General features: G+C 43.1%; 28 protein-coding genes, 1 long non-coding RNA gene, 1 other non-coding gene and 1 pseudogene across 41 annotated transcripts; 14 read left to right on the forward strand and 17 right to left on the reverse strand.

Moving 5' to 3' along the window:
- LOC8062344 (U-box domain-containing protein 14) lies at positions 17,249 to 18,926 on the reverse strand. The gene has a single exon (XM_002459076.2). It carries the CDS (start codon positions 18,507 to 18,509, stop codon positions 17,502 to 17,504), a length of 1,008 nt encoding a protein of 335 aa, XP_002459121.1. The 5' UTR covers positions 18,510 to 18,926; the 3' UTR covers positions 17,249 to 17,501.
- Positions 24,046 to 26,697, reverse strand: LOC8062345. The gene has a single exon (XM_002459077.2). The coding sequence runs from the start codon at positions 26,147 to 26,149 to the stop codon at positions 24,566 to 24,568; it is 1,584 nt and encodes a 527-aa protein (XP_002459122.1). The 5' UTR covers positions 26,150 to 26,697; the 3' UTR covers positions 24,046 to 24,565.
- LOC8062346 lies at positions 37,179 to 39,758 on the reverse strand. 2 transcript variants are annotated; one of them, XM_002459078.2, is made up of 2 exons: positions 39,374 to 39,758; positions 37,179 to 38,142 (listed from the first exon to the last, which is right to left on the reverse strand). In XM_002459078.2, exon 2 carries the CDS (start codon positions 38,135 to 38,137, stop codon positions 37,352 to 37,354), a length of 786 nt encoding a protein of 261 aa, XP_002459123.1. In that variant the 5' UTR covers positions 38,138 to 38,142; positions 39,374 to 39,758; the 3' UTR covers positions 37,179 to 37,351. The 2 variants fall into 2 exon arrangements, with proteins under 2 accessions (XP_002459123.1, XP_021311068.1); XM_021455393.1 differs by having other exon boundaries at positions 37,179 to 38,153.
- Positions 44,993 to 46,063, reverse strand: LOC110433784. The gene is made up of 3 exons (XM_021456354.1): positions 46,055 to 46,063; positions 45,193 to 45,987; positions 44,993 to 45,088 (listed from the first exon to the last, which is right to left on the reverse strand). Exons 1-3 carry the CDS (start codon positions 46,061 to 46,063, stop codon positions 44,993 to 44,995), a joined length of 900 nt encoding a protein of 299 aa, XP_021312029.1.
- LOC8062349 lies at positions 47,907 to 50,217 on the reverse strand (annotated as a pseudogene).
- LOC110433319 lies at positions 61,764 to 63,918 on the reverse strand. Of its 2 annotated transcripts, none has more exons than XM_021455162.1 (8): positions 63,858 to 63,918; positions 63,422 to 63,502; positions 63,193 to 63,324; positions 62,989 to 63,113; positions 62,640 to 62,912; positions 62,393 to 62,529; positions 62,131 to 62,223; positions 61,764 to 62,020 (listed from the first exon to the last, which is right to left on the reverse strand). In XM_021455162.1, exons 2-8 carry the CDS (start codon positions 63,426 to 63,428, stop codon positions 61,885 to 61,887), a joined length of 903 nt encoding a protein of 300 aa, XP_021310837.1. In that variant the 5' UTR covers positions 63,429 to 63,502; positions 63,858 to 63,918; the 3' UTR covers positions 61,764 to 61,884. The 2 variants fall into 2 exon arrangements, with proteins under 2 accessions (XP_021310837.1, XP_021310836.1); XM_021455161.1 differs by having other exon boundaries at positions 63,193 to 63,327; positions 63,858 to 63,889.
- Positions 63,844 to 67,006, reverse strand: LOC8074087. The gene is made up of 7 exons (XM_021455160.1): positions 66,231 to 67,006; positions 65,853 to 65,968; positions 65,670 to 65,771; positions 65,461 to 65,588; positions 65,087 to 65,365; positions 64,675 to 64,856; positions 63,844 to 64,030 (listed from the first exon to the last, which is right to left on the reverse strand). The coding sequence occupies exons 1-7, from the start codon at positions 66,284 to 66,286 to the stop codon at positions 63,883 to 63,885; spliced, it is 1,011 nt and encodes a 336-aa protein (XP_021310835.1). The 5' UTR covers positions 66,287 to 67,006; the 3' UTR covers positions 63,844 to 63,882.
- On the forward strand, positions 73,230 to 77,225 carry LOC8074088. 2 transcript variants are annotated; one of them, XM_021457825.1, is made up of 6 exons: positions 73,230 to 73,393; positions 74,659 to 74,744; positions 75,124 to 75,747; positions 76,003 to 76,379; positions 76,483 to 76,669; positions 76,773 to 77,225. In XM_021457825.1, exons 2-6 carry the CDS (start codon positions 74,736 to 74,738, stop codon positions 76,812 to 76,814), a joined length of 1,239 nt encoding a protein of 412 aa, XP_021313500.1. In that variant the 5' UTR covers positions 73,230 to 73,393; positions 74,659 to 74,735; the 3' UTR covers positions 76,815 to 77,225. The 2 variants fall into 2 exon arrangements, with proteins under 2 accessions (XP_021313500.1, XP_021313501.1); XM_021457826.1 differs by having other exon boundaries at positions 75,130 to 75,747.
- LOC8077380 (ferredoxin--NADP reductase, leaf isozyme, chloroplastic) lies at positions 84,003 to 86,943 on the reverse strand. The gene is made up of 7 exons (XM_002459084.2): positions 86,376 to 86,943; positions 85,910 to 86,043; positions 85,439 to 85,517; positions 85,174 to 85,265; positions 84,931 to 85,008; positions 84,511 to 84,808; positions 84,003 to 84,369 (listed from the first exon to the last, which is right to left on the reverse strand). The coding sequence occupies exons 1-7, from the start codon at positions 86,731 to 86,733 to the stop codon at positions 84,302 to 84,304; spliced, it is 1,107 nt and encodes a 368-aa protein (XP_002459129.1). The 5' UTR covers positions 86,734 to 86,943; the 3' UTR covers positions 84,003 to 84,301.
- LOC110434060 (60S ribosomal export protein NMD3-like) lies at positions 93,910 to 96,087 on the reverse strand. The gene has a single exon (XM_021457719.1). The coding sequence runs from the start codon at positions 95,443 to 95,445 to the stop codon at positions 94,036 to 94,038; it is 1,410 nt and encodes a 469-aa protein (XP_021313394.1). The 5' UTR covers positions 95,446 to 96,087; the 3' UTR covers positions 93,910 to 94,035.
- LOC8074089 (protein RETICULATA-RELATED 4, chloroplastic) lies at positions 97,012 to 100,812 on the reverse strand. Its single transcript, XM_021457229.1, has 8 exons — positions 99,855 to 100,812; positions 99,610 to 99,678; positions 98,610 to 98,741; positions 98,464 to 98,517; positions 98,310 to 98,354; positions 97,929 to 98,059; positions 97,540 to 97,665; positions 97,012 to 97,456 (listed from the first exon to the last, which is right to left on the reverse strand). The coding sequence occupies exons 1-8, from the start codon at positions 100,491 to 100,493 to the stop codon at positions 97,396 to 97,398; spliced, it is 1,257 nt and encodes a 418-aa protein (XP_021312904.1). The 5' UTR covers positions 100,494 to 100,812; the 3' UTR covers positions 97,012 to 97,395.
- LOC8074090 (probably inactive leucine-rich repeat receptor-like protein kinase At3g28040) lies at positions 106,430 to 110,867 on the reverse strand. The gene is made up of 2 exons (XM_002459086.2): positions 108,650 to 110,867; positions 106,430 to 108,537 (listed from the first exon to the last, which is right to left on the reverse strand). The coding sequence occupies exons 1-2, from the start codon at positions 110,377 to 110,379 to the stop codon at positions 106,908 to 106,910; spliced, it is 3,360 nt and encodes a 1,119-aa protein (XP_002459131.2). The 5' UTR covers positions 110,380 to 110,867; the 3' UTR covers positions 106,430 to 106,907.
- On the reverse strand, positions 111,009 to 117,249 carry LOC8074091 (probable NAD kinase 1). Its single transcript, XM_002459087.2, has 11 exons — positions 116,980 to 117,249; positions 116,709 to 116,825; positions 115,754 to 115,934; positions 115,510 to 115,629; positions 114,944 to 115,236; positions 114,725 to 114,819; positions 114,350 to 114,456; positions 113,514 to 113,587; positions 112,378 to 112,456; positions 111,912 to 112,219; positions 111,009 to 111,757 (listed from the first exon to the last, which is right to left on the reverse strand). Exons 1-11 carry the CDS (start codon positions 117,004 to 117,006, stop codon positions 111,452 to 111,454), a joined length of 1,707 nt encoding a protein of 568 aa, XP_002459132.2. The 5' UTR covers positions 117,007 to 117,249; the 3' UTR covers positions 111,009 to 111,451.
- Positions 128,142 to 130,125, forward strand: LOC110433888. The gene is made up of 3 exons (XR_002451307.1): positions 128,142 to 128,516; positions 128,680 to 128,821; positions 129,659 to 130,125. It is a non-coding gene; the product is annotated as an uncharacterized LOC110433888 (long non-coding RNA).
- Positions 130,922 to 140,114, forward strand: LOC8074092 (RRP12-like protein). Its single transcript, XM_021456869.1, has 18 exons — positions 130,922 to 131,563; positions 131,665 to 132,187; positions 132,632 to 132,880; positions 133,256 to 133,344; positions 133,492 to 133,702; positions 133,778 to 133,959; positions 134,090 to 134,329; positions 135,027 to 135,325; positions 135,522 to 135,615; positions 135,710 to 135,766; positions 135,864 to 135,998; positions 136,885 to 136,950; positions 137,144 to 137,257; positions 138,147 to 138,308; positions 138,392 to 138,520; positions 138,611 to 138,712; positions 139,347 to 139,423; positions 139,486 to 140,114. Exons 1-18 carry the CDS (start codon positions 131,000 to 131,002, stop codon positions 139,853 to 139,855), a joined length of 3,663 nt encoding a protein of 1,220 aa, XP_021312544.1. The 5' UTR covers positions 130,922 to 130,999; the 3' UTR covers positions 139,856 to 140,114.
- On the reverse strand, positions 142,379 to 145,144 carry LOC8074093 (cell division protein FtsY homolog, chloroplastic). Its single transcript, XM_002459089.2, has 11 exons — positions 144,812 to 145,144; positions 144,619 to 144,723; positions 144,436 to 144,509; positions 144,298 to 144,356; positions 143,948 to 143,985; positions 143,629 to 143,749; positions 143,464 to 143,532; positions 143,291 to 143,373; positions 143,133 to 143,201; positions 142,943 to 143,005; positions 142,379 to 142,857 (listed from the first exon to the last, which is right to left on the reverse strand). The coding sequence occupies exons 1-11, from the start codon at positions 145,115 to 145,117 to the stop codon at positions 142,744 to 142,746; spliced, it is 1,101 nt and encodes a 366-aa protein (XP_002459134.1). The 5' UTR covers positions 145,118 to 145,144; the 3' UTR covers positions 142,379 to 142,743.
- LOC8074094 (phospholipase A1-Igamma1, chloroplastic) lies at positions 146,926 to 149,067 on the forward strand. The gene has a single exon (XM_002456914.2). The coding sequence runs from the start codon at positions 147,137 to 147,139 to the stop codon at positions 148,727 to 148,729; it is 1,593 nt and encodes a 530-aa protein (XP_002456959.2). The 5' UTR covers positions 146,926 to 147,136; the 3' UTR covers positions 148,730 to 149,067.
- LOC8077382 (G-type lectin S-receptor-like serine/threonine-protein kinase At5g35370) lies at positions 150,816 to 152,467 on the forward strand. The gene has a single exon (XM_002456915.2). It carries the CDS (start codon positions 150,904 to 150,906, stop codon positions 152,293 to 152,295), a length of 1,392 nt encoding a protein of 463 aa, XP_002456960.1. The 5' UTR covers positions 150,816 to 150,903; the 3' UTR covers positions 152,296 to 152,467.
- LOC8077383 (uncharacterized CRM domain-containing protein At3g25440, chloroplastic) lies at positions 156,257 to 160,093 on the forward strand. The gene is made up of 5 exons (XM_021458069.1): positions 156,257 to 156,505; positions 157,233 to 157,412; positions 157,878 to 158,199; positions 158,553 to 158,954; positions 159,452 to 160,093. The coding sequence occupies exons 2-5, from the start codon at positions 157,306 to 157,308 to the stop codon at positions 159,836 to 159,838; spliced, it is 1,218 nt and encodes a 405-aa protein (XP_021313744.1). The 5' UTR covers positions 156,257 to 156,505; positions 157,233 to 157,305; the 3' UTR covers positions 159,839 to 160,093.
- On the forward strand, positions 163,131 to 169,475 carry LOC8077384 (RNA-binding protein 24). Its single transcript, XM_002456917.2, has 6 exons — positions 163,131 to 163,841; positions 164,152 to 164,299; positions 165,603 to 165,759; positions 167,061 to 167,097; positions 167,557 to 167,896; positions 168,006 to 169,475. The coding sequence occupies exons 1-6, from the start codon at positions 163,629 to 163,631 to the stop codon at positions 168,125 to 168,127; spliced, it is 1,017 nt and encodes a 338-aa protein (XP_002456962.2). The 5' UTR covers positions 163,131 to 163,628; the 3' UTR covers positions 168,128 to 169,475.
- Positions 169,515 to 171,537, reverse strand: LOC8077385 (GDSL esterase/lipase At1g71250). The gene is made up of 5 exons (XM_002459090.2): positions 171,345 to 171,537; positions 171,101 to 171,240; positions 170,715 to 170,978; positions 170,352 to 170,613; positions 169,515 to 169,793 (listed from the first exon to the last, which is right to left on the reverse strand). The coding sequence occupies exons 1-5, from the start codon at positions 171,535 to 171,537 to the stop codon at positions 169,573 to 169,575; spliced, it is 1,080 nt and encodes a 359-aa protein (XP_002459135.1). The 3' UTR covers positions 169,515 to 169,572.
- Positions 178,469 to 183,764, forward strand: LOC8074095 (MACPF domain-containing protein At4g24290). Its single transcript, XM_002456918.2, has 7 exons — positions 178,469 to 178,999; positions 179,801 to 180,039; positions 180,334 to 180,535; positions 181,137 to 181,205; positions 181,325 to 181,511; positions 182,414 to 182,580; positions 182,776 to 183,764. Exons 1-7 carry the CDS (start codon positions 178,736 to 178,738, stop codon positions 183,463 to 183,465), a joined length of 1,818 nt encoding a protein of 605 aa, XP_002456963.1. The 5' UTR covers positions 178,469 to 178,735; the 3' UTR covers positions 183,466 to 183,764.
- On the reverse strand, positions 186,956 to 191,069 carry LOC8077386 (lipid droplet-associated hydrolase). 6 transcript variants are annotated; one of them, XM_021458105.1, is made up of 14 exons: positions 190,895 to 191,068; positions 190,717 to 190,757; positions 190,505 to 190,630; positions 189,992 to 190,065; positions 189,826 to 189,897; positions 189,632 to 189,732; positions 189,463 to 189,513; positions 189,112 to 189,162; positions 188,566 to 188,625; positions 188,401 to 188,483; positions 187,896 to 188,043; positions 187,736 to 187,786; positions 187,493 to 187,597; positions 186,956 to 187,386 (listed from the first exon to the last, which is right to left on the reverse strand). In XM_021458105.1, the coding sequence occupies exons 3-14, from the start codon at positions 190,573 to 190,575 to the stop codon at positions 187,240 to 187,242; spliced, it is 1,014 nt and encodes a 337-aa protein (XP_021313780.1). In that variant the 5' UTR covers positions 190,576 to 190,630; positions 190,717 to 190,757; positions 190,895 to 191,068; the 3' UTR covers positions 186,956 to 187,239. The 6 variants fall into 6 exon arrangements, with proteins under 6 accessions (XP_021313780.1, XP_021313776.1, XP_021313779.1 ...); XM_021458101.1 differs by having other exon boundaries at positions 190,505 to 190,638; XM_021458104.1 differs by having other exon boundaries at positions 189,704 to 189,732; positions 190,505 to 190,638; positions 190,895 to 191,067.
- On the forward strand, positions 191,531 to 198,374 carry LOC8074096 (DNA mismatch repair protein MLH1). Its single transcript, XM_002456919.2, has 16 exons — positions 191,531 to 191,899; positions 192,777 to 192,949; positions 193,047 to 193,119; positions 193,207 to 193,341; positions 193,454 to 193,664; positions 193,914 to 194,062; positions 194,165 to 194,263; positions 194,749 to 194,821; positions 195,011 to 195,143; positions 195,476 to 195,570; positions 195,649 to 195,757; positions 196,074 to 196,233; positions 196,383 to 196,544; positions 196,845 to 197,010; positions 197,310 to 197,458; positions 198,067 to 198,374. Exons 1-16 carry the CDS (start codon positions 191,666 to 191,668, stop codon positions 198,109 to 198,111), a joined length of 2,166 nt encoding a protein of 721 aa, XP_002456964.1. The 5' UTR covers positions 191,531 to 191,665; the 3' UTR covers positions 198,112 to 198,374.
- Positions 199,582 to 203,830, forward strand: LOC8077387. 4 transcript variants are annotated; one of them, XM_021457580.1, is made up of 10 exons: positions 199,631 to 199,784; positions 200,593 to 200,714; positions 201,031 to 201,302; positions 201,754 to 202,041; positions 202,138 to 202,266; positions 202,356 to 202,480; positions 202,555 to 202,824; positions 202,936 to 203,073; positions 203,227 to 203,313; positions 203,401 to 203,830. In XM_021457580.1, exons 3-9 carry the CDS (start codon positions 201,041 to 201,043, stop codon positions 203,233 to 203,235), a joined length of 1,221 nt encoding a protein of 406 aa, XP_021313255.1. In that variant the 5' UTR covers positions 199,631 to 199,784; positions 200,593 to 200,714; positions 201,031 to 201,040; the 3' UTR covers positions 203,236 to 203,313; positions 203,401 to 203,830. The 4 variants fall into 4 exon arrangements, with proteins under 4 accessions (XP_021313253.1, XP_021313255.1, XP_021313252.1 ...); XM_021457578.1 differs by having other exon boundaries at positions 199,582 to 199,697; positions 202,936 to 203,313; XM_021457577.1 differs by having other exon boundaries at positions 202,936 to 203,313.
- On the forward strand, positions 205,014 to 210,307 carry LOC8077388 (serine/arginine-rich splicing factor SR45). The gene is made up of 12 exons (XM_002456921.2): positions 205,014 to 205,304; positions 206,093 to 206,203; positions 206,720 to 206,805; positions 208,000 to 208,046; positions 208,124 to 208,204; positions 208,291 to 208,456; positions 208,600 to 208,840; positions 208,925 to 208,993; positions 209,392 to 209,511; positions 209,596 to 209,671; positions 209,795 to 209,832; positions 209,927 to 210,307. Exons 1-12 carry the CDS (start codon positions 205,126 to 205,128, stop codon positions 209,997 to 209,999), a joined length of 1,287 nt encoding a protein of 428 aa, XP_002456966.1. The 5' UTR covers positions 205,014 to 205,125; the 3' UTR covers positions 210,000 to 210,307.
- Positions 210,505 to 214,451, forward strand: LOC8077389 (pentatricopeptide repeat-containing protein At3g13880). Its single transcript, XM_002456922.2, has 2 exons — positions 210,505 to 213,429; positions 213,540 to 214,451. The coding sequence occupies exons 1-2, from the start codon at positions 211,823 to 211,825 to the stop codon at positions 214,288 to 214,290; spliced, it is 2,358 nt and encodes a 785-aa protein (XP_002456967.1). The 5' UTR covers positions 210,505 to 211,822; the 3' UTR covers positions 214,291 to 214,451.
- LOC8077390 (phosphatidylserine decarboxylase proenzyme 2) lies at positions 215,840 to 223,356 on the reverse strand. The gene is made up of 21 exons (XM_002459092.2): positions 223,044 to 223,356; positions 222,792 to 222,871; positions 222,416 to 222,440; positions 222,241 to 222,300; positions 221,903 to 221,971; positions 221,558 to 221,650; positions 221,411 to 221,461; positions 220,827 to 220,910; positions 220,645 to 220,736; positions 220,389 to 220,544; positions 220,185 to 220,269; positions 219,969 to 220,080; positions 219,456 to 219,556; positions 217,860 to 217,907; positions 217,544 to 217,690; positions 217,323 to 217,418; positions 217,159 to 217,233; positions 216,959 to 217,051; positions 216,545 to 216,631; positions 216,391 to 216,441; positions 215,840 to 216,290 (listed from the first exon to the last, which is right to left on the reverse strand). The coding sequence occupies exons 1-21, from the start codon at positions 223,242 to 223,244 to the stop codon at positions 216,147 to 216,149; spliced, it is 1,950 nt and encodes a 649-aa protein (XP_002459137.1). The 5' UTR covers positions 223,245 to 223,356; the 3' UTR covers positions 215,840 to 216,146.
- Positions 224,924 to 226,877, forward strand: LOC8074097 (NAD(P)H-quinone oxidoreductase subunit O, chloroplastic). Its single transcript, XM_002456923.2, has 6 exons — positions 224,924 to 225,239; positions 225,484 to 225,539; positions 225,687 to 225,752; positions 226,021 to 226,062; positions 226,243 to 226,302; positions 226,518 to 226,877. Exons 1-6 carry the CDS (start codon positions 225,020 to 225,022, stop codon positions 226,545 to 226,547), a joined length of 474 nt encoding a protein of 157 aa, XP_002456968.1. The 5' UTR covers positions 224,924 to 225,019; the 3' UTR covers positions 226,548 to 226,877.
- On the forward strand, positions 228,917 to 230,831 carry LOC8077391 (probable gamma-secretase subunit PEN-2). Its single transcript, XM_002456924.2, has 2 exons — positions 228,917 to 229,304; positions 230,408 to 230,831. The coding sequence occupies exons 1-2, from the start codon at positions 228,998 to 229,000 to the stop codon at positions 230,569 to 230,571; spliced, it is 471 nt and encodes a 156-aa protein (XP_002456969.1). The 5' UTR covers positions 228,917 to 228,997; the 3' UTR covers positions 230,572 to 230,831.
- Positions 231,327 to 231,399, reverse strand: TRNAF-GAA. The gene has a single exon. It is a non-coding gene; the product is annotated as a tRNA-Phe (tRNA).

A 238,822-nucleotide genomic window follows, 5' to 3' on the forward strand; every position in this document is an offset into this window, starting at 1 on the left:
GAGGAGGCTGAGGCACACGGACACGTCCAAGTCCAACCCTGGGGGCCTGGGCCCTTGGCCTTGGGGGCCTTTGAGGACGTGCAGCCCGATTCTCCGGCACCACACATGGGGTGCGCCGTCACGCCCCTCCTGTCAAACAGAAGTACTGAACTGGGTCTGCTTATTTTCCAGGCAAACCATCCGTTTGTGCGCAATTATCCCGCGACACTTGTTCTTGGCCGGGAATTTTGCAGGCAGGGGCACGGCACGTACTGCTGCTAATCCAGTCCATTGTACTCACAGCCTCGGAAGCAATCCGTATAACATGTGATTAGCATGGTGTCTGGACGCTGGAACTGGTAGTACCCCCAATATCAGCGAATCTGGTCCGGCATGAGTATGACAGCCAAACTGCATCCACTTCACCTGGTAGGATGGTAGAGTTGTACTGCAATGCATGTACCAGTAATTGCATGGTACTTTATAATTTATATTTCTAATGTTTAACTGAAACTTTGTTCAAAACAACTTACTTTTTGATGGAAGAAGTACCAAATATATAGATAAAAACATTAAAGTGTATGATGACAAGCAAGTATAGTATGAAAATATATCTCATGACAGACTTATTTGATATTATAAATATTAATATTTTTTTTATAATGTTATAAATATTAATATTTTTTTATTTTTAGTTAGTCAACCTCAGGATACTTTAATATGGTATGCTAGAACTGTATTCTTTTGTGGATGGAATAAGTATACCATAGACTAATTGTGAATGTGTGATAGTAGTCTAAGAGTGGGAGGCATGGATGTTTTGTCTGGGGAATTAATCCAATCTAGATAGGGTGATGCGTCATGACTCATGAGTATATCTTTATTTATATTTAGTAGAATAACTCTATTTCTTATATTAGTACCAATTATCACTTCAAATTATGAGGAACGAAATGATGATAAATCAACTCATTATATTCTACGGACTAAAAGAACTAAAGCGATTTCACAAACTAAATATCTCCTAATTTTATTAGCAGCCCCAGCCAGTGAACACTTGACACTGGACGCATATTATGTTCTAACGTGCATGCATTTCTGCGCTTAGCTGATAAGTTATGGTTAAAAATAATATTTACTAATTTATTATAAAAAAAAATACTACTGAATGATTAGCAAATTCAACAACTAACCGTCGGTCTCCATCTCGACGACGGAAAACTGCTTTTGGAAACCCGTCTTGGACCTGCAGCTGCAGGGGGTGAGATGCCTACGAGCTCACGCAGCGTTAGGGCCGTACGAGGTAGGACGCTTGTAGTTGTAGGTCTTATTTAGTTTTCAATAAAAAATTGCAATTTTTTTTTTGTCAAATTGAATGTTACGGTACATATATAAAATATTAAATAAAAATAAAAAATAATAACTAATTACACAATTTGTCTGTAATTTATGAGATAAATTTTTAAACCTAGTTAGTTTACAATTAGATAATATTTGTACAAACAAAAGTGCTACCGTTTTTATTTTGCTAAAATTTTTGAAACCAAACGAGCCTAGCCAGCCAAGTTCGGCGAACCGGCCGGCCGGCGAAAAGCTCCGCGCGTGACGGGGATCCTGTCGTGTCGGTCGGTGGCTTTGGCGATGGACGCGAGCAGCACGCCGGCACCGGCACGGAAAGTCGGAGGCCGACCGGGACGAAGCTGCCGCCGTTGCTCGCTATCAAGTCCTCGACCAATGGGAACCGGGGCCTGAGGGCTGCGCGCTGTCGTCCCGGCCGCCGTAAAGCCCACACGAGGACGAGGGCCGGGGATGATAGCACGCAGGAGTCTATCCAGGCCCCAAGCCGAGTGTGGGTCTACAAGTAATTGGGCTCTCGATCGCCTCAAAAGAAAAAAAAAGTAACTGAGCTCAGCTGGAATGCAGATTTTGAGCATGCGTCGGATTCGATCCGATGCTATGTAGTCTGTACTCTCTCCCCCTTGCCAAAAAGAAAAGTCTAGAATTTTGTGCAAATGAAACTTTCTTAAATTTGCCTACACCCAAAACAAATATTAACAACATTTGTATAAATATATAAATAAATTGTTATAATAATATATTTTAACTACTATTCTAATATAAAAGTTATTACTCATGCTTATATATATTTGGTCTAAATTTAAAACATTTGATTTCTTAGAGAATACTCCATCCATCACAAAATAAGTGTTTATCTCATTTATCGAGGAGTCATATTTTTAATTTTGACCAAATGCGTATAACAAAATATTAATATTCATGATGTTTGTAATAAGCATTACTCCCTCCATCTCAAATTATAAGACATTTCAAGAATTTTGGAGAGTCAAAGCATTTCAAGTTTAACCAAAATTTTATGATAAGATAATAACATTTATTATACCAACTAAGTATCATTAGATTCTTCGTTAATTATATTTTCATAGTATATATCTATTTAAAATCATAAATCTTTGTAATTTTCTCTATAATTTTGGTTGAACTTGACATATTTTGACTCTCCAAAATTCTTGGAATGTCTTATAATTTAGAATAGAGGGAGCAATATATAAATCGTAGAATGCACTTTCATATAAAACTTATTTAGAGATAAAATATCGTTAGTATTTTCTATATAATTAGTTAAATCTAAAAAAAAGTTGACTCGATCTTCGAGAAAACATATAATGTGTATTTTATTTTAGGACAGAGAGAGCAATAGTGACTCTTAGTCAGATAGACAAAAGTAATACGTGGGACCTGTTAAGCTTCCACTTAGTGGAAAACATAGCTTTGTTTATGTCACGTTATCTCTACTTATAGGTAACGTAACGTACGTAAAGTATATACATAGATGCCGATATATACGGTACGGTAGGCATCCAAAATCAAGCTTGATTTCGATGCTGCAATCGCATAGTGTACTTACTTGACACTGTACGTGTATACTAGTATATCTTTATGCGTCATCTTGTATGTGTCACGAATCGTTTGTCTAAAAAATCATAGTTGAAAATATTATTCGCTGATTTATTGTGAGAGAAAAACAATATTAATTAACAGAAAAAAATACGGTTTATAAGATAAACGAACAAGCTGCGTTATCTCGATCCATTCTCTAGTGCAGGGCAGAGCCTGCTTAATGCATTACACGTCTATGGCGTGTTCTAGAAAAAAAAAAAGTGCAGGGCAGAGCCGTGTGTCAAGCTAGCTAGCTAGTAGGATGATCCTAAACGATCCTTGACTTGAGATCAACCACACTCCAAGATACCATTTGTACACGCACGCATGCATGAGTGGGTGAAGCGCAAGACTTGCACTACACTAGACCCCAGCTGGTGGTCTTCGCTTGAATTACATTTGTTGCTGTTGGACAAAAGCATGATTATTCGGTCTTTACCTAAGGAGATATGGAAATCTGAAGTACCTTAAATTCTTCGTTACCTACACTCTATAATCATGTCCTTGATGACCCTGCAAATTTTTATGACGATTCAATCTTGCATAGGATATGTGTAGCTTAGTCGTATATGCTCGTGCATGTGTGCATATGTATTATTGAAGTTATTCATTGCCAATGTTTAGTCTCATGTACAGAAAACTCTTAACCACCTGAACTATAATTATTATGTTCAGTAACTTCTATTATATCCACAAGAAAACTTGCATGCATGTAATTAAGTTACTCGCCTCCTTAAATTTGCATCTAAATTACCCCACCTCTGTTAATATGAGAAAACATAAATAAATCTATATCTGGTTTACCAACTTATCATTAAAAGGTTTAAATATCCATGAATTATGCGCCTATGTATGTTTCTACACACTTCTATCACTATTAATATATAAAATACTAATTGAAATTGAACATACATGATTTGCCACCATGCAAATCAACGTACACATGCATGCACGTAATAATATACATATTTCTAGGTTTCCAATCATGAAAATGTTCCCTTAACAACTCCAGTTAAATAATATAATACCCATCAAACAAGAGTTTTAAATAGAAAACAAAAGAAGAGTTTTCACTAAAATATATATTTAAAAGAAGATTTTTTTTAATAAAAGGCACAACAAACATAAGAGTTCTTGACATAATATGTAGATAAAAAGTTCATAACAATTGATAAAACAAAAAGAATTGAAAGTTAAAATCTAGATTCATAACATCACAAAACATGGTTGCAACAAGAGCTAGCCATCATGATTTAAGCTAAGGTGTCAGGTAAACACATATTGAATACACACGCAGGTGTGATGCGGAGGGGAAAAAAAGCTACAAATATGGATGAAAGAAACATATAGAGTAATTGATAATTTGTCACCGACTTGGATAGATATAACAGAGTGTGTGCAAGATAAGTAATTTCTAATACATTGTTTCTCCTAATAAGATTGTAGAAAACTGGGTATAAGTGTGATCTGTCGTATGTAGCCGTATATCCTTGATTATGCGTCTGTTTGGTTTGCACTCAGGCAAACTTGACTGGACAAGTTCGTTCAGAAAAAACTTGACTGGACAAGCAGCTCTCCCAGGCGCTAGATTCTCGCCTGGGACTGAGATGCATGCCTGAAGTTGAGGTTGCATTGCCTGGAGGGCACCAATACCAAACAGACCAATATATGTGCATAATCCATGAGTGTTTTCCTTTAACCCCCCCCCCCCCCCCCCCAGCTTCATAAAGAAAAATGTGCCTAATATAATATTGTGCTGTTTCAGTAGAATAAATTAATATGTGAAAAAAATATTTATTCAAGACAGTATAGCTGCTAAAGTATTTGCGCAAATGATAAGAAACAATTTTTCCCCTATATATATATAATATTGCTTGGATGCGCTTCCACCACTCCACAAGGCAAGGTTTCACTTTAGGATCAATGCAAAGACCTACAATAAGGTAGAAGTCATGAGCTAATAACATGTAGATCGACTGATATAATTGCATGCATATATGTGAATTAATATGTGGCTTCGATCGGAGATTGCATGCGTGCCCTAGCTAGGTAACCTAATAAGTCTCATCAGCATTTAAGCTTGGAGTATTAACCTGCTTGTGAGCTTCGGCGCCGGTGGGTTACCGACGATGATCAGCTGGGAAGAAAGGAAGGGCGAAGAGGAGAAGCAGCATGAGCATCGGGATCCAGACGAAGAGCGCCGGCGGAGAAGGCGGCAGCGCTGGCAGAACGAGAGGGTACCAGAGGAGGACGACGACCAGCGCAAGCAGCAGCAGCACCGCCGCCGTGTCCATCTCAGGGCTGATCGATGAGTGGCTGTGTCGCCCCGGTCACTCTCAGCAGGGAACTACGAATATACACTATAGAGTCCAGTCCAGCATCATGTGGAAAAAGCCAAGATTTTCTTGCGAGGACTGGCACATATATGCTAGTAGTACAGCTAGTCGGTCACCCCACCAGCATGTTATATTTTTGAAGATGCATGTTACCTAATGACGAGTTGATTGGGTAGCATTTTAACTGGAATTAGCCGTACACAGTCCATCAGTCGTACATGAAAATTAGTACTACAAGTAGACACATCTGAAGATCTGATCGAGTCATGGATTATCTCCCAGGTAATGGCTAGCACGCATGCACAAATTTGCACGCTCTTTTGTTGGTAGCTATCTTTTGCAGGCACAATAAAGATTATATAATGCACAAATTAGCTTTGCATGCGCAGAATCTTTTGCAGGCACAGTGACGCAAGCATAAAATGGGAGCCAGCATACAGAACTCAGGGTGACCATGTTCAAAGTTCAAACTTTGAACCAAGTGCAAGCGCTGCTAAAATTAACTTCTAAATTGCATATCGTGTGTAGTATAGATCGATCACACAGCAGTTTACTTAGCCTTGGTGGTTAGTGAATAGTTTGTATTGCAGGGACCTTATATAATTAGTTATGTTTATGAAAAGTGGGAGAGATCGAAGGGCGCGGCCTATTCATCAGTAACTCACACATAAATGGTTCGTTCAGACAGGGATATGATGTGGATTAACCTATTACTAAGTAGAAGCTCACATTTTGGAGCCTCATGTTAAATCTCACAAATTAAAACGAGCTAGAAAAGAAGGATCAATCCTAGAAACTATCATAAAAATAAGAAACATCCGGCCATCTATTTGTAGACTTTAATAATCGCCTAATTTAAATTTCCCACATATACCACTGAAAACATTTTAGAGTAATTAATCACCTAAATTTGCATCTAGATTACCTACATTTGTCTGTCAAGTAACAACACATTAAATCTGCATGACTGCATCTAATAAATTTGCTATCCCTGCCATTATAAAGAAAAGAAAGGGTCAATGATGAGAATTGGAAATCATATAAACCTATTGACACCTAAAGCCTATCATGCATAATAAGATAAACCATTATAAAATATCATGTTAGAATATGATTTTAATTAAACAAAACATAAGCAATTAGCAAGTTGTGTGAGCTCTAAATTTATCTACAAACTTTTACCACCTTGGAAAATTATTCACCGACGCAGGAGCCCGAGCCTAATCGAATCAATAAGTATATATATAGGACCAAAGTACACCGCCCCATGTTTGCTACTTATCATTGACCACTTGGCTATTATATATAAACATCTTCTCTCTTTTCATTTAAAATTATAAATTGTTTGGTTTTCTAAATACATAGTTTTTACTATGTATTTAGATATATAATATATATAAATATATAATAAAAATTATTATATCTAGAATAGACAGAAATACGTACAGTGCTGTTTATTTCTAGACATCTATAATGCATCCAGTTGCCACACTCCGCGACCGCAAGTCCGCAATATTATTTGTACCCAGAGATGTATACTTCTCTACGTACTACTATTAGATGATACTTTGGCCAAAGTGTAGTGGCCGCATCATGCGCGTGCATGCGAGGAGGTTTACCAATAACTTATAGGCCTGCTTGGTTTGGATTTGTATCCAGATTCATGTCACCTGATGCATGCATGTCATTAGACAGCTAGTCTCGACTAGTGCCAGCTGATTACACACTAAAGATGGATATAACAAGGAGGTGAAAGCAAGTTGGTTAAAGGCATCGATCCGATCCATACAGCATATATAATTAAAGCAAACAGCGAAATGCTGGGAAATCTGTGTCCTCTGGTGCCATGCATGCCAAGCAGTAGTACTTGTTTATAGAATTATATAGTTTAACCCGGCCGTGTGCCCGGGTGCAATGTACCTGTGCTGGCTGCATGCCATAAGGTAAGGTTTAGGCGCCACACAGTAAACTACTTCTGTCGTATCTAGCTAGAGTACACGTATAAATTATCTCTGGCTACTAGGGTTTAGCCTCCCTTTGGTTGGGCAATCTAACGAGCAATCTAGAATGAAATGATTTTCCTTTTGGTCTGTTTTCCTTTCTTTGATAAGCAAAAACATAATGGGCCGTGGAGGAGAGCCGGCTGGCCCATGCATGCGTCTCGTCGCATCCACCTGGCCCAAGCCCTCGCAGAACGTACGGTTTGATTTTTAATTAGAAATAAACCAGCAAATATGTCCGTACGTTACAACGGGAGAAAAATATCAAATAGATATTACATATCTATTTATATTTATTTTTTAATAAAATTTAAAGTCTATAATTTATTTTATTGATAACCATGACATCTATGGTATTAGATAGTTAATATTTACAATAATATGTAGGTCGGAGATATATTTATTTAATGATAAAAATATAAATTAGTCAAACCTTTATCTTACTCTAATATTACCTCTTAATATACCTTAGTATTATATTAAAACATGATAAGTTTGTTGCTAGCTTTATTTTTTATTTAGATTAGGATTCTTATAAAATATGATATATCAGTTAAATGTATGTAGATTATGAACACATGGGCTTATGAAGTGTTCATATGTCAGTGGAAGCATCTTCAAGCATAAATTTAGGTAAATTAGTAAATCGGTAAGATATGCAGAAATAGTACTAAAACTTTTACCACAAATCAAGCATCACATTAAATAAGCTACCATAAAATTTTCATAATAATTAGAGCAGATAACTACAATTTCAATTTTACACTAAAAACATAGGCAAGGATCTCTAGCAAAAAAATGTACTACAATTTATGATATTTTTTGTTTACTGCATGGATCTACGTATGTGGAACTGAACAAAATTTATTTTGTAATTTTTAGATTTTTCTATGAATTACTACGCATTTAATAATTTTCACCCGGTCAATTTTATACTAAAAAGTATAGGCAAGCATCTCCAGCAAAAAAATATACTAAAATTTGTGATATTTTTCGTTTACTGCATGGATCTACATATGCGGAGCTGAACAAATTTTTTGTATAAATTTTAGAATTTTTATGAATTACTACGTAGTATTTATCAATTTTTAACAGATTTAAAGAATAAAATAAAAGTAAACTAATAATACAAATATTTTGTACGCTCCTATACTTTCTTTATTCTCAATATGTTTTGATGTGTATAGAAGATTTTATATTGGGAACCCTGAAAAAATTTTTATTTTTATTTTCTTCTTGACCAGTACGAAACGGAAGGAGTCCGAAAGGAGGCGGGGGAGGGCGGACAGATTTTCATAGGGCAGACTGAAATTTCTACGATTAAGTATTAGGATTGAACTGAACGAGTGTTAGCGTATTATATTAATAACCATATATATAAGGGTCTATTTTACGGAGCTCCTAGAGCAGCTTTCAGACCAAATTCGAGAGAAGTTTTGTGACACCCTTTTTTATTAAGAAATATTTATATGCTAAAGGTCTATTTGGCAGAGCTTCTCCTCCAAACTTGTGGAAGCTGATTATCTATGAACAAATAATTCTGAGTGAATTGACTCTCTAAGATAAACTCTATGCATACAAAGATTTTGTGCACGGAGAGAATTAGAAGAAGATACTTTTTTTTCAACATCAGGTGACATGAATCGCTTCACAGAATCAGAAAAGAACCACTTTTCGGAAAAAAAAAAGACATTAATTGTTTGACAGAGCTTCTACTGGATTCAACGCTCTGCCAAATGTGAGCCCTGATTGTGTGAATTGATTCTCGAAATGAACTGGGGGCCGACTAAGAGCTAAAAAATAGTTTTTTTTTCTAATTCACTTCAGACTCCACATACAACGTTACTATATATGCATAGAGACAGAGTTTATCCTAGAGATAGAGAAACATTTACAGTAAAAAACTCAGGTTCTGCCGAGAATCTGAAAATAGAAAAAAACTCCACCAAACAGGTTGTAGGATGTGCACGGCGAGACCCATTATAGTTGGAGTAGAGATTTGAAGAGCGAACGGTTCCATCCCTCCATCGGCTATGGACCGACCAACGACGGGCACAAAAAGCTATCCGTAGCTAGTTTTGCAGGGTTAGCTGGATCATGTAGCCAGGTTCATCGCACTGCATTGCATGCACTACCTTTTTTTTTGCCTTGTTTAGTTCCCAGAAAAATTTGCAAAATTTTTCACATTCTCCGTCACATCGAATCTTTAGACGCATGTATGGAGTATTAAATATATACGAAAATAAAAACTAATTGTACAGTTTGATCGGAATTGACAAGACGAATCTTTTGAGGCTAGTTAGTTCATAATTGAATAATATTTTTCAAATACAAACAAAAGTGTTACAGTGTCGATTTCTCAAAATTTTTCGCAAGACAGTACTCCGTATCGAGCAATATGCGCAAGTGGACACTCTAGTGTCTTTCTCTGGATTGTACTGTCACTAGCCAAGAAACAACAAAGCTGTCTCTACAATGCTTTGAGTACTCAACTTGGCATGCTGCATCCCTCTTTATTTCTTGGCCCTTATCCTTCCTTAAATAGTTTTGGGTCCACTTAGCTAGGTTCGATGAGTGTTCATAAATATAGGAGATAATGAATCTCAAGAAAAATTTGAATGTTTTTCTATCGTGATATATTAAATCTGTTAGATACAATATACATATGAACATGCTAGATATGAAGTTAATGGCTACCCAGGATTTTAAAACTAGCCATTTCTCCAATCCTATCTGTTTTTATTTCAAGCGGATATGTTTTTAAACGTATCCAAAAACTATGATAATGACAAATAAACTGGTTAATTTGTTAGCAGTTATGTCTATTTTGTCATTGTTTTATTATTATTGTCAGGGAAAGAGATACACAAGTAAACTAGCGAAAACTCGGCAAAACGACTTGATTTGTTTCACAATGTATGCATGTTCACACCCACAATTATGAACGGACTAAGGAAACTCAATGACAATAATGCAAAAGGTGTAATAAATCAACCGAAAACTAGGAGTGTACACCTCTCTAAAACTCGCAAATATATATTTAGTGCTAAAAAATGGATTCGTTGTTCTTCTCCAAAATTAAAGCCATTACGTTACTCTGAACTCAAACTTTCTTGGAAAAAATATATCACACGCACTTGCATTGTGAAATGGATATTCTCACGGCTATGAATGTACACTACCAAAATGGTGGAGTTCTCCTAGTGTTTTTAGTTAGTAATAAAACACTACCACTAGTCAAAACACTAGGGAATCCTCACTAGGAGGTATTTACTAGGGAAAGTTTATACTAAATTTTGAATGCTAAAACACTAGGAGAACCCCACACTACTAGGAGAAATTGAAAAATCTGGTTGCGGTACATTGCAAAAGTTAGGACTCACAGGAGTAAATTAAATAGTAACAAAATTTCCTATCAATCGTGAATAACTCTACAAAAAAAAACTAAAACTCTTATACTGACTAAAAAGTATATTTAGGTTATTGGTACGTTCACAAATATACATAAAACTTCAACTTACGTAGAATTTTTATTTGTTTATGTGCTGCGGTGATCTTTAATTTCCAAAAGACGTCATAGATATCGGTGGTGAAAAGTGAAAAACAAATTAGAAAAAAAGCCATTCATGCGTGGTCGTCACCATCACCAAACTTGCCCGGGCCATCCCGAGAGAGAGAGAGAGAGAGAGAGAGAGAGAGAGGGTGTTGCCCCTGACCATACTAGATCTAGCTAGCCACGAACAAGAACGGCGGTGGGCCACCATTGTCGTGTCAGAAGAAGGGGGCTACAGCCTCCATATGTCGAGATAGGGAGGGAAGGGTGCCGCCCCTGCCCCTGATCATGCTAGATCTGACTATGAACGACAGAGGGGGTGGCCGGCATCGTCGTTACATCTGAACAAGTGAAGGGGTGGTGGGCATCGTTGTTGCACCAAGAGATGTGGAGGGATTGCTGTTGTAGCATCGGGAGATGGAGGTGGAGGAGTCGGCTGCCACTGCCACACTGAGAGAGGAAGCTCGCAACTGCTATGTCATCCTGTTTGGGGAGGGTCAGGCCAAGGTGTGGAAGTAGGTCTGGGCGTTCGGTCTGACCGAACCGAACCGAATCGATCGGTTCCTCGGTCATTTTGAAAGTTCGGTCATCAGAAAACAAGGATCGATTGGTTAGTTGAAAAAAATAAGGACCGAGTAATTTCGGTCTCGGTTAGTTAATTCGGTTCGGTCTCGGTCACGACCAAACTAACCGGACTAGCAGATTTGTATCAAATTTCAGCAGCATGTTTGCACAAAATAATACAAATATCTTGATTCTCCTTATTCAAATACTAATTGTAGCAGCATCTCACAACTCACAAACTCACAATGACACAACAAAAGCAACACACAATCAAAACTTTAAAAAGATAAAAGAAATAGTTTAGGACTCCCAACAGAGAATTTCGGTTAGTTCGGTTAACCGACACCTATACCCGAACTAACCGTATAAAGTTCGGTTAGTTGGAAGCAAAGACCGAATTTATGACCGAAAAGTTTAGTCTCTCGGTCAATTCGGTCTCGATCTCGGTCAGTTCGGCTCGGTCTCAATTAATTACGCCCAGAGTGATGTGGAAGAGGGGGCGGTTGTGTGTGTGCTTGAGAGAGAGTGATAGGGGTGATAGCGTCGAGGCCAGAGAAAGTGTAGACGTATATGGTCATGTGGGTAGGGTTTTCATTAATACGAGGATATAGTTTTTACTGTCTATTGAAGTTAATGAACTAGTGGTAAAAATTATTTGCCTGTTTGAACTCGCGGTGATATATTGTTACCGTCGGTTTCAATGCAACCGGTGGTAGAAATACCACATGGAAAATTCAGTTACGTAGTAGTGTTACCACTTAATAAGGGTCCCTATAAAAGATGACGGATGGTTTATTATGCACAGAACATTACACACGCGACTTGTTCGATCTAGTCTTTATTGCTCACTGATGATGATCATAAGCCGCCCTTCAATTCTCCATCTCTCTTGATTTGAACTCTTCATACATTTAATTTAATAATATTCCAAGCTGTAGTAACGACAAGCACTAGGCCTTGTTTAGTTCCAAAATATTTTGCAAAATCGACACTGTAGCATTTTCGTTTGTATTTGACAAATATTATCCAATCATGGACTAACTAGGCTCAAAAGATTCGTCTCGTCAATTTCGACTAAACTGTGTAATTAATTTTTATTTTTGTCTATATTTAATACTTCATGCATGTATCTAAAGATTCGATGTGACGGGGAATCTGAAAAATTTTGCAAAATTTTTTGGGAACTAAACAAGGCCTAGGGAACTAAACAAGATAGCGAAGGAGAACTTTGCTGTTCATTCGCAGTGCTAGCCACTTCAAACTCACACCTATAAATCCTGCCGAGTTTCATTCTCGCAGTGCTAGCCACTTCATACTCTTCATACATTGTAATTTTTCACCGTCCGATCTTGCCCACTGAATAAATTAAATATGCACATTAAATTTCCTTTTACAACCTCTAGAACCCATGGAAGAGAAAAGAAACAAGATATCCTACTAAAATTACAGCTAGCTAGGACGTACACTAGCTATCTGCAGCTGCATCAATCTCCTCCGATCCGCGTCCCTCATTGTAGCCAATTAAAAGCTGCTGGCTTGCCCGGCGTAGATCGGTGGCGCAGATCGATGATGATGAGATGAATCCTCGATGCCTGCTGCCGGCCACCCGCAGCCGATCGAGTTAAACCAACCATGGATCATATGTGCCCACGCATGACCAGCCATATCACTGCACGGATCGGAGTGATCCGTAGATAGCAATAGCGTCATCGTCGTCGCGGGTGGGAAGGAAAGCGAGGGAAAGCAGCGAGAGCAGCAGCACGACAGGGACGACCAGCAGCAGCGACGGCGGTGGCGGCAGGGAAGAAGGGAGCAGCAGCGGGAGCAGCAGAAGCACCACGGCCGCCGTCGCGAGGAGCAGCATCGTCACCATGCTTCGTTCCATCGCTGGCAAGAGTGGCTAGTTGCTAGAAGAAGAAGAAGAAGAAGAAGAAGAAGAAGCAGCTGTCAATTGATGGGCATGTTGTGTACTGTGCATGCCCTGAGAGGCTGAGACTAAGAGATTAGATTAGAGGTGACCAGGAGGAGGAAGAGGCCGGTGCCATCCACCATCTTATATATATGTTCATGGCGTCAATTGATGGGCATATGCATCCGCGCGCAACCAGTTCACGCTTGGGTGCCAATGCAGCAGTTCAGTGAGGCCTTGTTTAGTTCCAAAAAAATTTTGCAAAATTTTTCAGATTCCTCGTCACATCGAATCTTTAGACACATGCATGAAGTATTAAATATAGACAAAAATAAAAACTAATTGCACAGTTTGGTCGAAATTGACGAGACGAATCTTTTGAGCCTAGTTAGTCTATGATTGGACAATATTTGTCAAATACAAACGAAAAAGCTACAGTGTCGATTTTGCAAAATATTTTGGAACTAAACAAGGCCTTGAGCTTGGTAATAATTTGGGTAGCTATAGGAACCGCGATTGCATGAAATACATACAATATACAGTTGCGAGAGGGATTTATTTATATTTACTGGATGGAAAATAAATGAGATAAAAGTTAGCATCAGCAGGTAGTGGTCGTGGGTAAGTGTCGATTTGTGTGGTAAGTGTGTCGATTTGTGCCCCTTCTTTTAATTTGTTTCCATAGATGCACATGCACGCAAGGCATTCCCATGCGTCCAAAGCATGGCCATCATCACACATCCTGCCTATGTCTGCTATAGCCTATAGGTGCTTGTGCTTCAGTGCTTCGAATGATGTTCACTGCACCTAGCTACTAGCTGTGAAAACCCTGCTAACTTCCTCGTGCAACTTAATTGGTACGATGTTTCTTGATAGGTATATAAAACGCTACAAAGAAGTTTCAAAGATACTATTCGATATGAACGAGGAAACTTAGACCACATACAGTAGGGCAACTAACACTATGTTTATGTGGTTGCTTAAGCCATGCACTCTGCAATAATAAGGCACAATCAGCTATAATGCGTCCATCTTAAGTATAAGAGATCTTGATCTGTTCTAAGGCAAATTCGCCCTAAGTTTGATAGAATTTATAAAACCATATAAGTGTGGATGTGATATAGGCACGAGCCGGCCGGGATTATTCAGTTTGACCTGCCTCTTTTGAGGGGTTATTACAAAGAGAGATTCACTTCACCTGATCAGATACTCTCTTTTTTTAGGAACATGTGATCAGGTACTCCTTAATTTGCCCAATGGGTCACTAGCTAAACAAGCTGCAAGTTACTTTTCCTGAAAGACAACAGCCTGCAGTTCATTTATTTTTATAAATATAGTTAGTAGTATTGCTTTCGAGAGGGTTCAACTTACTGTACGAAGCCGCGATGGTCCTGTGTGCTATGTCATTATTTAACGTCTGTATATATGTATATATATGTGCTCGCCGACCTTAATTTGGCTAGGAATGCGTGCATGCATGTATCAGGGGCGCCTGTCTTTGATGCTCTCTCTCGGCCCATTCAGAAGAAAAAGGTGTTGTTCTCTATCGTTCTAGATCCATGCATCTCTCGTCGTCACTCCAGCCTCCAGCAGCAGCCCGGCCGGATGCAATGAACCATGGTCCATGGTTAGATATACAGCCTCCAGCAGCTAGCTAGCTTGCTACTACTGCAAGTGGTAACCCATTATATATATTATATTAATTAAGGGACTCTCAATAATTGTAGCAACAAGCATGCATTTGGGTTCTCGAGCAAGAGAAAATAAAGCTGCTAGTAGTAGGTCTCGCTGCTTTGATGTGCCATCAACTACACCAAGTTGTGCCATGCATGCGGCTCAAATTTATAACTACAGAAAAGTTGCTGGGGGTAAATTGTCCAGTATGATCGATGCGGTAGTCGGGTTGGAGATGACAGATGATGAAATGGTTGTCTGCACACAAGCATGGCTACAAGCAACAAAGCAATAGGAACATAAATAAATAAGTCAAAAATTGAGCTATCTAGCTTCTGATTTGCATGAAGATACGGATCGGAAATAGAGTAGCTTGTGAGAGAAGAGAGAACAAGGAGAAGTGAATCTGTCAAGACCTGGGCCGTGTTTAGTTCCTGAGTTAAAATTTTTTTTTGATACTGTAGCACTTTCGTTTGTTTGTGGAAATTATTATCCAATTATTGACTAACTAGGCTTAAAAGATTCGTCTCGTAAATTCCGACCAAACTGTGAAGTTAGTTTTTATTTTCGTCTATATTTAATACTTCACGCATGCGTTTAAAAATTCGATGTGACGAAGATTTTTGAAAATTTTTGGGTTTTTGGATGGAAGTAAACAAGGCCCTGGTGAGTCCGGTTTGACTCAAGCTTGCAATCTAATGCTCAAATGCGGTCGGACCAACGCCAAGCTTGTTGGTAAGGCTGTTCTACACTTAGAGTGCTTCAATTTCATTAGTGGTCCGAGTTTCAATTAAGTAGAACAACGTATTTTAGAGGGGTTTCGTTAGCTTGGGTTTTGCGGTTTATTATTAAGCCCATAGCAACGTACTGTGGTAAATGATTACTCTAGATGGTTAAACGGTTCAAGTTAATTTGAGCTAAAACTTTGTTGGTGGTTAGGGTCTCAGTGGATATTAATTGATTAGCAAAAGGGATAGAATATGTGGCTTTTCTATTTTACTGTCGTCATACATTTTGTTAAATGAATGTGGTTGTTCTATAGTCCAATTTTGTGAAAATGTTGTTCCTCCTGTAGTCCTCTAGGGAAAGCTATCTCCAAAACCCAATCATCATTTAGAGAGTCATTTGCATAAAAATCGTTTTCTATATTTTTTTTCACTCTCCAACTGTTTTGCTAAATTTCATGCGCACTCTAGAGAGTCATTCTTGTCTTCTATATTTGGCTGGCGAAAAATCCGAAATAGACAATGGCTATATTTAAATGACCATTTAGAGAAGTTATTGGAGGGTAAATTTTCATCAAAATCTTTATTCCTAGTATTTAGGAAGAATATAGAGAGTCTCTTGGAGATGCTCTTATAAGTTATAACCATTATTGATTATTGCAGCGAAAGTTTGTAGTGTAATGGTTGGTTTTAACATCCCAGAGTGATTGAGGAGGTTTTTCACATAAACCACTGTGTTAATTGTGAATGTGATTACTATTGTTCCGTTACTAATTCAGTGATAGACGTGACCTCTTTATCTCGAGGCCCAACCCAACTCAATCGTATGTTCACGTGAGTCTGGTTAACACCAGCGTTTTGCCCATTATGAGGTGAGATACAAATGGGCCGTATTTGGCAAAGATGCCTGTGATCCCGGGTTTTCCCGGCCCAGTCCAGCATAAGCGTCTGCCGACGCCGATGATGCCACCGCAGTGACAATTCCACAGCCACAGCCCACAGGGGTGACAAACTGCTCAGGTACACTGCATGTTCCCTCAAAAAAAAAAAAAAAGGTACTGCATGGGAGTGGGAGCTGACGAGATCGCTGAGAAAAATCTCGAGGGTTTGACCGTTGACGGGATCAATCCTAGGATCCTTCCTCGTATTGTGATCTCATTTTCAAAGATCACCCTAAATCTATTTTAAAAAAAAATTCTCTATCAAATTTTACGACATATACATGGGACAAAAATAAAAACGAATTACTCTGTAATTTACTAGACGAATCTTTTAAGCCTATTTAATTTATATTTGGATAATAATTATCAAACACAAACAAAAGTGCTACAGTATCAAAATTCAAAAACTTTTTGGAACTAAACAAGGCCAAAATCAAAGCACCAACAATTCTTGGTGCCATTCAACCTAAACAAAGCTAAAAATAGAGTAATTTTCAATTTGAATACGACCATACATTCTGTTTTCTTTTTTTTTCAAAAAGAGCTTGTGATTTGCATAAAGGGACCGAAAGAGAGAGAGGCAGAGAACGGAGATGATAATGGGCATGGTGAGGATCCAAAATTTTATGACTCGGTTTGAAGGTTTGAATGCAGGCGGAGTAGTTTGAGCAAATCTTGCACAAACTTGACGACACACAGTGCAGGCAGTATTCACATGAATCAACAAATGCATTAGACTATGTATATCTTTTTAGCCAATCTACACTAGAACTACAAACGATGCTATTGTTTTTTGTACAAAGAAGACTGGAAGAGGAAGTGCACGGTCATCAAAGCAAACTCAAACCAGATCAGCCTTTGACTAGCCGTGCGTGGACGCCGACGCCGGCGACGAGATGTACGGATCGGACTGGACGAGGCCGTCGAGGAAATCGGAGAGCCGGTGCTCGCGCCTCCTGGCGGCGGGACCGGCGCCCTCGAGCGCGCGCAGCAGCGCCTCGGCCTTGGCCTTCCCACGGGGGGTAGCGGCGCTATCCTCGGCGAACTCCCTTACGGTCTCCTCAGCACCCCCGACGGCAACCACCTCGGCCGCAGCCGCCTCGCCGCCAGCGACGACGAGGTTGAGCAGCGCGGCGGCGGCGTTCTCCCTTTGCCTGGGCGTGGCGGCGCCGCCCGGCTCGACGAAGTCGAGGAGGATGCGCACCCCGGACACCCAGCGGAACGCCTCGAGGCTCTCGGCGCACCCGGCCACCTGCGCGACGACGGCGGTGGCGTCCTCCACGATGCCGTTCCGCGCGTCCGTCATCACCAGCGCGAAGAGCGCCTGCACGACGCCCAGCGACACCAGCGTGGCGCGGCTGGGCGGGTAGAGCGCCACGCCGAAGAGCGCCTTGAGCGCGTCCTTGGTGGCGCGCGTGCTGGGCGGGGCGCGGAGCAGGGCCACCAGCGCCGACAGCAGCGGCCGGCGCGCGCACACCGCCGCGCGGTTCGCCTCCCCGCCGGCGCCGGCGCCGCCGCAGAGGAGGCTGTGGACCACGGCCGCCGCGTGGTGCGCGGCGTCGCCGGACCGCAGCGCGGACGTCAGCGCGTCCAGCACCCCCGGAGCCGACGCCACCTGGTCCCGCGCCGAGATGGAGATGTTGAGGAGCGCGGCCGCCGCGTCCACGGCCGCGGGCGACGCGTGCTGCAGCTGCGCGGCGAGGAGGGGCACCGCGCCGGCGTCCGCCAGCGGCGCACGGATCTCGGGGTCCGTCTTGGAGACGAGGCGGATCTCGGACACCGCCGCCGCCGCCGCTGCTCCGTCGAGCGTGGCGACGGCGCCGCGCAGGCGGCCCACCAGGACCCGTGCCGTGTGCGGCTTCACTTCCATCGCTGTCGGGAGGAGGATCGGGGGTTCGGAGGCGGTCGAGTTGCGTGCAGACAAGCGCGGCGGGGTTCTGTTTTGGAGGTGTCTGCCGGGAGCTTGGAGTTGAAGGCGGTTTTTGTTGGTTAGGTGGCGGGGCGGATCGAGGCAGGTGGAGCGGTGGAGGAGAGCGCACGCGGCACGCGGGAGGAAGGCGGCGATGGTCAGGATCGGATGCAGTGAACGGGACGTAATTCCCGCGCCCGCGCGTGTTGTTGAAGCTTTTTCGTTTTTCCCCCGCCCTGCTCCTTGAGCTTATTTTGCCAACAAACTCAGGTTATGTTATCGTCTTCAATGGTGGTAGGCTGGGTTACTCGTGGCGTTGAACGTTTCTACGGCATCTCAACTTTCGGGGCGCACGCCGTCATGTGTTCAAACCTCTTTTCCCGTTTCCCTTCCTTTTTGGCAAATGCTAAAAGATTTTTTTCTTGAATACGCAAGAGATATGCTCATTATTATATTAAGAAGAAATAGTTTACAGTGCACCAACGCGCAACAAGCGCGCTAGGTGATCAATAGCTGGACCGACCTAGCAAAGAGTTGAGTGGATCGAATGCTAAAGGATTTGATTCTTGGGAATTTTGTTTTTTTATGGGACGCATTTTGTTCCAAATAGTCGTGTAAAAGTACATCAAATGGGGGTATGTGTGGATATTTTCAGGGGACGGATAATCATCTGTTTGCTTCTGACGGCAGGTGGTTGGGAAATTTAAGAGCAGGGGATGTGGAGGCATCCAAATGTCAGGCCTTATTTAGTTGGCAAAATTTTGGTTTTTTTTTTTTGCTACGGTATCACTTTCGTTTTTATTTGACAAACATTGTCCAATTACGGAGTAACTAGACTCACAAGATTTATCTCACAAATTTCAGATAAACTGTGTAATTAGTTTTTATTTTTATCTTTATTTAATGCTCCATGCATGTAACCAAAGATTCGATTTGACAAAGAATCTTGAAAATGTTTACGAACTAAACAAGTCCTCACTTCACACGGCTGCTATCCTCCCTCCGCGCTGATCGCCGAGATTTCTCTCCTCATCAGTAGTCAGTACAGTAGTAGTTGGACCGCCCTAATCGTGACAAGGAAGCCGTCACTTGAGTACGCACTGTTGTACTTCGCGTCCTTCTCTGCGTGCTGCAACTGAAAGAGACAAAAGGAACATTAATGGGTAGTACTAGTACTACACAGTAAAGTGACTGTCGAGGTTAGCGTTGACAGTTGACTAAGGCGGGATAACAAGCCGAGCTGACTCGGCTCGGCTGATTCATTAGGATAACGAATTAGCTCGACTCGACTCGCTCATTATTTTAATAAGCTAGAATACCGGCTTAGCTCGTCTCGTTACGAGTTTAAGTTAGCTCGTTAAGCTCACGAATCAGATATAAAAGTACACAAAATATAATATTTACATTTATCTAAAGCTTAAAAATAGTAGTAATATAAAAATAATATAACCAATAGTTGAACAAAATATTCATATGAACTAATATATTAATTATTTGTAAAGTGTAAGACATTAAGTAATACAAAACTAATATAAATTATGATGATTTTTTGTCTAAAGTTATAGCTTATTTGGCTCACGAGCGGCTCGAGAGCTACCTCGAGTCAGCTCGTTATAGCTATCGAGCTAAAATCTTAGCTTGACTCGACTCGTTATGATAATGAGCCGAACCGAACTGAGTCGAGCAGACATAAGCCAAACGAGCTAAGTTTCGAGTTTTTCGATCAGTCTTGCTGCAGTGTGCTTCGATTTTTTATTTTTACCCGCTTGACCTTGGCGGCTCACCCTGATGTGGCCAGCTAGTTAAATTAACCGGCTGCTTCCAGGCTTTCACCTTAGGAGTAGCCTGGTTCTATTAAACCAAATCAATGCATGTATTTTGCGTTCTAAAGGTACTCCCAATGCAGAAACCATCATAGTTTCTATAGACATTAATTATAGTGTTACATAAGCATTTTGTTGATGTGGCAACGTAATTATTGAAGAGAGAGAGCAAAAATCATAGAAACTGGGTCTAACTTAGAAACCATGTCTACGCGAAATCCAAGACATAAAATGATATTATTAGTTGAGAATGGAGAGAGAATGAATATGATTAAAAAAACAAATTATTGTATAGAAACTATTCATTGGAAGCATAGTTTCTATACATAGTGTCTATAGAAATTAATAGATATAGAAACTACATGTAGTTTCTATAGCATTGTGAGTGCTCTAATAGTACTAATAAAATTCTAAAAAAGCAAAGATATAACATGGTATTCTGTGACGCTCACGTTTAGTTCAGTGGCCGAGTACGGGCAGGTTAATTAATTCTACAGTTGCCAAGATTACGCTGCCAGTCATCATTGCTGCTGATAGAATAATCCATCCATCCTCTCCCTGTCTCCCACTAATCGAATCGCGTTTTGTGCGCCAAGCCGTGGCGTGTTTACGTCGGCACCCGGGTCACTAAAGTCATGCGGATACTTTAATTTGACTACGGTAACAAAAGTTTCCATGGACGATTCCATACCTCGTGCTCGTTCACATGCATGGCCTTCTGGTAGCATTTGATATATACTAGTGCGTATTAGCACCCGCTTTTGTTTTTGCTTTTTTTTCGTCCATGGGCCATGGCTAGTTGGCGCGCTCCATACCTCGTCCGCTGTGATACCGATGTGTATATGGCGATCATGTCTGCCCGTCGAAAAAATGCCATTTAAATAAACAAACTTTGGTCATATCTTAAAACAAAAAAAAAGTCTATTTCATCGCTGCACTTATATTGTATCTGGCGATTGGCCCAGCTGAAGCATGAGCCCATCGCCTTGAACTGGAGGCCCTTTTAACGTTTCCGCCTGTATTGTCGCCTGCGGCCTGCTGCATTGGCGTTCCATCCGCGTTGCGCTCACCGCTCAGTGCCTTCGCCCTTCGGTAGCTTTTCGCGTCTCCAGCGGCACACTTGGGGTGTTTGCAATGCTTAAAAAACTCTGCTTCGCAGGAGCTTTTATAGCCCTGCTCTTTTTCTTAAACAAAGTACGTAGAGCTGAAATAATTTGGTTTAAAAATATAGAGCCAAGCATTTCCAAACATACTCTATGTATCGATGAATTTTTTACTCTTATGACCGTGTCTCAAATCCAGACAAGAAGATTAGGCCACGTCGTCCGTTAGTTATATGGACTGATCTACATGGTATGCCACATGCATGTATATACTGTAACTCCGGGATTCGGGCGCCCTTCTTCCATTGATGCACTTGAGACCATTCTTCCATTGATGCGCTCGAGACCACCTATGACGTCATCCACGACGGGGCCACAGTACGGCGAGATAAGACAGGAGTCAAATCTCCACGCCCACATCTACACCGTGCAGAGCACGACATGATAATCACTATGCTACCTACTCCCAGCGAGATCTGGGGGCGTTCAAACGTCAATACAGGGTCCTCTTACCATGTGCTCGTCTGAATCTAGGGCACGCTCTCCAACCAAGAGGAGCCTCGGGTCTCTACGTCGGTCAACGAATGGGGGGGTCGGCACGCCTGCTATAGGTACGAACGTCCTGTCCATAGGACAGACATGACTCGACATAACAGCTATAGGGACGGACACGCCTCGTACGACGACTACGACCAGCTACAACGCCAGGGGAATGAGAAGCCACTCCGCCACCGTACTACGCCATGCCTCGGCTCGGCTTCATGTTCTACAGTAGCAACACAACATGTACACATGTATCTCTTGCCTCCTTTTATAACTATAAAAGGATAGGGAGGGTCTCATTCCAGGCACGAGCAAGCAACACGCACGAGTTCACATACACTTGAGCACACACAACAAATTCGACAACATCACCACGTGAGATCTGGGAGCACATCTCTCTCCCTCTGCTTGTAACCCCTATTACGAGGACTTAATTAGGTGCAAGATAATACAAGGATTTCTTCTCCACTAGACGTAGGGCATTCTCGGTCCAAACCAGTATATCATCATCCGGATTGAGAGCATGCAGACATAAATTCACTAGCTGGTGGTAGGACCACGTGTCCAAACACCAGAAAAAAGATTTGTCTTGCAAACTATATATAAACTGTATAATTAGATATTTTTTATCTATATTTAATACTCTTTGTATGTGTCTAAAGATTCGATACGATGAGATGAAATTTTTTCTGTAGGAAACGGTTAGATTAGCGGATGTGGGAACCCTTCCTTAACCTAGCCGTGCAGTGCAACTATTCTGGGTCTGCATCAGTTGGGCCATGCGCTTCGTACTGGGCCCCAAGCTCGGAACCTCCACTTTCGGTGAGATGAATTGGAAAGGCCAGCAGGCATGCTACCTAGCAAACCCAGCTGGGCCGGCGGCTACAACTACAACTGCCGGCAGTTGTTATTGCGGTGTCCCGCTCGCGCAACAGGTGCCGCGCCCGCCCCGCAGCCCAAGCCCACTGACTTTGTACTTGCACTTTCGTACTCCGGCTGCTGTACGCATGACGCACACGCACTGTTCATCGCGCGTGATTGATTGAGCACTCATTCAAGTACTCCGTACCAGTGAACATTCCACTGCAATGCAATCTGCACCGCTGAAATCCAGGAAACAACGGTAGATGATGTTGCCAAGTCTCCGCAGTACGGCTAACGGGTACGGCGCGCGTCGGCATGCATGCACCACGTTGCCTAGCATGGTGGATTATGGACTACTACTACACAGTTGCCGCTTTAATATCAAGGCCCTGTTTACTTCCTGGAAAATTTTACAAAATATTTAAGATTCTTTCTCGTCACATTGAATTTTGCGGGGCATGCATAAAGTATTAAATATAAATAAAAAAATAACTAATTGTACAGTTCATATGTAATTTACGAGATAAATTTTTTGAGCCCAATTAATCTATGTTTAGACAATAATTGTTAAATACAAACGAAAATGCTACAATAATATTTTGCAAAAAAAATTGAGGAACTAAAAAAACCTTAGAAGAAGAAAAAAACCAGCTAGTTCTTTTAGTTCAGACATAGGTTAATTTATTCCTTTCCCGTATCTACTTTGTCATCTGTCTCATAAAATACAACATTTACATTTGTCCTACCATAAGTGAAAGCATTTAATATTTAATCAAATTTATAAAAAACATATCCATATTTACGATATCAAATCAATATCACTAGATACACCACGATGTATATTTTATTATTTACTTATTTGGTGTATACGTTGGCACCAGGTGGAGAAGACTAGAACTAATATGCTCTCTCCATCACAAGAAAGAAAAGAAATCACTTACCGAGGAGTCATCAAATAATCATAAGGTTGACTAAGTTTATATAAAAAATAGTATCAATACTTATATCTTTAAATAGTTTTTTTTCCCAAAATTATCCATATTTGATCAAACTTAATTTTGTCTGGTTTCTCATGAAACAAGGCTTCCAATCTTTTTGAGGCAGAGGTGTATGTATTCAGATTCAGTTGGGTCAGCAAAGCAAATATAAATATATAACACCATCTAAAAAAAATCAAAGCAACTCTATATAACTTCTGAGGTCAGTGTAGCATAGGGAATCACACCCACATGTACAGGTTCATGAAAAGAATTCCTAAACATAATACTCCCAAAAAAGTGAGTATGCATACATGCATGCAGGATGCAGATATAATCAAGATATGTTATTTATAATGTTGCAGATACAGTATGTGTCAACGGTGCATCGTCACACCATATGTGTGCGGACATTCGATCGGGTATGCTACCGTCACGTTAGCGGTCGTCGGCAATATTCCACGTATTTCCGACCCCGTCACGCACACGGCACACGACAAAAAGGACACAATAACACGAACGCCTCTTCTGTCCCATCCATCCAAAATGCACTACTACACGGTACCGTGACGATGCATTCATATGGTGACCAGAGCACAACACTTGTCAAGCTCCCGAGATGCCCTGCCACAGCCGGCCGGCCGCGGTGCGCTGCCGTCCGTAGTACGTACCTGTCACTAGCCGGCCATACCTGTCGCGGCCGGCCATCACCGTCTCTCCCGCCGGCGCCGCCGCTGCTGCAACGCGTGCGCGTGCATCCTCGCCAGCGTCCGGCGGAACCTAGCGAGGTCAAGGGTGACGTTCTGGCCGCCGAGGTAGACGCGCGCCACGAGGTCCCATCCCTGTTCCCGCATCGCCTTCTCCGGGTCGGCCAGCACCGCGTCGTCCGCCGCGTAGAGGCGCGCCAGCGAGCTCTCGCCGGCGCGCACCTCGTACTGCTCGTACTCCAGCCCCATCCGGGCGGCGGGGACACCGAAGTCCTCCTGCGCGATCGGGGACACCCCCAGCGGCGCGATCTGGGTCAGCGACGCGTGCCCCGGCCGCAGGAACAGGAACTTGGTCAGGTCCGCGCCGTGCACGCCCACCAGCGCGTCGCAGGCGCGCAGCGACGCGTACCACGTCGAGAGCGGCCGACCGTCCGCCGTCTCCAGGATTTCCACGTCGAACCCCACCGACGACGCCAGCCGCGCCACCGCCGCCTGGTTCTCGATCACCCGCGTCCCCTTGCGCGACACGATCCCCAGCCTTGGCCGCCGCCGCTGCTCTACTGTCGTCGTCGTCGTCGTCTCCCGTGGCGGCCTCTCGTACGCGTCGGCGAGCATCTGGTGGAAGTCAACGATGGTCTTGTTGTCCCGGAGCCTGGCGGAGTCTACGACGAGGATGCCGTGGTAGCGGGTCCCCACGATGGCGCCCGGGAAGCAGTGCGTGCGCGTGTCGTGGAGGAGGTCAACCACGTGGTGGTCGGAGAGGCCGGAGATGACCTCGCTGAACATGCCGGCCCACCAGGGGTTGTACGAGAGCACCCCGAGCACGACGCGCCGGCGGAGGTGCTGCACCGTCACCCACGACGGCAGGAACCCGTCGTTGAACGCGTGGAACAGGTTGCCGGTGTATCCCCCCGCGGACATGACGAGCAACGGCGCGTCGTGCTGGACGTCGCACCGGTGATCCTCCTCGGCTCCCCGCGGCGCCGCCACACGGAGCCGCACCTCGGGGACCTTGTCCATGATGAAGCTCTCCCACTTCCGCGGGTAGGGCCGCACCGTCTCCTCCTCCGACGTGCCGTTCAAAGCCTGATCATGCCGGTGCTGTTGCGGCGGGAACAGCAGGAGCGACAGCGACGCGGCGTCCGTGCGCACGTCGCCGGACATGAAGCACACGTCCGTGTGTACGCTCGAGCGGTCGCAGCAGATGGTGTTGTCGCGCATGGACGAGCACGGGGAGTGCACCTCGTTGTCAAGGACCACCTCATCATCACGGCCGTGTCCGCCGTCGCCTCCTCCTGCATTGCCGCCGCCAGAAACGCGCTGCTGCTGCTGCGGCGCCGGCACCGACGACGAAGAGGAAGAGGTCGTCGTGGGCGCGAGGAGCCCGACGTCGATGCTGTACCCGTACGGGCTGAGCACGAGGACACGCGGTGCGTAGAGGAGCACGCAGAGGACGACGGCGAGCACGAAGAAGAACTGCACGAACCCCCACCTTCCCGCCTTCTTGCCGCCGCCCGCCGCGACGACGTCGTTGTCCATGCCGGCGATGCCCTTCGAGACGGGCAGTTTCGCGGAGGCCGCCATGCCACGCTCCGCCGGCCGGTTGGTTTGGAATGGAACGGACGCGATCGAATGGGATGAGGTAGCTAGGTCGTTGTGGCCGGCATTTGTCTCACTCTTGCGTCGGGCCGGGGTTATAAGGACTTGGCGAGAGAGAAGATGATGGAGTCGTCGCGCAGGCACAGGGTAGGGACAGGGCGGCGCGGTCGCTGCCGAACGAAGAAGAGTCTGCGGATTGAGGAGGCCAAGGATTTCTATGCTATGGCCGCTAGCGTCAGTTTCAGGCAGCTTCTCTGCTGGCAGACGTGCGCCGTTTTGGCACCTGCAGCCGTGCCTCTTTCAGTCTAGTCTCCTGCGTGTAGAAAGCTACTAGCTTTATTTAATTTGACACGTCAATTAGGTTGTAGCGCGTGGATCAATTCAAGTCTTCCAGGTTCAGAAAAATGGTGTGTAGAATTATTCATTGCTGCTAGCTGTGGTATGGTATAAGCTATAGCACGCAGAGAGAATAGTTTGTAATACAGCAGATGCATGCATACTTGTTTATGGATGCATAGCTAGCTGGTAGAGTATGCGTCATTATCTTCCAGCACATGCATATATATATTTGTGTAAACTTGGTCAATAATTGATTTCTTCAATTAGCGCTTTTCCACATGTCACTGATTAGTACTAATAAAAATAATTTCATGCGGTCGCAATATATTCCCTTCCGGTCATGGGCATTTAGGGTCTCCATGCATATAACTAATAGTTACTCCAACCATTCCAAAATAAGTGACGGTTTTGACTTCTAGATTTCTTGTTTGACCATAAGTCTTATTCATTTTTTAAAAAAATATTATTTATTATTTATGACTTAATCATTAGAGATACTTTAATACTAAATTAATTATTTCATTATCTACACCAAAAAAATTGAATAAGTTGAATAATCAAACAAGAAGTTTAAAAGTTAAAAATATTACTTATTTTGGGACGGATGGAGTAGCGGCTAAGAATTACCTAAGATCAACTAATATATATTTTACCTACCACCAAACTACACAATTAACTACTAGCTGGTTTTTCCATGGTAAATCATATGGATCCAAACAGAACAAAGATAAAGTCTCTAATATTATATGTTGCTTTAATTTAAAAGATGTTATATTATAATATTTTATAAGATTTAGTTACCTGCTCCATGGAAGAATTTTTTTAAAAAAAATAGAAACAATCACATCCACGGTTTTATGTTTTCACATTTTAAAATATAATTTTTTTACTGATGGCCAGAATTTCTAAAGTTGGATCGAACCTGGTTGAGGAAAGTAGGTGTAGTCAGACTGTCACATGCTAATACGTAATAAATATTTTCTAAACTAGGTATATATGGTGACAAATAAGAAACAGTTGTCGGCTTTGTAGTACAGCTTGATTCAACAGTCCATGCCTTTTACTGAGAATGGGCAACCGTACCAAGAAATGAAATAGAGAGGTGAACTCATACTAGTATAGTATAGTACTGTCCGAGAGCACCAAACAAGACAAGAAGCAATTGGTCAGAGATGCACAAGAATAGTAGCACGAAGTATATAGAGCTACAAGTGCACAGTGTGGTTGGTGCTTGGTCCCTCTCGATCTATCAACAAGCTCATCTCTTCATACCTGCTCCTTTTCGTTCATTCCTCTTATTCATTCTTGAATGCGTTGTGTGGCTCCACTTATTGTAAGCTTCTGTATGGTCAGGATTCATAGTACATACATAATAGAAGCATTCTTGCTTAGCTTAGCTTGTACAATAACTAGGGCACATGTAGTGGTGAGTCGATCCATCATCTGAAAAAGCTGTTGTGCATGTGTAGGAGTCGTTTTTCTCAAACCGACTTATTGTTCTCCAATAGTTCTAGACCCACATTGACTTAGGTCCTGTTTAGTTCAGGGTTATAAACTTTAGTCTCTATCACATTGAATTTTTGAACACATACATGAAGTATTAAATATAGATTATTTACGAAACTAAAAACACAGCTAAGAGAATAATTTGCGAGATGATTTTTAAGTCTAATTAGTTCATGATTGGATATTAATTGCTATAGTTATAAATGTGTTACAATACGTATTAAACTTTAGTGCCTCCAACCAAACACCCCCTTTTCATCTTGAACAACGGCATGCAGGTAACTTTTTATTTACAAAGTAGCAAACCAATTTTTTGTAGTCGATTGCGGCCGAGTTGACTCCTCTCTCTCTCTCATCTATGAATTAGCCTTCTCCAGTAGTTAAGCCGACTCAAACTATTGTTACGTAATCGTTTTCCTTCATTCCCTCATTGGAGAAGCCCTATAGGTATCTTGATCGTGCGGTCTTAATTAGTTACGTTGCATGTATGCAAATCCACCGAATTGCATGGATATGGACCGAGGAGTCAAATGCATCTGAAAATAAACAATAAACTAGCTTGCAATGCAACAAAGTTCAAAGTTGGATCTTGAGTGTGGCCTTAGTTTGATATAACATGAATATTGGGTGTGAATGTAGAAGGCTAGTCTTAGCGGAGGTTTTATATCCCAGTTTCTAATATGTACATTCATATTTGAAGAGTTTTATCCCCATAAAACTCTCTCAACTCCCCTAAAACTTGTATCATCTTTCTCTTCAGCAATACAATGTCATGTCAGCATATATTTAATATCCATGTGAATCTCTCCTGAAACCTCCGTTGACATTAGCCTAAGCCGTGTAGAGCAGGTTGTGTTTTTTTTACTTGGTTGCTTTGAAGCGTTTTTGTACCTTTTTTTTATCACAGCGTTTTTGTACCTTTTATTGATACAAAATGACAAAAGAAAAATCTCTCAGTTCCTACTGATTGTTGCGTATTGGACAGAGACACAGTTCGGCCGAGTTACACAGACAGTAGAGTTTGGCATGCAAAACGATCGGCGCGTAGGAGTCATGCATTCCAGCAGCGCTAGCTACTCACACAATAATCGTTCCGATCGATAGACTTGGTTGCATTGGAAGTTCCAAATCCGAACTCCGAAGCAATAAAATACTCTGAGAGGTAGTAGGCGGCGATCGAACGAACTGTAACTAAAATAACTAACGACAGTACCTACTGCAGCAGACAATTGTCAAATCGGTAGCTCCCTCGCGTTCGCGTACGTCTCGGTCAATGCAAGCTAGTCACCGCGCGCTCGGTCGGTCTATATATCTAGCCGTCCATCGCGCGCGTGAGCGTGAAATCGATCGATCGATATGATCGACCGCACGCGCGGCGTCCGGATCCTCTGCTGGCTAGCTCAAAACCGCGATACCGGCGCGCGCGTCGATAGATTGACCAAAGCAATGCATTGCATGCAACGCACGTACGTCACGGCAGGCTCGGTCTGGCGGCCGGACCCAACAGACCCAACCAGTACTGCACCGCTCGCTGCTCCCAGCAGGAGCAGCCTCCCACTCATCAATTTCGACCAAAAAATTTTGTAAAATAGGTACCGTAGCACTTTCGTTTGTTCGTAACAAATATTGTCCAATTATGTACTAACTAGGCTTAAAAGATTCATCTCATCAATTCCGACCAAACTATGTAATTAGTTTTTATTTTCGTCTATATTTAATACTCCATACATGCGTCTAAAGATTCGATGTGACGGAAAATCTGAAAAATTTTGCAAACTTTTTTAGAAACTAAACAAGGCCCCAGTCCCAGGCAAATTGATCTCCTCCATCGCCTGGGCTGGGCTGGGCATGCTCCTCGTTGCTTCGCCGGCGAGACACGTACGGTGCGTTCGCCGCCCTCGTGGTAGCTGGTCGGTCGATCTGCTGGCGCCCCGGCGCGCGGCCGCGCCTGATTGCATGCATTGTTTTTTTTCTTTGAGGAATATAGATTGCATGCATTATTGTTGTCTCACGACTCTTCGATCGATTATTCGATTCGCATTGTATCGCTCGCATCGCATGCAGCCGGTGGTTGCAGGGGGCGTTGCGTGCGTAGCGTAGTCCGTGAACGAACAAAATTGACTACGTACTATATATATATATATATATATATATATATATATATATATATATATATATATATATATATATATATATATATATATATATATGCCACATCCTTTTCTTGATAATCATAGTCGTATCTCTGTTCTAAACTATAAGTTAATTTATTTTTTTACATAGTCAAAACGTCTTAAGTTTATCAAATTATATAGTGAATTGTAGATATTATTATGACATCAAATAGTTATATATGCTACAAAAAGTATAATAAACGAGGAATCTAATAATATTTATTTAGTTTTATAAATATTATTATTTTATTATATTAATTTGATTAAGCTTGAGAGATTTGATCGATTCTCAAAGAAGGCCTTGTTTAGTTCACCCAAAAAATAAAAACTTTTCAAGATTTTCCGTCACATCAAATCTTGCGGCACAGAGCATTAAATATATATATAAAAAAACTAATTACACAGTTTGTCTATAAATCATGAGACAAATATTTTAAGCCTAGTTATTTCATGATTGGATAATGTTTGTCAAATAAAAACAAAAGTGCTACCGTATTCAAATCCAAAAAACTTTATAGATCTAAACAAGGCCGAAGTTGGAATGAGAGGGAGTACTACATACAGTACTCTATATATAAAGAACAAACTTTGATTTGACAGGTGTGGTGTACACGTACTTTAATTAATTCGTGACTCTTAATTAGCTTCCTTGTGTGCGCCACATCGTGCAGCCTCTCTTGTCGTGCTACGTACAGCACCGATGCATGGAGCACGCATGCGTGGTCGTTGTGGTCCTGTGCATGTACGCAAGCTAGCCTTTCGCGTCTGACATATAAAGCTAGCTAGCTGTTTCACATGCAATGCAAGTTCAACAAGAGTGTGGTGATATATGTACGTACAGTATTTGCTAGCCTCTGGTCAACACGACGCATATGCATAACATAGCTAACTTGATGACCTCATCGATCAGTTGGCAACGCGCGGCCCGGAGCTTCATCTCGATCCGGCTAATGTGACTACAGATAGGTGCCTTAATGGGCCCGCAAAAATGGCATGGAGAGATATAGTCATACAGATAGGTTATAGCTGGTGTGGAAGATGACAAAACAAACCAGAAATGAAGATGAGAAGAGAAACAAGGAAAGAACGACGACGACGGTAATATGGTACGGTGTGTGTCTCTCTCAACTGCAATCGAGATCAGGCTACAGCTGAAAGAGACTGCTCTGTATATATACACAGGGAAAAGTTGCTGTCGCCCAGCAGTGCTTTGGGGTCGTCGTAGACGCACATGACAGGGCTAGCTAGCTACTTCATGGCTCGTCTTTATTCGATCGAGTTGGCTGGGCAACGATTTGTTGTAGCCAGTGAGTGACCAAAACGAAGAAGCAAGCTAGGAATCAAGTAGCACAGTAGCTAGCTAGCTAGCTAGCGGTGGTTAAGAGCCATGTACTTGTACGCAACAACCTGCCAATGCAACCTGGCCGGGGCACAAATTCACAATTGTTGATGCCCCTGCCAAACTAATGCTGCTCGCCTTAGCTCGTTAAGTTCTGGGAGAAGAGAACGTATACGTACGTATCAATGCAAGCCTGCAGAAGATCTAGATGACCCACCGTGTAATTGTTCATTAGGTATATAAGCCACGCACTGCCAGAATCTATGTACATATACGTATACTACCTGCGCATGCGTGGTGTGAATTAGTTAGCAGGGTGCTGCCAAACTAATTGTTTCCACATCATCATAATTAATCTGCCAAACCTTTCTGGCAAACCTGGGCATCGATCAGGTCACGTCGGAAAATGAAATTAAAATCCTTAATTGAGGACTTGAATGAAATTAAAATCCTTAATTGAGGACTTGTTTGGATGTCTATGTATTTATCTTAATTTACGTGTGTTGAAGTGGATTGGAGTAAAAATTAAACTAAGTTCTACTCTAATCCATGAAGATTGAGGTTGATACACATGTCCATCACTACTAAAATGGTGGAGTTCTCCTAGTGTTTTTAGTTAGTAATAAAACACTACCACTAGTCAAAACACTAGGGAATCCTCACTATTGGCTGGAGCTGCCTAGCTAGCTCGAGGGCCTGGAAGGCTAGATATACCGGCTTCAGTCCTTCAGAGTTAGCCGCTAATTAAGCTAAGCATCCCCGCTTTTGTGACGACGAGGCTGGAAATAGCAAGTAAACATGTTCATATATCAACTGTGTGATCTCCAAGCAAATTTTAATATGGTTCGGCCTATAAACATCTATCAGACACGGCTGCACGTTCAGAGCATCCTGCACGGTGACGAGTGATAAAGCTAGCCATGCATGGAGGATTACTGTTTGGTGGCTGTATATCATCACCACTTGGGAGCTCGCGATCACAACAGTAATTAAAGGGGAAAAAAAAGGACTGAACACAGTTATCATCCAAGACTCCTAGCTAGCTACCTAAACCGATTTTGCAAACGCAACAACGACGCGTGCCGCCGTTGCAGCGTAATCACATCTTGCTCAAAAAAAAAATCTCTATCAGATCACCGACAGGATGATGGAAGAAGCAACTTCTTTGACTTGGATTGTTTCCGAGAATCCGAGTACATATATAACAAATGAAAATAAGAGCATGGGCCTCTCAAATGCGACCCGGTCCAAAGCTCAAGAGAGGTTCACCTTAGCTTATTAAGGGCCTGTTTAGATTGGAGATGAAAATTTGTTGAGTGTCACATCAGATATGTCGGAAGGATGTTGGGAGGAGTTTTTAGAAACTAATAAAAAAACAAATTACATGGCTCGTCAGAAAATTGCAAGACAAATCTATTAAGCATAATTAATCTATCATTAGCACATGTGGGTTGCTGTAGCACTTAAGACTAATCATGGAGTAACTAGGCTTAAATGATTCGTCTCGTGATTTTCAACCAAACTGTGTAATTAGTTTATTTTTTTATGTACATTTAATGTTCCATGCATGTGTCCAAAGATACGATAGGATGTATGAAAAAATTTTGGGTAGGAAACTAAAACAGGGCCTAAGTTTTGGGAGACGAGAACGTACATACTCCTACGTGTCAATGCACGCATGTATAGGGCACTGTCCAGACAGCCCTGAAGACGTAAGGCCACCTTCTAGGTCACATAGTTGCGTCGATATTAGCAGGGACACATTCAGAAAAATATTTTTGAGCTCACTACTACAAATAATTTTAACCGAGACGGAAATAAATAATTAACCGAGGCGGTTTTAGCAACCGCCTCGGATCAAATGTCACAGTAAATATAGTATTTTCCGAGGCATTTTGCTGTCCGCCTCGGTTAATCAAATAAACAGGGGCAAGCCCGCCGAGCCCATCCATGGCCCGCCGAACCCATCCATGCGTCGTCGTCGCAGCTGCTTGTCGGACCACCAGGATCTGCCCGCTCACTTCTCGATGTGGTCGCCCACCGCCAGATCCAGCCTTTGGCCGCCGTGATCCAGCCGCACGCGTCGGATCGGGATGCACGCCGCCGAGAGAGGAGAGGTGGAAAGTCGCGCCCTATCGCATGGAGAGCAGAGATGGGAGCTACGCCGCCGTGCCGCCTGTGGTCCAACGCCCGGCCGCGCCGCCTCCACTACCATCTCTGCATCGCGTCCTCAAAGCCACTCTGCCACCACTAGAGCCACCCCTGCGCGCGCCAACAACGCCGCAACGCCAGCGGGCTCGCGCCAACGGAGCCACCCTGCACGTGCCACCGACGCCGCGCCATGGGAGGAGAGGGTGAGGTGGGGAAGAGGGAGAGGGGCGCCATGGAAGGAGCTTTGGATGAAAGTGCCATGGAGGAGAGAAGGGGAAGGGAGGGGGCGAGTCGGGCGCGAGAGGGAGGGGCCTCCGTGCGTCACGAGGGGAAAGAGGAGGGGGCGAGTTTGGGCGTTGGACTGGGGAAGGAGTGCGGCTGAGGAAGGAGTGGGTTAACCCTAAGTGGCTAAGTGTGGTATATATATGTTGAGCACGCTATCAGGCCGAGATGGCTAATTTGGGCTCTAAAATGGGCCAATATTATCTGAGGCGGGCTTTATAATATGTCCACCTCGGTTAATATATTAACCAAGGCGTTTGTGTTAGAACAACCCCCTCAGTATTAACCGTGGTGGACATTTTTACAGTGCCCACCTCAGTTAATTGATTTTGCGAGGCTGTTATCATAACCACCTTGGTTAATATAAAATGACTGCCTCGGTTAATGGTAGGCATTAACCGAGGCGGTTGAAAATCTTGCCTGTCTCCGAGGGCTATTTCAAAACGCCTCGCAAAATATTTTTTATAGTAGTGGCTTCTTCTACCCTAAGATAGCTTCAGCAGCTTCTTAAAGTGCATCAATGACAAAAAAATGTAAGAGTAACTTATAAAATATGACTTATGTCAAAACTTCTAAACACAAAAGTTATGAAAACACAACTTATATACAAAATGCTATGAAACACAACATATGTTAATAAGTTATTCTAAAATTTATGTACTTGAGTTATTCTTGCCAACACTGTCCAATAAAAAGTTAAGATGAAAATTTGCGTTAAAAAGTTCTGCTCCACAAAATTTTATATTATAAAAGTTATGATATATAAGTTATGGTAATATTTTGTGCATAAAAGTTATGTGTATAGCTTGGTAACTTTCCCAAAAAAAAGAAAGTTAAGTGTATAACTTGTTTGTATAACTTAAGATTGTCTCCAACAGGAGAGGCATCCCACTACCCATATGCAAAATGCATGGTTTAGAGGGGGAAAAAGCTCTCCAACAAAGCAGGCAAATGGAGGAGGCATTTTGCGTCGGAGTAAGGAGAAAACCCAAATTTGCGTCTTCTCTTTCTTCGACGCAAATCACTGCTGCTCGGCCAGGGTGGGGAACGGCCAGCTCCTGCAATGCGATGAGCCTCCTCGCTCTGGTGCTCGGCCTGCACCACGAGCTACTGCTGCTGCAGAGACGGCTCTGGATCTGGCGCCCCGTCGTCGTCGGAGTGGACGGAGTATCCAGAGATGCTGCAGAGCGGCCGGAGTGGCGCGGCGTGGTGGGGCAGATTCAGGGCCGCCACGGGAGGAGTGGAGGTGTCGCCGCCGGGATCTTTGTGACAAAGAGGCAGGTGCATAGAGGGTATTTCAGAGTGCTTCAGGCTGCTGGATTCGAGGGGGGAAGGAGGGCGCACAGATGTACTCGGGCCATAGCAGCGACTTGTGCTTCTGCACCGCGGCCATGGCTGCCACGGCCGTCGGGCCCGTGGCTGAGCCAGGACTTCCGCCTGCTTTGCTCATCACGTACGGTTGGCTGCAGAGCGCTGAAATCAAGAATGGGCCAGACGGAGACGATGACGACTGCCTTGACCCTCCGCTCCTCGGGCCTCGGCAGATGGAGACAACAATCGGCACGGCGAGCGGCAGGCCATGGGCGGGCATGCGGCGGCGGTGATGCTCGCTGCTTGCCCCTGGCAGCGACAAGCTTCTTGTTTGCGTTGTCTGTTGGAAAAGGGAAATTTTGGGTCCCTAAGCCTTGCACTGTGCAGGACGCAAATCATCCAATGCCTCTCGCATTTAGGTCCGCACGGTTGGAGACAGTCTAAATATATATAATTTGATGAATGCTTAAATGTATAAGTTATATTCCATGACTTAGTTGTACAAAATTTTTTTTGGGAATAATATCATAATATAATAGCATAAATACGAAATTATGTATGAAAATAACTATGTTATATAATTTAAAATATATAACAAAAATAGAGAAATAAATGGTAGAAAGGAAAATAAACATTCGTACAGGTGTAGCCAATATCATGGGACAAATCTGACCAATGTACTGAATATATCTATATGCTACTTTAGGAGAGAAAATATTTAAGAACGAAATGAAACCTGTAAAGAAAAAAAAAGGGTATAAAATAATTAAAAGAAAGAAACGGTACTAGTGAATGTGTCGTTCGCTAGAAAGAAATCTAGTGAACGGCCGCTGAACTGGATTTGGGGGTCCAAGAGGCAGTCGCTAACTCGCTAAGCTGTGTTGCACTTGCAACCGTGACATTGATACTTTGGTTCACATCTAATCCACAGTGAATATTTGAGGCGTGCCTCATGGAACATATGGATAAAAAATAGAGGAATTAATCGATGAGTTCATCAAAACCAAAAACGATTATATAGAATATCTGTATGGATATTGCAATTGAAGCGCATAGATAAGTAATTTCGGTCAATAATCGTAGGTCCTAAACTTCCGCGCCTCCTACTATTCTACCATGTTGAAAAGATAGGTGATGACGTCGCCTGGAGGGGGGTTGAATAGATCTTCTTGAATATATATATATATATATATATATATATATATATATATATATATATATATATATATATATATATATATATATATATATATATATATATGACTTAGGTCCTGTTTAGTTCTCCACCCAAAAAATTTATATCCATCCCATCGAAACTTTGAACACATGCATGGAACATTAAATATAGATAAAAAAATAAACTAATTACACAGTTTGGTTTAAAATCGCGAGACGAATCTTTTAAGCCTAGTTAGTCTATGATTAGCCTTAAGTGCTACAGTAACCCACATGTGCTAATGATAGATTAATTATGCTTAATAGATTTGTCTTGCAGTTTCCAGACGAGCTATGTAATTTATTTTTTTATTAGTTTCTAAAAACCCCTTCCGACACATCCGATGTGACACTAAAAAATTTTTCATCTCCAATATAAACAGGGCCTATAAATGTGGAAGTCGTTAGTATAGGAATTTCTAATTTCTCATTTTGAAGCCCGGCTTGCTGCCCAAGGGAGCAATGCGGATACGCTAATTGTTTAACCTTGAGAGGACGAGAAACAAGCATAGACTTTTGTCATAACCTCACTGGAACAAGAATACATGCATATCAATTTATTTATTATAGGGCCCTTTTGGATCCCTTCATTTTGGAGGAATTAAAATCTACTTAAAATTAGACTATTTAGCTTGGAATTTGAAATTCCACAACTTTCCAAAGTTCACATATAAGCTTATCTCAAATTCATAGGATGAGAGATGAAAAATGGATTCTATAGATTCTTTCTTCTTTCTTCTCCAACTTAAGTTGTAGACTTTCTTCTTTCTTCTTCCACAACTTTAGTTTATTACAATGAATTCAATTCCAAAGATCCAAATGGGCCTTAAGGTGTTATACAAAAACATCACTGATTTGTTTCAGAACTACTCATGTCGAAGTCTTTCTCTTCTTTGACTTGGCCTTGTCCGCTCTCATAAGACTCTTCCTCCTTTCATCACTCGCTCTCTTCCTCCCCTTCCTCCATCCACACTCACCAAATAAAGACCACAGGATGTTCTTAAACTTCTGAGCAGACATGCACGTCTTGAACTGAAATCCCTCGGCTACCCAACGAGGGTCTTCCCCCGGATCAGACTTGTCTACCCAGTCACTGTTGTCTCGTACCAGTATACCCACAACCTTGCCAGCCATTGAAAAAACAGGACCGGCTACCAGTCTGCTGACCCCGTTCGCAGAGGTGTCTCCATACTGACACACGACCATGAAATACTCACAGGAGCCACGGATGGTAGGAGCATGATCCCCAAATGTTGTGCAGATCAGTCTTGACTGGAACAGGAAGGTCGGTACAGGAAAGTGGGTAGAGCGTGAGAAGGGCGCACGGATCATCATGTAGCCAAGGTCTGTAGCCTTTGTATCGAGCTCTATAACCTTGCATCTGGGATTGTACTCGGTACGCAGGATACAAAACTGACCCCTTGTGAGCACAACTTGAGCCGTTGCTTGGAGACCATCTGAGAAATGAACTCTCAACCTCACGTCTGAGTAAGTATCCAGGATTTCAGCTTGCGCCAGTATAAACGTGCCATCATTAGGAACACTCCTCACTACAGACCCAGTGCAGAAGTAGTCTAACCTATGCACTTGTTCCACCACCACAACAGATGGAGCCACCTCAACAGACACTGAACGTAGCAGCTCCCCAGCCTCCATCAGTCCTGTTGGTGCACTTGGCAAAGACAAGACACAGAAAAACATCAGGTAAAGAAAAAGAAGCATGCATGACGAGCAGTGTCCAACCCACGATTTGATCCAGGTTATGCCTAGCAAAAAATTATAATACACAATTCAGCATAAACCAAAACACAATTCGGTAACACAACTATAGATCCTCCAGACAGTTCGGTATAGCACCTTAGATTCAACAATCAACAAGTTTCAAACTTGCATAAATTATAACATATAAATTATACTGTAAGTTCCATTTCCGATCTTCTTGAAACTTTACTGTAATGTAATTTCTATTTCCAGTAGTATTTTGAAATTCGATGGAAAAAACTTCAGAAAGGAATGAATGAACGCATTTCAATTGGGCACTAGTATTTTGCATTGTTCAGAAAACTAGGGTTCAATTGGCATAGTAGAACTTCATTAGCCAGTCACTAGGTAAGGCCAGAATCCAATATTTCCCCAAGGAATGGAAACAGCAAATTCTAGTATCATTCAAGAATAGACGTTTCAGTGCTTCACACAAATGTGCAGTAACATTTCAGTAAAGAATCATGGAATGCTGCTGTGGCAGATTAACAGTAAAACCGCAAACTATTTGCATTCAAAATATCTAGCCTTAAGCCAGAACTAGCCACTCAGCAGGGGACAGTTCCCAGTTGGCACAGGTTCCGGCAGATCCACAGAGGTACAGACTCCCTACCTGGCACATAATTCCGTAACAATAACTATAAATCCTCCAGACAGTTTGGTATAATACCTTAGGTTTAACAATCAACAGGTCTCAAACTTGCAATAAATTCTACTAAAATACAGTTTCCATTTCCAAACTCCTTGAATCTTTTCTGTAATGTTATTTCCATTTCTCGTAGTATTTGTGAAATTCTGCGACAAAACTTCAGGAATTGTTCAGAAAACTAGGGGTTCAATTGGCAGTAGTAGTATTTTCTATGTGCAAATCAATTGGACACTACTCCAATTGGCAGTAGTAGTATTTTCATTGTTCAGAAAACTAGGGGTTCAATTGGCACAGCAGAACTTCGTTAGCCAGTCACCAGGTAAGGCCAGAATCCAATTTGTCCAAGGAATGGAAACAGCAAATTCTAGTATCATCCAAAATAGACGTTTCAGTGCTTCATACAATTGTGCAGTAATATTTCAGTGAAGAATCATACAATGCTGCTGCGTCAGATAAACAATAATACATTCAAAATCTCTAACCTTAAGCCGGAAGTAGGCACTCAGCAGGGGGCAGTTCCCAGTTGGCAAGGGTCCGGCAGATCCACGGAGGCACGGACTGATCCAGCAGACAGCTCCGCCTCCAGGATCCGGAGTCCGAACCGCAGAGTCGGCGCTTAGCTGGAGGCCGTTGGGTTCCGGAGACGGGGCGGTATCAAGCTCTGGCGGCCGACGTCGTCGCGCAGGCCAGGATCGACCGCCGGCCAGTCGGGTTGCCTTGCCGAGGCGACGAGCAAAGCAGCTGCGGAGCTGTCACGGGAGGCGGCCGGCGGGGAGGGGTTCGCCGCCAGCAGAGCGGCCGCCACGGGAAGCGACCAACGGGGAGGGGGTTGCGAGCGGCGAGTCGGGGCCTCCGGGGTGGGGCCGTGGGGCCGTGGGGGGCAACAGGCGGATAGGGCAGGCAGGCGCGCCGCGTGGCCCGAGTAGAGCAGCCGCCACGGCCCACGGCCCACGGGAGGGGAGGGGGTCGCGAGCGGCGAGTCGGGGTGGGGTACAACGGGCGGATAGAGCAGTCTCAGGCTTTTCACTCATTTGTTGGGCTTGTAGGCCTTGTCACCGATAGGCCAGGCAATTCATCCCATCCATTTGAGGAATGGTTGCATCTCTAACTCTTTTTTTTTTAACTCACCACTCTTTAAATCATCATTTGTAGTCTTATTTACTTAAATAAAGAGCGCTCTCTACATATTTTTATTCTTCAACAATTTCTCTAATCTTGTGCTCACTCTACTTCAATAGTTATCTGACCATCCTCAACTATTAAGAAAGTCTAATTTGTGTGTTAAAAAAAAGAAAGTCTGATTTGCCTCTCTTAATCAGAAAACCAGATTTTTGGACTCGTATAACATTTTAAATAGTTTGTTTTTTCCCTCACTAAGTGATTTGGCTAACATGATGCCATGTGGCTGATGTAGTCCAATTTACCTCCCACATGCCGGCACGTCGGATGGCTAACATGGGGCCACGTCGATAAAAACCGCTCAGCGCGTCAAAAGTCAATAAATTTTAAAAATATGTTTTTTTTCCATTGAGGGTCAAATCAGACTTTCACAATAGTCGAAGAAGGTTAGACGTGCGTTTTCCTATATATAATGATGGTTGTTGCTTGTTGGGCTGGCTAGGCTATAATTTGTTAGAAATTGGTGTTTGAGAAAAGGATTTTTACTCCTAACAAGCACAAATGCTGCGAAAGACCTAAATAACTTCATTTGCTTCCTGAAAGTTAGGTGAACAGCTTGTTTCTCTGTTTAGGTTCTAAAATTCTTCACTGGATAGAAACTCATCATCAAACCAACATATATGTCAACATAAAGTTTTTCATGAAATAAGGCCTGCTTTCTGAGCCAGGTTTGGAGAGTTCTCTCTCTCGGAGTTCTTGAGAATAACGGATTATTGCAGCCTTTGGAGTTTTTATAGTACTACTTTCTTGAAGCCACTGGTTGATCTAATCTATAGCTGTTTCCCTTTTTTTTTTGAAAGATCCAGACGTTGACGGCTTTGATTGATAATAAGAAGGGGTCATGAAAACATCTGTTTACAAGCGCGAGGAGCGCTCCCCATCGCAGCCTAAGCTGCGTGGCGCTTTTCTTCATAGCTGATTACTCACTACTTACATTTTCAACCAAAGTATTTTTCAAAGCTTTGCATCCCGCCAAGGACCATTGATGAGTCATGTCCTTTATGTCCGCCAGCAGAGAGTGTGGCGTCTTTCGTTCTTCTCTAAAGATCACTGCATTTCGTCAATTCCAGATGTTCCATACAGTCAAGATCCTGCTCGCAGTGTTTGGCTAAAACAGTCTTCAAGCTAAGCGCATCTTTCCCAGGATGTTGGCTGCAAGCTCGGACAGTCACTCCAGGTAGCCACCAGTTGCTAGACCAGACGGGAGTAGGGGCATTCGAAAAATAGGTGATGCGCTCTCTCAAGGTTCTGTTCACACAAAGCACAAAAAAAATGTTCTTCCAGTGGCGCAATTTAGACACACCAAAATCCATAGTCTATTTTGCAACAGGAGCCATAAGAAGAATTTGCACTTTGGCGGTGCCCACACATTCCAAATCAAGGCTGGGAAGGATGATTGGACTTGGTCGACAAACTGAATTGTGTAAGCTGATTTGCTCGAGTATTGGCAAGAGCTTTCTAGTGTCCAAACAATGGTATCCTCGCTTGACTCATCGAGATCAGGTCGGATGGAGTCAATGGTTGTCCAGAGTTTGAAGTATTCTTTGAGAAGATCATGGTTCAGATTATAAGCAACATTCCGAATTCACCTTTCATTTAGCAGGACCTCTCTGACAGTTCTATTCTTCCGCCTGCTGTGTGCATACAACCGTGGGTAGAGATTGGTCGGTGCCTTGCCTTCGATCCAGTTGGAATGCCAGAAGGAGGCCTTCTTTCCATTTCTGATGGTAACTATAGTTGTTGCATTGAAGAGCGCCATGTCTTCAGAGTTTACCGACAATTCGGTCTCGCTCTATGGTCGCTCTAGGTTACTCCACTAGAACCAGAGCCATCGCAAGCGCAGAGCCCTGCTGAACTTGTCTAAATCAATTATGCCTAGTCCACCTAATTCCACCGGTTTAGCCACCTCGTCCACGCCACTTTACATTTCCCACCAGAGATCTCGTTGTTTCCCGCCCAGAGGAAGCGTCGTCTCGTTTGATCAATATCTTCAATCAGTTGCTTTGGGGGCTTGATTGAAGTCAACAGATATATAGGCATGGCACTGAGTACAGAGCATACCAATTCTTGCCTGCCTGCCAAGTTTAGCAGCCGCCCTTGCCAAGCAGTCAGCCTAGATCTTGATTTGTCAATGATTCTTTGTACATGCACCATTTTTAGCTTTCCTAAGGACACTGGCAATCCCAGATAAGTAATTGGAAAGCTTGTCCTTTTTCCTCTGAATCCCTCGAGGACATTGTCTAGCTAGATTAATTTCAGAACATGATAGGGGCCGCCTATGCATTATAACTGTGTCCCTTGAGGCCTTGATAATGGATGAATAGTCATTTGTCCCCCTTGACAGTGGATGAATAGTCATTTGACTCTAGTGTGGTACAGACATGGGAGAAACAATTCCACTGTCCAACTGGTTCGTAGAATTTGCCTTCATACGCTCTTAGGTGATTGTAAGGTGCTCTTGAAATTGAACAATCTGAGGCACACAGCAGAGATGCTGGAGAGTGGAGTGCATAGCTAACTGGTCGCTCTTAATTCCTTCCTTCATGAAACAACTGGAGTCCTGTAGCTTGGATCTTACCTACATCAAACTGCAGCAAGTTCAGATACCCACTTAAAAGGTGACAGGAGATAGTGAAAAACAAACTTCTGAGATGATATTGAAAAAAACAGAAAGAATATTGGCTTCGTTTACAATGTGATTGTTAGTAGAAGCAATCCATACCATGTTGGTACAAACATAAAACCAAATGGAGGTCAGTGTAAACAAACAGGTGATCATTGCCTTGGAAGTTGGAATTCCTAAAAAACTGGTGTGCTTCCTGGCTTGGGGGTTTCATAAATATTATCATCTGTTACTTGGTACATGTTCTATTTTTTTTAAGGGTGGCAAAAGCTTTACTGCAAAATATTAGAAGAAAAAAAGGAAAACTAAGAGTATACACATGGTTACAGTTTTGATGCTGCAGTCCAGATTTCTCTCCATAATAGGTAAGGGTATATTTCCGTCACACATGCATGCATGTACACAAACAAGCATTACGTACCGAACGAGATTTACTGTACTGGTGTAAGGATGATAATTCTTCTAAGAAACACACCACTTACTATTATATTTGGAACTTATTCTTCCCATATATAATATGTGCTACAGGAAGAGACGGAAAAGAAAATTCAGAGATTAGGAACTTATTCTTCCCATGAAGCTCATGTCAGAGTTAGACTGGATATTTTCACCAAGAAATCTCCAGTCTGATATCTCCTTCAATTCAAATGTTTGTTTAACTAAACAGCTTGCAAAGGTTGATGCGTATTTCTGTTTTAAATAAATTACATCTTTTGCACCAACCATCAGATCGATAACTATGACTCCCAAATTTTTAATGAACTGGAAGAAATAAAGAAATTAAACTTGACGTTCTATTGAAAACCCTAGTAGTTTTACATATTGAGTGTAACTCAAGACTCAAATACATATCTGACCTTGCCAAGGCAGCAGGTTCCCAGGTTGATGGAATAGCCTCCTTAAACTGCAATTTCTGCCTTTAAGAGTTTCAATACAGTATAGCCTGATAAACCAACAAATCCAAAGCAAGTAACTTGGTATATTATGGGCACCTTTCTTCCAGCAGCCAGTAAATTCAAACGAATTATTAACAAGCTGGAGAGACTATTCCCAGATGAAGATCTCCTCGAATCGCTCAGACATTCAGACATGCAAAAGCTTCAGAATTTAAGGCGGCCAACTGCCTGCCTTTTCCCCCTAAGAAATGTAAATTAACTTCTCTATATCCATGTGCACATAAGGTATTAAGTGTGTACCCTGCATGAAAGCTAATTAAACAAAATAAGATGCCAACATGATACATGTATATATCGATGCTCTCTATGTCTATATCCTCATTGTTGGCCTATACGTTTTGCCTATCATTCCACATCTAGTGCTGTCCGCCACTTGTGCCAACAAATCGATCACTTGCCAGCTCTCACGCATACCACCCGGCCTCTCAGCCAGTGACATGGTCATTATTACTACTTGATTGGTGAATACACGCTCATCAGGTCCATTCCCTAGTCTAGTATACAATTGTGAAGAGTGCAGCAAGAAAGTAGTACCACCTATAGCTTGGGTTCTGTGGACAGGACGCTACAACCATATGAGGACTGAGGACAGGACCTTACGTTAACTACTTCTATTCATTAACGGTGCTAAATAGTGCGAGCAGTTTGATATAAACTTAATTAATACCTTGTGGCCTTTGGGATGCATGATGCTGGATAACAATCTATAAATCTTCAGAAAGACTGCAACTTGTTCGTTGCTAATGCATGCATGCCCCTATTGGAGGTGTTTAATAAACCAATTATTAATCCTCCATTCCTCCAGATATCCCTATTAATGGGAAGACCGTACATTGGCACCTCGATCTCTCTTGTCCTTCTGCTACCACCTTTGTTTCTCCATCAGGCACCAGAGAGGCATGGGACACCAAGCAATAACAACTGCTATTGCCTTTTTTGTCTCCAGATGCAGCAAAAGTAATACTATGAATGATATACACGAGTTCAAAACAAAGCAGAATATTTGTAGAAGATAGCCGGTGATGGGAGAACATTAAATCAGTTGCAAAGTGGCAACGCGAAAATGCACATACAGACAAGGAAACGAAGTGAGATTAAGTACTAGATATTTTCAATTTTGTACTAAGAAGCATAATCGAAGGAAGCCTCCAACAAAAGGAGCTGAATTACGTGGCAAATTAGCAGAACGCCCTGATGGGTTACAGAACCAACCAAAACAAGACGACATTCCATAGGATCAGAACAGGCCGGACGCTCTCCTTCAACAAAAATTAAAGGGGGACAAAAAGCTCCATCTATCCATGTCAGTTCCTTGCAGGATCGGGTCTGATGGCAACCGTTGATCAGTCGAACAAGGAAAGGTTCTTGAACTCATCCCTGTCAAGAGCTGAGGACATTTCATCCTCCGGGTACACCACACCGTTGTTCTCGAGGAAGGACTTGAGTAAGTTGTTGGAGAACCCTTTCAGAATCATAACACCGGGAAGCCTCGACGTCACGGCTGCGGAGTGGGAACCCCCCAAGTTCCAGAACACTGTGGCACCATAGCACCATAACCGGCTTCCTTGAAGCGACGGCAGAACACCCGGTAGTCTTGGGTCCATGGGCTCACCCATGCTTCATCCAACTCCTTGTCGGTAAACACAAAGACGCTCCTGATCATGTTATCCTGGTCCAGTTTCAATTTCTTGGCCTTGTCAAGAATGTACTCGTACATGTAGTTGAACAGCGCTCGGAAGTCGATACTCAAGTCATCGTCAGATTGCATCTTGTGTAGGAAGCTCAGCTTCCCCAGGAGGGTCTTGCCTCTTATCTTAGTGATTTGGGGTTCCTCATCATCATCATCGTTGTTCAACGTGATAACCCGGCCCTCCCACGGGTACTCCCCAAGCTGTGAGATGAGCAAGCCCAGAGCGGCGCTCACCTCCATGGGCGTGCCGTCCATGCTCTTGGACATGTCACAGAACACCATGCAGTTGCTAAGCAGATTCTTGTCACGGAGGCTGTCCACCAAACGGCACCACTGCCGCTCCGTCTTTGGGAGGGCTGCTGTGCCTGTGAGCTTGACCACCTTACCCCGCGCCTCGAACCTTGTGAACCGCCTTGTTGCCATGGTGTCGGCGTGGGCTTTGTAACGCTGCATCGCCACATTGGCGTAGGGCAGGTCGGTCCATCGGCGGGAGCTCGTCATGTACACCTGCGGGAGCCGGAGGATCCGACGGAGCGGCGTCAGAACCTTGTGATGGAGACGGTTGAGCACGCGGAAGGTGTAGTGCTCCTCCGGCAACTCGGCGTAGCTGGGATCAGAGTCGCGCGGGAAGAGGCAGCGAGCGATGGCCTGGCAGAGCAGTGTTGTGTGGATGAATGAGCGAGGGGTCGGACACCCAACGCGGATATGGTACAACCCGCGGCATGTACCCACCCTGATCGGACGGCCAGGACTGAGAAGTAGCGTGGAGATTGGGAAAAGGAAGCATGCTGAAGTGGAAAGAATGGGTACCTGTTTAAGTTAACAAGTACAGCTTGGATCTGACGTGGAAGAGAGAGATGAATTGGATGTATGGAGTTTGGTTGGCCCGGCAGGGAGGTAGTTGGCGTAGTGAATGCGGGGCTCCTTCCGGTGTACGGAAGAGGAATGCTAGGCAGTAGGCACCGTCCCATTCCCGGCCGAATGTCCAAGCTCCGCGTGCTCGCCGCCGTCCTTTGCTCCCGCGTCCGTCTCGCCCACGGCGACGTCGTCGTGTTCGTGCTCGTGCCTGCTGGCGTCATGTCCCTGTGCTCTACTACGCGCTCATGTCCGATCCCCACGGCCATCGCGTGCACCAACGGCAAGCTATCAGTGTCGCTCTGAATATGGTAGCCAAAAATATTATTTTCTTTTAGAAAAATCAGCCAACAATACTTTATGTTATAACTTATGAGTCAAATAAGTAAGACGATTTGTCCGAGCGGCAAGTTATCATCGAAATCACATGCTCATATGGTCCTAGAGCCATTGTGTTTTTTAACATGGTTCAAAGAAGGAGCTTTCTTTTAGGCCTTAGGAGAAAATTTTTGGTTTTGGCTACTGTAACACTTTCGTTTGTATTTGGTAATTATTATCCAATCATGGATTAATTAGGCTTAAAAAATTTATCTCGCAAGTTACAGATAAATTGTGCAATTAGTTATTTCTTTTATCTATATTTAAGGCCCTATTTGGTTTGCCCCGTTAAAGTTTACTACCCGTCACAACGAATGTTTGGACAAATACATTGAATAATGAATATAGATTATTTACAAAACTAAAAACACAGCTGGAGAGTAATTTGAGAGACGAATCTTTTAAGCCTAATTAATCCATAATTGGATACTAATTGTCAAATAAGACGAAACTGCTACAGTACTTATTAAACTTTAACACCCCAAACTAAACACCCCATAATACTTCAAGTATACGCCTAAAGATTCGATGTGATGAGGAGCCTTTAAATTTTTTGAAAACTAAACAAGGCCTTACTTCCATGCATGTTCCTAATTATGATAGTTTATTCGTGTTTAGGTCAAAATTTATGTGTAACAATCGATTTGCATAATAATTATGATAATCCATGCACTGGCTCCGTAGAATTTCGACCCTCCAATTTCTGTACACCGAGTAATAGTTGATAGCTCATCTCCATGCCGCTTACACCGAGTAATAGTTGATAGCTCATCTCCATGCCGCTTGGTAGCATTAAGGCGCATGACAGCAGAACACGAGGAGAATATGGCAAGATTTAGGTGGTGTTTGGTTAGGGTTGTTAAAGTTTAACAGGTATTGTAGTATTTTCGTTTTATTTGACAATTAATGTCCAATCATGGACTAATTAGACTCAAAAGATTCGCCTCGCAAATTATTCTCTAGACATGTTTTTAGTTTCACAAATAGTCTATATTTAGTACTTCATGCATGTGTCCAAACATTCGATGTAACAGATGGTAAACTTTACCGCCATAATCGGCCCTTAATTGTTACATACTGCAGTATGCAATTCGTTCAAATAATTCAACAGTTTTACATGCACTTACTGCTAGAGTGCCAGGAAAATCTCTAGCATGATTTCATAAATCAACCGCAGGGCAGCTACATCAGAGCTTGATGGAAAGGGAAAAAAGGACCATACTGTAACAACAACAGCCCTATTCTTGTTTCCTTGCAGAACAGCAGCAAAAGACACAGAAAATCTATATTTGAGCATTAGATAACAGCCAGAAGAACACATGCGTGATGGATCCCTACAGGAGACAACAGAGTTTATCACCGGTTGTTCCATCTAGGAAGAGGACGATGACAACTGTGATGTTATCAGAGTTTCTCCTTTGGGAAGCTTCTTCCATAAAGCTTGTTTGCTACTTCCTGGAGGTCCTGAATAGGCTTGACCATGGCAACAGCTTCCAGGAAAAATACATTACATCAGGTAGAGTGATAGACAGATCAATTGCATCGAAGGAAATATTTAATAACATCTGTAGGTACCTCATTAGTGACAACATCCCAGAGTCCATCACTAGCAACGGTGAGGAATTCAAGGGAGCTGTCAACCACCTCATGATTGTAACAACAAAAGTCATTTTCAGATGGCTAAACTGGGGGACTTGCTTATGATAGAATCTCTATTTTTTTTTGCTACAAAGGCAGCATACTTCCTCACACTTGGAGAACTATCTAGGTAATCCATAAGAAAACAGAAGTACGCGACGAACCCTGATTTCAGGGTCAGTGACAACGTACTGCTTCAAGAGTTTATCACCAAATGCCCAAGAGACAGGAAGAACACCACCCACTCGCCATGTCCCTACAAAATTCGAATAATCAAACAGTAGAAATAAAAGTAATGGCACATATTAAGATAGATGGTTCCTTTTTCAAAGAAGGATTCAGAGGAATCACTACCAGCCCATTTAACAAAGCCCCCTGCATCCTCAATTCTGTCTCTCATCTATCTGATCAGGTTGGTGATCCCTTGAAATAGCAATCGCTGCAGATCAATATGGGGAAAAATTATAAAATTATAGGGTATATGTGCAATGCCATTAGCTTGGAATCCTGGTATTCAGTTTACCGATTCATCATGGGGAAGTACTCGTCCTCCTTGATAAATAATTTGAAAGCTTCTGATACATTTGCAACAAGCTTCAGATGCAACAACATACAATAAGTTGAAAGCTTCTGATACAAGTTAAAGTATGAGAACAGACACTAAGATATGGCACGTTACCGATGATAAACTTACCCTGTCCTCCTAGCAATAACGGCTCTAGGATCTCCAACATTTGCAACAAGCAAACGATCACCTACAATAATAGCTGTTGAGGCGGTTGTGACAACATCTCGAGTTTGACCGAAATTCTGAATCTGTGAGGTTGTAAGTTTCAGCTGCAACAAAATAAATAGAAGGATATAAAGATCGCCATATCTCAGTGTACAAGTCGAAAGTCCACTATAGTTAATATGAACATACCAATAGCAGCCTTGGTATCAGTGATTAACTTTGGGTGTTTGACTAAATTGCTGAAAAGATGCTGCTTCACAATTTCACATACTCAGCTGCTCTGACTCCTCCATGACCTACAGAAACAGAAAACCATGCTGACCTTACAACTCTAAATATTAACATCATCATACAGTGCTGGCATTAGGAAAAACCAAAGGAATTGATATCACTTGAGATTTCTAGGAAAATACATACTACCATCATATACATTGAACGTCCGAACATTCCAATTTTCTCTCTGTAAACGTCGTCTGTCCTTCCCTCATAGAAGTCGTCCATCGATGCTCTTTTCCCAGAACTCACAACTCCATAACTGAACCGCCCATTTTCACTATTACTGCAAGAGGAAATGTTATGTCAAGCAAGCACGAATTCGGACTTATGTGACTTTGCACTCTATTACATACGAGGGAGAAGTTCAGTGCAAGGAATTTCCTATGACATTAGTAATAAACTGATTGAGCTAATAGGAAGTTAAGGTGCTTTACAATCCGAATTTTTTTTTTTAAAAAAAAACAACATCTAACTTCCATCAAGTTCATCAGATTAACATAAACATAAGCTTCACAAGATTGGCCATGAGAAGAGGCAGAAGAGAGGTCCTAAGCAATCTGATCCCAGGACAGGCACTAACCTGCTATCGTTCCACCCTCATCATATCAAAATGATCGAACCACAAGTCAGTAAGAATCGTGCAGATCCAATTGAAAGCCTGGGCCAGTGTCGCTCAAGTCCATGGCCTAATAATCCCGGTGTCCTAAATCCACAGCCACAGCAAGCCAAACAAGCAGAGGAGGGAGGGCGGTATAATAATATCCCCGATGCCATGGATCTCTGCCCTAAGGCGCCATAGCCTCCTAAAAAGGTAGCCTCTAGTTCCCCATGGTGAAGTCAACCAGATGGATGGGGACGAAGGTGAAACCAGAAGGAGCGGGAGGGGATGATGAGGGAAAAAAAACTGAGGTGGGCGGTGTCCGCCGACGTGTCCCGACGAGCCCCATGCGCGCCACCTCCATGACGCCCTCCCGGCCCTCGCTATGCGGTCCTGGCATCAGCAGGAGACCGCCCGCCACAGGAGTAGTAGGAGGAGCACCACTAGCAAGAGCGAGAGGCGCGTAGATGGAGGAGCTGCTGGTGGTGGTTGTCTACTGCGCGCTCATAGCCATCGGTGCCGTCGTGTCCCCTGCCAACCCGGCGCTCACCGCCGCCGAGGTCTCGCGCAGTCCGGCGTGCTCGTGCTTAGCAGGACGTCAGAGGACAATAAATGAACCTCCACCTGCCACAATAAATTGGCTGCACAGTTGGACTCCACATGTGCTTCCACCGTGTGCAATTAGGCTTTAATTGCCAACGACTGGTACACGTCAGATACTGGAGCACGAATCAATAGGCAAGATCTAACGAACCAAGATAGGGTGGGTACCTGCCGCGGGTACTACTAAAACATTTACCGTCGGACACCATTTGGCGGCGAGGCCAATCTTGTCATACTCGCCGAGGCCCATATGGTGGACGTCGGACCTGAGCAGGTCCGCGAAGAACAGGGCGGTTTGGTCCAACAGCGAGTGGTACTCGCGGTCGCTGTTGTATCTGAGAAGAGCCTCCCCGGCGAGCCTTGCCCTCTTCCTCATCTTGTGGCCCTGCTCCTCCTCTTGTGCGTTCCCGTTCGTGCCCGCCACCTGCCCGATCATCGGCGTCTCCGCCGAGAGGTGGTAATGAACACGCTTCCGTCCTAGGAATTGGCCGAGCGAACGGGGCACAGGTAGCGGTACGGGCACTCGGGATCCGCTGCCACGGCGCCTGCCCTTGTTGGCGAGCTTGCGGCGGGCGTCGGCGCCGTGGATGACGCGGAAGAGCAGCTCGGGGACGTCCTTAAGGCAACCGGAGTCGGCGAACGCGGGGAGGTTGTAGGCGAGCGTCTTGGGGTGGTGCTCGTGCATCCAGAGCATGGCGGTGTAGAAGCCCTCCTTTCCAGAACTAGTGCCAGCTGTGAGGCGGAGACTGCCGACGAGTTTGAGCGCGGTGAGCGGGTCGTGGGCCCAGGCGGCGGCGAGGAGGTCGCGCACGCGCTGGGGCGGCGTGCCGCCGGGGACGACCTCGAAGTAGAACTCGACGCATGGGTTCGCGTAGCGGCCGGGACCGGGAGGGCTGGCGCCGGCGGAGGCGGACATGCGAGAGAGAGGAATTGGATTTCTGAGCACTGCGTTCTGTTCTGGCGCGAAAATTGCGTCGGCTCCCGCCATCCGCCCGCCAAAAGAATCGCGTCGCGCGCTGCAGTGCAGCTCTGGTTAGGTTACTTGCGGCTCCACTTGTCCGAATAGTGTCGGCCTTTGAACGGCCTGATGGGCCTTCCTGGTGCTGGTGCTGGAACTGGAACAGCCCAATCTCGATCTCCCATCTGCCTGCCTAGTGCCTACGTTGCTCCACTCCACTTGTCCGAACGTCCCCTTGCCCATCCCTGATCCCTATCCCAGAAGAGTGGTAGACCACGCCGCCGCTAGCCGTCCTCAAGGGACCAGAGGGAGAGCTCTGCTGGCTTGGTGGAGGGCAACACGCCGCCGGAGGAGAGGGGCACGCCACGCCGGCTACTGCTGCCGGGGCGAGGCTCCTCATCGTCGGCTCCGAGGTGCCCCCTCCCTTAATTCCTAGAATTGCGGCCGCACTTCGGACGGAGTTCAGACAATTGAGACAATCTGAAACCTAAATAAAAAAAATCTTATTGCAGCAGATCCACGGCCGTGAATTCGTGAAAGGTCCTGGGTTTTTTCTTGGATTTACCTTTGTCTTGAAGCAATCTGTCTCCGGGCGTGTGACCATTCTCCAGGTCCCGGTGAGCTTTTAACCTTCTCTTGTCTGTCTCTTGGCTTCGACTGGCCGCATTCTAATATCATGAGGTGATCAGGTGCTTGGTGAACCTCTGCAGCTTGGGTTTTGTCCTTAACGAACTTCTGTTCTTGTGCTAGCTGCCACCACAATCATGCTGCTTTGCATTGACTTGGCAGCCAGGGATTGAGGAAGCCCTCGGGCAGCTGGTCGTTCAGTTGAATCAGGACAGATGATACATGCAGTAGCATCATTTGCTGTTTGCTAGTTTATTTATATGAGGGGCGGGCTATTTGAATGCAATGTCGTTTTAAATCCTTTTTTAGCAAATGGCTGTTTGGTAGTTTCTAGGTTACGAAATGCTTCTAGACAGTTCTCTATTTTCACAATTATGGGTTTTTTTTTTGAATATTGAACTGTGAAGAATGGTTTGATTGAAATTTTCTTTTACATACAGTTCGGTATTTACTATGGATGTCCTGAAGGAGGTTAAGGAAGTGTATGAGAAACACCATAAGAGCATAGTGTTGATACTAAATGACGATGGAGTTGGGACTACATTGGGCACTGGCTTTCTTATTCACCAAAAACTGAGCAGATTGCTTGTGATGACATGCCAGCATGTAATCGCGCAAGGTCAAAAGATATGTGTTAGGCTTGCGGGATCATCTTCTGAATATGTAGCCAAGATTCTACATGAGCATGAAGAAACTGATCTCGCGATTCTAGAGATTGATATGGATGTAGAGCAACCATTATTGGAGTTTCGTGAGGATTCCTCGGATGTTGGAGTAGGACAGAGGGTCTTTCTGGCGGCATATTACCATCCTGACATGATGGCCAGCTTGACTAACGTTGTCTGTTTGAATCCTACTGTCATGCCTGGAAAGATTTGGTAAGTTCCCTTGGCTAATTTGACCAACTTTTTCATTGGTTTAACTGATTATGATACTACCATTTGTTTGTCTTTTTTCTTTTCCTCCAAAGTTCGTCGCTGAGTGAATTTGAAGGGAATCCTCAGTTCACAGAAATTGCTCATTCTTGCCGATCACAAGGGGGTTGTTCTGGAGGTCCTCTAATCTATGACTCAAATGTTATTGGAGTCCATTATCAATGTCAGACTCAAATTTGTTAGGTTGATCTCTAAACCAGCCCAACGGTTGGAGCCAGTTCCCCTTTGACCAAGCCCTGATCGGGGGCGCTCAACCACCCATTGGAGTGGTGGGCCCCTGGCGCGCTGCACTATAAGTATAGAAGTGGGGGCCGCAAGCACGGTGCGGAAGTTCGCCACAGCATGCTGCTTGCCCCACTCGACTCTAACCCTAGTGCCATCCGATCGGCCAGTGCAGCAGCGTCGGGAAGCGCCACCACTGCCTCAACACCGACGCCATGGACGCCTCGACGGTCTAATCCTAATCCCCTAAACCTCTCTGTTTCTCTCCATGTGTAGTAGATCTAGTGCATACAAGTGCAGTTCTACTGCCTATGTTTATTTGCTATATTTGTTGTACTCGAATCCCGATCTATTCTACTGCTAGATGATCCTAAACTTCTATCAATGGTATCAGAGCCGATCTAGCATATAGATTGAATTTAGGATTCACCCGCGAGACAAGCACGAGAAAAGCAAAAGAACAGCAAGTAGAAGGAGAGGATTTTTCGAAATCCCAACCCTACCCAGAAAATCGAGTTTTTCCTAACCCTAGCGTCCAGATCCAAAACCTCAACCCTAGCACAAGACCCAGATCGGGGAAGGGGATTTCGATACCCTAACCCTAAAAGCAACAAGGAAAGGGGGCGTTCCTACCTGAGCTCGTCCATCCGACCACGCCGCCGGCCGCCACCATGGCCGACGGGGCGGACAGCAGGGACAGCCCAAGCGCAGGGCACCGACGCGAACCCCATCGACGGCGCCGCGCTCACCCACTAAGGGGAGCGCGCGCTCCGGCGATAGGAGCCGCGGCGGCGCCATTCTTCTCCGGCCGCCGAAGGTAACCGCTGCCGCTGCGGTGGCGTTTTACTGCGGGGCGCGGCGCGGGCTGGAGAGGAAGACGCGAGACGCGAGCGAGAACAAGCAAGAGAAGGCCATCGCCGGCGGTGGCCCTGCTGCTGGCCGCGGTGCCGGCGGCGGCGGCTCCCTGTCGTCCGGTGCGCAGAGAGAGAAAGCATAGAGAAGAGAGAGAGGGCGCAGGCAAGAATGAGGGCTAGGGTTTCAGTGGCAGCTAACTGGGGGATTTTGTTCACCCGAGATCAAAGGAGGGCCGTCGGATGCAGATCAACGGCCGCGATTGCGTCAGGCCAAATATGGCCCAGGCGGGGGCGCAGATTCCCGGCCCAGGCCCAGGTTGCGGCCTGGGCGCGGGGAGGAGCAAGCGGGCGGCCAAGCTGGGCCAAGCCCAGACAGAGAGCGAGCGCGCGGGCCGCTTTGCTTGATGGGCCGAGAGGGAAAGAAAGAAAAAATCGCCACAGGCTGGGCTAGGCGCTGCGCGCTGCTGAGCCGCTAGCCGGGCTGAGCCGAAAGTGGACGTGGGGCACTTCGTTCGCCCCGGCCCAAACCAGCACAGTAACCTTTTTCATTTTATTTTCAGAAGCTTTTGAATAATTGTTTTTTGCTCAGTTTTAAATTCTATTTAATTTGCACCAAAGTGTATATTAATTAGAAAGCACAGTCAGCCAGATATGCTTCTGAAAATATCAAGTAAATTAATATTTTTCGCTGCGCAAGTTATAGTTTTAATTCTCATATTAAATTGAACCAACGGGATATTTAATTTGAGAAGCCGAGTTTTCAAGCACAGAATTCTTTGTAATATTGTTAATTTTTGACCAACGTCAATAATAACAATATTGCAAATTCCAAGTTACAGCAAGTTACGATTCTAGCAAGTTAATTTACGTTTTCCGCTGCGCAAGACATTTTAGTTCTCTTATTAAATTGAACCAACGGGATATTTAATTCGAGAAGCAAGGTTCGAAGCCCAGAAATTTTTGTAATATCGTTATTTTTTGACCAACGTTAAAAATAGCAATATTGTAAATACCAAGTTCCAATTTGAAGCATTTAATTCTATTTTGCCCAACGGTGATTAGATTTTATGCAGCGAGTTAATTTTTGTATATCTTGATTTTGACCAACGTTAAATTAAGATATTCAATTATTCTACCAAGTTTTAAATGTTGGTGTTCTCACCATCTTCTCGTCATTATTTCAGAGCAAGTGATGCACTTCATTAGTGCAATCCCACAGCAAGAGAATACCTCGAGAAAGTGCAGAATCAGGTCAATGCCTAGACAAAGGGTTTTACATGATGTCTTTTATGTTCCCTTCAAGCAAAGATGATTGTAAGCTATAGTTAAATAATAAATATGTGGGTCTTGCCTTCCGACAAGACAAACCTTATTTATTATTCATGTCTGAGACTATGAATGCTGAATGTAATAAAGCTGAGAATGCAATGACCGTAAATGCTAGCAAGAAAAGAAAGAGAATTGATTCCTCATCGAAATTATGGCACTGTCGTTTAGGCCATATTTCGAGGGGGAGAATAGAACGCTTAGTCAAAGAATCAATCCTCCCACCACTAGAACTCTCAGAGTTAGAGCAATGCGTCGATTGCATTAAAGGCAAGTTAGTAAAGAACATAAAGAAAGGCGCTAAGCGAAGCACAGGAGTACTAGAATTGATCCACACAGACATCTGTGGACCTTTTCCAGTGACATCTGTGGATGGTTTTGATTCCTTCATCACATTCACAGATGACTACTCTCGTTTTGGATATATCTATCCAATCAAAGAACGCTCAGAAGCTTTAGACAAATTTAAGATATTCAAAGCTGAGGTTGAAAACCAACTAGACAGAAAAATCAAAGTAGTAAGATTTGACCGTGGGGGGGAGTACTACGGTCGACATACCCCTTATGGACAAGTTCCTGGACCTTTTGCGAGGTTCTTACAGGAAAATGGCATAGTAGCCCAGTATTCAATGCCAGGGGACCCACAGCAGAATGGAGTAGCAGAAAGGCGTAACCGTACTCTAATGGATATGGTGCGCAGCATGATGAGCTATTCCACTCTGCCACTGAGTTTGTGGATGGAGGCTTTAAAAACCGCCATTCATATTCTCAACAGAGTTCCAAGCAAGTCAGTACTTAAAACCCCGTATGAGTTGTGGACCGGTAGGAAACCCTCAGTCAACCATCTGCGTGTCTGGGGGAGCCCTGCTGAAGCAAAAGTATTTAACCCAAACATAGGAAAGCTAGACCCCAAAACAGTAAGTTGTCATTTCATTGGCTATCCAGAAAAGTCGAAAGGTTATCGTTTCTACTGCCCTGGTCGACATACCAAGTTTGTGGAAACGAGACACGCTAGTTTTCTAGAAGATCAGATGATCAGGGGGAGCAAGGCAGCGCGAGAAATTACCCTTGAAGAGAAGCGGGTGTTCGTGCCCATTCCCATGGTGCAAGAACCCTACTTTACGCTGCCTGTTGTTGTTGGATCTACACCAGTAGTGACAACACCTGCTGCTTTTTCGCCTATGGCTAATTTGGAACCTGTCCCTCAGGAGCCGAATGAACCCATAGTCGAAGAACAACAGCCCCAACAAGAGCAACCTCAAGAAGAAATGCCAGTAGCAGAAACTTCTGGTAGACCTCAAAGAGCGAGAAAGTCTCCATGAGGAGCACCGAAGCATCTAAGTGGCAAGAAGCCATGGAAGATGAATTAAAGTCTATGAGTACCAATAAAGTTTGGGACCTAGAGGAAATTCCTGAAGGAGCCAAAACAGTAGGCTGCAAATGGGTCTACAAGGTGAAATGTGACTCCAAGGGGAACATAGAAAGGTACAAAGCAAGACTGGTAGCCAAGGGTTTTACTCAGCGAGAAGGGATAGATTATAATGAAACATTCTCTCCCATCTCGAGCAAGGACTCTTTTAGAATCATAATGGCCCTAGTGGCACATTTTGATCTAGAATTGCATCAAATGGATGTGAAGACAGTTTTCCTCAATGGGGATCTAGAAGAAAGAGTATACATGGTACAACCGAAAGGTTTTGTTGTGACAGGCAAAGAAAGAATGGGCTGTCGTCTGAAGAAATCCATTTATGGATTAAAGCAAGCATCCAGGCAGTGGTATTTGAAGTTTGATAAGACTATCAGAAAGTTTGGGTTTAAAGAGAACGTTGAGGACAATTACGTATATGCAAAGTTTAAGAATGGGAATACATTTTCCTAGTACTGTATGTAGATGACATTCTACTAGCCAGTAGTGATGTCACTCTGCTGCAGCCTGCAGGAAACCAAGAGATTTTTGTCTTCAAATTTCGATATGAAAGATTTAGGTGAAGCTTCTTTTGTCTTGGGCATAAAGATTCACTGAGATAGAAGTCGAGGGGTATTGGGATTATGCCAAGAGGCATATGTAGAGAAAATATTGAAGAAATTCAATATGCATAAGTGTAGACCTTCACCTGCTCCTATTGTAAAAGGTGACAAGTATGGGGAACATCAATGTCCCAAGAGCAAGTTCGAGCGCGATCGCATGCAAGCCGTTCCATACGCTTCAGCTGTCGGAAGCTTACAGTATGCTCAAGTGTGCACACGCCCAGACCTGGCTTTTGTGACCGGGCTACTTGGCAGATATCAAAGTAATCCAGGTATGGAACACTGGAATCTAGTAAAGAAAGTCCTAAGGTACTTGCAAGGCACGAAAGGGCTCATGTTGACTTATACAAGATCTAATGACCTACAAATAGTAGGGTATTCAGATTCTGATTACGCGGGAGATGATAGAAAGTCTACCTCAGGGTATATATTCACTCTCGCGCAAGGAGCCATATCATGGAAAAGCTCAAAACAAACAATAGTCACTGCATCGTCCACAATGTATGCTGAGTTTATTGTTTGTTATGAGGCATAAGGACAGGTGAATTGGCTTAAGAAATTTATACTCAGTTTAGAGGTGGTCGACAGCATCGATAAACCACTAAAGTTGTATTGTAACAACGAGCCAGCAGTGTTGTATGCTCACAACAATGAGTCAAGCAATGCCACCAGGCACATTGACATAAAATATTATGTTGTGAAGGCTAAAATCCGGGATCACATCATAAGTCTTGAACATATAAGCACAGAAAAGATGCTAACGGATCCGCTTACGAAAGGCTTACCGCCCAATGTGTTCAGAGAACATATAGCCGGCATGGGTTTAAGGGAAAGCCTGTGATTCCTGGATAGTAAGGGGCCCAAGGCAAGAATTCATCTCTAAACAGAAAAGTGTTTGTGGCTGTCCAATCTAACGGTAATTACTGTCATGATGAAACATGTCCAATATATTTATTTGTGATGAGGTGGGTTGGTGAAGCATAAGAGCATAGATAAGATCAAGGGGGAGAATGTTAGGTTGATCTCTAAACCAGCCAAACGGTTGGAGCCAGTTCCCCTTTGACCAAGCCCTGATCGGGGGCGCTCAACCACCCATTGGAGTGGTGGGCCCCTGGCGCGCTGCACTATAAGTATAGAAGTGGGGGCCGCAAGCACGGTGCGGAAGTTCGCCACAGCATGCTGCTTGCCCCACTCGACTCTAACCCTAGTGCCATCCGATCGGCCAGTGCAGCAGCGTCGGGAAGCGCCACCACTGCCTCAACACCGACGCCATGGACGCCTCGACGGTCTAATCCTAATCCCCTAAACCTCTCTGTTTCTCTCCATGTGTAGTAGATCTAGTGCATACAAGTGCAGTTCTACTGCCTATGTTTATTTGCTATATTTGTTGTACTCGAATCCCGATCTATTCTACTGCTAGATGATCCTAAACTTCTATCAAAATTGAGTATGCCTGTTCTAGTGAAACTGTGAACACTGTAATGAAAGCATGGCTTGGACTCCCTGTTGATGTAAGTTATTGTCATATTAATAAGGCTACGGTTAGCTATTGTTTTGTTCACTAGTTCACTTAACATGTACTGTCTTTTATTTTCAGAGTCCTCATACCATCAAGAATATGCTTCAAATGATGTATATCCCTTAAACTTTGGTGGTCGGCTCGTGGTATGCTATGATCATTTTAAAGTATCGTAGGCATGTATGTGGACCCTTTTCATGTAATAATGATTAAAGGTTTCACGGTTGCAACTGGCCGCACATATCATGTTTATCCAATTCTTCCATGGAGATGAACATTAAATACTGTTTGTGTTCTATGTTTTAGCTAGTCATTTGTGTTAACCTTGTTCTTATTCAGCTGAATATTTTCATGTATTTGAGGCTTAATTTGCAATGTACGCGGGGAGGGAGGAGGAGCAGAGGCTGTGATCGGAGTTTTTGGAATAAAATGTAGTTGGTTCCCCTCTCCCTCTCTGCCCCCATTCCTTGAGTTGATCACGTCGTTGGCATCCGGTGACATGGTGATGCGGAGGCAGCGTCTGTGACTGTAACATTTTGTTCCCATGTCCTGTGGCTGACACGTCACATGCTGCGTTCTCCGGTTGGCACAGGAGACGCTCGAAATCAGCTGCTTGCGTGTAGTCTAACACCGAGATCATAAGATCCAGATGGCATAGGAGGTTGTGTGACTCCATTGCCTTTGGTCAATTGAACAAACATCGTGACTGGAAAAGACTTGGTGTCCGAGAGCATACCTCGATAGAGCTTCAACATGAACTAGGGGTTCTGTTTTAGCAACTAATAGCACATGATAAATACAATTGTATTTTTGCCTCATTTATGTTTTGCGTTACTTATTTGTTCTAGTTTAAGGGGGTTGTTGCTAGTTTTGTGTGCAAGAAACGTGTGTGACTTAGGATTGCATGCTAGAGTTTATATAGGGCTTAATTCTGCAACTAAGGACAATATCTTAGGCGTTGGACCCAGGATGGAATTTACTTCACCCCGTTCAGCTTACAAAATTCAATTCAAAGGTTACATCGTCCTATTCTATACTGATCTCATTTGAAAAGCACAAGCGGAGAATAATTGCAAGATCTTTGCCTGGATTTTGGTGCAAGATAAAATTCACCTAAAACTTCCATTAAGAGTTTGAGACTGACCTTATAGAAATAAAAAAAATTGCCACACGGGGCTCCATGTATGCACCAAAGAAATTGCGAGTCTATGTTTATAAGAGCATCTCCAATCGTTTGGAAAAATAACTTGCTATCCTTGTTTTTTTGAAAAAATAAGAAAAATCCATCTCCAACAATTTGAAATAAGACTTGCTAAATTTTTCCAAGTTGGAAAAAAGAGGAACTGCGTGCGGATCTTTCCGCAGTCGTCGTAGCTTGCTATCCCGCGCCGCAAGTGAAAAAATTTATTCTGTCCTCGGCGAATGATATAGTGATCATGGCCGGCAGCTGCTGATGAGGACATCGGCACCATCGATATATCCGCCTAGCGGGTTCACATCAGCTGTTGTCCTGGGTAGATGCTGGGACAGATGATGGGACAGGCAATAATCGTTATTGTCATAGAAATTTTGCATAGATGCTAAGACAGATGATACGAATAAATGAAGCATAGAAATTTAAAATAATAATCCAAGGGTTCACCGATTACACTTGAATATATATTTGTTCAATGAAATATAAATGTATAGCTAATTAAAATATGACCGAGCATAGAAAATCATATATTGTACGAGTATAAATCTGAATGATGGTTCCATATGTGTTCGATGGGTTCTTCTTTCAATTGCACAGGTGTGTCCTTGTCTCCGATCTTTCTTAGAAAAGGACCAGTATATGTGGGCCTATTTTTCTATGTTTACCAAGCCCAATTTACTAAACTATTGGGGATACAAGAAAAATTCACTTGCCAAAAGGTTTAGCAAGTTGCCAAATGACATTTTTTTCCAAGACAATTTTCCAAACAATTGGAGAAGCTCATAAGAGAGGTAATTAACAAGGGGGAAAAAAGCAGGATAGGAAAGCAAGAGTTCGATAAAACCCTCAAGTCACCATCAAGGTTTGGATGCACATGAGATCACCCATCTATTCTATCTATTCAATATCTATATCTATATATATTGATAATTAAATATCGATAATTAAAGAGTCAAAAATTCTCCACTATTCTTTTTTGCAGCTAGCCCTAACCACTCCATGCAAATCTGTTACAACCTTATTGTCGTCCGCTGATCCAACTTATCGTCATTCACTAATCAACAACAGCTTATCCAACTTATCGTCATTCACTAATCAACAACAGTTTCTGATTCAATGGAAGTCTGTTACAGCCTTATTGTCGTCCGCTGATCCAACTTATCTTCTGTTACAACTTTATCGTGTTTCGCTGATCAAACTTATCATCGTCCACTAATCGAAGTTCAACTCCAATACGCATTGAAATAGATAATAATCATAAAAAAAAGAATTCAAGCCACAAATCATCCAGCTAACCATGTTGTAACACACAGACACATTTGCTTGACACCTGAAATTAGGGGATGTTTGGTTTTCCCTAAATTTCATTGTCACATCAAATGTTTAGGCACTAAATTAAAGAATATTAAACATAAACTAATTACAAAACTAATTACAGTGACTAATTTATAACATGAATATATTAAGCCTAATTAAGCCATGATTTGATAATGTGATGCTATAATAAACATATGCTAATGATGGATTAATTAGTCTTAATAGACTCATCTCGTAAATTAGTCACAGCTTTTGTAATTAGTTTTATGATTATCCGAAAACACACAATATATGACACATCCTATACTTTAGCCCCTGGATCCAACAATAATAACATAATGAAGCAAGCCCAGGTACTAGTGTGTGTTGAACACGTGAACAAACTCTAATATATTATATAAAAATGATCTTTGATTCAGAAACCAGCTCAAACAGGTTCATTAACACGAATATATACAGAACAAAGAAGGAAATAGAAATGCTCTACGCATATCGGTACTCCCTTCCATTAATAACTCTAATTCTGGGGCGGCTGCGTTTGCCTCGCTTTTGAACACACGATTGACCCACCATGTCAACATACTCAGCAGGGCACCAAAATGCCTTGGGCACAGGCCAACTGCAATCCAACAATTTGCGCACGATGTAATGTTTGATGCAGAAGTATAAGCATGCCCGTATTGAAATTTCACATTATGAATATGATGACGTATTTCAAATTCAGAATACCTGTTTGGACGCACACTCTTATCTCCATCAATAGTCCAGTTAAACAGGACAGCAAATTGATAATAACTAGCATGGCCTACTTCAGGAACAGACCTGTCAAACATATCAAACAATGGATTTATCAAAAATCATGATTCATGCAACCTGCTTAAACATGATTTTAAAACTATTCACACAAGCCTTGCGGCCAAGTGCACACACTAAGCCTGAACATGTTATAAAATAACAAGCACTTAAATACCAAAAGGAAATCCAAACATACCGCTTTGTCTTAAAATGTGCCAAGACATCAAGAATCACATCCCATGAAAGGTATGGAGGTCTAGTTCTTTGCATGTCATAGAAGTTCATGCCAATAAATTTCCCATCAAGATCAACGACAGGCCCTCCAATCCCAGCCTAACCAGGTGACATGGACAGGTTGTCATTGTAATGCCAAACAGATATGTAAGTTAACTTCAACCACGTAAAAGCAGTAAAAAAAGGAAAATATTAATCAACAGCAGTACCTTGGTGATTTTACATGTGGAGTACTGTAGCAACTTGCAATCCAGTCTCCCAAACCTGTTCAAATGTATCCCTCTTGCAGCCATTAGTGTGCCTGATTCTATGCAGCGCCCTACAGATACTAATTGACGAGGACGACTATGCCTCTGATGTTCAATATCCATCGGATGTGGAGAACAGAAATCCTTGACACTGACTAGAGCAACATTGTAATGTATATTATAATGCAGTAATGTCCCTTCTCTGATATGTTTGGTTGGAAGCAACACTTTAATCTGTAAAATGGTGTAGTAAGACTTAAGCAGTACCATACAAGAATAAGGATCAATAAGAGTACTTAGCAGCACCAACCCTCAAGTCTTCAAGAATCTTCTCGTCATCAACAAAATCTGACAGTAAGCTAGCTGACGTCAGAATAGTTGTACATCCATTCCATTCAACAAAAAAACCAGTGCATGCAAAAATCCTTCTTTTCCCTGCATATCACATTGGCTATTTGTCAGTGAAACAAATATAAATATGAAACAGTTAAATAGCACATTATTGTAAAATCACCATAGCATGAAGCAAGTGCAACAACGTTTCGAGATATGTTTGAACAAACTGTTTCGCTAAGTTCACTCCAAACACCTCCACCATATTTATCGCCAAAAGTATCTTCAAAAGTATTAACTAAAACCATGCCATCTGCTTGAAGATACATAGTATAATTAGCTGACAAAGGTACAGCGAAGCGGTAAAAAGAACATATGAAAAGTCAGAAATTTCACAGTTATTGACTCACCAGACATTTCTATTGGTGGCTTTGGATAACCTGAGATGTCTAGATCCTCAAATGGATCATCACTAAGAACATCACTATTTCCTGGTGCAGTAAAGTCAAGTTATTGGAACTGACATATGCTAATACTGACTAGTGACTATAAACACCACAAAACTCAGCACATAATATCAAATTGTAAATTTTAGAATCTGACGACAGCCTGAATGACAAATCAGAAGTGGTTCTGAATCAAAATACCCATAAACAAAGTGTAACAGTGTTACTTGATTAACACTAACATAAAGTATCAGAGTATAACTGTAAAAGGTGGTACGTATTATGAAGTACAAATGTAAAACTATTTGAGCCCTGATAAAAGTCACCGAGTTAATGAAACATGATACAGTATAACTGTGACTGCTCAGATAAAGCTGTAAAAAAGAAAGAACCAGCAGACCAGAAATCAATGACTTCGTTGTCTTTCATCCACCACTGCAAGTTCTTTTCTTCTTTGAGCTTCTTGTGAGATCAGTCTTAATATCCAAGCTTGTGAGATCATCAGTTCTTTTCTCCTTTGAGCATCTTGTTAGATCAGCACCACTGTTCTCAGGTACCAGTGTCTCACCAGTACTGAAACATTTTTTTTAAAGAAAGGAAAAATGAGGGTCAAAATCAGTAAACCAACACTGCAAAACCATCACACCTATCAATTCAAGTGCCCTAATAAAGGTTTTATGTCAAAGATGATGGATCTTACCCTAACACAAGCTTTAGTATGAGACCCAAATCAAATTAAAGCTAACTAACAAAAAAAAGTGAAACACCAACTTTGGATTTTCAGTAGGGCCAACCGACCAGGGGCTTAAAAATGGTGGCCCAATAAACTCATCTCTTTGCTCTACTATGGCACTGGGTAATGGTTTCACGTCATCTATTTTAGTTTTGTTGCACCAAACTGTATTTAGGAACCTGACAAGTTGCTACATTTATAATTATATGTATGTATGTCACCAAGTGAGGAGTGTTCCCTCTCAAAACCTGATGCCAAAAAAACTACGAAAGGAGCATCAAGTAACTATCTGAATTATGCCCCCCCCCCCCCACCACCACCACCACCAAACAAACCACCACCACAAAACACATGCATGCACAAGTTGTTTGGAACACAAAACAGATCACCTTTTATGTTCATGACGAGGAGGGGGGTTAAATTGGGATATGAAAGAGAGTGAACCAGGTCAAATAAACAAAAGTTAGAGTTATAAAAGGCATACCTGCATGCCTTCAAGTTCCGTAACCGTTCAAGAAATTCACCCCTCCTAAAGAATACTCGGAAATGCTCCAACCGTTCAAAGATTATACTTGTTGGCAGGAACACAGTTCTTTCTTTAACAAAAAAAAGGTTCATGCCAACAAGATTCCCTTCTACATTGAAAAGTGGTCCGCCTTCCCAACCCTGGCACACAAAAAAGGTTAAAGGTAATACTGGAGCAAAAAATGGAGTTGTATGGAACAAGAGTTATGTAGGGGAAAAAAGGAAGCATGTTTCTATTACCCTTCAAATACACTTTATAGCATAAAGGAACATAAACACATTAAAATAACTGTATCATAATTCGAGTGAGCTCAGAAATTGCATATAGGAGAAACACATTAAACTTGAATCATATCATAATGCAAGTGTACCTCACAGATTTTACAAGTGGATAGCATAAGCTCTTCACTATCTTCAGATTCTCTTGAATCGCGGGTCAGTATCCCACCAGTAGTCATTAATTTGCCAGAGAGGTCACGCCCTAAAGCTACTACCTTTGTAGATGGACGAAATTCCATCTCCACCACATGGGTGAGACGTATAGCTTGAACATCAAGGCAGGCTGTGACATTGACAATAGCAATGCCATAATCTAAATCATATTTTCCTAAAAATCCTGTGACAACATTGCCTCCATAGCGCACTTCAACCTATATTGACAAATAAAAACAAGAAAACAGTACACAATGATCAAGATTGTATTAACTAAATCAATTTTTACTAAAGGATGAATCGCAGCGCAAACCTTCAAGTTAGCAGGGTGTTTTGTTTTATCATTTAATGCTCTAACCAAACTTGCTGAAGTCAGAATCCTTGTGACACACCCCTGGCATCCTATAGCTATTCCCGAGCATGCAAATAACACAGAACTTCCTACATAACATCATGATTTGAATCATGTATACAGCAATGTAGATATATATTCAGAAAACAAAGAGCAGCATAAATAATCACCACACAGCACAGCAACTGAGACAACACTTCCAGGCAAATTCAATGCAACTTCTTCACTGAGCTCACTCCAGATACCTTGTTCTGAGTCCTGATGAATATCACCTAGTTAAAGAAACATGAAACAACACAACTGTGAATGCACATAAAAATGTAAAAACATGTACAGAAAAATAAGGAACAGACCTGAAATCAATGGCTCTGTTGTGTCTCTATCGTCATTGCAAGTTATTTTATTCTTCTTCGACCTTCTTGTGGCATGACCACCATCCGCTCTAATCAACATCGTCCAATACTGTTTTCTAAAGCAAACTAGCAGTTAATACCAGTAAAATAATAATGCTATAAACCATCATAGACCCTCTAATAAAGTCTATCAATGCACGTTTTTGTTTTACAAGGCTAACCCAAAATCAATTTTGATGAAGCCACACCAAAAAAAAAAGCAAAACATTATTTGATGATTTTGGTAATGGCATCTAAATTAAGTGGCAGAAAGGGCCCAGTTTTTAGCTCAGCCACAGCATGAGAACTAGTTTGAAATACCTGCTAACTGTTTTTTACCTGATATATTGATGTTTGTACAACCTAACATATTCCTTAGGCTTCATCAATATCATTCAAGAACAGCTTGCTACATTATCATGGTGAGCATTCACTCAAAACTTGACATAACTGCAAGAAAGGAATGGACTCGACTATATCATTCTTGCAAATGTTTTTGTACAAAATTGCCAATTCTATACATATCCCTTTCCTCCACTGGATCATGTGTAACCTAATTGTCAATTCTATATTTATCCCTTTCCTGTTTCCTCCACTGGATCATGTGCAGAGAATTATCTGGTTTTCATTAGTCTAGATCAGAATATAAGACAACCATAGAAGAAGCCAACATCAGTAACAATAAGAGCAACAACTTTTGCCTTTCAAACTTGCCCTTGTCCGTCCACATTTTTTTAGCAACTAAGTAGGAAATATTAAGTTTTCTATGTATTAACTTATAGTGTAGGGTATAAAGCACGTCATTACAGTGATAGAGTGAACTCAAACCGCAGTTCAAAGAGCCCGTTTGGCAATAAACGCTAGTAGCAAATGCATAACTTGTTCATCCACAAAGACCCAAGGGGATGCAAACAAGTAGGGAAATTTTTCAAACAAAAAATCAACGTGTTCAGGGCGGACTCAGTATAGGACAACATGGGTGTACACATGTGCAGTACATCGGATATTTCGGTATAATACATGCATATACTTGTAGTTGGGCCATAGATCCAGGTATAAGTAGTAGCTTGCGTTAGGGTTTGAGTGATCGGTTTCGAACAGCAGGAATGAAGAGAAGGGGTCGGCATACCTTGGGGGCACCAGTCGCTGGCAAAGGTACCAGCGAAGGGAGGCGCCGTGCGCCGCCAGGAAAGAAAGGCCACGGTAGGGGGGGAGGGGGGGGGACGAAGGGTGTAGGACGGCCTCCTCTTCCTTTTGTTTTGAGGATCCCTTTGTTTTGCCCACGGCCACGGGTCAGTACCGATCCCCTTCCAAGCAACTCGCACGGTGCATGTTGTAGGTCACTAGCCCGATAAAAATCACCATACACTCAAACAGTAATTTGTTTAAGGCAACCTCAAACATTAGGCTTTGTTTGGATGTAGTTGGATTCGCATCTGTATTGGGGTGGATTGGAATGGAACTTCAACTAAATTCCACCCCAATCTACTCCAATACATGTAGATTGAGGTGAATCCGACAATATCCAAACAAGGCCTTAGATGGATCTTAACCCACAAGCGACACAGACTATCGAAGTTCAATACTCTATGCGCGGAAAAGGCACTGACACCAACAGTGAACTGATGCCAGACCCTTCAAAACCCTAATTAAGAGCCTCGGGTCTAACCTAAGCGGTAAGCAACAGCATGACGAACCAGTGACGAATCGAAAAACCTCACGAACCGGAACGCAAAACCCTACTCCGAATTGCCCGTGCGGAGCAAGATTCCGTGGAGCACGAAACGGAGCGTAGTGGATCAGTGGCGCTTACCCGGGCGGGAGGATAGGGTTTGGCTGAGGTAGGGGAGGCGCAGAAGGCGGCTGGGCACGACAGCTGCCGTGGCGCCTAGCTGCTGTGGGGTTGGATGGCCGCCGCCCCCGGTGGCAGAGGCGCTCCGCTCTCTCTGGGCGCGGAGGGCTGCGGGTGCGGCAGTGCGGGTGTCCGGGTATAGGAGCCGAAAACGAAAGTGGGATCTGAGGGGTCCCGTCGGCTCAAGACAGACCCCGTACCCGCTCGCTCGGTTCCGTGGCCTTGTTTACCTAGGCCTCGGCCTTGTTTAGTTCCAAAATATTTTTGCAAAATAAACACAGTAGCTCTTTCGTTTATATTTGATAAATATTGTCCAATCATAGACTAACTAGGCTCAAAAGATTTGTCTCGTCAATTCCGACCAAACTGTGCAATTAGTTTTTATTTTTGTCTATATTTAGTACTTCATGCATGTGTCTAAAGATTCGACGTGACGGGGAATCTGAAAAATTTTACAAATTTTTTTGGGAACCAAAAGTTTTGCAAAATTTTTCAGATTCCCCGTCACATTGAATCTTTAGACGTATGCATGGAGTATTAAATATAGATAAAAATAAAAACTAATTACACAGTTTGGTCGGAATTGATGAGACGAATCTTTTGAGTCTAGTTAGTCTATAATTGGACAATATTTGTCAAATATAAACGAAAGTGCTACTATTGCTATTTTGCAAAAAAAAAAATTGGAAGTAAACAAGGCCCTAGGCGGTCAAAAACCAAAAAAATTTCAAAATTCTCTGTCACATCGAATCTTTTGGTACATGCATGAAACATTAAATATAAACGAAAATAAAATCTAATTGCACAGTTTAACTGTAAATCGTGAGACGAATCTTTTGATCCTATTTAGTTTATGATTGGACAATATTTACCACAAACAAACAAAAAAGCTACAGTAGCGAAATCCAAAATCTTTTCGCATCTGAACAAGGCCTTAGATGTGAAAACTTTTTGGATTTCAGAGCACTTTCGTTTGTTTGTGACAAATAGTATTCAATCATAGACTAACTAGGGTCAAAAGATTCATCTCGTGATTTATAAGGCCTTGTTTAGTTCCCAGAAAATTTTGCAAAATTTTTCAGATTCCCCGTCACATCAAATCTTTAAACACATGCATGAAGTATTAAATATAGACGAAAATAAAAACTAATTGCACAGTTTGGTCGAAATTGACGAGACGAACTTTTGAGTCTAGTTAGTACATGTTTGGATAATATTTGTTAAATACAAACGAAATGGGTACTATTCCTATTTTGCAAAAAAATTTTGGAACTAAACAAGGCCTAAGCAAACTGTGTAATTAGTTTTTATTTTCGTCTATATTTAATACTTTATACATATGCCACAAGATTCGATGTGACGGGAAATCTTAAAAACTTTTTGGATTTTGGTAGGAACTAAACAAGGCCCTAGAAAATTTTAAGATTCATCGAATCTTGCGGTAATGTCTCTATATTAAATATAGACGAAAATAAAAAGTAATTACATAATTTATTTATAATTTGTGAGACAAATATTTTGAGTCGTTGTCGTGTGAGGCCTCAAGTAGGGTGCGCACCGTTTTCTCCGATTGATATACATTGTAAGGAGAACATATAATACCACGATAATAAATATGTATGAGCTTGTGCTATACTTTTTTTAAGGCAGTAGTGATGTTCTAATCGATATTACATACAGTGGCGCAGCGTGAACCAAAACCAGGGGGGCGAATCACGAAAGCTCTAGCAAAGGAGCCAATATGTGATGAGAAATTTCTCGCCATAGTGGTTCGGTGGTGTCAGCTAGTAGCATCTTAGTACAGTAGTGATAATGGTTGAGTTCTCACCTTAAAATAAAACTATCTAGCAAAGTTTACTCAATTTAGAAATTTTTCAAAATACGATCTTTTAGATCTAAAAAGTTTTTGGATTTTGACACGGTAGCAATTTCGTTTTTATTTGACAATTATTGTTCAGTCATGGGTTAACTAAGCTCAAAAGATTCATCTCGCAAATTACAGACAAACTATATAATTAATTTTTGTTTTCGTCAATATTTAATACTCTATACATGTCCCGTAAGATTTAATATGATGAGAAATATTGATTTTTTTATTTTGTACGAACTAAACAAGGCCTATATATGAGAGTAGTACATATCAATATTCTCCAGCTATGATGCACTATACTACGTACAACTACTTTGAGCTAGGTGCCTAGCACTCCTCTGTGTGCATTGCAGTGATCAAGGGGGGGCTGACACCCCGTATCGCCTCCACGATGCTCCGCCACTGATTACATAGCACTGAATATAACATAGATGAACAGTAAATTGATATATTATTGATTAAACAGATTAGAGTAAGTTTCGTACATGCAATGCCCTCATTATATATGTTATTTTCCCTATTTTGCTGTAAGCTACCATCTTGCTAGGGAATTTAATTATTTGATATATATATATATATATATATATATATATATATATATATATATATATATATATATATATATATATATATATATATATATATATATATATATATATATATATATATATATATATATATATATATATATATATATATATATATGATTGACAACGAGCATGAGCATCGGCCATGACCATAGGGTTTTGTGGCAGTCCTGAATTTGAACTGAACTTATCCTATGTAAGACACAGGAATGGATGAGGTCATAGCATGTTTGGGATTAGGCCCTGTTTAGTTTGAGGTTGAAAATTTTTTGTATGTCACATCGAGTATGTCGAAAGGATGTTGGGAAGGGTTTTTAGAAACTAATAAAAAAACAAATTACATAGCTCGTTAGAAAGCTGTAAAATAAATCTATTAAGTACAATTAATCTATCATTAGCACATTTAGGTTACTGTAGCACTTAAGGCTAATCATGGAGTAACTAGGCTTAAAAAATTCGTCTCGCGATTTTCAACCCAACTGTGTAATTAGTTTATTTTTTTATCTACATTTAATATTTCATGTATGTGTCCAAAGATTCGATGGGATGGATGAAAAATTTTTAGGTGAGTAACTAAACAGGGCCTTATAAAAGATGTTGGTTTAATTTCACAGGTGTCGTTCCTTCTCACTACGATATTTATAAGTCATCCATATGTCACCATACATATTTAATTGAACTCTAAATTTTGGACCACTCTGAATTTGCAAAGTAGATCGAAGCTCTAAATTGTCAGCATGAGATTTCTGAGGTATTCCATTATGATGAAAAGTTTACTCTGATAAACACTGTAATAAACAATTCTAAGATTTCGGAGCTATGGTTTGGTTCACAAATATCTAAATTTTCACTATCACGCATCTTCATAGTACCATCATGAGAGCATCTGGACAGAATTAATCTTTTTTTATGCAACGGGACAAAACTGGCCTATATCGCTATTGAACAGAACATGTTTCTTAGTTACTAAGGAGAGACAATGAAGACATTAAAATAATTCTACATCAAAATATAAGGATCTTAACAGTGCATTGTGACCCTTTAGTTAATCTAAAAGGTTGAAAATCTACTTATCCCAGACTATCATCACATCTATAAACTATTTTGCCACGTTCTAAACTGGTAGTTTGAATTCCCTGCAAATTTCAATAAATTAAAACAGAAAAATCAGGGTCTGAACTAGTAGTCAAAGACTGAAACTATTTTGCCACATTCTGAACTGGTAGTCAAAGACCAAATGTTGTCGAGTTTCGATAGGCTAAATGCTTTTGGTGTTTGTCCATAGTAAAAAGATGCAAGCTAGCTCAAGTTTTCATCTTTGTGAATGAAACAGCATAGGGAGCTTCATCAGAGGTGACACTAACTTGGCAACTTGCACGAACTCTGAACTCTAAATGGTTGTTATGCCTATGCATCACATCATCGCGTGTAAAAGGAGGAGAATTGCAATCTGAATTGATAGAATAGAATGATAATATATTAAATTAAATTGATCCTATACCTTGCTGGTCTGGTCCCTTTTTTCGTTCCAGTTCCAATAACCAAGCAATCAAGGGCATGCAATTGCTTAGGACTGGTGGATCATCCCTCGATGAAGTATAGCCCCTCGTAGCAGTGGATGCTGCTGTGAGGAAGACAGTTATACCGCCCCAGCTTGCGTTGGCTGCCTGCGCCTACGCTCCTGATGTTTGCCTCTGCCTAAAACACAAGCACAAGACACACATTGGCATATTGTTAAGGGCCAATTGCGCAACTGCCCCTATTCTAGGATTCAATTGCTCGTTTGCCCTCGTTTTAAAAACTTTGCACGTTTGCCCTCATTTTTTGAATCGAAAGTTGCCGTTTGCCCCTCTTTTTATAAACCGTGAGCTGGGATTAGATAATAGCCAAAAACTACTGGAAAAAAAAGAAAAAGGGAAAAAGGACTAAACTACCCCTTATCCATCCCATATCCTCCCATCCCACCCTGGTTCTTCTCTATGCCGCCACTGGAGCTCGTGGCAGCACTAAACTAGCGGCGGGCGTGGCACTCTAGGGACGGGCGCGCGGGGAGGCGGCGCTCCAGCAGCGGGGCGCGCGTGGAGGCGACGCTCCAACGGCAGGGAGGCGGGGCTGCAGCGGCGGAGCGACCGAGATCCAACGACGAGGTAGTAAGGCGTCCGGGATCTAGGAGGTCCGCGGCCGGCCTCCAGCGGTTGACGGGGCGGCCTTCAGCGGTGGGGGCGCGTGGCCTTCCAGCGGGAGGCTGGGAGGGTGCGCTGTCGGGTGGCTAGGCGGCTAGGCGCACGACCGGCGGCCTCCAACAGCGGCTTGGCGGTGGACGCGGCCAAGAGCGACTCGGTCTTCAGCGGCAACATGGCGACACAGGTTGTCAAGGGCATTTTGGTCTTTTTAGTCTGGACTTAACACCGTTAACTCCACTTCATAGGACAGGGGCAACTGGAGTCTTCGATTTTAAAAAACAGGGGCAAACGAGTAATTGAATCCCAGAATAAGGGTAGCTATGCAAATGCCCCTATTGTTAAATAGGAGGTGAGTAAGCAATAGCAAAAGTTGTGGAAGCTTAAACTTGGTTATCCATTATATACCAACATGGATATAAAATAGATTGAATAAGAACCTAAATAAGTTGAAGAGATAAAAAAATTTAAATAAAAGGAACATTTCAAGGCATCAACTATCTCATATCTTCCAAATATTAATATATGCCAAGCTACTTAATAAAAAGAAGAATAACCCACCACATTTCCACAAGAATGCACGAGGTATTTCCGTGGTTAGACTATCTCCAAAGAGTATGTAAACCGTGATCTCAATGTAAAATCGGTGATTCACAATGTTTTGCCCATTAAAAACAATGTTCCAATGGAAGACCACAAAAGACAAGTCTACCAGACTTTATATAGTTAATCCAAAAAATAAAAAACTTTCAAATCATTCGTTGAGCATTGAATATTATAAAAAATCAAAACTAATTATACAGTGTCTATAAATCATAAGATAAATCTTTTAAATAAAAATAAAAATACTACCCTACCCAATAAAAAAAATTCTGCGACCACTTCCCGTTCCCCGCCGGAGCCGCTTCACCCCCAGATCTGCCACGCACCGGAGCCGCTTCACCACCAGATCTGCCACGCCGCCGGAGCTTTCCTTTCGCCGTCCCTACTTCCTCGCCGTCCGGGATTTTCAGGTATGCCTTCTACTACCCCGTTGCCATATCCTCTTCTTCGGCGAGTCCCCTCTCTCTCCACTGGCTCTCGCTGCCTTCTTCTCCGGCATGCCCCCATCTCCTAGGCACCATAGTTGCATAGTTCGCGCAGCTAGATCAGCATCCCTGCTCGATCGATCCTGCCATCCTCGTCGGCAATAGATCAGCATCCGCGGCTAGTGGTGTCAAACCACGGCGCCATGCGTCCTTGTGACGGCTCCCTGGCTCGCATCTGGAGAGCACTGAGAGCTGGGAGGAGGCTGCGGGGTTGCGGGAGATGTCCACTGTTCATGTTCAGCAATGAGTCCTCGGAGAGCAGGGGCACAACTCTAGACCTCTAGTCAGATTTGGGACCACATCATCTATCTGTAGCCATTCCACTGAAGCAGATGTTTTGTGCTATACTACATCAGGCTCATCCTCTTCCATATATCCTCGTCTGCTTATGTCTAGCACTGCAATCGCTTTTCACCAGCTGGCAAGCTTAGCTGTCTGAGATCCTAAGGGGTTCAGCTGCTGGCCAAATCGAGCACCGAGGTTCAGCTGCCGGCCAAATCGAACACAGGTCAGACATCCACGACAGCGACAGCGAGGTAGGTGAATAGAGAAGGCAGACGGTACAGGAATGAGTTGCGGCTTTCTCAGGGGCTCGGTGGACAAGCTGCCGGAGCTCCTCCGAGGGCACGAGTCCTAATCGTGGAGGGAATCAGTGGCAAAGGAGCAACAAAGTTGTGTAAGAAAGGGGTAGCGGTGCACAAGATAGGGGAAGGGGACGGAATTGACAGGGTTAAATTAGATCCGGCTATTGATATTCAATCTGATGGAACTAATCAACTAATAAATATTTAGAAACCACACCGAGTGTAGTGGTTTGTTGCAAAACAGTTGTTTGTGCAGCATGTGCTGCTGCGTGCTCCCTTCCTCTTCGTCACCTTTTTTTTTTATGTCTGGCTTTTACTTACTGTTTTGTTCAGCTAGTAATGTGTTTTGCACAGCATGTTTGTGCATCTATTAGGTCTATTTAGGTCGAGCGTCAATTGTGATGCCAACCCGTGCTATTGGGTGTTAATTTTATTATGAATTTTTTAAATATATTTTTTTTTGAATTGTCACTTTGTTTCTTGTTGAAACCTTTTCACTTGAAACTTCCCAGTTTGAAACTTTTTCTTTATTTGTACTTGATTTTTTTCCCAATGTGATTTGCCAACTTTCTCTTTGTTTCAATATGCCTTTCTGTTTGATTCAAGCGATGGGAGGGAGGATAGAGGCCCAGAATGAGAAGATGGGCAACGCTTACCTAGCTTGAAGACCACACGTGATCTTCATGGATTCAGTAAGTTGCATTCTATTCTTACCATTCTTTTCTCATGCTCTTTCATACAGTTTCACGTACTATACAGGGTATCTTTGAAAAGAGATGCTTCTTTTCTATTGTTGAAATTACAGATTATTCATTTTATCAAAGTTACAGGTTTAAGATTTATCTCAAAATTTCAAGATTAATGTATAGTATCACCAAACTATGGGTTTAATCTGCCATAGTATCATAGAACTAGAGATTTTGTATGTAATGTATCATGAAACTAAGGGATTGACTCGTTGAAGATCGATAAATTTTTGGGTTTTTTTTGGATTCATACCATTATAAGCATACCATTACAATTCTTTGTTTCCCACAAGAATGCCACAGTATGAAGATGACTTGGGCCTAGCTGCAGGCATATACGAATACATATCCTTCATTGCAGCCCCTGTCACTGATGTGCGGGCCCCACATGTCATCTTCTTCCTCTTATTGCCATCTTCCATTGCTTAGCAGCATCCGCCACCGTCTATGGCGAGCAGCAGCAGCGCGCGGGCAGCAGCTGCACATGATCGAGCAGCAGCAGCACATCAGTCTAGGCCGTGAACTTTCGCGCGGGCCGCGTGGCTCCACGCACCGCCCAGGTTGCGAGCTCCCTAGCCATGAGCTCCGCGTGCTGCCCAGACCGCAAGCTCTGCGCGGGCTGCGTGGTCCACGCACCACCCAGGCCGCGAGCTCTGCGTGCCACTTGGGCCGCAAGCTCCCTGGATGCGTGCTCCGCGTGCCACCTGGTCCGCGTGTGCCCCACCGCAGGCCGCTCGCCCGCGTGCTGCTATCGCTCGCCATCGACGGTGGCGGATGCTGCTCAGTAATGGAAGATGGCAAGAGGAGGAAGAAGATGACATGTGGGGCCAGCGCGTCAGTGATAGAGGAGAGGGGCTGCCTTGAACGTATTTTGTGGGAAGCGAAGAGTAATGGTATGCTTCAAAATAGGCGAATAGTAATGGTGTTTCTCCAAAGTTCAAAAATTATGGTATGAATCCAAAAACCCATAACTTTTTAATGCATTGATCTTCATGCATCTTATTATATATCACATACTTACAATTTGTTGAATATTTGGTTTTTAAAACTTTGGTGTTAAATCTGTAGTTTTTTTATACAGCTTCTTATTACAGTCTTGTGATAATTTAGTTAAACAATTAATTGTGTAAAATTTACTTATTGATCTTTGAAAAAAATATATTGTTTTTTCTTAATATATACTTTTGTTTCTCTAAATTGTTAGGCCAACATCTATTATGCAATCAATAAAAGTGTGGTGGAAGTTATAGTTTATGCTAGAGGAGAACTCATCACCCAATGCGGCACTATTGTCGCTTGCAAGGATAGATCTGCTTATGTAGTGACAGATGCACGATTGGTCAGTGAGCATCTGGGAAGGAGGAGAATAGAGGTGAAATTTCCAGATGGACAAATATCAATTCCCACACCCAACCAATTTAATCTTCATAATGGTATTCTTGGTATTTACTGTAGTCCCAATAGTCAGTTTGATCGCACTAAAGTAGATGTGATTGAAGTTTGTGAGGAAGGTCTCAATTCATTGGATACCGTTTATGTGTATGATGGTGTTAAAGGCATGATGACTCCAGGGACTGTGACGTAAGTTTTCCTCCTGGAACTTAGTTTGTGTTTTTGATAATGCATGATCATTTTTCAGATTTTAGATTTAATTTGTACTGAAATACTTTTAATTTACTGTTAGGCAAATTGATGCACATTCGTTTAGCATCACCAACATAGCAAGTGACATGACAGAATATGGAGCACCCGTTCTTAACAGGAATGGAATTCTTGTTGGTATGTGCTATTCATTTGAGTATCATTTGTCTGCCAAAAGTATCCTCGCAATAGCAAATGCAATCGAGAGGAGTCAAAATAGACCCTTCACGGTAATGATTTTACATTCTTATATCAGTCTTATCTTAAGTAATTATTTGAGTAAAATAATACTGCTAACTTTTGTATTGTTTTTTTTGTTGTATTGTTGCACAGAGCGTTCAAGCTGCTTTAGATCATATATATAACACTATCTGAACTGAAAGCCATTCAAAAGGCGTTCATTTGACATGTATTATATGATCATCATCGATGGGAGAGTTTCATCCTATAACACTGGCCCATTGGCTTGTGTAGGCCGCGTGGCATGGCACTGGCATTGTGCTTCTTTTGTGAAGTCTAATACTCTGATGCCTTGATGGCGGTGTGGTAGTACATGTGTGACTGCGAACCTGGGAGCACTAGCCTTTATCTCTGTTCTTAATTTGTTGTCGAACCTGGGAGCTTTAGCCTTTATATCTGTTCTTAATTTGTTGTCCTGTAACCTTGGGAGCTTTAGCCTTTATTTATGTTGGAATAGCCAAATTGAACCCTTATCTTTCGTCTCAGGTTAGTCCTTCAACTCTTGAAATAGCTAAATTATTCCCTCAACTTCCGATTTTAGTTCAATTCCATCCTTACGCTGATGTGGCTAAATTATTCCCTCAATTTCTGATTTTGGTTCTATTTCGTCCTTATGCTGATGTGGCGCTCTATGTTTGGCAGCTCCAGTCAGCAAAGCTTAGTGGTGACTACAGTTTTGGATAGCCTGACAGCCATGCAATGCACTAAAACATGAAATTGCATTGGTTCTAGCCATGGAAGGGACATTTAAAAAGTTATTTAAATTTTCATTGGATCAACAGCATACTCCATCTCCTTTTTTTAAAAAAGGCATACTTCCTCCATCCTAAAATAAATGTTGCTATAATATTCGTACCAGACTTTCTTAAGTTTGACTAAATTTATAGAAAAATATTAGTAACAATTGTATCTCTAACTAAATTTATTATGAAAATTGACTTAACGATCTGAAATGCGTGTCTAGCATAATGTTGTTCAAACCACAATGCAATAAACTTAGTGTGGAAGTAGGGAGTAAATTTACCTACACTAGCAATGCCAGTTACCAACACTTGCCTATTTACCAAAGCCGACACCAGCGCATTTGTTCACTAGGGCTGCAACCAAGATGAACTGCTTTGGCCAATTTGAAAGTCAAGGGACTAAATTTGAGCCTGAGACAAGATGAGAGACTATTTTTTTTTGCGAGCTAAAATGAGAGACTATTGCCTATTCCACCTTTATTTATATCTGTTCTTAATTTGTCCTGTAATCGAGATGTTCGGATACGTGCCCGTTGAACAAAAATAAACGTTCAAACTTCAAAGTCAAATTTGAACGGTCTACTCCTAGCAGTTGCACTGGCCGGGCAGAGCTTGAAGTTTGAACAATATAAATGTTCAAACTTCAAAGTCTATTTCTATAACTTGTACAAACAACTTGAACAATATAACATTTTGCAAAACTCATCACCATATAACTTATACCATATAACTCATAACTTATTCTAAATCTTTGAAACACAAAAGTTATAATTTTTTTCTCGTTTACTTTTTATAGTAGTCTATCAATTTTTCCTTTTTATGCATGATGCCAACCCTAATTTCATTCGAGCAATCATTCACTCAGATTTGATGTAGCGAACGATCAGACTACCTCCCCTTTCATCGTGCTTTCCACGGTTGATGTCATAAAAAAAGAAAACATTTATTTTAAAATGCTAGATGTAAGTTTTGCTACATATTTTGTAGTTAGGCCAGTCTCAATGCATAGTTTCATGACATAGTTACCAAGACTATAAACTAGGTAACCGTGCCATATGAGTTTCATGGGGATGAAACTCCTCTCTTATCTGATGAAACTCCTTCATTTAATGACCCTGCCAAGTCAGCAATTTTGCTTATGTGGCACCCTATTTAATGTGCATGACACTCTCATAAAACATGCATTGAGACTGGCCTTATTAACTTTCTGCACGTTACTTTTTTTAGAAAAAGAGGTTTCTTCTGCTTTTGCATTCCAAAAGCGAAACAAAACAACATCCAAGTAGCGTTTTCGGCGTGCCCGCCTTACAAAACATTTAGTTCAACGACTACATCATTGAATTGCTTAAAGCATTTCTACCAGCTAACACATTTTACATTTTGATTATGAACTCCAGCCTCTTCGGTAAACTGCTGGCTTGGAACCGCAGCGCTGGAATTTAAAAGCAAAGCATCCAATTGTGTCAACCCTGATAACGAGTTCTCCTGGCTGCACCACGTCAGTTGAGGCAGAGATAAGGCTTTTACCTCCAGCTGAACAATCACTTCTTTGATCCGCGCCACCAGTTCTGGTTGCATCAAGGGCATCCATCTTCTGAGCATTCTGGCAATTTTGAACAACATATCTTTCACCTCCATCCACTTGTGACCCTAAAAACACATCTCATTTCTAAACTTCCACGTAGACCATAAAACCGCAGATAAGACTATGTTAAGGATCTTATGTCTTTTGTTAGCTAGCCAAAACCAGGCCACAGATTCAAAATCCAAACCAATTCTCACTCCTAGCACATCAGAGATATAATCCCATATCAAATTAGCAATGCAGCATTCAAAAAACAAATGAATAATGGACTCACAAGTAGGATCATCCACCTTCCTCCTTTTAGCTAGATTATCTTGAGTTAAAAGTTTATTTTTGGACAAAAGCCATAAGAAGAATTGAACTCTTGGTGGAATGACTAACTTCCAAACTGAACTAACAAAAACAGGAGTAATCCTTCTAAAATTAACCACGACATACAAAGATTGAACATAATAATTTCCTGATGAGCTGTAAGCCCAGACTATTTGATCATCTTCTTCAAAAAGATTAATATCACTCATAAGACCCACTAATTCCCACCAAAGATTCATCAAATGTTCAGACAAAGATCTTCTATTGGTGAGCATCAAATTCTCACCATCCCAGACCTCTTTCACAGTTTTGCCTTGTTGTTCATTAATAACATACAAGGGCCAATATAAAATATCAAGACTTGTATTCCCCACCCACTGGTCTTCTCAGAATCTAACTTTTGCACCATCACCTAATTTCCAATGTATACCTATCTTAGTAGCCTGCATAGCCTAAAGTACACCTTTCTAGAAAAGAGATGTACCAACAGCAGAGCAGCAAAGCACATTTGGATTTTCCGTTCTATATTTGAATTCTATAATTTTAGTCCAAATTGTATCTTTCTTGAGTTGGTATCTAAAGATCCAGGCACTTAACAAAGCAATATTTATACTTCTTAAATTTGGAATCCCCAAGCCTCCAAACTCTTTCTTCTGTGCCACCAAAGGCCAATTAGTTAGGTGATATCTATGATTTTCTTTAGAACTATCCCATAGAAAAATGTCCCATATGGAAATTAATCATGTCTATATCCCATCTAGGGAACTTAATAACAGAAAGAAGGTAAATGGGGATACTTGCCAGGCAAGCCCTCAACAAAGTGAGTCTGCCAGCATATGACAAAAGCCTTTCCCTCCAACCTGCTATCCTCTTAATCACTTTATAATAACCGGTTGTAAGTCAACTCTCCTTAGCTTTGACTAATGAAGAGGTACACCCAAATATTTGATTGGGAACTCACTTTTCTTGTCCACAAAAGCTTTTTGCAAAAGAATTAGAGCTATCCTCATCCATCCCAATAGTGAGTAAATCACTTTTATCGTAATTAACCTTCATGCCAGACATTTGCTCAAAGCAAACTAAAAGGGATTTCATAGAAGTGGTTTTCTCTAAATTATTTTCTAAAAACAACAACGTGTCATTGGCATACTGTAAACTAATAATCCCACCATCCACCACCTGAGGAAGTAAGCCTAAGATTAAACCACGCTGAGCTGCCTTCATTCGCATCTTTGTAAAAACATCTGCTACTAGGTTAAACAACAAGGGAGAAAGAGGATCCCCCTACTTAAGACCTTTTCCTCGTTTGAAGAAGGTACTATTTTCATCATTTATCCTAACACAGATAGAACCTCCTTACACTATCTTCATGATTCAGCTAATCCATATGGATGTGAAGCCTCTAGACTAGAGCATCTCCATAAGAAGTTCTAACTTACTCTATCATAAGCTTTTTCATAGCCCAATTTGAGGATAACCCCAGATTCTTTATTATTGTTAACCTCATGAATAATTTCATGGGCAGCCACCACGCTTTCCAGAATGTATCGTCCTTTAATAAAGGCTGTTTGATTAGAAGAAATAAGTCTATTCGCCACACTTATTAGTCTGTTATATTGAGCAACTTACCACAAATTTTGAAGCTACAATTCAACATCCTAATAGGCCTAAATTTCTTCAAAGACTTGGCCTCAGGTTCTTTTGGAATAAGCGTAATCATTGCAAAATTAATCCTCTCAAGGTGTAGCTCTCCTTTCTCAAAGGACCTAATTAGCATCATATAATCGCTTTAAACAATATTCCAAAAAGTTTGATAAAAAAGGAAAGAAAAACCATCTGGTCCAAGTGCACCTTCAGCATAAGAGCCAAAAACTGCATCTTTTACCTCTTCTTCAGAGAAGGGAGCTTCTAGGATCCTATTCTCCTCTGTAGTCACTAACTCATCTTCCTCCTAGAAATCAGCCCCTAACTTGACCTTACTACTAGGTTCTCTACCAAAAAGAGATTTATAAAAGTGCACAACATGCTCAAGCATGCCCTTATTATCATCAATCCACCCCTCAGGGCCTTCCAAATCCTCAATCTTTTTTTCCTATTTCTTTGATTAGCTACTGCCATAAAATAGGCAGTGTTCTTATCACCTTCCTTAACATGCCTATCCCTAGACCTCTGTCGAGCCTTAATTTCTTCCATTTTCCAAATGACTTCTAAATCTCTATTAATAATATCCAACCTACTCTTCTCCTCCAGAGATAAAGATCTTCTCTCAGATTGTCCATCTAACTTCTGGAACTCCTCAAGGAGACCCTTTTTAAGTTTTTTGAGATTTGCATTGACGTTAATAGCCCACCCTTTAATCTTTTTTCTGACTAATCTGGCTTTAAACTGCCAGATATCTAAGGGATCCACAAAAGCGCAAGGAGTGGCCTAGATTTTGGCAACCAAGTCTTAACCAGATCTTATATCTTTTTTCTACACGTAACTTATGTCTAATTTTCTATACATAACTTTTACATCTTGCTTTCTACACACAACTAGTAGATATCTACTTGTAACTATTAACTTTTATGTCTAGCTTTTTGCACATAAGTGGGTTGTTATATTTATACATAATACATAACTTGTAATTATTAACTTGTATATTAAAATTAGTTTAATTAAATTATATGCTTAAGTTTTGTTTGCAAATTTTATGTCTAACCTTTTTAAGTTTTCGCATATGTGTTAGAAGTTATATATTATAAGTCAGTACACATAAATTTTATTAGAAAAAAATCTTTAAAATATATGCAAGTGGGTTCTAGTTTTGTTTGTCTCATCGAGTAGAACACGCTAGTGTATACACGGATTTGAAAACATATACTCCATTCGGAAGTTATAGCATTTTAAAAATAAAATATTCTGCTTTTTAAACGATGACATCATCTGTTGGAAAAGGGAGCAAGGGAGGGACATGTCCGTCCCGCTCAAAGCACCAGCCATTCTAAAAAAGGCATAGGTGGGATTGATTTTTTTGCTGAAAAGAAAAAAGTTTGCCATGTCTGAATTTTGTTCACTCAATTTAAATGTAACGAACGTTTGCTAATTAGCTTTGGTCCTACTTAGGAGCGGACGGGAAAAAAAGAGTTTAAGAAGAAAACGAAAAAAAGGAAACGTAAAACAACAGGACTCTATTCAGATTAAGATCAGCACCTATATAGATTACCAACCAAAATTTTCAAACTCTCCTAGTAATGTGGGCTTTCTCTTAGTGTTTTAGCATTCAAAATTTAGTACAAACTTTCTCTAGTAAATGTCTCCTAGTGAGGATTCTCTAGTGCTATGACTAACAATAATGTTTTATTACTAATTAAAAATATTAGAAGAACCCCACCAATTTGGTAGTATTAGAAGTCCTAGTCCAAGAAAGCTTGCATGTTATCTATAAATAGGAGCATTGTAGATAGCCAAAGAGAGAGTTACTACATTTACAAAGTGTTTTTTTGGCGAGCATAAATTTACAAAGTTAGTTAAGGTAGGATCGGATAAAAAAATAGGTGAAAAGAAATTATATCTTTTTAATGTTAGGTATAGATAGATCGTCAATTGACCAAATCAAACCTGGGCACACTTAAACATTCGTACTCTATGTGATGCACAATTTGAATGAGAAACTTTTGTGATGAGAAGGGAAGAGATTGCAGTACATTTGGGAGGGTCCGAGCGTCCATGTATAATATTTTTTGACACTTTAGGACACCGCTAAGTTGTATTGTACCGAACTTTTCTCTAACTTAATACAAAAATGTGCAAACCTTTTGCGTAATTGAGAAAAAAGAAAGAAACAAAGAAGTTAGGTTAATGGTTTAGGTAAATATAATTGCTTTAGATTGAATTAGAGTGTCGGCTTAAATTGAACCTCATATTGTTTATGGAAAAAAGGGATTGATTTTAATTATCTTAGTTTAATTAGATTGAATTAGAGTGGTGGCTTATTAAATTCAACCTTCATATTATTTATGGAAAAAATATATTGATTTTATTTTTTTTAAAAAAAACTTAACTCGATTTATGTTATGTGTGCAAAGTAGTATTGAAATTAAGTTCTTAAACTATGATTTTGAAATAGGAAAAAGAGAAGGTGTTTTGCAAAAGCATTTGTCTAAACTCTATTGCAACACATTGCAAAAAAACAAAAGGCATTTTTATATTACATAAAACCGGGATCGTTACATCTTGGCTGCACTCGGATGTCTTCTTGCATCTGGTGTGATGGATGCTTTAGAAGCACATGAACTATGTGGTGCGCCAATCGCCATCTATCACGTCACATCTAGGTTGCACTCGGATGTCTAATGTCTTCTTGCATCTGGTTGTGAATGTGATGGATGCTTTAGAAGCACATGGACGATGTGGCGCGCCATTCATCAGTCGTTTTGCTGCGACCTGCAATGATGCATGCAGCCCACCTATGGAAATGCCGCTGCCTAGATGAGAGAGTTACAGTGTCGCAACGGTGTACTTAATTAGTTTCCTGTGACTGTGAGCCCTCTCTCTCTGTCGGCTTGTAATACCCCAAAGCTAAACTCCTTTGGCTGAGCATTTTTTTTACGTTGCTCCTAATCAACCATATATAGTAGATAGGATGCATCTTTTAGGAGATAGTTTTGATAAAAAAAAAATCAAAACCGTTCTTTAGGGGGGTGTTCCAGAAAGAAACCATGGATTATATATGTGTCTTCCAATCGTAAGGTATATGTACATCGATAGACCGAGTCTGACTCGGCAATTTCATTGATCTTAGCAATGCAGAGCTAACTCGTCATCAGCTTGTTTGAGCTGATGCTGATCAATGAAGGATGCATCATGCGTGCATCTCCATCAGCAGTGGCTATATAGCCCAGCGGCAGAGCATCGTTGAGCAGATCGAGCGGAGCTTGCACAACAGAACCAAAACAACAACAAAAAAACGTATTGGTCGTCGTCATGGATCAATGCATGGATCAGTAGACTTCGACGTTCCATTGCTCGCCCTTCTTGAGCTGCTTCTTGTACTCCATCCAGTCGATCCCTGATGGATGATGATGATGATGCGTGGTTAACCAAACCAATTAATGCAGCAAAGCAAAGCAACGAGAAGAGATGACATATATATGTGTAATAAGTAGAGAGTAGTACAATGCAATGCAAGAAACAGATATATATTACGCACCGTCCTTTGCTGCTAGATCGACCATGATGTCGTCGATGCCCTTCTCCATGCCCTTGAGCCCGCACATGTAGACGTAGGTGTTGTCCTTCTTGAGCAGCTCCCACAGCTCCTCCTTGTACTCCGCCATCCGCGTCTGGATGTACATCTTCTCCCCCGCCGCGTTCGTCTGCTCCCGGCTCACCGCGAAGTCCAGCCGGAAATTTTCAGGCGCCATCTCCTTCATCTTCTCCAGCTCCTCCTTGTACAGCAGGGTGTCGCTCGTCGGGACTCCCAGGAACAGCCACGCAAGGCCGGTGTACTATATATAATTTCAGTCAGTTCATTCCATTCCTCACACTGATTTGTATGTAAATTGCATTATTGTCTGTCTCTGTTGTTTAATTGAGACTGGCTGCAGGGAGCACAGATACACACTCTCACCTTGTAGTCCTCGTGCTCCTCGAAGAACATCTTCCACAAGAAGGAGCGGAACGGAGCGATACCAGTACCCGTTGCGAGCTGCATTATATGCATCACGTTTCACATGTTCAGTTGTTTCATTCAGTTTACCAGTGCGACAAGCATGCATATATGCATGATGGACTGGTTGCACTGCAAATTAAACAGATAGCTAGCTAGAAATTTAATTGTTCATTGGATGGATCAGATGAGCTGAATAATCACCATGATGATTGTTGCATTGGGGTCTTTGGGCATGAGCATCTCCTTGCCCACTGGCCCTGTGATCTTCACCTCAGAGCCGGGCTTCAGGTCACCTGCATGCACAGGATATATATCAGTCAGCGTACTAGCGAGATCCTCTGAACACACATCTCCGATGCCTTGAAAATGACTCTAATCCTTAATTTGACAGGTTTTATGCTTAGTCTGCATCGAACAATTAAATCAAATTCGAACTAAAACAAGACAGAGAGGAAAGAAAACTGACACAGGAAGTTTGAGCAGACTCCTTTGACGATCTCCCCTTGATCGTTGGTGTAGACTAGCCTCTTCACGCACAGCGACACCTACACATGTATAACAAAGTCTTTTTTAAAATTGTTGTTTTAGTTAATTTGGATAGAAGACGTCGTGTATAGATTTTTTAGAAAGAACATCAAGAGATTTGCCGGTGTATATATATATTAGACGAGGGAAAAACAAAAAAGGTTCGAAAATTATAGGACTAGTCCCCCAGGCCCCAGCAGCTTTGCTTTCGAAAACCTGCCACTACACCTACCACAGACAACTATCAGAAAAAAGAACAACTGCATGCAGAACCAGGGAGACCACTGAAACTGAAAGAGACCAACAAAGAAACACACCACTGGAAAAAGTTGCCATATAATTTATTTTAATAGATATTAATTAATTATTGGCGATGCATATGCATATGAAAGCAACTCGATGGCTAGCTCACCGTTTTGGAGTCGCCGAAATCTCCGAGGGCGCTACTGGCGATGGAGTAGAGCCTCAGCTTGTGCGGCTTGCCGTTCTTGTCCTCGCCGTCAGCGATGATGCCGATGGACTGCCCCTCTCTGTAGGGGACCTCGCCTGCATGCACACCGTACCCCAATATATATCTCGCTTTCTGTTATGTTTATATATATGTATGTATATAACAACATATTATATGCATGTAGTATATATAGTAGTACTACCTATCAAGAAAAAGTACAGTAGTACTAGTACATACATCAATTTTTAATCTCTATAATCTTGCTTGCATGCTTAGCACGGTGAGGCCAGCTGCATGAGCATGACCATATCTTATCTTATCTTAACTAGTAGCTAGCTTAATTAGCTAGAGAAAGAGAGAGAGAGAGGCAGAGAGCAGAGGTACCTAATTAATTAAGACTCACTCCGTACGTACACTACATATATACCTTCGGTGCTGAAGACCATGTGCCACGTCTCCCCTGGCGCGTCGTCGCCGGTAATCCTAGTGTTGGACAGGCACCTCCCGACGTAGGGCTCCTTGGGCCTGTACTTGTTGGTGACGACGCCCTCGTCCTGCTTCTTGGACACCTTCTCCTTCTTCACCGCCTCCGCCTCCGCGGTCTCGGTGCTGGACACCTGCACCCGCATCCGCACCGCGCGGGTGCGCCGCTGCGGGTACAAGGATAGGAACTGGAGGTGGCTGCATGGCGACGACGGGGACGCCGCCGCCTTGGCCTTGGCAGCAGCAGCAGCTGGGGACGACGAGGAGGACAGAGAGACGGCCGCCGCGGTCACGGCAGCCATGGCTGCTGGCTGCTGCTGGCGTCCTGCTGCTGCGTGGGGTCGAATGAAGAAGAAGCTAGCCGGGGACCAAAGGGCCGTAGCTACCTAGCTAAAGCAGAGGAGAGACTCAGGAGAGGATTGGATTTGTAACGGTAACAGTATTGGGATTGGAAGAGGATAAAGGAGAGGAGAGGCCAGGAGATGAGTGGAAGAGAGACGAGGTGGGGAGCAAGTGGCTGCTGCATGCCCAGTACCTCACTCACTCACTCTCACAGCTTACCAGTACGTGCTCCAGGCCAGTAACCCGGTGCCACGTCGGGTCGGGATCGGCTAGCAAAAAGACAGGCAGCGACGACGATATTATGCATACGAAAACAAATCCCCCAACGGAATTGATAGGAACACACAGGGGCGTCGTCTGGACCGCTTCAATTTGCGTTCCATTTGCAACCACTAGACCGAGGCTTATCTCGGTATGGGGGGGGGGGGGGGGGGGGGGGGGAATCCTATTTTCATTTTTTAAAAGAAATTTAAACTAAACTTAGCTATTTTTTATTTTTAAATCTAACATATTTCATGACAAATTCCAAGGCATGGCAAATGCGCACTGCCGTGCTAAGCCGAGACTAGCACAACAAGCCTATCATCGCTCCAAAGCTTTATACCGACATGTCTTGCGAGCTAAGATGGAAGACGTGTGGACATGTGGTGTACGGTGAAGTTGGAAAGGAGTCATCATTCAAAAGCTTTATACTTGAACACGTCTTGTGAGGATGCACATGTCCATCCTAAGTAACTACTGACTAACTGCGACCGTGGTAAGCCACTTTAGCCTTAGCAGCCTCATGGAGTAAGGAGATCAGAGAAAAAGCTACAACGATCATGTGAGCCATGGCTAGTGTTGGGTCGAATGGAGGGGAACGAAGGGTCGTAGGTCGTAGCTAGCTACAATAGAGGAGACGAGAGGATTGGGTTTGTCTGTTGTAGTATTGCAAGAGGAGAGGAGTGGAGCAAGCGACGAGGAGACGAGATGAGTGGAAGAGAGACGAAATGAGTGGAAGATAGACGAGGTGAGAAGTGGTGGTTGGGTCAGCCTGACTCGCTAGAAGACAGACAACTTTCGTAATATGTATGTATAATAATATTTCTATTTATATAAGAATATTAAAACAGAATTGGTTTCATTTTTTTAATATGTGTGTGACTCTGATATGACCATTTTTAGAAAATATTAAAAAGGTAACAAATGTTTTTGCATTAGATTCCCGTGAATGAAAAAAATAGGGCATGCAAAGTAGGGTGTGGGACCAACTACAAACGACAACATACTCTATAGCAAAACGATTTATGAATGGTTGCTCTTGATCTGAGCTGATGGAAGAAGGATGACGCGTTGACTAAATCGAGCGGTCAGAAACTCGTGGCGGAGGAGTTTGAGTATTTTTTAGGTGCATATATAAATAGAATCGATAGAAGATAGAAATACAGAGAAGAAGAGATGCAATTGCGAATTGTGTCCTGCCAGTGATTCTTCGGTCCAGCTACCAGGCGTTACATTAACATCGTGAGAAATAGAACAGTGGGGTTTATTTTTATAAGATATATAGATTACATTTTTATAAGATATATAGATTACATCCTCAAGATTAATTTAAGTTTAATGCAGCGCTTTGGCTGCGCTCTGTGCGTGTGCTGTGATTCACTCCCGCGCGGTATGCAGCTTGGCCCCTTTAATTTGCTTCTTGTTGGGATGTCGACGTCCAGGTGGGACTTATAAAGTAAAGGACCTTATATAAAAAGTAAAAGCAGCTGCATCATTGTCCACACATGCTCAACATGAGTAACACCTGTGTCACGGGCTCACGGCAGCCACAGCAGGGTATATCAACCGAAGCCCATGAGGCACGTCCACAAAACCCAACGTGCTAGCCTGCATGGTCGAGTCTAATTATTTTGCCTGTGATCAACAAAGTTCAGTCTTTGGTCCAGTCGAGCATGCATATGGACCTATAGTCTGTTTTGGGGGGGTCTGGATGCAGAAGTTCTAGGCTGCCACGTATTTGTTTTTCTATTGGACTCATACTTTAACCATCTATATTCTCTATCTTTATCTCTATCTCTACACTAAAAAAAACTTTAAAATAATTATCTACCTGGTGATACCGAAAACACGTATACCACTAGTCAGTCACAAAGACTATAAAAAAAATTATACCAAATACCGACTAAAGACATACTATATATCCAGCCACATTCCTCGGCACCACAAATCTAAAGTTGTACCAAATACATATACTATGGGGTGTTTGGAACTGCTCTGCTCCAGGTTTTTCAGCTCCGCTCTACGTTTTTTAGCCAAACGGTTTCAGCTCCACGCACTCGGTTCGAGAAAAAAGAGTGGAGTTGTGAGAGCACCTATGGACTGCTCCGCTCCACATTTTTCAGCTCCGCTCCACGTTTTTTAGCCAAACGGTTTCAGCTCCACGCACTCAGTTCGAGGAAAAATGGTGGAGTTGTGAGAACACCTAAAGAGGTACTCCACAAACTCCAGTTTTTTGTGGAGCTGCTCCATGGTGAAGTTTATAGAGCAGAGTTTGTGGAGCAGTCCCAAACACTCCCTAAAGAGGTACTCCACGAACTCCAGTTTTTTGTGGAGCTGCTCCACGACGGAGTTTATGGAGCAGAGTTCGTGGAGCAGTCCTAAACACCCCCTAGCTATATGTACACTATCCGATCACGTCGAGTCTAAAGTCAAAAATCACACTCAGTTCTACGGGAGGCTTGGAGCCAATTCTGTACATTTTGTGACTTTGCATTGTCAACACTCAACGGACTCATTGGGATAGTCGGCATCCCCACTTTATTTATCATTCCAAAGAAACATACGCACTGAGCTCATCAGTTTAATTATTTAAAAGCCACGTACGAGATCATCACAACATCTGGCACCCCTCCTCCCAATCTCGTAATTGCTACCAAAAATTGTTTTTTAAAAACGAAAATGCTTACGCCCGGACGAACGGTCCATGATGTCCAAGTGACAAAGAGGAGAAGGGCACAGGGCGCCTCCGATTCAGAAGGTCCCAGCCGCAACGTCATATGGATGCCCTGCCGACGCTGGGAGAGATGACGCAACAGAAGGTAGGGAGGAGAGATGCAACACTCGACTTGCTTTTGAAACATCCAAATATAATAGTTGTAACATAAGTCTGAAGGTAGTTGAGACACTTGAAACATGCTTCAGAAACACTGAAAAACACCAAAAAACACTTGAAAACTATTGCAACCATACACAAACGTCTAAATAAAATACATGCAATGTATGTGTAAAACATATGCAACATATAAATAAACACACTTGCAATATGCCTCCGAAAATACATATGAAACATCCTCTGAAACATTTGAAACACTTGAAACATATGCTTGCAACATGACTCTAAACAACTGCAACATGCGCAACATCCTCTGATCTAGTTCTATAACATCCATGTCAAACAAATACAACATATATCTAAAATGTCTGAAATACTTGAAACATACATATGCAACATAGGGGAGGGAAAGGTTGACTAGTCGATTCTGGTTGTGGGGTGGGGGAGCTCAGTCGCTAGGTGAGAGAGGGCGGCGACGGGGTAGGGATGGTGTCGTATCGGGGTCGAGTAGAACCGCCCACTCCCCTACAACAGCACTGCGCCACCTCCATGGATCTCGCTCATGGTCCATGGATCACGCCGAGGTGGAGAGGAGGGCCACCGGATCATGGGTGTTAGGCGCTCCCGGTGGGTGAGGACGCACGGGTGGGGAAGGGGCGACGCAGGGGTAGAGGAAGAGGCCGCCGGGATGGGTGAGTGCACCACTGCCAGCTAGGGAAGCAGCCATGGGCGTGCGATGGGGTAGGCGCGAGGCGTGAGAGTGGAAGGAAGTGATCGGATTGAATCATCTATCCATTTTGGATGTCTTAATTAGGGCAATACCAATTTTTAACACATTATACTATTTTCTAAAATAAATACAACACACGGTCATACTTAAATTACCATATCATTGTTATGTTTTGGTGCAAAGCATTACTAAAGTTCATGTAGAGCTAGAGCACAAAACATTACAGCAGCCTGGCACGAGACTTGTAGTCTGAACCTGTCTCAACTCTAACGCCTTGTCCACACCATGTATAGAGGTTGGAGTAGTAGAAATATAATAGATAATTTGGGCATTCACGACTAAACAACTGTTGGCAGACTATTATTACGGTGGTAGAAATTTTATCTCTTTAATATTCAAAGTAAAGGTACAGATAGGATGTTTGACGCCAGCGACCGGACATGTTGCATGACGTACACCACAACTTTACCTCACTACCACACGCGTCGCTCGCCTATATATAAATAAAGAAACAAAATCAACTCGTAGCCACCTCACCCCACTCTACACGCACCGCCTGCCCAACGAGCTCCTCTCTCTCTACTCCTCACCCCATTGGCGCCTTAGCGGCGCCCTCCCCCACTATGGTGTCCTCACTCATTGGGAGCCCCCAATGTCATAGATCCAATGACCCTCTCTGTAACGTCCCGCCTCCACAAGATCGGGTCCGAGTCTTTTTCGGACACTTTGTCCTCACTCATGTGCACCACGAAGTACTTCCTGGTCAGTCACCCATCCCTAGATTTCTCTAGGTCAAGCACGCTTAACTTTAGAGTTCTTTAGAGTTGGGCTTCCGGAAATAAAGTTGTAACTTGTTGGTATGAGTATTCTATTAGTCGTGTTAAGCCCTGGGCCGGGATGTTACACTCTCCCCCACCGCGACGAGATCTATGGAGCAAGAGCGAGAACCATGTAGGTGGTGTGTGGTGTTGCAAGGGAGTGGGTGGCTCGCTCCTACCTGGCATGGTGCCCTCTCCACCTCGAGCGGTGCCCTCTCTCACCCCGGTGGCCATGGCACTCCTCTCGTCCCCATCCCCACCATCATCACTCAGCCAAGCCTGGTACTGGTGGCGCTGGTGCTCGTGCGCAACCGCTCACTGCCATCTCTGACCCCGACGACCGGAATGGATCGGCCCGACCTTCCCCTCCTCTATGTTGCATATGTATGTTTCAAGGGTTTCATGCATTTTAGATGTATTTTGTAATGTTTCATATGGATATTGCAAAATTGGATCGAAGGATGTTACACATGTTGCATAGGCATGTTGGAAGCATTTGTTCAAAATGTTTTATTTGTTTCTCTTGTTATAAGCGTTGATCTAGATGTTGCATATTTTTTTTTGACCGAATCAGTAGATGAATCGCCTACCTATATTTTTTTGCTTTTCAATTGAATGAAAGAATATGTGTACAAAAAGAGCAAGAATAATAGGCGTCAAGGCCCAAAGAAAAAGGAAAAGAAGTTATATTAAGAGATACTGTCTCTCCATAAACGCAGACATAATTGCCAAGGACTTTTGGCCTTTGTACAAAAATCAGATGAAGTTCAACTTTGAATCTTTTATTCCAGTAATCAGATTGACTTGCCCATTGTCAAAGATGATGCCATTTTTGACCAACCATATTGCCCAACGGGTAGTGATGATGATTTCCCTGAAGATGTTGCTTCCAAATGCTTCTCTGGCTGTTATGACCATGTCTAATGGTTGTATGTTCAGGTTCCAGTGAAGGACATGGATTGCCAGCATGAAGTAATGTCAATCCATCTCAATTCATTCACACATATATTGAAGGGTATGTTCCTGAATTTTTATTTGTTTCAGTCCTCTATTGCAACAAATGGTTCCATGTTGCAAGTTGCAAGTGTTCTATCTAGATGTTGTATATGTTTCACACATATGTTGCAAGTGCATGGTCTAGATGTTTCATCCAATTTCAGACAAATGTTGCATTCAAGTGTTTCATGTTGCACGTGTTTCTTGTTGTTTAAAGAGTTAGGGGATGTTGGGGAATGAGGTGCAGCGAGCCAGCGACGTGGCGTGCGGTGCGTTGGGGCTGGTAGTCAGGGACACGACAGACAGGGGTGCGCCGGGGGGATCCACTTCTACAATAAACTTAACGAAGGTGGGCAAAAACGATTTTTCAAGGCAGGCAAGCCAACACGGTTGGCTAACCATCTCGATCAATCTTTTAACTGATACGGATGCTCTAAAAACCGCCAAACTGTCCTAACTAGACCGCCTCCTTTAATATTTTAACCGAGGCGGTTTGCGTAAGGCAACTGCCTCCGTTATGAATTTAACCAAAGCGGTTTTTGTTATGTGCCCGCCCCCAATGCATATTTGCATCCGAGCCACCCAGCATGGCACGGCCCAGACCCGTGCCAGGCATGCCCAAGTAGGGCATGACACGATATGGCACGCGTGCCTCCGGGCCATGCCTCCCTAGTACACTGTGCCAAGGTGACGGCCCCGACATGACACATGGGCAGTTTTTCATGTCGTGTCGGCCCATAGAGCACTAAGCGATAGAGAGATGGTGGGAGAAAGAAGAGAGTATGAGAGGTTAGAGGAGGAAGACAAGATGTAAAGATCCGGCGGAGGGGTTGCCAAAGATGGGGAAGGCAACGTCAACAACGAGGGCAATGGCAGGCTACGACCGTGTCCACAACAGGAGGACGACAACACGAGCTCTCCATGATTCGTCGCCGCTAGTGGTGATGGAGAAGCCGCCTGAGTCAAGCGACAGAGGTGGAAGGTGGACGTCGTCGTCGCAATGGTGAGATAAGGATTAGGGTTTGAGCAGTACAGTGGCCAGGAGGAGAGGCACGGCGCGACGCGATACCGAATGGGGATTAGTGTTTGATGGGAGAGGGGAGCCGTGGTGGGGGCTTATATAGGCCTCCTTTGGTAGTGAGCCTCTAACGGGCTGACCGTTATATAATGAGCTGTGCCGTGTCGCCCGATGGGCCAAGGACGGCCTGTGTACCGGGCCGTGCCTGGCACGGGCCCGATGGAGGTTAGGCTAGGCTTGGACCGAGCCAAAATACCAGGCTCCGTGCCATGCCTTTGGGCCTCGAGCTGCATGCTCAACTTTAGGTCAAGGTAGATCAGCTGAGAACTGATCCACTAAATTTGCATGCTTTGAACAAAAAAAAAGAGTCGAAACATGCACCTCAAATAATGTGTACAATTAGAGAGTAATATAAGCTCATATCGTTCTATACTCAATTGAATTATTAAAATCTCCAAATTTAATTATCTGAGAAGGAGATGCTAAATGAATAAGCGAATTCCCGTCAATTTGGATAGATGAGATAAGACGTACTGTACAGTCAGAGCACGCATACTGCCATATTATTTCTATGCAATGCATGCAACACTCGCATGTCACAGCCAATCAAATGGAGAGGTCCTCGAGCAGCTCATCGAGCTCCTTCTCATCGGAAGGATTCAGCTCAATGCATCCAATACCCATGGCAAGTTCTTCAATCTCAGCGCAGATTCCTTCGCTGCCGCTGCCGTCCTGCTCCTGCATCATCTTACCGGCGCTCCTCTTGTACTTCTTCTTGACAAGCACTGCGTCAGGTAACTCGTGGCGCTGCCCATAGCTCTCCAGGTCCTGATTGTTGACGTTGCAGAGGTCGTACCCTAGCACATAGTCCCCAGGGTTCAGCCGCCAGCCGATATGCGTCTTCACGGTGAAGACGGTGTCGTTCTTGCCCAAGTCCGACGCGCGGGCGACCTGCACCCATGACATCAGGTACGGCGAGCCGTGCACGAGCACCGAGACGTGGACTTCACGATGGTCCAGCTCCACGTCGAGCACGACGTACTCCACCAGGCGGCTGCTGCTGAGCAGGGGCTCGAACATGTAACGGTCGTACTCCGCGATGCCCATCACGGCGAGGCGCATCGTGTTGGTGTCCAGCAGCGCTATCGACTTGCTGACCTTGACGCAGAGGACGAGCGGCCCCAGGCCGCCGAGGGCGCGGCACGCCTCCCTGGGAAGGAAGATGAGGTCGTCGCGACAAATCGCGCAGAGCTCCACGGAGTATGCGTCCTTGAAACTGTTTGGCGAGGCGCGGTGCCTCGCGGTGCCGACGACGCGGGCGGGCGCGACGGACGAGACGAATTCGACGAGGCGCGCGGCGTGAGAGCGCGACGCGAAGTAGAAGTCGAGGCCCCCCGAGCTGCCGTCCACGCGGACAGCCGAGTCCGCGGCGCCGTGCCTGACGATCTGCTGGTCGAGGTGGATGAGCGTGCGGCGGTGCGACGCGCGCTGCCGCACCTGCACGACGGCGGACCACTGCTGGTCGGGGCCAGCGGCCAGTGCCCGGGCCCTGCCGCAGGCGTCGCAGAGGCGGTCGTGGACGGCGAACTCCGCGACGTGGTCCTCCTCCACAGTCACGCCGTGGGTGGTCTCGCGGCGGACTCGGACGCGGACGCGGAGCACGAGGCGCTTGGAGTTGGAGTGCGGCGGCTCGGTGGGGACGGCGACCAACTCCGCGGCGGCGATCGCGACCCCGTGGCGGGCGGTGTGGCGGTCGACGCGGCGGAGGAGGATCTGCATGAGCTCGTCCGAGTCCGGTGCGGCGCTGATCCACGACCGGGGGGGTCTGAGGTACGAGGAGCACGCCGGGCAGCGCACCACGTCGTTGTGGCGCGGCACGCTCTCCGCGATGGCCATGCGCGCGCGGAGGCAGCGCGCGCACGTGTTGGCCGGATTCGGCGCCACGACGCCGCAGGTGGAGCAGATGGACGTGCACGATGCGGCGCCCGCGGCCTGCTGCTCGGGTGTGAGGAACATCCTGCCGGGCCCGGCGAACGGCGATGGTGGCGACGGCTGCGTTGCGGCGATCGGTGGTAAGGAACAGAAGTCGGGCTGCAACCGCAAAGGGCTATTAATTAGGGTTTAGCTTAGTGGGCTCTATCGGTTGCACGGCCCGTGCAAAATAACAGGCTCTGGGCTTTTTGTAAGGTATAGAGCCAGTTGGGCTTCCAGCCTCCGCCCTGTGGGCCGCGGCCCACCCTGCGCTCGGCCCAGAAAAGGCCCATACGTGAGTCAAGAAGCTCGGAACTCCATTGGTTGTGGAGAATCCTGTCATCATGGTTCAGAAGACATTCGATGGGCCAGCACAGTCTGCAATGCAGTAGTACTTGGAGAACATGACGAACTTCCTTGTTGCAGTTAGAGCAGCCCCAAGCCCCCAACGCTGCATGCTGTCTAGTGGTGTCATTTGTCCATGTAGGCTCAGATGCTTGGTGGCTGCAAAAGGTAAAAAGACGGTGGCCTTGCATGCTGTTATAGGAGCCTGCAGAGGTATCGTTTCCCTCACCTGACAAATTGATGAAGGCACCATGAAAATCGCGTTGGGAGAGGAATGGCAGTCACATGCTTAGGCCTTGTTTAGTTCCCAAAATTTTTCAAGATTCCCCGTCACATCAAATCTTGCGGCACATGCATGAAGCATTAAATATAGACGAAAATAAAAACTAATTACGCAGTTTACCTGTAAATCGCGAGACGAATCTTTTTGATCCCAGTTAGTCTATGATTGGATAATATTTGCCACAAACAAACGAAAGTGCTACAGTAGCGAAATCCAAAATTTTTCCCAAACTAAACAAGGCCTTACCTTGGGGATTGGAAAAGTAAACAGGAAATGCCAGAGACAGTGGTTAGTGTAGGACCAAGGGAGGCATATGCAAGTGTACCTTGCGTTGAGGCAGTGTTGGTCTTAGTACGCCCAATCCTACATGAATGCACGCTTTTTCATGAGGCATATGATTCTATATGCCTGCGATAGGGTTGCTCTTAGTGCCATGAACCTGTTGATGTATGAAACCTGTGATATAGAGAAGCTAAATAGCTGAGTTGCATTGAAAGTCTTTTATTGTGTTAGGCCTATAGGGGGGGGGGGGGGTAGCTGAATTGATTTGTAAATTTGGAAGAAAATAGGGCTGTTAGCCCGCTTCTCATTGAAACTGTAACTATTCTAGTTTTTTTATACCCGGGTATCATACGGATACGGTACATCCATATATACGCTAAATCATTCGGGCCTTTAGTTCAAATATGCTCCAACTCACATCAACATATGTGGATTGAGACAAATACATAGACATCAAAACAAGCCCTCAATGAAGAAAATCCCCATCATGTAGCTCATAGTAGATGCAGAATTCTATGACTTCACTATTTTGTTTAGTTCAAAAACTTATTGCGTGCTTACCTCATGTTGGACTACTCGCATCTGAGGTGGATCCTCGGACCAACAAACCGTTTGTCTGGTAATAAGGCGACACTGAATATACTGCGACAGAATCTCTGGAACAGTTGTCAAGAACTCTAACCGACAAAACAGCCAAGGCATTGAGGAAATACAACAAGGCTAGCTACAATGCATACATACAGATGAAATAGGACAAGCGAAACTTCCTAGAGTTTAGGTAGTCAGCATGGAATCCCCAATGTAACATATATTTGAATTTTGAACAATGACAGCCCTTGTTGCAAGTTGCAAGCTAGAAAAGAAAAGTTGAGGGGTAAAACGACGTTGTCGTTGCATACGAGAATTCGACGGATATATCCCTACTTGTGGTTTTCCGAACAAAATTGGGATTTGTCCTATATATAGGGGGGGCCTCCAATCCAATGAAGAGTTGAGCGGCATTCTAGAGGCAGGCAAGCCATCATCGATGGTATTGTGAACATGCCCCACTGACAGAAGAACATGCAGACAAGCTGCTACAACTTTTAGGCCTCTTCGTGATCGTGACCCTTTTGGACGCCTATCCATCTGGCATAGTCAATCCAGCTGTTCACAAAGTTCACCAGTAAGCAAATACATCAACAGCAGGATGCAAGATTTCAGTTTCTGGTGAGGTGAATGTTACTCACAGCAAAGATCCAAGGAATGTGTTGCCCGAACGAACCATGAAGCACATTGCACTCAGTAATAGTTTCTGGTTATGCAGCAACGGCTCCAGGATCCTCTGTTCGAGCACACCAGCCAGAAGCTGATACCTGATGAAGTATATAAATTTTGTCATAAGAATGAAACTGTGAATGACAAACCAAATTGTTGACAACAACATCGTCTGTATCTATTTGCTACATGTTTCACAGCTGCGATCTGTTTCAAGGCGGGGAAAAAAAAAATCAAGATTGCCAATTCAACTGGCACGCTTGTTCTCTCTGGCTAACTCATAGCAAAACAAGATAATCAGTCATAAATTCAAAAGCTTAAGTATGTATTGTATGCTAAAATATGTAGGAACTCTGTTTACCTGAGGTTACTAGAAATTGACATGTATATACCATAGGCAATGCTAGTTTGGAGAACTGGAATTTCCACGGCTTCATCCTTGTTAACAGCCGCCTTTGCTTTGAGCGCTGCACTGGTGACACTAGTGCCAACCTGGGAAGATGACAAATTCGTAGGCATTGCAAGCTTAGAGAACTTATTCAGGGAGATAAAACCAACTAATGCATAAATATTTTTTTGCATGCATAACAATGATTCCCGTTTTGAAGAAGTGTTTCTTCGTAACAGGATCATGTTCGACTGTATATCGCTCAGAACAGAGAATGACAACTTTCTAGCAAAAGATCAAAATAGACTGCTAATGAAGATCATCACAGAATAGCTATGAGATAAACAAACTTACCAAAGAAGCAGTAGTTCCCACTACCAAAAGCTTTGCAGCGTTCCTCTGGAAAGAAGCAGCCACTGTTAGTTGATCAACATGGCTTGCAAATAAATCCAGGTAACTATGAATATCATAAAATAGTTAACAATTGAATGCAATGAATCTACAGTACCACAAAAGCTCCAATCCTCTGCACAAGTGTGAATGATCTTCCAGCCAGAGCAATCTGCAAAAAAGTTGCATAACATGTTTTCGAATACAATGGGAAAGAAATATGAGGTCCATTCAACTCTAGGAAAAGGGAAACGGTTGCTTTACTTGGAAAGCATTATCAGGGCAGCTAGAGAAAAAACTGGCAATAGCTGAGGCATTTCTTGCAATTGGAGGCTGTAAACCAATAGTTGGAGCAGGAAGATAGACAAGCATGACATCCGCAACTATCGCCATGACCTAGGTAGTATCAGAAGGAACAACTGAATTAGATTCATATCTGAATAGTTTAAATGTTCAGTGTAGAAAGGTACAAATCATGTGATGTCAGATAGTGAGGCATTTTATAATTATTAGTGAAGCGAAACCAAAGAAAATATGTTCTGTTTGATAAAGAGTAGATCTTAAGGTCTTCCGTTAGCCTGAGATTGCAAAGATTGGCATGTTTCATCAGTAACAGTGAAAGAATGAGAAATGAGCAGGATGGTTCCATGGAAAAGCCAGATATTTGGGATATTGTGATTGTCTTGTTTCCAGACTTGATTATTTAACAAAATAGTGAGTCTCATCCTCATTAGATGAAATTGACCCTATTTCCAAATTTTGCCACTACTGTTATAGTCCCCAGTTACAGCCATCATCCTTTTGACAAAGAACACTACTGAAATGTGGATACTGATAAAAAGCCCAGTGGTAAAGCTAGTTTAACCAACCACATAAACACTACTATTCAGATTTTTTTATAAAAAAATGTACCTCCCTTGGTTAATTTTCTTTTACAGTACTTGTAATTTTGTGTTGCTAGTATAGATATTTTCTAACATATTAATGGCCAAAGTTTAAAACATACAGGCAGGCAGGGATTCTAGGATGTAAAGTGAAAAAATGGATGAGTAGTATGTATCAACTTCTAATATTTCGCCAGTTTTCACATTTCAGTTCCAAACCTTATACAGTTGCTACAAAGATGAAAGTGCAGATTTGTCCTGACTAATATAACAATCTAATGCGCTATGTGTTGAGAAGTAGTACCAAAACCAAGGCATAGGCATAATGAAGCTTGAAGCAAGTTGGATGATATGAGATAAACACAGTTAGGCAGGCGTACCACATCAGATATGACAACTTCAATCTCTTTGAAGAAATTGTCCCCCCTCTTCTGCAACTCAGCGGCAGTCTGAACAAAAGTAGTCAAATTAGCACTAGACAGGTCGACGCAATTTGATCACTACTCAAGGGCGACCTGTCAGGAGCAGTGAAACAAGTGCAGCGCACGTTCTCGAAAAATAAAAAGAAAAAGAAAAAAAAAAGAAAAAGGAGAGAGTGGCGAGGTGTACGTGAGAGGTGACCGACCTTGGCGACGAGACCGATGCCGCACTCTATGCCGAGCTTGGTGAGGAAGAGTTCGTCGGCGAGGAGTCTCTCCCTGAAGCCCTTGAAGGTGAGGAGCCATTTGATGAAACCGTTGGCCTCGAGTTCGTTGAAGCGGGCCACGATGTCGCCCCCGATCCGGCCGCTCTCGATGGCGGCGGCGAGATCAGACGGCAGGCTGTCGAGCTTCCGGCCCAGCTGCGCCAGCACGAACAGCGCCTCCCCGCGAGGGTCGCCGAGCGAGCCGTCGCCGGCATCCTCCCCGCCGTGGTCGTTGTGGCCGCCGTCGTCGCCACCACCCTCGTCGCCGCCGGCTCCGCTGCCGCTGCCGCCGTCTCCGCCGTGGTTCTCTTCGGCGTCATCGCTGCCAAAGCCACCGCCGGCGATGGAGGGCGAGGCGGAGGCGGAGGGTGGTGGTGGGAGCCCGCGGTGGAGGGGCGTTCCCGGGGGGTTGTTGGTGCGCGGAATGCGGGCGCGCAGCGGCAGCGGGAGCGCGGCACGCGAGAAGTGGAGCAGCGGGAGGCGGCCAGGTGCCCGGCTAGTGAGGTGCAGGTGGAGCGGCGTCGGCTGTGCTGACGCGGCGGAGAGCGAAGACGCCGAAGAGGACGGCGGGAGGGCCATGGTCACTGCTAGGCGAGCGGGGAGAGAGAGGGTGGGGGGGAGCGGCGTACGGCACGGTGGCCGGTGGGGGTTTATGTACGAGGAGTGGGCGGGCTGCTTTGGGGGCGGAGGCAACGAGGCGGCGAGGGGAAACGTTGGTGCCGCCGTCAACCCGGCCAGCCAACGAGGTTTACGTTACGAGGGAGGCCAAGGCTGGTGCGGCGGCTTCGGCTTCGGCTAGCCAGCCAACCCGCCAATTCGTTGGACGCCCGCGCCCGCGCCTGGGTTTCTTTCGTCACGGAGACGGAGGAGAAACCCCGGGGCCCGGCCGGGCCGAATTTTAAAGATGCTGCGGGCGGGCGGGCGGGCGGGGGTGGCCGGTGGGACACGCTCTTATCCCTGGCCTCGTCTCGGGCAGGCACACGCCGTGGCCCGTGGCCACACCCCGCCGGCGGTCGGCGGCCCGCGGATTGGGTAAGGCTTGGTTGGTTTGGTGGGCTGCTGCGGCCTGGCATCGCTTGCGACGCCGTCCGTCGCCTGCTCTGCTCCACAGTCCACAACTTTTTTGTTTCAGTGGAAGATTGACTTTACTCATGATTGATGGTAATATAAAGGGCACAATAAAGCTATTTCAGTGGGCACAACTGCCCAAGGAGCCATACATGTCGGCCTACGTCCAGAGATAAGGGACAATCTATCTAGCTAAATTGTGAGCCTCTCGTGCACAAAAAAAATAGCCCATTGAGACTTTCTTCTATTTGAGATTGAGATTTCCTTCGGAATCGTGATGTTAATGGCACAAGCGATTACCTTTCATTGATCCCTTTCAGTTTCACCACAACCGAAGCATTTGATGCAATGTAAATTCTTTTGTAAGTTCAAATGTACTGCTGGTGACAACAAAGCTTCGCAGCACGATATAGCTTCTTTCTACCGTGGCTGGGGCGCCTCAACTTCCACTGATGACGATAGCAGAGATAAGGCTTGCTAAATTGTGAGCCTCTCATACACAAAAGTGAAAACTTTCTTCTATTTGAGATTTCCTTCGGAATTTGTGGTGTTAGTGCCACAAGCTACCATTCATTGATCCCTTGCACCACAACTGAAGCATCGGTTAATTCTTTCTGTTCGTTTCGCTGAAATTTAGCTGCTGATGATGTTGATTTGTTGTGAGAAAAAAGCAGTATGCTGAAGTCATGTTGAAAAATAGGACATATAAGTTTAAATCTACTGCCAGCGATAAAGCTTCACAATACGCCATAGCTTCCAACATGTCTGGGTCTCAACTTCCACATATGATGGTATCAAGAGCCCTAGCAACATAGTTGTGTTCTTCGACCTCTCGAGTAGTTGGGGGTAAGGATGGAAAATATAATACAATGAATTATTCAGCATCTGTATCTGCTAAAACTTTGTAATTTGGATATTCGTATTTGTCTTTCCTTATAATGTGCATCTAATGGATGTATCCAAATTTATATTTTTACTGCTTTTCTCTATCTGATTCTAGATCCGTATTCGACAAAAATATAGAATTTCTGACATTATTTGTATCTGCGAAGAACAATGTATAATGACTTTATTTAAAAAAATTCTTTTGATGACTAGTGATTAAATTTTAATGTTACTAGATGCATTAAAATTATGTAATAGCATTTTATAAATAAATTTTAATATATTGATGATATGTAAATATTAAATTAATTTTAGTGTTTTCTATTTTAGTTTAGTCCTAATATATTGTTGTTGTAAATTATTTTAATAATTAATTTATTTATTATTGGTATAAATTATTCATTATAATTTACATAAATTATAATTTCATGATAAAAATTATACAAAAATGATTGATTAGTTGATACTAGCTATCTATTCTAAGCTGTTTATTGGTAACAGTATTATTTCTTCTAAGCTATCCTTGTGTATGTTATATACCCACATATTTTAATATTATAATAATCATGTAATTACAAGAACATTTGATAAAACAAAATGGCTACTTGTTCCACTATTCTAGTTTGAATTTCTTCACTTGATCTATCGTTTTATTAAATACTATCCATTGTAATTTAGCTCACTACGATACTGAATATTATTAGAGGTGTACTTTGATTTTATTTCACTTAGTTTATTGATGAACTTAGTAGTGAAATTCTATTTGTGTATGCTGAATTTGATAATATCCACTTTGAGTTGAATAAATATCCGAAAAGAAATTTGAATCTGAGATACGATTTTACATTCATATTTGAATATCATTATTCATATAATTTGAATTAAATTCAGATAGAAATGATATGTGAATCTGATTCTATACGGATTCGATCCATTTATATCGCTAGTTCTGATTCTGGCTATCTCGCGGGCCCGTGGATTCTGATTCTGGGTATATCTCCCTGCAGCCTCGGGTTGGTTGGTGGGCGGCCATTGCGGACTCCGTCGCCTGCTCCACACTCTGCCGACGTCAAAGGTTGTTTTTTTTTGTTGTTGTTTTTCTTTTTGAAGGGAGACGACAAAGGTTGGTGAGGGTGGTGGCCTGGTGGGTGCCTGTTTGGTGGGCTGTGTGGGCCGTGCGTCTCCTGGGCCGAGCCGTAGACCTCACTCAGCTGGGCTTCTAGAGTAGACTAGCGCATACTTGGGCCAAGCAGATTGGCGGTGGTTTTCTTTAGAAAAAAAGTCTGTTTTGTCTTCATCAACTATCTCAACAGTCAGCCTTTTACTCTTGAACTAGAAAACCGAACATTGCTCATCACCTATCTTTTCAAACCAGACATAGGACCTCCCTTGATATATTCTCTAGGTGGGTTTTCTCTTTTTCTTTTATATTTTTTGGGTTATATCTTTGAAAAATCATAATAATTTACGGAGTGCATGTAGGTGTACTACCCAATGTGATATTTGAACCACCCTCGCTCCAAAAACAAACTCAGTGAGGCTGTCTTCAACAGCAGACTTATTTGGGAACCCAAACCTAAAATGGGTCTCCAACACAATACCTATAGCCTCCAACAGAGTACCAATAAAGATCCATTTTGGGTATCAGGAGAGGCATAACCCAAATTTAGGTATCTTCTGCAGAGAGTGTTGTATTTTAGGTTTTGTTGTTAGAGAAGACTAAAAATATGTATGGAACTTTTTACCTGTAGCACTACACAAAGAACAAATGAGTCTTGTATTTTGGGTGACGATTGTTGGAGATAGTCTGAGATGACAATGAAACAAAAGATAATTTGTCCATTTTACTAGCATTGATACTCCAATCCATAATGCCATGGTAGTACGTGCGAAGAACACAAGTAACAACAACACTGTGGACCATAGGTATTCTCAAGTTCAAAATTCAAATCAAATAGATATTCAAAACTGCTTATCGCACTACTAGGACGAGTACTATATATTTACAGTGGCACGGAGCAAAGGCGAGGAAGGGTGACAAAAAAATAATACTAGAGCGTCGGCACGGCAGCATATGGACGTGTGCAACAAGAAGAAAACAGACAAAGCTTTCCCGTTCGCCACAGCTACCAGCACTCTGGTTGGTATGGCGTTACCCTGCTGTCTGCATTCCCAGTCGCAAATTCTATCATTCTGTGACCCCGTGTTCCGAGACGAACATATAGCTAGGAGTATAAAATTACAGGCAGTCAGTTCATGGCACGGCACTGTACAGTTATTAGTGACAATGTGACACTTCTGGTACCGAGAGAAGACAAGAACTAATGCCGGCCTGATATGTGCCTACCTGACCAGAGCCTCTGCCGTTTCTGCTGTCGGTCTCTGCCTTGTTGCGACGCGAACCAACATTTTTTTTTCTCTTGTAGTACGTACTCAAGACTCAGGCACTCAGCTGTGTTAATACTTGTTTTAACAGCTCACCGTCGTCACCCCCCAAAGCTCCAGCATCTTGCTTCCAGTTTCAAACTATCTGAAGGGAATGAATAACATTATATATGTGGTCCAGATTGTAGGGACAGATTTCAGCACTTGTTCTCAAAACTAAAGCTCTAAATGGTTGGGATAAAAGTAATGGAGGAATGACATGTTTTCCTGCATTTGTTTAACCTTCGGGCACACTAGCAACCTTGCATGACATGATATTAAAAGCCTGAAATCATCAGCATCTCCATTACAGGCCCTTTGTTCAAAACAATAATTAAAAACTTGCTGTTATTAGGACAAAATTTTACCAGACCTTAATTAAATACAAATTATAACCATCAATAACCATGACGCCCTACATTCCAAATTATAAGGCGTCTTGTCTTTTCTAGATACATAACTTTAGTTATATACTTAAATATACACTATGTTTTGAACAACAATGTATATAAGAAAAAGTCAATAACTATTACATTATTTACATTATCTAAGTGTATATTAAAAGTTATATATTTAGAAAAAGTGAAATTGTTTTATAATTTGGAATGGAGATACTAGTAAAAAAATTGGTGCCAAATACCGTACACGAAGCAGTGTAGGTGCAATCATGCTGGTCAGGGTCTGTGGCCTGTGGATAGTGTTGCACGTGCCCTGGAATAACCTGTAGATCGCAATGCAAAATGGCGTGCTGCTGACTGCTGAGCATGGCAACTATCCGCAGCTAATTGCACGCACTAATAGGCACGGGGTCAATCATATGATACCACGGGTCCACAGTGCAACGAAACAGTGGCATGTCAAAAAAAAAGGTAGATTAAGCTGACAGGTCAAGAAAGGTGAAAGAGGGATCGGACCAAATAGTATAGAGACAGTGGTCCGATTCTGAATATGCATGGCGCCCACTAGGGAGCATGCGCAGCAGGGTCCAACGCTGCATGCGCGCCTAAACTTGCTGGCTTGCCTCCCTTGAGGAGTTAACCTGCATGAGATGAGTGAAATCCGAACGTATTTGGTAGCGTTTCAGACTCTTAGAAATGTTTACGATTTAGATTCTCTTCAGAAACGTTTCTATGACGAATCAAAATTATTTCGTGAAACCATTTGGCTAGTTTGTTGGATCCCTGAAACTAGAATCAGAAGAAATCGGATTTAAATTCTACTAAGGATGTGAAACGTGTCTCGCTGCCAAACAAACACTTCCGGACTCCGTAAAAAATGCAAGGATCAGGTAAAGGTAGGTAGGTAACTTAACTCTCTGGATACAAACTGAAGATGGGAACAGCGAACACCAAGACAAGCAGGTAGAATCCGCAAGCACAGCTGTGGCAAAACATGCCCCTCCAGTTTGGACGTTCTGATGATTCTTTTGCTCGCAGAACGCATCTTATCTTAGAAGTATGGAAGCTAAAACTGTACATTCAGTTCAATGACACAAGATAAAAAGAGCTGCTGTATGTATCCAGCAGCATGTATTCCGTATCAGACGACCCCTGGTGTGTTGCATTGTCCACATCTATTTTCCTCCACTGCACTACTACAGTCTACAGCATTGATAATATAGTTCCTCCATTGGTTGCTTATAGGTAAAAGAGGGTTGATTTCCAGCCAAATGGACTTATTATAGTACTTATTAACTTACAGAGCCTGAATACATATATGATACCCTGATGGAACGGAACAGATGTCGACAATCTGATCTGATGAGAATATATATGGTCCAGCCGCCGTCCAAGCAATATAATGGCGCCAAACCTGCATAACAATGCATCCAAGATCCTGCATAGTATATGATACCCTGATGCTTTGCCGTGGTGTAGGCTGGTGGACCCCGGGCCCGGACACTTTCGCTGTGCACTCACATGCCTCATGGAGCTAAGCTTAATTATTGTTACTCCATGAGAGCATGGTAACAAGACGACGACTCAGCAAGACAACAAGGAAGGAACACAGTAGCAACGCTGGCTGCTACTGCTTTGCCTGCTACTCGATCCTGCAACGTAACTACAACTCACCCACTGGCCGGCCGGCGGCGAGACGTACGTGTGTCAACCTGTAAGAACGGCCATGACATGAGTGAGTGGAAACGGGACAGCACATGATATATACTCCGACTACACCCGTACTACTGTTTTACAGTTCACTTGCAGTGGCACACTGGCACAGTACAACAGTACAGTGGAGAGCTAGAAGGCGGCGGTTTGAGTTGACATCCATCCAAAAGCCTAGGTGAGGAGAAGCAGAGCTGGAGAAAATTGCCAAATTGGCACGTAGTAGTACACAGTACAGTTGTAGAGCTGAATGAAGATGCATGGAAAAGGAGATGGAGCTAGAACCTGCCCTGCCCTACTGTGTGTGTTGCTATGCTACACTAGCATGAAGGCACATAGTACTTGCAGGATGCCGCCGACCGAACCAGCACACAGCAGCATCAGCAGGCCATCCAGGGTGAGAATAGATGCCGTTGCTTGCATGGCAACGGACACGGCCGGCCGGCCGGACGTTGGTTGGTTGGTTGGTCGTGGCACTCGTGACTGACAGTGAGGATGGATGCATGGATCAGAAGGCTTCCATTCTGCCGCCGCCAGCGCCAGCGCCACCCACGGGCGCCTTGATGACCTGCAGGATCTGGACCACCTCCGCCATGGAGGGTCGGTTGGACGGGATCTGCGACGTGCACACCATGGCCAGCTTCAGCACCGGCAGCACCTCCTCCTCCGGGACGTGCCCGCCGCCCATGCCCATGCCCGGGTCCACGCACTCCAGCGCGTTGCCGTGCTCCAGCAGGACGCGCACCTGGTCCATGAGCACCACCACGTCGTCGTCGCCGTACTCCACGGCGCGACGCCCCGTCACCAGCTCCAGGATCAGCACGCCCAGCCCGTAGATGTCGCACTTCTCGTTCACGCGCAGGCTCTGGCACGCCAGCTCCGGCGCCACGTACCCCATCCCGCCGCCGCCGCCCGCCGCATGGAACCGGCCGCACCCGCCGTCCGCCAGCTTCCCCGGCACCGGCAGCAGCCGCGCCAGCCCGAAGTCGCCCACCGCCGGGTTGCACTCCGCGTCCAGCAGGAAGATGTTGCTAGGCTTCACGTTGTAGTGGACCAGCGGCGGCCGGAACGCCTGGTGCAGGTGGGCCAGCGCCCGGGCCGTCCCGGACACCACGCGGAACCGCTCCTCCCACGTCATCGGCGGCAACAACTCCTCGCCGCCGTTGAGGTGGAGCCGCGCCTCCAGGCTGCCGTGCGCCGCGTAGTCAGTGATCAGCAGCTGAAGCTGAGGCGTCCAGTAGTAGCCCTTGAGCGGCAGCAGGTTCGGGTGCCGCGCCTTCCCGAGCACGCGCACCTCACGCTCGAACTCCTCGCGCGACCGCACCATGTTCGCCGCCACAAGCTTCTTCACCGCCACCACCCGCCCGTCGCCCACGGGCGCGCGGTACACCGTGCCGAACGCGCCGCGCCCGATCTCCGTCGCCTTGCTCAGCAGCGCGTCGGCGCCGGCCACCAGGTCCTCTGACCGGAGGCTGCTCCCGGGACCGAACGTCACCATCTTGCCGGCCGCGAGCTTGTCCTTGCCCTTTCCCTTCCCCCCGGGCGGTGACGACGACGACTTGGTCGTCGTGCTGGCGGTGACGATGCTCTCGTCCACCTCCTTCTTCTGGCCGTGGCCGTGGCCACCGCCCGCCGCCTCGGCCCTCCGCCGGGCCGACACGTTGAGCAGCGTGATCACGATGACCCCCAGGACGATCGCGACCGCCGCGCAGATGGCCACCATGGCGGACACGCTCAGGAACCGCCGCTTCCTCGGCGCTCCCACCCCGCCGCCGCCGCCGTTCGTCTCCAGGTTGTTGTTGTCGCCGCCGCCGGCCCCGCCGTGCGTGTACTCGTTGGGGTCCAGCACCAGCGGCTTGGGCACGTTCATCCTGCACGGCTCCGCCACCAGCGGGCTGCAGATGCCCAGGTTGCCCTCCAGCGCGCTCGCGTCCAGGCTCTGGAACACGCCCGACGCCGGCAGCCGCCCCACCAGGCGGTTGTGCGAGATGTTCACGGCCAGCAGGTTCTCCAGCCCGCCCAGCTGCGCCGGGATCTCGCCGCTCAGGTTGTTGTACTCCAGCCGCAGGATCTCCAGCTTCTTCAGCTCCGAGATGCCCGCCGGGATCGGCCCCGTCAAGCCGTTGTGCCCCAAGCTCCTGCAGTTTGCATGCATAAACCAAACCGTTGGTCGTCAGAACTCAGACGACGGACGTGACGTGAGAGAGTGTCGTGATCGTGACACATTCACACATGCAACGCAACACTTACAGGAGGTACAGGGAAGAACAGTTTCCGATGCTGTCGGGGATGGGGCCGGAGAGGGAGTTGCCGTCGAGCTGGAGCACGGCGAGGCTACCGGACTCGCAGAGGTCAGCGGGCATGGCGCCGTACAGCCCGGTGCTACGCAGGTCGAGTACCGTCAGGTTGCGGAGTAGGCCGAGCTCCGGCGGCAGCGGCGTTCGGAGGTCGTTGCGGGACAGGTTGAGGTACCGGAGCTTGAAGAAGAGCGACATCTCGGTGGGGATGCCGCCGGTGAGCATGTTGCCGGAGAGGTCGAGCCACTGCAGCGTCTCCGCCAGCCTAGTGGAGCCGGACGGCAGGACGCCCGAGAGCGCGTTCGACGACACGTCGAGCGTCTCGAGCCCGACGTCGAACAGAGCGTCCGGGATGCTGCCGCTGAGGCTGTTGCCCCTCAGGTGCAGCTCGGCGAGCTTGGTGCACCCGGACATGGAGGCCGGGACGGCGCCGGAGAGCTGGTTCCTAGACAGGCTCAGGTACTTGAGCGCCTTGAGGTCGCCGAGCGAGTCCGGCAGGCTTCCGGTGAACGCGTTGTCGGATAAGTCGAGGTGCTGCACCGCGGCCAGCTTGCCGAGCCATGCGGGGACGTCGCCGGAGAGACGGTTGCCGGACGCGGAGAGGTAGACGAGCGAGCCGAGCTGGCCGATGGAGTCAGGGAGGTGGCCGTCGAACGCGTTGGAGCTGAGGTCAATGGTGCTGAGGTGCGGGCACAGGCCGATGTCGGCCGGGACGGCGCCGGAGAAGCGGTTGCCGCTGAGGCTGAGGGTCTTGAGGTTGTGGAGCCTGGCAATGCCGTCGGTGACTGGGCCGGAGAACTGGTTCCGTGACAGGTCGAGCGTGCGCAGGCGCTCGAGCGGCCAGAGCGCGCCCGCGAAGTCAGGCGAGCCGGAGAGCTGGTTGCCGGACACGTTGAGGTGGAGCAGGAGCGGGCTCTTGGCCGCCAGCCCCTCCGGCACGGGGCCGGAGAACTGGTTGCCGGACAGGACCAGGAAGCGGAGCGTGCGCGGGAAGGCGGGCGGGAGCGGGCCGGAGAAGGCGTTGCCGGTGAGGTCGAGGTAGCGGAGGGAGGCGAGGCGCGCGACGTCGTCGGGGAGCGGGCCGGAGAAGGCGTTGTAGGAGAGGTCGAGCGAGCGGAGGGAGCCGAGGAGGGAGAGGCCCGGCGGGAGCGGGCCGGAGAGGTTGTTGCGGGCGAGGGAGAGGTCCTGGAGCGCCGGCAGGCGGTCGAGGCCCCGCGGCATGCTGCCGGACAGCGCGAGCCCGTCGAGCGCGAGGCGGAGCACGCGGGAGGTGGCCGGGTCGCACTCCACGCGCGCCCAGCCGCAGGGGGTGGCGTCCGACTCCGTCCACGTGGCCAGCGCGCCGGTCGGGTCGGACAGCGCCGACTTGAACACCACTAGCCCCAGCACCTCCTCGTTCACCGCCATCGGCATGTCGGCCTTCGTCGCTGGTGGCGCGCCGCCAATGAGCAGCAGCAGGAGGAGGAGGAGGAGAGCAGGGGAGGTGGCAGTAGCAGTGGCCATTTCTGCTGCAGGTGCCTGGCTGCCGCGTGCAAAATGTTTCCGGGACGGGATAGATATGGTGGCGGTGGCGATGACGGTGGCTGGCAGTAGATGAGATCTAGTGGCGCGGAAGAGAAGAGGGTAGTGTAGTAGTGGTACCGGCGCCGAGCTGTGTTTTGGGGGTGTGCATGGTGGAGGCATCCATCCATGGGAGCCGCAGGGAGGGGAGGAACAGAAAATGCAGGCCGCGCGCGTCGCTGGATTGGATGGGATTGCCCGTGACTCGCGAGCGCGGGCGGGTAGGTTTGGACACAAGGAAAGCAACAAAGGACTTCACGTTCTCCGGTCCTCGGGTTGGCCATGGCCAGGGCCACTGTGACGCTGGGCGGTGGGGTCGCCGGAGGAATCCAGCTCGCCGGAACACGACACCGCACGGCGATTGAGGCGACGACGCGCAAGCTCGCTGCTGGAGTACATACACTCTGCAGCTGTGGAAAGAATCATGCGCCGGCCGTTTTTAATTTCTACTCACGGAGCTTTAATTCACGCAAAAGCAGCCGCAGAATCACGTCGAAAGCTACTCAGCTTTTGTTAATCCTGATCACGGATTCAAAACGCGTGACCGATCGCCCTCGCTCGCAGGTCCAACCGTGCAAGTGGGCAGCAGGCAGGCCACTTGCACCACCCATCTGGCCGTCACAGGAGTAAGCATGCCCACTCCATGACTCCATTCAACATTCATCAGTTCAGTTATCAGCATAGAAGCTGAAAAAGGGATGGAGGCTTCCCATCAATCGTCACAAGTGCGCAGATCGCATGACTGCAAGCTGTAACAGAAGCTGCCATCTCATCGCGTATGGCTCGCGGATTATTTCATTCAGATCTGGGGAGCATCACATGTATACATGCATACATTGGTGGTGCATTATTCAACATGTTCAGTCTTTGCCATCCATATCTATCTATCTATCTATCTCTCCCCATACTTTATCCAGAATCAGTGTACATATCTTCTCCCACGTGTGCTATAATCAAGCACTGAAGCACAGAAACCTGTACACACACATGCATGGCCATGGCTATATATTTGGACTCTGCACTATACCTCATATCTAAACGCACGCAACTTTGTATATATATAACACACATGAACGGTAAAGGTGAGCACCCTCGAGTAGATACAATTATTCCTCTTGATGTTAGCTGCACTTTGAGGATTCCCAGCTTGAATTCTGGCACTGGACTGATATATAACTGAAAAAAATCTGTTGCATCAATCACGCGGGCCGTCAAATGACTGGGATTTCCTCAAGTTCCAGTGGAGGCCCTCATGGATGCTGCGGAAGAAATCGGTGGTCGAGTCCACCAGGCAGGCTGTGGGCACAGGCCAAGGAGAAATGCTGCAGATCAGGGCGTCACCGGGCGATAGCTGCTGTCGATCTTTGCCGTCAAAGGATGCCCAGGCAGCCCCCCTGCTGTTGTATGGCACTTGAACGCGCAGAGTCACGTATTCAGGCAGAATCAAAGGTCTGAATGACAAGGAGTGCGGACAGATTGGGGTGAAAAGGATCCCTGGGACCTGTAAGCCCAGGCTAGACATTAGGAAACCATGGCAAAATGGCAGGATAGACAAGTAATGCTGAGCTCCCACTGGAAGAAGATTTGTGTAACAACCCAAACATGAAGACTGAAAATTGGTCAATTAATGCCATATAAAACAATTGGGGGCATACCTGAGGATGAACCATGGATCCTCCGGCTGCTAATGAATATGCTGTACTTCCAGATGTGGTTGATATGATTAGTCCATCTCCTTGTACACAAGTAACAAAAGAACTGTCACAGTAGACTTCCAGGTTGGTAAGGTAAGACGATATTCCTCGGTCAATTGTAACTTCATTTAACACTAAGAATGGCTCCTCAGTCATGATTTCATCCTTTGCCGCATCACGTATTACATGACACTGTATACGATTTCTCAGCGTGATGCTAAATGGCCCATTCAGCACATTGTCCAACAACTCACGGTATTGCTCGCTTGCTGAAAAGACATGTTAAGGACAACATAATAGATAACGAACAGGAGTATCAATAGGATACAAGAAAGCTTCACATGCTTCTGAGATCCAGTAAAATCCAGCTGTTCTAGGCTACTTGTATTATTGAATAGAGCATGTCAGCACTGATGGTGAAGGATACGGAAAGGCGTCATGAAGCCCAGTGATCCAAGGGCGAATGCAACAACTGGAGGAACTGGTCCTTTGAACAACGACGCAGCCTGTTTAGAGGGATCCAGCCAATTTCTAGTTTCAGTTGGAGAGCAGTTGGGTAAAATAAAACTAAGTGAAAATAGAAATCCAAATAAGAAAATGAGAGTATTATCAGAATAAGCAAATGTCTAGCAGTTGGCAGGCACGCAACATGCAAAATACTAACATAAAACATGTAACAGGTAAACTACTGAGGTGGTTCACACAGTGAATTGTATTAGTAATCTTTGCTTTGTCATTGAAAAGTCAGCGCCTGAATAAGAACAGCCATCTTCCATAGAAAGCAAGAGACTGCAAGGCTACCATAAATTTGGCTCGGAGCCCCGGACAGCACAGTAACTGTCATGAAAATTCCTGGAGGGATCTACAGGCCTTCCATTTCAGATGTTATGTTTTTTGAGGAATATTTCAGATGTTATGTTACCACCTAAACTATATATGCATTGATCAAAAATGACAATTTCTGTGAAATAGTTGATTCATCCAAATGTTCTGATCAGATCAAAGTTTAGCTAGTTGAGGCAAAGCCAGTCAACTGACTGCTAGGTCCATGTGATCCTTCTAAGGCTCCGCATATTCAAAAACTCATCACATGAATAACAATTTGTTTCTGAATATTAAAAGTATGTAGGATGAAGCTCCACACTGACATGACCACGGAACAAATAGGAACCTCAGAAACTATGCTTCCTGCTTGCATCACCTACAAGCTCAAGTTTCTGAAACCTAATAAGCGCATGAATTGTAATTGGACACACTACTCCCATAGCCAACTGAAAGCATGGACCAAAAGGAATTAGCCAAGCAAACTAATATGATGCCAGGGTCCAAGTACTGCTGAATGATGGAAGCACAAAAGAGGTAATTATTTATATATCAATCAAAAAAAAAATTACAGATAACGTAGTATAAATCTAGTTATTTTCTTGCTAATCTAGAACAACAGCCATATAACTGAAGGTATCACTATATCAAAATGGATTAAAAGAAAAGAAGCTTCAGGGTCCAGATAACATTTTGCAAGCATGCATCACAATTGAAATATAAAAGAAAATAGATGCGTACCCACAGAACAGTTCCATCACCACCCAAAGTTACAATTAGATCAACCTTCGTGTGCAGCATCTTTATCTCCTCATCTATAAGAATTTTCTAATTAGTTAGGCAGAACACAGGAAGTGCTATGTCAATAGAATAATCGTAGGAACAATCTAGATATATCTATAAGATGACAATAAGAAAGTAGAAGATGAAGAATGTTGATGAATAAAATACTACAGTGGAAAAGTATGTTTTTATGCTAAATGTACTAAGTAATCTTAATATAGTGCTACTCTGTAAGACAGCTGCTACTGCACATGCAACATACACGACTCAAACATGTCCTGCATCATTCATAGTGATACAAACACAGCTTAATACTGTGCTCAGTAGCCAACCCAGGTTCATCTCCTCCATATTTCATAATATATTGGAGGGGAAGATCTCTCCCTTCCAATCTGGTTTTTTTTTTCACTGTGCACAGTTTAGGCCAAAGAATGTTTTTGACTAAAATATTAGCATTGTGATCTGACCAGTAAGGTTGGATTTGAGAACGTCAGCATCCATAAACATTCCACGATAGTAATATGCATTGCAAATTACATGGGCAAATAGGATAACAGAATATCAACATATAAATAGCAAGATGAGGCAGAAACTTCATATCACCTGAGCACCACTAGAGTCTTGCAAAAGCATGTATAAACTATCCTTAAACACTCTCCAAATTACCATACCTTATTAATCAATTTATTCAATTCCCATCACAAAAGGAAAAGTATCTTCTTGAGTAATCTATGTTCTGAACTGCTAATCTAAAGCACATGGAAGATGTGCATCACATAAGTTAAACCTCTTACCATTATCCCATGTTTGGACGAAGTTGTAGTAGGAATCCTCTGTTAGAAGTTCCTTTCTAACACGTGGCTCAACAAAGATGTTTATGTTTTTACTCTCCCTAAGCCATCTGCGGAAAAATAATTCAAAACCTTTCAGTGGTGTAAGCACAATATGCAGGCTACCTGTGCAGTAGCATATAACCCATGTAAGTTGTGATTCATCAGGTACAAAAACATATCAAGGGTGCTGATTTCTAAAAATATTGAATTATGTCATTTAAGACAATTTGATTTTCATATGGTACAGTTGACAGCATTTGAAACAGAATTATGGAAAAATTACTAAGTATATTAATGGATAAGTAGTGGTGGTGCAAAGCAGGGAAGAGAACACACCTGACCATTTCAGCACAAAGAACACGCACAGAGTTGGAATTCGGTTTGGTTATGAAAAGCACTGTTTGTGGTGGCGATTCCCATTTCAGTAAGATCTGAAAGCGAAGTATTTGTCATCATTGGAAGAGAGAGGAGCAAAAGTGTGATAATTGTTTGGTAAAAAAAACTCTAGAACTATCTGCCATTCAAAAATGAATTGAACAGGACAAATGGACCAACCTGCTTATTGCTCCTTTCTGCGGTTGTTATATCACCTTTTTCAAAGGACACAAAATCATGCTTATGCTGACCATTTTTATCCCCATTACATCCCCATGAAAGTTTAAATGATGCCTTTCTCCCCACCACCTTGTGATTAGATCTTGGGATAGGTCCAGGAACTTCGTCCTGGAGAACCTCATGTGCACATATACCATGCTTACCGCAACATCCTAATTGATCGGGTGCAGGTGTCTCCAGGGTTAGTTGGCTGGCCAGTTTGTCCAAGTCGTTACTGATACAACTGTTGTAGCCTGCACAAGATAGAATTCCAGTTGCTGAAGAGAAACAAATAGTATATATGCAGAGCACAATAATATAGTATTCCACAGTGTAATATGTGTGTCTAATTTTGGGGTCCATCCAATAATGCTATGATAACCCCCACACCCTCAAGTCACAAACAAAGCCACACCATCAAATGGAAAACATAGATAGCAACTTGAAGCAATAGTTAATGGATTGCTCAAGTTATGAGATTGTTTCACTAAAAGTAAAATGATCAATAGCAAATGCACAAATCTCACCTTTGATTTTACTCTGCTGCTTGTGCGCTGTCTCTAATTCATACTTACGTTTCCACTCTGCTGCCTCTGCTTGAGCAGCAGCCTTCCCTTCAGCCACTCGTCGTAAGGCTTTTGCAACAGCTTCAAATTAACATAAATTTATAACTATTATTATTTTAGTAGTAAATGGAAGGTTCTACATATGTTTGTATTTTTGTAGTACATTTTAGGCTTCAATCAAAGTAGAAACTATGTCTATCCTTACTTCTCATGGCTTCTGAAAACTCAACAAGGTGTGCATCAGTTGACCTGACAGGAGTTTGAGCAAGAAATTCATATGCTGCCTTCTCTGATTCTAGTGAACCAGTAGAACTAGCTGTGGAGATGGATCCATTTTCACTTTGATGTGAGGCCACGATATCTACATTTACTCTCTCATCAGAAACCTAAAATACAAGCAGGTGTGTCAGTGTGAATATAAAACAATGGGACATCTGACGACTGTTAAAAAAAACAGTCTCTCCTTTCATTGTAAATATATCAAATGCCTCCAGAAATAAATGTATCCAGTTGTTTAAGATTGCAATGACATATTTAGCTTAGTTTCGATTCACAGATAAAACATTGAGAAGTTTTCTGATAAATTCAGATTTAGACTCACCAACTTTTGAACTCCATAACCAATACCCAATAAAATGCTGATTGGTTTATTTAACTCAGAGCTTAAATAGGCTCAAACTGCAAAATGATGCAATGTTAAACTTGGAATATGTTGGGTTTTCTACAGGTAAGGTAACAAAGTGATTTTGCCTCATATTTTCATGTGCATGACTCGGATTGGCAATCGGTGTGACTTTCTAGCTGAAATCAAATCACAAATTCAAGTTTCACATATTATATATGCAAATGCCTGTACTAAATACGTTTTTAAACAAATACACTAAACACACCGGAACCAAGCTTTTCCCCACAAAATGGGGAAAAGAGGTCAAGCCCATTGGCATTTCTGGTCCAGGAACTTCCCGAGCTTGTAAGATAAGCTAGTTACTTAAAACACTTGTACGACAAAAACAGAAGACGTAAAACTCAAGGACACTCCAGCTAGTTACTTGGCCGCCCTTACTTATTACGCAATCGCAGGACGAAGAACAAAGCTACGAACGAGACGAACTCAAAGCGGGCACATGTTCCTTAAGCCATCTATACAAGTCTGCACGTACCGAGTCGACCAATGATCTGATGCTCGGAGGAGCTGGGATCGGAATCGGCGCAGGGCCGATGCTCCGGAACTTGGAATCCGACGGCGCAAGCTGAACTTCCTCGGAGGACGACGGCTCCTGGCACACAGAAACCACGCATTCATCAGAACCAGCTAAACCAAACACTCCGTCGAAGCAATTTAGGCGGAATTCGGCCGCCCAGCCGCCCGAACCGCCACCAGGAGTCGCCCCAGCGCAGCTAGAGCGGACGGATCGGGAGCAGCCGGCGTACCTTGTCGGCGAGCTCGTCGAGCGACATGGCGCCGCGATCCGGTCCGCTTCGCGTCCTCGCCGTCGCAGAGAACACCCCCCCGTACTACTAGTTCTGCTCTTGGCTCCCGGTCCTGGGGGCTTGGGTGGGCAGTGTACTTGGCCTCCGATTCGCGAGGTGGGGAGAGAAGGAGAAGAAGAGGTGGGTGGTGGACGGGTGGCCGGTGGGTGTGGTGCGAGGCGACGACGCCGAGGCCGGTGAGGACTGGAGCACCACCTCTCCCCGCCCGGCGCGGCTATTTATCGGCTTCTGGTTTGACGCCGACGGGCGCTTGTCGGTGGGGCCCAGCTGCAGTGGGACGGTCGGCTTCCGGCTGACGCGTGCTGGGAAGGGAGCGGCATGGCGTGTGGAGCCTTCGTGGTTGCTGCCGGGGTCCACCACGCTTCTCATTTCTTTTTTTTTCTGATTTGGGAATTATTAAATTAATCGAATTAATACCCCCAACTTTTGGGGAGACATGGGTGTATCCGTTGAAAGAAACTTTACACGGGTGCATGTGCAGCTCATTTATATTCTGCGAAGTAGATCTGCAGCCTAATCTCAAAGCAATTTTTTTTTGAATTCCTATTTATAAATATGAATATATCATGTATTCCCTTTGTACGGTAATGTAAGTACATTCAAGAAATTATAAGACAAACTAAGAGAGAATATATGAGACACATGTACCCTCATTTTATTTCCTAATCAGATGCTATCAACAACATGATTAATGGTGATTGGTTGATAAATAGAAAGTATTTAATGTAAATTGGTTTTGTCCTCTAAAATGTATTATATTTGAGAACAAATTGTAAATGATAAAATGTATTATATTACAGGACGAAAATAGTATGAAATATGAATAAAACTGCTTGACCTAAAGTGGGAACAAGATCAAGATGAACTTTCCCCAAAAATACATGTATGTGTTGGAAGAAACTCGAGATATCTTGGTGCTTAGAGCAGTTCTATAGTGTGGTGAAAAAATGAATTGACAGAGCATGGAAACTGTGGTGTCGAAATCTAAAATCGGATTCCAGATATGGTTTGATTACAATGGAACAAAATATAAATATTACAAGGGCTATGCACACTAGCTGATGGTGGAAGGGTTAGGGCCTATTTGGATCCTTGCTCTAAACTTTAGAACAAAAGTCTCCAAACATATAGTCTAAAGTTAGTTCTAAAGTTTAAACCACCTTACATTATAGTCTTAGACATAAACAGGAGAGCTAATAAAGTGCTCTGAAGTTTAGAGAAGGGAATTCAAACATAGCCAAAGTGTTATGATAGCCAACAGGTCGAGGTATCTTAGTGGTTGGTGTAGCTCTAGTGTGTCAGGAAAAAACGAACCGTAGCTAACTATAATGGAACCATGCATATTGGACCATGAGGACCATGGTGTCATAATCTAAAGTTGGATTCTAAATATGGTTTGATTGCCATATGTAACAAAATATCAGAAGGGCTATGCACACTAGTTCATTGTGGCAGCATCAAGCGGTATAATAGCTAGTGAGTGTAAACTAAAGTGATTTTGATTTTTAAAATTCAATGTAAGGTCTAAAAAATCAATGCTTGTACGGTAACCACCAAACTTGTGCCGCAGTAAATCACTCTCTTTTCCCTTGGTTCCATTGTGATATTGGAGGTGCCCTAGAACATAAGGTGGATCTTAGTTCTGTTATTTTTTAAAAAAAAAAGAGTTGAATGGTATAGAGTTTGGTTCTCTTCTTGTAAAAATGTCTCTTCGTAGCAATTTTAGACGAGGAGAACATCAACTAGAAAACAAATTGTAGGGGGGAATCTTATCTTATACCAAACGACGTCTTCTTTACCTCGTACTTCAATCTATGGGATTAATACCATCTGTGCAATTAGATCTTGTTTGGAATGATAGGTACGCCACCCTAAATCCACAGAATTGCCACATTTCAAACATGACAAAGCAATCTCTTAGACTTGAGTTGTGAAGCTTTCTTTTTTGGCTAAGATTTGTTATAAGCTTATAAGCTAAGTTAACTTGAACAAGTTCACGGATGCCAGAGACAAACAACCAGGACTTTTATCTCTTGATGAGATGAGATGAGATGAGATGATTACTTGCAAGACTTGTTGGATTGACAATTCTAGTCTTTTGCTACCTACATTGCGGCTAAACGCAATATTCCTACCCCTAGTGACGCGTACTACTTCCCCCACCACAGGTAAAAAAAGAAAAACGTTGTTTGGTTTTACCAGGCACCATCGATTAAAAACCCCTGCGTCCTTTTGGGTCGGCGAATGAAATGAAATAGTCAACGCAAAAGGCAAAAGCACGTTCAAAGGTAGGGTCTTGGTCATCGGCTACCTGTAGCTCGGCTGTGGTTGGTGAATCCGTGAATGAACGGTGACGGTGGTGAGAACAAAATCTCTTTGCCGATTGCAATACTACTAGTGGGGGAGGGAGGGAGGTTGACCGGGAGCGGGAGTGGTTGGCAGGCCCAACAGCATCCCACACCCAGCATTTGGCGACTACTACTCCTACGCCTTGTTTAGTTACCAAAAATTTTCAAGATTTCTCGTCACATCGAATCTTTAGTCGTATGTATGGAGTATTAAATATAAACAAAAATAAAAACTAATTGTACAGTTTACCTGTAATTTATGAGATGAATCTTTTGAGTCTAACTACTCTACACGGCTTTGGCTTTCCAGCCATTCATTAATTTTGAGCATCCTCGTTCAATACTGTAGGCCTTGTTTAGTTCCTAAAAATTTTGCAAAAAATTTTCAGATTTCACGTCACATCAAATCTTTAGACGTATGTATAGAGTATTAAATATAGATGAAAATAAAAACTAATTGCACAGTTTGGTCGAAATTAACGAGACGAATCTTTTAAACCTAATTAGTCTATAATTGGATAATATTTGTCAAATACAAACGATTTCTATTTTACAAAAATTTTTGAAAGTAAACAAGGTCAGTTAAAAGCGTGTGTGTGTCCACTCTGCATTTTTGGAAGCACAGGCCTGCTGCTCTGTGATCTCCTCTGCTTGCTGAGTCTCTAACTTTTTCTTTGCCGTGCCAGCCAATATTATATATGTCTGCCTTTGGAATGCATCGTCGTATTCCGAGGAAACTTTGGAAGCATCATCACAGACCACACCGCCAGAAACGGCGCGGGTCGTGCAGGCACGGCACGGCTCTGCCGCTCTATCTAGTCTCTGCTGCTCCTCTTGACGTTTTCTCCACCACCTCACCAGCGGCCGTCCGACGAGCGCGGAAACGCGTCAGAGCGCACGTCAGCTACCGCGCTACGTCCGGTCCGCCGATGGATTCGAGAGCGTCAAAGTCAGCGGCAGCGGGCACCGGGCAGCATGCTGGCTTGGCGCTGCTGGCCGACGCCGTCCACCGGTCCACGCGATCCGGTGACGCGAGGCGAGGGGACACAAGACACCAACGGGAAGGCCAACTGCGAACGCCCTCCTACACTAACGTCTTGTTTAGTTCACTCCGAAATCTAAAAAGTTTTCAAGATTCTGTCACATTGAATCTTGCAACACATACATGAAGTATTAAATATAGACGAAAACAAAAACTAATCACAGTTTGACTGTAAATCGCGAGACGAATCTTTTGACCCTAGTTAGTCTATGATTGGACAACATTTACCACAAACAAACGAAAATGTTACGGTAGCGAAACCTAAAATTTTTTCACATCTAAACACGGGGGGCTGCCACTTACAAATCGATTTTGACTTAGTGCTGACTCGTTGCTAAAATCTGCAGCTCGTTTTACAGAGAATGCGGTTATACAGGAGTATACTTTAAGAAAACCTATTTAATTGGAGTATACCTTAATTAAAACTGATTCTAATGACCACAACGGCATTCGTGGCTAGCACATGGCCGGATATGCATGACGGGGAGCTCCATCGTACTAGTGGAGTACTGGGCCAGTGTGGTTTATGGTCTATGGGGGGAGGTAACAGATCGATCAACGGGCCGGCGTTGTTGCAATCAGACGTGAAAACGTTTGTGCTCGCACATCATCTCCTCCTCCGAATAAAAGTCCAAACCAACCGACGTGACACGTGAGTGAGTGAGTGAGCTATCTAAAACGTCATCCGTACCGATAGGATAGTGACACGGACCGTTGGTGACAACTGTCGACAAATCGCGCCTTGCACAGCAGTGTCTGCGCGGCTGATCGAGCCAGGATTTATACTCCCACCGATCCAAATGCTCCATAAAAAGATCGAGTAAGAAAAAATAGTTCATATAGCGCTGATAAATTTACTCAATTATTAAGGTATTCATAAGGAAGCGAAAACACACATGACATTTTTTTAACAAAATTATGATTCAGTTGGCGGTTGCTAATGGAAATACAAGCAAAAAAATTGAGAATTTTTAAACACATCAACATGTTTGGTGCTTCTCTGTTCCGACACGTAATAGAAAGCTCAACAATCAATACATCTCTTTTTTTTTCTAAACATTTCATCTCTACACAGGTCAGGAAGAATTTAAGTTTGAGAATCAACATGGCTCATTATGAGCTTGTTAAATCATATGATCAATTGAGAAAGTTTAACCATCTTGCATTGTCCTCGTCTGCTCAGTCACGCCAAACATCGGGTCCTCCAAGGCTCCAACTATCATGAGATGAGACAGGTCTAGGGCTAGGTGTTGTGTGTATGAGTTGGGGGAAGGGGTAACAATGTCTTGCATGCAAAAGTGAGAAATTGGGCATTTCACCTCACGTAGGACCCTTGGTCAGTGTCAGCGTTACATACCATCGACGAGTAACCATACGTATCACACATAGTGAATTGGAGGAGTAGCAAGTGAAGTGTCTATATGCCTAGTGAAAGAGGAAAAAGTATGCATTGCTTGTGCATTAAGCGCTCAGTTCGATATCGATTAGAGGGATGCGATGCAAGTGCGGGAGTGGAAGTTGTGTGAGTAGTGTGTTCCAATGCCCTCGCACGGAGTGCTTCCACCTTGACTTATTACATAGTTGAGTGCAAGGTTACATGCAGATGGTTTGATGGTAGTCAAAAATACTATTCCTCTATTGTACACAATCATATCCAACTATCTATCGTAGCTATGATTCTTGCACGTCATCCTCTATACTTTGGCAGACTTTTGGGTCGCAGACACATCCGAAGAGATAACAAGGATGGTGCTCGTCATACTGGTTAGGTAGCACATTGTCGCGCCATGCTAGGTTGTAGCATAGTGCCAATACATTAAAGAGTACGACAAACACTGCAGCTGATCATGCACAACTATAGTGCTGAGCATGACTCGCGCAATAGCCTATCTAGGTATAGCTTTAGAAAATACTTATACTTATCCTCCCGTGTAATGGTTGCCCAGCGAAGGATAACATGTCCCACTCAAATGTTCATGTACACCAAGTCAGTGTGATACCCCAAATTAGGTATGTTGTAGCCTAATTGGTTTGGCCTACCCTATCCTTGGGAGTCGGTTGTGATCTTAGTGAGAATATCCTTGGCTACTTTTAGATTTCGTCTACGCTGCTCCTGTTATGACTGTGGAGAATGTTATTAAAGAATATGTGATATCTCTAGATATGATAGGCTAAGATCACGTAATTTTGTTTTTCCTTTATCGTTAAGGAAATGTTTCTTACCCTCTAAGCAATGTATTCCTATATAGTTCGTTCACTAAACTCAACAATACAATCAACTATTCCACCGATTCTATTTCTCCTATCCCCTAAGAAAAACTATTTCTTTTACGATCTCCAAAAAAATCAGCATGCTTCTAGTTCACTTTGCAAGCACAAGACTACTATGATATTTGCTTGCTCTCTCTCTCTCATAGCTATTCATCATTCATCAGCTTGTACGTCTTTGTGACACGTCAACAAATATATGCAAGTTCACAATGCATCATTTTCTTAGGAAACTTGGGAAATGAATGCATGCATCACACAAACTAGAACGAATATTATAACTGTCTTGTTCCATTATGTTTATGGATACAGCTTTAAGCTTTGGTCCATGCCATTTTTAGCTCAAAGGTAATGTGCTACTAGACTCACAAGCCACTAGATTCTAAAACATGTGTAAAATTCATACGAGTACTACACTGATACAAGGCATGTATAGCTAAAAGAAAATGTTGACGCATGAGGCAGAGCACACGGCTACAACCGTAAACTGTCTGTGATTACACCAGCCGGTGGGGGTAGGTAGCCGGTATACGCGCACTCGCACCCGCTCCTAAAGCGATTGTCATGCAGAGGGAAGCCGACGATGAAATGTGAATGTGGTGCTGACTGTGCTTGTCCAGCCACGAGAACAGATCAATCGGCTACAACAAGTGCCACGACGCATCAGGTTGCGTGTTCCGTCGCTACAAGTGAAGAGATCAGTGACTGATGCTGAGGCTCTGAAACACATCTGATACAGTGCCGCAGCGCCACACCGACAGTGACATGCAGTATCTGCCGGTGGTGGTTGGCTCGTAAGCTCTTGGAAAAATACTACTGTAACTCATCTGAATTAGTCAGGGGAACCGATTATTGGAGGCCAACGAGTAACATCGGCTCTCTGAAGTGTGAACCGAGGATGGTTTAGTACTGCACTGTCAGGTGTAGTTAAACACTTGACGTTTTTTGGTTAGAATTTGCTGCTGCGTAGCTGATGATTCCTCTAATAACTAGTAGTGGCAGTGCTTGGTCGTGGTAGTAGTAAGTATGTGGACTTGACTGGATATCTCTTAGTTGGTTGGTCACCGCAGCTCTGATGAATTCATACAGTTCGAATCTGAGCTAGTACTGAACATTCGTTAGGCCTTGTTTAGTTTTCGGAACTGTAGCACTTTCGTTTGTTTGTGATAAATATTGTCTAATCATAGACTAACTAGGGTCAAAAGATTTGTCTCGTGATTTACAGTCAAACTGTGTGATTAGTTTTTATTTTAGTCTATATTTAATGCTTCATGCATGTGCCGCAAGATTCGATGTGACAGAGAATGTTGAAAACTTTTTGGATTTCGGGGTGAACTAAACAAGGCCTTAGTCTGCATCTGCACTCGTTTTGTTTGACCGGTGGTCAACGAAAGAAGGACGAGTTAGTTTTGGGTTGGTTCACCTACCACCGATGCTTAAAAGGGATGCAATGCAAGATCGGAAATGCAACAGGATTAGATTCACATGATTTGGTCCAAATTAAATGTTAAAGATAACTGTCAAGGACAAGCTGCAGAAAGAAAACCGTTTGAATGAACACTGCAAAAGAAAAACACTTTTTCTAGCAGAAACCAGAAAAAACAGATTAAACCAAAATATTTAGCCCTGTTAAAAAAATCTGTCCAAGTCCTACAGCATGTATATAGTGAAGATGACTGAAGAAACATGTAATGCAAGTGAACTATAGAAAAAATAGGTGGAGCCCTTGACCCTGTGCTCCAACTGAAAGTGAAGCCCCACATCCAATTGCCAAATCTTGTGCTTGGGGACTTGGAGTAGACAGGTAGAGGCATCGATCGGCGGCGTTGCAGGGGACCTCGGAGCCGTCCCGTCCTCAGTCTTCTCTCTTGCCAAGGTCTTGTTTAGTTCATCCAAAAACCAAAAAGTTTTCAAGATTCTCTGTCACATCGAATCTTGCGGCACATGCATGAAACATTAAATATAAACGAAAATAATAACTAATTACACAGTTTGACTGTAAATCACGAGATGAATTTTTTGACCCTAGTTAGTCTATGATTGGATAATATTTGCTACAAACAAACGAAATTACTATAGTAGGCGAAAACTTTTCATTTCGGGAACTAAACAAAGCCCAAGTTGAATTGGAGCAGCACAGAGGAAGCGCAAGTCCCGGCTGTCACGTTTGGGGCTGATCACTCTTGGCCCAATTATTAATCCTACACAAAATAATAAGACATGGCGAGGTCAATTATGCCACGCACGGTTAATATAACTGATGGAATGGAGTTGATTCTCAAAAAAAAAAAAAACAGACTAATGGAGTTGATTGGAAATCTGGGATCATCAACTCGACATTTTCACAAATGGACTTACATGTACCTTCCCAAAGATCGTGTCACAACTGTACGATATATGCCCGTTGACCCTAGTTTGGCAGTTGTTAAGGTGTGTCATTTTGATTCTGAAATTCTCAAAACGCTCCCCGCGCTGCGTAGCAACGAAAAGGAGGCTCCAGCGAGCGCGAGGTGGTTTGTGCCTCCAGGTCCAGGCCGTGGGCCTGTGCAATGTGAGTGCACGTGTCAATCCGGCTTGCTCCTGCATGTGCCGGGCCAGCTGCTTGTATTCAGCGGAGGAGGTATTAAAATACTGGCCCAGAGATGATGGCCCTGAACACAGATTTCCTTTTTTCCCCCAGCTCTCTTGTCTATTGCAACTACACAACAAGCGCCAAATTAGACCGTTGCCAAATTCACAACTCCGAGGCGCCATTGTTAGAGAGGGTAGTTCATCTGAGCGTGGGTAATGTTAAAACCTACTCCCTCCCCCTCTATCTTATTCTTAGCAAGGCAGGGGCGAAGCCAGCCATCATTGCTACCAGGGTATTACATGCTACATAGTGGGGTCAATAGTAGTAGCGAGTAGTGATTAACTATAGTTTTTTATAGGATTTGTAAAAATTTATCACGGTCGCTTGACCCCGGAAGGCTAGCTCCGCCCAAGGGTTAGTTCAGGATGGAGGAGGGAGTACGCCTTTCATCCCAGGAACTAGTCATTTCGTTCTAATGCACGTTGAGCTGATTTGCCACTACATATATATCATACCTGTTGTGAATATGCTAAATTGCTAATGCTCTTTATTACGTCCTGACTGAAATATAGTGGCATTTTGAAGCCAAACCATCCTAAATCCGACTAAAAGTTTATTGAAACTAAAAAATTATTTTACGTTATGAAATGAGATTCATTAGAGATATTATAAATGCATTTTTATAATTTATATATTCAATACCATAAATATGCTTGTTCTTTTAAAAAAACTTGGTCAAACTTTCAATGGTTTATTTGACTTAGTATAAAGCTGGAAAATTATTATATATATTTCAGGACAACTGAAAAGCATGGTCAAATATCATCGTGAAAAAAAAACGATTGTTCATGTTTAGTTGCTCATACATACAATGATCTAAATTTTGAAAACTTTGTACACGAGATTGTTTTAGATGGAAAGAGTTTGGAGTCAGCCACAAGAGGCGGGTGGTGAGGAGCGCTAAAATAGAGAAAACAGGAGACGAAGACAATTTATATCTCTACAACTAAAAAGACCCGAAGGTCATCGTCTCCGACGGTTTTCGCCCCCCCTTACCGTGGTTTCGCCCCTCTCCTGGTTTCGCTCCGGCTCGGTCGCCCCCCCCCCCCCCCCACACACACACACTCATCCATGTCGGCGGTTATACCACCCCGTTGTTTCCGCCTTTGACCCACGCACAACTTGGACTCCTCGTTGCCGGAGCTGAGCACTCCCATCAGCACGCCCATCAGCGCCGCACTTCTCGTAGCCGCCGCCGAGCACGCCCGCCGCCGAGCCCTCTCCGCCGGACACGTTCTCCGAGCACACCCGCCGCCGCGCCCACCGCCAGCCCGCCAAGCACGCCCTTATCGTTGGCGACGCCCAGGTCCGCAGCTCCCCGCGCGAGGCTCCGGGGCGCCATCGCTGTCACGCCGCCGCCGCCGAGCACGCCCGCCGCCGAGCCCTCTCCGCCGGACACGTTCTCCGAGCACGCTCGCCGCCGCGCCCGCCGCCAGCCCGCCAAGCACGCCCTTATCGTTGGCGACGCCCAGGTCCGCAGCTCCCCGCGCGAGGCTCCGGGGCGCCATCGTTGTCCACGCTGTCGCCCTCTTCGTTGAGCGCACGCCGCGCAGCTAGCCCCGGCCCCTGCGCACTTGCCGGGCGCCATTGCTGTCCACGCCGTCGCCCTCTTCGTTGAGCGCACGCCGCGCAGCTAGCCCCGTCACCATCCACATCGACACCGTCGCCCTCCCGTCGACGTGCACAGGCTCTCTCTCCCTTCGACTCCGACGACCGCGTATCTACCCTTCGAGGCGCATAGGCTCTCTCCTCAATGATCTTCTTGGCCGGCAGTGCTCTCTCTCCTTTGGTGAGCATTCCAGTTGCGCCCTAGGTGTTCGATTGTATGCCTAAACCAGCTCTGGAGCTTGTTTTGATCCGTTTCTCGACCCAATCCTTTGACAGGTATTCCCATGTGATTACTGTATGTACTTGAAATTTTATTGTATTTGCCTTTGTAGTTTGTGTGTATTGATCAGCGACGCACAGGCGGATTGATCATATTGAGGTCTTGAAGTGTAATGGTGGTTTACCGAGGGAGCAATGCAAAGGCCTCTGAAATCTCAAACTCTAAATGGTGCCTCATCACCAGTGAAGGGGGAAAATGGTCCATTGTTCATATGAGATGGCTCCAGCCCTGTTGAAATGATATATGGGTCCTGCATGTTTGCCTCATGTACCGCTTGTGAAATTGTCCATGTATTTCTTTTTGTCCTATGCTTCAGTTGCCATTGATCCCGTTCTGGCATCTTGTTGGCACGCCCTGTGTTATAGAGTTAATTTGCTCAATATAAGTATACAATTTATAGATTGAAAAAAACAATCTATAATATGTTGGCGTTGGGATGATAACCGTGATATTATAATACAAAATGGTTTATTATTTCATTACATAATATGACTTGCATCTACTAGAATGTTTTTTGTGAGCCAAAAGTAACATGAACGAGAGAAAAAAATTGAAGTCCTAATGTATAATATTTTGTAGGCTGTGGAACTAATTTGTTTCCTCTGAACTGCACTCTACGGCAAGGACGAGGCCATGGCTGGTGATGCGTCTCTCTCCCTTGTGCACGCCCTGGCAGGTGAATGCCTGAGTCAGAGTGACTGACTGATTGGACTTGCCTTGCAGAACTCAAGTCTGACTTGATGGAGGCGCTGCAAAGGGAGGTGAGGTCGCTCGACGACGACAGCTGGTTGTTCGTCGTGCCATGGTCCTGCATCAACCTCGTCTCCTGGCCTGGCGAGAAGAGAACACAAGAACAACAAGGGATTCTTTCTCAAATTAGTTGAAGAACTTGGTTTTCTGGTCAGTTTTTTTAATCTATATACATATGGCCTGAGTTTAGTGTTCCTGTTCCTGATGAATGAGCTGTGTATATTCCTGACATGATTGCTACCGGTTTTATTTATATTTCTACCCCACTGGGAGCATGTGTTTATCAGGTGCTTACCTGCCCAAGTAACACGAGAGACTATCAGAGCTGGGGCAAGCATCCAAGAAAACAAGGAACTTTTAGGGTGTAGATGCTTGCGCTTGTAAGAAGCCTCGTCCATGACTCCATGATGGTAGTGAAGGTTGGGATTCCATCTAGGCTGCAGCATCAAGGATGATTTGGTCCAGTTTCAAATCAATCTGGTTGCTTCCTGCTAATTCAATCTCAGGCACATGTGTGGATTTTCAAGTGATTGAGATGTCAATGTCATGGTATTGTTCATGATCCAGTTAAATTGGCTCTCAATTCAATTTTTTGTGCTGATACATGTATTCCTAAGCAGACCGATTTGTTGAATATATTCATGGGCTTTCCTTCCACCTGTGCATGTTCTAACACTATTGGCTTATATATATTTCTTCTATTTTCTGTTAGGTTGTTGAGCTCCAGCAAAAACGACACCTTGAGCAAATGAAATGAAGCTCCAACAAAAGTGACACCTTGAGCAAATGGAATAACCAGCATGTAAGGTTAGGGGCCAAAATCACTTGCAAATGGAACAATATAGTTGGATCAGGTATGACATGTAGCTGCTTAGCCTTTTTTCTTGATAACCAAAATCTTATGGTCTCTGCATTTATGAAACACAGAAAAACTAAAAAATTATTAAAGTGTTGTTAAATGCTAACCTTGCAGATGCAGTGTTTTCATGGGGATACTGCCTCTGATTGAGAGATTGGAATAGTGACATCATATTTTTTTTGAGCGCAAAGATACTATGAAATTATCTAGGTTTTTGGTTGCTCTAAAATTGGCTGCACAATATACAAGGCCAGATTTTCATGCAGAGTTTCACAAAATACTAATAAGTAGATATGAATGTCCTCTAATTTTATTTTGTTTGAAAGCACCACTCCTGTGCTCTCCTATCAGTACTATGATATCCTCGCAGCCTACGATACATCTCGTCTCTGTTAAGTTGATTTCTCATCAGTACCAATTGCAAAAATGCAGAAAATAATTATGCTAAAATTATTAAATCAGCTTAAAACCAACTGCACTATTAAATAGTTTCTCATCAGAACAAGATGTCTGTGCTTCCTAAGTCTGACTATAATCATTAAACCAGCCTAAAATTAGATGTTGAATGAACAACTTCCACCTTCACTTTAGGATATCAATGTCAAGGTAAGTCGTGGTTGAGGTTCAGTTTTCTCCAACCTTGGTAAATATTTTTTTGTTCTCCTCTGATCTGAATATAAACTGAACATAGCATTTATTGTACAACTGGCCTTAGGATTTGCCTTTTTATTACAGATTATATTATAATAATAATATTGCTCCCTTTCCTCTAATGCCCATTTTTTTATAGAATCTAATTACTACTTTGATATCTGGCGTCCTAAATTGATAGGGAGCTGCTTGTTTGTTCCTAAGATGATGTTCGTTGGGGACAAACCGCGAAGGTCCACAAGGGGAAGCAAGTGACGATACTTTTGAGGCATGCATACTCGTGCCTCACATGTCTGTGGCTACTTTATTGGACTGAATTTCAAGTATCTGCTTTAGTTGTTGTTTTAGCTCTTGCCGAAATGAATGGGTGTTATGCACAGGATCCTTGCAAAAAGAGGGTAATAGTATACTTCAAGTTAATTAGTCTCTAGGTTGCTTCCATCCGTTATAGTATTGTGCAGACTGATGACTGGTATGCGTTTGAGGTTTTTTGTTTAAATTTTAGTAGGCAATAGGGTACTGTGATCAAAACATTAGTGTGGGATGTCCTATCCTTCAAGGACCTTATAGGAAATATTAGTGATGGTGTCAACAGACCTCCAGAGATCTCTAATGTGCTCACAAGAGAATAAAAATCTATTGTATGACTCTTTGTATCATCACATTCAAAAGACATTCTCCTCACATGAGGAGTCATGCCATTGAATTCTTGATATCAATTTCAATGAACAATTAGTTAATTTTCATTTGCCTTTAGTATGTTTAAGTCAAATTTAGTAGTCCTGTTTTCCTTTTATATCTCCAAATAGGTATGGTGATCAAATTATAGCCATATAGGTATGGTGATTTTTTGACACACGAGAACATCCAAGCCTTTGGCCGCTACAGCTGGAAATGTTCATGTGCTGCAGTGGAGCGACTTCTTGGAAACATGGGCCAGAATATGATGTTCATAACTGTACTCTGGCATTGTGTGACCATGTCTAGTTTATTGGTTTTACACCTGAGATTTAGAGGCGATGCCTAGATTCTGTGTTTAAGGATGAATAATGAGTGTTCATGATTATGTTTCATCAAATATATTCCAGTATAATACACATTCACCCTTGCAATGTCTTTTTGAGATACCAGTGTAATACACATTCATATATGTATATCGTGGTATTAAATTCCCGTTGCAACGCACGGGCATTTACCTAGTATTGTATAATAAGTAGTACATCTATGTAAGTTATACGTACACACATACATACATATATATACATATAGTAATTCAAACATATCCCTGCTTGTGTCGTATAAAAGCTAAAAAGTTAAAAAAAAAACAGAGAGACGTTTGAACCGAAATGAGGAGATGTTTAATCCTAGGACAGGACCGGCTAAAAAAAAAGAAAAAGAAAAGAGTGGTCAAATTTTTAATCCTAGGGCACCCCACAGCTCAAAAAGAAAAAAAAAAGAAGAAAAGAAAAGGGAAAGCCCAAACCCCTTGCGGCGGCCTCTCAGCTCTCACACCGCCGCGGCCATGAAGCGGAAGCAGAGAGCCTCGGCGGCCGCCGCCAACGCGGACCACGACTCCGACGCCGACGAGCCCTCTCAAACCCCGCTCCCCCTCGAGTCCTTTTCCGGCGACGCCTGTGCCGCCCTGACGGCTCGCTACGGCCGCTCAACCGCCCCGCAGCACCGCCACCTCCTCGCCTCAGCCGCCGCCATCCGCTCCATCCTCCTCGACGACGGCCTGCCCCTTACCCCAGTGTCTTACCTCCCCGCGGCCGTCTCCGCACTTCGTGCCGCCGGGTCTGCAGACCCCGCTGCCGCCGCCGCCCTCGCCTCTCTGCTTGTCATCCTGCTGCCCCACATCCCGTCCTCCCCTTCGTCCCTCCCGCCAGACGCCGCCTCCGAATCTGCCTCCGCACTCGCCGCCTTCCTCTCGTCCCCCGACGCCTCCCGGCTCCCGACAGGCACCGTGCGCTCGGTTGTCAAGTCCCTCGGCCACTTGACCCTCCATCTCGATGCTGCAGCTGACTGGGATGCTGTGGCGGCGCCTCTGGAAGCTCTCCTTGCGGCTTCTGTGGACCAGCGGGCCAAGGTGAGACAGTTAGTAGCCTAGTAGTACTAGGAATTACCGAATTAGCAATAGACATTTTGCATTGCAACCTTGCTCATGTGGATGTCAATTGCTGCTTCTAGGTTCGAAAATGTGCGCAGGAGAGTGTTGAAAAGCTGTTTGCTTACTTGGGACAGTGTGATTGCACGATGAAAGCTGGCAATGCTGCAACTGGCATGTTTGAGAAGCACATTTCTTCAGCCCAAAGTCTTATCAATTTGAATTCAGATATTTCTGAGGGTAAAGAGACAGAAGCGGCTCATATGCTAGGCACAATGGTGAATTTAGTTCCATATCTATCAAAGAAGGCAAGGAAGAAGGTGTTCTTGGATGCTTATCAGTTATTGGGCCCTTGTTTTACCCCACTTACGAGGCACGTTCTAAGGCTTTTGGCAACCTTGTTGGATCATCTGAAGGCTGAAAGTGTTGAATCCGAGGTGGAGAGTCTTGTATCCTTGGTGGTTGCTTACCTGCCTTATGATGAGAAGAAGCCTGATGATACCATTGTCTCAGCATTTCACTTAATTAAAAGTTGCTTGGATAAACTTGTTGGCCGCTCAAAATTGTGGATGGAAGCTCTTCCAACTGCATTCGAGGCAGTTTCAGGTGTGTATGTTTACATGTCTTATGCACCAGCCTTGTCTAATTATATATATTGACGCTTTTATTATGAGTTTACGGTATACACATATCCATCCAGAAAAAAAGGTTTTTCCTATTGACACGACTGGCTGACCATCTTTGGAAATACACCATGCTTCCTCCAATGTATTCAATGTTTCAATAGGAAGGAATTATTCTTTTAGTATCTCCTGACTGTTCAAAGCTGCCATCTAGTTTTTTTCAGGTTGTTTTTTAGAGCATAACTTGTATGCTGTCGCCATTTTAATTTGCACTTGTCTACTTAGGTTTCTTGCGAATATTGCATCCTTCAAAATCTGTAGTTTGTGGATCACGCTTATGCACCCTTCTAGTGGCAACTGTTTCTTTTCTCTTTTTTACTATTCTTTATATATGAATGTAACCTATGTTTAACTCTCAATTTGGCAGGATACTTAATTCTGGGCAAAAAATGTTCGGATGATATAGCAAAAGTGGTGCAAGATTGTATTGATTCTCACATTGACCAAAATGTTTTTGTCGCTAATGGACCACAGCTAACCAACAGTGGCTTTGAGGGTTTGAGTGATCAAAGTGCCCTGAAATCAATCTGTTTAACAATCAACAGCCGACTTCACACGTGTGCTTATCCTCCGGATAGTATCTTAACAGTAGTATTGGGTTTATTTCTGAAACTTGGTATGTCTTCAGTTTTTTCAGCAGTGGATCTCTTATCTTCAATTGGACTATTGCAGAGATATTCTGAACTCAGAATAATTAACCTCACCATCTTGATTTTTGAATGTGATTTTACCTCCACATAAAACTGCATGTGCCTTTTCTACATAGCATATGCAAAATGTGCTTGTTGATTACAAACAAGCACTTGAAACACTACAAAAGGGTAGATGATGCACCATAAAATGATAAATAAAAATGTGTTAGCTGCAAAGTTAGGAGCACCCGCGTAATCATTTTAGACAGACAGATGAACACACCTTTCAAATCTCTTTGTATGATCTTATCATTCAGTCAAATGATTCATTAACTATTCTGTTTGAATTATTTTTCCAGGAGAAAGCTCTTTTGTCTTTATGAAAGATGTCCTACTTACTCTGTCAAAGTTTGCTATGAAAGTGGACAAAGAATCACAACTGAGGAATGTAAGTTCATTTATTGGTATAATGGTATTTGCCTTGTCTTGATTACTGTGATGCCCTGCAATATAAAGCATTTCTCAACTTCTTTCGTGACAGAAATATATATAAGTGCTTAAACTGTAGTTTTTGTTGAACTTATATCACCTGCAGGTTGAAGAATGCATTGGAGCAGCAGTGATTGCTATGGGACCAGATAAAGTACTTTCATTACTTCCAATAGCTTTTGATGAAAACCGGTTGACATGCTCAAATACTTGGCTCCTACCTATTCTGGACAAGTATACATACGGAGCTCCGCTGCAATTTTTTCTAGAGCATATTGTACCACTAGCAAAATCTGTACAAAATGCATCTAACAGGGGTAAGTAACTAGATACAAATAACTCATCAAAAAGCACACAAAACCCAATTTCATATATTTTTTCTTTAATTTCAGTCAAGAAAGAACGGAAACGTAAAGACTTGCAATCTTGGACTGATCAACTGTGGAACTTGCTTCCTTCCTTCTGCCGCTATCCGATTGATGTGCATCATAGCTTTGATTCCCTGTCCAAGTTGCTGATGGAGATTTCAAAGAGTGATGACTGTCTATACAAATCTGCTGTTAAAGCCCTGCAGGTTTGAATGCTCAAATATCATACAATGCTGTTCTTTTGTTGTTTGTTATATAGACCCCTTTGATATTTCTGCCTTCAGAATTATAAAGATGGTTCAGGCTATATCTTATATATTTTTTTTTGTTTCTCAGCAACTTGTAGATGGGACTAGAAGATTAAGTACTGGTGGTCAAGATGTTGAAATCTATATGGAACTTTCAGCCTTGTTCTCCTCAAAACCTGATAGCTTCAAATGTGCACGTTTAGATAGGTGCTCCAAAAAAGATGCCCGCAAGAACTTGAAAGTTCTAGCATCACATTCTACCAGTCTTCTCTGCACTTTCACGGATTATTTCCTCGACTCCTCACCTGAAAAGCGTGCTCATTTGAAGGTGCATCTCCTACTCATTTCTTTCAATTTTTTAACTGGTTACCTGTGACTATTTGAATTTTTAAGTATTAAATCTGTAGTGTACATGCTGTGAAACATCTTATCTGGCTGCACCCTATTTTAGCCTCATTATTTTTTCTACAAGAGTTTGATTTGTTACAGCGTACCTATTTTTGTCAGATTTGTACTTCCGAACTGTGAGCTAAATTTGTTTGGTTGACATAGGTAAACTACTGAGGTGTAATAGAACTTCTTTTTATTCAAGTGCAAGTTTTACTAAGTAGAGATTTTGATGCAAACCATGATCAAGATCAAACTTCACATTTTCCATTCTGAAAGTGAAATGATCCCTGCTATAATTAAAAAAAAAACAGCTCTATCTGTTATGGGTTAGACTCCAGAAGAAGGAATATTTTTTTTTCTGAACAGTTAACACCCTAAATGGATGAATGCTAAGTACCAACACAGTAAAGTTGGGTTTTCCAAAATTTGCAGTAGTTTCCACCTACAAACTAGCATTTTTGGTGTATATATGCTTAGTGGAACGTAACTTGCAATAATTTTCATTTGGCAGGCATTTATTGGCTAATGTTGTGTGGGCTTAAATACTTTCTCTGTTAATAATTAATATATTGTGCTTATAGGCAATATTTTTTAGTACACATTTTGTACTTGATCCGGCCCATTTCTCTTTCCAGGTTGCTTTGAGATGCCTGGCTCAACTTTCTGGTAGCATGAACATATGTGAGCTTTTTGTTTCACTAGTCAAAAGGTTTGATTTAGAAGATACTCCATTGGAGCCAGAATGCAAAACAGATGAAGAAGATAGGATAGATGAACTTGTCAAAAAGAAAGATATGAAGGATGAAGAAAGTACTGAATTCAAAACTGATGAATTAGATAGGAAGGATGGAGAAAGTACTGAATGCAAAACTGATGGGATAGATAGGAAGGACGAAGAAAGTACTGATGCAACAGTGGAGCTAAATAATAAGAGGTTTGTTGCTTCTTTTCACTCACCTACAAGATTAATTTTTCATGCTCAGTCGGTTTCTGTTCAAAGAGAGCTCACAAACTGCTTGATGATGTAGTTTTGCTTGTGCATGTTTCTTCTGATGATGCTCAATCTCATCTTGTTACTTTGTGCTAGCCTAGGATTTGTACATTATATGATTATAGTATTGCTTGTGCAGGTCTCTTCTATTAGAACTCATTTCCACATTTGTTGAAGTTGCTGATGAGGATCTGCTTGATAAACTTTTTGGATTTATCAAGTCTTGTTTGCTGGTACTCTCTATTTTCTTTCTGCTCCTACCCCGAAGACCCCAACTCTTAGTGAACATTCATTTTTTTTAATAAACTTTATCTATTCCTTCTGCAGGACAGCAGCATGTCTTGTCACAGCAAAGCTCTCTTCGTGTTAAGCATAATTGTGAAGGTTAGTGGTAGCTTCCTGTCAGTCATGACACCTTGATGTTTTTCTTCCTCTTCTTGCTTGAGATGACCTTAATGTCTCATCTTTTTCTTACTTTCAGGAACATGGTGAATATTCTTTGGCTCATTTGGATGAAATGATGCTATTGCTTCATGGAATGAAGTCAGCTTTGGATAGCACAGTTTTAGAAAGCCAACTATTATGCTACCAGCATTTATTGGTTCACATGATTAAGGTAGGCTGACAGTTGTATTTTTTATTTTTTCTCAAATCATAATGTGATTAGTATCTAGAGCTTTACTTTAGAGGGCCTGTGTTTCACTGGTGCTTTGTTTGAAACCATTATGGGGTTTCTCTGGACCATCATGCAACACCAGAGTCTACTTTTCCTTGCTTATTCGTATATGCCTGCAGACTATGCTTATATTGTTACATCTCAGTGATGTCTACACAAAAATATACAACAACAACAACAAAGCCTTTTAGTGGGGTAGGCTAAAGTTGAAACCAAACATGAGCCCCTAGTTACGGTTCAGTACTCAAGTTTCTTTTGTTCCAAATTTATCTAGTACTTGACAAGTAAACAACTAAACGTTTCAATTTCAACTACAGGTAGGAACTGGAGAAAAAGCACAAGTTTGTTTTCTAAGCTGCACTCTTTTGTAAAAAATCTGTTGGTTGTCAGAATCTTAACCAAATGCTAACACTAGAAAATTTCATTCTTATTATATGCAACAATGTAAATTTCAAAAAGATTTTAAGCGAACTTAACATGCATCGGAAGTAGACAACTATACATTAATAATTGGACATGAACAAATGACTTCTACTTTTGCAAAGTGTGTGTGCATGCATGTTGTGCCTATAATAAATATGCAACTCAATAACGACTTCATTCTTCATCTTTATGTGTTTATCTGATCAGATTTACTTCACTAAGACATCACGATGCCTTTTTGAAATTGGATGTGCCTGCTACTGAGTCACGAGCGATGGACATAATGTTTATTGAAATATGACTTTATTTCTTATCTTGCGCTTGTGTTCATGAATTGCCTTAGCTAGTTTTGTTTTGAATAGTTTGAGTGTTTTTCTCTGACATACATTTTTACTATTTCAAGGTTAATGAAGAGAGCACCAGCAAGAAGGCATTCTTGATTCTGAATGAGCTAATAGTTGCACTAAAGGTTTTCCTTTCTTATCTTCACATGCTAAACAATTATCAAATGTGTATTAGATAATTTCCTGCTAAAAGTACATCATTCCTGTATGGAAATCTGAACAGTAATGGTGTATGGAAAAGGTTGTAACATGAGAAACTCTCTCTGATGCCAATGTGCTCTATTTATTCAAAATTCCTTTCTTTTTTTTCTGGTGCAGTCTAAGAAGGAAAGTAGAAAATTAGCATATGATGTGCTCCTGGCAACTAGTACAAATTTGAGGAGCTCAGAGTCAAATAGTGCAGATTCAGATCTTCAACGACTGTTTACAATGGTTAGCTACATAAAATACTCTATTCTTAACATATTTCCCTTTGTTTTATTTGGTTTTGAAATTTATTAATAGTGCCCTGTCGGACAGTTACCTTTTATTTCCTGCTGCTAGTTATTTCCGCCGAACATTTTTCCGAATAAACTTATGGCATTTCCTATGCATTTATATATGGAGGACATGTCCATCGGTATCTTTAGGCTTCATCTGGATGCATCCCCTCAAATCCAAGCATATTACTCCTCCATTCCGCAACGTAGGTTGTTTTAGTTTTTTTCTAAGTCAAACTTCTACAATTTTGACCAAGTTTATAGAAAAGTGCACCAACATCTACAACATCAAATGATTTCATCAAATCCACTCTAAAATATTTCTTGATAATGCACTTATTTGGTATTGTAGATGTTAATATATTTTTTGATAACTTCGGTAAAAGTTTGAGAATACTCCATTTTTAGTCTACTTTGAAGATATACAATCACCAACACTAAGATTTAAACCACTAATAATATCACAAAAAACTCCGATTGTTCTCTTAGGAGCACAGGGAGGCATCTTCTAAAGGATAATTTTTGCTACACAATTCTCATGGAAGGTATAGAACTATGGGGGCTTTTGAATAAGTGGTATCCATGGTGCTTACACCTCGTAAATTATGTGATGAGCAATGAAACCGCATGAAGACGCAATGGAGCTTTAACAATAGCTAATCAAATGCCTAGCCTTTTCTTTTTTTCAATTCACAACTATTTGCAAACTTGTAATGTCTATACATCACATGGATTATTTTGTGAACGTCATAAATAATCAGTGTAATTCTATATGTTAAGCACGTAAGTTGCATTTACAAGTTTTATTATTGAAGCTTATTGACTATCTTCTTTTTATTCAGGTAATGGGATATCTTTCAAGTCCATCTCCTCACATAGTGAGTGGAGCAATTGCTGCACTATCATTGCTTATATACAGTGACGCTAATTTTTGCATGGAAGTACCGAATCTGATAGAGTCAGTATTAGTTTTGCTGCAACATAAAGCCATTGAAGTAATTAAAGTCAGTTCTGTGATTCCCTATGTTCATCTTTTCAGTTCTTTTCCTAATTCCTATTATTGAGGGTCTGGTATGCTCAATTTTAGGCAGCCTTGGGCTTTGTCAAGGTATTGGTGACTTCTTTGCAACCACAAAAACTATTGAACTTGCAAGCAGATATTGTAAGTGGGATATTACCATGGTCATTGGTTACAAAGCACCATTTCAAGGGGAAGGTTGGTAGAAATATTCCAAGGTTTAATTCCCATATTTTATTTTTTTCTATATAGGGGTACAAATGACATGCTGTGATCTTATATTTGCAGGTTGTACTAATATTAGAAATATTGATTAGGAAATGCGGGTTTGATGCTATCAACTTAATTACTCCAGACAAGTTCAAGGGCTTTGTTAGAAGTGTGGAAGAGGTAAGGTTCACATTACTAACTTGCCATTTAGCTGTGGAAACAATATATTAATTGTTTGATCAATGGGGCATGTTTTTAGTGAGTTCCTTTTATGAACTTTATATTGGTAATGACTAAGAGCAAAATTGATTGCATGTGTACCTTTGACATGTGTTTTGGTAGCCCTGTATATGTATTTGTAATCGGCATGTCTGGTTAAGGCATATGATATGAAGCAGATCATTAAATACTCCCTCCAGGTTGGTAAAAGAAGTCGTTTTGGACAGCGATACGGTCTCCAAAGCATAACTTTGAGTTCTTATTTTTATAAAAATATTTATTGAAAAGTGATATATGTATATCTTTATGAAAGTATTTTTCAAGACAAATCTATTCATATGGTTTTCACATTTCCAAACTTAACAACTTAAAAGTTATTCATGACTTTGTATTCTCAATGTTTGACCCAAACCTTGTCCAAAACGACTTCTGCTACCAACCTAGAGGGAGTATGTATACTCAATTGGTATCCTGTACTGTTTTTTTTAGTATGTACTATATTCATCCAGTTAACACAAATACAGATTCATCGTTTGTACCTTGTGTTCTACTCCGTATGTATCATCTCAAAATAGTGTGTACTTGCAATTTTCAGGGTCGCAAAGGAAATCGTAACCAGACTGATGGTGCACATCTCAAGGCAAAAGAACACGAGCAACGTGATGGCAAAAGGTTAGCCGGGAGTCATTTTTTCTGGTGCTTAACAAATTGCTTAATGGTTTATTGTTGTACAGGAGGAAACAGGTCGACTCTAATGCTGAAACTGGACAAGAAGGAACACCTAGTCGACCACCACCTAATAGTTGGTCAGCTGGGAAGAAGCAGGGCAAGGATTTTCATTTGAAGAAAAGGACAGGGAGAGGCAACCCTCATGCTGCAAAAAGGCATCAAAGCAGAGATTCAGGTGGCAAAGGCGACAGGACTAATTTCAAGCCGAAGTCAAAATGGCAACCAGGAAATAGGCAAGGAAACAGAGGCGATAAATCGCCTGGCAGCAACCATAAAAGAACTAGGGTCGGTGCCTCCAGCAAGATGCAAAATAGTGAGGCTCGAGCACCTGGGCACTCTCCTAGTTTCAAGAGGCGTAAGAGATCGACAGCATGAGATGTTTCACTTACACCACCCAGTCACCGACCGGGATTCATGGCTCGTGGGGATGGCTCTGAATATTGCAATCGACCCCAGCTTTTACCTATTAGTGCTTTCATCTTGAAGATGTTTGCAAAACTTGTGTACTCGTCTCTGTTGTGAATCCACCGTTTTGTAGAGTAAAATTTTGACTTGTAGGTGGATTGAGTACCGTGCAATCAATGGATTTTGGTTATAAAGAAATCAATAGTGGATCTATCACTTTGGTTGATCACGTCCTTGCCTGCTTGTATCTACCCTTGTGACGGTTTCAGCTGTTCCGTTCCTGACATGTATGGTGTTGGCAAAATTGTCTAGTATTCCCGGGAATAATACCTGGGCATAAGTAGCGGATCCAATCCGCCCCTGCTTCCGAATTGAAAAGAGCAGCAGCCAAAGATCTTGCACTTTTCTGAGGACGATATCGAAGTCACCTTTGACGAGCAAGCTGAGCTGCAAGGGCTCATACCCTCAGAAAGCATTGATTGGCGACGTGCTTGATGCTCGAAAGCACTTGGTACCGCAGCTCAAATCAGTCCAGCCCAACGACATCTTCCGTGACTACCATGCAACCTGCCCCCCTCCATCATTCTTGAGTTCTCGACTCTTACCCGAGCGCCCAAACATTACCCACGCCATCCCAAAGGAACGTCGGAATAATAATATACAGGATAAAGAGATACAAATAATAGTCACCACACAGTGGTAATCAACAATTAGTAATTTGACTCCCAAGCATGCATCTTCAGGTTTAGTTTAGGTGCAACATGGTCTCTTTCTCTCTCTGGAGAAATTGGCTATTATAGAACTCCAAACAACTGGTTTCTCTATAATAAGACTTGTAACGTTGGTTTTTCTTAAATATGACTCCAAACGTTGTTTATAAGCTCTAATGATATTTTGGGTCTTTTTAATCAATTTTGGTAATTCAAAATACATGTATTTTCAGTTAATGACTGTATTGCCCTTCAGCCTCTGTACACAGATCAAAGTTTTAGTTTCTCTCTGAAAAAAGATCGACATTTCCACCGTGAGTCTTCCATCGCCCGGGCCTGTTCGACTCCGCCGCCGCCCCACCATGGTGACGCCTCTCCCCGGTGATCCACCATCACCCAGCGAACCCCCGACGGCGGCGGGCGATCTGCTCCCTCCGGCGGCCGTCCAAGCTCCATCTTGCAGCCTCGTTGCGCTGGCAGGAGACCAGACGGCAGGCGACTTAGGACTTACCTCACCAAACGTGTGACTTCTCTCATGTTCTTCACCTCGGATATTTGGACACATAAAGATCTTCGAGGTCATTTTCCTGGTTAACCACCGTTTCTTCACTTTCTTCCATAGCATCGTCCTCACCTAAATTTAGCAAAATATTATTAACTCTGATGCTAGCATAAGCAAACTCGAATGCTGAACTGATCGGGTACCTCACAGCTAGCCTTGCAGCATCTTAATTCCGATGACACCAAGTGCTAGACTTGCTGAACCTCCTTACAGTCTCTTGCATAATCTTTCAGCCATGTTTCCTTCTCATCCTTGTCCTCGACCATTAGGTCTTCAGACCATCTCTTGATTTGAAGTGTGGGACGTCCAGGATGGATGCTGGCTGTGTTCCTGATGGCAGCCTCTGCAGCCTCTACCCTACTTCTAGTAGCACCATAGCAATAAATGTCGACACTGAGGTTCTCCAGGCTTGCAAGGTGCTCAAAGGAGAACTCAAAACCCATATCAGACTCTGATTCTTCTGCGTTAAACTCGAGATTAAATCTTTTGAGCATTGGCATCGCTTCCCTTTCACAAACCATCCTCAGCCCACCAATCCCTTTGGTCCGGAAAACAAACTCCTTCAGGCAACAGAATAGTTGGCTGCCAATGGTGAGCCTGTCACCTGGGGCTTCACTTGAAATCAGACTGATGTAAAGCAGTGAGGGCATGCCTCCGAGTATGCAGAGCTCTTCCTGTTTAATTTTAGTGACACCAATGCCAAGGTTGGGCAAGACTAACAAGAGATGACACCCTTTGTGGAAGTCTACTAAGAGAAGGACAGCATATGAGCTTCTGAAGACATCGAGCATCACTGCATATCGAATCCATCAGTTTATCTGCTGCTGGGTAATCTCCAGAGTCGATCTCCAGTACAACCCAGATATCCCAAAAGCGTCGTTTATGACTCCAGATGTGGATTGTGACCATTGAGATAATTTGTATGTACTTGCATACCCTTTGTTTCACTTACTGGAATGATGCCACTAAGATCCTAGCAGACCCCATTTTCATGCCGGCATATCCTTGCCACCAAAAACTTGTCCCGAATTCTAGCAGGCATATCACTAGCTACTGAATGCTATTTAACGTAGCCTCTATCTTCTTGCCGTGCGCAGACTGAATTGGGGATGCATGGAAGAAACCGGAAGATCAGAAATGAAACAGATTTGGTTATGGTTGTGCAGAGTTCCCTTATCACTCCCATGCTTAGCACACCTGTAACTGGTGAGGTCGCAGATAATCCAAGAGTTCAGTTACATTTAGAGTAAGAAATTACGATCGAGTATATTTTCCCATTCCTTTCTCTGAATCCTCCCGGTGCAATTCGAAAGTTTACAGTTTCCAGCCTCTTACACAGGGACCCACAGGTCCACAAACTCCACCAACAAAAACTTCAGCTCCTAGCTCGTTACGGACTGGAAGACAAATTCTGTCTCAGCTTAGCTCCGACTCCAATTCATTTTACCCTGGCCTTGTGCTTCCTACACTACTGTAGTTTCAGTGGACACAACAAGAATAACTTACATGAAGAGCCAAAGCAACCACAGTCGACAGAGTCAAAAGCTTTACAGTAGAAGCATGATTTTTCTCCACAAAACCCGAATTTATGGGAAAATGGCTTCAACAAATGCCTCAGCGTCAAAAGGTTGCAGGTCTTCCATCCCTTCACCAACCCCAATAAACTTCACCGGGATTCCAAGCTCATCCACAACACTAACCTGCAACAGACCAAGCAAGAAAATCCAGGTTAGACACTACCAATGGCCATATTTCAGTTTGTTTATGTAACAAAGTTGTGCCTACCACACAGCCACCACGTGCAGTGCCATCGAGCTTCGTCAGGATGAATCCTGTGACTCCTACAACCTGGACAAGAGCCAAGAGAGTACAGCATCAATAATCCTCCTTTTTCCTTTTTTAGCGAGGAGACCAATAATCATCTTTAACAAATGATGATGAAATTCAGTACTGAATTATAAGGTTCAGTGATTACATCATTGAACTCTCTTGCTTGCTGTAACATGTTCAAGCCAGTCGTTCCATCAAGAACCAGTAAAATCTCCTGTAGACAATTGAACAATATGTAGGTATTACCAAATAAAAATGAGCAAACAAATCAAATTAAATCTGTACACATTGAATACAGCATACATTTGGAGCACCAGGAAGCGCTTTAACTAGGACTTTTTTGCAAGAAACTAGCTCTTCCATCAAACCATAATTTGTATGAAGTCCTGCAAAAGATGTTACAATGTAGTTAATTTCAGCCCCCAACAAGTAAATACCTAAACAGATGATAATCAAAGTCTGTCCAACAACCATACTTCCTGATGTATCACATAGAACCACATCAAACCCTTCACGCTTCCCGCGCTTTACTGCCTGCGAAAGAACTACCAAACAAGTCAAATTAGATGAAACATAAGAGCATAGCTCCTTATAAGAGAGCAAAGTGCTTTCATAATGCTCGTCAGACCATGCAGTCATACCTGCTGGAGGCTGTGCCTTCTTATCATTGTCAATGACAATCTCTGAACCAGTTCTCTCAGCCCAAACTTCTAGCTGGTCACGAGCTGCTGCTCTGAAGGTGTCACCTGCTGCCATCAATACCTATATTACAGTTCAAAGCAGGAGGTGCAAAAACTGATTAATTCTGTGGGAAAACACGGTTGATCCAAAACAATAAATAGAGGGTAAGCAGCAAATTACTACTACGCTCCAGCAACAATGTTCTGAAGCAATACACAGCTGTACCTTTTCCCACACAACTAGCCTACAAAACAGGAGATGTTGAGAAAATAGACTCACCTTCACTCCTTCGTTCTTAAACCTGTAAGCAAGCTTCCCTGCAAAATGCAACAAATGAAACGCATGATCAATCTATGTACTCATTGATACCATCATGTTTTAAAATTCAAGAAAAACATCCTTTCAAAATTAATCAAATATAGAAAGAATAGAGTGCCATACCAAGCAGTGGCTCCAGTACAAAGCAAATGTGGATATACTGATCTACTCAAACTACGACCACATAGTTCTAAGATTACTAGGAACAGAGAGTGTCTCTTCCAGTTGAAAATATGTGTCTGATTAATTTGGACAGAGAAAAGTTTATCTAACTGAATGCAGCGCAATCAACAGCGCAGCAAACAGTGTACCTAGTGAGGTTGTCTTTCCACCGCCATTCACTCCCACGATCATGATGACAGCCGGCTTCCTGGCATAACGACAGAGCGAAATGAGACCTCGCAAACCTCAATCAACAAAAGATTCTCATAGGCAGGAGGGAGCAAAACCTGAAGCCGAGATTGAGCTCCGAGTTGCCGCCCTTGCTCGTCAGCAGTTCCAGGATGCACCTTTTCAGCGCCGCCTGCACCACCATCGGTCATCAACACTGTAAAATTTAAGTCGCTAAACGGCTAAACCAACGAAAATGTTCAGTGAAACTGGAAACAGAAGCCGAGACCGATCGAATTGACCTTTATCTCGGCGCCGGACTTGAGCTTGCCGTCGCGGATCTCCTCGCGGAGCGTGTCGACGATCCGGAACGAGATTTTGGGCCCGAAGTCCGAGACCAGCAGCGCCTGGGTGTGCATCAGCAAGGAACACCATCAGAGCCAGACCAACGGAGCAGAGAGCAGAGAGAGTCGGAAGGGAGAGGTGAGGTGGCACCTCCTCAAGGTCGTCGAGGACGCGGTCGGTGTCGGCGAGGTTCCAGTAGGTTAGGAGTTCGTCGACGACGGAGAGGTTCTCGCGGGTCTTGGAGAAGCCGGAGAAGAGCTTCTCGACGTCGCTCTTGGCCTTCTCCTTGATGAGGCGACCAAGGCGGGTGAAGAAGCCCGCCTGGCCGGCCGCGGCCGAGCAGCGCAGGATTCCAGCGCGGCGGCCAGAGTGGGAGTGGGAGCGGGCGCGGGCGGAGGAGGCGGCGCACCCGCCGGCGGGGGAGAGGAAGGGGAGGACGTGGGAGGGTGCCGCCATTCCGGGCGCTGCGGATACGAGCGCTGATGGGTGGATAGCGCGGCGTTGTCTCTTCTTCTCGGCGGCGAGGAACAGGATCCAGTGGGCTTGGGGGCCCAAACGAACAGGGCTCGAATGTGGACTTGAGGGCCCAAAACTAACGGGACTTGAATGTTTTTGGACGTAGAGACCACGAAGAGGCCCACAAACCGCGCACGGACCAACACGTAGTATCGTTTTGTTTTTCTTTCGCTCCCTTCATTGTCTATGAAAAAATAACCATGTATTATAATTAAGATATTAATCCTCTCAAACACTATCATAAATCATATAGAATATTAATTCATGAATGATAAGGAAAATATATACAATGCATGTCTCGTGGAATCCTGAAAAACATAAGACATAATGGTTTTTCTAGATACATACATTAATTTTAGTATGTGTAGTGTATACCTAAATAGTACATAGTAAAAACTATGTATTAAAAAAATAAAATGTATTGTTATTTCGAATGGAGGGAGTAGTCTAAATTTAACATATCCAAGTTCCAACTACCATGTCACATGTTATGCAACCACTAGAATAATAGTGTTCTTTGTAAAATTGAGTCGACCTGATGAATAGTTGCACCTCCCAATCCAAGTGTGTCACTCCCTGAGGTATCTAGAGTTTGGACCACAGTGGTAAGCGGCCAGGGAATGGTCCTGCTTCCTAACACCCCCCTCTATCCCAGGGACAGGGAGCAAGGGTCTCCCATATTTCCCACCATTGGACGATGCAACCTTTAGGCCCTCTTTTTTTTTTGCAGCAACATATACATGAAATTCACAAAGTTCAAATTTATAGGAAAACGTAGGGACATGATTTTTTTTGCATTCCAGACATACCCTTACCTTTTTATTCCTCCCTCCTTCACAAAACAAATACACATATCATATCTCAAGAAGTCAACTAATTTAAAATTTAACTAGATTTTAAAAAAACAGTATCAACAATTATACATCCAAATAATAATGCTCATTTGAAATTATGGATATGAACATTTTTTTCATTTGTTGTTGATTAAGCTTGAGATTGGTTGAGTCCTCAAAATATGATATGGGCATTTTTATTTTTGGCAAGAGAAATTATTGCACAATAATGTGTTGCTTGACATCACTTAATCACTAGATCAAAAAGATTAAATGGGCTAACAGGTTCAAGGTCCTTCCCTGGTGGCGATAAAGGTATCGATGCCCTAAACCAAGAGAGGGTAGAGTGAGTGAAAAAAGTAATATCTTTTATTTCTTATTATGGTAGTTCATACGAGTTTGTATATGTTTTTTACTGTAAATTTAATTTCTATACTCCTTGGTTCTTTATTGGTTCAACTAGTATATATACTCCCTTTATTCTAAACTATAGGTGTTTTGATTTATTTAAATGTATAGCCAAAGTTATGTATCTACTAAAAAGCTAATTAAAATGCCTCATAATTTGAAAATGGAGGGAGCAGCTAATTTTTTAGCGCCTATGAACTCTTTTTGAAGCACACTATGGTTGCTGTTAGGTCTATATATGTTGCATACTTTAATTTGAGGGTTTTATTGACCCATTTCCATTTTTCTTTAGGATGAAATTAAAATTGAAATAAAACGAGATCTTCAGCTGATATTTTTTTCCTAACCGTACACTGCAAAGGTGGCACGTGTGCATAAGTGTGAACTACGACGACAACGGCACAAATCGGAGAAGTGGCAATAGCTAGCAGGGGGCCCTGCCAATTGTGACAATTGTTATCATATATTATTACCACCGCGTGTATATATAGCAACGTCATGCATCTCCTACCTCCAGCACGTACCCGCAGCAAAGAGCTTAAACCTCGATCGCCATTAGCTGCTAGCGAGAGCTAATTAACCAAGAAGCGCTTCCTTCGCATCTCGCAAGCCCTCACCGTACGTACTACCCAACTGTTCTTCCGGCCCACGCTAGCCAATTTAATTAATTTGCTGCACGTACGACGCACCCGGCCGGATCGCATCGCATCGATAACCAATGATGGCCGGCATCTCTTCAACCTGCACGAACCTCCTCCCCGTCGACCTCCGTCTGCCGGCGACGGCGCTGCTCTTCCCGTCGACGACGAGCAGCGGCCCCTCCTCCACTCTGATGAGTCCGATGAGGTGTGAGCGTCGTCCGCACCAGCGCCGGCGTGGTGCTCGTCTTGTGGCATCGGCGGTGACGACCGAGCCTCCGTCGTCGGTGGTCGGGGACATGGAGCGGGGCTCGCTGGCGGAGAAGTCCGGGCGGTCGGACGGGCAGCTGGCGCCGCGGTGGAGGGAGATCCACGGGCGCGGCGACTGGGAGGGGCTGCTGGACCCCATCGACACGGTGCTGCGCGGGGAGCTGATCCGGTACGGCGAGTTCGCGCAGGCCTGCTACGACGCCTTCGACTACGACCGCTTCTCCCGCTACTGCGGCAGCTCCCGGTACCCGCCGCCGACCTTCTTCCGCGACGTCGGCCTGGACGGCGTGGGCTACGAGGTGACGCGCTTCCTCTACGCCACCTCCAACGCGCGGCTGCCCAACTTCGTCGGCGCCCGCCGCAAGCACCGGTCCGGCGACGACCCTGACGCGCGCCTGTGGAGCGAGACCGCCTCCTTCATCGGCTTCGTGGCCGTGTCCACCGACGAGGAGACGGCGCGCATCGGCCGCCGGGACATCGCCGTCGCGTGGCGCGGCACCGTCACGCGCCTCGAGTGGGTGGCCGACCTCACGGCGGCGCCGCGCCCGGCGGCAGACTTCGGGATCCCCTGCCCGGACCACGGCGCCAAGGTCGAGTCCGGCTTCGCCGAGCTCTACACGGGCAAGGACCCGTCCTGCCGGTGGTGCCGCTACTCGGCGCGGGAGCAGGTGCTGGCGGAGGTGCGCAAGCTGGTGGACCTCTACCACGGCCGCGGCGAGGAGGTGAGCGTCACCGTGACGGGGCACAGCCTCGGCAGCGCGCTCGCCACGCTCAGCGCCTTCGACGTGGCGGAGACGGGCGCCAACGTGTCGCCGGACGGCGGGAGGACGGCGCCGGTGTGCGTCTTCTCCTTCTCCGGGCCACGGGTAGGGAACACGCGGTTCAAGACGCGGCTGGAGCGGGAGCTGGGCGTGAAGGTGCTGCGCGTGGTGAACGTGCACGACATGGTGCCGACGGTGCCCGGCGTGCTGTACGTCCTGGACGAGAGGTCGTTCCCGGAGGCGGTGCTGCGGCTGATGGACAACCTCGGGATGGGCGCTGTGTACGTGCACGTCGGCGTGGAGCTGGCGCTGGACCACAAGGTGTCGCCGTACCTCAAGGCGGAGACGCTGGACCTGGCGTGCTTCCACAACCTGGAGGCGCACCTGCACCTGCTGGACGGCTACCAGGGCCGCGCCCGGGAGTTCAGGCTCTGCGGCAGGGACCCGGCGCTGGTGAACAAGGCCGCCGACTTCCTCCGCGACGAGCACATGGTGCCGCCCGTGTGGCGGCAGGACGCCAACAAGGGCATGGTGAGGGCGGAGGACGGCCGCTGGGTGCTGCCGCCACGGCACAGGGAGGTGCATGACCACCCGGAGGACACCGACCACCACCTCCAGCGGCTCGGCCTCGCCGCCAACTGATCGGCGACGGCCATGCATGAGGATGTGCTGCACTAGCTGCTGCGTCCTGCGTGCGTGCGGCGTGTGCAACGGCCGCGAGCTGCCTGGCTAATAATTGGCAAAGCTTGTGCATGCCAAGGGTGTGTCGTGTACTCATTTGGACGACGAGAGATCGACTACTACACTCTACACATCATTACTATATTGTTAGAAGACAGTTTTCCCTTGCCCGCTCAAGGGCATTATTATATTCCAAAGTCCAAACTAGTTCTCGTTCGTTATAGGATACGTAATTATAATAAATAATGTGATATTTTAAGTGTACAACTTTGCAGATTTTTAACGAAATCTATTTCTTAGGGTCATGGTACACATTACAGATGGTCGAACGGGTAGCCCAATATTATTGGGCACTATAACTTTTTTGTATCATGTCCAACCCTCGACCCAAACACAGCCCTAAGGGACTAAGTCGTGTCAATGGGCACAACGACCCGAGTCAGTGGTGCATTGTCACTGTCGCCGCAGGTTACAATCACCCCATGCATCATGTCGTTGCGCCATTGTCATCATAGTCACACCTCGCACAAGGTCATCGTCGCCATTGAGAAAGGCAGGAAGTGGCCTTAGAGGAGAAGATGGCATAGGGAGCGGGTCAGAGAGTGTCCTGGGACTACCAACCAACGACCTAGGGAGCAAGAGGTTTTGCGGTCAGGAGTTGGAGGCGAGCAAGAGAATTTGGTGGCTAGGAAGGAGGAGAATGTGAGAGAATGAGGAGGAAGTTAGTTTTATATCTAAGTTTTGTATCCTACGTTTAACAGACAAAAATGCTACAAGTCAAATGGGCCACCATCATTCCAGCCCATTGTGTCGTGCCCCTACTAACATCGTGGCCCAAAGTCGAGGCCTAGACACATCCCTATACCAATGGTTGTACTGGCACTGTGGGCCATAGTCACGGCTTAGTCGTGCCCATTCTAGCTCAAACACTATGAACATTGTGTGATTCCGGGCTAAGGTTGTGCTCTTTTGGGCCGTGTCCGGTTCATTGGGTGGCATATGTTGTTTAACTAATTGCTTCTTGTAGATCTTAATTAGTATGAGTCTCATGGCATGTTTGTTTTTGCATCCTCAGAAGCCAGAAGGGCTTGCCAGCCCGAGCAGTGTTTCCAAAAGAGTCGTTTTTTGTGCATTCTCTGTCACAAAAAGAACTTGTTAATGGCATTTTCGATGGTGGGGTGTAGGTTGCAGCGCACCATGAGTTACTATTCGGACTGGAGATTCATCCGATGAGAGATTTGCTGCTCATCACCCAACCATAGGCAAATCTAGCCTAAAACATTCATCAGAGTTAGCTTAATTATATGACACAAATTTTCTTGAGTTTTAACAGTATTTTATTAAAGGATTTATAAATTTTGTCGGAGTCGACGACCCGATATACACATCTAGATTCGCTCCTGCACCCGGCCACTTTGGCCTCGGTTAGTTCACGTCAAAACTCAAAAAACTTTTTAAGATTCTCGTCACATCGAATCTTACGGTATGAAGCATTAAATATAGTTAAAAAACAAAAACTAATTATACAGTTTGCTTATAAATCGCGAGATAATTTTTTTGAGCTTAGTTAGTTCATATAATTAAACAGTATTTGTCACAAATAAACAAAAAGTGCTACAGGACCCGAAAAACAAGGCCTTTGTACGCATACACAGCGGTGAAGACACACAGATGGCGATCTCAGCTACTCTATCAGCTGCAGTCTGCAGTTCTGCACGACCGCCGGCTGCCGGCAGCTGGATCTGGATCGCCTCCTTTCGTTGACGCATGAGCTAGTCCGCCGTCACGTGCACCGCTGCGCCAAAGCCCATGGTTCCTTCCCGCGTCCTCCCCGACCCGATCCACGACGACGGTGCCAAGGCCACGTCGGCGCCACGCGCTCGATCTGCGAAACCAGCGGCTTCCCTCTTCTCGGTGTGCGCGCAGATCGCAGTCGCACGCGGTGCGCCGCGCCGACACCGCGAATCCCGCTGCCCGCCCGCCACCACCGCCGCGCGGGTGCTCCTGCACGCTCTGCTGCCTCTGCTATAAAACGCGTCCCATCGCCACGATTATCCTCACGTCAAACTCCTTGGTCCTTGCCAACCTCTCCCGCCCGGTCTGCGACGCGGCGCGCGACGACGACGCACCTCGCCATGGCCCTCGCCCTGTCCCTCTCCCTGTCCCTCTCCCTCCTCCTCGTCGGCGGCGTTGTCGTCCGCGCGCAGCCGTTCGACTACCCGACGGCGAAGCCCTCGACGAGGTGGGCCAACACGGACGCGTCCCTCCCGCACCACGTCACGTACGCGGACGGCTCCGTGGCGCGCGCCGCGCTGCTGCGGCTCAACCCGGCGGGGTACGGGCCCTCCTACGCCTTCGGCTTCTTCTGCACCAACCACCAGGCGCCGCCCTGCGCCGAGTTCCTCCTCGCCGTCGCCGTCGTCTACTGCAACAGCGGCGGGCTCATGACCTCCGTCGTGGCGGGCATCCCGCAGGTGGTCTGGTCCGCCAACCGCGGCCAGCCTGTCGGGGAGGGCGCGTCCGCGGAGCTCACGGCCGCGGGCGACCTCGTGCTCCGCTCCGCCACCGGCGCCGTCGTGTGGTCGTCCGGCACCGCTGGGCGGTCCGTGGCCGCGATGGCCGTCACCCGCGACGGCAACCTGGTGCTCCTCGACGCGCGGAACGCCACGGTGTGGCAGTCGTTCGACCACCCCACCGACGCGCTGCTCGTCGGGCAGTCGCTGCGCGCCGGCGCGCGCCTCGTCGCCAACTCCTCCGCCGCCAACTGGTCCGCGAGCCGGCTCTACCTGACCGTCGCCGACGACAGCCTCAGCGCCTACGTCGACGCCAAGCCGCCGCAGCGGTACTACCACCTGGGATTCAGCAAGGCCGCCGGCGCCTACGCGACGTACGCCAACGGGAGCCTCGCGGTGTTCGATCCGGCGGCGGCGCCTGCTGCTTCCACGCCGCCGCTGGCCACCATCCAGCTCCCCGAGGTCGGCGCCGGGACGGTGCAGTACATGCGGCTGGAGCACGACGGGCACCTCCGGCTGTACGAGTGGAACCCGGCCGGGTGGGCGCCGGTGTTCGACGTCCTGCGCCTCTTCCCGGACGACTGCGCGTTCCCGACGGTGTGCGGCGCGTACGGCGTGTGCACGGACATGCAGTGCAGCTGCCCTGACGCGGCCAACTTCCGGGCGGTGGACTTCCGGAGGCCCAACCGCGGCTGCGTCCCGACGGCGCCGGTAGCCTGCGGCGGGCCGCCGGCAAGGCTGGTGTCGCTGCCGGGGCTGGCCTACTTCAACGACCCGGCCACCAGCCTGAAGGCGCTGGAGAGGGTGAGCGACGCCGCGTGCAGGAAGGCGTGCCTGGACGAGTGCCGGTGCGCGGCGGCGCAGTTCGTGTACGGCGCCGACGCCGGCGACGGCTTCTGCTACCTGCAGTCGGAGGTGCTGTCGATGGAGACGTCGCGGCCGGAGGTGGTGCACTACAACTCCACCATGCATCTCAAGGTGCGGGCCACGCGTCGTCCGTCAGCCGGATTTTAGTGTGAGTGGAGGTGGAGTGGACTACTGTTGTCTTGGATTACGTACGTTTCCAGTCCAAGACAGTGATCAAAGATATGTCAGAATAAAGTTCGTTTTTTTCCCAAGAAGCTGCATTGTTCGTTTGAACATATAAGGCCTTGTTTAGTTCACCCAAAAAGCAAAAAGTTTTCAAGATTTCCCATCACATCGAATCTTGCGGCACATGCATGAAGCATTAAATATAGACAAAAGCAAAAACTAATTACACAGTTTAACTGGAAATCGCGAGACGAATCTTTTGATCCTAGTTAGTCCATAATTGGATAATATTTGTCACAAACAAACGAAAGTGCTACAGTACCGAAATCCGAAATCTTTTCGGAACTAAACAAGGTCTGTCGACGAAAGCTGGTCGGCAGTCTACCTTGGGGTATACCCACGGTAGTAGTTTATCGGTAGACGGTGCGCAAACTACGAACTCGATGGTGACGCAAGACACGGACAAGCTTTTTATCCAGGTTCGGCCGCCGAGTTGGCGTAATACCTACGTCCTGCGTCTGGTTATATTGATTTGTGTTGAGAGAATATGATATGATGTGGTCTGATCTGTCCTCTAGGGGACCCCTGCCCCTCCTTATATATCCTGAAGGGACAGAGTTACAAGCAAAGTATCCTATTTGGTACAAAATCTTGTAGCCTTGCGGTGCACGCCGACCAGTCGTGCGCCGCACGTCTTCATCTTGTGGGCCGAGCCACCTCTGATGGTGCGGCCCATATAGGCCCATGAGGGTATAGGGGTTTATACCCCCACAGCTAGTCCCCGAGCACCATGTATTATGATGTAACACGCCGTCTTGAGCTTCTTCGATCAGTGAGGCTTGACGTCTTCAATAAGCAGGAAAGTCGCCCAAACAGTTGCAACGGTATTTTGACCAACTCCAAAGACAGTTGATCAACATTGACATCGAAGAAGCAGGTTGTTCGAAGAATGCATGGTGCTCTAAAAAAGATTTTTTCCTGGTGAAGTGTGCCCACTTTACTTTTCTAAAAAGTATAGACCTCAAAAAAGCAAGCATATTCACCGCAAGGTGAAGTGTGCCCACTTAGTCCCCGAGCCTGGTAGTAGGTGACGTAGGCACGTGGTGCCAGGGTCAAAAGAAAAGTCCTCAAAGAAATTCTGAAACCGAGATGCATCGCCAGATGCATCGTACCGATGTAGTCCCCGAGCTTGCTGGAAGGCGAAGTATGAGCCTTGTAGCAAGGTCTAAAAAATTAAATTTACCAGTCCCCGAGCATATCATGCTCGTATGCAATTGAATAGACTAATCGACCAGTCCCCGAGCATATAACGCTCGATGGTCGGTACAGTCCCCGAATTCTCAAATTGGTGGGCTGGTCGACCAGTCCCCGAGTGTATAGCGCTCGGTGGTCGGTGCAGTCCCAAAACTCTCAAATTGGTGGGCTGGTCGACCAGTCCCCGAGCGTATGGTGCTCGGTGGTCGGTGCAGTCCCCAAGTTCATAAATTGGTGAGCTGGTCGACCAGTCCCCGAGCGTATAGTGCTCGGTGGTCGGCACAGTCCCCGAGCACGGCGTAGGGACCGGTGGACAAGTCCCCGAGCGTGGTTGGGAACGTAAACGTGCTCGGTGGTCGGCACAGTCTTCGAGCACAGCATAGAGAGTAGTCGACAAATCCCCGAGCGTGGTTGGGAACGTAAACGTGCTCGGTGGTCGGAGCAGTCCCCGGGCACAGCGTAGGGAATAGTCGACGAGTCCCCGAGCGTAGCTTGTCGACTGGGCCAAACCCCTGAAAAATAAATATAAAGAATAGGTAGTACATGATGTATAAATAAACTTTAGATAAAAATCAGTACTGAGATAAGTTTTAGATTTTTTGTTATAAAATTAGCACGAGTAGTTAATTCATCCTAGAGCTTGTACCAGCTCTGGTCTAGCCAACAATCAGCATGAGGTGCGGAACCTAGACACGCGTGGGATTGCCAGCCTCGCCAGAGAGCTACTGCCGACCACCCGGAACGCAGAGGGCGGATCTCGTGCACGTCTAGGGAGGAGTCGGAGACAGTACCGGCTCTGGAAAGCTCGTGTAGGAGAAAAAACTAGTGTGGCTAAACAAAAAGTTGTTTTTGAAGGATAATAAAAAATATTATGCCAAAAATAAATAAGATATTAGAAGTGTACTTATCTTTGGATGAAAGTCTGGTCGGTGACGACAAAATTGTCTGGCCCTCGAGCTTTTGGACTTGTTATCGTGACGGTGGTCGCGGTTGTCGTAGCGCCGTTCTTCGCGGCGATTATTATTGCGACTGGTGGTCAGAGCAAGTAGGCTAAACAATTTGGTCGATGTCCCGAGCAGGTCGGTGTTGTCGATCTGCCTCTCTTTGTAGCAGGGAAGCGGGTGACGCGTTGTCGGCGTGGTTGGAGACGTTGCTGGAGTAGTCGGAGTCGTAGCCAGCGTGGTTGAAGCCGCCGCCGACGTCGATGAAGAAGTGGTTGGCGCAGATCGGATCTACACCTCCTCCGTGGTCATGGCGGTGAAGTTGTTGAAGCTGACGGTGAACGTGAAGTCGCCCGCCATGGCCGCGAAGTCAAGGATGATGGCCATCTTGTTCGTCGGGAGAGCTGTACGCACACCCCCTACCTGGCGCGCTACTGTCGACGAAAGCTGGTCGGCAGTCTACCTTGGGGTATACCCACGGTAGTAGTTTATCGGTAGACGGTGCGCAAACTACGAACTCGATGGTGACGCAAGACACGGACAAGCTTTTTATCCAGGTTCGGCCGCCGAGTTGGCGTAATACCTACGTCCTGCGTCTGGTTATATTGATTTGTGTTGAGAGAATATGATCTGATGTGGTCTGATCTGTCCTCTAGGGGACCTCTGCCCCTCCTTATATATCCTGAAGGGACAGAGTTACAAGCAAAGTATCCTATTTGGTACAAAATCTTGTAGCCTTGCGGTGCACGCCGACCAGTCGTGCGCCGCACGTCTTCATCTTGTGGGCCGAGGCACCTCTGATGGTGCGGCCCATATAGGCCCATGAGGGTATAGGGGTTTATACCCCCACAAGGTCTAAGCCGAATCTATTAGTCATTCAATAATATTTTTCTTCAACAATAAATTAGACAATAGTAGCCATGATTTATCAGCTAAACAAACAAAATCGTGCGAGTTGAAACTGACAACATGCAGAAATGTGCATCAAAATTCAAATGCCATCAGCAACTGTGACTGACATTTTGAATTTCGTGTGGGCCTATTTGGAATATAGGAATGCAAAACAGAAAAATAAAAAAACACGAATAAAATATGGAGATAGATGAAAAACAGAGGATTGAAAAGGTAAATGTTTGGAACACATGAATTTGTATTAGCATAAAAATGATAAAAGGATAATATGTTCAATGCACATTTTATTAGTGTTTAATGAAATGATAATATGTTCACTGAACAATTTATCTATGGTCATCATTTTTTGAGGTTATTGACCATCTTGCACGTGAGGCTATGTTCCTACAGTGAGAAGCAAATAAAAATGTGGAAATAATCTCATCCACTCGTTCCTACGCACTTCTTTTTTTTTTCTTTCATGGTCATTATTAGTTGTTCGTTTATCTCTTTGTCGTGTGAGTTTTCTCGAGCAAGCGCGAAAGAAACGAAAATGAGGGATCCAGTGGATTCCTTTTTTTTCAACCAAAACGAGCATCTAGCGGCAGGATTCTAGAGGAAAGAAATTGGCATTTCCTTTTGTTCCAAACCCATCCTTTCCTGTGTTTCCTCTTCCTGTACTTTTTGGTTTGATATTCCTTCCTACAATCCAAACAGTGTCACAGTGTGGGTCTGATAGCCCACTTGCTTACTTGCTTCGTGTTCCAGGCCCACATAGCCCACCTGTGAAACAAGCCCACATCCCTCGCTTGGGCCTTTCTATTTCCAAAGAAAATCGGATCCCAACGGAGGCAGGCACCACTGGGCGACGGGCGCGGCAGCACTGCAGCAGGGCGGCGAGGGCGGAGGCGGCCAGGTCGCTGGGGTGAGGCAGCGCGGGAGCGGCAACTGACGAGGGCTCTCCAATTCGGATCCAGCGCCGTGTGGATTCGTGCTCTCCCTCCCGCCGCGCCGGAGGAGAGGGAGTGCTGGGACGCCGTGGAGGAGAAGGAAAGGTGGGGCGACGCCGACAGCGGAGGCTCACCGTCACTGAACTCTGCCTCGGTGAGACCGCGCCGCCTCCGTTTCCCTTTCTGCTCTCATGTGCGTCTGCTCCCGCTCGCGTGCCGATGGGATTCTCCATCCCCAGTTTTGGTGTGTGTGTGTGTGTTTTTCATCTGTAAATCCCGTCCGCCTCTTTTCATTCAAATGCACGTATGTAGCTTGTGCTATTTGGGGATTTTTATGTACTAGCCTTAACTGAGATTAACGCTACCTTGATAATTTCGGGATGGGATGAACGCTACCTTGATATGCCTATAGCATTAGTAATGTTCCAAAATTCCTCCAGAACGCAGCTGAACGGAAACCTGATTGTCTGACTCTGATTTGCACTGCCAAGCTGCTGAAAAAGTGCTAAGTTTAGGCAACTTTGCGTTGCAAGAGTCGTTACATCCGAATTGGAGGTTGGGTGTGATGTGTGAAGGGGTTAGCTGCAACGTGACTTGCTAGACAAAAATCATTAAATCCGGTTCAGTCATTGCCTGTGCAGAATCTCGCATTTCGTGGCAATGTAGTTCATGACATCATGCATAGGCGATTGTGTCTTGCAGTGATGTCCGATAGCAATGGACCACAATTGTTTTCTGCTTCCTTTCCTCCCAAATGCTGTAGCTAAGATACAAATACTTGATGCATACCTGATTTTTGTTCAATCAAAACCGAACACAACATATGACCCTTGGATTATGACATCGAGGATAAAAGGAATTAATGTTGTCATTTTTCTTTCAGGAGGTTGATTTTACGAAGTACATGCCACTGTAGAACAAAATTTCATAATGCTTTGGCAAACGAGTTGTAGGCTATGGCAAGCCGTATCCTGTCGCGTCAAAATCTGAGAAAGTTGGCTTCGTTCACTCTCCAGAATATATCCCAGAGGCAACTAATTTCTCCGTACCCTCCAGCTCTTAGGTAATGAAACAGTTTCAATTCTTACCGCTTTTGAGTCCTCAGTTGTATGCATATACGCCAAAGGAGAAAGAGAAACACCACATAAGCAGAATTTATGCCTCATTGCATGATCCCAACGTCCTGGGACTTTTCAGGACGCAACATGTTTTTTTTTACCCTTTTCAATTAGACATAGAGGTTGCAACTGATTTTTGCAATATGAAACCACAAAGCTATTACTCCAGTTATTCTGTAAGTAGCAAGTAGTCTCTTCTGCTGAGTTCTGGAACATATATCATGAGAGTTCGCTGATTAAATGTTACCCACTTAGTCACTCAAATTATTGTCTGAAGTCTACTAATACAAGATGTGAAGCATGTTTTAACATGTCAAGTGTTAGCAAGGGTGTCATAATGGTTTTGAGTCCTTTTTCATTCATGACAGTTTGATTTAGTTATCCTTGTATTTTCCTTCTGTTTATTACAGATCTACTATTGCTTCTCCCAGCAAATTCCTGAGCCCCCTTTACCTGTCTGGGCATTCATTGGCTGTGAGATGGGCAACCTATGGATCAGTGAATCTTGTTTTGTCTGATGATGGAAAACCCAAGTTTCAAATTGAGGAAGTGGAGCCCTCCACAAAGAGAAGGTATTTGACAAAGAAGCGCTTGAAGGTTCAGAGGAAGAAGGAAAAGAAGAAGAGGAAGGAGGCAAATAAAAATGATCCACGGCGCATCAGGCCCAAGGGAAAGAAGATAAAACAAAAATTTCCCACACCAGAAGCTAGGCTCAAATATAAGATCGAGAAGGTAGTGTACATTTACCATATTGTATGGATTGGTCTACTTTGCTTGGCTCATGTGTTGCTGATCCATTTCTTCATGCATATTGCTTGATGTCTCTGTCAGTGACATTATTAAAATGAGATTCCTAATTCCTAATTATTATGCAGCATGTGAATCACCATTCTTGTTTTATCCTTACATTCAGTTTATACAGAACATGTCCTTCAAAATTATTTTCTCTGCTCTTATTCTATGATATAATGTAGTGTAGTTCATTTGAACCCTAATTGAAAACTATATTGTAAATGAAGGCTGTCTGATTTGTCCATTTTATTTCTTTGGTTTCTTAGAATAAATTGAAATGAGTTATCTTTCAGGCCAAACTAAAGGAAGTTAGGTTGGTCGAAAAACTAAAGAAGTATGAGGTTGCCAAAGCTCAAGGCCCTATGGCTAAACCAGATGATCTCAGTGGCGAGGAAAGGTTTTACTTGAAGAAGGTTTCACAGAAAAAATCAAATTATGTCCCTGTTGGAAGGCGAGGAGTGTTTGGAGGCGTAATTCTGAACATGCATTTGCATTGGAAAAAACATGAAACTGTGAAGGTCATATGTAAGCCCTGCAAACCAGGGCAGATCCAGGAATATGCAAATGAGATAGCACGACTGAGTGGCGGTATCCCTGTCAACATCATTGGAGATGACACCATAGTCTTCTACCGAGGAAAGAACTATGTTCAGCCAGAAGTTATGTCGCCTATTGATACGCTGTCAAAGAAAAAGGTAATTTGGATGTTTTTAGTTTATTTTTGTTGCTACTGAAACAATGAATCTTTGTTTATGGATGCTGCAAACGATTTTGTTTCCAAAGATATATTGGGTCCAAACCTCTTTTGCCTTTATACCTCTTTATTAGTACTCTCGTTCGATGCTGGCAAACTGTTTAGTTATTCTTGTTGGCTTCCCCTCTAGTGTAACCCAACTCGCTTCAGACTTAAAGGTTTTGCTGTTGCTGTAGATAGATTGATGCATGCTTATGCATGCTATCAAAATACAATGGTTCTCTGCTTACAGAACAGTAAACTAGTAAAACTTGTTAAACCTTTTCATTGATTTAAAATAATGTCTGCATCATACCTCCTGTGTTCCCAGCTCATGTAACCTAATGCACAGCTCAGGTTCTTTGCAATCCTCTTGTCTTGGTAATTAGCCATCATGCTAATTCTAGATCTTCATAGATCTTTTAAATGCCCTTACATCTGCCCTTCTTTGATCACCAGGCACTTGAAAAATCAAAATATGAACAGTCGCTGGAGACAGTTCGGCGTTTCATTGCAATATCTGAAAAGGAGCTTGAGCTTTATTATCGGCATGTTGCACTTTATGGAAATCCACAATCCCAGAAAGCTGATCTTGTTTGTGGTGATGATAGAGAAACTTCTTTGCTTAAAATGGGAGGATTGGATCAAGGGAAGGACCAAGAGCCTCATCTGGCTACCAATCATTTTTCTGATCACCACGTCAGTGATGTTTCTGAATCCGATGAAGAAGATAGTTCCGGTAGTGAATATGATGTTAATGACGATGAGACTGAAAGCATAACCAGCATTTCTGAAGACTCTATTGTTTCTGATCATGGCGATTTAGCCAACTGGGGCGAAGCGTGATTACCTTGTCTCACATAATTACCTTGTTTGGCTAGAAATTTACCTTACACCAAGCCACCTCATCATAACATGGGTGTTCCTCATCACTCAGTTTGAATGATATAAATGTTAGATTTTGCTGTACGAATTGTCATATTATGCTGATTAGTGGTTACAGCTTTCTGTCCCTTCTGTTGTCAGGTATAATTAAGCTTATTTTTGTGGTCGTTTACCTTGAAAGGCTTGATGTATGCCAGTACAACAAATTCAGCCTTATCTGTCATCTGTCACCAAATGCGTGGTGTATCTTGCATATCCTTCTAAAAGTGCTCTCTCCTTGCTGTCAAAAGCTGAGTTAGTTTGGGAACTGGGACCCATATGACAGCTGTGGAAAAGTATACATTACCAGCTACTGCGAAGAGATACTATATTGTACTGCTCAGGAAAGTATCCTCTGAGTTGTCCGCACTACTTGGCCACCAACACCTGATTAAGCAGTGAGGTGATTTCTGATTATATGAATAACAACCTTTGAAATCCAAGTCTTTCTCATGAGGTGATTGGAGTGGTCACAGGGAGTAACTCGCACGACACTCCCACCTCTTTTTATCACAGCATCCTTGGAGAATTGCACGCACAGGCCGTGCGTCACTTTCTGGAGGCTCTCCTTTTCTTCCCACAACGATCAATGATGTTGCTGGGTAGCATATATATTATTTCTCAACAGTTGTGACAGTTCATGGGTGAATGAATAGTAGCTGGACAAAAGAGGAACCCGCTGTATCTGTCGCCCTCATGAATTTAACTGAATGGTTGCAAAGTTCTGTCACTGAATTTTTGCATAATTCTGCCTCTGCCGTTGTTTGTGGGTTTCAAAACTTTATCTCTGAGAAGGGTTCTTCCAGAGACCAACTAGAGAAAAGCATGTGAATCAATTGACTTTGGGGAGAAGCATGCATATAAGAATATTTGCGTGGGTTCCCTTGTGACGCAAGTCTTCATTCAAAATTGCAAATGGAGAACCATAACTATTCCACCATAAAGCCACTTGTGAGTCGGTGAGATCAAAGATGCATGAAGCCTTCAAAATTTTTTCTGTTCCTATGGACCATGGCTAATGGAAACATTTGCAGGTACGAGCTACAAAACACAAGCCACCAACTTGCATTCATATACAGATATTCCTCCTCTTCTATATATAGATGCAAAGTCAGGAGACTAATACTGTACGTTCTACAAGGAATCATATACTGAAATCAAACTCAACCAAAACTCACAGAAGTCAACACATGTATGCATAAAGGTTGGTCAGAAACATGTACCAACGCCAACACGGTTTTGACCACATATATATATCTCCATACACACAAGTCACGAAGCAGAAGTGGTATACTATTCCAATTTTCAATAACACAGTTTGGATATATATTGTGCCTTCCAATCTGTGATGCTTTCTAATAACCATTATTATGTACGACATTCTTAGCTGTATGACGTGCGTTGTGGTGACCAGAGCTGTACCTGTACATAGCTGACGCTAGCATACAGGCTCTACATATATATCCACCAGCACCCTAGACAGTGAGGCTAGCATAGAATGTGTTCTTCCACTACTTCACGAGGTAGGTCAACTGCTGAGTAGAACAGTACTTAAACATATCATCATGCTAAGCATTAGATAAGTTATTGTTAATGTGTCTAGCTGTCATCTCAAGGAAGATTCATGTACTGGTCTCCCACTCAACAATATCATGGAGACCTTTCTGTGACAAGATTCACATATTCGATCTCCTCTTTTTCTCTGGTGTGGGGTTATTTGGTTGCTGAATTTTCTGTCGGTACGCCTTTTCCTTAGTGTCATTTTCATAACTGGCTATGGTCACCCTCTGTTCTCATTACACAAGAACAATTCAGTATGGATGGTCACTTGCTTTTGTTAAAAGTTTGGACCACACAAATATCATTGTGTGCATTTCTAACAATACGTACATAGCTAGTAGAGACAACAATAGTACAGTTTGATGGGATAGGATGAAATAGCAGTATCAGCTATAATTGTTGATAAATGATGCAGTCTTAGGGCATATATAATTTAGCAAAACAATGTTACTAAAGGAACCTTAATATATATGTTGGGGCCTGGTTAGTTGCTCACTATTGATGAGCCAAAATCAAAGATAATGATCAGCAGTACTGCTTCTTATTAACAGGGCAATAAATTATAGAGTAAAATATACTGGCGGCCCTTTAACTTGTCAGCCTATGCCACTTTGGTCCATGAACTTGCAAACCCGAAAAAGTGACCCCTGAACTTGTCCGCCTGATCCACTTTGGTCCATGAACTTGCAAACGCGAAAAAGTGCCCCCTGAACTTATCGACCTGTGCCACCTTGGTCCATGGACATGCAAATACGAAAATAACACCAGCTGCATGGCACTGTTCTGCCACGTGGCCGCCTTTGCCCTCTGGTAGGCCATGCATGACACCGTTTATGGTGTTGAAGAGGCTACACAAAACATTTCATGAATTTAGCATTTCACTAATAATTAGTTATGAAATAAACAAATATTTGTTGACGCGTTGAAAGAGCCTTTACACGCATGTACCAAAGTGGCACAGGTCGACAAGTTCATGGGGGCACTTTTTCGCGCTTGTGAGTTCATGGACCAAAGTGGCACAGGCGGACAAGTTCATGGGTCACTTTTTCGGGTTTGCGAGTTCATGGACCAAAGTGGCACAGGCTGACAAGTTAAAGAGCCGCCAGTGTATTTTACTCTAAATTATATATTGCAATCTGGATAGTTAATAACACTGATGAGATAGAACTCGATCTGTCGCTTTCGTTCTATCGTATTACAGGTTTGCTCATCAATAATAATCACAATATCCTAGCTAGCTACAACAACTGGGGCGTTAGCGGCAATGCATCTTGCCAGTTCCTACTCCATACCCACACAGTGGAAAGGCAGCAGAGATAGGCAAATTCATTATCATTACCAAAGTTTGTTTCATGGATCTGTAAAATCTGTGTAGACCCGTACTAGTGTTCCACATCCTTTTTTTTTTTGGCTAGCTTTCTCAATTGAATGTGTATGTATAAATGTATGATAATATGTATGAAACATACTATTTATACATATATATCTGATCATGTAAATATCAGGGTACGGTTGCAGTACTTTTGTGGAGCCTACATTTTTCAAGGAAGAAGGACGGCCAAGCAGCAAATGTGGCGTAGAGATACTCAGAGTGAGAGGGGGTACTGGTGGACTAGCTATATAACGGTGCCAGGTCCTACCTTCTCTCCTCTTCCTTTCTTTCCCCTTTGCCTGCAGCCAACTTTAGCTTTTCTCTTTCTCTCTCTCTCTGATATCTTTCTCTCTCTCTCCCTTCTCCCCTCTTCTTTCTCTCTTCCTAGTTCCTACCCCCTTCTTCTCTGCAAATTAGAGAGATCAGGCCAGGCCAGGCAGCTGTAGCTAGGCTAGCTAGTAGCTAGGGTTGGTGCTTGCAGGGGGAGAGAGAGAGAGAGGTAGCCTTTCCGGCCTCCCTTGCATATCAAGCCTTGAGATCAGACCTCGCCTTTCTGGCTCCCAAACACAAGGTTAGTAGTAGTCCTCTCGGCTCGGTTGGTGGATAGTGGATACCGCAAGAAGAGGTAGACACAGGGAGCTAGGGGTGCAAGAAGAGAGAGGATCATCAGCCAGCTCTAGCCAGAAGAGGAACAAGGAAGAGATCAGGGGCCTGGCAGTACGTAGCTGTTGGATATATACATAGCGAGTAAGGAGGGCCGGCCGAGAATTCTGTACAGATATGTCTCAGGCGATGTCCGGCGGTGGTGGTGGTGGCGGCGGCGGCGGTGCGGGGCAGTTCGGCGACACGACCTTCACCAAGGTGTTCGTGGGGGGACTTGCGTGGGAGACGCATAAGGAGGGTATGCGGGCCTACTTCCAGCAGTTCGGCGACATCCTTGAGGCCGTCGTCATCACCGACAAGAACACAGGCAGATCCAAGGGATACGGATTTGTGAGTCGTTCCAAACCCTTCCTCTTTTTATCCTCTTCATTCAGAACCATCATATATAATTTCCTGCTTTGTTAACGTATACTAGCTAGTTTAGTATTTCTTCTTTTATCCTAACCTTTTTAATTTTCTTCGTTAATTTTGTATATATACATATATCCTCATCAATTCAGTTGAATAACCAAAGAGTTAGTTAACTAATGTCCAATAATTAACAAGTTGCACACATGAACCATTGAAGAGCTTATATTAATATATACGGTATTGAAATAGTTGTTGTCTTGTTGATGGTTATAAGCTTGGATAATTGTAGGTAACTTTCCGTGAGCCAGAGGCGGCGCTGAGAGCTTGCATCGATCCGTACCCGGTGATTGATGGAAGGAGGGCCAACTGCAATCTTGCCTATCTCGGCGTCAACAAGTCCAAGACAGCACTGCTGCCGTCGTATCTGCAACCATATGGTAATTATATTGTTAACTGGATTTGTCTTCACTCTTTAACAAAGAAACTAATAAATCGTTTCATCAACAAACTATTTAATGGTCATCGAAAGAATTTCGAAAAGTAATATAAAGCCTGATTGAGCTTCTGAATTCATGCCAGATATATATACTGTTGACTCTTTGCTCATTAATAAGGATATATACACACATCATGTAGTTCAAAGGTTTTTGCCTTTGCATCATTTTATGCTGATGTATATATGCCTTGCGCATAAACTACGTTGCTACTTGGTACTGCTAATCAAGCTTTGTTATAGCTTCTTGCATTAGTTCTGCCTTAAACTAATCGAGACAATATTTCAGGCACTGCACTTTTAGAATCAAATCAATATTGTCTGAAGCAGGGAATGCATGATGCCTTTTTGTTTAGAATCAACTGAATAACTAACTAGTTAAAGTTTAATTTTGTCACTATACATATTGGGTATATATATGCATGATGTGGTGCTAGCTATTTTGCAAGATCAGTTATATTAATGTTGCATTGCATATATAGATCTTCCATTAAAGGCAAGATGCTACGCAGTATATATGCATCGTGCAAATAAAAAGGGTCAAAACAAAGATCATAGTATCCGGGTATAGTACCCCCGACAGTATTTCCCTAATAAGATGAAAAAAGCTGCATCACCTCCAGCTTTCTGCAAAGCGCTAAAAGCAGGCGTGGTTAGTTATTCTTGGGGGCTGTTCCTTCCAGGCTAGCTTGCCTTGCTTCTTCCAATCCTGCAGGTGCAGCTGCATGCAGCTGTATTCGTCAGTGTGCTTTGATGTCCTTGTCCTCTACAAAATTATCTCCCTTCCGTACACCCTTCTCTAACTAACTAACTAACCATAGAACGTACTGCATCTGCTACGAGTACAAATCTTTCTTATTAGCTGCTGCTGCCCAGCCTGCGATGCCTCTTTAATAGTAGTGGTCTACTGCATTCTTGGTCATGACATTGCAAATTGAATTCTAGTAGCAGACGCGTCATAACAAATAAAATCACTTGCAGTAGTTTATCTAGATCTTCCATTGAGTGCATGCATAAAATCATGACTGCATTGTTCATACATGAATCTTACTTCTAGAATAATTAATATATATGACCGTGGGCTTAATTATTACTGTGTCGTTTGCGACTTTACAAATTAAATTCTCCAATAATTAATGTATAATCCAATAATTTTGACTGACACTAACGACATATTTCACTTATTATCTGTTAATAACTGTACTGTGTGTTCCTTGCATATGGCCGGATGGATATGCATACTGCAGCTCATGTTTACGGAGGAGGGGGAGGCAGCAACAACATGCGGGCAACAATGAAGTCTTTTCAGACAGCTGGTGCTGGTGGTGCCAGCTTGATGAGCTTCGTCCCGGCGGCCGATCATGGCATCCAGCAAGGGATTCCTACTTACAGTGTGTACGCCGGGTGAGTCGTACTATTACTTCTATCCTCTACACTCTTGCATGCATTATATTGGCCAATGGGCGTAAAATGCATGGCCAGTGGCCAGCATCACAGCTACTAGCTTCTGATGATGCATGCCGGGCGGCCGGCCAGTCTATGACTATGGATCGATCCATCTGTGTGTCTCCTGATCTGCACTGCTGCGCTAGCTGTAAAGACATGGGTTTCGGTTAAAGGCAGCGCCGGCCTCTGCTTGCATGCCGGCCTCTGCCTGCTCGGTCGTTAATGGTAGGAGGGGCCAGCCACTGCACCGTCCATCACCCAAGGCATGTGCCTCTCATCTTCCTGCATGTGCTCATGGGCCACAGCTAGCTTGTGCAGCGCTCCCTACTACAGATATCAGATCATGCAGTCCCTGTTCTGGCCTACTGTACATATATACGTACGCTCCTTTTGTGTTTATGCTTGCATTTCTCAGTGTGCAACTAGCAGCTACTCCTCCGTCGTTCCAAATTGTAAGTATATAGTTTCTGGCCGCTTTCTGATTTGTTGCTATAGTACGCACCCATATAGAACGATTTGCAATTTGGATCGGAACGAAGAGAGAGTAGTATACGTGTGTATACACTATATATATTGTAGGGTATATATATGTAGGGTTGAAGGGTTCGGAGTACTATTCGTAGATTAGCTCGCACCAGTCCAACGTATACTGTATGGAGATTGCAGCAGATCGAGACCTAGCTAGGCGTGAGCACCTCATCATCATCATGTGTGGCTGAGAGCATGCGGGATTTTATACAGCAAGTACACGGTACACAGGTCTTGTATATTTTTGCATACTACATACCTCGAGTACAGTGACTGACATGTGGGGCAAATCACTTTTGGAAAAAGCTGCTGCTGGGTGATGCATGGCTGGCTCCTCCTAGTAGCTTTCTTCTTGCATACTAGCTGCATGCGGCAAGGCTCGCATGCTAGCTGCTTGCATGCACGCTTCCTCTCCGGCGGTCCTGCTTTGATCTGCGTGCACGGTCAAGGGCCAAGCTGGCTGGCCTTGCTTCTTGACCCATGCAAGCATGCGTGGATCCCATGCACCGTCCAAATTCCCCCATGTCCTTTTTGATATGCATGAGCATGACTGGCGTGATACAATGATCAACGACCGATTGTATTTGACATCGCACATTATGATTTATGAAACGATCCATGTTTAATCTGGTTACAGTCTTTCTTTTTTTTGTTAATTAATTATATATGGTACTGTTCTTTTCTTGTTAATTATATATATGGTGCTAATTCCAGTGACTTTGTGATTTCAGGTACTCTCCCTATATCTCGGACTACGGCTACCCGCTGGTACATATTCATTTTAATTTTGTCGAAGATTTCGTTTACACTTTTCTTTTGTCGTCAAAGATTCCCTTGCCTAGGTTCTTTGGAATATTATTATTATTATTATTATTATTATTATTATTATTATTATTATTATTATTATTATTATTATTTTGACGTATATGTCGTACGCATTAGAGCAAGGTCAATAATATAGCAAAGTGTTTGGCTATAAGCCAAGTGATTAGAGCCAAGTTATACAATAAAACACATTCTCTTTCCTATTCCTTCTCACAACACTTGCTATTTGGACCCATTACTACCTATGCATCCATGCCCAGCTTGGTGCTTACATAAGAGTCAAGCTATCATCTCTCTCATCTCTTTTCTCCTCCACATCAGCATTAGCTTAACTATAAGCCATTATTGTACCTGCTCTTACTGATCATCTTCTACGCATGCATGCATGCAATTTTTTTGCAGAGCTACTATCAGCCCTACGCTGGTCTGCAGCAGGGAGCCCAGCTACAGCAGTACGCCATCTTGGGCGGCGGAGGAGCAACAGCGACGGCGCCGGCGGGGCTAACAATGGCGCCGGAGGCGGCCAACCCCTCCGCACTGTACCCTTACTTCCAGTACGCTCCGGCGGCGGCCATGGCCGCTGGTGGGTACGGCATGGTGCAGTACCCCCAGTTGTACCAGTACGCTGCTGCGGCTGCGGTGGGTGGCACGACGGCGGCGACCACCCTGGCCGCCGTTGCCGGCGGCCTCCAGCAGTACGGCGGCGCGGTGGCGTTTACTCCTAATTCCATTGCCCAAGCAGGTATAGCTTAATTTTTCAAGACAGATCGATTTCCTCCCTTCTGTTTTCACTCTTGCATTTCTCTGCTAAGTAAAATTAAGTAACTAACAGAGCGTGATTTTAATTTCAGGCATGACAATGTCTCTGACGTCTCCAACTCTGGCAGCACCGACAGCGCAGCAGTACTACAGCAGGCTGGTTCCTTCTCCCCTGGCTGCTGCAGCAACCGATCAGAAGCCCAGCTTGGCCTAGACACCATGGCTGCTAGACAATGCAACTACCAGTCTCTCAACCATCAACAACCATGCATGCACGCACCTATCTTCTTTAATTCCTTCGGTACGAGTCAGTATATCCAAACAGTCAACGCATATCATGCATCTCTTCTAGCTCTCTTAACACAGCAAGTCTTAATTGGATGGCTTAATTCATTTGAAACCGCAGGCATGCAGTGTACGTGTGTGATAGCTAGGTACTCACCATGCATGCATGCACACACATGCATCTGCTCGCCTGCGCGTACGTACACTTGATGAGAGACTTGACTAACTTGTTGACGGCGATGCTCACTCTGGGTTGGGTGCTGCATTCGCCTGACTTCTAACCAATGCAAAAGGACCATGGCAGGTCCGTCCAATTTTCCATGCATCAGCATCCTTTATTACTTGTGCTATAAAACCCTCTGATGAATCCATAATGTCTATACTAGCTCATCAGTGATCAGTTTAGTAGTAGAAAGGATATCATATTACTTTAATTTGTAGTCACCATGCATGCATATAAAGGTCACCAGTCAGCACCTGTTTTTGTTAATTAGTCGCCATGTAAGTTTCATATATTATAATATTATTACTTTGTAGCTATAGGCAGACCGAGCTTTGCTAACTGTTCCTTGCATTCTTATGGAAGAGTTCAAGGACGAACTGAACTGATGAGTCGCTGCTGGTTTTTCATGTGCAGCGTTACTCAACTAATCCTGTCATCATCTCTTAAGATGACATTTTTTGTTCACCACGAGCCTTGTGTGGTTCCACAGAAGTTTGTGGAGACGCACACAAAGAAGGTTTTACTGAATTATTACCAGTCAAAATTAATTTGTGCTACTCATCATATATATACATCATCGTCTTCATGAACCAATGCAACTAATAACTAGCTATCTAGGAGCTAGCTGTTGCTCATCTTAATCTCTGTTTTTTGACCTTCTTCCCTTCCTCTCTCCCATATCACGTCATGCATTGACGATCATCATCACATTGATCTGTCCTCTTCACCGTACCAAGCAAGCCAGACATGGATATTAGGCTAAGCCAAGCTTCTGATCCTTCATCATCATCAGATGAACGATTATCACGTACTGGAACCCCCCTGTTATGATGACAGACATATATATATATATATATATATATATATACTATCATTATTACTGTTCGTCAACGATATATGTATTAGACACTATGACGTGTATTTAGCTTCCTTCTGAGAGGCTAATGTACATTGTACCATGCATATCTCTATCATATCTCTTGAGAACTTGAGCATATTCACATGAACTCGTCAGCTATATATGTATTAATATTAATTGGGGAACTCGATCTAATGTGTATGTAGCATATATTCATGCATGTTTCATGTTTGTCTGACGAGAAGTATATATATATGTACGTATACCAAATATATACTATCCATGCATAGTCTTATAGCTCAGCCAGCTGCCGGAGATTGAGAGGGTAGACGTGCTCCGGCGTGCCGGCGAAAGCCATCTGCGCCAGTACCAGGTTGGCCGCCTGCGTTGGGTGGTAGGCGTCCCAGAACACGTACCGCTCCCGCTCGCCGCACGGCGCCACGAACGGCACGCAGAGGCCGCAGGTGACGATCTGCGCCACCCCGCAGCACCCGCTGTCCACCACCGTAAAACCTGCCGCGAATTGATCGATGTGTGTCAAAGCATTTCACGCCATTATAATTTCTTACACTTGACCATGCATGTGTCCACTCCGTCCATTCCAAGGCTAATTTATTTGGCAAAGCTCCGCTTCACTGATGAAACATTTTATTTAGCCTCACACACATCTTTACCGGTGGGTTTTAATTCAATTCGGTGAATAGTTTAACAAAACAACTCTTCCTCTATAAAACTCCTTAAAAACATACTCTCATAGATCCATAGATCACTCACCACGGTGAGTGTGAAGCTGAGAGAAGTAGCTATTTTTTAGCTTCATCCTAACGCAATCCTTTGTGTAGAACATATTTTCGATAGTTTCACGTGTGAAGTTGTTTGAAAAATATACGTCAAAACAACTTCAAATAACTGGTGAAGTTGCTGAAGAAACCGTGTCAAGGAGAACCTAAAACGTAGGTAGTCTTTGTTGTCCTAAGCAAGTTATCAAAAACTTAACTTTGATCTACCTAGTTTATAGAGAAAAAGATGTAGGTTGTAGCATATATATCTCGATCAGCACCGGTTACAGACCGTATTTGCTGTGGTTGTTGATCATGTCCTGGACGGCGGCGTAGGTGTTGCCGTAGACGAAGGTGGCGACAGGGTGGTGGTCGGCGTTGAGCTGGTCGACGAGCGATCTGAGCCCCTGGTTGAAGAGCCCCACCATCTGATTCACCTGCTCCACGCACTGACCTTGTGGGCCCATCCCAGCCGAGGCCCGCAGGCCCGGGGTGCAGCCCAGCGGGCCCACACCGGCCAGTAGAAACTTCCTCAGCCCAAGGCTGTGCAGAGCCTGCAATAGTTACAAGTCACAGGAATTGGTTGGAGCAGCTGAGCTCGATCGATAGATGGCCTGTCACTCATCACTCACTCTGACCGACCGGCTGACCGTACCAGTATCTGGCGGGCGTAGTACTGGTCCAGCAGGAGGTCGGCGTACTCGCCGGGGCGGTACCGGTCGCCGGAGTCGTAGCCGATGCCGAGCGGCGTGAGGAGGTAGTTGTTGAGGTAGTCGTTGCCGCCGATCACTACAACGGCGATCGACCGCGCCAGGTGCCGCTCGTACCCGTCATGGTCGCCGCCGAACAGGGGCCTGATGGCGCCGTCTAGCGTCGCCTCCAGGTTGAGCACCTGCTGGCTCAGGCTGAACCTCTCGCCCTGCAAGTGCAAGCACAAAGCGCGAGTTGCTCAGCCTAGTCCCTATTGCCAGTGCCCACTGTCACAAAAACTAAAAGCTTAATTACACACACACACACACACACACACACACACACACACACCAGGTGCTGCCCTGTCTCGTCCAGGATGCCTCCCGCCGCCGACGCGTAGTTGACGCCGCCGAGCACCTGCATCGCCGCCGTCCCGTTCAGGGCGCGGGTGCTCGTGTACGGCGGCACGTACTGGAGGCCCAGAAGATCGCCTGGAATTAATGGAAGGAATTAAAGAAACAACGGAACACGGATGGGTTGCAGGCCGGCGGCAGAGTTGAAGCGAATGTGATGGAGACGACAGGTCGACACTGACACAAGGCGTCGGCGACGGTCTTGCCGTTGCAGAACCTGCCGGTGGCGGCGCCCAGCGGCGGGAAGTCGACGCCGTAAGGGTAGTAGTCGGCCCTGGCGAGCGCGCCGTTGTTGCCGTCGTCCACCAGCGAGTCGCCCAACACGAACAGCGCCGGCACCCGAGACGCCGCCGCCGCACCTCGACTATGGCCCATCGAGCTCTGCAGGCTTCCCGGCCAGCCGGCCTTGCGTCTGGCCACTACCTACGTCTCGGTGTGCTCTGCAGGGTGCGCCTGCGCTGCTACTGTATGCTATGTAGTGTACACGAGCTGCTCAGTGAGTCGTCGTGCTCGTACGTGTCACTCCCGACGCCCCACGCACTCCGCTGGCCTTGCCGTCGCCTCGTTTCCGGCGGCCGTTTGTATTCCTGGGCCGGATGCCGTGCAGGCTGCGGCGGGCCGGCGGCGTCTCGGGCGTCTGCCACGCGACTCTTTTGTCTCATCCTGCACGCGCTGCGGGCGGTTCAACTCTCGCGGATGCGACGTCCGCAGCAGAACTCGCGGTTCAACTTCGGTCTTGTGGATGTTTGTCAAATAAATCCTAAACCCACTGCTGTAACACTTTCGTTTGTTTGTGGTAAATATTATCCAATCATGAACTAACTAGAATCAAAAGATTTGTCTCGTGATTTAGGCCTTGTTTAGTTTGCAAAAATTTTCAAGATTCTCCGTCACATCGAATCTTTGGTCACATGCATGGAGCATTAAATAAAGATAAAAATAAAAACTAATTACACAGTTTATCTGAAATTTGTGAGATGAATCTTTTGAACCTAGTTACTTCATGGTTGGACAATGTTTATCAAATAAAAACGAAAGTGCTACAGTAGCCAAAAAACCAAAATTTTGCCAACTAAACAAGGCCTTACCGTAAAAAAAACTGTGCAATTAGTTTTTATTTCATATATATTTAATGCTTCATGCATATGCCAAAAGATTCGATGTGACAAAGAATCTTGAAAACTTTTTGGTTTTTTGTGTGAACTAAACAAGGCGTTCTTTTTGCGGTTCCAAGCGAATCAGGCAAAAGCAACTTATTTTTCTTCTAGAGAGAGCTCGTTTGCTTCCAGCAGAGTCTGCAAGTCATTCAGCTGTATTTTCTCTCACAATAAAACAAATCAGCCAAAAATACTTTCTGTTATAACTCAGCCAAAAACGAGACGGGATAAATCCTCTTCCGTCCACAACCGTATACCGTATTTTTCCATTCATTTTTGTTTTTTCCGGGATAAACAGAAATGGGATCGAAAATAGCCTTTATGCGTCCGTATTTACGATGTTTTTGATCAAGATATCTCGTTTCTTATAAATACTAGTATATTGCCCGTGCTAACGCTACGGTGACATTTAGAAAAAAATTACAAAACTAAAATAAATCATAAAACTAAAAAACAAACCTACCCCACTAACAAAAAAAAGTCTATATGAAAATTTGCAAGACCCGATATCATAGTTGTCCAAGAAACAGTGCTCCGCCTCCTGGGGGTGACCATGCATTGCAAGACTCGAGATCATAGTTGTCCAAGAAATAGTGCTCCACCTTGGCATCATCCTAAACAAGCATCGTGCATCTTTTATAGCACCGCACTTGAGATACATATGGATTAGAGCATTATCCAGCAACACTGTTCTCCACTGCCACCGTTCCAAGTCCACACGTGCATGCACCCACCGTCCAAGCTCCAGGTGACCCAGCTCTGCACAGGCCGTCAACAAGGCAACCATGGTCATTGCGTCATCCTTGACACACGCCTTTCTCATCCTCCAGAACAGGTCCACCGCCTCTGCTGCCCTCCCAACATTCGCGCACCCACCAATCATGGTCGTCCATGCCACCGCGTCCCTCCTGGGCATCTCGCCAAAAAAACCGCATCGCGGCGTCCACCTCGCCGCACTAAACGTATGCGGCGAGCATGCAGTTCCACGCGGTCACCGCCCTGGTTAACATTTCGTCGAACACCTTACGGGCGTCCTCGAGCTGGCGGGCCGCTACATACACGCCGACGAGGCTGGTCATCACGTGCCCACTCTCGCCGGTCGGGGCAAGCATCCCGCTTTCGCGAGCGCGCGGGCGTGGAGGGCGCGGCCGTGGGGGAGCGCTTCGGCGCCCGCGGGGGCGATAGCAGCGAGGAGGGTGGAGAAAGAAAATGCGTTAGGCCGCAGCCCGTGGCAGCCCACGAGGTGTGAGAAGAACCCGAGCAGATCGTCGGGCGTGGCGCCTGACGCGGCGGCGGCGCGGAGGAGGAGGTTGGCGAGGGTGGGGGACGCCGGGGAGTGGGGTACGGAGAGGAGGAAGAGCGACTCTGCGCGGGGGAGATCGGCGACGGCGGCGAGGGAGAGAAGCTTCACGAGCTCAAGTATTCACGGGGGTTTTCTTTTATTTGTGCGATCGGAAGAATCGATCCCGCGACGCGGCTGATGGAGATTTGATTTGATGCGAGGCTCAGGGGCGGACCCACAGGGTATGCCGGGTGGGCCACGGCATACCCTGGGTCCAGCAGTCATACACATATAATAGAAATTTTTAATGTGAAAAAAAGAAAGACGAAGCAAGCGGCTGGCGGCGCATCTGTTCGGCTTCTGTAGCGGAGTCCAGAAATTGCGCCAGATTGAGATTAACTGCACACGGAGACCAAGAAAAGTTGAGACGTGAGTTATGTGTCATTGTCTACTCGTGTTCCCATCGTCTACTCGTGTTCTCAATTTCTCATCTGCTGATCTGCGGGCGCGGCCGCCGGCCAGTCACGCGCTGACGCCACGGAGGGTTCGGCAGTTTGTTCGTTCAGTCGACGACGGCAGTCACGCGCCGGCCAGTTCGTTCGTTCGGCGACGACGGCGCGTCGGACAGATCGCTTTGTCACGTTGCCACGCCGACGCCGGGCATTGTTTCGATCGGCACTTTGGCGGTTCGGCCTGCGGCGTGCAGGTATTGATCTTGTAAAAAAAATTATTTACTCGGATCAGCATCGTATAGTAATAGACTCATAGTTTTATTTTTTTACATATGAGTGATTTCTTAATTTTTATTATTTTAGTTTGTGATCGTTAGTTTGTTGTTGAACAGGCCTAGCAATTTAGCATCAATCCATCAAAGAAGTCATTAAGCCAAGAAGGCAGTATGTGAGTTTTTTAAATAGTAACATGATTCCATCTATCACATGTGAGTTTTGCTAGTGCCTAGCAAGTTGTCGTACTCATGTTGCACAATTTTTTTTCAGAATTTTTGAATTATGAAGAGAAGTGGAGACATTCCATCTCTTTTTCAGAAACAAGCAGCACAGAGGGCAGCAGCTGCGGCTTCAAATATTGTAAGTCTCAAGCTATATTTTGAACTATTTCTATTTTATTATAACAATTTATATCGAGATTTATCATCATTTCTAGCTTAATTTTTGAATTTAAGGCTTATCATGTTATTTAATTTTATGTGGCTTTACCAAATTGTAAATGGTTTACCGAATTATATATAAAAAAAAATTTAGGCATACCCTATAGTAAAATCCTAGGTCCGCCACTGGCGAGGCTGAGGGTGTGTAAGGTCGTGATCATACTTCTAATATGAGCCGTTAAATCTGTAGGACATGTGCTGTGAGTCGTTGATTTTGCAGGTGAGATTTGTCTGGAGAAGATTTCAATTATAGTAGAGATGTGATAGGTAGCCCAATACCGCCAAAAGCCCATATATGGCCCAAATTATAAAACCCTATTCTATTCCTATCCCTGTCACACCCACACAGCACTGGACACTCTTCCTAGCGCCGCACATTTCCAATTAATCATGAATATGTGTGCCGCAAATTGTAGGGAGAAAGGCAAAGTGCTCCATATGCAAATGCAATGAATAAAGATGGTGTGCTGTGAAAAACTGATGTGTCGTGGTGTTGTGTGCCTATTTGTGTTGAATACATGTTGTGACTTGTGAGCATATGAGATGTGTCATATCTTTTGTGTCATGCGATGTATGGATAATTCATATTTATGTGATCTATAGATATTTGGTATTGTACTAACATTAATGTGTGGTCATTAGTCATTGGTTAGTGCACAATTGATATTTGGTATTGTACTTTAGTCTCTCTATTTGAGCTATCATATGCGGCTTACATGTTCCGGCTTAAGTTTTCGTTTATCGTTTGTTTCCATCTATTTTTCAATCGCATTTACCTGTTTTCGTATTATCAATTATTCCGCCACCGTGTTCGCTCTCAACTCTCCGGCTCGTTTCCGTCTAAAAATATGAAAATGAAAATAATAGAACGATTTTCCGTTCGTTTCTGTTTATTTTCAACTTTAAATAGATGTCCGAGTAATAAAGTCAACGTGAACAACTTGCAGCTTGTCCCACAAAGTCGACGAGATAAACTCAGCTAGGCCTCACATTGAGATGGCTCGTCCCACCTCTCTCAACAAAAATATAGTATCGAACTGTATTATCATTATTACTAGATCCTATTTGTTTGAATTTTTCAGCATTACTTTTTAGTCATAAGATAATATTTTTTCATAACCAATCAGCATTAACAAACGCTTTATTTTTTCAGCCAGCATGTAATCTTCTTTCTCATTCGGTACTCCCCTGCCTTCATCCTATCGTCTCAATCTTAGTGGTTATACATGACCTTCAATTATTACCCTATTAATCACTTTATTCATATATAAATGCCCTCGATCCATAAGTTGAAGGGCCAATTAACCCAATACTAGGTAGCTAATATAATACGTCAAAAAGGGAGCATGCTGCAGCCATTTCATTTCCGATTCGGTCTTGTTCTCACCGTGTGTCGCCACAACGCTCGTTTCATCTTTACACCAATTCTTAAAATCTCAACAAAACTAGCCACTTTAGTTTTTTTTTTATTGTCGTCGACGTTGTGATCTTTGGGTTGTTGTATTGTTGTTGTCCAATCTAGACTTATTTTTAATATAATTGGCTGCTCTCTTGCTTGATTATTTTTTTTTAAAAAAAATTGTGCTGACTTTTTTGGCTGATATTGTAGATGATTTTTGAAAAAGACATTTAGCATTTATTTGGCACCATATCGATATTTTTTTAAAGCTAACAGGGGTGAATCTAGCCTATATTATTGGGGTCGTGTGACTCCAATAATCTGGACAAAATTAGTGAAGAATTACTGTTCATCACAATTAAACAATGATGCCAACCCTGCTGTATAAATGTGATGACTCCGGAAAACTTCATGGCTGAATTCTCCACTGAAAGCTAACACCAAGAGCAGATGTACCACTGGAGCTGGGTGGGCCCGAGCCCCGCTACCATTACTGAAAGCATAAAGCCCCATCTTACAAATTAGTGCCCATAAATTTAAAGGTTTAAATAACAAGCTAAGCTAGAGGTAGAATATAATGGAAAAAGCTTCGTTTAATTAAGGGGCCATTTGAGAGAGCTTCAACTTTAGCTTCGTTGAAAAGAGTTATTCTTAACTAGCTAAATGCTCAAAATACCAACTGATTTAAGTGGGGACTGAAAGAGAATTACTTCTCTATTTACACTAGCAGCTGTGAGCTAAGAACCTGCTTCACTGTTATATTCATCACCTTCTCACCATGGTCTCTCTTAGGAATTAATTAAATCACTCCATGAGAGAATAGGAGCCGGAGACCCAAACGGGGACTCTATTTGCCTAGATCTGTCACCGGCTAATACCAAATAATATTTTTTTGAAACAAAATACCAAATAATATTTCTTTCAGCGTATTTTGTTGATACTAACCAAACTGAACTTATTATCATGTTTAAAATCCTGGATCCGCTGCCAGTATTACGTGGCGCCGCATGTGCCTTTGAAATGGGTCAAAAACAGGAGCCGGGGCCGAGGGACAGCAAAAGGCAAATGGATCACGTCGCGTGTGCTGTGCGGCTCCTGAATCGTTTTTTGTTTGTTTTTTTTAAAAAAGAAATCTTTTGTTGACTTTTCTTTTCTGGGTCGATTGCTTTTGCTGGGCTTGGTCCACCAGCACGCACCAGGTACCCAATTGACAAGTGCCCGCTGCGGAAGAGTCTCTCACGCACGTGGGGTCCACCGGGTCACGCCTGTGCTGTGCTGTGCCTGCCACTCCTTCACCTGCCTGCGACGTTGATGCTGATCCACCGCGGAAATTTGTCTGTCTCTGCCTGCGACGTTGACACGCCGGGGACATTCCCACCGCTGACGTTGCCAGGATCTACCGCGGGTTGTCTACATGCATAATCTAGGTCTTTTTTTTTTATGAGAAGTCATGACTGAAATTATTATTGACTGATTTATTGTAAAAGAAAAATACTGCTGGCTGATAAGAAAAAACAACTGAAAAGAGAAATAAACATGCTGGCATACATTCAAAAAAAAATTATCACATGTAAATTCCAAAAAAAAACCGCCTTTATTCACATATAAAGATCAGACTTGCAACGTCATCAACTGCATTTACCGTTTTCTCTCTAGAACATCACGTTTTTCTCCCACAACGAATTCGAGCAATAGGAGTTTAAAAATGTTGCATGCATTCAAATCTATGTACACAGCCAATATCCAACCAATTTTAAATTGCAAACACAAAGAGGAGTTACAGTGGGTCCAGTACCACACAAGCAATATGTTCGCTTGACTGATAAACTTTTTTTATGAGAAAAAGTTGACTAGTAAAAAAAAACTACTCCTTCCGTCTCAAATTATAAGTCATTCTAAGAATTTTGGAGAGTCAAAGTTTTTCAAGTTTGACCAAGTTTATATATCAAAATAATAACATTTTTGTTACCAACCAAGTATCATTAGATTCTTTGTTAGTTATATTTTCATATTATACCTATTTTATGACATAAATCTTTATATTTCTCTCTATATTTTTAGTCAAACTTGAAAATGCTTTAACTCTTCAAGATTCTTGTAATGACTTATAATTTGGAACGGAGGGAGTAACAGATTTGGTAGATTACTGTTGGCTGATTTCTAGGCTGGCTGATCACCGAATCTATTACTGCCGGTGCCTAGTGGGCCTTGCTCGCCAACTACCTCAGTTTGACCAAACCTAACTGGGTCCACCATAAAAACCAAACGACCTGCCTTTTTTGAATCAACAAGAGAAAAGAAAAGGAAAAAAAAAAACGAAAGGAGACCCGGAGACAGACAGCAGCCAATTTCACCTCTCCTGCCACTTCGCCTTTCTCCAACCTGTGCTTCCCGGCGCCGCCCTCGCTCCCGTCGCCCGCCGCTCCTCCCCCACCCTCCTCCTCTCTCCCCGCGTCAGATCAGCCTCCCCGCGCCGGGGGATCGAGGTCCCGCGAGCCCTCCCCACTCCGCACGCGGGTCCCCTGGACCCGGGAGCAGGGAGCCGGGATGAGCGGCTGAGCACGACGATGGCGCGCAGAGCCACGCCGCAGGAGGCCGCGGAGGCCGCCATACGCTCCGTCGGCCTCGGTTTCGATGTCGTCAGTGACGTCCGTCTCAAGTACTGCAAGCAGCGTGGCGCGCCCGATCCCTGGCTCATCGAGCTCGACCATGGGGAGGCTCAGGATATCGTGCTGCCCGGCGGCGTCACCGTCGCTGGCGTCACCAAGTCGGTTAAGTGCGACAAAGGGGAGCGGATGAGGTTCCGCTCCGATGTCCTCTCGTTCCAGCAGGTGTGCTTCTGTTCTGTTTTCTGTTTCTGTTTTGTTTGTATATCCTCCATTTCACTTCTTATGGATCCCCGTGTTCATACTGATTGTACCTACATAACAGACAATAACAGCCGAATTGGGTATTATAGAGACACACGACGTGCTCTGTAAATAGTTTACCGCACCAAACCAAATAAGCAAATAAAAAGTCATGCTAAACTATTGCTACTTTCAGTAGGTGTGTAGTTTTGTTTGTATACCCATTTCACTTCTTATTCTGATTCTTATACGCAGTAACATATAGTAGTGTTAATTTCATACTACTTCTATCTATATGAATATGATAAAATATAGCAACTGAACTGGGTATTATAGTGATGCATGGCGTGCTGTGTAAATATGTACCGATCAAACACACTAAGCAAAGAAAATGCCATGGTGAACTGTTGCTACTTTCAACTAAGTAGTAATGCTGTTGTGCATATATGGCATGATATCTGAAGCTGCCGCAACCATTTATAGTCCTGCAATTCAATAGAAAATAGGAACTGAATTGGTCAGAAACATTTCAAAATTTCTAGTGCTGGGAACATAGAGTTCATTCTCAGTTGAATACAACAACAATCTGGAGACATATGAGTCCTTTTAGGTGGATGCTGTTATATGCTCATATCATGCTCTTTTCCTCTTCACATGTTGCTTCTTTAAATACTAGATAGAGTACATCTGCATCCATGAAAACTATTACTGCTCATGTCATGTGTTTACAACGTGGACAAAAGCCAGTTAGCCACCATACTCAAATTCTTAAGTATTTTGCAGATGTCTGAGCAATTCAACCAGGAGCTATCTTTGTCTGGGAAAATCCCATCTGGCTTCTTCAATACTATGTTTGAGTTTTCTGGCAGCTGGCAGAAAGATGCTGCTAATACCAAAACACTTGCTTTCGATGGTTGGTATGTCACACTATACAGTGTTGCACTCTCAAAAGGGCAAATTGTACTCCGGGATCATGTTAAACAGGCTGTTCCATCAACCTGGGAACCTGCCACCTTGGCTAGGTTAGATCCATATCTGAATCTACAGTTTTGGCACGAAGGATGAAACTCTGTGTTTCTCCTTCAGTTCATATTAGTCTTTACCTTCAGTTTTTTAACTCTCCATTTTTCATAGCTCCCCTGATTTTGTCATTGGCCTCCTTGCAAATGTGTGTCACCCCACACCTCATTACTTGTCATCTACTGCCATTTCCTATCCTTACTAATCGATTACATGTAAATGATGTCAGCTTACCATTTTCACTGAATCATTCTCTAAGTTCATCAATATAAGACTTAAGTTGCTTTACTCTTCAGGTTCATTAGAAAATTTGGCACTCATATAGTTGTTGGTCTAAAGATGGGCGGGAAAGATGTAATTTATTTGAAGCAACAGCATTCATCGACCTTGCAAGCTGCTGATGTTCAAAAACGATTGAAGGAGATGTCAGACAGGAGATTTTTTGATGCAAATGGGCAATCTGACATGGGTTTCAAGGACACATATGGGAACAATAAGGTGCTTTCTGAGCCTTTGTTTCTTCTTCTTTTCTCAGGATTTCTTCCATTTAACATCAATGATTGTTTTGTTGAACACCACACAACATGTAACGTTTACTTCTGTGAGCCTTAGAAACTGCAGCTTTTGAGGTGGGATTTGTGTTTATCACCTTGATCACTAGGCCAACAAACATTAAAATAATAGATTGCCTCCAATTTATTTCATTGAATTCGTGGGAAGTTAGGATGGCCAGCTGGCCTATCTTGTCTTTTCCAATAGGTAGTTTTCCCTTCTATGTGATATGATACATACACACTAGTTCTATGGGCATGTGATCATAGCCTCAAATTGTGGCTGGAATGGCTGTTCTGGTTGAGAAATATTTAAACGACACAGAGAAATATACATTGACAAAATATTTAATTTCTTGATATACCATGCCCATAGATCTAAACTGCTTACTTGCTCCGAATTCTGAATTTCAATCTTAGGTTTTACTTCTTTTTTGGGTACTGTCGTATATTTTATCGTGAAAGGATGCTGGCTGGACATAATATATGTTCTCAGCTTGCATTTTTCTTCCACATTTTCTGATTTAACATTGTTGCATACTGTACAGAGTGATATCAGAGAGCAACAGCTGAGATTTGTACAGTCCAGTCCATTGAATTCTTACTCGTCAACTGAGGTACAGAGCTTTGTGTTCATAGTGTTCAATTGCTCATCATTGCTCAAGCAAAGAATCATATTTATATTAGCTTAGCTGGATGTCTTAGCATGATACACATTTTGGTTCGCCCTACTCAGGATTTGGTGATGATGCCTAAGCGAAGAGGTGGGAGGGATAAAGAATTTATATCCCATAGCGAGTGGCTTAATACTGTTCAAGCAGAGCCTGATGTTATCTCAATGTCCTTTATACCAATCACTTCACTATTGAATGGAGTTCCTGGAAGTGGATTTTTGAACCATGCAATTAATCTGTATCTCCGGCGTAAGTGTCATTCACCCTCTTTTAAACTGCTGTGCTTTATTTAGGTCGGTTAAAAAAAAACCTATTCTGTACTCTGTATATATGAATGATGCTAGGAGAAATCTAGATATACAGCCACAGTATATTACAGCACAATGTTGGCGTTGACACTTTTGAAATTTGGTTACAGTTTTTGTCCTATGCATAGCCAGGAATAGGATGCTTCTGGGTTTAACATTTGAAAAGGACTGTTTTCTAATATGCTTTTGGTGTGAGGTTCTCGATTGCTAGGGTTGAGATACCCTACCACCTGGGCAAATCAATGGTATAAAAGGGAGCTGAATTTGTTCATTTTTTTCTCAAGAGAAACAAATAGTTCCTTTTCTTAAGGAAATAAGGGTCTCACAATTGAATGCATGGCTGGAGAATTTTAGTTAGATAATGTGTTATGGCTGGAATGATTGGCTTTATTAATCTGACTAGAAGGATAACAATGGCAGGGAATGAAGTTTGTTTGCCCTTCCTAGGAATCTCTGAACAGATTAACTCAATTACAGCTTAACTAAACAAAATTCCGCCATCCTCCTTAAGTAGAGCCCTCTAACAAATTCCTAATCTCAAGTGCCAACCAACACAGACTTGCCAAAGCAACAAATTCTGTCCTAACCACTTGTGGATGACGCAGCCTTCTGCGTGAGTATTATTTGCCAACAAAAGCATCCACAACACAATGGTTGTGCTCCTGCTCTGCCAATAACATGCAAATGTAGAAAAATAGGTGGTGCAAATTTCTACAGGGTAGAAAGCCTACATGTGCCATAATACTTCTGGTTGCAACTTGCAAAGCGCACAATCTAGCAAAATTAGTATTCGGCTGCAAGTCCAAATGCAACAACTTGGTGACATATTGAAATTTGGTGCAGATAAACCCCCAATCGAGGAATTACATCAGTTTCTGGAGTTCCAGCTTCCAAGGCAGTGGGCACCTGTTTACAGTGATCTTGCTCTGGGTCCTCAGAGGAAAAGACAAAGCAGTACATCGTTGCCAGTAAATATAATCGGTCCAAAGCTTTATATTTGCACTAACATGGTATGGACAGCTTCTGCTATTGTCATAATTGAAGCAGTTTTCTTTCTCTGTTTCATTTTTTGTACCTTTTTTTTTGCAAAAATAAAAACCCTATAGTACATTTTCAGGCGTTTTTTTCACTAAGATGATGGTCTGAATTTTGGTTCATGTATTTCCCCTATTCATCTTTTGAGTCCAATATCAAACTCGCTGCAGGTTGATGTGGGTAAAAGACCAGTTACAGGACTCCGGTTGTTCCTTGAAGGAAGGAAGAGCAACAAATTAGCTATACATCTTCAATATCTCTGCTCTCTTCCTCAGATTATCCAGCTTGAAGATGACCCTTACAATCACCAAATTCCAGAATATGACCGCAAATACTATGAACCAATTGGACCGTGGAAGCGTTTTTCTCATGTCTGCGCAGCACCAGTCGAGTCAGATGATTTGTCCATTGTCACAGGGGCACAATTAGACGTGGTCAACCATGGCCTCAAGAAAATTCTGTTCCTTCGCCTGCATTTCTCAAAAGCCTGCAATGCAGTTGTAAGGAACTCGGAATGGGAGAATTCTCCCAACCTAGCTCAGAAATCAGGCCTTATCTCAACACTCATCAGCACACATTTCTCCTCAGCAGCTCAGAAGCCCCCACCGCGGCCAGCCGATGTGAACATAAACTCGGCAGTGTACCCTGGTGGCCCACCTGTTCCAGTGCAGACCCCAAAGCTGCTCAAGTTTGTTGATCCAACAGAGATGATGCGTGGGCCGCAGGATTCACCGGGCTACTGGGTGGTTTCAGGTGCAAAGCTGAACCTTGAGAGAGGTAAGATATCATTGCGGGTGAAATACTCACTGTTGACAGCTATGATGTCAGATGATGAGTCACTTGATGATGATGAATTTTAGAACCTGGAACAAAAGAAACCTGTGTAGCTAACGTTGAGGATACAGATGAAGAATCTAAGATTTCCATAGAATTTGTGCATTTGTCTGATGTTGTATGCTTTGTGTTTTTTTAAAATGTAATAGCATGAATGAGTTCTCTGTTCTGAATGGAGCGAGAAAATTTGTTGTAACATTTCTTTGTAGCGTGGCGCCTAGCCATCAGCATTAGATGATAGATCAAAATATTTGTATATATGAAATGGATAAAAAATTGTATTGTTTGTTCGTGCCTGTGTACAAGTAAGCATGCCTTGACGCCTCGTTCCGAGTTCTGGCTCCGTTGCCGATTCCCATGAATTCTTTTTCTACAGACCCTATGATCATCGGGGAATCCGATTTGACGATGAACCTGTGAGCTCCGAGTGCTCTGATTCTACAAAGACCTAAGAGTATGGCTTCGTATTTCTGTGATGTTATATGAGAATTTCGATCAATGCATATGCTAATTTTATTCCTGACGGGACGTGATTACGGCGGATGCCCCTGCTCCCACGCTGCCAACTTGCCAAGGCTCCATCACACATGTATAATTGAAGGTCACGCACTGTTCAACCTCTGTACCCTCCTTATTTCAATCTCTGTACCTGCGACTTGGTCACGCACTGTTCTTTTCCACATTTGATCCTTTCCCCCATTCTTCCTGATTTGTTGTCACAATGAAAGGTCCAGGGACACGAACAGAAACAAAAAAATATTACAACAGCATTGGGCTATTGCCAACTGATACTGCAACAAAGCAAGAAAAAACTGATAGACGTTGTGGTTCGTCATTCCTGGGGGCCATTGCCAAAGGCCAGCAACCTGCATTGGGCTAAGAGAGCTGTTTTGGAAGATCCTTCTATTTTTTTCTCTTTCCAAATGTTCCACAAAAAATAGATGAAAATCACATCTACCTTCCTTCTTTGATTTATGTCAATTTTCTATCAGCATCTCCACCAATAAGGCTCTATTTAGTTCTCCACTCAAAAACTTTTCACCTGTCTCATCGAATCTTTTAACACATGCATGAAGCATTAAATGTAAACGAAAAAAAAACTAATTGCACAGTTTGGCTGTAAATCGCGAGATGAATCTTTAAGCCTAATTAGACCATGATTAGTCATAATTGCTACACATGTGCTAATGCCATATTGATTAGAATTAACAAATTCGTCTCTCAGTTTCTAGGCGAGCTATGTATTTTTTATTCATATCTGAAAATCCCTCCCGACATCCTTCCGATATATCCAATGGGTACATTCAAAAATATTCTTTTTGCGAACGTAGGGAACCTGTTGTACTGGATCCAGCACTGGGAGACTGAATCATTGTTTTATATAGCTCCAAACCTCGGTAAAAGGAGTTTCTAGACGAGCTATGTATTTTTTATTCATATGTGAAAATCTCTCCCGCAGATATATCCAATGGTACATTCAAATTTTTTTTTTTGCAAACGTAGGGAACCTGTTGTACTGGATCCAGCAGAGACTGAATCATTGTTTTATATAGCTCCAAACCTCGGTAAAAGGCCCGTCCTTGCGAAGGTACACCGGAGTTTCCTGATCATTAATGCAGAGATTGCAATTTGTGTGGTTAGGGAGAAAGGGGCGTGGGAGGAAGCGGACGCGAGGTTGAAAATGGAATGTGCGATAACGTTATCGTAACACAACATTATTGATACTCCATCTATACTAAAATATATGTATCTATGATGTATCCAGTGACGTTGATTTAATGTTATAAATATTAATTTCTTTTATTTAAATTAAATTTGATTAAATTTAAAATAGTTTAACTGAGAACAATTAGAAATGTTGATTTAATATGAGAAAGAGGGTGTAACAATTACATGACATGGTTTGGAATTGGGAAGCATTCATGCACTAAGTTGGGAAGGCAGAGGACAAGATTAGTTGTTCGGGGTCATTTTCAATGGCAAAGGGGCATGGGTTTTCATCTTTAGTTCAGCCATAAACAAAAACATCAACATCAGACGTTTGACTTTTTTATTTTAAATTTAATCACTCATTTTATTTAAAAAATTATATAAACATAGTCAAATTTAAGTTATTCTTGAAAATTGTTATTAATTAATCAAGCCACGACAAAGAAATAACATTTTGCATAAATTTTTCAATAAGATGAATGGTAAATCTTAATGTCAAAAAAGTCAAATATCTTATAATTTAGGACGGATTCAGTATTATTTAAGAGGCTGTAATCGCTTAAGACTAATTGTTAGTCAAAGCAAGTAAATGTTAGGCAAGTACTCCCTCCATCCCCAAAGTAAGCGTTATTATAGTATCTGTACTCCTCAAACTTTCTTAATTTTGACGAGATTTACATAAAATACTATTAACAACATTTATATCTCCAAATAAAATTATTGTAAAATTAGATTTAACGATCTATCTAATGTACTATTTATGTACTATAAATATTAATATTTTTTTATATACTAGCCAAAGTTAAAAGTGTTTGACTTATTGGAAAGTGCTAACGACACTTGTTTCAACTCTAATTATACTAGCTCTATTTAGCATATCTCCACTTCACTAGTGAAAGCCATTTTTTGCTTCAGCTTCATGAGCAGCTCTATTGATAGAGTTGGAGTTGTGTTTGTTAAACCATGTGAGAAGACAAACTCCATATATGGACCTCCTTAAACATACCCTCATAAAATCTCACGTAGGGGCCACCAAAGTGAGTTAAGATGGATGAAGCTACTATTTTCAGCTCTATCTTTCATACATACTTTATTTGAGCATGTTTTAAGAGGCTTCATGGGTGTAATTGTTTTATTTTAGGCTATTTGGCATAAAACAGCTTCAAACAGCTCCAGGAGCAGATGTTGGAACTGTGCCAAACGAGGGCTGCGTATATATATATTCCTAACAATCAACTATTTATTAGGGCTGCGTATATATATATTCCTAACAATCAACTATTTATTTCCTATTGATAACTAGCTGAGTTTGGCTAATGAGGTAATAAGAGCATCTTCAAGATATATAGATTTTGATGAAAAACTACCCTCCAACAACTTTTCTAAATGGTTATCCAAATATAGACATTTTTTATTCTGGATTTTTCACCAGCCAAAAATAGAAGACGAGAATGACTCTCTAAACCACACATGGGAAATAAAAAAATTGTTGGAGTGTGAGAATATATAGAAAATAATTTTTATGCAAATAGCTCTCTAAAATGATAGTTTAGAGAATGAAATTTAGAATATAAATGGATATTTTATGGAAATTTAGAATATAACTGGAATATGAAACCCTTAAGGGGACTAACCTAAGATGCCTTTAGGCCAATGTCAATGGATATTTTATGGACATAAAAAATGCTGACATGGCATTATATTTATGGAGAGAGGATAAAAATTTTACAGGAGTAGAGAGAGTTTTATAGGATAAAACTCTTCTGTATTATTTCTAAAAGATAAATATTATTAGAAATAGAGATATGAAATCCACAAAGACCGGCTTTATTACCCTACTTTTTTTAGGGACAATTGGTGAGAACTTCTTTTTTATGTTTCGGATGACGTCGCAGATTACTAAACATGACTTGAGAAACATTGCATCAAGCATTCGGTCACCAGAATATGGATGGTCTAAATAATTAGAGAGCACCCTAAACAAAATCCACTTGCAAATGTGGATTATATATCATAACCGGAACCTCAACACTCCAGCTATTCACTTCTTTCAGAGAAAAGAGTCGTATGATACATTTGCCAAATGAACATCAGTTGTTTCTAACGGGCATTTGGTTTTTAATCAAATACGCGATGTAGTCTGCAACCCAAACCGATCCAGCCTCGGTGCAGCAGTAACCATGTGTGTGACCTTCTGTTTCAACCGACAGGGTGACCCTGGGTGCGTGCTTTGATATCTGTAAATCCTCCAAATCAACAGAAGATAGTTAGCATTTAGCAGCCCAATTCCCCAACACCAGCTATCAGAATAGAACGCTGTCAAATAACATAGCATCACTTCACCTCTTCTAAGTGAGAAAGTGGACCCCAGTGATCATCCACACCAAACAAAAAAGCCATTTTCTCCTCCTGTGCTCTGATGAAAGTCCAGTCTGGTTCTTCAGTAAGCTGGAATGTAAGGAGAAAGAAATAATCATAACCACTATGCAAGTAAGGATGGAGGGGCTCTAGTAACTAAAATATAAGTGTTGTTATAATGGCCCTCGTCTGTATGTAGAATACCAAGTAGTCACCATTGTGAGTTACCTTTTGGAACTCTGTCATCGCCATTAAAAGAACATTGCGCACTGTATTATACTGCAAGGGCACGGAAAATGGGGCAGACGTCTCAACCTTTTTTGTGACAGTTGAAGCATATGAAACAAAACAACTCACCCAAGTTGGTTACTAAAAGGTCAGAACTCACCCTTAAGAGATGGCAGCATACAGCATCAACAGCTGTTACAGACCATGAAGGTCCAAGGAACCTTCTCACAATGCCCCTTGTAATTGAAGGTCGGAGTGACCCAATCAAAGATGCAGATGAACTAACCAATTTACTTAGGAGCGATGATCTGATCCAAATTGAGAAGGCACACTTCAGAAAAATGATTAGTAAATTTGGGAGCAGATTTGAAACTCAAGTCAAAAATTAAGTCTGAACAGATGAAAAAGACAACTAACTTAAAAGTTATAACCAGCTATATATATTTCACTCATATCCAGCTTCCCATGTTCCATTGCTTGTTCAAATGGGATCTATATTGCATCATCCTATACTATTTGACTTGACTAGCAATCAGTTGCTCACCGCAATATATTCAGTGTTGTTGCAATCATGCCACCTTAGTTAGATTATCATCAAAACTTTGGCAATAGAAGCAACATGCTATGATGGCAATTATAAAAACTTGATCAGAGCATTTAAGTACCTAGCAATATATCCAATTGCTGATTGTGTTACAGAACTCTTGTTCATCTTTAAAAATGGATATAGTCCTACAAAAAAAATTATCTGTCCAGGAGAAACGAAGACAATAGTAAATGCTATGGGCAGATTGTGGGAGAGGACTGGTAGACATGGGAAGAATCCAGACCTTATTCTGAAATCTTTTGAAGACTTCCAGGCCTATGTATGCACCAATTGAATGACCAACCTTCATTTAAACAAACAAATGCAATTCTTTTGAGACTAATGAAGAGATGGTAATAAAAGGCGCATGCTCCGTATAGGGTACTTAAATAAGGAATAGATCTGAATGTTCCAGAGTTACTGAACATAACATGTTAATCTATATTAATAAAACCCTGTGACGCCATAACAATTCTGTGAATATTAGAGTGACAAAGGTTCTATAATACTCTGATTTCACATTATAAAAGGCAAATGAGAACTTGGGCCAGATGTTCAAGCAGTCAAATCTGTGATGCATACTCCTCTAGGTTGTATAAATATCCAAATATTATTTGGAAACTATGACTTTCCACTTCCAAACAAGAGTAAGCACCTAAACTATGATATCTGTAATACTCATTTAGATTACACATATTTGTATGCTAGTATGTCAAGAAACATACTAGAGTTTTCAGTTAGGATAGAACAACTTGAATGAAGGCTTGTAGCAGTGAAGACGAAAGTTTACCAAAACTATTGGTTGTTCAGAATGCTGAAGCTCTTGCTCAATGAAATCTACCTGCATGCATGAACACCAATTAAACGGGATAAACATGGGATAAAACCACAGGGCAGCCTTGGCCTGTTGGCCACGCAAATAAAGGAATTAAATCTTCTCTCAAACAAACTGATAAAAAGTAAATCAATACATGAAACAGAACGCATTAAGATGATGGCAGATGAAACAAATATGAGGTTTCCCTCTCTATTCTGCTATTTTCTTTCGTGACAGAAGTTGCAGAAACCAATTGCAGCAGAAACAAAAATGGAAAAAAATTAACATAGAGAAGTTTCAACTGATGGAGCATGGAAACTGCACCTTGTGGTCAATTTGTTCATACAATGAAAACAATCGTCCATGCTCATAATCCTGCCATAAGATATATTAGAATCAGTTCTGCTGGCAATACTAATATGCTGAATAAGGAATCTAAACAAAGTTAAATTAAAGGCCAAACATTTAAGGACCTCTAATATGTGTGCATTACAAGGTTTGCTGCAGGGTTCTTGGCATCCATAGTTGCATGTGAAACAAACATCAGGTAAGTTGTATAAGTTACCTTCTGGCTATGTGAAATGTGCCCTATTGCTGAAAAACAGGCAAGGTTCATCAGCAAGCAGCAAGTCACACAGATACTACTAGTCCATACGACATCCAAAGAAGAATGCATTCTGCGATTACCTGTAACAGATGCTTGGCCACCGAGGTTTTCATAGAGCGCCTCGACACAGTCCTTATAAAACGCAGCTATGCCTACAAAAAAGAAACCGGTTACATTACATTCAAGAGCGTTTCAACATTACGAATCCTGTCTCTTGCTCAACCATAAGCGTGACGGCACACGGACCTGGATTCCCAGCTATAAGCAGCACGTGGAGGGACGGCTCCTTGGACCTTATCTCGAGCAATTCTGTAGCAAAGCTGCAGGGAATCGAGGCGGGCGCTTGTAGTTAGGCTATCTCCAACAGGAGAGCCATTTGGGAACCCAAACCCAAAATGGGTCTCCAACACAATACCTATAGCCTCCAACAGAGGACCCATACACAAGACCCACTTTGGGTATCAGAAGAGACATAACCCAAATTTGGGTATCCTCTCTCCTCGAGACCCATTTGCAGAGAGTGTTGTCTTTTAGGTCTTGTTGTTGGAGAAGACTAAAAATAGGTATGGAACCTTTTACCTGTAGCGCTACCAAAGGATAAATGGGTCTTGTATTTTGGGTGAGGATTGTTGGAGATAGTCTTAGTAGGACTAAAGAACATCTTATACATAAGCATCCAGATTCAGAAATTCCTCAGCTCAAACACCAGTGTAGTGTCGTCCGTCCGTGTAGTGTAATAAGTTGCGGCAGTACTAGTACCTCGACACCTTGCATATCCTGGTCGTGGCCTGTTCCCTCGGCGGGAACGGCGTGAGCCTGGCTCTCTCCATGGATCCCGTGCTTCGACTCGGCCCCGGCGTCGCGCCCCGCGCCGATCTAAACCACCTGCAGCGCTAGCCACGTGAGGAGACGTCACGCACGGACGAACCGCGATACGGTGGGGATTGGAAGAGCGGGCAGCTCGAACCAACCTGAGCGCTGCCGCAGAGATCAACGGCGCACCGGAGCAAGACTTGGCGGAGGAGGAGGAGGAGGAGGAGGAGCGGAGCGCGTTAGTCGGTAGGAACTAGGAATGAGGCGGTTGGTTACGGGGGCAGGAAGAGGCTGGCCGCTGGCGGCTGCTCGATTCCGAGGGGCGGAGATGCTTACCCATCCGATTGCAGATGGATCGGGGACGAACAGCAGCAGGAGGAGGAGAGGAGGATCTGGTGGAGGATTCGCGGGTGTGGCGCTCGCCGGAGAGTGGAGACGAACGAGAGTTGCCTGCTGGCGCGGTGAGCGCCCAGCTGCCACGTCCCACTCACAGGTCGGACAGGCGAGAATCGGGTATTTGTTGTTGGAAAATCGTTCCGTGGTTAGAAATTAAGATGGAGAAAACAAACTTTTTACATACATCTTCTCTAATTTTGAAATTTGAAGCTAATCTAATGTAAGGCCTTGTTTAGTTCACGAAAATTTTGGTTTTTGGCTACTGTAGCACTTTCGTTTTTATTTGACAAATATTGTCCAAACAAAGAGTAACTAGGCTCAAAAGATTCATTTCACAAATTACAGGTAAACTGTGCAATTAGTTTTTATTTTTATCTATATTTAATGCTCCATGCATGCGACCAAAGATTCGATGTGATGGAGAATCTTGAAAATTTTTGCGAAGTAAACAAGGCCTAAATGCTTTTTCTCAAAACTGCCGTAAACCAATTTTTTTTACTTGCTTTTAATTTTACCAAAGGAAATTGTTCCAAACCGCATAGTAGGAGGATAGGATATCACGCGTAACAAACCTCAGAGCCCACCCCATTTTTTTTTTCTGGAACAATTTCCTTTCGCAAAGCTCCAGCCCACCGCATAGTAGGCGCGAACTCCAAAACCAAAGCTCAAGCCCACCCCCATTTTCTCGGCCTCCGTGCCTCCACGGCGGCCATGGACGTCGATGACCCCTCGCCGCGCGTCGGCGGGGACCCGCCCCGCATCCGTCGGCTGGAGGAATCGGTGGTGAACCGCATCGCGGCGGGGGAGGTGATCCAGCGCCCGTCGTCGGCGGTCAAGGAGCTCGTCGAGAACAGCCTCGACGCCGGCGCGTCCACGGTCTCCGTCACCGTCAAGGACGGAGGACTCAAGCTCATACAAGTTTCCGACGACGGCCACGGCATCCGGGTATGCTCGCTAAACCCTAAACCCCTGAAACCGACCCCCACTTTTCTAGCGTCGAGTAGTTGTAGGAGTGTGAGTGTGACTGTTAGATGCTATTGTTGCCTTATTATGCTATCCCTGAGTACGTTTTGGAGCGGTTGGTGGATTCAACGAATTGCCAAGCATGAATGAGGAACGAACCATTAGGGACAGTTGGTTCTGTGCTTTGATATATTTGAAATGTTATGTATGTCACCAAATTGCAAACAATATTAAGAGAACAAAACTATAAGGATATAATTACCCCTGTTAGGCTGACCAGGATGTGAATGACTAATAAATTACGATGGCACGATTCAATTTGAACTGGCCCCGCTGGTCCAGCGAAAATATCAGGATACATCAAGTTGTGTCACGTTACATCAGATTGCACCATCTCATTTTGATCAGACTAGTCTAGACTAGATGCTAGAGACTCATATCGCCAATGTGAAGACTCTGCACCATTCACTCTTAAACCACACACTCTTTGTCTTTGCCGGAAGTCTGCAGCTCCACAGATTTGCTTTGTCCCTCCTTTTGGCGAGTAACCTTTGCACCGTCGTCGTTCCTCTTTGGACATGATGTTGCAACAATTTTGGATGCTACTCCTAGTCCTATAAGTCATATTTGACCACAAGAGGTTTGTTGCCCTCGAGGGGCCTGCTGCCTATCTTAGGATAAGCATATTCATTATGTGGTCTGTTAAGACTTTCAAGATTTGTTGCATTTTGAGGGGCCTTCTCTCAATTATAGGATGTAAGTGCATTCAATATATGCTCTGTTTATATTTTCGTTGTTTCATCTAAAACATCCAACTGAAAATGTACTTATAAGTAGCTAATTTATTTCCATTTCACAGTTTGAGGATTTGCCTATATTGTGTGAAAGGCATACTACCTCAAAGTTATCTGCATATGAGGATTTACAGACCATAAAATCTATGGGCTTTAGAGGGGAGGCCCTGGCCAGTATGACTTATGTTGGCCATGTTACTGTGACAACAATAACAGAGGGCCAACTTCATGGCTACCGGTTAGTTCATGAACAGTTCAAAATTTTATGATTCTGCTGTATTCTATATATTTGCTGCTGATATAAGTTATGCCATGTCTTCACTTGTCCTCGTCAGTGTTTGTTATAAAGATGGAGTAATGGAGAACGAGCCAAAACCCTGTGCTGCAGTTAAAGGAACTCAAGTCATGGTCAGTTTAACATGAAGTGCTACTTCCTTGTCTGCTTAATACCGTTGGATATGTCTGTAAGGTTTGCAACAACATAATTCTCTGCAGGTTGAAAATTTATTTTACAATATGGTAGCTCGTAGAAAAACATTGCAGAACTCCAATGACGACTACCCCAAGGTTGTAGATTTCATTAGTCGTTTTGCAGTCCATCACATCAATGTGAACTTTTCCTGCAGAAAGGTAAACATCCCTGCCTTTTTCCCCCATTATATCATCATCAGATTTAATAAGGCACCCTTTATATCATTACTCATCAGATTCAATAGGGTATCATTTGCTTCTTATGTCACAGCATGGAGCCAATAGAGCAGATGTTCATAGTTCGAGCACATCTTCTAGACTGGATGCTATAAGGAATGTCTATGGGGCTTCTGTTGTTCGTGATCTGATTGAAATAGAAGTTTCAGATGAGGATGCTGGAGATGCAGTCTTCAAGATGGATGGTTATATATCAAATGCAAATTATGTGGCAAAGAAGATCACGATGATCCTTTTCATAAATGGTAGAAACATACGAGAATAGTACTAGTGAATTTTTTAGGGATCCAATATTTCTCCATTCCTGTGTGAATAACATGTGCTGGTTTATTTAGATTTGGAAAGTTTTTCTCTACAATGTGAATGATCATGTAGATAATCCACCTTTGCAGTTCTGGTCAGAATTAGTCAAGTTAGCTGCTCCTTTTTTGTTTTCTACCGTATGCATTATTTCTCTGTTTTATCATTTATGTATCTTCATATTTACTCTTCAGATAGGCTTGTAGACTGTACTTCTTTAAAAAGGGCAATTGAATTTGTGTACTCTGCAACGTTGCCTCAAGCATCCAAACCCTTCATATACATGTCCATCAATCTTCCATCAGAACATGTGGATGTCAATATACACCCAACCAAAAAAGAGGTATGCTGTTCTGCTTCTGATGTTCAAGCATTTTTCTTTCTTTTAATTTTTCCAATTATAGAACAAATGATTGGATACTTTTGTGAATACTTTGACTTTCAGGTTAGCCTCTTGAATCAAGAGCGTATTATTGAAACTATAAAAAATACCATTGAGGAAAAACTGAGGAATTCTAATACCACAAGGATATTCCAAACTCAGGTAATGAATTGGCTATTTAGCACTGTGTATCTGCAAACCTGCTTCTCTTACTTAGTCCCATACATACTTACCCTTGGATTGTATATGTACTGTGAACATTGATATTACGCAGTACTTCTGGGTCATAGCCTGTATTCGGCTACTATACTTTACTTGTCAGTTGCCATATATCTGTTTGACAACATTTGATTACATACTTGGTCACCATGTTCGTAAAATCTTTCTTGGAAACATGACTCTTCACTGGGTGACCCTGCCTATAAACACAAGCATTGACCTGAGAACTTTATTTGATATGTGGTTTTTTATGGCATATGATTTTGGCGATGGTCAAGCATGTTCATTTTCATTATTTATAATAATTATTTATAATAACAGACTTTCTTATACTTGAAAGTTGAAACGCCCTATGTTGTCTGCATATGTAGTTGAACTTTGATGTTAACTTCTGTACCATTGATGATGTTGTTCCGTGTAAGTTGCAGGCAGTAAACTCCTCGGCACTTACTCAAGTTTACACACAGAAGGACAAGGGTACTGATGTCAAAATAGCCTCTGGTATGTACAATGTTAATCGACACATATAATGGATCACAACTTTTTAAGCTTAAATGTTTTCCAGTAGTACTCTATACTGCCTTGGCATATGACTGTATGAGTTAATTGCTTACTACTATTTGCTACCTGATCAGCAGTGTCTGAATCCTGCCCAGCGAATCATCTCATTATAAACCATTTGTACTGTAGGAATGAAATCTCAAAAGACTCCTGTGAGCCAAATGGTCAGAACTGATCCACGCAATCCATCTGGAAGGTTGCACACTTACTGGCATGGGCAATCTTCAAATCTTGAAAAGAAATCTGACCTTGTTTCTGTCAGGTAGGCTCTTAATTATGAAGATAGCAACCACTGAGCATTCCTTTCAGATTTTCCTCATCATTTGATTTGATCTTGTATTTGTATCATTGACCACTTCACCCCCTCACATGCACCCTTTATTTTTTGTTTACAAAGTTGCTATCCTATCCTTGCTATGTTTTTTTTTGCTTGCATGCTGGATCTCGTTTTATTGGGAGTGCTGTCCTTTCCTTTTTTTTTCTATGCTGGTTGCTAATTCAAACAATCTATTTTAGGAAGTGAAAACTGTGATTGCTATCATTTATTTTTGCGGAGGCTGATTTTATTTCTCAATGTTTACATGATTCTACAAGAAATGTTGTAAGATCAAGGAGGAATCCAAAGGATGCTGGTGATCTATCTAGCCGTCATGAGCTTCTTATGGAAATAGATTCTCACTACCATCCTGGTGAGTTCATCTTATCCTTTGATGACTGAAAGGAGTGCCTTTATTCTTATTAGCCTGATGTTTTATCTACTGCTGCAGGTCTTTTAGAGGTTATTAAGAATTGCACATATGTTGGCCTGGCTGATGAAATTTTTGCTTTGATACAGCACAATACTCACTTATACCTTGTCAATGTTGTAAATGTTAGGTAACTCCAACACAGTGAACTATCTCTCGTCCTTTCCACATATGACCAGTGCCTTATATGAGCAAAAACAAAAATTCTTACATGATTCGCAGATGGCACTAGAAACCCAGTTCCACTCTAACCATACAGATAAGATGCATACATGCCCACATAAAGTTGTTCAGGACTTCATGATGCCATGCCAGACCATCACACTGCTACCACCTGCATTGCAACTACTGCTGCCACTTCGACATATTGCATTGATATTATTTATTTCAAGGGACATTTTAGTATTTAATTTCATGGTATGTTAATTATTCAATTTACGGTGCAGTAAAGAACTCATGTACCAGCAAGCTCTGTGCCGTTTTGGAAACTTCAATGCTATACAGCTTAGTGAACCAGCTCCTCTTCAGGAGCTGCTGCTGATGGCACTGAAAGATGATGAATTAATTGGTGATGAAAATGAAGAGGAGAAACTGGAGATTGCAGAGGTAAGTTGTTTTCTGAATTGCCGAAAATCTTGGTTAATGTGATAGGTGCCTAAGGTGATGTGTAATATTTATAAGTTTGTTTATTTCAGTTTTAATCTGCCAACTTCTTGTTACATAGCTCTTTAAACGAACATAATCTATTTTTCCAGGTAAACTCGAAGATACTGAAAGAAAACGCTGAGATGATTAATGAGTACTTCTCTATTCATGTTGATCAAGATGGGAACTTGACCAGGCTTCCAGTTGTACTTGATCAGTACACCCCTGATATGGATCGTCTCCCAGAGTTTGTGTTGACTATGGGGAATGACGTAGGTTTTCTCTTATTAAGTCGTCAAGTTCATTATGTGTGGTAATTTAAAATTGGAGCGTGGAACTATAGTGCTAGACTATACACTCCCTATCGAGATGGCAAGTAATTCATTTTCAGAACTGTTTCAGTGTTTGAAATTTAGTTAGCTTTTCATATAAGTATCTGAACATAACTTCTTATTTAACTTGTTTCTTAGTTTGAGCCCTGATATATGTTGCCTCATGGCATTTTTTGGATGGTGCAGTCCTCCTAGTTCTGGCAACCCTGATTTTTTTTAGCAATTTCAATCTTAAAATAGGTTACCTGGGATGATGAGAAAGAGTGCTTCAGAACGACAGCTGCTGCTATTGGGAACTTCTATGCACTCCATCCACCCATCCTTCCAAATCCATCAGGGAGTGGCGTTCAGTTTTACAAGAAAAATAAAGATTGCATGGCGAGTGGCGAACATGTTGATAGTACAGGTTAGCGGCGTACTTTGCAGCCATTACTCTGTGAGGTGCTACTAGTGCTAGGACATTATCAAGAGTTGCAAGGTGTACATCTTAGTAGACATCATCAATAACTGAAGCTGGATTTGATCCCAGTTGACAACCCTGAAACCACTCCTATGACATGAGATGGAAAAAAAATAAAGAAAACACTGATAATTATGATATATGATGCTAGGCAGCTAGGGCTACATATTTCATAGGTTCAATGAATACATATATTTTCATGAGCATTATTTGCTATTGGCACTAAAAGGTGAATTGTGCCACAGATGAAGATGACATTGATCACGAATTACTTGCGGAAGCAGAGACAGCATGGTCCCAACGCGAGTGGACCATTCAGCATGTCTTGTTTCCATCCATGCGACTTTTCCTCAAGCCCCCAAAGTCAATGGCAACAGATGGAACCTTTGTTCAGGTTTGTTCCCTTGTGTTTCAAACCTTTGACATGTACACCTTTGAGTGTGTATACAAACCATTAGATTTGGCCAAACCCGAGACATTGTACTTTGATTTATGGATGGTTTAGTTGCTGCACCTAATTCATTGGCATGCTTTACATACATGCTCTTATATTTCTCACCAGGTTGGCATTGAATTGTTCAACAGATTGCCAATACAGAGTCCTATTTAGAAATGCATGTACTTGTACTATTGGTACTGTCAAATATGCCTCCAGATTGATGCATACTTCTGAAACTGAAACCGCCATCCCATATTCTAATCATTGCAATGTCCTTGGCATAATCTTTTAACAAGGTAATACGTGTACATGTGGTCTTGCATTTTCTTTAAATTGCCAGTAAAAAGCTGCAAATTATCTCGGACAAATCATAGTATCATCACCGCCTCTACCTGTGGATTGCATTGTTTTTGAGTATATTGTCTTGTCCTTTACTCTGTCAACATGTAGCCAAGCTTTGAAATAGTGTTACTTGTATGATTCACCTCTGTCGATGATAATAACAATGGCTGTTAACAATGGTTGTTAACATCTTTCTATTTATTTTTTTCTAAACTGTGCAGATTGCTTCTCTGGAGAAACTTTACAAGATTTTTGAAAGATGTTAGCTCACACAAGTAACAACTTACAAGAAGCCGAAGGAACACTCCAATGAAACATTTTGTGCTGTATATAATTTTGTACTTGTAGCATCGTAAGTGTTTCTTTTTTGACAAAACATAAACGTATTTTTAGTAGTATAGACAGATTAACTAATGAATTTGGAAGCGTATCCTAAGCAAATTTGCATGTAGTGTCAGTTACATTATCCTCTTGTTTGATGGCTCAATTTAATCTGAGTTTGTGATGTGTCGGCACCTTGTTGAAATTAGCAGTATGGTTTCGGAGTTTAATAAAATACATCTTCCAATATCATATTGCATTTTTATCCTGTACTAGCAACAGGAGAAAAAAGTTATCAAATGTTATTCCAAAGTATAAGATATTTGCTACCAGATGAGCAAGTACCGATTGCCCACCGTATAGGATTAGAAGTGATTTAGGATAGCGATATGGTCTTTAAAATACAACTGACCTCTTATTTTTATAAAAATATTTAGAAAAAATGATATATGTATATTTTTATAGAAGTATTTTCAAGACAAATCTATTCATATAATTTTTATATTTCAAACTTAACAATGTAAAAGTTATTGATGATTTTATATTTTTAATGTTGATCCAAACATTGTCCAAAACGACTTCTAAACTTTATACGGAGGGAGTATATAGACACGTCCCATATCCCTTATTTTGTCCTATATTTTTCACGGATCTCAGAGCCGGATCATTCCGATATCTATCTCATATACATCTATTCGGATTCAGATATAGTTGGATATTAAATGTCTAGATTCAGATACGGACTATCCATATACGGTTTTCCCCCTTTTGGGAGGAACGGATATAAGAAAATATTTGTTCGGTTTTCAACTCTACTCGCAGGTAAGAAATAGCACCACGTAGGCACAGAGGCTAATATTGCAGTTTCGTGCAACTCTAATCATGTTTTTCCTATTCTTGAGGAATCTACATTCCAAAGGAGGCCATACTAAAAATTGTTGCATCTTTCCTTCCCCAACTTGAGTTCACATAATTTATCTTTATGTCTGATCAAAGAGTTTGTTTGCCCAACTTTTACTTCACGTGTTTTGGAGTGATCTGGGGTGAAAATTAATTAATTATTACTAGCTAGAATGGAATTTAGTTATTTTATTTACTTTAATCCACCTATACATGTGGGTGTGTGTGAAGGTGACTGTTAATGATTGTTTAGTTATAATTTTTTTGCAAAATGGATACGGTAGTATTTTGTTTGTATTTGATAGATATTGTCCAATTATAGATTAATTAAGGTCAAAAGATTTATCTTGTATATTTAATGCTTTATATATGTGCTGTAAGATTTGATGTGATGACTTGAAAAATTTTGTAATTTTTGGGAAGTAAACAAGGCCGTACAACCGTAAAAGATATTGTACAGAGTTGGGGTCTGGGCTGAGGAAAACAGGGCTAGCCCAACATAGATGCCGCGCCAGACACTTTTTTTTTTCTTTTTCTTTTTCTTTCCTTGCTATAAACTCGGGTCTCGAGAGAGCCTGGTTCGTTCGTTTCCATCTCCCACCCTCTTTTCTCTCCTCTTTTCGACGAGGAGGTAAAGCCGACGGCCGGCGACGAGGGGTCGCGCCCTCCTCCTCCTCCTATCTCCTCCCCCCTCTCCACCTTATCCGTGTGATTGGAGGTGAGCTGTGGCTCACCGCCTGGGTGTTTCAGAAGGACGCTGGGAGTGCCCGGGTTGGACAAGAAGTGGTTTCGGGATGTAGAGGGATGGCCGGGTGTGGCGGATGACGTCCGGCGGGGATGTCTTGGGCGAGCAGCCGCTTCAGTTAGCGGAGTGCGGGGGTGTAGGAGGCGGAGGCGAGCATGCCGCCTTCCGTGTGCGTTGTGGGAACGCGGCGCGCTGTCCGGCCGTCGCGCGCCTGATTCGTTTTGGGTGCAGTTATTCATTCATTGTTCATACAAAACTTTTTGTAAATGTTTGCATTGCCTTGAGTAAGGCCTTGTTTAGTTCCCAAATTTTTTTAAGATTCTCTATCACATCAAATCTTTAGAAGCATACATAGATAGAGCATTAAATATAGATAAAAAATAACTAATTGTGCAGCTGTAATTTGCGAGACAAATCTTAATCTATGGTTAGATAAGCCAAAACCAAAAAAAATCGCGAACAAACAAGGCCTAATTATATGAAGCATAACAGCATAACCTGCTACCTGTACCTATTTCTTGCTAAATGCTGGCGGGCTGCTCCTGGAATGGTTTTATATGTATGCTGTCTTACACTCTGGAGTCTGGAATGTGACATTACTCATTACGGATGGTCTAATAGAGTAAAGGAATTAGAATTGTTGTGGATGATAGAATTTACAAGGGGCGTTAGTGGATTTAGCCAGCATACAAATTTCTTCAGTCATATTAAGTTTTCTGGGATTTGTTCTTTTTAGTTATGGAAGACTACACATTTATGAAAAAATATGATTGTATTTCAGATTAGTCCCCCATGACATAGTTGAGCTAAGAAATGAGCATATGCAGCTACCCAGTTTTGGAGACCCCTATCAAAATTACCAAAGTTGGTGAATTGTGTTTCTGTATGCCTGATCTGGAAAAGGTATTGAAATGATAGCTTATGGCATTATGGGTTTACTTTTGTAATTGTTTGTAGTTTACTTTTGTAATTGTTTGTAGTACTGTCCAACAAACTCATCGAGTGAATTGTATTCTCTTTTACTTATTTTCTTGGTTTATATTTATCAAAGTTGATATTTGAGTTTACAAGAAAACTTACGTTAGGTCATGAGCCATCAACCTTGACTTAAAATCTGTATATGCAACCTTCAGATTAGTAGATGTGGGTTACTTTCACTGCATCATTGTACTGTTTTGACTCACATTTTGCACTTACTTTTTTTAAACTCCTGCTTCAGTTCTTGGAAGATGGTAAAAAGTAATAGGGATGGTGATGGTGTCACAAGAAGCTCGAAGAGGGATGAAAGAGTTGGTGATCTCACAAGAACTTATTTCACAAGAAGCTTGAAGATGAATACACCTTATCTCACAAAAAGCTCAACAAAGAACAGAAGAATTGATGGTCACACGAGAAGCTCGAAGAAGAATAAAAGATCTTACCCTGCCAGAAGGTCAACAAAGGACAAAACAATTTGCAACGAAGGAGAGACAACTGGGTTACCGATTCCAGGTGTGATGGTCCTTATTTTACTCTGCTCAGGTTTCTTGCAGCCCTATCTGACACTCACAGTTGAGTTGAACATGTCTCTTTAACTAGGTCTGGGCAGATAATGACACTTTAACCATCAAAATAATTCATTGTGTAATTTATGTTCATTTGTAATGGTATCTGTTTGTAGATTTGTCTCAAATGATACAAAATCATTTTTACATTTGTACACTCGTGGTAACTATTGGTATGCTTAGCTGTTTGCGGTTGTACTTCTTAGTTTTAATGCTAATCACTAAAAAAAACTCATGTTCAAGCAGAATCACTTGGTATGGCTCAACTCAGGTTGTCATCATATGTTGATCGTGTGTGCTGATCCTTTGCACACAATTTTAAGTTAATGTTACTTTTTGTATCTAATATCAACGTACATTAGCGCCAGTCACTTGACCTATTGATACTGTTGCACCAGTACATGGAGAGGGGCTTAATGAGGATCGATCCCCTATTGATACTGTTGCACCAGTACATGGAGATGGGCTTAATGAGGATGGATCCCCTATTGATACTGTTGCGCCAGTACATGGAGATGGGCTTAATGAGGATCAATCCCCTATTGATACTGTTGCGCCAGTACATGGAGATGGGCTTAATGAGGATCAATCCCCCATCGATACTGTTGCACCAGTACATGGAGATGGGCTTAATGAGGATCTAGAATCCTTGGGTTATCCCGAGCGTCCAAAAACAATGTTAACTGGTGAGTCAATGCCTATAAATATTGATTTTTCATGCATTGTATTTTTACTGCTTTGATGTCCCGCTTACAAGTATTGTACATTGTATTTTCAACCAGATTGCATTTTGGTTAATAGTTTTGAAGAGCCTTTTGGTGACACACATGATAAAGGTGTTTGGAGCGAACTAAAGGAAACAGTTGCCACCAACATAGATGAAAATACCGTTGCACTTGCTTCATTCAATGGTGATTTTGCAGTATTGTGCTGTTTACTATTTCATATCTGTATCTAACCACAAGTTCACGACTAACTAATGATCAATTACGATATTCAGGAGAAAAAAGGTTTTTTGCATGCACAGGTTGCTTTATTGAATGGAATGGATGTACCACTATTCTAACGTCAGCGAGCTTGATTAGACATTCCCGTCGTGCAGATGAGATTTTGAAAAACTTGAGGGTTTGTGATTCTAGCTATCATGTGATCCACGTTCATTTTATGAATCTGTGGAGTCTTAATTGTGTCGTTTGCAGATTGAAGTGTTCCTTCCAAGCAAAGAACGGGCATCCGGAATATTACAACATTATAATTTACATTACAATATTGCTCTAGTCAGGGTCAACGATTACAGTCCTAGTCATCCAATAAAAATTCAACATCGTCGGCGTGACAACCGTGAAGTACTAGCTGTTGGCCGTATCTTCACATCCGGCGAATTAATGGCTTCAAGAGGACACAAAGATAGCATGGTGTGCGAACATGATTGTGGACATCTCCATTTTTCTAGGTGTAGAATCAGTAAAGTACGTGTGCTATCTTCTCGTATTATTATTACACAGTTGTATTGGAGTATGAGTTAATGTCCATATCTGTTTGACATTACTGATGACGACTTCTCTGTGTCTCCTGGCTAGGCTGGCATTGGAGGGCCCCTTCTTGATTTTGACGGGAAATTTGTTGGCATGAACTTCTACGACAAGCGTGCAGGAGGAACCTGGTACCTAAAATGTAATGAGATTCTCCACGTCCTGGGTCATTTTGAGAAAAAAAAGGTATGTTCGGGTATTCAGGTGCTTGTCATGCGGTGTATTCAGGTTTCAATGACGTACAGGAGTTGTGCGAGAAGCGGCGTCAGTAAAGCATAATAAGCAATTTACTATATCCTTAAAAAAACAATTTACTGTATTCTTTGGCGTGTTTAATAGGACTGTTGATGAAGCTGGCCATGATGATTATGCATCTAATAAGCTTGACTGGACTATAGATGGAGATCACAGTGTCAAGATTAATCGGTAATTTGGTGCATCAGTTATTATAAGTTCAATGTTTCGTATAAATTTGTGTATGACGTTGTATTGTGGCTATATTATTAATGACAGTTGGTTCGTGCCATTGCCATTTTGGTGTCGTCCTGATGCTCTGAAAAAGTATGGACCTAAAATGACAATCAGAAATTTGACCCACGACGTAGAGCTGACTGGAGGGTCATGGAAAATGTAGAAGGTACAGCTGTGAATGGAGTGACATTGCAAGTGTAGAAGCAATACGTCCAATTGGAGTCCATTGAATTGCAATCTCCACATGTTATCTGATGGATCTATAAATCTGTTTGGCCTGACAAGCATTCAGAAATACGTAACCCAGATGTACTTCTGAATGCCACATGTAACCTGGCACTTCTGAATAGAGTAACCTGTTGCCACATGTACGGTGGTGCGCTGCTCTTAAGTTACTGTCCTTGTTTTGATAAACTTTCACCGTGCTGATGTTGTTCAATTCCACTTGGTAAACTGCCACATGCCGCCGCAAGCTCATGTGTTCTTTGCCTGCGTGGATTCATCCTGATCATGACCTCCAAAAGTCTTTGTGCATTGTCTGATGTATGTATCAGAAAGCTAGGATGTACCTGGAACCCGAGGCCCTCTGGTTCTACAGTGTTCAAAGACCAAAAACCAAAAGATATATAAACAAGTTAACAAAGTCAATGCAGTGTTTTCAAATGGCACAAGTGCAGCTCGCTCATAGATTCATACAATAATACCACTTCAGTTGAATGTCGTTTTCTTTAACTAATTTCCACGCTATATCTGCTCTCCCTTCGGCTATTGCCTATTGCTGGAACACCCTATCTGCCTTTCCCTTTGGCAATTGGTGGAATAATTATTTTTTGTACAGCTTTGGAATATCCTTTTTCTACACCTATAAATATGATGTGGTTATAGATCTCACTTTGATTAATTATTTCCCCCCATCCACGCTTATACGTCCCTCCTTAATTATTTTTTTCTAAACATTTATTTAAGCCCCCCCAAACAATTATAATGTTGAATTTTTTAAGCTAGTCTTAATGTATGTTTCATGAGAGTGTCATGCACATTAAATAGGCCGTCACATAAGTAAAATCGCTGACTTAGCAGAGTCATTAAATGAAAGAGTTTCATCAGACGAGAGGAGAGTGTTATCTCCATGAAACGGCTCAGTTACCTAGTTTATAGTCTTGATAACTATGCTATAAAACTATGCATTGAGAGTTTGAGACTGACCTTACAACACATTCTTAACATACCCCTGCTCCAACGCATGTTGGGGCCTCTTTGAGGTTTTGACCCAAAAGCAGTTTCTAAGCTGGATACAGAAGTTCTGCTGATTTTTTTCCTAACAAATGATTCTACATTTTTTTTGTGAAGTGATTTCTGAAATGAATCAACAGATTAGGAGCTAAAAAAGTGGCTTCTCTTACTCACGTATGCATAGAATTACTTTATGAAAATAGTTTATCCTAGTTTTTGAGGGGTTAAAACTGTTTATCCTAATTTTTTTTTAGCAAAAAACAAATCATTTTCAATAATAGAATAGAATCAATTCCCACGGATCTGCTATGCCAAACAGGCCTTACACCTTTGCGGGGCGTCTATTGGGCCCGTTGGGCCGAAAAACAGGAGTGGACATGGACAGCAGCAGGGGCTCTTTTCACACTTGATGACACGGGTGGAACTCCCAAACCCAATCTCTTCTTCCTTCTCCCAACCGGCTCAAAACCCTAGCCCAACACCGCAGGGTCGCCGACGCTCGCCCGGCCGCCGCCACTGCCGCCGCCGGGGACGATGGCGAAGCCTCGGCGCGGCCGCTCCGCGTCTCGCTCCTCCTCGGGCTCTTCCTCCCGCTCGCCGTCCCACTCCGTCTCCTCCGGCTCCGTCTCGTCGCGCTCGCGGTCGCGCTCCCGCTCCTTCTCGTCGTCGTCCTCGCAGTCCCGGAGCCGCTCTCCTCCTCCGGCTAAGCGCGGGTGAGGCTAGACTCTACACCCTATAGATCCACTGATTCTAGGCTAATCTATTAGGTTTTGTTGCATTTGTTCGGAGGTTTTTTTTTTTTTTTTTTTTGGTGCTGTTTGTTCGTCGGGGTAGCGAGTTTTCCCCCGTTTCAACGTTTACTTCTTACTTATTTGTGTGTCACTTCGTTAAACCCTAGTGCCTTCTATAACTTCAGCATAAACCTTGAGGTCTGGACTAGTTAGTACGAGGCAGCTTGATTCAGATAATTTTACAGTTTATAGGCGTGGCTGGCGTCTTCAAACTTACTTCTATTGAATACATTTAATCCCTGTGACACTCAACAGTATGGATGCAGCCATTCAGCATCAAACAGAACCAGAGTTTAGTAATAGTTGTACTGATGATTGGCAAATCCAGTTTTTTTAATCATGCTCGTGATAAGTTGGAAACATAAGTTAAATGTCTGGTCCAGCATTCAGAATTCAGATGGACACCTTTGACTGCTTCCAATTTCCTGCTGTTGCTCATTGCTTAGCTTTGCCTTTTGCAGTTTCTATAATAGCAGAAGCCTGTGCTGACCAGCATTTTTGCTACTCAATTCAATTTATTGTCATCTTTTTATTGAATTCAACCTGCCTCATGCTTTTGTTTCATCCTGTTAACATATTTTTATTGCTTTCATGGCTTGTTTTCTCGTATATGAAGTCACATGACGTATTTTTCTCATGAACTGTAAAGTTGCTTATGCTGGTTCTCTTTAACTTGAGTGCATTTACTTATGGATTCTGTTGTCTGCCAGTTCGCCTGGAGCACGGAAAGGCCGATCACCTTCACCGCCCCCTAAAAAGGGTTCACCCTCAAAGAAAGTCCGTTCGCCATCACCACCACCTAAAAAGGCTTCACCCCCTAGGTATATACAAGTTTGCATCTAAACTGCATATGTTACTTTAATTTTCTGGCTATGTTTATTGATAACTATACAATTAAGCGTGCAGTTTCACTTGCTACTTAACTATCATATCATTTTTGTCTTATATATATATGAAGTAAGTGGTTGTAGTTTGTCAAATAGGATTCTGTATGTGGGCTAATGATACAAAGGATCTTCAAAATTCTTAGTATATTGGATGCTAAAGCTCCTCGCGTTATTAAGAAAATGTCGTAGCAGCATCTGATAAATTTCTTTGTAGCTGTGATGTTGCCACTTACTGTTCATAACTTCATCAACTTCTTTTGCCTTGTATTTTCGTGGGGGAAGTTAGTATCATGTACATAACCTGCTGTTGCACTTTTACTGTTATGTCTAGAGATTTCATCTGTTTCCCAGAAACTATGCATGGTTTCGTGTTCTCTGTTTCCATATCTATCTCTACATGTAACTCTTGTGCTCTAAATCATTGAAGATATATATGGTTATTGGTTTCAGGAAAGCGTCTCCTGCTGAGTCAGCTGTTCTCTGCATTGATCATTTATCAAGGAATGTTAATGAGGCTCACTTGAAAGAAATATTTGGTGAGCTTGTGTTATATATTTCATTTCCTTTATTCTGTTGGAACTTGGAAGTCTATTGTCATGATTATATTTGCATTTCCATGAATTTGCCTTGAGTGATTATCACCTAAGTGACCTCTTAGCATTTAGGGAAAATGCTGATGATATGCATTTTTTAGTATTCAAATTCTTCAGTCTACTTTATGATTGGAGCCATTATATATTTTGTATATCTATCTAACAATCATGTGTTGCATGATGTACCCATGTTAGGTTGGTTAAGCACACTGATCTTCCCACTGGTAGCCTCATGCAGTGGGTGTGTTCCTGTTGCCATAGTAATCGGCCAACTGGCTTTGCTGATTCTAGTAGGATTTTACTGTTGACAAAATCTTACATCAACACTTAGCAAAGTTCAAGAAGGCGCTAGGCAGTTTCTAGGCGCTGACCCATAGCCTAGAGCCTAGGGTAGCCTAGGCGTTTTCTAGGCGCTAGCATTTACATACATATTTACATACATATATGTGTAAAAAAGAAAAAGAAATAAGAGATAAGTGGACTTTATTAAAGAGAAAGGCCTGTTAGGCCCCGACAAGGAAGGCTAAAAGAAGCCCAGTAGGAGTATTTTCAGCCCAAGTCCAGCGCATTTATATATAGAGTGTGTAACCCTAGGAGCCAACACTTCCCCCCCATCCCAGCCGCTAGTCGCAGCTCGTCTGCTTTCTTCCTGACCCGACGCTTCTCATCTCTCCCGAAGTCCCTTCTGATGGTTCTCCTGTCTCGACGGCGGCAGCTCTTCCGCTCGCCCTTGGTTCTCCACCATGGTGGCATTGTTCTGCTCCTGTCCTGCTGCTGCTGCCTGCTCCGCCTCGTCTTCCTCCCGGCCGTGCCCCAGCCCCCGCTTGTCGCATGCAACCTCCTGGCCTCATTCACAGTCCGCCGTCCTCCTGACCATGCCCACGCCTGCCGCAGCCTCCCCCTGGCGCGCTTGCAGCCCTGGATTATGGCGCACACCGCCTATCCCCATAGACGAGGCGGTGCCCCTCCGCCTAGCAGCTCCTTTTTGAACATTGACACTTAGAAATAAACAAGTGCTTTTGAAGAGCCAACATGTTGCAAAATGAATCCAGAAACTCTATTGGACCAATTATCTGTATTTTCAGGAAATTTTGGCGAATCCAAAAACTGTATTGGACTAATTATCTGTATTTTCAGGAAACTTTGGTGAAATAGTGAATGTGGAGCTTTCAATGGACCGAATGGTAAGTGAATGTGTTGCTCTCTTATTCTGGAAATCTGTCCCTGGTGCTCTCCTAACACCTACTATTTGTTTTCTTAGGTTAACCTTCCTCGTGGCTATGGATATATTGAATTCAAGAAGAGAGCTGACGCTGAGAAGGCTCTTCTTTACATGGATGGTGTATGCATTCTACCCTATGCTAACTCTTTGTCTTTTCTTTTTGTTGATAAGTAAATGGACAACAAGTTCTTCTAAAATCTTATCAGGGTCAAATTGATGGAAACGTTGTTAAGTTGAGATTCACTCTTCAACCACGCCAAAGGGCTGCATCACCTATGAAAGCTCCGCCCCCTCCTCCAAAAAGAGATGCTCCCCAGATTGAAAAAGGTGTTACCAGTGCTGAAAAGGATGCCCAGCAGCGTCCTAGGGAATGTAAGCTTCTGAAGCTTTGAAACTATATATAATCACTATTCCTTATTCTTCGCTTGTTACTTCTGCTCGTATCAAGGAATTCCCCCCCTGAAGGTGCATGTTCAGCTCTATGATGATTTAATTGTTTACATACTTGCCTGCAGCATCTCCACGAAGGAAGCCAGCTTCACCTCCACGGAAACGATCTCCAAATCGAAGGGCTGAATCACCCAGGCGTCCACCTGACCCATCACCTAGGCGTCGTCCTGATTCTCCGCCTATTCGTCGCCGACCAGATCCTTCTCCTGTCAGGCGTGGGGACACACCTCCTCGCAGGAGACCACTGTCTCCAGTTAGAAGGCGTTCTCCTTCTCCACCACCTAGGAGGCATAGGTCACCGATGCGGTAATCAATGTTTAAATAACTTTTATAAATCTATAGTATCTGTGAATAGATCACTGGAATTGCTGATGCTATTTTCTCAACCAGTCCTTCACCTAGGAGGGGACGTGGCAGCCCGTCACCACGCAGGCGCTCCCCTGGGCCTCTTAGGCGGCGGTGAGTTTCTTTGAGCTTGTCTCTATTTATGTGCAAGGCCTCTTAATACAATGGTGGCCATATTGTGCACTTCCCTGATGTGCTAAACCTATGTAGTATTATCCATTCTATATTTCCTAGCATTGGATTAGATGTACCTTTTTTATAGATAGTTTAAGTGGATTAGATATATGTATCCCATGTTTATAGTTAATTGTTGTTCTACACAGGATCCTGTGATTTGTTTCTAAGCTCTGTACTCATTACGCTTCTAGATTTCTAGTATTTGGATACTTGTTTTGCCCCTTCTATTTTTCATGTCTTGGGGTTCATCTGAAAGTTCTGTTGATTTTTTTTGGTCCTCTGCCTTATTCTGCTTGCTTAACTGCTGTGTTCATTCCTTCTTTTCCCCCTTCTAGGTCGCCACCTCCAAGGCGGTTGAGGAGCCCACCAAGAAGGCCGCCACCTCCACGTCGCTATAGTCGCTCTCCTCCTCGCCGACCCCTTCGCTCCCGCTCCAGATCAATTTCTCCAAGAAGGTAGTGGATCTGATACAGAAATCTTCCAGCTGACGCTGTACCTCTTTCACACCCTGACAATTCTGATTCTCTTGTATAATGCAGGGGACGAGGGCCTCCGTTGAGGCGTGGTAGGTCAGACTCATCATATTCTCGATCACCTACTCCACCGCCAAGAAAGGTGAGTGTTGCTACTGATATGGTATTTGTAGCATCAAACACAAAGTAATACTGTTCTTTCTCCCTCTGTTGCTGGTCATGCTTTGTAATATTGACTAAGTGCTTAAATATTTTTCTTGTATAGGGGCCAAGAAGGGTATCAAGGAGCCGCAGCCCTAGAAGGTAACATATATGTATTTGTTTTGTAATGTTAGTTTTCTTCTGGTGTTTTTGCATATGCCAAGAGTGCTCCATAACTGAATATCTCTGCTTGCAGGCCTCCTAGAGGAAGAAGCATCTCTAGTGACAGCCGAAGCAGCAGTTCACCTTCCCCTAGACGCGGCAGGTAGAAGGAACCCGTGGCATTGTGTATCCGGCAGGTAAAGCCTTTTATCCCTTGACTCTATCTGTATCGTTTGCCTGTGCTTGTGACTTGCTGTGAGCTCAAGTGTTGGTTCGAGGAGAGGATACGAGAACCCTACGGCAATGCTTCCAGTGGATCTGCTTTAACATGCCCGGTGGACTCTCTGGCTTGTGATTTGTACTCGAGACAAAGTTACCTGCTATGTGGGCTTATGTACTTGATTGTACTGAAGTATTTTGAAGTTCTTAACTTGTTTCCGCACAGGAGTCTGGTTCTAAAAAATTATGTGGTAAACCATTGTGCTAATTGGTGTCTGAAGCGTTATTTGATCTTTCGTTTAAGGTGTCCGAAAGTTTTCATCTATTTTGTTGGAAAGAGTTCCTCAACATTGCCACTGTGATTGCATTGATCAACCAATTGATGCGTGTAATTTGTATACGCACGTCGCACTTGTGAAAGCTATGACATACGACTTATGCCGGCGCACGCACAGAATGTATCGTGTACGATCACGAGGTGCTTCATTTATTTTTGGGGCTGCCTAGGCACGAGCGTGCTTGTGTTAGAATGTAAACCGTAGCCCTCTTTGGAACAAAGGATTCATGGACGAATTTTGTAGGATTCTAAGCCTATAAGAAATTTTCCCATGTTGCCTTTTGGAACAAGGGATGGCCATTCTAAAATCCTAAAAAATTGCTATAGAATGGCTCGATCCATAGGAATTTTGGAGGAACTTGAACATGAGGTTCAACCTCTTGGAAACTCTTTCTCTCTCTCTCTCTCTCCTAATTTCTGTGCTTCTCCTATTTTCAAGTGACATGCAACTTTAATCCTGTGTTTTTCCTATTCTTGTGTTTTGAGAATCCTGCTTTCGGCTGATCATTTATATGATTTGTTCCGAGAAAAAAACATTGCTTCGTGACTGAAAATAGTGGATGATAAGCTCAAGAGCGGTTATAAATGGAAGAATAAAATGCAAAAACTTGTAACTTTTCATTTCATTGATCCCTGTTGTTTTTGTTTATATACACATGGTGAGGGACACGAGGAACTGACGGATTGTCTATTCCAAGGCCAATTAACCGTTCCTATAGCTTGAATTGGCAAGCAATCATTCCTAAAGCTTAGAGGGTGTTTGGGCTGCTCCATAAACTCCATCCTACAAAAACTGGAGTTTGTGGAGTGCCATAACTCTATCTTTTTTTCGAACTGAGTGCATAGAGCTGAAACCGTTTGGCTAAAAAAAATGTGGAACAAAGCTGAAAAACGTAGAGCATAACATTGCCAAACACGTCAATGTCAACTTACCTGCCTGATGCGTTATTTACATACGAGTTGTTAATGTTCCTAATCTAGCCTGTGATTGGATTAGATCATCTTGGAGCAAGCATCTCTTCTTCAGGATGACCAACAACACACGATGTTTCATTAGTTGGATCAGAAATTTAATCTAGCTGTCCACGCCAATGAAGACGCTCCCTTGTGTTTTGTAGGGAGTGCATACGCGTGTAACGAACCGCAAGTTTTTGATCCAACGGCTACCCATCTCACCCAAATGCCAGTTCAAGCGTCTCCCGCTTCTCCCCTGCCGCCGCCGCCGCCGCCGTTCGCTTCCCTCCGTTCTTGAGCAATCCCCGTCGGCGGCCGGTCGCTCTGACGGCCTGTCCAGAGTGCGGAGCCACCGACAGGCCGTCAAGGGGCCAAGGGGCGGCGGCGGCGGCGACCAGGACACCTAGATGACCATCGGCTCTGCGGCCAGATGACCAGCAACGTGCAAAGGCCTGTCGGTTTGCTCCGCCGCTGGCGTCCATGGAGGCCTTCTACCTCGACCTGCTCCGCTCCTGCACGGCGCTGCCGCACGTTGCGGCCGTGCACGCCCACATTGCGCGCGCCCACCCGACCGCCTCCCTCTTCCTCCGTAACTCCCTCCTCGCCGCCTACTGCCGCCTTGGGGTCGGGGCGCCTCTCCACGCCGCCCGTCTGATCGACGAAATGCCCCGCCGCAACGCCGTCTCCTACAACCTCCTCATCTCCTCCTACTCCCGCGCGGGCCTCCCGGGCCGCGCCCTGGAGACGTTCGCGCGCGCGCGGGCCGCCGCGGGGTTAAGGGTCGACCGGTTCACGTACGCCGCCGCGCTCGCCGCGTGCTCGCGGGCGCTCGACTTGAGGACCGGGAAGGCCGTGCACGCGATGACAGTCCTGGACGGTCTCGGGAACGGGGTGTTCCTGTCCAACTCACTCGCCAGCATGTACGCCAGTTGCGGCGAGATGGGTGAGGCCAGGCGCGTGTTTGATGCCGCCGAGGAGCACGACGACGTATCGTGGAATTCGCTGCTCTCCGGGTACGTCCGTGCCGGCGCACGTGAGGAGACGCTGAAGGTGTTCTCTCTGATGTGCCACCATGGCCTTGGGTGGAACTCTTTCGCGCTTGGGAGCATCATCAAGTGCTGTGCTTCTGGCAGTGATGTCGGACGGCACATTGCAGAGGCAGTTCATGGATGCGTGGTGAAGGCTGGACTGGACGCCGACCTGTTTCTTGCGAGCGCAATGATCGACATGTATGCTAAGAGAGGCGCCTTGACCAATGCTGTTGCGCTTTTCAAGTCGGTGCCAGACCCAAATGTGATTGTTTTCAATGCGATGATTGCAGGATTCTGTCGTGATGAAGCTGCCGTTGGTAAGGAAGTCAGTAGAGAAGCTTTGAGTCTGTATTCAGAGATGCAGAGTCGAGGGATGCAGCCTTCTGAATTCACATTCTCAAGTATTCTTCGTGCGTGTAACCTGGCTGGTGAATTTGGGTTTGGGAAACAGATACATGGTCAAGTACTCAAACACAGTTTCCACGACGATGACTATATTGGGAGTGCACTCATTGACTTGTACTCTGACTCTGGTTGCATGGAAGATGGATACAGGTGTTTCAGATCTCTGCCTAAGCAAGACATTGTCACCTGGACGTCAATGATTTCAGGGTGTGTTCAGAATGAGCTTTTTGAGAAGGCACTGAGATTGTTCCAAGAATCGATATGTTATGGCCTGAAACCTGATCTTTTCACAATGTCGAGTGTGATGAATGCATGTGCCAGTTTAGCTGTTGCAAGGACCGGTGAGCAGATCCAGTGTCTTGCCATAAAATATGGTTTTAACCGGTTCACTGCCATGGGGAATTCCTTCATACATATGTGTGCTAGGTCAGGGGATGTTGATGCTGTGACTCGGAGATTTCAGGAAATGGAATCACGTGATGTTGTCTCCTGGTCTGCAGTGATATCAAGCCATGCACAGCATGGTTGTGCAAGGGATGCTTTACGCATTTTCAATGAAATGATGAATGCAAAGGTGGCGCCTAATGAGGTTACTTTTCTCAATGTCCTTACTGCATGTAGTCATGGAGGATTGGTTGATGATGGACTCAGGTAAGCCTTTTCCATTCCTTTCATGTCAGAGCATTCGATCATTTTCCAGTGCAACTTTCTTTGCTATAGTGTACATGCCTCATACGTCCCCCTTTCATGATCTTATGCAGGTATTATGAAATTATGAAAAATGAGTATGGATTGAGCCCAACCATAAAGCATGTTACTTGTGTTGTTGATCTTCTTGGACGAGCTGGGAGGCTAGCTGATGCTGAGGCTTTTATAAGGGATTCAGCCTTCCATGATGACGCTGTGGTTTGGCGGTCTTTGCTGGCCTCATGTCGTATCCATGGAGACATGGAGAGAGGCCAACTTGTGGCAGATCAGATAATGGATCTGGAACCCACTTCCTCAGCATCATATGTAATTCTTTACAACATGTATTTAGATGCTGGTGAGCTATCCTTAGCTTCAAAAACTCGAGACCTGATGAAAGAGCGAGGCGTGAAGAAAGAGCCTGGTCTTAGTTGGATTGAGCTAAGGTCTGGAGTTCACTCTTTTGTTGCCGGTGACAAGTCCCATCCAGAGAGCAATGCAATATACAAGAAACTGGCAGAGATGCTTTCCAAGATAGAAAAGTTGGCGAACACTGATAATGCTAGCACAGGGTCAGATGGCATCTCTAGCAGCGAGCAGAATTTGGTGGGTTGCCACAGTGAAAAAATAGCTGTGGCATTTGGAATGATCCATTTGCCACAATCTGCTCCGATCCGAGTAATGAAAAACCTGAGAGTTTGCCGCGACTGCCACTCGACCATGAAACTGATATCCGGGAGTGAGAACAGAGAAATAATCTTGAGAGATGGGATTCGCTTCCATCACTTCAGAGGCGGTTCCTGTTCCTGTGGTGATTACTGGTGACGAGCTGTAGATTTAGAATTGTTCTAGGTCTAGTAGTGAAAGGCAAATTCATTATGTAAATTACAAAATGCCAAATTGGTACTGGATGAAAGGAAAATACCTGTGCAGTAATGAATGAATGTTTCGCAAGAGATCTTGAAGTACAGGTAGTTTATGATTTAGAAGGCATGCACACCTAACACTAATCTTTTATTTTTTTTTGGATCCAGTTACAATTGGCTAACTTCTCAAATAAGCAAGAATTGTTGGATAAACTATTGACCTGATGTTATACTCAATCATCAAACTGCAGATATTCGGTATAAGATCTAAGGTTCAGTAATTCCACACAGAAAAAAAAAAAGATCTAAGGTTCACTGGTCACTGGGGAAGTTAGAGAAACTGACGTTGGTGGTGAATGGTGATTTCACCGCTGAAACTGTTGTTTTTTAGGTCGATCGTTATAAGATCTGTGCAGTTGCTCATTGTTGATGGCATGCAACTGTAGCCTTGTAGTGCAAAAGGATTTTTTATCGCAATCTCTATAGGTCATCAGGGAGAGAGGGAGAGTCCTGACTCTGTGTGTTATAACAGAGTTCTAGACATTCCCATCACAGCTATAATTCTGAAATGTACAAATTGCTTGCCATGAACCAAGTTCCCCTCCTGACTCTGTGTGTTATAACAGAGTTCTAGACATTCACCATTGCATATTTGAACAAGCCAGAACTATCATCCCTTCGAGAAAAAAAAAAACAAGCCAGAACTGCACGTTTAGACGTTTAGTCATTGCAGAAACCACGGATCAGAGTTTGAGAGCTAAAGCAAGGGAACCGTGAGAGCCACAAAAACGCAAATACACTCCCTCCTGGATCCATGCCGTGAGCTCTCAGCCAATGACAGCTGGGCTTGGGCTTCATATCACCGTCGGCCCAGGTCCAAGCCCAAGCCCACCTGTCAGATACTTCATATCACCGTCAGTGATGTTTGTGACGTAAGCATATATGTCACGCAGTGCTGACCACGTGCTATGTTATTTTTTTTTCTAAAAAAAATAATGGAGACAGCAGGAGCTAGAGTTGAAGTGGCAATCTTGCTCACGAAGAAGCTTGGAACTTGGAGGCACCTTGGCACTCTCCCAGTACCAGTCATCATCATGGTATAATATAAATGGCCAAATGGGTGCTTGCCCAGAGTACCACCTGCCATTCCAAATTTCCAATTTCCAACAGGAGAGCAGTCAAGCAAGCACACATAAACACACACACACACACACACACACACACACACACACCCAGTCCCCAGGAGAAGTGGAAGAGCAGACCAGAAGCCCATATGGGACTCTCCTGCATGCCATCGCTCGCAAAGGTGTTCCCCAAGAAGCCATCCTCGTCTTCCGTCAAAGACTCCCACGACGATATCACCAAGAAACAGCAAGGAGTGAAGCAGGATGAGGGGAACAAGAACAAGAAGAAACATCAGAGGAGCAATCTTGCCTGCTCCACCACTCCCTACTTCCCCTTCCATTCTAGGCCAGGACTCCTCTAGCCTGACTAGTAGGAAATCCATGTATTGGTAATCCTAACTGATTGGATTTGCATGATATTCTGCTAGTATCATATACAGGCCCGTGGTGCCTTTTGATTCGGACTTGAGAAAACTGTTAAGTGTGTGAGTCCACATCAAGATGCGTGGATCAGTCTGATTCTAGTTAACATCTGGCACTGAATGCTAAGCTTCAAATCTCCTTGTTTTCAAATCAAGTGGTGGTTGCTAGTAGCTGCCTATACACCCTACTGTTAACCTGCACGCAATTTACAGCTATCTACCATGTTGGACGTCCTTGGACGTCCTAATTATATCATATATTACTTAAGTCATTCAAGTGAGAATTTCTGCAGATCCGGGACTTGCAGCCCCTTGTTCCTTGTCGAGACGCCCAGAGTCATACCAACAGAAACAAGGGTTTCCAGTGACCTTTCGCTGTTCGCCACGAGATCAGCATCAAATTGGATCGCATCCTGCCACACAGAGTCAAAGTTTCATGAGCAATAGTTTCGTTTTAGAATTTGTATGTATAAAATGGACAAATAGCTAGTGAGCAGAGAAGGATGAGAGAACCTTCTCGAAGACGCATATCACTGTGCTCCCTCCAAAGGAGAAATACCCAAACTGGAAGAGAGAAAAGAAAAGATGAAACAGATAATTTTACACCTTCACACAAACATCAGAAGAAATTATCACAATATATTAAGAGGAAATGCATGAAAAATACCTCATCTCCTTTGTGGATGTAGTCACCCTCTTTTTTCAAGAACGTGATGCTTCCTACCATGGTTGCTCCAATCGCAACAAATGCTACCTGAACCATGCCATCAGGAACAAGAAAAGTCATTACATGATGAGTAAAGGGAGCTAAGCTTCAGGCTGTATTGACTTTATTATCAGTTCATCTCAAAAAAACGGTAAACAAGTGAATCATAAAATATATTTTGACATTTGTGTTGCTCAAAAAAAGAAATGCAGAAAGACCCTGATAAACAATCAATCTTAACAGACATTGACAAATTCAACTGTAGCATCAGGTCAGACCAGTTCGAACTATTCAATAAATACTGGGGAAGCTTCTAAACAACATGAGCATTGGACAACCTTTTAAGAATGTAAATAAAAGAGCAAAAATGCAAACCTTTCCAAACTCGGAAGTTGATATTATTGAGACAACTCTTTTATTCTCAGTGAATACATTGCAATACTTGCTATTCACAGCAATGGGATTGACCTGTCAAATGCAAATAGACCAGCATCAGTAAGATGCTGAGAAATGAAAAGAAATATAACATAACACAAACATGCCGATATACTTCTGATATAGTAAGTATTCTATACCGTGTACAGGCACCCAGGAATTTCCACAAATTTCTCCACAGTTCCTGAGACTGGCACATGAAACCTATGGTAATCCTGCACATTACAAAGTGTATATTTTCGATAAAACATTGAGCTTCTAAAAGTAAGGATTTTTATCTTAACAAGGAGATTAAAAGCTGTACCTGAGGTGCGAGCCGGAAAATGACCAATGATCCCTTGTTTAAAGCATCTGAGTGCACACTGGTCCCTAGGAGACCCTCAATTGAAAATTTGCGACCCTAGGAACAGAAGGCATACTACAGTGAGACATCAACTAAACATTCTACCATATGAAGGATCACGCGTTGTGCTTGCATGGACATATCTCGATAAGTCTTATCTCTTGGTCAACTGGTGCCTTTACCTTGATCCAAAGCCTTGTGCTCTCATCAATGGAACTGAAAGCCATTAAACGGCTATCAGCAGCACAAGTAGCAACACTGTCTTGGTCACCGTGTGCAATTGGTCTGGCACCAGGCTTCAGTCCTCTTATGAAAAATTCATTAAAAGTCTACAAAAAAAAAATCTAATTCAGCCCCCATACATGAGACTTTTCAAAATCAAATCAAATGTGCCATCCCATCAATTTCTATTATTACTTCATTCCGAAAACATTGGTGTTATAGGAAGTCCAACAGATAGTAAACATGATGGCTTGAATTACTACTACAGAAACATACCTTAAAACTTTCAATAGGGTCCTTGACCTCATCCATATTAATTTGACCCTGCAGTTATATACAATGAATATTGACAAAAATGGTTTATATAAATGCAAATGATCAAACTACATTCAGAATTTTCAGATAGATAAGCAACAAAATGGATCAACAGGTAAATACCAAGACCAAATGACTACTCCCTCCATCCCAAATTATAAGACATTACAAGAATCTTGGAGAGTCAAAGGATCTTAAGTTTTACCAAATTTATTTGATAAGATAATAATATTTACGATATCAACTAAGTATCATAGATTCTTCATTAATTATATTTTCATAGTATAACTATTTGATGTTATAAATCTTTGTAATTTTTTCTAAAATTTTGGTCAAACTTAAGATACTTTGACTCTCCAAGATTCTTGGAATGTCTTATAATTTGGAACGGAGGGAGTAGCGTTTTAGCAAGAATCAACAGAGGTAGTCAAGCTATTGAAGAAGACTCATCCTGGACCAAATTCCCACACAGTTAAGGCTGAGCTGAAAAGATAACAGATAAAGACTGATTTTTGTTGCCAGAGGAAGAACAAATGAAGACTGGATTTTGTATTACCTCCAAGGACTCTATGTAAATTAAAAAAATAGAAATTGAATGAGGAAAAGGGTTTGTTGTTCTCCTGCTTTTGTGTTTTCTATCACTCACCAAAAGCAGGCCTTCAATAACCAGTATACATTTCTGGGATCCCACCTTCACATAGCGCATATTTTATATATATCTTTGCACCATTTGAAGGACAAGAAAATATTGTGAAAGCTTCCTAAAAGTACACTATTTTTTAGAATTTTTTTGTAATTCAAAGTTTTATTCCATATATATCCAAGGACAAGGACTTTTGACTCCATACTACTTATGTTACTTGAAAATTAAAAGTGAACCAACCAAGTGCTGGAATTAACATAGCTCTGACATATAATGATTTGTGTATCTTGTAAGTGTTGGCACATAAAACCCCTGCACATGTGAGCAATCAGCTCACCAGCACACTCACACTCTCACTCACGGCTAGAGGTAGAAGAAGATGAGAACAGAGCACACACTGCACAAGCACCAGCACTGAACTGAACTCTGATGTTGCAACTGAACTGTTCATTCTATGACTAGAGTATGGCTAAGATCAGCCCCAACTACTCCTACATGGATGAGATCAGCCATTACAACTAGTGGCCTATTGCCATACATTTACTTGTACTAACTAGTACATGAAGTAGTTGGCCTAATGCCATACTTCAGCAGTAGTCAGCAGAGCTGACCGATTCCCAATTCTACTGCTGCAGCAAAACAGAAGAGAGGGGCAGCAGCAGATTATCTTACATTAAGTGCATTTTCATTGTAATATGGAAAGAAAATAAGAAAAAAAATACAGGCAAACAGCATATGAGCATAACTCAAGCAGAAGCTGGCAGTGGCAGTACGCAATTACAACATAAACATGGGACCACAGAATATTTCCACATCACATGATCTCTAGGGTTCGTTAGGTTTGCAAATCATGTGCAACTGTGCATGTTCTTCATCAAGAATTAAGTAAAAAAAGTTTTAGTCATACTCTGCACCTTAAATAACTCAAGGAACTTGGGAATATCTTTTGCAGATTCCGTTGAGTTCATCTTTTTTCCTTGCTTCTCAGATAGATTCTTCAAGAGGTCTTTAACACCTGCATGACACCATTGTGATTACATTGAATGAATCTGTACACTGGCTTCTAAGTAGCCCATAGTTATTTAGGTTACTCTTGCCTACAGACTACAGCTACATAAGCACAAGGGGGTGACGAGCTACAGGAATTCTGTCTTCCCTTTTAAATGCAAGATTGTAATTGGTGACCAAACAGTTGGTTTCTTGTTCATGACCTGCTTCACCAACTAAATATCAATTGCAGGAAGCTTGTACATCACAACAGGTCAATTCCAAACTAGGATTCTTTAGTATGATTCCATGGTTCCATCCTCAGGAGTGAAGCAAATACAGATCATTTTCAGTGAGTCTATCTAGTGGACCTCAGCATATGATCATCTAAATTAATAGTGGGAATATGAGACGAACTAATCTTATTCGATCCAACATACCTGTATTTATAAGAGTGAGGCCTACTTTTGATTGGTATAAAGCTCTCATGGACAATACAATTTTTCCATCAATAACTTCTTCGACTATCCTCTTTGTTCGCCGGTCAAAAACCTTATATCACAGCGTTGATTCAATAAAGGGCACAGTACAATTGCCATATCTTGCATCACTCAAAACTTTTAAGTTAATCTACCATGTGGAACAACTTAACACACCAGAATATGTGAAGCTGTAGAGCCGGAGCGCAAACCAACATCATATGTGGAGTAATGTGCCCATTCACTGAGCTTGAACATCCACCTGCAGATGACAACTATGTGACTATAGTATAACTTGCTCATACTTTCATGATATTTCATAATGAACAAGATAAAATGGCAGAAATAAGACTAGACACGTCAATAAATGAAGCATCTTACCCATAAGAAGCCTGCTTATCTGTTAGAAATCCACCAGTCATAATCTGATTACCAGTTCCCTCATCAAAGCAAAGTGTCATATGTATCATATCATTTATGTTATCATATTTCCCAAGATCTTCACCACAGACAGGGCAGTTAGTTATAAGTGGTTCTCTGAAAAAGAGGGCAGCATAATCGATGATACTGCTATACTTACGAGAAAAGCAATAACTAATTTCAAAACATAACAAAATACAGAGTAGCAAATTGTTACTTTTCTTGTTGATCAGCCAGTAGGGCTGCCAGTTCATCTATGTCAACTATGCCATCACTATTTGTATCTGCTTGACGGAAAAGCTCTTCAATCTATGTATGAAAGAAATTAGTAAGAAGCACTCAACAGAAGGGAGTGAATACAGGGAACATACTCTCCAAGAAAATGGAGTACAGTCTAACCTTTGCAACTGCTAATTTATTACCAAAAGCTTTCATCAAGTCTGAGAACTCAGATAAGGAAAGTGTTCCATCTTCATCGTAGTCCTGTTGCAGTGCGGGAAATGTTATGTCTTGCAGGGTGGAACACAAAGAAATAAAGGCAATACACGCAAAAAGAAATTGATGAGCATCATATTCCAAAGCATTCAGCAACATTACGATCATTGTGCATCAAAGAATATTGTCTTTGAGTCTGACACTTGGTAAAAACAGCAGGAACAACAAAATTAGAAGGGATGCAACTGCAGTAAATAAGGCATATTATAATACAAGCACACTCATTGCAGAGCATTGTCTTTTAGTCAAATGTGCCGAGTCTTCTGCTGGAACTCTACCTCAGTTCTTAGCTTAACTGCTGCAGTACCAATGCATTCACTTGTTACAGCTATAAGCTATTAATATGATTCACATCTAAATATCATGAGCACACAATTAATTAAAAATAGCATGAAAAACGTTGGCATGCTCCATTATTCCAATGATGTGATTCGTAAGTAATAATCATATATGAAGACATGGTATCAGTATCAGTATTAAAATAATACCACTATAGCTAAGACACGGCGGGCAAAGCTTTGTTCTGTTTCAACAGGGTCCTGCAATGGAATAAATGGACAAAAATAAAATCAGTACATGAACAATGCTCTGTGAGTTCTCATAAAATAAAAAGACAAATAATCAAGAACAATTACTTCGATGTGACAGGAGATGGATATGCTGCCCACGTTAGTATTGGGTGACGATGGGTCCAACAGAGGAAGGTCCTCAGAGTGTTCCTCCAAGTCCTGTACAGAAAAGTTCAAGTTCAGGAGCATCCCCAACATAATATCTACATTAGAAAAGGAAAAGAAAGCTTCCAGTCTTAATCACCAAAACAAGCAGAAATAGTGTCTCTAATCTAACTTAAAAAAGACACAAAACATTCCCTAGGGTCTACTCTAGCTAAATGGTATGCAGCCTACTAGACTGAAGATGACATGAGCCTCTCCAAAGAAAATGAGAAATAGCCCGGACAGGGAGACAAATATTGGTGTTACCTTAGTAAGCATTTCGAAGAGATCAACTTCGCAGTAACCAACCAAAGTATTCTTTGAAAATCGGTTCGTCTGCAAAGTAGAAGGCATGTATTTTAATATAACTTTACTAAGTAAAAGCTGTAAAGGTACTGTCTATATATTGCAATATAACTTTACTTCCATCAATAAAAGTTCTTATGAACCTGTCCACCACTAATTTGCTTGTTTGGAAGCATGTGTATAAAAAAAATGATTACACTGTAACAGAAAACCATACAGGTAGGCACGTAGATAGCATGCTTTTCGTTAATCCAAGGGCAGCACTCAACATGCTTTTAGTTATTCCAAGGGCCACATACCTCAAAAACAGAGATACGTGCAATATGAGGACCATTTGTCTCTACTATGACCTTCTTTTCCTGCAAATTTATCAGCAGTATCATAACAATGCTTAACTAGATGCAGATGCAATCTTAAATTGACATTTCAGTAGGTTGACGCTTCATAGAGAAAATGTGAGGCTCACTCACTCACCGAGTCCCACACAGGCCTGTGCGTGCTGCAAGAAAAAGAAAAAGGTTCACATATTCGAATCAGAAAAAAACGGTACCAGTAGTAGGTATTACTGGATAGTATTGTCTCACTACGGTGGTAATAAATGCAATTCAAATTAGAAGGAAGTACAGCAGGCAAAGCCAATTCACAATATGAAGGCAGACGTTTGAGAGTTAGCAATCGGAGGGATACAGCACTCAAACATGAGAGTGAGACAGGAATATTCTTGCAGAGGAATGGAATGGAATGGAATGGAATGGAATGGAATGGAATGGAATGGAATGGCACATAGCAAATTTCTCGAGTCGAGTAGTAAAGGTAGTGATGAAAGGAAAGGAAAGCAAGGAGGACGCACTTGTCGGACGTCTCGGTGCGGTACGTGCGCTCGCCGAGCGAGAGGCACGCGAAGAACTTGTCCTTGAACTGCATATCGGCCTGGCCCCCCACCAACCGAATCAGAGGATCAAACACGGAGTCAGAGTCAGAGATGCGATACGAATCAAATCCACGGATTCCGCTTCCACTGGCCGCACCGAAGCGGAACAAAACATGGTGCTAGACTAGTGCTTGATCGTAGCAGCGGAGTCGCAGCGCGCAGCGTACGAACCTTGACTATCCGGATGCGCGCGATTCCGGCGAAGTCTTCGGCGGCGAGGGCCTTGGCGGAGGCCGAATCGTCGCCGTTGCCGCGGCGGCGGTGGAGGCGGTGGCGGAGGCGGCGGCGGAAGCGCGCGAAGCGCGAGGGCAGCACCACCTCGCCGTCGCCGTCGCCGGCGCCGCCATTGGGCCGCGACGCCGCGTGGCCCATCCGGTTCGGACAAAGTTTTGGTGAAGACGAACCGCGGGACCGCGGCGTAGTGGGTGTCAGACGAGACGGCGGGGGCAGATGGGGGCAGGTTGGAAGAATCGACGCCCGCTCACCAAGGCCAACAAAGCCGAGTCCCAGTTTACCTGCCGCACGCGCACGCCGGCCGGCACGCGTCGTCAACACTTTCGTTTAGAGATTTTAGATTTAGCTAGCGTAACACTTTTGTTTGTTTGTGTCAAATATTATGGGCTATCTAGAATAAAAAAATTCGTCTTTCAATTTATAGATAAACTGTGCAATTAGTTTTTATTTTCGTCTATTTTTTATGCTTTATGCATGTCTCAAAAGATTTTCAATTTGAAAACTTTTTGCTTTTCTGCAAAGAACTAGGCCTGCGTTTTTTTCCTGTTCCGCGAAACCGGACGGTCTCGGACATGGTGGGCCCGCGCGCCAGTGACTGTGGATAGGGCCTACTTGGAAGTCAAACCTTGTGTCGATGGCGTTGGTGAACCATCGAGATCCACCCGCTTTTGCCCCCCCGATCTCGCTTTCTTTCACCTGGGCAGGCTTTGCTTTTGTGCGGTTCCACTGCTGCCTCCATCCGCTGCATGGACCAGCGAGTTTGTTTTTTTGTGAATGGGATGGGAATCGGCCGCTTCTTGTTCTTGGTGGTGATAGGCCAGGACATATCAGCAATCCTTTTTCCTCGTGCACTTGCATGTATTTGTTCACACTTTTTTGCAATGGAAACCAAAGACTGAAATAAACAAATTTAGCTACACATGCTGCATGGCGCATCATACTAGCTGGAGTTGAAAGGATGCGCCTTTTTCACATATTTATCTATGGTTCAAATTCTTATGGGTTAAGCAACCGAGAATGCAATGCAAGCCTTCTCCTCCCCCCAAGAATACAAAAATGACATTTTCTCCCTTTTTATTAGGCCGGGTTTAGTTTTCAAAAAAATTCAACATTCCTCGTCGCATCAAATTTTATGGCATATGTATATAATATTAAATATAAACAAAAACAAAATTTAATTACACAATTTACCTGTAATTTACGAGACGGATCTTTTGAGTTTAGTTAGTCTATAATTAGACAATAATTACCAAATATAAATGAAAGTACTACAGTATCTAAAATTCAAAAAAATTACCAACTGAACAAGGCCTTAGAAGAGAGAGAGAATGAGCAACTCCAAGGTAGAGTAGGCTGCAGTAGCCGTACAAGGAAAAGTCAAAGTAGAGAGCTCCTGCTTTGTTTAGTTCAAAAAAAATTTACAATTCACATCGAATTTTTGATGCATGTATAGAGCATTAAATATAGATAAAAATAATAATTAATTGCACAATTCGCCTGTGATTTCGGAGACGAATATTTTGAGCCTAGTCCATGATTTTGATAATATTTGTTAAATATAAACAAAAGTACTACAGTATCTATTTTATAAATTTAGGCCCAGTTGCACGGCAAAATGTTTTTTTAGGACGACCCACGGAGGAACTGGGCTGGGCGAACTACGGGCCATCAAGAAGAAACTCACCTGTTCTGTTGGGTTGGGCGTGACCGAACATGCATGTGCGGCCCGGTTCGCACTTGGCAGCAGGCCCGACTTGCAGCGTCCCTCTCGAGACGTCTCGTATCGCCTTATCCGCCGCGGTGTTGGGTGTGGCTCTTGTCGTGTGGCACATCCATCCATCCAGACCAGACCTGCCTCTGTTCTGTCTGCCACTGCCACCACACCAGGCTGCTGAGTAATCTCCCGTCACGCCATGGAAGCCCTCGCCACGACGCCCCGACCGCTCTTCGCGCGCGCGTCCCCGGCGGCATTATTGTTGGTCGCGACGGCTGCGGCGGCCCGGCGCCGCTCTGCCGCTCACATCTGCAGGGCCTCCGCGGCGGCCGGGGAGGAGACGCCGCCGGCCGCTCCCAAGGCGGCAGAGGCCGCGGCGGCGCCCAAGAAGATCCTCAAGAAGAAGCCGGTCTACTCGAGTAAGACCACGACACCACCTCTAGCTCGATCTGTCTCACGGTCACGGCCATGTTCATTCATCATTTCATTTCATTTCATCATCAAAAGACACGCAAAGCCGTTATTGATTCCAGTGGTGTATGTAGTGTAGCTATAGTGAGCTACGTAGTACTTAAGCTCCATATGAACTGAACTGAACTGAACTGAACCGAACTGACTGAGGGTCCTTGCTTCGATCTGTCTCGTGTGCGTGTATGCGTGCAGTGAAGAAAGGGCAGATTGTGCGGGTCGACAAAGAGAAATACCTCAACAGCATCAATGTCAGTTCAGCTTCAACCGCTTTGTAAAACCTCTCGTGCTTGCTCGCAAGCGCTATAGCTACTAGCCTACTAGTACAACATATATATTTTGCTGACTCGTGTCCATGCATGATCTATTGTATGCACGTTATATGATGATTTCATCAGTATCTGTCAGTGGGACACCCGCCCTTCTACAAGGGGCTGGACTACATATACGAAGACCGCGGCGAGGTGATTACTTAATTTGCCTTTATCACACTATACTTACTGCTAGTTGCAGATATGCTTGCCCATGTGTGTACCCGCTGATCGTGAACGTCGATCACTTCATCAGCACAGACCACAGTGTATAGTACTAGTACAGTAGCTGCTACTGCTAGTGTTTCATTCTTTAATCTGCTGATAGATAGATCCACATCTATCACCTTCTCGATCGTCTTTTAAATTTCATACCAATTAACCAATGCGAGTGTGTGTGTGTGTGTGTGTGTGTGTGCAGGTCTTGGACATCAGGAACTTTGAAACCGGAGAATACGCCCTGGTAATTCCTCGTTAATTACTTCCATCTGCATATATGCCTGCTGCTTCAGTCCATGCATTCTGAATGCATGCCTGCAGCACTACAATGTTCATCAGAGTTGAGACCAACGTGTCTTTCCTGACGAGTGAATGAATGTAATGAAAACAAAATCGTCTTCCTCTGTCTCTCTTTTGCATTCAGATCGCTTGGGTAGGGATTCCGACGCCACCGGCATGGCTACCAACATACATGCTCATCAAGGTAGTATCTACTACTCTTATGATCACTTGACATTGTTCTGTTCTGCTGCATGTGCCTGCACCCTGCAGTTCGTCTGAATCTGAATAAGTAGAAGTTAGTAGTAGTATGTGATTCAGGTATTGAAACCAATTGCCAATTTGCCATGCATCATCAGGAAACTATTTAAATCACTCATCTCTCTCACTCTGTGTGTCGTGTGATTTGTTGCGTTGCAGTCGGACAAGCTCGACTACGAGAGGATATGATAGTCGGCGCCCGGCGGCCTCTCGCAGTCGCAGGAGACCGTAGCATGCACGCGCCACCGCCAAGCCATGCATGTTTCCTGTCCTTTCCTTGGGGTCAGGACACGGTGTTGTACACAGATGACAATGCCAACACACAGTGATCAGGCAATTCTGCCACCTCGGCTGAAATAAGGAAGACATCGAAAGCCACGATGACAAGATTTCATAATTGCTGTTGTACAGCACTTCTTATATTATATAATATAGTAAACTCATATTTCGTACTACCTGTTCATGCCACGTAACTTGTCACGACCCTAATTTCATAACCAGCGATTTAATTCATGATTATTTCGTGAGAATCATATATACGCTTAATTGGGTTGTTAACATTTTAATGCTTAGCACTTTAGCCTCATCCATCCCCGATTGAACTGGCCACCTAACAACTAACATTAGGGATGAAAACAAACAAAAACAGACGAAAAAACTGTTTAATAATTTATGTTTCCACATTTGATCACCAGAAAAGGACAAGTATTGTAAGGAATTACAACAACAATGGGATTATGATATGATATAATGCTATGGCTTAATATGCCTATCCGGCATGTTATGAGGCCGTGTTTACTTCCTCACCTATTTTGCAAAATGGACAACATTTTCTGTCAAATCGAATCTTGCGGCACATGCATGAAACATTAAATATAGATTAAAAAAATTAGTTATACAGTTTGCTTGTAATTTGCGAGACGAATTTTTTGAGCCTAGTTAGTCTATGATTGGACAATATTTATCACGCATACAAACGAAAATACTACAATACCGTTTTCCTGAAAAAATTTGGAAGTAAACAAGGCCTAAGTCAAAGTGTATCATGGGCTTCTTGATGCCCTCTCATCAAGATTTCCAGATTTTGGGATAAATATTTTAAATATGACGACCTAACTGTAAATAACAACCTTAGATTTCCAGATTTTAGGATCAATATGCTTCAGGCGTCAACGGATTTTGAGTGTATGAGGTTAGATGTGGCAATCAGACGAAGCTCCTTGGGTAATTGTTCCAACCAAATACACTCTAAAGTAATGTCATCCTAATGGCAGCATGCACCACCACACAGCTGCGATACCATGGGATTGCCATGATGCTAGGAGCACCTCCAAGAGTTCTTCTAAATTTAACTACCCTATATTCTAATATAGTTCCTCTATCTAAAATAACGTATAGGGTGGACAACAACATGGAACCCAAATTTTGAGAAACAGAAGAGGATTTAGGATACTGTTATGTTGGATAGGGAAGTGCGAATTTTGTCACATAAACACTCATTCTAACTTTAAGAGATGGATATGAGAACTCTTGCATGTCTGGAAAAAAAAACTTAGATTGATTTAGCAACATGTCATTGGATCTTCTAACACTATTGAATGAAACCTATGGTGTTTTGATACTCCCTCAATCCCAAATTATAAGTCATTTCAAAATTCTAGGAGAGTCAAAATATCTCAAGTTTAACTAAACTTATAGAAAGAATTACAAAGATTTATAACATCAAATAGGTATAAAAATCTTATATGTATTGTCCAAACTATAGGGCTGAAAAAAAAGTAGAATACCTTTTTTGTGATGGTTGATGGGTAAAAAGCATCCTATATTTGACTTATTTAATCAAAATGTACTCAATCCATTCTAAATTGTAAGTCGTTTGACTTTTTTAATGTCAAGTTTGACCACTCATCTTATTCAAAGTTTTGTACAAAATATCACTTTTTTATTGTGTATTGGTTTATTAATAAAAGTTCTTCAAGAATAACTTAAATTTGACTATATTTGCACAAATTTTTTGAATAAGACGAGTGGTCAAACTTGAGGTAAAAAAAGTCAAACGACTTACAATTTGGGATGGAGGGTACTTGTTACTCTAAAAATAAAATGTACTGCAAAATTATTTTTTGAATTATAACTATTCTGGCAACTATAATTAAAGAGATTTACCTTTTTCTTAACTGCTAGGCTAGTATATTCTTATTATTCATATATATCATTTATCATATACACCTAGAAAGTGTCATTCAAACCTGCATTTTTTTCACTCACGATGCTATCTTATGAAAGTTAATTAAATTTTTATATGTTCCTACTGAGGATCTGTTTGATACCCCTAGTGAGCTAGTTGGCTAACAACTTATTGAAAATTTAGCTAACATAACTCATGTATTAGCTATTCTGTTTGAATGCACTAGAGCCAATTTTAATTAGTTTTTTTTCTAGCTAGCAATGAACCCTCGTATCAAATATAGCCTTAAATTTGAGTTACGATTTTTTTTAAAAAAAATTGAGAGTTGCAACTTATTACAAGTGGATTTAAATAAAGTGGAGAAAGAAAACCAAAGACAACAACAATTACAAGAGGAAGCAAAGTAACCAAGACTCGGAGGAAAGGAGAAGGGGAAGACCGGAAGAGAGCAATGGAGGCAAGGGTCGCAGCAGGAGTGCCCGAAGACGAAGAGTCCGGCCTCCTCCCCCGCCCGTCCGCCACCGGCCGCCGGCCTTCTTCCCGCGGCCCCCGCTTCCCGCCTCCACCGGCGGCCTGGGTGACGGTGGACGGCCCCCTCGGGCTGCCGCTGGAGGACGCGGGAGGACACGCCCGCCGCTTCTTCCTCTGGGGTTTCGCGTGCCTCCCCTTCCTCTGGGCCATCAACTGCTACTACTTCTGGCCCGTCCTCCGGTCGCCGGCCGCATCCTCGCCCTCCGCCTTCGCCTCCATCCGCCCCCGTGAGACTGCGACCCCTTCCTCGTCTCCTCTCTTCCTTCTCGCGCGTGAGATCTGAGCTTTAATGATGCTAGTATGTGGCGCGTTGAGGGTTTCAGCTGCTCTTAACCTGTCTGAATCGTAATTTCGGTTCGAATTGTCACTAGCATCACTTGGGATGTTGGATGTCGGGTGCTGAAACATTTCTATCATCCTTGCAAGCGTGTACATGTACAGGAGTTCTTAGGAGAGTAGTTGTCCTATGACTCTGGAGAATTGGATTGGATCGGTTTGATTTTTTTTGTTCAAACTGAAGCTACAGTCTGTGTGTGATCTTTAGTTCAGGGAAACATCAATTCTATTCTTTACACTTTGTTTTAGTTTTCAGAAGCACATTCTAAGCATCCTCTGAGTAGAGATTGTATAAGTTACATGCATTTGGAAGCTAAGCCAGCTTGTACAAACTACAAAATAATTATGTTTATTTATATATGACCATACTGCCATGCTTTGTAATTTAGTTGCTTCAAATAGCATCACTCTTTTTTTGTATTCTCATCTGCCAAATCAAATACTCGATTAATTTTGGGAAGATACAACATACACATTTTCTTGCTATGAAGATAGTATTGATGACACCATTGTTTCAACTAATTTGAGGCTTCTCAGTGTCTTACTGGTATCTGCTACAAGTTGTTATGAGGTTCACTGGGATATCTCCTTATTATGGAGATAAGAGAGAGATCCAGGATCTTTTTTTCATCTGAAAAGGCTTCCACATTCTTACACCCCTCGGGGATATCTGTTTGGTACTCTGGTTCAATAGAATCTGATCTCTACTTGTCTGTTGATTGGATATATGGCAATTATATTGGAATTTTTTGTAAACTGTGTATATTCAGAAAAGAAATATTCTAATTAGAGGTTATTTGGGTTTAATTGGTCCTCTGCCTTGTCATCAGAAAAGGATCTGCCATCCTCACCAGTTTAACTGCATTATAAATGTTATTCTCTCACTTCTCTCACACGTTCAACTGTTACCCTCTCTACCTTGGTTAGATGCCAATGCCATTACATCACGCGGTGGCCATTTTCAGCTTCTTACATATGTGAGCATCTTTTGCAGATGTTGTGCGATCGGCAATTGGCTTCACCATCTTCTCTGTTGTTCTGATAACCTGGGCCACGACTTTCATTGTTGGAGGCGAGCGGTTATTTGGACCAGTGTGGAATGATCTAGTGATGTATAATGTTGCCGACAAGCTTGGCATCACTGGATTCATGGGATAGCCTGTGATGTCTTCCTCATTTCGACTGGACTTGGTCCAACCAAGTCCGAAATGATCTGTTCTATGGATCTTCGTAGGAATTGCTACTATCTGATGTACTGTATTATTATTGTTGACTTCCTGACCGGATAGAACGATGTTTAGCATGGCCTGTGTTGTAGAAAGAATATGGATCGATGGTTATGATGATAAATTGAACTCAATCTGATGGACAGGTTTTTTGTGTTGGAGACATCCTGGATGGATATCTCTGACATATGACTTTGCACTGAGCAGTGTGTTGTGTTGTGCCCAATTTTGTGGAAGCCATGAGCCATCAGACATTTTTAAATCCAATTGCAACAATAGGATAACGAAATGCATCGTGCGATGAACTGGATGGAATCGAATCGAGGGCTGATGCTAGCTGCACTGACGCTGTAGTTTGATCAGGATTTCATAACTCGGTAACGGAATGCATCCAAGAGGTTTTGTATGTGATAGTTGCAGTGGAGTTTTTTTTTTTTTTTTGGTGCCATTCCAAAACCCAAACTGGGTTGCACATATTCAGTCAAAAGCCCAGCAGAGCAAAAATCGTAATAGAAAAAGAAAAGGAAATGTTTGACTTCGATTTGGACCCAGCCCAGGCTTCGTAATAGAGAAAAAATGAAAAAGAAAAGGAGATGCTTGGCTTATATTTTGGCCCAGCAGGCTTCGTAATAGAAAAAAAAAAGGAAAACGCTTGGCTTCCATTTGAGCCCAGCCGAACAAAACGAGTGCGGTGAGCGTGGATCGAACACGCGACCTTCAGATCTTCAGTCTGACGCTCTCCCAAGTGAGCTATCCCCGCTTTTATTTGTGGCTTCATTTAAATTTTAATAGTCCTTATAATTAGGTAAACAAACTCATGTTCATTCAAGCCTGTTACCTGTATTACATGCCATGCCGACCATATGACGCAGGAGCAGAAAACAGATGCGATATAGTACATGGAAAATTCAAAGATTGGTCGCACAAGCAATAGTTCGTTAGTTTTTCTTTTTGAGTGAAGCAAGCAATAGTTCGTTAGTTGACTGGGCCTTTTTGTCAGCCTACCTTACTTTCAGACTTACGCCTTGTTTAGTTCAAAAATTAAAATTTTTTTAAGATTCTCCGTCACATTGAATTTTACGGTACATACATAAAACATTAAATATAGATGAAAACAAAAATTAATTGTACAGTTTGTCTGTAAATCACGAGATGAATCTTTTAAGCCTAGTTAGTGGACAATGTTTGTCAAATAAAAACAAAACAACTACAATGTCAAAGTCCAAATTGATCTATACAAGGCCTTAGACCTTTGCCTTAGCAAGCGGCTCAGCGTCAGCGGTAGCTACTACGAGTAGTATACGGAGTACATATGCCAATGCACTTTTTTTCCCCTAACCCTTTGGCTTTTGTCCCTTGAACAACAAGCTAACAAAAGTCAGATGGTGAAGGAAAAGTCAATGAATGTTTGTAGCTCATGTCAACCAAGGTAGTTGGCTCCACATACGACTGTACGTGTCCGCCTAGACTGGATTGGGCGCAAGTCATGTCACACGCACGACACCACACACCTGCTCACAATGGGATGGAATTGCAGATGCAGGCGTCATTAACGTAAAATAGTACAGTAACTGGTAACTATATTATTGTCCCGGCCTACCGGTATCAAAGTATTATTATCATGCATGCATCTCCAAAGTACTCTCACAAATACATACAAACTATGCAATTAGTTACTTTTTAGTTTATATTTAGTGTTCATGCATGTATCCAGACATTCGATGTGATTGGGTAAAAAGTTTTTACCTTGTTTATTAGTTCTTGAAAAGAAAAGTTTTTAGGTACTATAGCACATTTGTAACTATATAGCAATTAGCGTCTAATCATAAACTAATTAGGCTTAAAAGATTCATTTTACAAAATAAATGTAAACTACACAATTAGTTATTTTTTAATCTATATTTAATGCTCCATACATGTATCCAAACATTTAATGTAATGGTACGAAACTTTTTAGATAGAAACTAAACAAGCCATTTGTAATAAAGCGCGCCCAAACGAACAGAGCCGTACTTGATTGTGTGTACATAAATATCGTCGATGATCACATAATATGGGGGCGAGAGCGAGACCGTACCGGCAGCTTTTGTTTTCTACAACACTTGGCTGATAAGCCATGGTTGAAGTACAGTTTGCTAATTTATTATGAGAGAAAAACACTATTGAATGACTGACAGATTCGGCAGATAAGCTCAAGCGATAAGATAGCAGCTACGTACCTACCTAGCTAATTGGATTGGTGTCCATTTCTTCTTTCTTCTCCAACTCTACCTCTTATCATTATTGCAATGGCCCAGTAGCAACTTTATATATTTTTTGAGGAAAAAACTTTATATATATAGCCATCAAGGGAGTAGCTTATTAGCTAGCAGATGGAACAAGCAAACAGAAGAAAAGCAAGTATAACCTGTGTTTGTAGATTAATTAGCCTTAGTTATCTTGATCGATCCGGCCGTACGACAGTGCATATTCATGTGTGTGCGTATACGCATATATACATAATGAAAAGCGATGCAATTCTAGTATAACTAAACACTATACTAGAATTGCATCTTTTTCTGATCATACGGAGTGGTATACGTACATAGTATATATGAATAGATGATGGTGTCGGATCCCATGCATTTTACCATATGTAGCATGTAGAGCGTACTACGTGCAAATTATATACTCTCTCCGTCCCAAACTATAAGTCATTTTAAGAATTTTGTAAAGTCAAAACATCACAAATTTGACTAAATTTATATGATAAAATAATAACATTTATGATACTAACTAAGTATCATTAGGTTCATTAATTATATTTTTATAGTATATCTACTTGATATTATAAATCTTTATGATTCTTTCTATAATTTTAATCAAATTTGAAATATTTTAACTCTTCAAGATTTTTGAAATGTCTTTAAATTGGGATAGATGGAGTATATATTATCCCTCATATCTAAAGAGGAGAGTATCCATCATATCTATGGGCAGGTATGATGATCGATTAGTTTGATCGATCCCTTTGATGGGGCTAGTAGTTAATTATTAACGTAGTGACAAACAGCTCATCATCAGGATTCAGGAAAAATAAATACAAATGGATTAAATGCCGTCCAATTGGCGCATGCAGAATTATAACTTCATTATTTATTTTTTTTGCCAAAATTGGACTATATGTGTTGAGTTTGGTTGCGAGCGCTTCAGGGTGCTGTTGCAATTGATTCGTACGTTCTGATTATAATCTTGGAAAGGATGGAGTGATGTTTACGCATGCAATTATCATGCACGGTCGCTACCTCATTGTGCATGAATCATTAATTACATGATGACGTTTTGTCGTTCTCACGTTAGGACACTCCTAACAAAAAAAAAGATGGTTTCTATATTCAATAATTAGGATGTTGATTAATGTAGTTCTATAACTAAGGGAGAAATTAAAGGTGATGAAATGGTTTCTTAGGCAAGAAACTATGTTTACACAAGAACTAGATATAAAAAAAATTGATAGGTACATGATAGTAGAGAGATGATGTGTGTTTTGACAAAATTTATTTTGAAGAATAATCATCCATTGATAATATACTTTCTATGTATAGTGTCTTCATGACTTTATAGGAATTGAGACTGTCCTTAGGGCTCATTCATTTAGCCTTGATTCCGCATCGTCAATCCAAAGATAGTATCAAACTAGCACAACAATCCAGGTTGGAATCGTTTCGGTGCCGAACAAGCCCTTATTATTAGTGTTCAGTCTATATACATTATTATAAATCTTGGTCTGATTATAGAGATCATTACATACATATGTCTGTCTCGATTATATATGAAACTTATAAAATAATCTACATCATCTATTTTAGGTTAGACGAACTGATATATTTAATGACATCTAAAAATATGAGTTGTACGCTTCCTCTCTGTATATATATACAATGCATATATGAGGTTCGGAGATTTTTATCAACCTATATGAGAGGTCTCCTTAAGCGCAAAGCTCCAGGGCTACCTAGCCATCTGAGGATCGAGTTTTTTTTAGTACTTTGAGTGTACTAATAATAAGTACTTAACGGTGTACAGACCATAGTCGTCCCGTATGCACGCATGCGCAGTTATTGCCCACACGTACGTACATACATACACGAATTGCTACATCGACGTACGTGTGCCACATGCCCACACACGGCCGGGACGCCCGCCCCGCCTGTGTGAGCGAAGGTGAAGCTCTGCACCAGTGACTTTCGGATTAATTCTTAAAATGTTATGTATATATTGGTGTTTTATTTAAATTTAGTAGCAAAAATATCCGTGCATTGCAACAAAAAAATATAAGACACTTATGGGAACAAAGACATGAGTAGTACATATTTATTTGTATTTTATCATTTTATGAATTTTAATAATTTATTTTATGATGATAAGACATACAATACTAACTTAGTAGTGGTAATGATATAAAAATATCATATTAAACCTATATCGAATCAAATACAACATTTATAGATTGTATTGGTCTGTTTACTAATCATTGGGGATTGCAAAATAGAATTATTTAGACTTGATTAGATAACAAAAAGTACTCAATATTTTAGTTGATGGTTTGATTAGCTAGACCATCATCAACCAACCCAAGTTATAAAAGAATAGATTTTGGCTCTTAATTTTGAAATAAACATAGATAAATTACTATTATATTATAGATCACAAATAGGTGGATAACATTTGTAGAAAAGATCGGCACTAGCTTTATATATTTGTTTTATTTAAAATAAAGTATTTATGAACTTTTAGATAACTTTTTTTTTGCATGGAGATATCCATATGTGCCATATTCTCAAACTAATAACGATAATTTTTCTGAGATACTCTTTGAATCATAAAACATAAGTTTTTTTAGACGAGAAGGGATTACTAGCTCTGAAGATATTGGACATGTGTACAAAGGTACCATCCTCGTACCGCGTAGGCCCACAGACAAAAAAAAGGTGGCGAATGCGAATGCGACGTGGGATCGCCATCGCCACTCTTATCCTTTCTTTGTTTTTTTTTAAATAAAAAAACACTAAGGTTCACTTTGGATTATAATGGCAAAAGCGACAGGGCGATTAGATTCAGTAAACGTAGTGACAAGGACGTACAGAGACAGGATGATGGGGTCGGAGAAATTAAAAGAAGAAAACGGAAACGCATGCATGACGCTGCATGCCTTTGTCTTGTTTAGTTCGTGAAGGGAAAAATTTCGCGACACTGTAGCACACTTTCGTTTGTTTATGGTAATTATGTCCAACCATGGATTAACTAGGCTCAAAAAGGTTCGTCTCGTCAATTTCGACCAAACTGTGCAATTATTAGTTTTTATTTTCGTCTACATTTAATACTCCATGTATGAGTCTAAAGATATGATGTGATGGGGAATCTTGAAAAATTTTAGGTTTTTGGGTGCAAGTAAACAAGGCAATATGTTTTTTTTGGGTGCCTTTTGTCATGCCCTAGGGTTATTTTCCTCTGGTGGTTTACCTACCGGTACCACACCAGGCATGCACCGGCAACTAGCAAAACTAGCTATAAACGCGTGTAAATAAAAGTGTTAAAAGCTCCTCGCTCGGCCATGCATGATATTGCCTTGTTTCAACTTTCAACTCCTGCCGCGTTATGCTAGCTGGAGACGTAACCGGCGCGTTGAAAATCGGAAATTCAGTCGACCATCAAACATCCACTCCTTGATGGTGACAAAAAAAACACCACTCGTGCGAAAGTTATTTTCAAAGGGCATATGTCATCCACTATAGAACCCTGTTTCCTTCGCACCTTACCCACAACAAATTACGTCTGCTATATCCCTATCCGATCGATCCCCAACAAATATACGTATACATACCTACTCTTTCTATACCCATAAGTCGTTTTGCACAAAGTTTGAGTCAAACATTGAAAATATAAATTATGAATAACTTTTAAGTTGTTGAGTTTGAAAATATGAAAACCATATGAATAGATTTGTCTTGAAAAATACTTTGATAAAAATATATCTATACCACTTTTTGATAAATATTTTTTTTAAAAAAAATAAAAAGTTAAAGTTAGACTTTGGAGACCGTGACATTGTCCAAAACAACTTATTTTATGGGTATGAATGGAGTACATATTATATTGCTGCCGTTTCGTCTCGTCTCACCTCTAATAGAGAGTGTTAATTTGGTAGCTGCCCTAATATGAGGTTGCCGGCTAGGCAGCTTGATGCCTTGATCCAATCCTAAATATACATTGTGACTTGCTGAAGGCAAGTCACTGAATCTTTGTCCGGAGCGGACAGACAGGGATTCAGTGACTTACCTTGAGCAAGTCACAATGTAACTTACCTCCTCTAGGGTCTTGTTTAGTTCAAAAAATTTTATAAAATTTTATTTTTTTTAGATATTTATCGTCACATCGAATTTTGTAGCACATATATAAAATATTAAATATAGATAAAAAATAATTAATTACATAGTTTGTCTGTAATTTGCGAGATAAATCTTTTGAGCCTAGTTAATCCATGATTGGATAATATTTTCTTCGAACATAGATAGCAGATAGCAGCATAATTTATAGTTTCAAAAAAAGAAAAAAAAAAGACAATAATTCAGGTCCATAATTCAGATAGACATGTACATAGCAGCTTATCAAAGCACAATAAAATATAAGTCTAATCATAGACTAATTAGGTTCAAAATATTTAAATTACGCAATTAGTTATTTTTTATCTATATTTAATGCTTTATACATGTGCCGTAAGATTTGATGTAATGGAGAATGTTTTAAAAAATTAAAAGTTTACAAAAATTTTTAGGAACTAAATAAAGACTTGGAGGAAAGATAGAGGAGGTAAGTTACATTGTGTCCGGAGCAGACATAGTTGTGACGATAGCAAACAAACAATGGGCAGGTGTGTATAGATTGTATTGGATGCGGTCACACCCACGTCAAAATGAAACAAAAACAATGGCTATAAATTCTTGCACCCCCCACAACGATCGAGAAACAATGATGTCACATAACCAACGCATTATTTATATTATTAATAATTTTATACAATAGTACTACTACTGTATGATACTTCCTTCGTACCTATAAAGAAAGCCATTTTGGACATGATTTGAGTCAAACATTAAAAATATAAATCATGAATAACTTTTAAATTGTTGAATTTGGAAATGTAAAAACCATATGAACAGATCTGTCTTGAAAAATCTTTCATAAAAGTATACATATACCACTTTTTGATAAATATTTTATAAAAACAAGGAGTCAAAGTTAGGCTTTAAAGACTGTGTTGTTGTCCTAAACGACTTCCTTTATGGATATGGAGGGAATAGACTTCCTTTATGGATATGGAGGGAATATGCATATACAGTACACAACAGCCAACCAAATTAAATTAGTTTAATTACTCGGTCACATATCAAGCTAAAATTCAACCACATTTCTAAATGAAAATGGCTGGATATATAGGATGAAAGTACACAGTTTCCTTCTCTTCTTTTTTTTCATTTATTTATTTAACTAATCCTTGTTCGACAATCAATATAACGTCTCCAGTTGTCGTCACTCAAATCAAATCAAATAATTTAAAGTAACAGCGACACCACCTAATGCAACCCAACTCCAACTGATGTCAGGTTCAACGTCCACGAGGCACTGAAATATGAACCAAACAGAACAAAGACGCGAAATGGCGATGCAAGCACATGGAGAGATTCCATCCATCTCCCAGTCACTTCACTGAGCCAATCAAAAAAAGGAAAAAAAAAACAACAACAATGCAATGTGCATGCAAGGAGGACTCCACTTTGGCGTCAACTCAAAATCGTTTGTGGCAGCAACCACGATCGTGCTGTGCTCTTCGTCATTTTTCACCGATGGAAATGGATGGATCCTTTTGCTTGTTGCTGTCACGTGCTGCCTTTTTCCATCGTGCTGACTGCTTACTTTTCCTTCCTATTTTTTTACGCGTTTTTGTGTGGACTTTGCATGCATTCCAGCTATCTGCCGCTATATACTGGTACCATCTAGTACTTTTTGACTTGCATTGCATGAGTCATGTTTGGTTCTTTTTGCTCTGAAATTGACACATATACATTTATGCATTGCATAGAGCTGCAGGCCAGCCGTGCAGAGCACGAATTTTGTCTAGAATTGTGTAAAATTGTCACAAGGGT

The sequence above is a fragment of the Sorghum bicolor genome, chromosome 3 (genome assembly GCF_000003195.3).
Source record: "Sorghum bicolor cultivar BTx623 chromosome 3, Sorghum_bicolor_NCBIv3, whole genome shotgun sequence".
Lineage (NCBI taxonomy): Eukaryota > Viridiplantae > Streptophyta > Magnoliopsida > Poales > Poaceae > Sorghum > Sorghum bicolor.

Excerpts from the sequence above, each read along its gene's own strand:
- LOC8077383 (XM_021458069.1), top strand. The coding sequence starts at position 157,306 with ATGGCAAGCCGTATCCTGTCGCGTCAAAATCTGAGAAAGTTGGCTTCG. Across the intron at positions 157,413-157,877 it reads CCGTACCCTCCAGCTCTTAG|ATCTACTATTGCTTCTCCCA; the intron begins GTAATGAAACAG and ends TGTTTATTACAG. Across the intron at positions 158,955-159,451 it reads ATACGCTGTCAAAGAAAAAG|GCACTTGAAAAATCAAAATA; the intron begins GTAATTTGGATG and ends TTTGATCACCAG.
- LOC8074087 (XM_021455160.1), bottom strand. The coding sequence starts at position 66,286 with ATGATATTGATGAAGCCTAAGGAATATGTTAGGTTGTACAAACATCAA. Across the intron at positions 65,366-65,460 it reads AACACCCTGCTAACTTGAAG|GTTGAAGTGCGCTATGGAGG; the intron begins GTTTGCGCTGCG and ends TTGTCAATATAG. Across the intron at positions 64,031-64,674 it reads CGGAACTTGAAGGCATGCAG|TACTGGTGAGACACTGGTAC; the intron begins GTATGCCTTTTA and ends AAAATGTTTCAG.
- LOC110433784 (XM_021456354.1), bottom strand. Across the intron at positions 45,089-45,192 it reads AAGCCGGTTATGGTGCTATG|TCCTTCCTCGAGAACAACGG; the intron begins GTGCCACAGTGT and ends AACTTACTCAAG.
- LOC8074089 (XM_021457229.1), bottom strand. The coding sequence starts at position 100,493 with ATGGCCCTCCCGCCGTCCTCTTCGGCGTCTTCGCTCTCCGCCGCGTCA. Across the intron at positions 98,355-98,463 it reads AGAGGATTGGAGCTTTTGTG|AGGAACGCTGCAAAGCTTTT; the intron begins GTACTGTAGATT and ends GCTTCTTTCCAG. Across the intron at positions 97,457-97,539 it reads ACATTCCTTGGATCTTTGCT|CTGGATTGACTATGCCAGAT; the intron begins GTGAGTAACATT and ends CTTTGTGAACAG.
- LOC8077390 (XM_002459092.2), bottom strand. The coding sequence starts at position 223,244 with ATGGGCCACGCGGCGTCGCGGCCCAATGGCGGCGCCGGCGACGGCGAC. Across the intron at positions 221,462-221,557 it reads CCATCTCCTGTCACATCGAA|GACCCTGTTGAAACAGAACA; the intron begins GTAATTGTTCTT and ends ATTCCATTGCAG. Across the intron at positions 217,234-217,322 it reads TTTTCCGGCTCGCACCTCAG|GATTACCATAGGTTTCATGT; the intron begins GTACAGCTTTTA and ends TGTAATGTGCAG.
- LOC8077382 (XM_002456915.2), top strand. The coding sequence starts at position 150,904 with ATGGCCCTCGCCCTGTCCCTCTCCCTGTCCCTCTCCCTCCTCCTCGTC.
- LOC8074093 (XM_002459089.2), bottom strand. The coding sequence starts at position 145,117 with ATGGCGGCACCCTCCCACGTCCTCCCCTTCCTCTCCCCCGCCGGCGGG. Across the intron at positions 144,724-144,811 it reads TCCTCGACGACCTTGAGGAG|GCGCTGCTGGTCTCGGACTT; the intron begins GTGCCACCTCAC and ends ATGCACACCCAG. Across the intron at positions 143,006-143,132 it reads AAGCAAGAGAGTTCAATGAT|GTTGTAGGAGTCACAGGATT; the intron begins GTAATCACTGAA and ends GCTCTTGTCCAG.
- LOC8077388 (XM_002456921.2), top strand. The coding sequence starts at position 205,126 with ATGGCGAAGCCTCGGCGCGGCCGCTCCGCGTCTCGCTCCTCCTCGGGC. Across the intron at positions 206,204-206,719 it reads AAAAAGGCTTCACCCCCTAG|GAAAGCGTCTCCTGCTGAGT; the intron begins GTATATACAAGT and ends TATTGGTTTCAG. Across the intron at positions 208,047-208,123 it reads AGCTTTCAATGGACCGAATG|GTTAACCTTCCTCGTGGCTA; the intron begins GTAAGTGAATGT and ends TTGTTTTCTTAG.
- LOC8074097 (XM_002456923.2), top strand. The coding sequence starts at position 225,020 with ATGGAAGCCCTCGCCACGACGCCCCGACCGCTCTTCGCGCGCGCGTCC. Across the intron at positions 225,753-226,020 it reads TATACGAAGACCGCGGCGAG|GTCTTGGACATCAGGAACTT; the intron begins GTGATTACTTAA and ends GTGTGTGTGCAG. Across the intron at positions 226,063-226,242 it reads AAACCGGAGAATACGCCCTG|ATCGCTTGGGTAGGGATTCC; the intron begins GTAATTCCTCGT and ends TTTTGCATTCAG.
- LOC8077380 (XM_002459084.2), bottom strand. The coding sequence starts at position 86,733 with ATGGCTGCCGTGACCGCGGCGGCCGTCTCTCTGTCCTCCTCGTCGTCC. Across the intron at positions 86,044-86,375 it reads CATGGTCTTCAGCACCGAAG|GCGAGGTCCCCTACAGAGAG; the intron begins GTATATATGTAG and ends GTGTGCATGCAG. Across the intron at positions 84,370-84,510 it reads CGATCTAGCAGCAAAGGACG|GGATCGACTGGATGGAGTAC; the intron begins GTGCGTAATATA and ends ATCATCCATCAG.
- LOC8074092 (XM_021456869.1), top strand. The coding sequence starts at position 131,000 with ATGAAGCGGAAGCAGAGAGCCTCGGCGGCCGCCGCCAACGCGGACCAC. Across the intron at positions 131,564-131,664 it reads CTGTGGACCAGCGGGCCAAG|GTTCGAAAATGTGCGCAGGA; the intron begins GTGAGACAGTTA and ends TGCTGCTTCTAG. Across the intron at positions 135,999-136,884 it reads TATTGGTTCACATGATTAAG|GTTAATGAAGAGAGCACCAG; the intron begins GTAGGCTGACAG and ends TACTATTTCAAG.
- LOC8077391 (XM_002456924.2), top strand. The coding sequence starts at position 228,998 with ATGGAGGCAAGGGTCGCAGCAGGAGTGCCCGAAGACGAAGAGTCCGGC. Across the intron at positions 229,305-230,407 it reads CTTCGCCTCCATCCGCCCCC|ATGTTGTGCGATCGGCAATT; the intron begins GTGAGACTGCGA and ends CATCTTTTGCAG.
- LOC8074094 (XM_002456914.2), top strand. The coding sequence starts at position 147,137 with ATGATGGCCGGCATCTCTTCAACCTGCACGAACCTCCTCCCCGTCGAC.
- LOC8074096 (XM_002456919.2), top strand. The coding sequence starts at position 191,666 with ATGGACGTCGATGACCCCTCGCCGCGCGTCGGCGGGGACCCGCCCCGC. Across the intron at positions 193,665-193,913 it reads GATGATCCTTTTCATAAATG|ATAGGCTTGTAGACTGTACT; the intron begins GTAGAAACATAC and ends TTTACTCTTCAG. Across the intron at positions 195,571-195,648 it reads AGATTCTCACTACCATCCTG|GTCTTTTAGAGGTTATTAAG; the intron begins GTGAGTTCATCT and ends CTACTGCTGCAG.
- LOC8077387 (XM_021457578.1), top strand. The coding sequence starts at position 201,041 with ATGGTAAAAAGTAATAGGGATGGTGATGGTGTCACAAGAAGCTCGAAG. Across the intron at positions 201,303-201,753 it reads AACTGGGTTACCGATTCCAG|TACATGGAGAGGGGCTTAAT; the intron begins GTGTGATGGTCC and ends CTGTTGCACCAG. Across the intron at positions 202,267-202,355 it reads TGCACTTGCTTCATTCAATG|GAGAAAAAAGGTTTTTTGCA; the intron begins GTGATTTTGCAG and ends TACGATATTCAG.
- LOC8077385 (XM_002459090.2), bottom strand. The coding sequence starts at position 171,537 with ATGGGCCATAGTCGAGGTGCGGCGGCGGCGTCTCGGGTGCCGGCGCTG. Across the intron at positions 170,979-171,100 it reads ACGAGACAGGGCAGCACCTG|GGCGAGAGGTTCAGCCTGAG; the intron begins GTGTGTGTGTGT and ends TTGCACTTGCAG. Across the intron at positions 170,614-170,714 it reads ACTACGCCCGCCAGATACTG|GCTCTGCACAGCCTTGGGCT; the intron begins GTACGGTCAGCC and ends TAACTATTGCAG.
- LOC110434060 (XM_021457719.1), bottom strand. The coding sequence starts at position 95,445 with ATGTTCCTCACACCCGAGCAGCAGGCCGCGGGCGCCGCATCGTGCACG.
- LOC8074088 (XM_021457825.1), top strand. Across the intron at positions 75,748-76,002 it reads TCCAAAGTTCAAAAATTATG|GCCAACATCTATTATGCAAT; the intron begins GTATGAATCCAA and ends CTAAATTGTTAG. Across the intron at positions 76,670-76,772 it reads GTCAAAATAGACCCTTCACG|AGCGTTCAAGCTGCTTTAGA; the intron begins GTAATGATTTTA and ends ATTGTTGCACAG.
- LOC8062346 (XM_002459078.2), bottom strand. The coding sequence starts at position 38,137 with ATGGAGGCTGGGGAGCTGCTACGTTCAGTGTCTGTTGAGGTGGCTCCA.
- LOC110433319 (XM_021455161.1), bottom strand. Across the intron at positions 62,913-62,988 it reads AGATTCTTGAAGACTTGAGG|ATTAAAGTGTTGCTTCCAAC; the intron begins GTTGGTGCTGCT and ends ACCATTTTACAG. Across the intron at positions 62,530-62,639 it reads CCACATGTAAAATCACCAAG|GCTGGGATTGGAGGGCCTGT; the intron begins GTACTGCTGTTG and ends TCACCTGGTTAG.
- LOC8077389 (XM_002456922.2), top strand. The coding sequence starts at position 211,823 with ATGGAGGCCTTCTACCTCGACCTGCTCCGCTCCTGCACGGCGCTGCCG. Across the intron at positions 213,430-213,539 it reads TTGGTTGATGATGGACTCAG|GTATTATGAAATTATGAAAA; the intron begins GTAAGCCTTTTC and ends GATCTTATGCAG.
- LOC8062344 (XM_002459076.2), bottom strand. The coding sequence starts at position 18,509 with ATGGAAGTGAAGCCGCACACGGCACGGGTCCTGGTGGGCCGCCTGCGC.
- LOC8077384 (XM_002456917.2), top strand. The coding sequence starts at position 163,629 with ATGTCTCAGGCGATGTCCGGCGGTGGTGGTGGTGGCGGCGGCGGCGGT. Across the intron at positions 163,842-164,151 it reads GATCCAAGGGATACGGATTT|GTAACTTTCCGTGAGCCAGA; the intron begins GTGAGTCGTTCC and ends GGATAATTGTAG. Across the intron at positions 164,300-165,602 it reads GTCGTATCTGCAACCATATG|CTCATGTTTACGGAGGAGGG; the intron begins GTAATTATATTG and ends TGCATACTGCAG.
- LOC8074090 (XM_002459086.2), bottom strand. The coding sequence starts at position 110,379 with ATGCCTCCACCATGCACACCCCCAAAACACAGCTCGGCGCCGGTACCA. Across the intron at positions 108,538-108,649 it reads TGTTCTTCCCTGTACCTCCT|GAGCTTGGGGCACAACGGCT; the intron begins GTAAGTGTTGCG and ends TGCAAACTGCAG.
- LOC8062345 (XM_002459077.2), bottom strand. The coding sequence starts at position 26,149 with ATGGCGGCCTCCGCGAAACTGCCCGTCTCGAAGGGCATCGCCGGCATG.
- LOC8074095 (XM_002456918.2), top strand. The coding sequence starts at position 178,736 with ATGGCGCGCAGAGCCACGCCGCAGGAGGCCGCGGAGGCCGCCATACGC. Across the intron at positions 179,000-179,800 it reads ATGTCCTCTCGTTCCAGCAG|ATGTCTGAGCAATTCAACCA; the intron begins GTGTGCTTCTGT and ends AGTATTTTGCAG. Across the intron at positions 181,206-181,324 it reads ATTCTTACTCGTCAACTGAG|GATTTGGTGATGATGCCTAA; the intron begins GTACAGAGCTTT and ends CGCCCTACTCAG.
- LOC8077386 (XM_021458101.1), bottom strand. Across the intron at positions 189,733-189,825 it reads TGGCCAAGCATCTGTTACAG|CAATAGGGCACATTTCACAT; the intron begins GTAATCGCAGAA and ends CCTGTTTTTCAG. Across the intron at positions 188,626-189,111 it reads CTGAACAACCAATAGTTTTG|GTTGGTCATTCAATTGGTGC; the intron begins GTAAACTTTCGT and ends GTTTAAATGAAG.
- LOC8074091 (XM_002459087.2), bottom strand. The coding sequence starts at position 117,006 with ATGTCGCTCGACGAGCTCGCCGACAAG. Across the intron at positions 116,826-116,979 it reads TCGACGAGCTCGCCGACAAG|GAGCCGTCGTCCTCCGAGGA; the intron begins GTACGCCGGCTG and ends TCTGTGTGCCAG. Across the intron at positions 112,220-112,377 it reads GGGCTTCATGACGCCTTTCC|CAAGCGAGCAATACCGTGAG; the intron begins GTATCCTTCACC and ends ATGTCTTTTCAG.